Source organism: Hemitrygon akajei, chromosome 6 (genome assembly GCF_048418815.1).
Source record: "Hemitrygon akajei chromosome 6, sHemAka1.3, whole genome shotgun sequence".
Taxonomy (NCBI): Eukaryota; Metazoa; Chordata; class Chondrichthyes; order Myliobatiformes; family Dasyatidae; genus Hemitrygon; species Hemitrygon akajei.
Genome location: NC_133129.1, coordinates 131008417 through 131218297, shown reverse-complemented (window position 1 = coordinate 131218297; position 209881 = coordinate 131008417). Strand labels below are relative to the sequence as shown.

Genomic DNA, 209881 nt, shown 5'->3' with positions numbered 1-209881 from the left:
AGAACACTCTGAGAATGCGAGTGGATCATTTGGAAAGAGCTCTTCACACAGAAAGCAATGAATCTTTGGAATTCATCTTCATGGATAACTTTGTCTTGAATGACTGTGGAAGCTTAGAACATCAGATCACCAGATTTCTAGATGCTAAAGGAATGGTGAGATATATAGAGAGAGAGATATATAGAGATGATGTATTCCCCTGCAAGTCTCCTCCAATCTGCACACAATGCTGATTTGAAGCACTTTTGCTGGTCTTTCATCACCGCTGAATCTAAATCACGGAACTCACTACCCAAGAAAACTAAGGAAGTGCATTCACCAGAAGATAAGAAGCACTTCAAGTTGGTGGCTCATCACAACCTTCTCAGGGGTACTGGGGGATGGCTAATAAATGCTGACCTTGCCAGCAAAAAATAAATACTTTTTGAGAAACATGATCTTTGGTGATTTGGTATATTATGTTTAAATCTGTCTTGGCTGTAGAAGACAGGTGGTGTTTTTTTTCTGATTGGAGTTCTGTGACCAGTGGTGTTCCACATCGATCAATGCTGAGACAAAATATTGTTGATGATATCTGTAAATGATTTGGATAAAAATTGTACCTAAACTGAACAGCAAGTTTGCAGGTAACACAAATATTGGCAGAATTGTGGACAGTGAGGAAAGTTGTCAAAGGATATACCACAGCTGGAAATATTGGTGGAGAAATGGCAGATGAAGTTTGATCTGGACAAGTGTGAGTATTGCACTTTGTGAGGTCAAATGTAAGAGGAAAGTATACAGAAAATGGAGGACCCATGGGAGTTTTGAAATGCAAAGACATCTTGGAGTATAAGTCATAGCTCCCTGAAAGAGGCAACATTTGAACATGTTGGTAAAGAAGACATGCAGCATATTGACCTGCTATTAATTCAAAGTTCAAAGTAAATTTTACTATCAAAGTACATACATATGTCAACATATACAACACTCAGATTTATTTTCTGGTGGGCACACTCAGCAAATCTATAGAACAGTATCCATAACATGATTGACGAAAGATCCAAGTGCAGAAGACAACAAATTGTTCAAATGCAAATATAAATAAAGAACAACAAATAATAAAATAAAGAGCCCTTAGAACTGGGATCATTGGTTGTGGGAACATTTCAATGATGGGGCAAGTGAGTGCAGATATCCCCTTTTATTCAAGAGCCTAATGGTTGAGGGGTAGTAACCGTTCTTGAACCTGGTGGTGCGAGTCCTGAGGCATTGGTACCTCAGCAAAAAGAGAGCATGACCTGGGTGATGGAGATGTCCCTGATGATTGATGCTGCTTTTCTACGACAGTGTTTTATGTAGATGTGCCTGATGGTCAGGAGGGCTTTACCCGTGATGGACTGGGCTGATTTCACTACCTTTTGTAGGATTTTACATTCAAGGGCAGTGGTGTTTTCCTGCCAGGCCATGATGCAGCTAATCTATATACTCTCCACTACACATCTTATGTTCTTGTGTATTTGCTGGGGTAGATATACATTGATGTCAATTGCTGCTGAATATATTTATAAGGCGCTGGCCCAATGGGACTAGATGTATTGATTAATTTGTATTGAATATGCAGCTATTGTACTAATCTGCTGGGTACAAACATTCGGGACGCCTGCAATATATTCAGAAAGTGACTAGATGGCGCAGGACACGTTAGCTGCAATGTATAGTGGGTGTGTGGGAACAGTGTAGGTTGAATCTATTGGTTGCAATGTATACTCAGAGGGTGTAGATGGCGTAGGGCTGTGTGAGGAAGGTTTGAGTCGGGATATCAGGCATTCCCGATTGAGTTCAGTGGAAGATGGCGGCGGAGGATCGGGAACGGGATCAGGCCCGCAGTGATAGCGCGAAACAGAAGCGAAAAGAGCAGCTGAAGCGCTGGCTGGGCTCGGAGACCGAGCGGGAGCCCGAGCGGCCCCGCACCAAGTACATCCGAGTCAAGTTCGATGAGGGAGCCGTGTTCCTGGCAGCCTGTTCGAGCGGGGACCAAGACGAGGTGGAGAAGCTGCTGCAGAGGGGAGCTGACATCAATTACACTAACGTGGACGGTCTGACCGCCCTTCACCAGGTAGGCGGCGGCCGGGAATCGCCCACTAGCACCCGCGGGCCGGCGAGGCTGAGTCCGCGGAGCCGGGGCAGCGGAGGGAGAGCCGCCACCCAGCCCTTCCTCCCCACTTGCAAACCAATGGGATAAATAAATGTCTGCAGGGTTGACACCGGGAGGCGAGGCGGCAACTCTCTGCAGTGACCGGGACCGGGGGAGGTGGGGGATGTCAGCGTCCTGTCTCCCCTCTCTACCTACGGCAGAGATGTGGATCCAGGCTCCCTGTGTCCCGGGGCTGGAGGAATCTTGAGCAGTGACCTGGGTCCCGGTCCCGGTCCCGGTCCCGGTCTGGGTCCGGGGATGGACTGTCCGGGGCAGGGCTTCGGATGCCAGCCACAGCCCAGGGTCTGCTGATGGTGGCAGTGGGAAGGTCCGCTTGACCCTCCCTCCTCGGCGCAGGGATGGGACGCAGGCCGCGCCGGGATTGCCACCGTCTAAAAGGGCAACACCTTTGAAACTGGGGTCAGGGCCTTTCTAAGGTAGCGGTGCCAGCAGTTCATGAACTACAAGGAGAGGTTACTGTAACGTTGTTTCTGGGTGTCCCCTGGGCCCCCAGAGTCGGGCGACATCTGTAAGTCAAGCTGACTAGTCGGTTAGCAGGTGATCAGGAATGTGTGACCCTTGGACTGATTCCTGCTGTTCAAAGCACGGAATCCTTCGGATTTATTGATAATAAGTTTTGACGGTAGTCTGTCATTCTGCCATCATTAAAAGACGGTGACTTCCATGACCTCGGGCTTTGCACCGGTGAAGTCTATTCATCTTTTTGGTGTAAGAATACATTTGTCAGAGTGGGCTCTTTGGGTCCAGCTCCAGTTCGTAGTTCAAAAATTGACGACAGAAGTACGTTATTTTTATATTCATAAGTGTGCAGGTTAACATTATTTACAGTTTTTTTACATTGATAATTTTTAAAGTAAGGGAGGATGGTGATGAATATGAGGCTGTAGGCTGGTCAATTGGACAATTGTAGAAAAAGTGATCTATTGCATTTGGCCTGTTGGAGTGACAATGTGAATTAACTATAATTTTAGAGCAGAAATAAAGGAATTGACCCATAAATGCACATTGATCTTTGAAGATAGTAGATGTTTAGATTGTGATTGGTAAAAGGTATGAGATACCTGGCTTCATAAGGGTAATGAAGATGAGGCAGGAGATGGAGCTGTGGCAGGTTGTCAGATCAGCAGTGATCTTTGTGAATGGTAGGGGTAGCTTAAGAGGTGCAGTACCCTGCTTCTCTGATTTTTTTTCTTATGTTATAGACAGAGACAAATCTTGGTGGATGGGCAGGGGTAAATGTTGTCTTGAATTTTAAAGACTGGTTTTGCTGTGATATATTACTTCCAATTCTGCAGCTTCTTAGAAAGGATATGGAAGTTTTGTGAGTTGGCAGAAGATATTTCCTGCATTTGTTCAGGGATGGAGGATTTCACCTACAAGGCTAGACTGGATATTTGATAGTTCAGAGGAAAGAACATCAAGTAGAGATTTGATTAGTTTATATTTCATTGGAGTTTCTGTAAGCAGGGAGAAACTATTCCTTGCAGAGCTTTTAGGGGCCTGCTTTAAAGTAATGTTTAAAAAGTTTTTTCACACATTGTTAATGTTTGTAAGGGTGTAAATGTAGTCAATCCGACCTTTTAAGGTTACTGTCTTTAATTTTTAACTTTTTTCTTTACCCCCGCTTTCATATTTTTCTACCAGTAGAAATCATCTCTATTTCCACAATCAAAACCATTCATTATGGTTGGTAAGTTGATGGAGAAGATCCTGAGAGGCAGGATTTATGAACATTTGGAGAGGCATAATATGATTAGGAATAGTCAGCATGGCTTTGTCAAAGGCAGATTGTGCCTTATGAGCCTGATTGAATTTTTTGAGGATGTGACTAAACACATTGATGAAGGTAGAGCAGTGGATGCAGTATATATAGATTTCAGCAAGGCATTTGACAAGGTAACCCATGCAAGGCTTATTGAAAAAATAAGGAGGCATGGGATCCAAGAGGACATTGCTTTGAGGATCCAGAACTGGCTTGCCCAAAGAGTGGTTGTAGACTGGTCATATTCTGCATGGAGGTCAGTCACCAATGGTATGCCTCAAGGATTTGTTTTGGGACCCCTACTCCTTGTGATTTTTATAAATGACCTGGATGAAGAAGTGGAGTAAATTTGGTGATGATACAAAGGTTGGTGGTGTTGTGTATAGTGTGGAGGGCTGTCAGAAGTTACGGAGGGACATTGATAGGATGCAAAACTGGGCTGAGAAGTGGCAGATGGAATTCAACCGAGATAAGTGTGAGGTAGATCATTTTGGTAGGTCAAATATGATGACAGAATGTAGTATTAATGGTAAGACTTTTGCAGTGTGGAGGATCAGAGGGATTTTGGGCTCCATCAGACACTCAAAGCTGCTGCGCAGGTTGACTCTGGTTAAGAAAGCATATGGTGCATTAGCCTTCATCAATTGTGGGAGTGAGTTTAGGAGCCCAGAGGTAATGTTGCAGCTATATAGGACCCTGGTCAGACCCCACATGGAATACTGTGCTCAGTTCTGGTCGCCTCACGATAGGAAGGATGTGGACACTATACAAAGGGTACAGAGTAGATTTACAAGGATGTTGCCTGGATTGGGGAGCGTGCCTTATGGGAATAGGTTGAGTGAACTTGGCCTTTTTTCCTTGAAACGACGGAGGCTGAGAGGTGACCTGATTGAAGTACATACGATGATGAGAGGCATTGATTGTGTGGATAGTCAGAGGCTTTTTTCCCAGGGCTGAAATGGCGAGCACAAGACAATTTTAAGGTGTTTGGAAGTAGGTACAGAGGAGATGTCAGGGGTAAGTTTTTGGCGACAGTGGGGGAGGCGGATACGATAGGGTCTTTTAAGAATCTCCTGGACAGGTACATGGAGCTCAGAAAAATAGAGGGCTATGGTAATTTCTCAGGTAAGGACATGTTCGGCACTGCTTTGTGGGCCAAAGGGCCCGTATTGGTCTGTAGGTTTTCTATGTTTCTATTACTCAGAACTCCTATGAAACGTTCTAGCCTTCTTTAAAGTTAACAATCCTAGTTTCCTTAATTTTTTTACATAATTGAAGTATGCCTTCAGTTGGTACCGTCTTTCTAATTGTGTGCACTCTAAGACCTTGTCAACCTTCCAAAGCTCTGATCCCCAACACAGGCTCCCACCAAACAATAGCTTTTGTAACAGTAGCATAACTTTCTTATATTTTGTATAGCTCAGCCAGTGATTTTTCACTTTTTGACAATCTTTCAGCTGGTTCAGTTACTGTCAAATATTTTTATATCCAACCTCAATCATGTGGCAGCAACTCGGTGCATAAAAGCATGCAGATATGGTCGCAGCTCAGCTGTCGTTCAGAACGGGGAATAAATGTGCTCCCTGCCTCAGCATCTTTTGTGTTGAGGCGAGAGGGAGCACTGTCTTTAAATTATTTAGTAGAGGTTCAAGTAGTGTTTAATATTATAAACTCAGCATGAAATTGGCAAACTCTGAAAGGCTGGCCTGTGACATGGAAGCTGAGCTGGAAGTTGTTGAGGTTTTTTTTTTTCTTGAAATATAAAAATGAATATCAGTTTTAGGTATTATAACCCCAGGAGGATAGGCAGGATACTCTGCGAGATATTTGACCAACCTCCATGTTCCACATAATTATGCTTCACTGAGTAGCTCCTATATCTTATGATCACTGATGTTTATCATCCAAATTTCATGACATATAACAGTGATGTTAAACCTGATTCTAATTCTGTATTACCTGAGGTTTGACAGTGGTTCATAGCTTTCTCTACTTTGGTTACTCTGGCAAGTCATGTCCTGAATGTGTGGATTCATGGGAGCTGCTCTTAGTGAAGTTGTGATGAACTTGTGTTTTTTGTTCCCTAATTATTATAGCCGTAGGGACTTGGGTGCTGGACTTTAGAAACATTTTTTCTGGGTGCCTTCTTACTCTTGGCCATGGTGATTAAGTTGTGGAGCAATAATGGGAATTACTATGTTCTTGTCAGTAGCTGGAGAAAATGTTTATAATGAAGCTCAAGATTTATGTCTCTTTGAAAAGAAATTTGTGTCATCTGGAACTCTCTCTTCCTCATTTGTTGCTTTAATTCTGAATCAAACTTGTAATGTTTCTGTGAAACACGCAAAATGCTGGAGGAACTCAGCATGCCAGGCAGCATCGGTGCAAAAGAGTACAGTCGACATTTTGGGCTGCGATCCTTCAGCAAGACTGGATTTAAAAAAAGATAGGAAATGGAGTTAAAAGCTGGGGGGGGGGGGGGGGGGAGGGAGAAATACAAGGTGATAGGTGAAACTGGGAGGGGGAGGGGTGAAGGAAAGAGCCGGGAAGTTGATTGTTGAAAGAGATACAGGGCTGGAGAAGGGGGAACCTAAAGGAGACGGAAGGCCATGGAAGGAAGAAAAGGGTGAGGAGCACCAGAGGGAGGTGATGGGGTAGGCAAGGAAATAAGGTGAGAGAGGGAAAGGGGATGGAGAATGGTGGAAGAGAGGGGGGACATTACCAGAAGTTCTATGAAGTTGGAGTCAGTGGTTACTAGTTTTTTTTCTGTCTTTCACTTTCTGTCACCTGGGTCCCCTCTGTGTGTCACTCACTCACTAAGTTCCTTGCTGTATACCACACTCCCTCCTTCTGTTTGCTCTTACTTGCTTCCCTTTCCTACCTTTACATCCCCTTCTTCTGGCCATCTATACTCTTCATCTACTTTAGAACATAGAACACGACAGCACAGTACAGGCCCTTCTTAAAATCTTTTAACCAACTAAGATCAGTCTACTCCTTCCCTCCTACATAGCCCTCCATTTTTCTATTATCCATGTGCCTATGTAAGAGTTTCTTAAAGGGCCCTAATGTATTTGCCTCTATCACCACCTTGGATCCCAGGACGACATTGTCTGTAAAAATGTACATCTGACATCCCACTGTCCCATACTTCCCCCAATCACCTTAAAATTATGCCCCCGGTATTATCCATTTCCGCTCTAGGAACTTTTTTTTGTTATCCACTCTATCTATGCCTCTTTTCCTCTTGTACACCTCTATCATCTTATCCTCCGTCGCTCCAAAGAGAAAAGCCCTAGCTCGCTCAACCTACCCTAAGACATTCTCTCTAATCCAGTCAGCATCATAGTAAATATCCTCTACTCCCTCTCTAAAGCTTCTACATCATTCCTATAATGAGACAACCAAAACGGAACACCGTATTTCAAGTGTGATCTAATCAAGGTTTTATAGAGCTGCAACATTATCTCGTAGCTCTTAACTCAATCCCTGGCTATTGAAGGCCAATACACCATATGCCTTCTTAAACAGCGTATTACTGTAGTGTAATCTGCCAGTTTACTAATTCACCTTTCCCCTTCCTCATCCAAGTCAGTTATGAAAATCATCATGAGCAGGGGTCCCAGAACAGATCCACGTGGAACTCATCGACCTCCGGGCAGATCACGTGCCATCTACAACCACCCTCTCTTTTATGGGCTAGACATTTTCTTCCTCACTTTCACTCCCTGACTGCCATTCTCACAGTGCGTTACCAATTCTCACGTTCCTCTAAAGATCTCTTTTTCTCTATTATTTTCCTTGTTTGCTTTCTGCCACATTTTCTTGCCCTGTCATTTTTCACTGCTGCATTCTGCTCTTGCCTGTGATTTCCCTTGCCCTGCCTTGCCTTTTCTCTGCTTTTGAGGTTGGACACATTCTTAAATTTCTCTACTAAAACGGCCTAACAATTAGCAAAATTTAATACCAATTTAATGAAATTTCAAGCTAATTGTTGTTTATGTAATGTGCTGTGTATTGGAGAGGATTGTAGTTGATTGCTTTCTGAAGAATTTTTGAATCTCAATTTCAGTAAAGGTTTGGGAGGGAGTCTTCAGCTCATTGTTGTAATTTTATTCATTGTAATCTTTTAGAAGTTAGAATGCAGGTTATGATATCAAAGATTTGCTTTAATAATAGCACCTTTTGAGGCCTCAAGGTTTTCCAAAGCACAAGTAATGCAGCAGTTTTGCAGCATTGCTGTGATTGTGACCTAGGGAAAACAGCAGTCTCCCACAAAACATCAGTTTGTAACTAGTTATTTAACTTTGATGACATAGAAGTGAGGATAAGTTTTGGCTACAACATAAGGGAAATGTCCCTTGCTTTTAATGAGCAAACAGGATCCACATCATACATCACGCTGAACCTAACCAGCACACTCGTGTGTCAACATTAGATTTTCTTTTCACCCAACCAGCTCATGGACTGCTTGTCCTGTTCCCATCAGGGAGGAGGTGATGTAGCATCCACACTAGAACCGCCAGACTCAGAAACAGTTACTTTCCCCAAGCAGTAAGGCGGATCAACACCCAGCCCCTAACACAGCCCTCCACATCTCTCACCACCACTACTTTATCATTTCCTGTCAGTCACCTTACATACACACACTCTGTACCTAGCATCACTTATGTACATGCAATCTATTATGTTTATAAGCTATCTTATGTATTTATATTTATTTTTTATTATTGTGTTCTTTATCTTATTGTTTATTTTTATGCTGCATTGGATCTGGAGTAACAATTATTTTGGCTCCCCTTTACGTTTGTGTGCTGGAAATGACATTAAACAATCTTGAATCTCTGGAGACGGACTATTTAAGTGGCGCTTTGCTTTTTGCTCGTTTGCTATAAATGTGTGCTTATCCGTACGTCACCATTTTCTGTGTCCAACCCTGAAGCATGAAAATCTTTCTCCCCCTAGCAGAGTATGACAAAGCTGGCAATAGTTCAAACATTGTGTGGATGAAACTTAAGTCATATCAAGAAATCTGCACTGAGCTGATAGCACAGTTTCCTTCACCCTATCACTGCAGCTTGGCCAGCGCTTTGTTTTTAAACAAATTTATTTGTAAGAAAGTCAAGAACTTTCGAGTTTACTTTTGCAATATGAAGTCTCACTGAGAATGCAGCAATTTCTTGAGCGAATGGTAGACATTCCATTTTCAGTCACCTGACTCTGTCTTAAAGTGGAAATGTTATTGTAGTTTTGACTGCAACTTGTCGCAAAAGCTTTTCGGTAGATCAAGAAGGGAAAGATCTCTAGCTCTGTTTAGCATGCCATAATGAAGCAAGGAGAAGCTTGGCTGAAGCCAGTGTGGAAAACTGGGCATGTCCATTAGTTGAAGTTACAGGTTGACACTTTGGGATAAAAACCATAACCAACATACTGCAGCAGAGCTAACTGATTGACCATCAACAGAGCTGACCAAAGCCTATCTAAGCCCTGTTGTGAATGAGAGTGGACCATGAAACAATAAAATGATGATGCCCAGCATCAGCCCTCCTTCACTAATGACAGTAAGATCACAAGAAATGTAACCCATGACTGTATTGAATTAGTGGTGTAAGGTAAACAATCCTCCTCCATCTGTCTTTCCTGAGATTCTCACCATCAAGAAAGTCAGTCCTAAATCAAGTTGATCATTCAGTGTAATGTCTGGGAAAAAATAAACAACACATTGAGCACTGTAAAGGATATGTGACCTGACGATAATCAGGCTGTAACGCTGAAGATAAGATCCTGAAAATAGTTGGAGGGACACTGACCTCTCATCTGCTTCATCAGACGTGTTCCTGTCATCCGAAGATTAGATGTAGGATGTATACTGATGATTGCACAGAATTCAGTTCTGTTCATGATCTTCGGGTAATAAATCACACTGCAACCCCATGCAGAACTGCCGAGGCAACATCTGAATCTTTTGCTGATAATAGAAGATGAGGTTGATGTCATGGAAGTACCAATGAGAGAACCCAGTCATGCATTCAGAAGCAATTTTAATGTTGAATTCTCTGTCAGTAACATCTTTGGCATTTAGAAACTGTGGAGAAGGTGCTTATCATTAAATAGAGCCCAGTACATTTTGTGTCTATAAGAACAGATTGGAAATTATTGACCTTTATGAAGTGACTTTTGGACACCCAATAACTTCTACATCTATATTATGGAAATGTGATAAAGTGTTCATTTCCTACAGTAGCTAAGAAGCTTAGAATTCACAATGTACCCTTTGCAACAAGCAATTCTCTTCAAGAGCACCATGTCCAGGATTTTAATATCCAGAAAACAAGATGAGCAGGTGCATCCAATCCCTCTGTTTCATTGTTTGAAAATGTGTCAGTACATACCAACCTCCGCTCCAAATTCTGTAACTCTCTTCACAACAGCACTGCTTAAATGGCTTCAACAAAGGCACTGCAGCTGCTCAGCACTTCTCTAGTGCTGTTGAAAACTGGCATGGGTGACACTCCTGAATGAATGAACATGACTTTAGCAATAACGTATGACCAAAATATTCAAACAAAAAATGCTCTATTAAATGTTGCATTGTGCAGGTTGCATGTTTGGACGTTGCATTTTGTGACATTTCTGTATTAGACTCCCAAGTCAGAGAGCCACACAGCTCAGAAATAGGCCCTTATGCTCAGCTGGTCCATGCCCACTAAGGTGTTCATCTAAGCCACTTCCATTTGCCTGCATTTGGCCCATATCTCTTCAAACTTTCCTCAACATGCATCTGTTTTTTGAACGATCTTGATGTACCTGCCTCAACTACTTCCTCTGGCAGCTTATTTCATATATGGACTACCCTCTGGATAATTACCTTTGCTTGTTTTATACCTGTCACTCAATGAAGCATTTGGTTCTTGGTGGTTTTCTCCACAGCACTATCTCATTGTGATATTCTTTTAATTCTGCTGTTCCCTATTGGTCATTTCTGCAGAAATTAAAGCAGAGCTAACTCAAATCTGGCTTTCCTGATAAATACCAATTCCACAGCTCAGCCCAGAGTTTAAGAGCCATTGCAATGGTTTATTTGCAGTTTCTGATTTAACCAAAAATTTTAGAATGTAATGTTATTCAAAATCGTTCTTCCCCACATAAACTTTTCCTTTTCCTCCTTGTGGTATAAAATTCCTACTCTCTTGTGTCCTAGCTTGATTTATGTAATTCACAGACTAGTTACTGACCTTTATTGTAAATAGTCCCATGAATTGCCAGACAACTTTCTCTAACGTTGAGGAAGATGTTAAATATTTACACTCTAAATAATAGTGATGTGTTCAAGGGCATTACTTAATCTTTATGAAATACAGTACCTTCACTACAAAAGGTCAGCTCCTGGTTTTACCCAAGAATGCAGAATTTTGATAAATGGGATTGTGTACAGTTTGCTTTCCTCCTGCTTTCTACCTTTCTCTGATCTCGTTGCCCGCCCTGGATTTCATGCCCATTTCTTACTCCACTATTTTATTTTCCATTTCTTCCATTTCCCCGTCCATCAACATAACAATGCTATTCTATTTCCTTGTTCTTGTAACAGCTACCAGCACTGTTAAAATTCCCGGCTGCCTTTCTTTATGACAATAATCCAGGTTTTAGTTTCGAAAACATGAAATTGCTTTGAAGGATTACCTCAAATTCTCAGCTTTGACCACAAGCAAGCACAATAGCCAAAGCAACACATAATGCTGGAGGAACTCAGTAGGTCAGGCAGCATCTATAAGAGATGAATAAACAGTCGACGTTCCGGGCTGAGACCAAGGAAGGGGGAAGTTGCCAGAATAAAAAGGCATTGTGAAGGGAAGGAGGCCAGCTCGAAGGTGATTGGTGAAGCCTGGTGGGTGGGAAAGGAAAAGTATTGGAGAAGAAGGAATCTGAGAGGAAAGCAGACCATAAGAGAAAGGGAAGGAGGAGGGGACCCAGGGGGAGCATTATGCAGGCGAGAAGAGGCAAAAGGCCAGAGTGGTGAATAGAAGAAGAGGCGAGGGTGAGGGAATTCTTTTTTACTAGAAGGAGAAATCGATGTTCATGCCATCAGGTTGGAGGCTATCCAGATGGAATATAAGGTGTTGCTTCTTCTCCCTCAGGGTGGCTGATGCTTGCCACAATAGATGGCCAATGCTACCTGTCCGTGAATTCACTCACTAAAATATTTTCTCTCCAGTTTCCCTTATGCCACTTTACCATTCATTGGTGTTCACGTCACATCTGGGCAATTGTCTGAATGTTGAAGCAACTATTTTAGCAAAGCAATTGATGGGCGTTAAAAGAACAAAAGACTGTGCGAAGAGGGTGAAGAAATTTGAGTGAAGCCCACATGGAGAAAGGTGTGTCCAATGAGAAAAAATGTGAGAAAGCAAGAGAATCTTCAAATGTTCAATTTAAGCAAGCTGAGACAAGGAATTAGCAGTACAACAAATAAAGTTCTAGAGCAATTCCACAGAAGAGGTATTTGTGTACACAGAATGTTAGTATGTCGGGATACAACTTGAGCTGGAGTCTGTAGGATTTTAGTTCATAGTTTACAGTTGTTTAGAAATGAGCTGACAACTGCCTTCTCTCTCAGTCTTTTGTTATTTTCTATACAGTAGTACGTAGTGAGTAAGGCATTTTGGTTTTAAGTGCCTGTGCTAGTACTGAGAGAGCATCTGGGTAACTTGGCCATCATGCAATGGCAACATGACATTTTCCGAGCCCTTCAGCAAAACCGTTGCTAGAGGTTTACTGGATAATCAGGCACAAAAATATCACATGCTTTGTGTATGTTTAAAAGAATAATTGGCTTCTATAAAAGGCAGTTTGGAGTGGGGTTGAATTGACAGCATATATTGGTCTGGTACCCTGCATGTGGCAGGAAGTTACTGTTGTGCCCTCTAATTTATAATTCCAGCCTTTAATTGTGTTTGGTCCATATCGTTCATTTTAGCTAATGTAACCAAATATATGTTACCTCGATGTTTTGTGAAATCCAGCACAAATAATAGCAATGCCAGTGATTGGCTTTTGTTGTGGCTGCTTTTATTGCATCCCTAATTTTTGTCCTGGTGCTTGAATTTGCTTGGGTACAGTATCACAACAGTTGATTGTTGGTGCTGTTGGCCAACGGTCACAATCAGTTCAGGCAATCTAGGTAACATTAGAGAGAAGAATGCAAGTACTTAACCTTTAGGGTTTTTTGTTATCATCGATATTCAATAGCCTTTTCAGTTGAACATCACTGGTAATGATAGCAACAAGGAGTAGAAAAGAAAGCAGGCATTTCTGCTCCTTAACTCTGTCCCTGACTGTCATTAGTTAACTTAGCACGGAGTAAAAATGAAATGTAGCCTTTCTGCTGTAAAGCCTGAGTGTCGTGCTCATTTTAACTTCTGGTTGTGCTTGTGATTTCAAGGATCACCCAAGACCACCATAGTTACTTTAGCATATTATTGAAGTTGACTTTGCCCTCTGACTGAGAAACTACTAATGTGGTTCTGTGAACTCAAACGTTAGTAGTGCTAGTTCAAGAGGATGTTAACTTAATCAATTTACTTATTTTGGAATTACAGTCACAAGGAAGTTTAAAGATCTCTTTCGTGAAAACTTTGTCAATCTTTCATATGCTATAAAACAGAGTCTGGTACAATGGTCACCTCTATCTATGTCTTTGGTAGGTCGTATTAATGTTGTTAAAATGTATGTTCTCCCCAAATTTTTATACTTATTTTAATCTATCCCAATTTTTATTCCTAAATCTTTTTTTGATTCCTTAGACTCTATTATTTTGTCATATCTGTGGCAGAATAAGCACTCTAGAATTAATAAAATCCACCTCCAAAAATCTAAAAAAGAGGGTGGCATGGCTTTACCTAACTTTCGCTTATATTACTGGGCAGCTAATATACATTGTGCTGCCTTCTGGTCTTTCTTCCACGGTCAACCCGAGTGCCCTAACTGGGTGGCAATGGAGTTGAGCTCCACTAAAGAATTATCTATATCTGCACTTCTTGGCTCTGCACTCCCTAGCAGTCTGCCCAGATCAATAGCTAAACCTCTTGTTAGACACACTTTGCGTATATGGGCTCAGTTCAGGAAATGCTATGGTTTCCAGGGGTTTTCCGTTTCTAACCCTGTCGCACATAATCACCTTTTTTTACCTACTACGTACGATTCAGCATTCCATGTTTGGTACAGGAAGGGCATTAGACATTTTGAAGATCTCTTCATTGATAATCGCTTCGCTTCTTTTCAGCAGCTCTCTGTTAAGTTCAACCTGCCTAACGCTCACTTTTTCAGATATCTCCAAATCCGACACTTTATTGCTCCTTTAATTCCTAACTTTCCTGAAATGCCTGCGAAAAATGCTATGGACCTATTTCTTTCCATTAATCCACTAGGTAAAGGTTTAATATCAATTATCCGAGATAAACTAGCAGCCTTACGACGGGCCCCTGTGGATAAAATTAAAATGGCCTGGGAGTAGGATTTAAATATCTCCTTATCCGAGGAGAGCTGGGACTCAGTTCTCAAATCGGTTAACTCAACCTCTCTTTGTGCTTGCCATTGCCTTTTACAGTTTAAGATTGTTCATAGAGCCCATATGTCTAAACCGAAACTATCTCGATTCTACCCTGGCATTAGTCCGCTCTGTGATAAATGCAAGAGGGGCGTGGCCTCTCTCATCTATATGTACTGGTTCTGTCCTAGCTTGGAGAAATTCTGGAAAGATGTCTTCACTACATTATCGGGTATTCTGAATCAGCACCTAGAACCAAACCCCTTAATTGCTCTGTTCGGTTTTTGGGGCGAGACAGATTTATGTCTGGGTCCGACCAAATGCCGAATACTATCCTTTGCCTCTCTCCTGGCGAGACGCTTGATCCTCCTTAGATGGAGAGATGTTGCCCCGCCCACTCATGCGCAATGGCTTAATGACATTATGGCCTGCTTGGACCTTGAAAAAATTCATTATTCAGTTCTTAATTTGGATCTAAAGTTCCATAAGGTCTGGGGACCTTTTATCGAGTACTTTCATAACCTTCCTCTTGACTAGGGTTTTTTCTTCTTTTTTTTTCTTTTCGGTCCCTTGCTTTCAGCTCCCTTTTTTTTCTGGTAGTAGGCATTATTATCCTCTGTTGCTAAGTGTATTCACAGTCTGGGAGTTTGACTGTCCTGACTTATACTCTCTATATTGTGTTGTGGTCGGTCTGGAGTTGTTTTTTTCTTGTGTTGTGGGGCTTGGGGAGGACACTAAGCTTACTTGTCTTTAATTTAGGTGCTTTTTTGTTAAATTCTCTTCCTTTGTAGCATATTGTTATTGTATGCTTAATTTTGCACTGTATTAATGCTCCTCATTGGGATTTGGGGTTTTTAATTTGTAAAATGTTTTGAAAAACTAATTTTAAAAATTTTTTTTAAAAAAGAGGATGTTAACTAGCTGTATATGAGGAAGGACACTGATATTTCTGATGTCGGTGGTTATCTTTACTTTCCAACTCGCACTGTCAAAAAGAATTGTCCACTCATTTGCTGTGGGACAATCTTGCCGTCTCTTACATGTGAATACATAACTGTATTGTCACCTCAGAACAATTTCTTCACCTTTGAAGTGGCTTGTGGTGAAATAGTGAAACGCAATTCAAGCTTCATTTCCCTATTTCTGGGTTCATAAGTACCGGTAGTTGTTGGTGGTGGATCAGCCCTTAAAAGTTGCTCCCTGATCTTTGCGTGAACAGAATTAATTAAGGGCACGAAGTGGGTTATAGAGTGATGTGGGGGACTAACAGCAAAGGGCAGCTTCCTCCGTAAGAGAAGTCTGGAGTCTTGTTTATCTGCATTCAAATTCACTTATTTATCAATGTTCATCGAGACGTACAGTGAAATGCTTTGTTTACATTAGCAACCAGCACAACTGAGCAATCTGCTGGGAGCAGCCTACATGCATCGCTATACGTTTCACCACCAATACAGGATGCCCAAAACACTCAGCAGAACAGCACAGAACACAACAGCACGATAAGGAACAGCACGTGCGCACACTCACACTCCTCCAACACCAGGACAGGCTGCCCCTAGACATCGGGCTTTTGGCATCCCCAGTGGACGGAGTCTCGTAGACCCAGGGTTCTGGCAATCAGACCTTGACTTATGCATTTATGGTGATTTCAGTTTAAGGTTGTAGATTTGGCCTTTTATAACAATTTAGTCCTTTGTCAGCTGCATAGGATTACAGCATGCTTAGCATCAGTGAATGAAAATATTCTGTAGTGTGGCTGAAAGTGCTGGTGGAACAACTCTGGTTTGGAGACTTAGTTATTTATTTATCAAGATACAGCATGAAATAGGCCTTTCTGGCCTTTCGAGCCATGCTGCCCTGATTTAACCCTGGCTTAATCATGAGACAATTTATAATAACCAGTTAACCTACCAACCGGTACGTCTTCGGATTGCGGGAGGAAACCGGAGCACCCGAAGGAAACCCACGTGGTCATGGGGACAGCGCACAAACTCCTTACAGACAGCGGCAGGAATTGAACCTGGGTCTCCTGTACTGTGAAGCGTTGTGCTAACCACCACACTACTCATGTCATGAAAGGTGTTGAAATAACTGAGCTAAATCTAAAGGATCAGAGCAGAAGGAGCAAGATGAGAGTTTCAAGTAAGCAGAAGAGCGGTAGATGCATTTCAGACACCGAATTCAAGCTTTTAAATCCTTGGAATGAAAATTGAGTGTAAAGTGAATGATCTTTGACAAATGGTAACAAAGGCAAAAAAATTGTTGAGACTTGAGACCAATGTGTCCATTCACTGTAGTTCTCCACCAGTGAAGCAAACAGTATAATAAGCACTGTTGTTAATTCTGCAGTGCATCTGGCTCAGAGTATAATGCTTAAGCTGAACAATGATGTGGCCTGGAGTAGGGGATTAGTGTGTCACTGAAGCCCAAGGGAAGTATGCACATGTTGTAACTGAAAACTACTTTCCGTTGATAGGGAATTCTAATAAGATTAATTTATTTTGTGTTTAGAATTTCGAGGCAATCCTGTTGAAGATTGTCAGAATGTCCCACAGAAGTTGTTCTCAAATGGCAGGTGTAGGCAACTGTGGCTGTCAAGGAGAGTTAAGGACTACATAAAAGCCAAGGAAAGGGCAAATATTGTAGCAAAAGTGAGTGGGAAGTTGGATGATTGGGAAGTTTTTAAAATCCAACAAAAGGCAGCCAAAAGGTCTATAAGAAGAGAAAAGATGAAAATTGAGAACAATCAAGCTGATAATATAAAGCAGTATACTAAAAGATTTTTCAGTTACATAAAGAGTAAAAGAGAGGTGAGAGTTGATATTGGACCATTGGAAAATGATGTTGGTGAGGTAGTAATAAGGGATAGCTGAACTTAAAAGGTACTTTGCATCTGTCTTCGCTGTGGAAGACACTAACAGTGTGCCAGAGGTCCGTGAGTGTCAGGGAGCAGAAATGAGTGCCATTGCTCTTACAAAGGAAAAATTGCTAAGCAAACTCAAAGGTCTTGAGGTGGATAAGTCACCTGGACCAGATGGACTACATCTCAGAGTTCTGTGAGACATTGCTGAAGAGATAACGGATGCATTCGTCATGACCTTTCAAGAATTACTTGATTCTGGCATAGTCTCGGAGGACAGGAGATTACAAATGTCACTCCATTCTGTCAGAAGGGAAGAAAGCGTAACAAAGGAAATTATAGACCAGTTAGCCTAACCCCAGTTTTTGGTAAAGTGTTGGAGTCTTTTATTAAGGATGAGGTTCTGGGGTACTTGGAGACTAATAAAATAAGTCAAAGTCAGCATGGTTTCAGTAAAGGGAAATCTTGCCTGACAAATCTGTTGGAGTTCTTCGAGGAAGTAACAAGCAGGGTGGACAGAGGAGAGGCAGTGGATGTTATTTACTTGGATTTTCAGAAGGCATTGAATAAGGCGCCACACATGAGGCTTCTTAACAAGATAAAGTCCTATGGCATTACAAGAAAGATACTGGCATGGATAGAGGAATGGCCGAGAGGCAGGAGGCAGTGAATGGGAATAAAAGAGGCATTTTCTGGTTTGCTGCCAGTGACTAGTGGTGTTCATCAGGGGTCAGTATTGGAACTGCTACTTCTCACATTGTCTGTCAATGATGTGGATGATGGAATTGATGGCTTTGTGGCAAAGTTTGCAGATGATACAAAGATAGGTGGAGGGGTAGGTAGTGCTGAGGAAGCAATGCGATTGCAGCAGGACTTAGACAAATTGGAAGAATGGGTAAAAAAAATGGCAGATGGAATACAGTGTTGGAAAATGTATGATAATGCATTTTGGTAAAAGGAACAATAGTGCGGGTTATTTAAATGGGGAGAAATTTCAAACATCAGAGGTGCAGAGGGACTGAGGAGTCCTTGTGCAAGATTCTTAAGAAGGTTAGTTTACAGGTTGAGTCTGTGGTAGAGAAGGCAAATGCAATGTTGGCATTTATTTCAAGGGGAATAGAATATAAAAGCAAAGAGATAATGCTGAACCTTTAGAAGACACTAGTCAGGCTGGATTTGGAGTATTGTCAACAGTTTTGGGCCCCGTATCTCAGAAAGGATGTGTTGTCATTGGAGAGAGTCCAGAAGAGGTGCACGAGGCTGATTCTGGGAATGAAGGGGTTAACCTATAAGAAGTGTTTGGCAGCTTTGGGCCTGTATTCACTGGAATTTAGAAGAATGTGGGGGGCGGGGTGGAATCTCATTGAAACCTACCGAATGTTGAAAGGACTAGATAGGATGGATGTGGAGAGGATGTTTCCTATGGTGGGTCTATCCAGAACTAGAGGGCACAGCCTCAGAATTGAGGGGCGACCTTTTAGAACAGAGGTGAGGAGGAATTTATTTTGCCAGCGTAGTGAATCTGTGGAATGCTTTGCCACAGATTGTGACGGAAGCCAGGTTTGTGGGTATATTTAAGGCAAAAGTTGTTAGTTTCCTGATGGGTCAGGGCATCAAAGGATATGGTGAGAAAGCAGGTATATGAGGTTGAGTGGGATCCGGGATCAGCCATGATGGAATGGCAGAGTAGACTCGATGGGCTGAATAGCCCAATTTTACTCTTATGTCTTATGGTCTAAAATAGGGCACTTCTAAATGGTTCATCCTCTTAATAAACTAACATCCAATCTCTGTGGTCTGTGGGACCTCTGCTGTAGGACTGCAGGAACTCATAGCTCTTATGGGCCTGGGGCATCAAGCACTATCTCCTTGTGAAAGCTGCAAACTGCCTGCTATGTTGTAAGTGTAGTTTTGCCACTGATGCTTGTTGATCAATGAAAGTACATTATTCATACCTGAGCAACACACACAAAATGCAGGAGGAATTCAGCATCTATGCCAATGAATAAACAGTTGACATTTCTGGCCAAGACCCTTTTTCAGAATGTGCTTGAGCAGAAGAGAACTCAGTTCGACAAGCTTACCTTCGTTCACGTTCCAACTTTTGCCTCGTTTGTGAGGTTCTCAACACATCTGTCAACAAATTACTTGATGTATTATTTCAAAGCATTTATCATTCTTATATAAAGAAAGAGTTGCTTTGAAACTAACATATCTTGGACTTTCAAACAGGAGAAAATCTGCAAATACTGGAAATCAAAGCAATACACACAAAATGCTGGAGGAACTCTGTGGGCCGGGCAGCATTTATGGAAAAAGGGGCTGCGACCCTTATCTCTGATTTTATTCCCTTAGTGCGTCTTTCAAGTGTTAGTGTGGAGTAATGTTCTAGAGTTTCTAACTAGTACTTCGGTGAGATGTATTTGAGCAGCAGAACTTGAACTGCTTTAATTTGTTTTATGATTCAGATGATGATTTTGCATTGATTACTTTTCTTTGCTCTTTTTGTGCCATTCGGCGAGCGTGTGGCCTTTTTATCTGCATAAAATGTTGGCCTTTCAGTTATTGTGCTTCAGTAGTGATGGGGAGATGACAGGTGCTGTGTGTCTTTGGAGCTCATTTTCAGGACATTTCCTTACATGGCCTATAATGTAAGGAGTTGGCCTGGAAACTGAATCTTGCCCTTCCCTTGTAGAATCAGCTGCGCTTGTTGGAGGAAAAACACAGCTGGTGCGGTTCACTGTCGAGATTGCATCTTGTGGAGTAGCTGCAATCCTTTGAAATTGCAGGATTGAGATGGAATTGCCTCCATGAATCTTGACATCTCATTTACTTGTTCATCCTTCTTTCAGACCTGTTATCCTGGTAAAAATCATCTTGTCTCTACCAATGCCTTTGCTTGCTAGCAATTTTTGTTTAAGGTGACACATTTACCAACAGTACCAAACTTTCAGGAAAGGAACAACCATGTTGAATTAAGTTTACTGCATTTGGCTCCCTGAGTGTATTGCTGATAGAGGTGAAAAACAACACTATGATGCCAGTATCATGGCATTGCAGTAGAATGTTCAAACTCATGACTCATGTTCAGTGGCTGCAAAGGGAATGGAACAAACTATTTTGAATTTGTTTGCACAAAGAAGTGTTCAGGAGTGGACAAATGTGAAGTCTAGGGATTTATTTCAAACAATTGAAACAATTAGAGGATTGTACTGTTGTATATCAACTGGAAAAGTAGAATACAGTAAAACTCCAATGATCTATAGCGGTGCTGAATGCGCTTTAAATACGCTTTTGTTTACATGTTTGACAGTGGTATAAATTCTTCATTGAACCAGATGAGCAGGATAGGAACTGGGGTCCTTTTTCCAGGATAGGAAAACCTAGAACACAAGTTATTGGTTAAGGGAGCATCTATAGGGAGAACCGCTGTCGACGTTTCGGGCTGAGACCCTTCTCCCTATAGATGCTGCCTGACCTGCTGTGTTCCACCAGCATTTTGTGTGTGTTGGTTGGATAAAATCCTAGTTCTTCTTGAATGGAAAACATTTGCCACAAAAAGTAACAAATCTAAATGCTCACAGATTCCTCTTTTAGAAAAAGTTTATTAAAGGCAGTGTAACTAACCACTTGATTACATGCTCTGAGAGGTCTGGATCAGTATGGCGTAGTTAATATTTCCAAACAAAAAACTAAATCTAGCAAAGTGCAACCAGTGTAGCTCATGCAATACCAGCAAATATCCAAACATGATGTTTGTGAAGAAAAATTAATCATCATGTTTTGGGGCGGAAACAACAAAGAATAAGCTGGTATATCAGAGTTTATTGTTGAAGAAGTACCTTTGTCTGCACTATATATTACACTTTAAGCTGAAAGTAGAGCTATTATTACAGAAGGGTTAAAATAGGCAGTCTAAAAATGAAAATGATTTTTTTCCAGACAATCTATTTTAAGGGGAAACATTTAAGTTTTAGAATGTGTCCAGGTACTCTGTATATTAGGGCCCAAGGTCAAAACTACTAAACCTGGCCACAGCTGTAAGACTGGAGGACATAAATGCAGATCCCTTTAAGGTGCCGGAGGAAAGCTGGTAATATTCCTGGTTTAAGATCGAGGGGTCTGGTCTTTTGATCCAGAAATTGAGTTTCTCCCAGGTAGCTGAAATTCAAGCTGTTAAATAAATATAGAATGTAAAGGTACTGTCAGTGAAGGCAATAATAACCATAAAATGACTGAACTGTCATTAAAATATTCACTCACCTGGCTCCTTACCTCTTCAAGTGTTCTTCTATGACCAATAAATGTTTTTGGCTCTTAAGCACCACCACTGTGGGGTTAATGAGGGATAGAAAATAATGGTGGACTTGTGCAGGATCAGTCATTGAGTGCATCCAAAACTGAGATCTGATATTAAGGGAATCAGGGAATGTGGATAATGCTGTAAGATGGCGCTGAGGCAGAAGATCAGCCTTGATTTTGATGAATAGCAGAGAAGGTTCAAAGGGCTGAATGGCCTCTCCTGCGCCTGTTTCTTATTTCCTTGTGAGTAAAATAGAAACGAAATCTGAAATACCATTTTGCGAAGCAGTGAATGAGATGAGTCCTTCAGCGGAACATTCCTGCTGTATGGATAGATGGAAATTATTGCATTAATTCACAATGAATATTCAAGCTTAACACAGATATGGCTGAAGGCTTCGGCTACAGAACAAGAATGCAGAGCTTCTGGTGAAAGGCAAATACTAAGCCTGTCATGCTTTCATTTAGGAACATGTTGCGCATAGTTTTTGTTTTGTAAAGAGCAAGACATAATGGTAAACCATGGTGTAAGAGAGAGTCAAGGAATCTGTTGTTTAATAACAATACTGTACTTGTCAAACTGAGTAGGAAAATGTATTTCGATCTTAAAGGTTTAAATGAAGTTACACAAATTTATCATGCTGAGAATAGAGTAGGCAATGTCATGGATATTAAAATCCTGGATATTAAACTCAGAATCCTAAAATCTGAGTTGTAGCAAATGCCAATACAGTTGATTGACGAAGTTGTTTAGACAATTCGTCTATTTGGTAGAGGATTGTAATTAGCTCTTAAAATCTTTATAAGATGATTACTGGAGATAAGATTCATTTTTACTATCAAAGTATATAACTTGAAATTCTCTTCTCTGGGTAGCCATAAAACCAGAAAAGAAGAGAACGGCAGCACAATTATCAACCCCCATATCCCACCACCCCACACAAAAAAACAAACAAAAATGGAACAGGCACATCGATCCCCCAAATCCCTCTTCCCACACAAAAATGAGCAAAACAGAATGAGGAGGTAAGGGTGGAAAAGTTGAAATTGGGGAAATGTGATCAGAAATTTTTACAAAAGCTACCTAAAGAGATTGGTCTGATGAACGTGGAAGCTGAAAACATCTGATGGATGTTCTGGGGTTGAAGTAAACCATGTGGCACTGAACAGACACATTATGTTGAGCAGCGGTCAATTTTAAGAAATATCTTTGTGGAGGTTTTCTAACAATTTTGAGGACAGACTCTTGGAACTGTATAAAAAATAAGTTGAAGGTATGATCCAATTTTTAAAAAATCATTTGGGAACTTGGTATTCCTGGCGAGACTGGTATTTGCTGGAGATACTTTATTGTTCTGGGGAAAGGTAGCTATGTGTAAGAGGTCTGAACTGCTGTCCTTCCATCAAAGGCTCACCCAACAAAGCTACTGGAGAAGGAGATGCAGGCTTTAGATGATGAGGGAGTGGCAATGCATTTCCAAGTCAGGTTGTTGTGTGGCCTGGGGAGGGGGGTGGGGGGAACTTGCACCACTGCATTTGATGTTCTTGGTGCTATTGAAGTTTGAGAGCTGCTGTGAAGATAACTGCAGGTGGAATGCGTGTTTATTTGAAATGATGGATGCTGTGAGCTTCCCATGCGATTTTGGAGCTGCAATCATACAAGCATGTGGAGAGTAGTCTCTCAAGCTCCCAATGTGTGCCTTGTAGATTCTGGAAAGACTTTGACATGAAATACTCAGCCTCTTACCTGTACGTTTGAATTTCTGGCTGAGGGTGAGAAGGTTACAGAGATCAGTTAGAATGTAGAGAAATTTAAAAACAAGAATTAGGATTTTAAAGACTTTATCCTCCTCTAGACTCTTAAGTCTTATTAGTGGTGAGGAACAGAGATTTTGGAAGAGCTATGCCAGTTTTGAGAATAGAGTAAGTTAAAAAGTCATATAATGGGAGTTTTCAGGTAATGAGAGTTTTCATGGAATATTCTTGTGGGGAGTAGTCATAAATCGGTGACAAACTCAGAATTGTTAAGGTTGAAAAATGTATGTGTGACAGAACGTGAGTTCATGAGTAATTTTAAAAGGGAGCTGGATGACTAACTGTGGACAGGCAGCTTGGAAGATTCTGGACAAAATTTGTTGGACTTTTCATAGAGAAAGAGCCCAGGCTCTTTAATCAAATTGTGGCAGTGTGTATGAGCTGCTCAGAATAAGTGGCTGGTCTTTGTTATCGCTCCCTTGAATCCATATATTGCAGGAATGAAGGAATGAACATCTAATGAATAGATCAGAAGGATAAGAAGCTGGGGGGAGGATCCATATAGATCATGAATTTCAAATTTGTGCTCAACACTGCATTCATCTTTAGAAAATCAGCCATTCCAATTTTGCATTTCACATTTCCAACGTTGCTTTCTTTCTCCCTCTTCTGGGATTTGTCATATGAAGAGTGTTTGATGGCTCTGTGCCTGTATTCACTGGAATTCAGAAGAATGAGGGGTGACCTTATTGAAAACAATTGAATGGTGAAAGGCCTTTTTAGAGTGACTGACAAGAGGATGCTCCCTATGGCGGGAGAGTCTATAAGACCAGAGGACATAGCCTCAGAATAGGGGTGCGTCCATTTAGAACGGAGATGAGGAATTTCTTTAGCCAGAATGTGGTGAATCTATAGAATTTGTTGCCATAAGGAGCTGTGGAGGCTCCCTATTTTTGTTTATTTAAGGCAGAAGTTGATAGATTCTTGATTGGTCAGGGCATGAATGGATACAGGAAGGCAGGAGATTGGGACTGAGAGGAAACTTGGATCAGCCATGATGAAATGGTAGAGCAGGTTCAAAGGGCTAGATGGCCGAATTTTGCTCCTGTATCTTAATAGTTTTATTTCAGAATTCATTTGTCTTTTGCTGATATAACATCCAGGCATCCCTTCGCTAGCAAAACCAACACTTGAGTCACCTGGTCTCTCTTGGTCTGCAACCTCTGACCTTACCTTTTGTGTTTCTGTTTTTTCCCCCTCTTCCCCCCCCCCACTTGTCAATTATAAAATGTCTCACTTCTCACTATTACAGTTCTGATGAAAGGTCCTACATTTGAAATGTTAATTTAGTTCTGTTTTAAAAAATGCTGCCCATCTTGTAGAGTTTTATTTAATATGTGGTCCTATAATGATCAAGAGTCATGATGTTTGGATTTATTGTTAAAGAACGTTGCCGTTAGAAGGGTTCTTGGGTGAAGGAACTGTAAATAATCCCATAAATTACAATAAATTGGCATTAAAAGAGAATATTCAGCACAGTGTATGATTCCAAGTTAAAAGGAAAATTTCAATCCATAATTCTGCCAGCTGAGCTTAAGAGAGAAGTTAAAACGCCTGCGATTAAATTTAAACCAGTGTTTCATTCTCTGTTATAAATTAATAGCATTAAATCTTAATTAAACTTGGCTTTAGCTATGGTTATATTTTGAAGTTTGGGCACTTTGTGGTTTCTTGGGATATTTCAGTGTTGTTTAAATGGTATGTTTTCTAGAAACGAAGATACAATTGTTTCTGAAGAATTTAATATGGTGGGACACCCAAGCTGGAGAAATGTCACTGTTAACATGCTGCCTTTGGAAAATATTATGCTATTCGGCTTTGAAACTGAGAGGTGAACTGTTTATAAAATGGATAGGACACTTATTGAGCTGAAGAGTGTGTGTTTGCCTTCTCTCTGTAAGAGTGATGAGTAGGAGAGTGTGGAATTTCAAGTGTGAGTGCTCCTGGGTTCTGTCCATGCCCTGTCCTGTTTACCCATATTGGGCCTGGTCTGTCAGGTTTCACAACGGATCCTGCATTTGGCATAGAAGATGGTATGTTTTATGGATAAGTGCTTCTGGACGTGATAATGAAAATTTATGGTGACAAATGTTTGAATTTCAGCTGCAATGTATATTTCAGCCACAGTTGGAAACAATCTTGTATGGTTATGCTGTATTCTAATTCATCACAGACTGTAATTGTGAAGCAAGAGACGAATTTTGCCTAACTTGAACATAAAAATAATTCTGAACAGTGTGAGCTTTTGGATGAATTGTGTAGTTTAAGTGGGTGTAGAAGATCACAGCAAGCAACTCTGAAAAGGAGGCTATTTTTGGCCAATATTTATTTTTAAACTAACATCATAAGTATTCCAACTGACATCACAGGTAGATGCTCTTTTCGCACAGTTTACAATTGATGGGTATGATGTTGTGGGCATCACTGAGCTGTGGCTGAAAGAAACCACAGCTAGGAGCTTAACATCCAAGGATATCCATTGTATCGAATGACAGGCTTTGTTGGCAAAAAATGAAATCAAATCTTTAGAAAGAAGTGATGTACAGTCAGAAGATGTGGAATCCTTGTGGGTAGAGATAGAAAGAGTAAAAGAATTGAGAGTGGACATTGGACCACTAGAAAACAATGTAATAAAGGGGAACAAAGAAATGGTGGACACACACAAGTATTTTACATCAGTCTTCACTGTGGAATACAACAGCAGCGTGCCAGAGATTCGAGAGTGTCCAGGAGAAGAGGTCAGTGTAGTCACAATTACTGAGGAGAAGGTGCTTGGGAAGCTGGAAGGTCTGAAGGTACATAGTCGCCTGGACCAGATAGACTGTACCCTAGTGTTCTGAAAGATAGCTGAAGAGATTATGGATTTAGTAGAAATGGTCTTTCAAGAATCATTAGAGGTCCCAACACACTAGATCACTGTTATTCTAAGATAAGGAATGCCAGCTGTTCCATGCCCAGAGCACATTTCAGTAAAGCGGATCACATGGCTGTCCTTCTCCTACCTGCATACAGGCAGAGGTGAAAGAGCAAAGCACCTGAGATTAGGACAACAAAAGAGGTGGTCATGAGAGACAGAGGAGTGGCTATGGAATTGCTTCAAAACAATGGACTGGGCCGTGTTGAAGGACTCATCAGTGGATTTGAATGAATACCCCGTGGTTGTAACGGATTTTATTGAAACTGCTTTAGACGGGTGTGTCCCCACGAATTCAGAGTTTTCCCCAGTCAGAAGCCCTGGATGAACCATAAAATCCAAAATTTGCTGAGGGTCAATCAGAGGTATTCAAGTCTGGCAGCCTCGAAAGTTACAAGAGGTCCAGGTAAAACCTCTGGAAAACCACCTCAGGGTCAATGTGGCAATTTGATTAAACTTGTGGACCAAAGTTTTAATCAATGTTGGATGCTCAACAGCTATGGAAGGGTTAGAATGCTGTGACCTCATACAAAGTGAAGCCTAGTGACAACAAGGCTTTCAGATGAGCTCAATACCTTGTATGCTCGCTTTGACTGTCAAAGCATGGAGGAGCCATCTTGAACTCCCACAGCCCTCGATGATCCAGTCGCTGGTGCCTGGCCGGGTACCAAAGGCCTGCGCTAATCAACTGGCTGGAGTCAACTGGCTGGAGTGTTCACTGAGATCTTTAACCTGTTGCTTTGGCAGTGTGGCAGTGTGTGGTACCCGCCTGCTTCAAGCAGGCTTCAATTATATTGGTGCCCAAGAAGAGCATGGTGACCTGCCTCGCTGACCGTTGCCCAGTAGCACTTGCATCCCCAGTGATGAAGTGTTTTGAGAGGTTGGTTGGTGACATATCAACTTCTGCCTGAGGGGTGACTTGGATCTGCTCCAATTTGCCTACCGAAGCACAAGGTCCATAGCAGATGCCATTTTATTGGCTCCTCACTCAACCCTGGGACATCTGGACAGCAAAGATGCCTACATCAAGGTGGTCTTTATTGACTACAGCTCGATATTCAATACATTATCCCCTCAAAACTAATCAATAATCCCCAAGACCTTGGCCTCAATACCTCCTTGTGCAATTGGATCCTCAATTTCCTCACTTGCAGATCCCAGTGAGTTCAGATTGGCAACAACATCTCCTCCACGATCTTCATCAGCACAGATGCACCACAGGGCTGTGTTTAGGCTCCTGCTCTACTAACTTTACACTTATGACTTTATAGCTAAGTATAGCTCCAATGCCACATTCAAATTTGCTGATGACGTCGCTGTTATAGACTGAATCAAAAGTGGTGATGAATCAGCCTCTAGGAGGGAGATTGAAGATCTGGCTGAGTGGTGTCATAGCAACAGTCTCTTACGCAATGTCAGCAAGACCAAGGAGCTGATTATAAACCTCCAGGAGAAATGAAACCAGAGTTCTGTGAGCCAATCCTCATTGGAGGATTAGAGGTGGAGAGGGTTAAGAACTGTAAATTCTTAGGTGTTATTATTTTGGAGGACCTGTCTTGGGCCCAGCATTTATGTGCAAATGTGAAGAAAGCACAGCAGCACCTCTACTTCATTAGGAGTTTGTGGAGAATCGGCATGACATCTAAAACTTTGACAAACTTCTATAGATGTACGGTGGAGAGTGTATATTTGCTGGCAGCATTACAGCCTGTCATGGAAACACCAATGCCCTTGAACGGAAAATCCTACAAAAAGTAGTGGATACAGCCCAGTTCATCATGGGTAAAACCTTCCCAACCGTTGAGAACATCTACATGAAATGCTTTTGCAGGAAGGCAACGTTCCCCCTCAGGGACCCCACCACCCAAAAGGACTTTAACAAGGTGCTACGCATGAGGCTACCAGACAAGATAAGAGCCCATGGTATTACAGGAAAGCTATGAGCATGGTTGGCTGGAAGGAGGGAAAGAATGGGAATAAAGGGGTACTTTGCTGATCAGCTTCTGGTGACTAGTATTCCACTGAGGTTTACGTTGGGTCCATTACTTTTTAGATTATATGTTAATGATCTGGAAAATGGAATTGACAAGTTTGTGGCAGATGATACAAAGATTGGTGGAGGGGCAAGTATAGTGTTGAGGAAGCAGAAGTTTGCAGAAGAACTAGACAGATTAGGAGAATGAGCAAAGAAGTGCCAGATAGAAAACCGTTTAGGGAAGTGTATGGTCATGCACTTTGGTAGAAGGAATAAAAGTGCAGACTATTTTCTAAACACAGAATGGATTTAGAAATAAAAGGTGCAAAGAGGCGTTTTGCCCTGGTGCAGGATTCCTAAGTGTCTTTGCAGGTTGTATCAATAGTAAGGAAGGTCAATGCAATGTTAACGTTCATTTCAAGAGGTCTGGAATATAGGAAGTAATGCTGAGGCATTGATCCGTTTACATTTGAAGAGATGTGAGAAGTTTTGAGCCTGGCAAAGAAAGGATTTGCTGGCAATGGAGAGGGTCCACAGATTTAAAAAAAAAATGAGGGAAAATAAATCAGCAATGATAGAATGGCGGATCTGACTCAAAGGACTGAATTTCTAATTCTGCTCCTATATTTTTTGGTTTTGTGGTCTTATAACACAGGTGCATGTTATTGATATGAGGGATGGCTCTGCCTATGTGTCTCAAGTGATGTGTTTCTCACATTATAACACGATGTGATTGTGTACCCACAAGAAAAACAAAATGGGACATGTGTGAAACATCTTACCTAATTGCTGGCATCCTTCAATGTGGCAGTGTTCCCACAAATCCTTGGCTGCTAAACATCGAGGAGACTCCTGTTAATGTATCCTTGGGACTTGGAGCAAGATTTTGCTGTAAATGCAGGAATTGGAAATGACTGGGGTTGTCTTGTCAAGTGAGAGTGGCATTTTTGTGACATCTTTGTGGGGAAGGTGGGTTCAGTGGAAGAAATAAGTCAGTGTTGCAGTCAATTTCAGATCACAAATCATGCCAAATATTGCCTGCTTTTTTCCTTACTTTGCTACAAGGGTCACACCTCAGAAGTACATTGTTGACTGTGATATGTTGCATAACGTACCAAGGTTGCTGTAGGCTTTCAATGAATGTGGTTTGTTTCAGTTAAAAGAGAAGTACAAATTATGTTGGTGTTTAATCAAGTTGGTCACAATTGAATACATTTGATCCAGTTCTTTGTACAGTGGATTCCAGTCAATTGGGACACATCGTCCCAATTAAGAGGCTGCTCCTATTAGCCAAAGTTTCATGGAAATAGTTAAAAGGTATAAAAAATGACAAACTGCCATTTAACTGTGTAACAATTTATGTATTTAATTTAAATAGGCAAATTAGAACACTACCAATACCTCCACAATACTATAAAAATGTGTATTAGTTCCTAATTTTTATCAGTGGAGAAAACATCTGCCATGTTCTTTTGATTGACTGTAAATGGACAAATCAGCAGACACCTTGTGCAGAAAATGTTCTGCCTTCATAAAATGCTATAAACAATTGCATCATTCAAATCTTCATTTTCATGTAACATTCAAGATGATTGTCGATACATTCATAATTCCTAACTTGTTGAAGTAGTGAAATTGTTTCTTTTTCTCTCCCGGCTCTTTTTGGCATCTCTAAGCTTGAATGCTTGAAACAGCAAAACAGTTCCAAATTGTCTTACTGCTTATTTCTCATCAACCATCAGTGACAAAAATCACTGCTTCTTGAACGCAAACACATGCAACTGATGCTATTTAAAAACTAATCACCGTAAGCAAAGTGTTGTGTCTAACAACCATGAAAGTGTATGCATCTGACACTAGTTAGAAACTGTTCAACAACTGTCTCCTGTCCAGTTAAGCACCATAGTGTCCCAAATAAATGAAGGGCGTCCCAGCTGTTTACTCGATTTAGTTTCTCTTCTTTCAGAGTTGTCCCAAATAAGTGGCTGCTCCAATTAACTGATGGTCCAATGAATTTGCGTCCACTGTAGCTTTAAATTAGGTAACTCCTCAGGGGGAGTCATTCCACAAATCACTTCTTTGAATTTAACATTGCAACTATTTTGCTTCAGTTGTATTTTAATGTGAATAGAATATATCATATTCAGGATAAGAAAATTAATTGATGCCATGATGTATTTTAAGGCAAATGAGGGAATGTCCAGGCATGGAAAAGCCAATTAGTCTGAATTTGTTTATTATTGTCATATGTACCAAGGTACAAAGAAAAACTCATCTTGCATACGGTTCATTACACAGTGTAGTGAGATAGTATACAGCATATATGTTAAACTCAAGGCCCGCGGGCTAAATCCGGCCCGCGGTGGAATTATCTTTGGCCCACGAGATAATATCTAATTACTATTAAAGCTGGCCCCAGTAATCGAAGCGCCTATGGCGTATGATATGGCTAATGCTGAGTTTATTCAGGTACCAGGTTTTCAGGGTTTTTAGTGTTTATTCGGCAGTCTTGCTCGGCAGTCTTCTTCATAAGAAATGGAATTTGTAAAGTGTAACACTTTGTAGTTATAGCAGAGACTGAGACACATGAGAGCAGGCTGAAAAAACGGAGGGAACGAAAGCTGCGTTCGCACGCGTCCGACTGATCCGGCCCGCATGAAGCTGCATTTTGCTCAATCTGGCCTGTGACCTAAAATGAGTTTGACACCCCTGGAAACAATAGCAATGTAGAATAAAGTGTAACAACTATAGAAAAAGTGCAGTGCTGCTAAACAATAAGGTGCAAGATCATAACAAGATAGATTGTGAGGTCAAGAGGCCATTTTATTGCACTAGAAACAATTCAGTATTCTTATAACAGTGGGGTAGAAGCTGTCCTGGTCCCTTTAGGCTCTTGTATCTCCTGCCTGATGGGACAGAGAAGAAGAAAGGATATCCAGGGTGGGAGGGGTCTTTGATTATGCTGGCTGCTTCAGAGAAGCATAGACTGTAGCTGGTTTCCATGATGTGTTGAGCTGTGTCTACAGCTCTGCAGTTTCTTGCCCACATTCCTCATCTTCAGTTTTGAAAGAATGGACAGTTTTTCCTCATATAGTTATTAATTGCATTTATGAATACATCATTAGTTGTCTGAGCCCCAGCCAAGTCACCTAATGCTGAACTGAGTGAACCTATTTAGCAGAGAACCAGAAGTGATGGCAAAATTTTGTTTTCATAAAAGGCAATAATCTTCTAGGCTTTGTAGACAGCAGCATATTTAAAAGCAACTGTGTGGTGTTGAATTTGTAGATAGTGCTTTTTGATGTATTCTTCTGTTGTGGAAAATCTATTCTGTGAAGGATATGCACTGGGAAGTGTCCAGTGAACTTGGACAGACTAGGAAAATGGCCAAAGAAGTGGCAGGCGGAATATAGTATAGGGAAGTATATGATTATACACTTTGGTAGAAGGAATAAAGGCATAGACTATTTTCTAAATGGGGAGAAAATTAAAGATGCAAAGGCACTTGGGAGTCCTCATGCAGAATTCCCTAAAGGTTAACTTGTAGATTGAGTTGGTGGTAAGGAAGGTGGATGCAATGTTAGCATTGATTTCGAGAGGACTAGAATATAACAGCAAGGATGTAATGCTGAGGCATCGATCAGACTCCACTTGGAGTATTATGAGCACTTTGAGACACCTTATCGAAGAAAAAATGTGCTGGCATTGGAGAGAGACCAGAGGAGGTTCACAAGAGTGATTCTGGGAATGAAATGGTTAACGTACGAGGAGAGTTTGATGTTTCAGGGCCTGTACTCATTGGAGTGTAGAAGAATAGTGTTGGGTGGGGGGGGGGTGTGGAATCTCACTGAAACATCTTGAATATTGAAAGACCTCGATAGAGAGGATGTGTAGAGGATGTTTTCTATAATAGGAGAGTCTGGCACCAGGGGGCACAGCCTCAATAGAAGGATGTTTATTTTGAACAGAGAGGAGGAGGAATTTCTTTATCCAGAAGGTGGTGAATCTGTGGAATTCATTGCTACAGGTGGCTGTGAAGGCCAAGACATTGAATATATTTAAAGCAGAAGTTGATAGGTTCTTGGTTATTCAGGGAATCAAAGGTTACATGGAGAAGGCAGGGGAGTGAGGTTGAGAGAGATAATAAATCAGCCACGATGGAATGGCAGAGTGGACTCGATGGGCTGAGTGGCCTAATTCTGTTCCTATGTCTTATGAAGGATGGAGAGGCTGTAACTCACTGGAAGTTTAATGGAAAAGGGAGGCAGGGAGGATACAAAACAGATCTTTAACATTGAGGTGATGTGAAGGATGCATTCCTGAGATAAGTCATTTGGTAGTATAGACAAGATTATCATGAGAAGAACAGAGAATTTTTTTTCCCACAGTTTTTTTTCCCTATAAGAAACGTTTTTGCATGAAAGGCCATTACAACTGAGATTTTATCTTTTAAATGAAGTTATAAATAGAAGCACATAAAAGGGTTTGCAATAGCCAGCTATAGTTGAAGAGTTGGCATTTGTCTATATATATGATTAGATTTGTGATTTTCTCCTGTACTGTCATGGTTTGGCAATTGTTTTTTTTTGTACCAGGCCCCAGGATTTATTGCAACACTTCATATGTGGCCTCTGTGATTTGCATTGCTGCTGAGCAGTGGCAGTGTGTGACGTGGACTGGGTGGGGAACATCAGGGCAACTATTTCCCATGGAAGTCCTTACACTCAGCTTTCATCAGTTCTGGTTCTGAATAATGCACTCACTAGATTAATGAGGTCCGAACATAAAAAGTGAGATGTAGTTTCCAAAATTACTGAATTATTCAGTTCAGCTTGACTTCATTGACAGTAACACTGGCAAGGGCTGCCCAGAATACTGTATGCAGTATATTTTGTCAATGTTGGGTTGTGATAAAAGATGGGTGTTGGGTAATGTACTCATCAGTTGGGACTTTTGGTATACTACTTTATACACTATTCTGAGAATATGGATTGTTTATCTGAGTATATGGCTGGATGTTGAAGTTTTGGTGTTATTGGTGTGTGTTTTGTCTGCCAGCAGGATATCAGTCAGCAGATGTTAGACTTTGATCTCATCATAGTGTCTTCCATAAATCTGCTGTTGTCCTCTGTTCATCAATTTTCTGAGGGAATTGTGGTGAATTGTACCGCGAGAGCAAGACTCTTCTATCCCATGTTAACACGGTTGGTTGTTAAGTTCACCTTCAGAATTTCACTTCACTGTAACAATCCATGCCCCTTCCTTTTCTCCCTATGTTCACTGCTCTGCCTTTTGCTCCTTGTTTCCTTGCATGTGATTATATTTCCTCATTGCTCACTTGCACTTTGCTGACCGACCCGTCTGCCTTTGATGCTGTCAAATCTGCACTGCCCCATGGCTGAAACCCGCCATGTAAATCTCCAATTGGGTTTCTGCCGTTACGATTTGTAACTGACCTTCTCTGTGATTTATTCACCTGCATTCTTCTCAATGTGTTTTGTAAACTGTACTCATCTTCTTCAGTGTTCCTCTGCTGTCCACCCAGCAGACCTGTCTTTGCTTGGTTCTATTACTGTCTCTTTGATCGTAGTCTTAACTCTCCTCAGCAATGTGTTCCTCCTCCCTATCTTGACCCTGAATCTCTTCTGCTTTCTGGTCACAACCATACATTAAATCAGACTTTTGGCAGTTTGTGTCCCACCCAAATTTCTTACCCATCATAAATATCTTATCTTTCACAAAGTATACCTTTTGCCAAGTTGCCTTCACCCCATCATCTTTAACTCCCATTTGAAGTCTTCATCCATTCCTTTCATACTAAGAAATTCCATTATTTCAGTGGTCATCTCTTAAATCTCTACATCAGCTGTACTGGCCTCCATTGATTTAATAGCATTGACCCAGCTGCTCAATATCATTTCCCTTCAACACTTGAATTATCTCTAGGTTTCCCAGTGTTTCCAAATGAAGTTCTGATCATGTATCAAAACGCTTGACAGCAGTGGTAACTCTTTTTCCCCAGAATATCCTCAGAAACAAATTTCATTCTGGAGTTGATATTAGTGAGGCCCTCATTGGCCAAGTTGATCGTGGCCTCACTGTCTACGTGATAAACAAGCCAGGGCACCATGAAATCGAGTACAAGCTGTTCCCCATGTCATAGGCCGCTTCACTTCCTACACGCAGCTGATGGGTCCAAAAGAATGGCAGAGACCAATACAGTTTGGCATCAGTGGCATCACAGGAATTGCCAGTCAGTTTTGAATTCAACATAGAGACTTCAGCTCTGGATTTTTCCCTCAGTTTACTCCCAAAACCTTCCCCATGATTGGGCATAGCCACAAGGAAGCAGAGGTTTGAGATCAGAGTTTTTCTTCTAGATGAGTTGCCAACCATGGTTGATAAAGCCCATCTGCCTGAAGTGATTGGTTTTAAGGCACCAGTGTGCATTTACCCCTTCTCCTGTCAGTAGAAATGGTTCCACTGGGCTTAGTAACTAAGCCAGGAGTTGCTCGTGGTTGTCTGAGGCTATTTGAGACACACGCCATTGGGAGCATTTAATCATAGTGGGAGCTTATCCCCACTACCTGCCCTGGCTATGACAACCCGAAGCGCCAAAGTTGGCATTCTTCCTGACAATATTCAACATGCCTTGAGAGGATAACATGTTGGCTTTCTTCATAAGTTTACAATAAAGTCGGCACCTCTCCCATAAGCGGAGGGGAGAATTATGGGGGCATGCTCTCTTAACTACATGTAAGTTATTAGCTGATGATATGCTCTGGGCTATGATGGCCAACCTTTGTCAGAAAGAAATGGGCATTTGACATTATAAAAAGTAAGCATGAAAACACTGATGTAACTTTATAGCCTTAAAGAGCCTGGAGAGAATTTATTTTTTGATTCTAAGCCTGCCTCTTTTGTCATGTTCACATACACAAAACAACAAGGGCAATTCAGTGGTTAAGAGACCAACCAGTGGCGCTATTGAATAAACTGAAAGATCAAGCCCTGAACCAACCCTTTTTAGGGATCTAGAATGGTTTATTTTCCCAGTGAGTCGGTGTTGTCTGAGTAGTTCAGTATTTTCTGTAGTATGACTGGAATTAATATATCTTTAAACAAAACTTGGATTGCCTCCAATAAATGTCCATTCTGGGACCTGAGTTTCAACAGTTGAAAACAATCCTCACTGAGCCTGGGCAGTCTTCCATTATCTTGGGAATCCCTTTAGATTTATCAGACCTGTTAATGCATTAGGTTGGCCATTTGTGGGTGATTCATACCCTTTAATCCATCAAACAGGGCAAAAGTAAACTGTTAAGAAGCCACAAATGGAAGCTGAATCACCAATATTTTATAAGATATAGATGTAGAATTAGGTCATTTGGCCCATCGTGTCTGCTCTGCCATTTCATCATGGGTGATCTATTACCCTTTCAGCCCTAATCTCCTGCCTTCTCCCCATATCCCTTCATACCCTGACTAATCAAGAATCTATAAACCCCTGCCTTAACTACCAAATTACTTGGCCTCCACAGCAACTTGTGATAATGAATTCCACTGATTCACCACTCTCTGGCCAATGGAATTCCTTGCTAAAGGAGTTCCTCCTCATCTCCATTCTAAATGGACATCCCTCTATTCTGAGGCTGTCCCCCACCATAGGAAACATCCTCTCCACATCTACTCTCAAGGCCTTTCAACATTTGATAGGTTTCAGTGAGATCCCTCCTCATTCTTCTGAGTACAAGCCCATTGCCATTCTCATATGTTAAGTTCTGGATTGTGGAATCACTGATATCAGCTCATCCTTTCTTAGATAAGGGGCCTAAAGATGCTCCAAATACTCGAAGCAAGGCCTCACCAGTGCCTTATAAAGTCTCAACATTACGTCCTTGCTTTTATATTCTAGTCCTCATGAAATGAATGCAAACATACCAGTTGCCTTCCTCATCACTGACTCCTCAACCTGCAAATTAACCTTAAGGGAATCCTGCATACAGTCTCCCAAGTCTTTTTGCACCTCAGATTTATGAATTTTCTCACTATTTAGAAAATAGGCTATGGTTTTTTTTCTTCTACCAAAAAACACTCCCTGATACTGTATTCCATCTACTACCACTTCTTTGCCCATTCTCCTAATCTGCCTACATTCTATCTTTGTGTTATCTGCACACTTGGACACAAAGCCATCAATTCCATCATCCTAATCATTGACAATAAAGAGGTCCCAACACAGACCCTGTGGAACACTACTAGTCACTGGCAGCCATCTAGTAACCTCCCTTTATTCCCACTATTTGTCTCCTGCCAATCAGTCAATGCTCTATTCATCCTAGGATCTATCCTGTAATATCATGGGCTCTTAACTTGTTAAGCAGCCTCATGTGTAGCACCTTGACAAAGGCCTTCTGAGAATCCAAGTACACAACATCCATCGATTCTCCTTTCTCTATCCAGCTTGTTATTTCTTCAAAGAATTCCAACAGATTTGTCAGACAAGATTTTCCCTGAAGGAAATCATGTTGTCTGCTTTGCTGTGGTAGTTTTTTGTTCAGCGTCATTGTGATGTTATCGATTGCAGCTGTGTGTGTCTTATGGTGACAGCATGAATTTGACTTGTTACTAATCCACAGTAGTGCGAGTGTCACTAGGACAGTGTGTACTTTATCTGTGATTTTTGTTTCCAACTTGAGCGGCGTGGGCTGCAGTTGAATGTGACCGAGACGGCACATTATTGACCCAGTGTGAATCTCGGTTGTTTGACCTAAACAATGTGGCTTACAGTTGTGTCAGCATCACTTGAGAGAGTGAATTCTACAGTTGTGCATCATCAGCCTGCAGATGAGTGCATATGACATGAAGAGATAGATTCTTTTAACAGTTGAGTATTTTCATGACTGATGCTATCATTTTATTCTAGATTTATGATGACATTCAAATTCCTGATCAGAACATGTGTACAAGTTGGGTGGTCATCCAGTTTATTCTGCTTTCTCCATTGTTTAATAAGATCATGTCTGATGCCACTGCCCTACACTAATCTCATATCTCTTAATACCTAAAGAATATTGGCTTCTGCCTAGAAAATACTCAACAATTTAGCTCCTACAATCTCCTGTGTAGCGAATTGCATAACTTCACTACTGTCTGGGTAAAGAAATTTCTTCTCTCCTGAATGGCTGTTCCCTTATTTTAAGACTGACTCAGCCTAGGAAAATATCATGCCTGCATCAATCTATCTAAACTCTGCAAGCGATTTGTATGTTTCAATTACTTCACCGCTGGGTATTATAAACACGAAAGACCATAGGTTCTGTTTAATCTCTTTTATGACAAAGCTGCGATCTCAAGAATCAATCTGCTGAATCTTCCTTAAGAGGGGAGATTACGGCCTGTACGCAATATTCCAGATGTAGCCTCACTATGACCCGGTATAATTGGAGCAAGATGTATTTTTATTAAAGTGCAAAAAAATGCAGATAGTAGAAATATGAAAATACTACAAATAGTAAAGTGAGCAGCATCTTTGGTGAGGGAAGAATAAGTAACATTATCTGACTTCCTCTGAGAACTGGCCAAGTTCTACTGAAAGGACATTGACATGAAAACCATGCCCCGTTTCACTCTGTGCTATGTACCTCCAGAATTTTTTGTTTTAAAATCCTTTTTTGTATTCAAACCCTTCAGCAGTGAAGGCCAGTGTACTGTTTGCCTTCCTTCATGGTTTGCTGTACTTGCATGTGAATTTCCAGTGATTAACGTAGAAGGACGCATCTCTGTATTTCTTATCACCTAAGAAATATTTGGCATTTCTGTTGTTTTTGTTGTAAATAACCTCATATTTTCCATTTTATGTTTCACCTGCCATGTTCCCATCCATGCACTTGACCTTCCTTCATGCCTCTGATGCCTTAAATCCTTCTTGCACTGCCATCCTGCTTTGTATCATCAACAAACTTGATATACAGTGGACTACCTCAATGTCAACCATCTAGCGACACTGATCTCACCAGTAGTGAAGTGCTTTGAATGTTGGTTATGGGTCACATTGAATCCCATCTTCCTGCTACGTTAGACCCTTTCCAGTGTACTTATTGCTCAAATCAGTCAACTGATGATGCCATAGTCTCTGCACTCTACTCTGTCCTGACTCACCTGGGAAACGGTGCTTCATATGCTCGGAAGATGATTAGCTTGGCATTTAATACAGTTATCCCTCAGAAGCTGGGGGGTAAATTGTCTTCACTGGGTCTCAACACCTCTCTCAGTAACTGGATCCTGGACTCGTCAGTCTGCATTGCCAGAAACATCTCTAGCTCCTTCACGCTGAGCACTCCGCAGGCCAGTGTGCTCAGTCCGCTGCTGTTCACTGCACTGCTAGATGAAGTTCAGGCCGAACCATCAAGTTCGCCAATGACACAACAGTGGTTGGCCTCATTGGGACGGCATACAGAGAGGAGGAAGAGCAGCTGGTAGAATGGTGTGAGCACAGCAGTTTGAGTCTGAAAGTGGACAAAACTAAAAAGGTGATTGTGGACTTCAGGGACGTGCTGGCTGACGTTTCATCCCTGGAGAGAGGAGCACCAAATTGCTGGGAGTGCACATAATGGATGATCTCACCTGGTCCCTCAACACAGTCTCTTTGGCCAAGAAAGCACAGCAGTGTTTCCACTTCCTGAAGGAATTGAGATGAGTGAGGCTCTTCCCTCCCATTATAACCAATTTTTACTGGAGCACCATTGAGAGTGCCCTGACAAACTGCATCGTTGTGTGGTATGGGAATGGTAAGAGCTGTGACCGCAAGTCGCTACAAAGGATTGTGAGGACTGCTGAGAGGATCTTGGGTGTCTCTCTTCAATCCATCTGAGTTATTTATCTGGAGGGCACTGCGCATACAGGGCCAGAACCTCCAACTATCCCCTACCATAAAGTAGCAAGATAGCACCAGTGAACCACAGTGATGTTCTGCAGGCTACGTACAATACTTCTAAATATTTCTCTTTTGAATTACTCTCACTGCAATCTGCAGCATGTAATTTCCCTTTAAGAAACATATTTTTGGATCAACTTAATGAAATGCAGATTCCATGATCTTCAGAAAGACTTGGCTATTTTCAAACAAGTAGGTACGAGCCTTTAAGCAGACAAAGACTCATCACCATGGTCAGAAGTGAGGCAGGAGGTGGGGTGACTCCAAGCCAGGCTGAAACACAGAACAATGAACCCCCTGTACCCAGCAACTTGTTAGCAATGTGCAGTTGCTGGAGAACAAAATTGAGGACCTAAGGCCAAAATTGCTGTGCTGAAGGGAAATGAGAGATTGTTGTTCTGTGTTTTATCGAGACTTGGCTTAATCCTAGTATGCCAGATCCAGAGATCAGACTCGAAGGCTTCATGATACACAGGATAGATCAAACTGCCACTGATTCAGAAAAGGCAAAAGGTGGAGGTGTATGTTTCACTATTTATTTATTGAGATACAGCGTGGAGTTGCCCCTTTAAGCTGCATCGCCCAGCAATCCCCTGATTTAATCCTAGCCTAATCACAAAACTATTTACAATGACCAATTAATCTACTTACAAGCTAGTCTCTGCAATGTGGGAAGAAATCAGAGCACCCAGAGGAAAACCATGTGGTCATCAGGAAAACATACTAACTCCTTACAGGCAGCGGTGGGATAAACTCTCTGTGGTGTTCTGATGTGGTGATTTTGTGGAACTTGAGTTCCTCTGATCATGAGCACCTAACGTTCAAATGCCATCTGTTCTATTTACCGATCAAGTGCTTGAGATACTCTGTGATACCGTCTCCAAACAAGAAACAGTCTGTCTTGACAAATTTCATATCAAGGTCAGGGATTTCAATCAGGCTTGTTAAAAGAAAATCCTGCCCAATTACCATCAGCATATAACCTGTAGCACTAGAGGTTCCAATGTACCACACCACTGTTATACTAAGATAAATGCCTACTGTTCCATGCCCATACCACACTTTGTGAAATCAGATCCCTTGACTGTCCACTCCGACCAGCGTACAGGCAGAGACTAAAGAACAAGGCTCCAGAGATTAGGACAACAAAGAGGTGGTCATGGGAGGAAGAGGAGTGGCTATGGGATTCTTCAATTTGGTATACTGGGCAGTGTTAAAGGACTGTCTCTGAATCTGAATGAATACACCATGGTTATCATGGACTTTATAAAAACAGTTGTAGATGAATCTGACTCCACAAAATCGAGCGGATTCTTCCCCAGCTAGAAACCCTGGATGAACCATGAGATCCACAATCTGCTGAGGGCCAAATCAGGAACATTCAAGTCTGGCAACCAAGAAAGTTACAGGATGTCCTGGTACTATCTCAGGAGAGCCATCTCACAGTCCAAGTGGCAATTCCGGACTAAACTTGAATCAAAGAAGGATTCTTGACAGTTCTGTCAGGGTGTAAATGCTATCACCTCTTAGAAAGTAAAATCGAGTGACTTGGGCGACAACAGGGCTTTGCTACCAGATGAGCTCAATGCCTTTCTGGACAGCAAAGATGCATACATCAGGATGCTCTTTATCAACTACAGTTCGGCATTCAATGCCATCATCCCCTCAAACCTAATCAATAAGCTCCAAGACCTTGGCTTCAATACCTCCTTGTGCAATTGGATCCTCAATTTCCTCACTTGCAGACCCCAGTCAATTCAGATTGGCAACGGTATCTCCTCCACAATCTCCAGCAGCACAGGTGCACCCCAAGGCTGTGTGCTTAGCCCCCTGTTCTGCTCGCTTTACAGGTATGACTGTGTGGCTGAGCACAGCTCCAATGCCATATTCAAGTTTGCTGACGACACCACTGTCGTTGGCCGAATCAAAGGTGGTGACAAATCAGCATATAGGAGGGGGACTGAAAACCTGCTGAGTGGTATCACAACAGCAACTTCTTACTCAATGTCAGCAAGACCAAGAAGCTGATTATTGACTTCCAGAGGTCCATGAGTCAGTACTTAATGGGGGATCAGAGGTGTAGGGGGCCAGCAACTTTAAGTTCTTCAGTGTTATCATTTCAGAGGACCTGAACAAGGACAATAATGAAGAAAGCACAGCAGTGCCTCTGCTTCTTTAGGAGTTCGTGAAGCTTCAGCATGACATCTAAAACTTTGGGAAATCTGTACAGATCTGTGCTGGAGAGTATATTAACTGGCTGCAACAAAACCTGGTATGGAAGCACCAATGCCTTGTACAGAAAATCCTACAAAAAGTAGCGGGTATGACCCAGTCCGTCATGGGTAAAGCCCTCCCCATTACTGATCACATCTACACAGAGTGTTTTCACAGGAAAGCAGCATCCGTCATCAGGAACCCCCACCATCCAGGTCATGGTCTTTCCTTGCTTCTGCCATCAGGAAGAATGTACAGGAGCTTCAGGGTTCTCGCCATCATTTCCTGGAACAATTATTACCTCTCTGCCTTCGGTCTCTTGAACCAAAGGGGCTAACTTCACTCAGCTTCATTTGCCCTTCAGTCTATGAACTCTTCATCTCATGTTCTCGATACTTATTGCTAATTTATTCATCATTATTATTAAATGCATTGTTTTTTTCTCAGCTCAAGCTGGTAAAACCTGAGGTACAGGCATAGCCAAGCATGCTTATTTCTCAATTGCTAGGAACTTTCAAACTATTCGAGTGGTGTTTAGTATTGTGGCTTTCTGAAGATTTACATAGATATTACTGTGTAGCCCTATTTGTTTAATGCCATTGTGTAGTGACTTCGGGATGACACCAGTTGTAGATATTACTGTTGGGACAATGTATACCTTGTTCATCTTCCAAAGTCTTTCAATTCAGCATTATTATTACTATTTCTTTTTCCAATTTGCACAGTTTATTGTTTTTTGCACTCTGGTTGTCCATCCAGCCTGGACTTCCATTGATTCTATTATGTTTATTGGATTTATTTAGTATGCCAGCAAGAAAATAAATTTCAGGGTTGTATATAGTGATTCATAATAAATTTACTTTGAACTTTGAATCAGGCAGGAGGTACCATAGCAATAGGACAGTTGCTGTTAGGATGAGAAAAAGCTTCTTCTCCAGGCTGTAAGACTACTGAACTCCCTGCCACCTCCAAGGTCTCATCATGCATGAAGAACCAATAGCTTTTACAGTGCTTTCTTTTTAACTTGTGTCCCAAATGCACCTTATTATTTGTTAATTTATTTGTGGTAATATTACTCTATGGGTTATGTGTGTGAGTTATATGTACTCTGTTGTGGGAGAACATTGTACTTTGATTGGTGGTACAGTAGAATGACAATAAACTTGAACTTGACTTGAACTGACTTCATTCCGGTTAATTGGGACACTTTGGGACCAGTACATTTTGGCTAAATTAAGCAGGTGCCCCCATTAGTCAAAGTTTCAAATAGTTAAAAAGGTAGAAAGAAATGCATACTACCATTTAATTGAGTAATACATTATGTATTTAAATAAATTAGAATACTGTCAATGCCAAAATAGTATTATAAAACTATGTATTAATTTCTAATTGTTATTGATGGAGGAATTCATCCATTGTACGCTGTCATGTTCTTTTGATTGACTGTAAATAAACAAAATATGAACAGACTGGGGTAAAATTTTCATCTAGTGTCAAATCTTTTCATGGCATCTTGGCAAGGGTCTGAAAATTTTTTAAGCCAAAATAAGAAAAAAATTATCAAAAATCCTGCTTTTTGAATCCATGTCTGTTGGCCCAAATGGATATCGTAACATAAGCATACGCAACTGATGCTATTTAAAAACTGTTCAATCTAAGCACCGTGTACTGTCTAACAGCCATACAAGTACACGCAACTGCGCTAGTTAGAAACTAATCAGCAACTGTCTCCTGTCACAGCTAAAATGGCACAGAGTCCCAAATAAACAACAGGAATCCCAGCTATTTTCTCCGTTAGTTTTTGTTCTGTATGTGTTGTCTCAACTAAGCAACAGAGATGATTTCCGTTTGTGATTTGATGTTCACTGTGCTCAATCCTAGTTTACAGATTAATATTAGTTTAGAAATGCCCTGTCCGCATTTCCTTAATAATAGATTTCTATATATCATCTACTGCTAATGTTAGGGTAATGCTTTGTAGTTCCCTGTTTTCTATCATCTTATTTTCTCAAGTAATTGAACAACATTTTGTATCTTTCAGTATGTAGGAAATGTTCAATGGAAAGTGACAGCCAGTGCAGGATCACTCGATTATGCCCACTGGGTCTGAGTGGAAGGCAGTCTTGATAGTATTGCTGGTTTAGTGTGAGTTCTGTGTATCAAGAGTACCATAGCATAATAGAGTACTACAATATCACTTGGGCAGATTGGACTACAGCAGTAAACTTCTTAGAGCTACTTTGTACTGATCTGTGGTTCCTGCTGTGCATAGTCTCCATCAGTTAACCATGTCTGTTCAACTGCAATTGGGAAGAGCTTGAATGATAGTAAGTGATAGAGTAGAACTTGGGTGACCTTTGTCAACACATGGCTACTTGTTCACTCATGCACCATGGCTGGATACTGACATCATTATATTGGATTATTGCTCCTGATAATAAAGGCAATTTGGGTTTTGGTGCTGAATGGTGGTGTGGAGTTACGGTGCCTTGTAGACTGGCAACTGCTTTGTAGCAGTTGTCTGAAACCTTTTTCCATTTCATCTGGAGCTTAAAATTGGAATGGGTTTGCAGAATCCTTGCGCATGGCCCATCAGTAAAAGTTTTGAAAAGACCTTTAATAGCAAACATCACTGTCACTGCATCTGAGGTGTCACTGGTCTCTCGTGTTGCAAAAGATGGCTTGGCCAGGTTGTTGTGAAACTTTCCTTTTAATTGGACTATGTCACAACATCTGTGCATTGTAAAATCCTTTAATGAGGAGACTGCCTTTGATCACAAGTCATTTGGGCAGTGATTTCACAAAATGTCCTCAAAGCCTTGCAGCAAAAGGAGATGGTGGGGTCCTTTCCTGAGCAAGTGGTCAGAATTATTTGGCAGAATGCCCCATTGCTGGACCTTTCCAACAAACACCAGTGTCTTACTTGCCTAGTGTTGAGAAAGGCCCTTCCTATCAGATCTTTCATGTCTGTTTGTAATATTGGTCGCCCCAAACACTGGGCTATGTGATGGAATATTATCCCTTTCTTTCTTGGGTTCATTTTTGCCAGGCAGGTTGGTAAAGAGATGCAAAGGTATTTATTGAGGGTTGTGTGGACTATTACCAGGGAAACCCACTGGGAGCCCATCGATGCTGTCAAAGATACTCTGTGGTCTGCCTGAAACCCGCAGAGCTATGTGTTAAAAATGACAGCTCTCAAACTGATGCCCACAAATTTCCAGGAATACATGCTGAATGACACACTGAAGCTGGATGGTTATCATAGGGAAAGGCCACAGGTTAGAGACCTTCTGCCACTGTGTTCTAATTTTGTGTTAAAACCTTTTGCTCAAGGGTTCTCTATAAATGAAGACTAACTTTAAGTATCAAAATGGCATGTCATGAAAATGCCAACTTGAATGTTGTGTGTTACTTAAATTCCGAATTTTTTTTATGGATGTGCATCTCACGAAAAGTTGGTCTGGAAGAGGGTAAAACAAATGCAGTTTTGTGGTATGGGGCTTGCTGTGTTACAGCTTTGAAAAGAGTTCAGAATTGTTTAGCAGGAAAGTTTATAGAGCTGTTGAATGTGATGGGTGGAATTTCACTTCTGTCTGCATATGACAGATTGGAGGGTGAGATGATAAGTTGCCTCACAACTGGAGACATAAACGCAGCTAGAGGCAGCGAGTGTTTGTCAGAGTTAGTAACTGTAATAATGATTACGTTCATAGATCTTCTCTGTCGAGCTCAAGACATCTGAACAGGCTTTGCATCCATGAATTTAAACACCACAAGGAATGCCACCACCATCTTGTGTGTTTCAAACAGAAACGAAATGAAAGCTAAATCATTCTTTTTAAATGTTAATTGACTGGTGAAGGATAAATATAGATTTAAGTCTACTTGGAAGGGGTAAAAAAAATCTCATCTGAAAGATGGCATACCAGCAATACTGCAGCTCCTGCCGTGATTAAATGTTAGCTTGGAGTTTGAGCTATGAGGCAAGCTCATACAATACTAACTCTGAGACAAAGCCTGACCTTTAAGCCAAGGAAGATGCAATCTCTGGAGAGTCTTTGCCTGCTGCTCACTGTTGTCCATGGCGGTGCACATCCCATAATAATTCCTGTGGGCACTTGGTTGTGGGCAGACACCAGATCGTGTTCATGGGCTAGCTTCACTGGTGTGGTCATGCTGTGGTGTATCCCCTTTTGAAACGAACCCTTTGCTTTACACTTAACAGTGGCAGATGGTTCTCATCTTTGTTCAGTTTTTGGAGTTGACATTTCTTCGATCAAGGTGAATAAATTCTACAAACTTTGTGATATTTTTCAACTAATACAGAATAAATAGAAGGGGAACTATCCGTTTTTGAGCTTACGTCCCTCAAACAGGATTGTGGATCAGTCTGATTGGATGTTTCTGTCACAGTTTTTTTTTAACATTGTAGCTAATTCAATACCATGGACCTATGTTGAGTGTCTGTGAAACGTGATGGTTGCGGGGGCCTTAGGTTGGAGGAACAGCACCTTGTATTCCATTTGGGTAGCCTCCAACCTTTTGGCATGAATATGGATTTCTCAAACTTCCAATGACGCCTTCCACCCCCCCCCCCCCCATCACTATTTCCCATCCCCTTGTCCCTCTCTCATGTTATCTGCTTGCCCACCCATCGCCTCCCCCGGTGCTGTTCCCCACCCCTCCTTTTTATCTTTTCTTCCATGGCCTTCTCTCTCTTTCACCAATCAACTTCCTAGCTCTTTACTACGTCCCTGTCCCCGCCAAGTTTCACCTATCGCCTGGTGTTGCTCTTTCCCCTCCCCCCACCTTTCAAATCTGCTCCTCAGACTTTTTTCTCCGGTCCTGCTGAAGGGTTTCGGGCCAAAACGTCGACGGTACTTTTTTCCATAGATGCTGCCTGGCCTCCAGAGTTCCTCCAGTATTTAGTGTGTGTTGCTCGGATTTCCAGCATCTGCAAATTTTCTTTTGTTTGTGGTGAGGGCTTTCCACAGTTACCCCCTTTTAGATGGAAATTTCTCCAGCTTTATCACCCCATTATCTCCTCTTCTGGGCAAACACAAGGAAATCTGCAGATGCTGGAAAAAATGCTGGAAAAAATTATGCTGGAAAAAATGCTGGAAATAAATGAGTATGACACCGCCATTAGTCTGGGTATTGTACTCACTGCACTGTGGTGCTAAGTTAGAACCAATTCATCCTTGCACCTGGATGAATTCCTCTTAAGCCTCTGCATTCTTGTATCTGGAGATTGGTCATTTTGTCCCAGCGGAGAAATGTTGCCTCTTTGATGATTTAAGCTGAGCTAGAGTGAGCTCGACCTTTTCTCCTTGGAGTGGCGGAGGATGATAGAGGTGACGAGAGGCATAGAGTGGACGGTGAGCACCTTTTCCCCAGGGTTCCAGCGGCCAGTACAAGTGCATGTCCACTTAAATTGAGTGGAGGAAATATTAGGGGAGACGCCAGAGGTTAATTTTATTTACTCAGAGGGTGTGGGGTGCCTGGAAGACACTGCTGATTGTTAGAGGGGAGGTAGTAGAGGCTGATACAAAAGGGACATTTAAAAGACTCTTAGTTAGACGCATGGATGTAAGGAAAATGGAGTGTGTAAGAAGGAGTTAGATTGATCATCAAGTTTATACTGGTTGGCAGAATTTCATGGGCTGAAAAATCCACACTGTGCTGTACTGTTTTACATTCTGAAAAATAAGACACAATTCAATGCTTGGAAGCTACCCAAATTCTTGGGTCGTCTCGAGCACTTTGACCTTGGCCGCTATGGATTTCCTGTGTCTGAGTTGTTTGAAAAGTGGGATTGCAGGATGTAATAATGGACAATAAAGTTTGCTATGGGAAGCGGCTCAGCAGGTATCCAGTCACTCGGAGCTAGTTCTCTAAATAAGTTCGTATTTGAAGTTTTATCTTATTTAAAACCGGAAGAAAGCTCCCTGAAGATTGACTGGGAAAAGCTGTTTTCTGTATCACTGACTCAAGATTGTACCAACACTAAGTGTTAGCTATGTAGAATTTACATTTGCTGTTGGGATGCTTTGTGTGGCTTTCAAAAGGCTCGTGGGGCCACTGACCAGTTCCATCATTGGTGCAGTTTTCTTGTCAGTAGCCTTGATGCTAGAGTGGAAGTAGAGGAAATGCAAGCAAGAAAGATGTGTGTAGTTTATTTGAAAGAAAATGAGGATTGTGCTGAAGAAGGAAACCATTGTAAATTTTGCAGGGTTAGCTGCAAGATTTTATAACACCCACATAATGCAAGGGATAATTTTTTTTTTGAGAAGTTCAGAAGTTCTGAGAAGTAGGGGTGACAATAAGAGAAGCAGTAATTAAAATGGGAAGAATACATGGAAATTCCCACACCAGCAATCTGGACCAGCTGGACAAAATGGGCTGAAAGTGGCAGATTGAATTTAAAGTGGACAAGTGTGAGATGTTGCACTTTGAGAGCACAAACCAGGGTAGACTTTATACAGTGGACGGTTGGGCACTGGGGAGTGCAGCCGAACGTAGGGATCCGGGAATACAGCTTCATAATTTTTTGAATGTGACATCACGTGGATATGGTTGTGGCACATTGCCCTTCATAAATCAGAGTACTGAGTAATGAAGTTGGGTGTTATGTTGAAGCTGTATAAAACGTTGGTGATACCAAATGTGGAGTATTTTGAACAGAAAGTACACTGCAGATGCTGTGGTCAAAGCAACATGTACAAACATGCTGGAGGAACTCAGCAGGTCGGACAGCATCCGTGGAAACGAGCAGTCAACATTTTGGGCCCAGACCCTTCGTCAGGACTGAACAGGGAGGGGGCAGGAGCCTTATAAAGAAGGTTGGGGGGAGGGTGGGAAGGAGAAGGCTGGTAGGTGTTAGGTGAAAAACCAATCAGAGGAAAGATCAAGGGGTGGGGGAGGGGAAGCAGGGAGGGGATAGGCAGGAAAGGTGAAGAAGGAATGTATGGGGAAAGTACTATGGGTAGTAAAAGAAGGAAGAATCATGAGAGAGGTGATAGGCAGCTGGAAGAGGAGGCAGAGTGAAACTGCAATAGGTGAAGGGAGAGGGAGGGAATTACCGGAAGTTGGAGAATTCTCCTTCCCACCCTCCCCCCACCTTTTTTATAGGGCCCCTGCCCCCTCCTCCTTCAGTCCTGACGAAGGGTCTCGGCCCAAAACGTTGACTGCTCGTTTCCATGGATGCTGCCCAACCTGCTGAGTTCCTCCGGCTTGTTTGTACGTGGAATTTTTTGTGCAGTTCTTGTCTCCTACCTACAGGAAAGATATTACTAAGATCGCAAGACTACAGAGAAATTTACAGGGATGTTGCCGGGACTTGAGAATGTGAGTCATGGGGAACGGTTGAATAGATTGGGACTTTGAGGGGAAATTTAATAGAAGTATACAAATTTATAAGGGGTATAAATAGGGATAATGCAAGCAGGCTTTTTCCACTGAGGTTTGGTGAACTAGAACTAAAGGTCATAGGTTAAGGATGAAAGGTGAAATATTTAAGGGGAACTTGAGGAGGTCCGTCTTCAGTCAGAGGGTGTGATTTCAATATTTAAGAGAAGTTTGGATCAGTACATGGATGGGAGGGGTATGAAGGACTACGGTCTAGGTGCAGGTCAATGGGTTCGGCAAAGACTAAGTGGGTCACATGCCCTGTTTCTGTGCTGTACTGCTCTGTGACTCTGAAAGGAGGATTTTGCTCAGCTGTAGAGATCACAATTAATTGAGTGAACGGTGCCACAAAAGCCTTCTATAGTGAGAAATTTGTCAGCAACTTGAGAGTAGTTATTTGCCATTTTTCATTTACAATGCGTGGAAAGCATACTAAGTATTCTAATTACCTTTGACTAAAACTATGAGATGCAAGGCAATCCTCTTTATGATCTATGAGAGCAAGAATTATAATCAGCAGAATGCTGTATGAAAAACATAAAAGTGCAGTTTCCTTTTTCTACCAACGTGGCTTGAGAAAGTTCTCAATGCATTCAAGTTCAAGTTCATTTAATTATTATTTAGCCATACGTGAATATAGCCAAATGAAACAGCACTCCTCCTGGACCAAGGTGCAACACACATTACCATCAACACAATGCACGTAGCACAAATGGCACATTTGTTTGTGATTTCAGAAAAACATACAGTCACAAAGAAAAAAAACCTCATAAAATAAGAATAATGTAATTACATTCGTACAAAAGAGATTGAAATTTGAAGCTTCTATTGACTGAGCTTTTTATTAAACAAAACTAACTGACTATGCCAGGCACCAATAACAAGTACTGTAGAAGAACTGCTCTGGACCAAATCACAAACAAAACAGGAAAGTTCAAGCCTCGTTTTAATAAAGACATAATTTGAGCAATGCTCCTTCCTTTTCCTATCCCCTCTTGCATTCAGCTGGAATGCTGGAATGGAGTGAGACAGTGTGGGGAGCTGGTTTACTTGCCCTAGTTGCACAGATGAATAATTATAGGAATTGCATTCAGGACAAGTTTGCATTGGTGGGGAGAGCTGAAGATTTAGGTACTATCCTTCCTAGATGGTTGACTGGTGATTTTTCATCTTTGTTTACCACTTGCAGTGTCTTTTCTATTTCCTTTTTACTTGGTTTCAGTCACTGCTCCTTATTGGTGAATCCCAATAAGGATTTGGTGATTAGATCAGAATATTTCCATGACTTAATAGGTTCAAATAGGATAGAGTATCAGGAAGATGGGTGAGGTAATCTGGCATGCCATATTCTGAACTGAGAAATAAACAAGGATGTTTGTCGCAGGACATTGATTACATGCAGTGTGGAGTTCTCTGATAGTGGATTCTCATTCTGGATGTAAGTAGTGGCAGGGTGGCTGGGAAGGTTGTTGAGTGAGTAGCTACTTGGCACTCTTTATTGGATCCTGATCCTGGTGAGTGGAAATTATCTCAGATTTCTTGGATTGGAAGATATAAAGTTCAGCTTCGTAATTAAGTATGATTAGAAAAGAATTTGATCATGAGCCCATGACATGTTCACCTTATAGTTAATATATATGAAATTATTTTTCTTGTACAATCAGTGTTCACTGTTTTGGCATCAGAATGCACTTCTTAAACTAGCCTGTCAGTAAGTAACATTGCCTCAAGTCAGTAGTAGCAGAAACCCAGTTGGTGGTACTTCCTCCAGTGCGGAGGATGGAGCTTATGCAGACACACATTTCTAATTATAGCTGTTGGTGGACCTCATCTAATAGTTGCAGAGATTTCTCTTTGTTTCCTTCAAATATTTGTTTAGCTGATTTTAAACCCAGTGCATTTTTTCATTATGAACAACCTTGGGCTTACTTTTGACATGAAAAGTCTGGTAATTCCTTGCAGCTGATTTTTACCAATAGTTTTTATCCCTGGAGGTAAATAAAATCTGTGTGTCAGTGGGCTCATAATAAAATAAACCATGGGGTCTTCCTGGCACCATGGAACCCGGTGTCATTGCAAACCAGCCACTGATATTTCACCCAGCCTGAAGTTTGGAAGTTCTCCAAGAAGCCCAGTGCAAGGTGAAGCGGGAGTGTTTAGAAGTGGCTCTAGGAAGAGGGAAAAATAAGAGGTTAGGCTTGCAAAGAAGCTGATGAGCCGCAGAAATATTATTAGGCTGCACTTTTGGAAGGGGTTGTGTCTATTGCTGTGGGCACTGTCTTGAGGTTGGAAGTGCCAATGGTGCTTCTAATTAGAGGTATTGATAGGAGTGACAAGGAGAGAAGGAAGACTCGGTCATTTCCTAGTGTACTGATGCCAACTGGTACATAATGGTGAATTTTCCATGCAGTACATTCCTCTCCTGTCAGATGCGGACGCTTTCCAAGTCAGCGCAGTGAGTTAGCTAAAAGGAATGAGCTTCTTTTTCTTTGGTTGATATCTTGTTTTGAAGGAGGAGGGTTCTCCTGTGCTGAGCCCTAAGCAGAGTAGATTGTTTCTGCAGATATACATGGATTACAGTGATTTCAAAATCGCTTGTATCACCTTCAGGGTATTTTGTTCCATCTGTTACGCTATAAATGGGAGACAGGAGCTGTGTGACAAATTGAATGCAGTCTGTCCTCCCCATCTCGTCTCACTTTTCTTCCTAAAAGCTCCAAATTAACTCATACTTAGCATCATCCAGTTCTGTCTCATGTTGATTTGCAGTTTTATTGAGTATGGTTTCCATATCACTAGTCCTATGGTGTGCGGAAATGGGATGAGCGAAAGGATCATCTGAGATGGTCATCGAATTTTTCTCGCCATGAAGATAACACTATGAGAGGCTTGCGGTGATTTTGTTCAGTTTTCCTCGCTTGCTTTTGAGAATAATCAATACAAATTTATAAAAGAACTTGCATTCATAAAGCTTCTTTAAAGTGGTAAAACTTCCTTCGCTGTTTATTTATACCAGTGGTTTTCCTGGAGATTAAATGTATGGTGTGTAATCCACAATGATTTGTGGTTTGTACTGATGTGGCAGTGATCAGTGAGTAGTTTCTTCTCATTTCCTGCTCTCTTGTGTTAATATGTCTAATCTAAGCTTGCTTCTTCCTCTGAGGTTTTTCCCTCTACTTTGGGCAGAAGGAATTTGTGAATGTAAATTTGCTGCTGACTCCAGGCATTGGGCATTATCCTGCTCTCCAGTTTGCAGAGCCAACGGTCAGTACTGATGAAGGCAGTGGATGCTGTGTGGAATCTGGGGAGAAATGGTAGATCGTTACTGAGAAATCGTGTTTTTTAAAATTAAAAAGATGGTTGCTTAATAGTCATAGACTATGTTGACAAAGGGATAATCTAGCTCTCCAGTGACTGCTGGAAACCTAGCCAAAAGTGTTTGTTATTCTTGATTTAATGGGTCAGAGGGCACTTGTGGGAAATATTCTGTGTCCCACGGCCCCTTACAGTTCTATATATAACCAATTTCTGTTGTTTTCAGTTAGTAATTTTGTATAAACTTCAGCCGGCCCTCTGTGAAGTGCGTGTACTTGTGGTAATTCAGCTTCTTTTGTGTCACAGCATACTGTTGACCTACTTTGTCCAGAATAAAAAAAGAGGAGCAATTGGCCTGCAACTTCAGAAGCAGGGTATTAAATCATCCTGGAGTTACAGTCCTCATTGTCATACGAGGTTAGCATGTCACCAAGTTGTGTGCTGGATGGATTCTGAGTTGAAATGTCCAAACAAATCCTTCCTCGCCACCAAGAGTTCTCTACATTTTTTTTTCCATTTTAGTTTTTGTAACTTAAGAACATGAGAAATTGAAGTGGAAGTAGATTATACAGTTCCTCAAACCTGCCTTGTTATTCATTAAGCCGAAGGTTGATCCTGTGCCTTAAATCCATTCTCCTGTTGGATTAGAGTGTAAATTTAGGTAGGCCTCATTCTGGAATATAACTCTCCAGGTATAGAATTCTAGAGATGTATAATGCTGTTCATTCCAGGCTGATGAGTCTATAGGTCTGTTTTCCTTTCTTCTCTTGAATAGCAGTTCTTAATTTGTTACTTTCCTACTTGCTAAGGCTATTTATTACACACACTAGGGCATACATTAGGAGTTTGATGCCTGCGAGTTCTGTGTTATGATACACACTTGGGCTTGAACATAAATGGGCAATAATTTTGAAGTGTGCTGATAACATGAAGTTTGGAAATTTAATAACTGGAGAGCAAAATATTCATGGCTTCAGAAAGACATGCTGGTCCAAAACCTGGGCCTTCGTAGTCCCTCTGCAACTGGATCCTTGATTTTCTCACCAGATTGTGCAGATTGGAAATAACATCTCCCCCTCACTGACAGTCAACTCTGGCACACCTCAAGGATGCGTCCTTAGTCACTGCTCAAATCTCTCTACACCCATGATTATATGGTTTTGCACAGCTCAAAGGCCATCCATAAATTTGCTAACAGCACAATTATTGTTGACAGAATTTCAGATGGTGACTAGAAGGCATACAGGAGTGAGATAGATCAGCTGAGAGACCAAGGGATTGATTGTGGACTTCAGGAAGGGAAAGTCGAGGGAACACATACCAGTCCTCATCAGGAGTAGGAAGGGTGAACAATTTCAAATTCCTAGGAGTCAACATCTCTGAAGATCTATCCCAGCCCTAACATATTGATGCAATTACAAAGAAGGTATGGCACCAGATTCGGGAATGTTTCTCGAGGACTGGAAAATTGCAAATGTCGCTCCACTCTTTAAGAAGGGAGGGAGGTAGAAGAAAGGAAATTATAGGCCAGTTATTCTGACTCAGTGGTCAGGCAGATGTTGGAGTCCATTATTAAGACGAGGTTTCAGGGTACTTGGAAGCACATGATAAAATAGGCTAAAGCCATCATGGTTTTCCTAAGGGGAAATCTTGCCTGACAAATCTGTTGGGATTCTTGGAGGAAATAACAGGCAGGATAGAGAAAAGAGAGTCAGAGGATGTTTTTAACTAGGATTCTCAGAAGGCCTTTGACAAGGTGCCACACATGAGGCTGCTGAACAGAATTACAGGCCCATTGTATTATGGATAGATTGGCTGACTGTCAGGAAACAAAGAGTGGGAGCAAAGGGATCCTTTTCTGGTTGGCTGCCAGTGACTAGTGGTATGGCTCTGGGTCAGTGTTGGGAATGCTTTTCACGTTATATGTGAATGGTTTGGATGATGGAATTAATGGCTTTGTGGTCAAGTTTGTAGGCAACACAAAGACAGATGGAGGGGGCAAGTAGTGTTGAGGAAGTAGGGAGTCTGTTGAAGGACTTAGACAGATTGGGAGAATGGGCAAAGAAGTGGCAGATAGATGTTCATGCACTTCAGTAGAAGGAATAAAGACAAAGACTATATTTTAAATAGGGAAGAAAATTTTAAAAATCAGAGGTGCAAAAGGACTTGGGAGCTCTTGTGCAGGATTTCCTAAATAATAACCTGTGGATTGAGTTGGTGGTAAGGAAGGCATAGGCAATGTTATTATTCATTTTGAGAGGACTAGAATATAAGAGCAAGGATGTAATGTTGAGGCTTTATAAGACATTGGTCAGACCGTACTTGGAGTATTGTGAGCAGTTTTGGACCCCTTTTCTAATAAAAGATATGCTCACATTAGAGAGGGTTCAGAGGAAGTTTCTGGGAAAGAAAGGGTTAATGTACATGGAACGCTTGATTGCTCTGGGCCTGTCCTTGCTGGAGATTAGATCTCATTGAACCCTATTGAATATTGAAAGACTTGGATAGAGTGGATGCAGGGAGGAAGTTTCTAATAGTGGGTGAGTCTACGACCAGAGGGACAAAACAGAGAAGATGAGGAATTTCTTTAGTCAGATGGTAGTGGATCTGTGGAATTCATCACTACAGGTGGCTGTGGAGGGCTAATTGAGTATATCTAAAGCAGAGCTTCATAGCTTCTTGATTAGTCAGGGTGCCAAAGGCATAAGAATGGGGTTGAGAGGGATAATAAATCGGCCATGATGAAGTGTTGGAGCAGACTTGTTTGGCTGAATGTCCTAATTCTGCTCCTATGTCCTATGGTTTTATGATTGATGCCGCGTTTTTGAGCATCACCTTTTTAAGATGTACTCAATGCCAGTGAAGTTCATGCCCATGATGGACTTGGCTGAGCTTACTACTTTCTGCAGCTTTTTATAATCCTATGCAGTGGCTGCTCCATACCAGATGGTGATGCAACCTGTTAGAATACTCTCCATGTTACATCTGTAGGAATTTGCAAGTGTCTTTGGTGACAGACGAATTCTCCTCAAACTCCTAATGAAATACAGCTTCACTCTACCTCACTATATTTTCCCTCTCTTTTTGTACAATTTATGTAATTTTTGTATATACAGTGGCTTCCTTACTCACTAAGTATTCAAAAAGGGGGAAAATATAGTGAGGTAGTGTGCATGGATTTGTTGTCCATTCAGAAATCTGATGGTGGGATGAAGCTGTTCCTGAAATGTTGAGTGTGTGTCTTCAGTCTCCTATTTCTCTTCCTTAATGGTAGCAATCAGAAGAAGGCATGCTGTGGGTGGGGGGGGGGGGGGGGGCGGTTAGTTCTTAATGATTGGAGATGCAGAATCCTTGTTAAATTGGGCTGTTGGTTAATCGGGGCAGCGGTTTATTTGGGACAACTCTTCAAGAACAAAAACAGATGGAGAAAATAGCTGGAATTCCCTTTTGTTTATTTGGGGCACAATGCCGCTTAATTGGGACAGGAGACTGCTGCTAAACCGTTTCTAACTAGCATCACTTGCATGCATTTGAGTGTTTGTTAGAAACAACATTGCGCTTAGAGTGAACAGTTTTTAAATAGTCAGTTGCATGCATTTGTGTTCAAAAAGTAACGGTTTTTTGTCACTGATAGTTGGTGAGAATTACGCAGCAAGATAATTTGGAACTGTTTTATCACTGCGGTTTCAAGCTTTCAGGCTTGGAGATGCCAGAAATGGCCGGGAGTGAAAATTGAACAATTTCACGACTTGAACAATTTAGGAAATACAAAGAATTTGAAGATATCAACATCATCTTGAATATTACAATGAAAGTGAAGATTTGGAGGATGCATTTGTTGAAAGCGTTTCATGAAGACAGTCCATTATCTGCACTAGGTGTCTGCACTGATTGCCGTACACTGGGTGAACACCTCCATCAATTACTATTACGGACTGATACACTGTTTGCAGTAATACGGTAGTGTTATAATTTGTTCTGTATTTTACTTAAATGCATAATTTGCTGCACAGTTAAGTGTAGTTGGTCTTTTTATACATTTTATTATTTCCATGAAACTGTGGCTAATTGGGGCAGCCACTTAATTGGGACAAAATGTACTGATCCTGATGTGTCCCAATTAACCAGATTCCACTATATACACTTTCTTGTTTTTTTAAATTATTTTTATAGTTTATATTATTATATATTGTAATGTATTGCTACTGCAAAAGAACAAATTTCATGACATATGCCGGTGATAGTAAAACTGAATTCTATTTCTGAAATGGAAGATAATGGTAGGTTCAGTTTAATGCAGAGTAAGATTATGTGATGCAGATAATAAAAACATGAAGTTTCAATTAAATTACACAGTTCTGAAGGGGCTACAGAAGTAAAGAGATTGTGTCGCTATATTTATATGTACAGGGCCTTGTAAAAATATTCAGTCCACGACCCTTTGTTCACATAAATGACTATTGTAACCAGGGATTTTGATCAATTTAGCTGAGAACTTTTATTTGTGAATCACATGCTCCTTTTTTTTTACAGTAGAGCCCCAAAAAACAGGGAAATTGTAAATCATGAAAAACTAAAACTTCAAAAATTGGAATGACAGCATTTCAAAAGTTTTAATTTCCCCCGTTGCTCAGTACTTAGTTGAATCACCTCTCGCAGCTATTACAGCCAGTAGATTTACTGGATGTCCCTATTAACTTTGCACAACGTGTTGGAGCAAGGTTTACCCGTTTCTCCTTGCAAAATTGCTCAAGCTGTGCCTGGTTAGTTGGAGAGAAGTGGTGGACAACAATCTTGATGTCTTGCCAGAGATGTTCAATAGGGTTAAGGTCAGGACTTTGGGCCACTCAAGGACATCAATTTTCTTCATTTGAAGCCAATCCTTGGTTGCTCTTGCAGCTGTTGTCACGTTGAAAGATGGACTTCCTCCCCAGTTTAAGCTTTCGGGCAGAGGCTAGCAAATTTTAATCTAGGATCTCTCTGTATTTAGCAGCATTCATCTTCTAATCAATCCTGACCAGATTTCCAGTTCCTGCTGCTGAAAATCATCCCCGTAGCATCAAGTCAAGTCAAGTCACTTTTATTGTCATTTCGACCATAACTGCTGGTACAGTACATAGTAAAAATGAGACGTTTTTCAGGACTATGGTGTTACATGACACAGTACAAAAACTAGACTGAACTACGTTAAAAAAACAACACAGAAAAAGCTACACTAGACTACAGACCTACACAGGACTACATAAAGTGCACAAAAACAGTGCAGGCATTACAATAAATAATAAACAAGACAATAGGGCAAGGTGTCAGTCCAGGCTTCGGGTATTGAGGAGCATGATGGTACCTTCACCATACTTCACAGTAGGGATGGTGTTACATGGCTGATGCACGATCTTAGATTTACGCCACATGTGCCATTTAGTGTTGAGGCCAAAGACTTCCTCTTTGGTCTCATCTGGCTGCAAGACCTTCTTCCACTTCTTTACAGTACCATTTCCATGATTTGAATGCTCTTTTATCGTCATTTTGGTTTGGTCTGTTGAAAATCTACCATTCTATTGGACCTTACAGAGAAGTGTGGGGGTGTGGTATTCTTACGCATTCATTGAAAATAGGTGGCAGGTGATGCTCCAATTTTCTATATTAACAAATTGAGTAAGTTGGTAAGGTAATATAGTATATTGCACCTGAGGAAAGTTAGCATAGTATTTACAAAAGGGATGGGTACTCTTTCAGCGTCACAATTTTGCTCTGTGATTTTTAGTACATAGTTGACAGGTTTTGGAATTTTTCTTCTGATTTGACATGATGCACAGTGTTTTGTACATTGAATCAAAAAGTCCCACTTCTATATATTTTAAATTTAGAAAATGGGAGAGTAAAATATGAAAATAGTTGTGGGGGTTGAGTACTTTCTCAAGACATTGTATATCAAGAAAGCTTCAAAAACATACATAGAATCTTGACTTAATATGAATAGAATGCAGGAAGATAGCTTTGTTTGATATTCTGGTTGCTGGTTAGGCCAGACATGGAACAAAATATCAGATCCTGTGCATGAGGAATATTGCTGGGAGAATAGTGATGGGAATATTCTTCATGCTGCAATATTGTGAGTGTTTGGAGTAACCAGGGAAGCTGGGACCATTCAGCTTCTTCAACCTTCAGCAAGAAAGGTTAAAAGTTGTTTCCCCTGGCTGAGGTCCATAATTGAATGAGATAGGTCAGGGTAACTGAGCATAAGAACAGCTCGAATATGGAGAGATGAGAGTAGGAAAGAAAAGAAGGAAAACAAGGATGTAGGGTGGTATGGTAGCGCAGTGGTTAGCACAATGCTTTACAGTATAGGCAACATGGGTTCAATTCCCGCCACTGCCTGTAAGGAGTTTGTACATTCTCCCTGTGACAGCATGGGTTTTCTCTGGGTGCTCTGGTTTCCTCCTGTAGTCCAAAGACATAGTTGGTAGGTTAATTGGTCATTGTAAATTGTCCCATGATTAGGCACAGATTAAATTGGGCAGTGTGGCTTGAAGGGCCGGAATGGTCTATTCTGCACTTTATCTCAACAAACAAACTAATCAGTAAATAAATCATGTAACCTGATTTGGAGTGAGTTGATTAGTTTGTCTTACTTCAGCATCTGATGTGGTTATAGTCAATCATTTAACATTACTTCATCTTCCTGTTCTATCCTCCCACTCTTTGACTGGTATTGCCTAGATTTTCCAAGAAACCTAACATCTGATCACTCATGTAACCACTGAGGTAGGGAATTATAAAGACATAAGTGAAGACCTGTCTAGTTATCTCATATCCAACTTGGAATTCTAACTCAGTCAGTTCCAACCCAGGGCAGAGCACCAGGGCCCTTGGCTGTTACTTCTTGGTGATTGCGAAGTTGGTCAACGTTCCATTTCTCTTCAAGAGTAACAGTTCCTTTTGGGGGAAGTGTGCGTATCCAGCTTTTTTTAAAAATACTGAGCCTCTTGATAACTTGCAAAGTCTATGGACTCATTGCACTTAGATTCTCTACTGGACAGCCCTCTTTCTTGAGTAAGACTAAAAGACTTATTGAAATACTGCATGAATAGGCCCTACGAGCTGCACCGTCCAGCAGTGTTCTGATTTAATGACCCCTGACAATTTATAATGACCAATTAACCTACCAACTGGTATAACTTTGGACTGTGAGAGGAAACCGGATTGCCCAGAGGAAACCCATGCAACGGCGGGGATTGAACCTGGATCACCTGTACTGTAAACAGACATCCCACCCTGCAAAAACTCATTTCAGGGAGGTAGCACCCCCGTCCCCCGCAACCCCATATCCCCCCCACCCCAGTCGACCTTCAAGGGTGTACGTAATACTTTGTTTAGTGATTTTGTCTAATCTGTAAACCAAGTTGGGTAAATGAAGAAAATGTGACATTAAAATATATGCTTATATTATTATCATGGAGTCATTTTTTTATTCTATTACAACTTTAAGCAAGTCTACTGGGAGTTTGGCCTCATCACATAGGACATCAGTAGAGTAGCTCCTTAGCAGCTAGCCAGCTAGTTTAAATAATGTTAGCTATGTTAATGAATGAATGACACCTGTTAAACTCACCTCAACACGTCTTTTACATTTAACCCACCATGGCCAATAGAAAAGTCACTGTTGCAAACAGTGCAGCGAGCAACACTGTCATTATTTTTGAGGTTGACTGTAAAGCCCACCCACAGAGAAAACTGATAGCACGAAGAGAGACCAATCAGGATGCTCCTTCTCCCTCTCCCTCTCCCTCTCCAAAATAATCGATTTCCGGGATATTGTATATAATTTGCGGGCGTCAGGTAGCCACTATCAATATGCGGGAGACTCGCGGAACTTCTGGGAGTGGTGGGATGCCTGTGTAAAGCTCTGTGCTAACCACTACACTATTGTGCCGCTCCAGTTGTTTTGGAAAATATAGTTATTTCCGTGATATTTGTGAGGTTTCAAATAAATTCCACTGATTAAACAACATATCAATATTACTCTTATTGTCAGCTTTAGAAATACTTTGTAGCTTTTGTCTTTTGTAGGCAGTGAATTATTTGATTTTCTTCCTTGCCCTCATTTTAAATTGATGTCACTTTGATCAGTTCTCCACCTCCTTACTGCTTTGTATCTGCCGTCATTCTCTCGGTGATTTTCACTGATGTTGATGCTGTCTGTCATCCTTATTATTCATAATTGTACGCAGGAGAATGATATTGCCCAGTCTCCAAGGCAAGGGGTAGCTTCATGAGATGAGCAGATAAAGAAAAAATATCAAGAGTATCCCGGTGCAGTTTCATCGCATTCTTTTTGCAGCAGGAAACCAGTTACTTCCTTGACCCTACTGATACCGTTCCCACTTTAGCCAGGCAGGTCTCATCTTTCTCACCCCAGAACACCACCTGATGTACAAACACATTGCAATCTCTTCAAATAGAATTGTTGAGATATTCCAGACAGATAGTTACTTTTGGGGGTCCTGTTCAGATGCACCTTCCTGATAGAAGTGGATTTAACTTGTTTCATTCTAGTGGATTGCTGGTAACCGCTCATAGTTTTATCATTTCACTGCTGCCTTAAATGTTCATTGTATCACTGGCTCAGCTATGACTTCTCCATTGCAATGCTTTCCTCTGCACTCGTGGGCCTCTTCCATTCCCCACCCTGTGCCTGGCTTTCTTAACGGCTTCCTTCTTCACTAATTCTTCCCCCTCGTCCCCCTCCTATTCCTCCCCTCGTTTCCCCCCCTCATCTCCCCCCTCATCCCACTTTCCCCCTCCCGTTGGTCACAGTCCATTATGTGTCTTGTATTTACGTGTAAGAAAATGAACCTCAGTGCTGTATGTAGACTTCGGTAATGAATTTTCTCTGAACTTTCTATGCACGAGCCAGACTGAACTCAGTTTCTCCCTGTGGTCTCGATTAAATGGGTTGTCATTCAAGGGACCAAATCTGATCTCTATTACCCTGAGCAAGGCTAGTGGACAAAGTTGGTCAGGGTTCCATTTCTGATCAAAAGGAACAGTTTTTTCTGGGGGAGTGTACATATCCATCCGATAAATAAAGGTAGTTTTGAATTATCTTTGGTATCTTCCATAATAAGTAAGCCAGTTGATATTCAGTGTGTGTTGTAGCGCTGGGGTTTAATCTTCTTGGCCAGTCCAGCGGCAGCCAGCACCTATAACAGTGAGTGAGAAATGATGGGGGCATGGGTGGCCATTTGGCCCCTTGAGTCTACTATCCCAAGCTATGGCTTGGCTGATCTGATCTATGGGTTCTGCTGCAGTTTCAAAGCTGATGGTGTGTTCAGATGCAGCAAACACTCTGTCCCTGGGTGTAATTTTTCGTCCATGTCCTCTACGTCTTTGTTATGATTGGAAAATGCTGATGGCTATTAAGTATACTGTGCACATCAATTCCAACACCCTATTTCTGTAGATTTTATCCTTACCTTCATAAGTTATCTTACGTTATGTGCTTTACACCCTCATTTGAAGAAACGTCCAGTTTCTATATACATTATATATGTTATATACAGGTATGTAGTTAAATGACAATAAAGTTCACTATGTGTTCAGTGACTAGTTCGTTAAAGAATTTCAGCTATTTGAAAGAAGAAATATGTCCCCATTTCAGACTCAAGTGGTTGACCTCTTGACCTGATGCTCTGGTCATCTTCTATACTCCCTCAGCCAGAGGAAATACCCTCAGAATATCCACCATGGCAAGGCTTTTGGAAGTCTCTCTTTCCTCCGAAACACCAGAGAGTTTAGCACCTTTCTGCTCAATTATTCTTCAGTAGACAACTGTCCCAGAGACACTCCAGTGAACTTTCTCTGGAGTGTCTCTGGGCAAGCATATTGGAATGTGAATAAGGAGACTAAAACTTTCCACAGATCAGCAGGTGTGGATGTATTTGGGCTCCGACCAAGATTACAGCAAGATTTACTTATTCTGCTGTTCCTTCTTCCGATATAAAGCAGGACCTCATTCGCTGCCTTAGTCATGCATAGTGTTTGCATGCTAACTTTACATTAATGATGTCAGGGTGTCCAGATCTTTCTGAGCACAAATATCCAATCGTTTCTCACTATTTAAAGAATAAATGCTTTCTTTTCAGTTCTTCCTCATTTTGCACCAAGGTATTCCCTTGAAATTTAACGAGTTCACCAGAAAACTTTTGAAAGTACTGTGTAATGTCTGAAGTCATGCTGGTATTAATAAGAATCACATGCAAGTGTTTGCAAAATATCCACATAAAGCACACTGCCAAAGTCCCTATCGTGTCTGTCTACCATTTTTTTATCCTTTCATATCGGCTGCATGATCTACACCACAAGGGATAGAGAGATGCCCAGCGAGTTGGGATAGGGAGAAGAGAAACACCAAAAAAGGAGGGAGTTGGGGACTTAGGGGATCTAGAATTGCGTGCACTGACATAGAGAATGGATAAAACACTGTGTTATAAAGCTATGCTTAGAAGGGAAAGGAAACTGAGGAATCAAGCAATAATACTGTATCCTGTGAGTTGATAATTTTGTTGAATCAGTAGTGCTTAGCTGCTCTCGTTCTGGTCAATACTGTCAAAATATTGCAGAAGTAACTTTTATTTAAACATTGCTGATACTCGAAGAACATAACTTATAAATCTTTCCTTTATGTTCATTTGATTTATCTCATTTTTAAACAAAAGCCTAGTTTTAATTGGATCCTCGTGATATTAAGACTCTCAAACAAGGCAAACGGAATAACATTTTGCAAACAGTGAACAGATGGCATGTGCTTCTATATCAGGTCACCCAAGTGTTCAGGAATGTATCGTACAAGACTTGGCAGCCCCCACTACTGAGCTTTGCCTGCATTCTGGGTCCTCTGAAGGCCTGTCCTATTCCTTTGGCTTCAATCCTGCTGCACTTGGCCAACTCCTGAACCCCCCTCACTGTGGTTCTTATAGGCCCTCAGCACCGTGGCTCTCTGGCAGCAACTCAAAGCTTTTTTTTAAATTTGAGTCTCTGGCCCTTCTCAGGGAATATAACAAACTTCGGTTATGCTTTCAGCTTCTGCTGAAATAGCATTCGGGTCAGCTCTCAACTCAGGCTGGAAAATAAAATGTGATATCTTTCAGAGGCTACGTTTTGCCAACTAGCATTACTAAAGATTGTTAAATAGAACTGCCATTTAGTATTATTAAATTGTCTTTTTCAATTACTGTAGTTTCCTGAACAAACCATTTTATATATTACAATTAAACAGGTCCCAGTGCTCTCTTAGCCTTGGCAGATCGGTCTCCTGCTCGGATGATGCATTTAATTCAGTGCATATCATTTCAGTTAATTGATACCTGTCTCTTCCACTTTCATTTATTTCTCCATTTAAGCGACTGACAGAACGTGATGTGCTTGCTCATTTATGCACTTTCTTTTATCCATAAATTATTTAGTTTCTTTCACCAATATTAGAATAAAAACTTTGTTACACTTGCCCGGAAAGCCACCTTTTTCTACGCCATAAAGCTGTAAGCAATTCTGTTGGAAATACTGTACAGCAGTGAAATTCAGTCTCTGGTATCAGTTATGTGCATAATGACAGGACTGTAGGAGATTTTAAGGTAATTGAAATTGAATGTTTGTATCTAACCAAGTAGGAAGAGGTGGCTGAGAGTATTTTTTTTCTAGACAGGCAACAGCAGAAGACTGCACACTCACTGTTGCCTCTTCCTCACTGACAGGCCTGCATCGACGAAAACCTGAGTATGGTTACTTTTCTGCTGGAGCATGGCGCCAATGTCAATCAGCCTGACAACGAGGGCTGGACAGCCCTACACGCAGCAGCCTCCTGTGGCTTCATGGAGATCACGGAGTGAGTATGGAACTAACTAATTGTCATTAGCACATGAGCAGATTCCTCAATTAACATGAACTTAGCTTGCACCTCCAGTTTCTAACCTTTTTTACTTTGTACTTTGGTTCACACTTTGAGCAAAACTGGTTTAGGATTCTGAAATAAACAATTGCGCAGATAGCTGTACATAATCTAGATCTCTGAATGGACAATGAGCTCAGGAACACTTTTTCCGTCTCTTTTTGCATTACTTAATTTAATTTCATAGATTTTTAAATTGTAATTTATAATATTTTAATCCTGTAATTGCTATGTACTACTGCCACAAAACAACAAATTTCAGGATATATGTCAGTGCTATTAAACCTGATTCTGGGGCTGGACTTGCACATGGTATTCTAGGAGTGGTCCCACTGGGGCTCTTGCGTTATTGGCGCAAGACATTTCCATTCTCATACTCAAGCCCTCATGAGGTAAAGCACAGCATATTCTTTCCCTTCCTGTTTGCTTCCTGCACCTGTACATGAATCTCACAATGATATGTGGGGCTCTGTGAACTCCAATAGCTTTCCACCTCTCACTGTATAAACAGTAATTCAGCTTTCTGTCAATTTTTCTCCTCTGATGCAAGGCTAACTACTCCATCCCTAAATAGTAGGCTTGCCATTGTTACCTTCCAGTCTCTGGGAACAATTCTAGAATCTATGAAATTTTGGAAGATGATAACCAACCTATCCAGTATCTCCATTGCAACAACCTTCAGTGATGTGGTTCCTCGTGTTTTGGAGATTCATCAATTTTTACTTCTTTCATTTCACCAAAACTATGTTTCCCCATGGAGATAGAGATAGATAGATAGATAGATACTTTATTCATCCCCATGGGGAAATTCAACTTTTTTTCCAATGTCCCATACACTTGTTGTAGCAAAACTAATTACATACAATACTTAACTCAGTAAAAAAATATGATATGCATCTAAATCACCATCTCAAAGAGCATTAATAATAGCTTTTAAAAAGTTCTTAAGTCCTGGCGGTAGAATTGTAAAGCCTAATGGCATTGGGGAGTATTGACCTCTTCATCCTGTCTGAGGAGCATTGCATCGATAGTAACCTGTCACTGAAACTGCTTCTCTGTCTCTGGATGGTGCTATGTAGAGGATGTTCAGAGTTATCCATAATTGACCGTAGCCTACTCAGCGCCCTTCGCTCAGCTACCGATGTTAAACTCTCCAGTACTTTGCCCACGACAGAGCCCGCCTTCCTTACCAGCTTATTAAGACGTGAGGCGTCCCTCTTCTTAATGCTTCCTCCCCAACACGCCACCACAAAGAAGAGGGCGCTCTCCACAACTGACCTATAGAACATCTTCAGCATCTCACTACAGACATTGAATGACGCCAACCTTCTTAGGAAGTACATTGGACTCTGTGCCTTCCTGCACAAGGCATCTGTGTTGGCAGTCCAGTCAAGCTTCTCGTCTAACTGTACTCCCAGATACTTGTAGGTCTTAACCTGCTCCACACATTCTCCATTAATGATCACTGGCTCCATATGAGGCCTAGATCTCCTAAAGTCCACCACCATCTCCTTGGTCTTGGTGATATTGAGACGCAGGTAGTTTGAGTTGCACCATATCACAAAGTCCTGTATCAGTTTCCTATACTCCTCCTCCTGTCCATTCCTGACACACCCCACTATGGCCGTGTCATCAGCGAACTTCTGCACATGGCAGGACTCTGAGTTATATTGGAAGTCTGATGTGTACAGGGTGAACAGGACCGGAGAGAGTACGGTTCCCTGCGGCACCCCTGTGCTGCTGACCACCGTGTCAGACCTACATACTGACATACCGCACATACTGAGGTCTATCTGTCAAGTAGTCCACTATCCAATCCACCATGTGAGAGTGAAACTGGTACCAATTTCTCCATACACTCACTCCACGCTTCTAGTTCTCCACTATTTTGCAAAAGTTTTCTGTTTGTTTTTCTGAAGAGAGATGCTGAATATTTATTTAATTTCCTTGCTATTTCCCTATTCCCCAATTTAACAAACAGGTGCTAATGATCAGTGACATATTAAGTTGAGTGAACTAAACTGATTAACTCAAACAGAAATGGGTGCAGAAGGAATCAGACTGAATGAAGGACAACCAAACTAAAAGGTGAGGGTGGGACAGATGTGACAGTTTAACCTTTCAAATCATCAATTGTTACACCATGACAAGAGTGAGAATAGCAACTAGATACAAGGTGGTATCCTGCATCAACAAGGCCTCTCCCAAGGAGAAATGTTGTGGCAAACAGGAGTTTCAAGATGTGCTGTCCAAGCTCTTGAGAAGAAGCACGAAGAAACATGCAAGGTTGAGGACCATAAACACAGTGGTTGGCAACAAAAACTGTGTACTGCAGGTGAGAAATACATCAAATTGATGTCCCCTATAAGTTGGAAGAAGTTTGGTACTGATATCAGCTCTGAACTCACAGAAACCACTGGAACCCAAATACACTCCTCTACAGTCTGGGGAAGTCTTGTCAGAAATGGACTTTGTGGAAGAGTTGGTGCTAAAGAGCTATTCTCTGAAGTGGACACAAGAGACTCACTGAAGCACAAAAGCACAAGGACTGGTGCGCTGAACAATGGTAGCAAATGCTCTCAGTCGATGGAGTCAAAAGTGATCTGATCAGAAACAATGAAATCCTCAATGCCGAGAGGTACAAGCAGATTCTCATCCATTATGCATTACCATCAAGGAGGCATCTGATTGGTCACAACTTCATTCTGCAGCGGGACAGTAATCCCAAACATACAGCCAAGGTCATGAAGAACTACCTTCAGCGAATAGAAGAACAAGGAATTCTGCAACAGATGGTATGGCCTCCTTACAGATCTGATCTCAATATCATCAAGTCTGTCTGGCATTACCTGGAGAGACAGAAGCAAGCGAGAAAGCTAAAGTTTGCAGAAGAACTGTGGCAAGTTCTCCAAGATGCTTGGAACAGCCTACAGATGTTTTCTTATAAAACTGCACAGCATTGTGCCTAAGAGAATTGACCCATTTTTTAAAGGCAAAGGGTAGTCACACCAAATATTGATTATATTCAGTTTTTCCTCTTTAATGCTCTTAGTATTATACTTTTTGATAATTAGAAACTTTTAATGTCATTATTTTTGAAAGCATCTTCGCTTTACAGAATTTTTTAACATGTGCCAAAAGACTTTTGCACACTACCTATACCTGTATGGCAATGCCTGAGCTCACCACAACTCAGATGAAATTTAAGTTTAGGATCTTGAAATGGAAGCATAAGCCAGAAAGGTAAAAGGTGACAAGGAAGGAGCAGTACAGAGAACAAATAAATCAGCTTCAATTGATGGAATGAGGTGTGATTTAAAAAATTGTGGATGACATTAAAGTTGGTGATGTGGTGAGCAAGGAAGGTTGTTGAAGGCTACAGTAGGGTGTAGATCAGACAGAAAGTTGGGCAGAGAATTGACAGATGGAATTTACTCCTGGCAGGGGCAAGGTAATGCACTTCCGAAATTCAAATAAGCAGAGACCATACTGCATATACTAAGTGAGAGGGCACTAAGGAACAATGATGAACAAAGGGACTTGGAAACCAAGTCCATCATTAACTTAAGGTCAAAAGGGTAGTGAAGACGGCGTAGGGCATGTCTGCCTTGCTGGTTGGGACATTGGATATGAGAGTTGGGACAGAATGAACACTGAACACTGGTATGGGTGCACTTAGCGTAACATGTGCATTTCTGGTTGCCACACAATTGGAAGGTTGTGATTGCGCTGCAGTGAGTGCAGAGGAGATTCACCAAGATGCTGTCTGTACTGGAGCACATCAGTAATAGGGAGAGATTGGATAGGCGAGACTTGTTTTCCTTGGAATAAAGAAAGCTGAGGGGTGACGTGATAGATGTATTATCAGATGTGACCTGATTATGAGAAGCAAAGGTAGGGCGAGTCCTCAAAGTCTTTCCTTTTCCCATGGTGGGGCTGTCAAAAATGTAGTTTTAAGATGAGAGAATGGAGTTTTAAAGAGCATCTGAGAAGAAAGCTTTTACTCAAAGTGGTTGATATCTGAAGCTAGCTTTCTGAGGAGGTACTGCAATCAGATAGAGCGACAAGAATGAAGAGGCATTTAGACAGATCTTAAATAGCCAAGGCATAGAAATATATGATTCTAATGTAGGCAACTGTGATTAGAGTAAAACCGGGTTTCAAGACTTTAATGATTCTAGTAGACCAAAGGTCTGCACAGTTATGGTTCAAATTTCTCTGCTTGTTTTGTTCAGCAGGACGTTTTCATTTGCCCATAGCACAAACACTCAGATCTGAAGTGAGCCTACCAAGGGTTCAGTTAAGAATTCTGTAGAGATTGGGACTGCTAGCTCTGAATTTATATTTTCATTCCATGTCTAGGTACTTAATTAAACAACGGGCCAATGTGGCATCTGTGAACAGTGAGGGTGAGTTGCCTATTGACATTGCCCAGGGGGAAGCTATGGAGAAGATGCTGAAGGAAGTCATTAAAAAGCAAGGTAAGAACTCCATGTAACTTGGTAACACTTTGGTAAGAAAGCAACACTTCACCATTAATGATCTTCAAAGGTCCATCGAATTGTACGGAGAATTCCAATCCGTGGAGAAAGGTTGACTTCAGTGCACTTTGGCTTAAGAGAGCAGTCCTGCAAATCTGGCAGCTGAACCCTTTACTTCAAGACAGACCAGATATTTACTAAATTTCAATTGCAATTAGACCCTGCTAAGGCAACACTGCTGGTGCCCTAGATACAGAAGGCCAATGAAGTCACATTGTCTACAATAGCATCAACACAGGTGATGTCAACAGGCTCAATAAACTGATTAGGAAGGCTGGCCGTGTTACAGGGGTCAAACTGAACACACTGGAGGCTGTGTTAGAATAAAGGGCCCTATGGAGAATCCTGGCAATTCTGGACAATGTTTCTCACCCTCTGCATGCCACCTTGGCTGAACAGAGGAGCCCTCTTAGTCATAGACTAAGACCACTGTGCTGCTCCAAAGAGCGCTTTATGAGGTCATTCTTACCCTCGGCCATCATGCTCGATAAAGAGTCAACCAAAAGCCAGGGAAGTGATGACTCCTTATTTTTTATTTTTTTATTATTTTGAATTTTCTTCTAATATTTATATCTGTGCACTTGTAATGCTACTGTGACACTGTAATTTCCTTTGGGATCAATAAAGTATCTATCTATTCGTCCATCCCCCCCCGATTTAAAATTTGCTTTAAAATAAAACCTGCATTTTTAACCTGCGTCCATCTTGGGTATTTTGGCATTTTTTGTTTTACTTTTTAAAGCGTGTTTTGTTCCTGATCAAGTTTCACTGAGGTAACTTAATACTTGTGATTTAATAATGCTCTTTAGATGTGGTTATTGGTGCTGTGAAATTGACCCTCAGACAGAACAAATCAGCAGTTGTAGATTTCTCAAAATATGATTATATTTGTCCGTTTGGTTCTGTTAAAGCCCATTATTGTTTTCACTCAACCCGCAGTTTCTCCTTGAAGCCCGTGTCTGAGACAGCTGCCAATAGATTCCTGTGCTGTCATGGACCATTGCTTTAGTGTTTGAAGGTGTGTGTGTGTGAGAGACAGACAGAGAGAAAAGAAGGCACAGGAAAGGGGTAGTGAAGAGAGAAGCTTGTGCTATGGATGGATGATGAGGATGAGATTGATAGTTAACTTTCAGGATGGGATGACAGAATTTTTAATTTTTTAAAATTTGTTGAGGCACAGTGTGGAGTGAGCTTTTCTGGCCCTTCGAGCTGTGCCATCCGGCAGTCCCCTGATTTAACCCTGGCCTAATCATGGGACGATTTACAATGACCAATTAACCTACCAAACAGTATGTCTTTGGACTGTTGGTGGAAACCAGAGTACCTGGAGGAAACCCCCACATTCATGGGGAAAACATGTAAAATCATTACAGGCAGCAGTGGGAATTGAACCCAGATCTCCTGTTACTGTAAAGCATTGAGCTGACCACTACACTACTGTGCCGCCTTGGAGTGTTGGTGGGAACATCTGGACACTAGAGGTTGTTGAATGTTATCTTAGTACGGTATTGGGGCAGGGGAAATTGGTAGTGCAGATTTATAGCAAGACCTAAGTTGCCTTATGGGTCTTTATTTATCATGCACATTACCCAAATCTTTGCTTTGGGAATAAGGCTGCATTCTCCCAGGAAATGGAGACACAAGGGACTGCACTTGCTGGAATCTTGAGCAACACACAAAGGAATTAAGCAGATCAGGGAGCATTTATTGAGTGCACTGGACAGTTGATGTTTTGAGTTGGGTCACTTAACCGCTCCAGATGAGGAGTACCCACTGAAAACATTGAGTCTGTTCCCCTCCGTAGGTACCGCCCGATTTGTGGAGTTTTGCATGTTCTTCCTGGGAAAACCCAGCCACTTGGTCTGGATACTGCTGCAATGGTTCCAAAAGGGTGGTGATGTAATTCCTTACAGCCCTGGCAAAAAAAATATTTTAGGATCACAAATCTGATTGCTGATGGGAAATGTCCAGTCAACTTTTCCACATGATACAAGGCAACCTAGGAATGGTCACTGTTGTACTCTACTCCAATGGGAGAAAAAGATTGTCCCTTGTAAAATGCTGTGAAATGGATAGGCAGTTGAATTTCTAGGCAAATGCTTTGATGGCTGAGGGAAGACTTTGTGGGTCTAAAGTGTGCAGTAATGCATCAGTGCTTTTAATCAGCTGAATTGCTGTTTCTCATCAGTTGTTCAAACCTATTTAAAGAGATGACAAACTGATTCTTTTAGGTAATGTTTATCTTTTTCCGATTTTTTTCAAAGGCCTCGTGCTTTGTGACTGTGGAGGCTTGTGTGAGAAAAAGGAGAATCGGATGATCTTCCTTGCAGTTTGTTTCTGTTCTGTAAACTTCAGCATCGCTGAGAGATGTGTCTTATTTCCAGTATTAATCAAGTCATTTTTCAATATGTCAGTTTGTTTTAGAAGCAGAAACCCTTTACTGGTCAACAACTGCAGATACTGGAAAGGGAGAGATTATGGTTGGAAATCTAAAGTGATTATTGACATTGGAGCCACTCCTGCATGTGTGCAACAACTTTCATTCTCTGGTGCTGGAATCATAGAATTCTTGAACCAAAGAAAGAGGCCATTTGCTTCACTGTTCACATTTGATTCAGTCCCATGGTAAACACAAAGTACACTGCAGATGCTGTGGTCAAATCAACACGTACAAACAAGCTGGATGAACTCAGCAGGTCGGGCAGCATCCGTTGAAATGAGCAGTCAACGTTTCAGCCCAAGACCCTTCATCGGGACTGAAGAAGGAGGGGGCAGGGGCCCTTTAAAGAAGGTGGGGGGAGGGGGGTGGAAGGTGCCAGGTGAAAAACCAATCGGGTGGGGGAGGGGAAGCAGGGAGGGGATAGGCCGGAGAGGTGAAGAAGGAATGAAAGGGGAAAGCACTATGGGTAGTAGAAGAAGGCAGAATCATGAGAGAGGCATTAGGTAGCTGGAAGAGGAGGCAGAGTGAAAGTGGGATAGTGGAAGGGAGAGGGAGGGAATTACTGGAAGTTGGAGAATTTTATGTTCATACCAAGGGGCTGGAGGCTACCCATTGCCCCATTGCCTCTGTTCTTTCCCCATAGCCCTGTCATTTCTCCCTGAGATGCCCATCCTATTCCCTGGCAAATACCCTGATTCATTCTCTTTCCACTACCATTGATGTCCAGATCATTCAAAGCCGCATACTGCGTAGAAAAGCTTTTCTGTACCTTTTGGCTTTTGCTTTCAATCCTCATGTCTTGGTCCTCAAGCATCCACTTATCGCTAAAGCTGCTTTCTAAACCCATCATGATGGTGGAGACCTCGGCTAAGGTTCCTCTCAATCTGGTTTCCAAGGAGAACAACTCCAGCTTTGGCAATTTAGACTTGCATCTGAATTCCTTCACTCTGGAGTCATTCTAGTGAAGGTTCACATTCTTGCTGAGGGATCTTTGTATTCTTAAAGTGTGATAAGCAGAATTGGATGCACTGGTGGCCTAACAATGTCAAATCTGGGCTTTACCTTTGTACTCTATACCTCTCTTTTTGAATCGTAGGATTCCATATGTTCTGTTAAAGTTCCATGTACACATGTCAATGTCTTTCTCTACACGCCAGGTACCTGATTCTGGCTACAAACCCTCTGAATCCCCAACCAATCAGGGCAACACCATCAGAATTTCCAAACTACCAAATGCTGGATTTTTGGAATTTTTATTACTGTAATTGATTGCAAGGTTAAAAGTGAGGTTCCAATATATGAAAAATAATTAATAGATCTGAGTAACCTGCTGTACCTTTATGATTAAACAAGTAACTGAGCCAGCTTGCTCTAAACCAAACACAGAAGGAATGTCATGGGAACTATAATGATCTGGAGCGTTTGAAAGTATAATTGTATTTCTTTCAAACTGCTGTATGATTTTATGCAATAACATTAGAATAGTAATTATTTAGAATAGTTTCAAAGTTTTGAGTTGCTCAGAGATGTCTGCAGATGGTTAGAACTCAGTTGTTGAACAGGGATTTCTGCTGCAGGTTTAGCAGTGTCCATGCCAGCCCAATCCATTAGAGAGTGCTGTATTACTCTTCATCCTTACCTAGTCAATTGACGGCCCCCAAGTTTTATTCAGCCATGGGTGTTATTTCAGTCGGTACATTTAATGTCAGCGAAATATACACAATATACATCCTGAAATTCTTTTTCTTTGCAAACGTCCATGAAAACAGAGGAGTGCCCCAAAGAATGACTGACAGTTAAATGTTAGAACCTCAAAGCCCCCCCAGCTCCCCCCAGCGCACAAGCAACAGCAAAGCAATGACCCCTCCACCCCCACCAGCAAAAAAAATCATCAGCACCCTCCACCGAGCACTCAAACGTGCAGCAAAGCATCAATAAAGACACAGGCTTGCAGTACCCCCAAGACTACTTGTTCACCCAGTAATTTGACATTCCACAGGCTCTCTCTCTCTCTGGCCCTCCCTAATAAGGGAAAAAGAGGTGTCCCCATTTTGCAGCGAGAGGGAAGACATAACAAACAACTTTCTGATTTACAATGTTAAAATGAGCTCTACTCCCAGAGTGTTGGCACCAAGAAGGCTTAGGTCTCTGGACACACAACCGACAGCAGCTAACATGCTGCTCCTGATGTTCCGTGTTCTCCTGCGACGCTTCAGTCAGGGGCACCGGCCTTGAATCAGTCCATCTGCAGAGCCACGAAATTCCGGATCCCTGAAGGCGCGCTCGTCTTCCAGGCCAAGTCCTTGGGATATCGAAAAGCAGCTGGTCGTGAGGCCCTGAGAGTGGGTCCCCTTCCCACAAAGTACCAAAATCAGAGTGCAACTCCACGTCAGGATCTTCAAAAGAACCCTGAAAAGGAAAAAAAAGAGTTATCCAAGATAGAAATGGAGCTGTTTTCAAAGATGCAAGCAGGGGAGTAGCTGTTGGCGCCATCTTGACTTTGCTCTGCCTCCAGTTCTGAGATCTGGAAGTATGTTTGCACATGTACTGATTCTGATCATAGTTCTCTACCATGTGCTTGTTTCTTAATCCCTCACATTGTCTGTTGGTCATTCTGAGTTCGCTTTGTCTAGATGGTATCATTCTTCTCGCAGCTACCATCGGAAGGAGCCGCAGAAGACTGAAGTCCCATACTACCAGGTTGAAGGGTAGCTTCTTCCTCTCAACCATTTGATTCTTTAATCACTGACACAACCCTAATCAGTAAAGCTCAACAATACCATGACCACTTTGATCTAAAATGGGCTTTTAATTTGCATTTCAGTGAAAAACTTACCTCTTTGTGTTCTTTCTCATTAAAATTATATATAATTTATGTTTTTCTTGTGAATGCTGCTTATATGATGCTATGTGTCTGTGATGCTCCTGCAAGTAAGTTTTTTGTAAATTGCATCTGTGCACATATGTACTTGTGCATTTGACAATAAACTTGATTTTCATTTTAAACGGACAGGGAAAAATTCTAACCATTGAGAGACGGCTAAGACGTAAGGTATTTTTTGGCTGTTTTTTTGCTTGTTCCATCATCTTTCTGGTGAATGTTACCAGAATGTAGCATACTTGACAATATTTCCAAATTAGAGTACTGCATCTGAACCATTGCTGACACTTCATGAAATTGTCCTCCTTGTAAACTGCAGAACAGTTGCAGGAGTTCTAAAGGGATCTTATTCTTGTCCTTCAGTCTTGTGCATCAACTAATGTTGCATGGAGAATGATTGTATTTGCAGGCACGTTGAGGCAATGCTGGTGATGTGACAGTGACAAATATCATGCATCTCATTTCTAGGGATCGACGTGGAGGTGGCCCGGAAGGAGGAGGAGCAACAGATGATCCAGGATGCCAGGCAGTGGCTAAATCGAGGGAGGGTGGAAGATACTCGGCACCCAAAAACTGGAGCAAGTGCCCTTCATGTTGCTGCAGCCAAAGGCTACTTGGAGGTCACAAAGTGAGTAGACAGTCACCAAGGGGTTTAGTGGAATGAGTCAAAATCTTATGGTTTTAACAAAAAGAAAGTTATTGTGGGTTAGTTATTACTCTTCAAACTTTTAAAGGCAAATTTGTGCTAAGGAATGCAGAAAATGTGATTAATGTTAATCTAATTGTGTTTTGTCTACAAGGAGGTTGCTGCTTCCTGCTGTAGGAACAAGATTTATTTAGACAATAGACAATAGGTGCAGAAGTAGACCATTCGGCCCTTCGAGCCTGCACCGCCATTCTGAGATCATGGCTGATCATCTACTATCAATACCTGCTTCCTGCCTTGTCCCCATATCCCTTGATTCCCCTATCCATAAGATACCTATCTAGCTCCATCTTGAAAGCATCCAGAGAATTGGCCTCCATTGCCTTCCGAGGCAGTGCATTCCAGACCCCCACAACTCTCTGGGAGAAGAAGTTTTTCCTTAACTCTGTCCTAAATGACCTACCCCTTATTCTCAAACCATGCCCTCTGGTACTGGACTCTCCCAGCATCTGGAACATATTTCCTGCCTCTATCTTGTCCAATCCCTTAATAATCTTATATGTTGCAATCAGATCCCCTCTCAATCTCCTTAATTCCAGCGTGTACAAGCGCAGTCTCTCTAACCTCTCTGCGTAGGACAGTGCGGACATCCCAGGAATTAACCTCGTAAATCTACGCTGCACTTCCTCTATAGCCAGGATGTCCTTCCTTAACCTTGGAGACCAAAACTGTACACAATACTCCAGGTGTGGTCTCACCAGGGCCCTGTACAAATGCAAAAGGATTTCCTTGCTCTTGTACTCAATTCCCTTTGTAATAAAGGCCAACATTCCATTAGCCTTCTTCACTGCCTGCTGCACTTGCTCATTCACCTTCAGTGACTGATGAACAAGTACTCCTAGATCTCTTTGTATTTCTCCCTTACCTAACTCTACACTGTTCAGATAATAATCTGCCTTCCTGTTTTTACTCCCAAAGTGGATAACCTCACACTTATTCACATTAAACGTCATCTGCCAAGTATCTGCCCACCCACTCAACCTATCTAAATCACCCTGAATTCTCCTAACATCCTCATCACATGTCACACTGCCACCCAGCTTAGTATTGTTATTCTCAATGCCTTCATCTAGATCGTTGATGTAAATCGTAAATAGCTGTGGTCCCAATAACGAGCCCTGTGGCACCCCACTAGTCACCACCTGCCATTCTGAGAAACACCCATTCACAGTTACCCTTTGCTTTCTATCTGCCAACCAGTTTTCTATCCATGTCAATATCTTTCCCCCAATGCCATGAGCTCTGATTTTACCCACCAATCTCCTATGTGGGACCTTATCAAATGCCTTCTGAAAATAGAGGTACACTACATCCACTGGATCTCTCTTGTCTAACTTCCTGGTTACATCCTCGAAAAACTCCAATAGATTAATCAAGCATGATTTGCCCTTGGTAAATCGATGCTGGCTCGGCCCAATCCTATCACTGCTATCCAGATATGCCACTATTTCATCTTTAATAATGGACTCTAGCATCTTCCCCACTACTGATCTTAGGCTGACAGGACGATTGTTTTCTCCCTCCGTCCTTTCTTAAAAAGTGGGATAATATTAGCCATTCTCCAATCCTCAGGAACTGATCCTGAATCTAAGGAACATTGGAAAATGATTACCAATGCATCCACAATTTCCAGAGCCACCTCCTTTAGTACCCTAGGATGCGGACCATCTGGACCTGGGGATTTGTTAGCCTTCAGTCCCATCAGTCTACTCATCACCATTTCCTTCCTAATGTCAATCTGTTTCATTTCCTCTGTTACCCTATGTCCTTGGCCCATCCATACATCTGGGAGATTGCTTGTGTCTTCCTTAGTGAAGACAGATCTAAAGTACTTATTAAATTCTTCTGCCATTTCTCTGTTTCCCATAACAATTTCACCCAATTCATTCTTCAAGGGCCCAACATTGTTCTTAACTATCTTCTTTCTCTTCACATACCTAAAAAAGCTTTTGCTATCCTCCTTTATATTCCTGGCTAGCTTGCGTTCGTACCTCATTTTTTCTCCCCGTATTGCCTTTTTAGTTAAGTTCTGTTGTTCCTTAAAAATTTCCCGATCATCTGTCTTCCCACTCACCTTAGCTCTGTCATACTTTTTTTTTAATGCTATGCAATCTCTGACTTCCTTTGTCAACCACTGTGGCCCCTTTCTCCCCATTGAATCCTTCCTTCTCTGGGGGATGAACTGATTTTGCACCTTGTGCATTATTCCCAAGAATACCTGCCATTGCTGTTCCACTGTCTTTTCTGTTAGGATATCCGTCCATTTAATTTTGGCCAGACTTTGACTTGTTGTAAGAGTGAGAACAATGTGAAGATGGAGATATCAGGAGGGGTTTGGGATAGAGGCAGGGAGGTTATTCACTTCAAAATGCCAAGAGGTTTACAAAATAAAATAATAGTCTGATGAAAAGACAAGCTAAATATACCTTTTGATGTCATTATCATTTAATATTCTTGTCTGGTCATCACCGTGTTGCTATTTGTGGACATTTGATGGGCACAAGTTGGCACATTTCTTACATTTCAACAGTTATTCTATTTGAAGTATTTTACTAATTGTAAACTGCTTTGAGTATTTGCAAGCAAGAAACCAGTGCAAATCTTTCTCCAGCTTCTGCTGATGATGCATAGCAACTCACAGATGGCCAGTTTTGAGCAGCTAGATCTAATGCATGCCATTGCCATGCAGGGTAATGGGAAGAGTCTTGTATGTGAAGATGCAGCTTCATTTCCAGAAAAATATGTCTCATTCATCTTACCAATATGGTTGTGGATAGGTGCCTATGAAATAAGTTGACTGACGAAGATAAGGCCTCAGTTTTTTTTTCCAGAGACACTTCTGATACTGAAGTTGAATCTCCACCTGACTATCTCAGAGAACATTCTGTGTCCCTGCCTCTGTTAATGTATCTTTTCAAATAATCATGTAAAGTTGCATTTTAGATGTAAAGTTCCCTAAAATGTTTCAAAGTATCGCAATTCTTGCCATTCTCTACTGGTTACTTCTCCACATATTGGCAGAGTACTATGACCTTACTTTTTCTTGTCTAAGTATACTTGAGGATTATTAATTGAACGAAAACTGTGGTCTTTGTGATGTCAGTACTTGTTGTGCTGTCCTTTTCTACAAGAAGTCTTTGTGTTGCAGGTTGTTAATCCAGGCTGGCTTTGATGTAAACAGTCGAGACAATGATGGTTGGACTCCATTACATGCAGCTTCACACTGGGGCAAAGAAGAGGTCTGCAGGTTGTTGGTGGAGAACTTGTGTGACATGCAGGCTGTCAATAAAGTGGTGAGTCCTACTAGCATTAAGAGCTCCAACACAAATACTGCTAATTTCTCCATGGCTGGACTCCCAGTGTTGAAGTAATGGCTTTTCAAAGCTAAGTGCATTGTGTAAGTGTACCAGGATATAGTGTCAAGACTTACTCCACAATGCTCTCGGGTTATTCTAGCGTATGCTAAGGCAACAGCTAAACTGCTGTGGGTACCCTGGTTTCCTGGAAAAGTGAGTAAAAAGAAAGACACAAGTCTGGTTCCTAGTCCTGACCATCACTTATTTAGTCTTGAAAAGGCATTGTTTGTGTCTGTACAGATCTTTGCTCTGTAGGATTGGGTACTTCACCCTACAAGGGACCTGTCTTCCTGACTATATCAGGATTAATATTAATCCATTTCTATCTCTGGGCTACTAAAATCCTTCATGCTGCCATTGTAAAATTAAGACCATGTGTGATACATAATTTGTATATCACTGTTTCATTAAAAATGCACAGATTACCAGTTTGTATTATCAGGCCAAAGGTTGCAAGGGAGAAATATCATAGTTCTGTATCCTCCTTTGCTTAGTTTAAAATATTTTGTGCTCTAAGTTGCCAGAGATACAGCAACTGTGAAAAGAGGGTAAAGGAGCATCTGCTACCATTAATTAATCTTATTGCCTACTGAGATATGATGGAGATAGTAACAAAGGAAAAATAGAGAAGAACACTGAGCTAGAGTCAAATAAGGCATAGGAAGAGAAAGACTGGAGCAAAGACAGGAAAGGAATGTAAAAAGTAGAAAAATGTTTAATAAAGATTGTTTAAAATGTCTAAGAAGAACTTTCAATATGCTCGAACGAAACTTGAACAATGCTAATTTGTGACTATAGCAATAACTGATATTGTATTAACAATTATAATGTGTATAAATGATAACCAACCTATTACAGTAGGTTTAATGGCCAAATAATTTGCAAATCCAGCAAATACCTAGAAGTGCCGGTAAGGATGAGGTCCTCGGCATTGTGGAAGCTGTGGACCCTTCTAATTGACCCAGAAGCTTTGAAACTGCATCTCACAGCTTATCTCTTACCCTCTGAATTTGATTTGCTCTTTAATAGTGCAGTGTTGATACAAGATTTGCAGGTTAAGTGTTGTGCTTTATCCTTACAACAGTAGAATGCTGCATTTTATCACACTGCTTCATAATGTAATATTGTGATGCGTAAGCACACCAACATTTTTCATAAACAATTTAAAAAAATTCCAATCCACTTGTAAAGTTGAAAGTGATAACAGTGGTAGTAGGAGTTGAGAGATTTTTTTTTGAGAGAATTTGTAGGCAGGCAGTGATTAACAAATGTGAGCAGATTAGAATAGGCAGCTAATAATCAGTCAGCTGACTTCTTTAAAAGGGACTGAGATTTTTTTGCTGGAAATGGCAACTGCTACACCAATATTCATAAAATGGTTTAATTTTTTGCGGGAGGAGTTAGAAAAGGAACATTTCTTTGTTTTAGTGTTTGTTCGCTGGTTATGTGCATCAGTAAGATGGATCTGAATAACAGTACCAATTGTTTGGTGCTATTGGAATGAATGACAAAAAATATCAAAATCTGTGGAGCTGCTTGGTTCCTAGTAGGAGCTGTCTGTTTTTTTTTAAATCAAGTTTTGGGAGATTAGCAAAATGTACCCTGCTCATTAAAGTCTTAAATCACTGGGTATTGGTGGGGGTGGTAGAGAGGAAAAGAAAACCAATTTAATGAAATGGATCTATCATACACTGATGTATTGAAATGACATTGGATGGAATGGTGCTGAAAGACTCAATGCTTTTTACTGATGCTTTGTATTTGTGATGCAGTGTGCTGTATCTCACAGTCAGGTACCGCATTATACTATCTGTCTTTTGAAGTCTTCTGTATTACTGTACACTATACTGTAGCTACTCTGCTTTCCACCTTATATAGGCTCAACAAAATAGTCAATTAATACTTTTTAGAGAAGGGCAATGTGATGAGATGTGGCTGCTTTAACTCATTGTACTTGGGGAGATTTGTACCTTTCTACTTTCAATTTGTAAGCACTCTCATTCCACATTGCAGTGCATTGCTGAATATGCATAGTACAGTACTGCTCTGTATTGTTACCTCTCTGTGTACTCTATTGTATAAAGTTGTGTGCAGTCTATTATATAAAATTGATCTACTTTCCAGCATTGTTTTTATGGCTCCATATTAGCTATGTAACTTTTATTGCAATTTTTCTCTGTAAAGCTACTTCACGGTATCACTCTATTCCTCTGTATTCTTTTCAATGCTATTGAAGGTAATTTCATCCAAATACGAGGGGTGATTGATAAGTTCATAGCCTAAGGTAGAAGGAGTCAATTTTAGAAAATCTAGCACATTTATTTTTCAACATAGACCCCTCCTACATTTACGCACTCAGTCCAGCGGTCATGGAGTATACGGATCTTGGACCTCCAGAAAGTGTCCACAGCAGGGATAATTGATAAGTTCGTGGTAAGGTTGTGGAGGTGGAACTGGACTCTCTGACGGTGATGTCTGAAAAGAGGGTGCTATCCAAGTTGCATGCCATCTTGGACAATGACTCCCATCCACTCCATAATGTACTGGTTAGGCACAGGAGTACATTTAGCCAGAGACTCATTCCACTGAGATGTAACACTGAGCGTCATAGGAAGTCGTTCCTGCCTGTGGCCATCAAACTTTATAACTCCTCCCTTGGAGTGTCAGACACCCTGAGCCAATAGGCTGGTCCTGGACTTATTTCCACTTGGCATGATTAACATTATTATTTAATTATTTATGGTTTTATATTGCTATATTTCTACACTATTCTTGGTTGGCACAGCTGTAACAAAACCCAATTTCCCTCGGGATCAATAAAGTATGTCTGTCTGTCTGTCTGAAGGAGATGAGTTATACAGCTCTCGTTACATGCATATGCAGTTCAACTCTTCGGGTGATTATGCAGAAAGTTTGAAGTTAATAACTCATCGGGGTGATTGATAAGTTTGTGGCCTAAGGTAGAAGGAGATGAGTTATTAACTTTAAACTTTCTGCATAATCACTCAAAGAGCTTACCTGCATGTGCATGTAACGAGAGCTGTATAACTCATCTCCTTCTATCTTAGGCCACAAACTTATCAATCGCCCATCTGTGGATTCTTTCTTGAGGTCCAAGATCCGTATGCTTCACAATCACTGGACTAAGTGTGTAAATGTAGGAGGGGACTATGTTGAAAAATAAATGTGCTAGGTTTTCTAAAATTGATTCCTTCTACCTTAAGCCACGAACTTATCAATCACCCCTCGTAGAGAGCAATGCATACACTGAGCAACATACATTATATGTTCAATATTATTCAAATTACTAAGGATGTCACTGTTTTTTTACACGAGGCAATGTTATTTCATGCTGCCTGCATTGATTATTGTTGCTCTATATTCCACTGTCTTTGCCATATTTTCTGCAGCCTAACTTATTGTAGTAGATTTTGGTTAATTGGCCCATTCGTTGATTGAGGCAACTGCTTATTAAAAACAACTCTAAAAGAACGAAAAACAAATTGGAAAATAGCCGGGTTTCCCTTAGTTTATTGGGAACACCATGCCACTTAATTGGAACAGGAGACGTTCAATGATGTACACTTGTGTCTGTTGAACATTATAACATGCTTAAGAGTGAACAGTTCTATCAGTTGCGTGTGTTTGTCTTATGTTATCCATTTGAGCAGGCAGGTGTTGATTCAGAAAGCAGTGATTTTTGATAATTTTGTTGTTTTTAAATTTGACCTTTTTTTTTGAGTCTCTTGCCAAGATGCCATGAAAAGATATGACACTAGCAGAAAAAATTATCTTGCTGGGCCAAATTAAAAGCCATCTGCCTAACGTCACTCATCGGCAGCTGGCAAAGATAATTGTAGTGCCAAAATGTACAATTGCATTCTTGATGCATCAGCAAGATAAACTGCGGGAAGAATGGGAATGACGTGAGGGAGAACAGTGAACATCACAACAACAGAAGTTTGAAGGTAAGCATCCAGATGTTGAAGAAGCCCTCAGTCAGTGATTTTCCATTGTAACTGGATGAGGTGTGCATATCAGTTGACAATAGTTTAAAAAGGAGAAGTCCGAGGAGCTAGATAAGAAACTGGGTCACGAAGATTTTAAAGCAACAGATGGAAATGTTGGTCCCACATTAAATTCAAAAAAGCACATGACAAGAAAGACAAGGCTGATGCTGTAAGTACAGAAACTTGGAATCTACAGAACTCGATTTGCTTCAAAAATTTTGTGCAGATGATGTCTACGTTGTCGATGATACAGGCCTTTTTTGTCGTGTCATGCTGAATGGTTCCCTTTGCTACAAATAGTCAACGTAATCAGATTCAAAGAAAGCATTGGATTGCATAACTGTTGTGTTAGCAATTGTTAAATAGAAATTGTTGGTTATTGAGAAAAGTGTTAAACCTCGATGCTTTAAGAGGCTAACAATAGATAGTTTACCAATTGAGTTCAATGCTAATAAGAATATATGGATGACTTCTGAATTTTTTAAGGAATAGCTGATGAGTTGGGATACGGAGCTATGGTAGATATCAAGCGGAATTCTTCTGCTTTTTGACAATTATGCAGCACACCCTGATGTAGAATGTTTGACAGACATCCGGCTGGAATTTCTGTCTGTCAATACAACATCCTTGGTGCAGCTAATGGATATGGGAATCATAAAAAAAAAATAAAGACACTCTCTCGCAGGAAGTTGGTGAACCACATTCTTGAAGCAATTGAAGAAAATCTTCTGACGTCATCTTTATCAACCAAGGAAGTGAGCGCAGGGGTTAACCTTTTATAGACAGTACAGTTTGTTAATGATGAAAAATAAGCAGCAAGACAATTCAGAACAGTTTTTGCTCACTGCAGTTTCAAGCATTCAGGCTTAGAGGTGCCCAAAACGGCTAGGAGTGAAAATGAAGTTACTTCGCTACTTCAGCAAGTTAGGAATATGAAGAATTTGAAGGTATTGACAATCATCTTAAATGTTACAATGAAAATGAAGATACGGGGGATGTAATCGTCGAAAGCATTGTAAGGCGGGTAATATGAAGACGAGGAAAGTGATGAGAAAGACACAACTGAACCTGAGCGAGTGATGACACAAGATGCCAGAAAATTTATTGTTGGGTTACAACACCGTTTCATGCCAGAATGCAATAAAGGCGGTCCATTATCTGCACTAGATGTCTGTGTTGATTTTGTTCATTTACAGTCAATCAAATGAATATACCAGCGTGCATTCGAATTCCTCCATCAATAACCATTACACAGTTTTACAGTACTGTAGTAGTATTAGTGGTCTAATTTGTTCTGTATTTCATTTAAATACATAGTTTGTTACAGTTAAATGGTAGATTTTCTTTTTATACCTTTTCAATTATTTCCATGAAACTTAAGATAATTGGGCCAGCCACTTAATTGGGCCAAAATGTACAGGTCCCAATGTGTCCCAGTTAACCAGAATCCACTGTATTCTATTTGTATCATGTTTATACTTTACACAGTATTGCTCACTTTTGCATTGAATAATCCCACTTTAGGAAATTAAAATTAAAGTTTACAAAAATAATCCTCAATGCATGTGAATTACACTAATTTATTGTTCAGATTAATCTTTCATGATGAACTTGGATAGTCAGTTTCTGCTTCACGCCATTGTTTGATGGTGCAAAATCTCAAATGCCCCACTGGTTAGAGTTGCTTGACTATCCTGTACTTTGTGGAAATGCGGTTTGTTTCTTTTGGGTGAATTAGTTGTAGGGAGTTGGTAATTCTGCACTGGTGGTGTCAGAATCCATTCTATCTCATGTCTGTCATAAGAAACACTGGATACGTAGAACTGTTGCTGCATGGGATGCTGTCTTCATCATGGGCTGGTTTATAATATATGTTAATACGATTTTGCTTTGGTGCAGTTTAAAGTAGTAATAAGCAATATTTACACAACTGAATCTGATGTACAAGCTGTAACAATACCACAAGGTTTTGTGCTTAACCCCTGATCTACTCGCTTTATACTTATGACTGTGAGTCTAAGTACAGCTCTAATGCCATATTCTACTTGATTGATGACACCACTGTTGAAGGCTGAATCAAAGGCAATAATAAATCAGCAGAGAAGGAGGGAGATTGAAAATCTGGCTGAGTGGTGCCACCACAACGACAACCTCTTACTCAATGTCAGCAAGACCAAAGAGCTGATTATTGACTTCAGGAGGATGAAACCAGAGGTCCATGAGCCAGTCCTCATCGGGGATCTGAGTTGGAGAGGGTCAGCAACTTTAAATTCCTTGGTGTTATCATTTCAGAGTACCTGTCCTGGGTCCAGCATGCAAGTGCACAGCAGTGCCTCTATTTCCTTAGAAGTTTGTGAAGAACCTGCTTGACATCTAAAACTTCGGCAAGCTTCTGTAGATGTGTGGTGGAGAGTATATTAACTGGTTACATCAGGGCCTGGTGTAGAAACGCTAATGCCCTTGAACGGAAAATACTACAAAAAGTAGCAGATACGGCCCAGTCCATCACAGGTAAAGCCCTCCCCACCATTGAGCACATCTACACAGAGCACTATCACAGGAAATCAGCATCGATTTCCAAGGACGCCCCCATCATCCTACTACTGCCATCAGAAAGAAGATACAGGTGCCACAGAACTCGCACCACCAGGTTCAGGAGCAGTTAACCTCAACCAGAACTAGAACCTCAACTTGAACTAGAGGATATAGCTTCACTCACTCCATCACTGAAGTATTCCCACTGAAATGGACTCACTTTCAAGGACCCTTCATCTCATATTTTGTTATTTGTTTTGTATTTGCACAGTTTGTTGTCTTTTGCAAGTTGGTTGAACACCCAAGTTCATTATTATTTTATGATGCATGATTGAGTAATCTCACAAGAAAATGAATCTCAGCATTGTATATGGTGACATATATGTACTCTGATAATAAGTTTAGTTTGAACTTTGGATTAGTGATGTGGTGGTTAAAGGAAAAATGTAGTCAAAGCAGAAGCCTTGAATGCAGTTTAGATAATTGCCAAGTGGATGTTTTACTTTTGCAGTGCTTTGTGATTTATGCGCCGATAAGATTGTTTTCTCTAAGTTAGTTGGAGTTTTGTTACAGAAAAGGTGGTTGTTCAATTGTTCTCTATGGGCAGTTTGCAACTTTGGTTTAGTGTTTCTGGAATGAGTGTTAAGTGGGCAGAATTGATTGCTTGCGGTCAGGAACATTGATCATTGACCAGGTTTTTCCTGAATCGTAGGGTCAAACTGCATTGGATGTTGCAGACGAAAACCTCTTGGATCTGCTGGAGGAGCTACAGAAGAAACAGACAATTGTAAGTAGGCACGGAGACTTTGAACACTCAGACCCAGCACACTCAAACTTCCACTTGGCCATACTGAAAGAAGCTTAATAAAACCAATCACTAATCCCTTCCCTTGAACCGTCCCTTGCTGTAGTGCAATGAACTGTATGTGGTGGATGAGATGGAGGCCTCCTTTGTCATGTTATTGAATTGTACATTGGTCTATCTTCATGCAGTTGACCATTTATGATTTTTTTTTCCCCTTCCTCTTTTTGCTGAAAGCAGTTGAGGATTGAGAAAGAGAAGCAAACCAAGATGGAGGCCTCACTTATTGAACTGTCAAATGCCTCACAGCAACCAGCATCGAGGAGCAGAAGGTTAGTTCTGATATCATCCTGCGGCATGTACAGTCACTGTTTGATGACTGGTGATGCCAACTGCATTTCCCACCCTAACACCACTGAATTAGTTCTTAACTGTGAGCACCACTTCACACTTGAGAGATTGACTAATACTGAAACAAACACCAAGGAGTTGCTTTATCCCCTTCTTTTCCCACTGAAAGTAAAAGCATTAATGCAATTGAAAATGGATTTTACAAACATTTAAAAAAATCTTTATTTGCTTTGATTAAACCTATTTGTGGAATAACAATGTTAAAATGTGGGTATTGTCTCATAGATAAGTTGATGTTACTGTGATGGCATCACCAATCTTTGATGCTCGCTTTAAAAGGAAACTCTACAAATGAAGTTGAATTTAAGTAGTTCTTTTAATAACATGGAAGGATCAAGCGTACAGATAAGGAGTATTGGATTTCATTTTCTAGCAGAGCTGGCGTTGATGACAGTAATATTGAAAGCTCAACACAAAATGTTTTTCTTTACTTGCTTTTAAGTTAGATTCTGACTTTTATCCACAAAGTGCTGCTTTGTTGGAGGTTTGTTAGTTCTTGTGTGTTCAATTACTTTAGGATATTTGTGTCAGTAACTGGTCAGTGAAGTATTACGCATTCTGAGTTTTGACAGGCTTAGCTTCTTTTAACTCCCCCCGACCCCCAATAATGCTTGTCCCAACTGAGAAGGTTTGCATGTACCCACACACGTGCACAAATCATTAAAACAAGTGAAGCATAATTCACCAACACATATACATATGAAAACGGACAAGATAAAAAAACAAGCATTTATAGTCATGTGTGCGCACACACAACTCGTGACCTTTCACCTTCTACAGTTAGCCTCTCATTCTCCTCTTGACAAGGGATTGAGGATAGATAAAGAGGTAGCGATGAGTTGACTCAGGCCCTCATTTGCAAATGGTATCCTGTTTCATTGTTGCTGGTGTGCTTGTGCAAAAAGTTTGACTCTGAAGAAAATAGAGGGAAGAAATGATGGTTTGTGTAGGGTACCTGTGCATCCAGTGACATTTTTTCCTGTGGCAAGGAAGGTGAAAGTATCCCACGTAGTTGACACACTTTATTAACCACCTTTAACACTCATTTCCTCCACCGGTGCCCCTGCTCTGTTTTAGTGTGTGCCAGCTACAACATATTAGCGTATGAATTAAGAAGAGGAGTAGGCGACTTAGTCTATAAAGCCCTTTCCACCATTCAGTAAGACTACGGTCGGTCTGATTGTAACCTCAGCTCTGCATTCCTACTGGCCCAAAGTACCTTTTGGTTTTGTTGTTCTCAAAAATTTGCCTCCAGCCTTAAAGTATCAGTAACTCTTCTTGCTACAGTTCTGAAGAAAAGTTCCAAAAGCAGATGACTTTTTGAGAGAAGCACTTTCATATTTTCATCTTTACCTTAAATGTGCAACCTTCTATTTTTAAGCAATAACCCCAAGTTCTTTCTTCTCACAGAAGTGGAAACATCCTCTTCAAATCATCCCTCTTAAGATCCTTCAGGATCTTGCATGTTTTAACAAAATTGCCTCTCACTCTTTAAAATATAGGTAAAGCCTGTCCAAATTTGCTTCACTTGACTACCTGCTTATTCCAGGTATTAGCTTAGTAATCCAGCTCTGAACTGCTTCCGTACATTTACTTACTTAAATAAGGAAACTAAAACTGCACACAGTTCTCTAGATTTGGTCTCCTCGTCTAACTGAAGCATAAACCCACTAATGTTTGTTTATGATTACATTTTGTTACATTTACCATTTTCTTGCAGTTTCAGCCTTTTGTGAATCATTTGCAAGGGAACCCAGATCCCGCTGCATCTCAGATGAGTACAAGATGTGTTCATCTTGTGTGTGAGTGTCTTGTCTGGAGTTCCTAGCCCTATTATAATCACACTTGTCCCATACCTAAAAAAAAAAATCAAGGGGGGAAACATCTGTTTTCATTGTGCTGGTGAAAATTTAGGGATAATGAAATGTTCCGAATCCCTTTCCATTCACGACAATGCTAACAGTTTTCTGAAGTGTGTTAATAACCTCCAGTGGCAGGTCCAGGTACTGCATCAGCTCTTCAATCCAAGTGCTGTGCAAATAAGGGCAAACGAACTCCAAGTGGCAGCAAGATCTCCCTAAAGCAAACCATATACAATCAACTATATCAGTGACAGCTTGGCACCTTCCCAAATAATTGTGTATTCAAGCTCCTCTCTAGGACTTGAGCGCATAATCTAGGTTGACACTTCAGTACGTTATTGAATAACTTCAGAACTTTAGAAATCTTCTCCCTCAGGATGTGATCTAAAGCAGAGGTCCTTTATGTCCATCCTACAGATGCTTATGGCAAACAATATCCATACAGTTTTAAAATAATTCATCTTATGTGAAGTCTGTGTAGTTTGGAAAGTTAAAATGTTCTGTAAGTACATACCTTTTAACAGTTGTTGAAGACATGGCCCCAATGCTTTAAGCTTTCGACACATTAGTCCCTCCTGCCCTGTCAAAAATCAACTATTCGGCCCATTCCATTAAATGTTATTCTTCACCTCATCTTGCTAGTCCTGGAATCATATCATTCTGTGCTATCCATACATTGAATCCTTTTAGCTATTCACATATTCACACGGCTCCTTTACCAATTTTCTTCACCCCTTTCCTCAATGGCCGAGTACTGGGGAGAAATCTTCAATATCTGTTTATTGAACCTGCATTCAATTTGCTGGAGCCAGTTGGATATTACATTACTTCATCATGAAATTGGTTCATCACTTCTTGCCTGACTTTATAATCCTGCTTAATTGCTTCTCTTGTCCTGAGCCCTCAGTAATAACCTGATTGCCTCCACTTTACTATTATTTAATATAATAAATACATTTCACTTCATCGATTAATCCTGGAAATAACAAACAAATCCAAAAGAGCCCTTGTATAATGTAGCCCCATGGGATATTTCTCAAGTCAAATCAAGTTTATTGTCGTACATTACTGTACATCACCCATTCCTTATTTTTGACCCACTTTGTAATCCGTTTAATTCATCTGTCAGCATTCCTTTGTTCCTCTTCACATTTGTGGATGTAAAATCGTCAGACCCGTCCCATGAAAACTTTGTAGACTGCTATCAGATTTCCATCACGGTAATTTATTGCTCCTAAATCCTTGCTGCTCTTGGAGTTCTTTTTCTGCGTGCCCTGATATTCTGCTATTGTTAATGCACTCATCCATGTGATGTTGAATCACTCTCCACTCACTGCAGAGCCCATCTCATTGCTGTGGCTCATTTCTAACCATTGTTTACATCTCATACCTTATTCCTGTTTATTCTTTGCATCTTTACAAACATGACCTTGATGGTAGATGTTGAATTGGATGGGCGTTTTTCATCTCCCAGTTATTATGTTCAAGTGTCAATAAAAAAAAATGAGAAACAATTCAAATATATTTTTGAAAGGGAATGGAGGGGAGTGCTGTAAAGCAATGAGTGTTGCAATAACCCTGCATTGATGGGGTATACACTGTGTTGAGGCTTAGCCTCATATGTAGATTGAGAGTTGGCTTCACTGTATTGGCTTCTTCATTAGACAAAGACTGATACCTCACCAAGTAAATGCTGGGTGAGGTTTTGCCTCTGGGCCTTGCCAGGGGTTTAGTGATTGTTTTCTGTGTTTGAGATGCCGCAGGGTACAAAAGAACACCTCCAGCTTTTGCTTCTGGATAGCCTTCTCCATCTGAGACAGAAATTTCTTGCTGTACTGGATAATCACAGTGAAATGTTACTAATAAATATGTTAATCAGCAATGAAGCTGGAAGTACAGTACTTGATAATATCAATGCCGGGAGAGAGCTCACACAGTCGTAGAGCCAGCAGAAAATAACAGGGTTCAATGGAGAGAGTCAAAGAGCCCACAAGAATTCATAGTTGTGAACTCTGTTATTAGCTAAAGTGTACCACGCAAATATGGTGACCTGGGTTCAGAATGTATATCTCTCAAAGTAGATGGGAGCATGCTTTTTATGTGAGCCGGAGACATTTTGCACATTGGAAGAGATTTTAGGATGTGTTTTACACAGCAAAAATGATCAGTAATGGCAGATCTGAGTGTGGTTTATTAACGTTAAAGGTTAGAGGGAGCTTTGCATGGGGTACTACAGGAAAGTAAGATAGGGATTTGACCAAAACTGAAATCCTCTGTGCTACGTGTATTAGTGTTTGCTTTCAGCATTCTATTTGTATGGTGCTGGAGAGTGGCTCTTTTGTACCCTGTTGGAGTTTTGTGTCTAACCCTCAGTGATGGAACCTGCTTATGAGCCTTGGGCCTGCACGCATCACACTAACAGCCAATTAGTGCTAATCCGTTATCCCACCAGGACTTCTATTTCCCGTATGAGCAGCAAAGATAAAATCTCAATACATGACAAGGAACGCAAGACACTGGAGTCGGCGATGCTGGAGCATGTTAATGATGATGAGGAGGATAGGAAGAAGTTGAATGGCTCAAGTTCTGAGGAGGAGATGCCTCATGAAGTGGAATCGGATGCTGGTAAGACAATGACCTCTGCTTCCATCACAAGGGAGGGCTTGTATATTCTTCTACATGGAGGAAGGCTTTAGACTGCAATGAAATAAAATGGTTTCTCGACCTGAACAATATACGTAACTGAAGAAGGATTCTTTGGAAATTTAATGAAAATATCAGAGAAAGTGAGTAAGGAGGTAGAGTATTTGGCCACCAGTGTTGCTCCACCATTCAATAGCATTATGTTTCAATCTCTATTAATGTGTTCCCCTTGATATCCTAAAAATGAACTCCTCTGGCTGAGACTGTGTTTCTAGACACCAGGCGGGGTGAAAGTCTTTCATCCTTGTGAGAAATGTTTGAATAAACTTGTCTTTCATTCCTCTAAACTGTGCAGAATGTAAGAATTCTTAGCCTGTTATCCCAGAAAACAACCATGTGAACTTTCATAAAGTCACCCCTCTGGTCCATCCAATAACTGCCAATTCCTGTGAGTTCACTGATACCGTAGTGTAATCAGAGCCAGGTCTTACTGAGGACCATGTCTTATGAGTTTGATGTTAATAAGTTCCGCAGGATAGAAAACCTGAAATTAGATTAATAGACAGTGGACTTCCAAGGGATGTAATAGATTTTCCTTGCTCCTGGTATTCTTCTGTGATCCCAGGCAGTGACCATGTTACAAGAAAACCATGCATTTCCATTGTGTCTTTCTCAGCATCAGGTAACCCCAATTTTCTCAACCATAATGGAAATGCTTGGCTTTAAACAGTGTTAGAATGGCAAACACAGCAGCTATTTTGTGCCCAACTTTCTCCTGCAAGCAACAGTACAGTGATGGACAAATCACCTGTTCTTGTAGTGTCAATAGCTGGGCACCAGGGTTAATTGCCTGCTCATTAACAGACAGGACTATGAGATCACTGAACCCAGATGACAGGGTCTCAGATTAACATCTCGCTTGAGAAATGCTTCTCCCAACAGTTCAGTTCTCCTGCAGAATTTCACTGGAGTCTCATCCAATGCTTTTATAGACAAGATTCTGGAGTGAGACAGACCTATGATCTACCAGCTCTGAAGCAAGAGTAGAGTGGTGCCGAATTTGTTGCTGGGGGCAGGCAGCCTCTAAACTGGGATAAGAGGCATACAGTTCAAGATAATGTGCCATTAACCTGAACAGAGCTTAGGCTTGAGGATTAGGCCTAGTTGGAGGCCAGTATCAGCAGTTTCCTGACTCGCAATACCCTGTTGCAGTCCTTGGAATGGGATTTCTATAGTCTGGTTGAGAGCTTTTCAAAGTCGTGATTTCAGATCCAGCAGGTAGGTCATGAGATGTTTAAAAAGTTGTCAGAACTGATTGGGCTGGGGTCAGGAATGCAGGGCCTATGGGGTGCAGGTAAAGTATAGGCCATATATGTCAAACTCAAGGCCCGCGGGCCAAATCCGGCCCGCGGTGGAATTATCTTTGGCCTGCGAGATAGTATCTAATTATTATTAAAGCTGGCCCCAGTAATCAAAGCGCCTATGGCGTATGATATGGCTAATGTTGAGTTTATTCAGGTACCAGGTTTTCAGGGTTTTTAGTGTTTATTCGGCAGTCTTGCTCAGCAGTCTTCTTCATAAGAAACGGAATTTGTAAAGTGAAACACTTTGTAGTTATAGCAGAGACTGAAACACATGAGAGCAGGCTGAAAAAACGGAGGCAACGAAAGCTGCGTTCGCACGCGTCCGACTGATCCGGCCCGCATGAAGCTGAATTTTGCTCAATCCGGCCCGTGACCTAAAATGAGTTTGACACCCCTGGTGTAGGCAATAAATGAGAAAGAGACCCTGGCCTGGGCCCATGGCATGAGATGGGGGGAGAAACCTGGGAAGCACAGAGTCTGCAGACCAGAGAACTGCATGTCCTGCCTCCACGTTGCTCGATAACGTTTTCCTCTGATGCTCCCTTTTGGATTATAACCAAAATGTCTGCATGAGATTTACAGTATATTGGTTGTTATTATTGGGCCGTGTTGATTAGTGGTTTGTCTGCAAAAAGGTTTAAAGATAAATGGTCCAGTCGACCTTGGCCATGCCAGTGCTGGCAGTCACAGATACGGTCTGGATCATATTTGGCTGGTTTGTGACCCCCAGTAACTAGATGGTTGGCATGGCCTATATGATAAGTGTCTTTCAGCAAAAGCCACCTGGAGCTCGGAAGTGTTATATATATTATGTATAGGCATTGTGTTGTCTCTTCCATGTTGAATTTGTCAGGAGTGATGAGACTCTGATGGGCTCGTCCTCTATTTCATTTGGGATTTGTAATTGCAAACTCAGATTTGACACAATCTGCTCGTTTCTATTTGATGATCGCTGATTGTGTCTCTTTGCTTTGACAGAGAAGGCCAGAGTTCGATTAAACACGAATAACCTCACCAAACGGAACTTGACCGCTGACTCCCTCTCATCTACCACTACAAGTAACAAGAGGGTAGGTAACAAGCAGAGAAGGGAACTGATTGAGACTTGAGTTTGGAACCTGCAGGACCATCTCCTGATTTAGCGTTTTTAAACTTCAGTTTGGAGCCAGGATCTCGTGTGATAGAACTGGCTTGACTTTTTCATTGAAGATTTGGCGTTTTCTTTTCAATCCAAATCAAACAAAAAAAAAATCAGAATTGCAGGGAAGGCTGCTTTGTTTCCTGTGAAGAATGTTGCTTGCTTTCTATGGAGGAACGTAGACAAAATGTGCTGCTCTGTGATTGGTCAAGTGAGGATGAGGTTGGATCCTGTAGTCTTTGTCTTCTGAGGGCTGTTGCATGTCACTGTTAGAAATACTTCATTGTTTGCTGTGATGCTGCACTTTGCTGTGGGTTGACTCTTTTGCTTTCTGTTGTGTAGCTGCTGCACGGAAGACTATATTGTCTACTTTAGCAATGGACGCTGTATTTTTCTGTTTAGTCATGTGTGTTTTGAACGGCAGTTCCTTTTGCCACAGATGCTGCGGGTTTGATGTTGCAAAGCTTGATGCTGTGCTTCCTAGTGCAGTCTATGCTGCATTGTTTTGTGCTGCAGAGTGTAGAATCTTGGTACCGTGATACCATGTTTCTTTTTGCAGGTCACGGGCTGCATCGCATTCTGCAACGTTAGCATTGTTCAAGCGGAGATGCATTCATTTGGTTAGGAGTTGCTTCTGCTGTGCCACCAGAAATTGCTGTGGAATCCCTTGGCCATTGTTTGCTCTCTGATGCATTGCTTTTTGTCTGTGTGCCTTTTTAAGAAGGCTGCTCTGTGAGGGCAGCCTCATAACTTTGTGGCACTGTTTGTTGTTCCAGTATTTTCCCTAGCAACTGGTGTGAGGTAACGTTATCATTTTGCCTTAGATAGTCTTGCATTGCAGGGCTCCTTGCCTCTGTCGCTCATGCGTTTGCTGGGACTACCCAGTAACTGTGCTCCTCAGGGCTCTTTTCTGATTTCACCTGGCAGTTACATTTTTCACAGAGCCTCGTGCACTTCTTAGAACTTGTAGTGGGTGGAACAGATGAACACTTTGATGGAGTAAGCTCATTGTAAAATTAAGATTATTGTTTATTTCACTTAGCACAGAATAGTTCTTAGAAGCTTTCTTATCAGACTCCAGCAGTAAAAGATAAGCTTTGCCTTCAGTGCTGGCTTTTAATAAGAGCAAATTTCCTGGATAAAATGTCTTACTCTTATTTTCACAAGACTCTGGAAGCAAAGCTTAATCCGTGTTTTCTCTATATAAGTAGGTCATTGTTCACATAACTATCCAATCAAGCCTGTAATCTCAGTCCCAAGAGCAGATACTTGCTATGTTCCTTGCTGAACTCAGATCTGTAATGATCTCAGCAACAATAGGTCCAAACAGTCTCTGAAAGTTTGGAGAGAAAGTAATGAGGCCAGCTTCATTGTCCTTCATAGTACCTATCATTAGTGTAGGTCAACTCCTTCAATTCTAAGGGGAGGAATTGACCAAAACTTTTCTTTTTATTAGATTTACAGAGTGCAACACGTAGATACATCTCAACATAACTTGTGTACATTCATATATTGTAATAAAACTGATCAAAATGTTATAGCATAACACACAAAGGTATACCACTCTGTAATCAAAAATTCAAAGATAGGTCATACATCATAAAAGAAACTTTTATATATAAAAAAAGTCAACCCCCTACCAACTACCAAAGAAAAAAGCTGATGGATGACAATGGATAATTAGAAAAAAAACATATTCACTTAAGAAGAGAAGATAAGAATATGTATAAAAGTCTGTGCACTGTTAAACTTTATAGATTGGAAAAGTAATTTAGGAAAGGTCCCCAAATATCATAAAAAGATTGTTTCGAATTTAAGACTGAGCAGCAGATCTTTTCTAAATTTAAATACGACATACTATCACGTAGCCATTGAAGATGTGTAGGAGGGGTAGACTCCTTCCATTTAAGCAAGATTGCTCTTCTTGCTAAAAGAGAGGTAAAAACTAAAACCTGTAGGTTAGGAGTATTTAAAGTTATATCTTCATTTGCAATAATACCAAACAAGGCAGTAAGGGGATTTGGGTCAAATTGGACCCTAAAAAGTTGAGAGAAGGTATGAAATACTTCCCGCCAAAACTTTTCAATTGTAGGGCAAAACCAAAACATATGAATTAAAGAGGCATCAGCAGAGTTGCATTTATTACAAAGTGGAGAAACATTCGGGTAAAAACTGGAGAGCTTCTGTTTAGAAATGTAAGCTCTATGAACCACTTTAAATTGTAGAAGAGAATGACGAGCACAGAAAGATGGTTTATTAACCCGTTTAAGAATTTTATTCCATCTATCATCAGAAATCTGTCAATTTAGGTCATCCTCCCAAGCTTTTTTTTTATTTTATCTAAAAAGTCTTGTTTAGAATCAATCAACAAGTTATAGATACCGGTAATAGAACCATTAACAAAAGGTTTTAAATTTAAAAGATCGTCCAGTAAATTTTTATCAGGACCTATAGGAAAAGTAGCTAATTGGAAATGTAGAAAATCTCTAATTTGAAGGTATCTATAAAAATGTGATTTTGGGAGTGCAAATTTATTTGACAATTGGTCAAATGAAGCAAGAGATCCTGAGATAAACAGGTCCCAAAAACACTTAATACCTAATTCATCCCAATCTTTAAAGACTTTATCAGTCATGGAAGGGATAAAAAAAAATTAAGGAGAATGGGAGATGATAATGAAAAATTCGCTAAACCAAAAAAATTTCTAAATTGAGACCAGATCCTTAAAGTTTGCTTAACAATTATGTTATCTGTTGTTTTATTTGCTGAAAAAGAAGAGTTTGATCCCAGAAGAGAGACAATAGGGGAATTTTTTACAGAATTAACTTCTAAGGAGACCCATGGTGGGCAATCTTTACGATAAATATAATAGGACCAGAAAATAATATTCCTTATATTGGCAGCCCAATAGTAAAACCTAAAATTGGGTAGGGCTAGTTCACCCCATCTCTTTATTTCTTTGTAAGTAAACTTTACTTAAACGAGCTTGTTTATTATTCCAAATATAAGAGGTTAAAATTGAATCTAAAGAATCAAAGTACGTCTTGGGAATAAAAATAGGTAAGGCCTGAAAAAGATATATGACCAAAACTAATAGTCATAGAACACTACAGCACAGAAACAGATCCTTCGCTCCATCGAATTCATGACGAACCATTAATCTGCCTAGTCTGATCAACCAGCACCCAGACCATAGCTGTCCGTACCCCTCCTATCCATGTACCTAGCCAAATTTCTCTAAGCTATTGAAACCCAACCCGCTTCTACCACTTGTGTTGGTAGCTCATTCCACAGTCTCATCCACTTCTTCTCCCTCATGTTACTCTTAAATGTTTCATCTTTCGCCCATAACCTGTGACCTCTTAGTTGTTGTGTCACCTAACCTCAGTGAAAAAAACATGTTTGCATTTATTCTGTGTAAACCCCTCATAATTTTGTATTGCTGTATGAAACCTCTCCTCAGTCTACTACATTCTAGGGAATAAAGGTCTAATATATTCAACCTTTCCCTATAACTCAAGTTCTGGCAACATCCTCATAAATTTTCTCTGCACTGTTTCAATCTTATCTACATCATTCCTGTAGGTTGGTAACCAAAACTGCACACAATTCTCTATAAATTAGGTCTCACCAATGCTTTATACAATTGACATGTAACATCCCATCTCCTATACTCTGATTTATGAAGGTCAATGTACCAAAAGCTTTCTTTATGACCCTATCTACCTATGCCACCACTTAAAAGGAATTATGGATCAGTATCCCCAGATCCCTCTGTTCTACTGCATACTCAGTGCCCTACCATTTACCATGCAAGACTTACCTTGGCTGGTTCTCCCAAAGTGCAACACCTCACATTTGTCTGCATTAAATTACATCTGCCTTTTTTCAGCCCATTTTCCCAGCTGATCCAGGTCCCTCTGCAAGCCATGGTAGTCTTCTTTGCTGTCCACTACAACCCCAATCTTAGTGCCACTCACAAATTAGCTGATCCAGTTAACCACTTTATCATTATCATCCAGATCATTGCTGTAGATGACAAACAACAATGGACCCAGCACCAATCTCTGGGGCACATCACTAGTCACGGGCCTCCAGTCAGAAAGACAACCATCTGGCTTCCTCCATAAACCCAATGTCTAATCCAGTTTATTGCCTCATTTTGAATGCCAAGTGACTGAAACTTCTTGACCAGCTTCCCATGTAGTACCTTGTCAAAGGCTTTGCTAAAAGCCATATAACAACATCCAATACCTTCATCTACTTTCCTGGTAACTTCCTCGAAAAACTCTATAAGATTGGTGAGACATGACTTACCATGTACAAAGCCATGTTGACTATCCTCTATCAGTCCCTGTCTATCCAAATACTTATATATCCGGTCCCTTGGAAAACCTTCCTGTAACTTTCCCACTACTCATGCCAGGCTCACTGGCCTTTAATTTACTGGCTTGTTCTTAGAGCCTTTCCTAAACAACTGAACAACGTTAGCTATCTTCCAATCCTCCAACTCCTCAACCCGCGGCTAAGGACATTTTAAATTTCTTTGCTGGGGCTCCTCCAATTTCTGCACGAGCCTCCCACCTTGTCAGACCCTGGGGATATATTCATCCTAATTTCCCACAAGACAGCAAACTTCATTTGTAATATGTAGAGTCCGTGACCTCTCTGCTGCTTTGCTTCACTTCCATAGACCCTGTCTCTCATGCATAAATACAGCTGCAAAAAAGTTCACTTAAGATCTCCCCTGTCTCTTTTGGCTCTGCACATAGATTACTAATCTAATTTTACAGAGAACTAATTTTGTTCTTTGCTATTCTTTTGCTCTTAATATATCTTTAGAAGTCCTTGGGATTCTCCTTGTCTGCTAGCACAACCTCATGCCTTCTTTTCCCCCTCCTAACTTCCTCGTTAAGTGCTCTAGTGCATTTCTTATACTCATCAAGTGTTGCATTAGTTCTTACCTGCATCTACCTGCTACGCACCTCCTTCTGTTTCTTCTCCTTTTTCTCAAAAACCAAAGTTCCCTAAACCTGTTACTCTTGCCTTTTATTCTGACAGGAACATACAAACTGTTTTGTCAAAATTTCACTTTTGAAGGCCTCCCACTTACCAAGTGCACCTTTGCCAGAAAATAACCTGTCCCAGTCCACACTTAACAGATCCTTACTGATGCCATCAAAATTGGAGTTTCTCCAATTTGGAATTTCAATACGAGGACCAGACCTATCCTTTTCCACATTTACAGTAAGACATAGGAGCAAAATTAGGTCATTTGGCCAATGGAGTCTGCTCTGCCAGTTAATCATGGCTGATCCAATTTTCCTGTCAGCCCCAATCTCCCACTTTGCCCCCGTATCCCTTCATGCCCTGACCAATCAAGAATCTGTCAACCTCTGCCTCCTCAGCTGCTTGTGGCAAAGAATTCCACAGATTCACTACTCTCTGGCTAAAGAAATTCCTCATCTCTGTTCTAAAAGGATGCCCCTCTATTCTGAGGCTGTGTCCTCTGGTCTTAGACTCTCCCAGCATAGGAAACATCCTCTCCACGTCCACTCTGTCAAGGCCTTTCACTACTCAATAGGCTTCAGCCCTCATTCTTTGAATTCCAGTGAAGACATTATGGTCACTAGATGCAAAATGTTCCCGTACACAAGCTTCTGTGACCTGCCCTGTCTTATTAGCTAATAGAATCTAATATCACACTCTCTCTAGTTGAAACTTCTATGTACTGCAGGGTGGATGATTTTTGATTTTAATATAAGAACATTATATAACCTCTCGATTAAAACTGATCAGAAATGAAATCTGGAATTGTATAAATGTGACCTGTAATTATGACTATTGAATTCTGTCGTCTTCTAAGAGAAATGGTGCTTCACTCTCCTGTGTTGCCGCTGCAATGTTACTTAAGTGTTTCTTGCTCTGAGTGGCATAGTGTTCTTCTGCCATGCTTACTGTATTATTCCTTTCTTTTAATGCTACATCATTTACTTTCAAGGTGAGCAACAGTTTTCTCTTTCAAGTGTGTTTTGTCTCATTGCAAGAAATGCTGCCACACTTTCATTGGATGCACAGTTAATGCTGCATTACTGCATCTGGTGAGATAAGTTGATATTTTTATACCTCTACAAGGATGTTGCATTGTTTCTTGCTGTGGAATTTGCTGTTATTCTGTGTAGTAAGGATTGCTCCATTGCTGTTTGTGTTTTAGTTTTCAGGTTTATGATAAGTTCCCTGCACAACAAAAAAGAAAATAAATGCCTTTTCCAGTGAATATTGAAATGTGAGGAATGCCACTGTTTCTCTGCAAGGAATCTTGCAGATCTTCCCGTTGCAAGGGTGGCTCCGCAGTAGTGTTACAACTGATGTTCTATTTAATCTTCTTTGGAACCACACTTGGAACTTGTTTCTCATGGATAACATTGCTTCTTTAAAAGGTGCAGCATTTTTTGGAATATGAAGTCATTTTCATGGTATACTTAAGCTTTTGCAAAATATTCTGCATTATTTCCCAAGGAAAGCAATGCAGCATTTTGTTCTTGGATGTGAAGAGTCTGTTATGTCCTTACAGTTTCTAATGAAAAGCGTAGCTTTCTGTGGATGAAGAGTCATTTTCAGTGCTCACTCTTATCTTGTTTGTTTGCCCGTGTGTTTTATTGGTTCTGCGAAGTGTGCTGTAGTGTATCGTGTGAAGCATGCAACACTGGATCTTTAGGAGTATGATTTCCTGAGAACATTGCAGTGTTTTCACTTGTTAAGTGTGTTGTCTTGATTCCCAATGTTGTGCTCGCATTGTTTCTCAATATCAAGAACATTGCATGTAGTGGACTGCGGCATCTGTTCCTCTATAGGGTGCTGCACTGTTTTCCATGCAGTGCTGGTACTTGTGTTTGGATTGTCTCACTCGGGCAGATATGCAGTGAAATTTGAAGGATTTTTTTTCACGTGGAATGCTGTGATAATTGTTCCTTTTTTTGAAGAATGCTGTTCTATCTGTTGTGAAGATTACGTTTTCTTTAGACTCAGAAGCATGTAAATTTGTTGTCATCTGTGAAGTAAGCCATGCTGGTGAAGAATACTGTGATATTTCCAGGGTAGGTAGCATGTGAAATGCGTGTTGCTTTATGTTGTGGAGACTGTTGTGTCATACTGCTGAAGAGTTTGGATTGTTTTGAGGATACCACATTTAATACTGTGCTGTGTCATTTCTGGTGGTTGTACTGCTATGTGTCCATCGAAGTGCTGGGTTTTGTAAAGATCTCTGCTTTGTTTCCAGTGAAAAATGCTGAATTTCATCTTATGAAGATCTTGTCTAGAGCACTACAGTGGAAGATTTGAAAAATGCCCCCATTGATCCTTATGAAGAGCACTACATTGCTTCTTATGAAAAGTGCAGTGTTCTCTCTGATGAAGTATGCCACATTGAATTTTATGAAGAATTCGGCATTGTTTCCCTTGAGGAGTGGTGTTGCCTACAGTTGTGGATCTTGTGTTGTTCCTGGTGTATAAAATTGTAAAGGCTATTATGAAGGTAATTATATATTGATGTGAAGTATGCTGATTAGTTTTGCGATAAGACCTGCCATATTATTTGTGAATAGTGTTCTATTGATTCATGAGTCGAAGAATGCAGTGCTCGATCTCGAAGGAATCTCAGTTTCTTGTGAGCAGGGTTGCCTTGTGCAGAATGGTGTCTTGGATAATCTGTTTGGATTCAGAATTGGCTTGCCCATAGTAAGTGTAGGGTAGTGGTCATTTTGACTGGAGGTTTGTTAATGTTTTTGTCCCGCAGGGATTTCTACTCTGCTGTTTTTAATTATAATTGCTTGGATGAAAATATAGATGACTGGGTTATTAAGTTTATAGACAATATGAAGATTGGTGCTGTTGTGGATAGTATGAAACGATACAGAGTACTAGAGCACTACAGCACAGAAACAGGCTCTTTGGCCCATTCAGTCTGTGCCAGACTATTCTTCTGCCTAGACCCATTGACTTGCACCTGCACCTGGACCATAGCCATCCATACCTCTCCAATCCATATACTGATTCAAAATTCTCTTAAATGCTGAACTCAAGCTCATATCCACCATTTATCTTTTCAACTTGTTCCACGCTCGCACCACCTTCTGCATGAAGAAGTTCCCTGTCATGTTCTTCTTAAACATTTGACCTTTCACCCTTAACCCATGAGCTCTAGTTCTTGTGTCACCCAACTTCGGCAGGAAAAAAACCTGTTTATCTTTTCCTTACCTCTACCTCTCATAACTTTGTAACCCTGAATTAAAATCTTTCCTCTTTCTGTACGCTCCAGAGAATAAAGTCCTAACCTATTCACCCTTTCTCTATCGCTCAGATCCTCAAGTCCTATCAATATCATTGTAAATTTTCTCTCTACTTTTTCAATCCTATTGATATCTTTTCTCCAGGTCGGCAACCAGATCTGCATGCACTACTCCAAATTAGACCTCAGCTATATCTTAATAGATTTCAACATACCATTCCAGCCCCTGTACTTGTATATGAAGGCCAATGGGCCAAAATCTCTCTTTTATGACCCTATCTACCTGTGACACTGCTTCCAAGAAATTATGGATCTGTATTCCCAGTTCCCCATGCTCTACTGCACCCCTCAGTACTCTACCGTTCGCTGTCCTATCCTGGGTTGTCCTCCCAAAATGCAACACCTCACACTTGACTGCATTAAGTCCTGTCTGCCACTTTTCAACCCATTTGATAGATTTCCCTGCTGTCCACAATGCCTCTAATCTTGGTTTCATCCATAAATTTGCTGATCCACTTCACCATATTATCATCTGGATCATTGATATAGATGACAAACAACAATGGAGCCAGCACAAATTCCTGTGGCACACCTTTAGACACAGGCCTCCAGTCAGAGAGGTAAGCATCTACTACCACTCACTGATCTTCTCCCACAAAGCCAATGTTGAATCCAATTCATTACCTCACCCTGTATGCCAAGTGACTAAACCTTCGTGACCAGCTTCCCATGCAGGACCTGCTGAAGACCACGTAGACAATGTCCACTGCCTTTCCTACATAAATACTTCTGGTACCCTCCTAGAAAAGCTCTATAAAATTGGTTAGGCACAACCTATCACAAACAAAGCTATGTTAACTATTCCTAATCAGACCTGGTCTATCTGAATGCTTATACATTCAGTGGCCACTTTGCTAGGTACCTTCTGTACCTAATAAAGTGGCCACTGAGTCTATGTTAATGGTCGTCTTCTGCTGTAACTCATTCACTTCAAGGTTTGATGTGTTGTGCATCCAGCGGTGCTCTAACATGTTACTGTTGTAACATGTTATTTGAATAACTGTTACCTTATTGTCAGCTTGAAATAGTCTGGCCATTCTCCTCTGACTTCTGTCGTTAACAAGGCATTTTCTCTCACAAACTGCCACTCAGTTAATTTTTGTTTTTGTTTTTCGCACCATTCTCTGTAAACTCTAGAGACTGTTGTGCATGAATATCCCAGGAGATCAGCAGTTTCTGAGATAGTCAAACTACCCCATCTGACACCAGCAATCATTCCACAGTCAGAGTTGCTTAGATCACATTTCTTCCCCATTCTGATGTTTGGTCTGTACAACAACTGAAACTTTTGACTATGTCCGCATGCTTTTATGCAATGAGTAGCTGCCACATGATTGTCTGCTTAGGTATTTGTATTAACAAGCAGGTGTACAGGTGTCCCTAATGAAGTAGCCACTGAGTGTATATCCAGTCATTTAGAATACCTTCCAATAATTTACCCTCTACTGTTGTCAGATTCACTGGCCTATAATTTCTCAGCTTAATCTTAAAGCTTTTTCTTAAATACAACATAACGTTAGCTATCTTCCAAATTTCTGGCACCTCACCCATGGCTGTGGACACTTTAAATACCTCTGTTCGGCTCAATGCAATTTTTGCACGGGCCTCACACAAGGTCTGAGGGAACACCTTGTCAGGCCTTGGGGATTTATCCACCTTAATTTGCCTCAAGACAGCAAGCAGCTCCTCTGTAATCTGTATAGGGTTCATAACCTCACTGGTGTTTGCCTCAGTCCTATAGACGCTGTGTCCATCTTCTGAGTAAATACCGATGCAGAAAAGTCTATTTAAAATCTCTCCATCTCTTTCAGTTCCGTGCAAAGGTGGCCACACTGATCTTCAAGAGGACCAATTTTATCCATTGCTATTCTTTTGCTCTTAATATAATCTGTAGAAGCCCTTGGGACTCCCCTTCACCTTGTCTGCTAGAGTAACTTTGCTGGAGTTCTCTTGCATTTCTTATGCCCCTCAAGTATCTCATTTGTTCTTACCTGGCAGACCTGCTATGCACCACCTCCTTTTTCTTAACCGGGGCCTCAGTGTCTCAAAAACTAGGTTTCCTGAACTGGTTAGTGGTTCCTTTTATTCTGACAGAAATATACAAACTTTGTACTCTCAAGGTTTCATTTTTGAAGGCCTCCCTCTTAACAAGCATGCCTTTGCCATAAAATAACCTGTCCCAATTCACATTTACCAGATCCTTTCTGATGCCATTAAGATTGACTTTCTCTGATTTCGAACCTCAACCTGAGGACCATTCCGATCCTTAATAATCTTGAAACTAATGGCTTTATGATCACTAGATCAAAAGTGTTCCATTACACAAACTTCTGTCACCTGCCCTTACTCATTCTGTAGTAGGAAATCCAGTGACACACCCTCTCTAGTTAGGACCTTTATATAGTTGATTAAGGAAACTTTCCTGAACACATTTTACCAACTATATTCTCTTAGCACTTTTACAGTTTAGAAGTCCCAGTCAGTATGTGGAAAGTTAAAATCACCTACTCCAGCAACCTTGTGTTTCTTGCAAATGTCTGCGATCTCTCTACAAGTTTGCTTCCCTAAATCATGCTGACTATTAAGTAGTGTATAATATAATCCCATTAATTTGGTCATCACTTTGCTATTCGCCACTCCACCCATATAGCCTCAGTAGATCCCATTGTGTAGCTCTCCAGTTTGTCCTGCTTTGGCACTGCTGTGACATTTTCTTTACTGCTAATGCCACCCTAACCCGTTTAATCCCTCCCGCTCTATCGCGTCTAAAGCAACAGAACCCTATGTAACCCTCCGGTTTGGCTGGCGGCGTTAATCTAGGGCAAGACAGCCTCCAGCCTGGCCAAACTTGAGAAATCTTGTTTGGGTGGATGCTGTGTTTCCCTGTTACAAATCAGTGCCACGAAATAACAAACAGTACATAATATGCAATTAAACGCTTTATAATTCTTAATTTGACTATAAGGTTAGTAAAGAAATCAAAAAAGGAAAAAGGCCCATTCTTATGAAACAGTCTAATATGCAACGTTGGAGCTCACTGTTTTCCCGTTTGTTCGTTCTCCATCGATTTCCCCCAGGCATCATCGACTCCCCGCCCCCTCCAAGTCCACTCCGTCTTGCAGTCTACAACTTCCCTGTTCTGGCATCTTCTCTCTCCCATCTTCTGCTGAACAAAAGACCACGAAACCTCTCGGGCACACAAGAAAAACACCTCTCCTCATTGGCCAGCATTCATCCCAAAGCCCCCGATATCTCTAGGCATAACCCAAACACTGTGCTACAGAGAAACCATCACATCAGCAGTGAAACCTTTCCCAGGTCGTTACACCTAGAACGTCGTTCTGCCAGTCTTGCAACCAAATCTCAATAATACCTCCGGTGTCATAATTCCATGTGCTGATCCATGCTGTATGCTCAATACTCCTTGCATTGAAATAGACACTTCACCAAATATTATTCCCATCTTGATCAACCTTTCGATTCCTGTTTTTGTGTGTAGGCCTAACATCGTTCACTCCAACTGCTTCACTATCTGCCCTGGCACTCTGGTCCCCATCTCCCTAGAGTTCTAGTTTAAACACTCTGGAGCAGCACAAGCAAATTTTCCTGCAAGGATATTATTCTCCCTGCATTTCAGATGCAAACAATTCCATCTGTATAGGTTCCCTGGAAGTGAATCCAATGATCCAAAAATCTGTAGCCCTCGCTCTTGCACCATCTCCTTAGCCACTTGTTAAAAACTATTATCTTCCTAATTCTGGTTTCACTAGCACGTGGCAAGGATAGCAGTCCTGAAATCACAACTATGGTGGTTCTGTCCTTTAACTTAGCACCTAACTCTGTGAACTCATTTTGCAAGACCTGGTCGCTCTTCCTACCTATTGTCATTCATACCGATATGGACCGTGACCTCTGGATACTCACCTTCGCACTAGAATGCTATGGACTTGATCCAATTTGTCTTTGACATTGGCACCTGGGAGGCAATGTACCATCCAGGAATCATGTTGTCGCCTACAGAATCTCCAGTCTGTTCCACTGACCAGTGAATTCCCTGTTACTGCAACTTGCCTCTTCTTCCTCCTTCCCTTCTGTTATATCTGCAGCACTAGATCAGTTGTAGATATGGGCGGAGATATGGTAAACGGTGTTTAACCTGGCCAAATGTGAAGTGCTGCACTCCAGAAGATCAAATGTAAAGAGACAGGAAACTGTTAATAGCAAAACTCTTTAACAGTTTTGATGTGCAAATGGATCTTGGGGTCCAAGTTCATAGTTCTCTCAAAGTGGCTTCATGAGTAATTGGAATGGTAAAGAAGGTACATAGCATGCTTGCCTTTACTAGTCAAGGAAATGAGTTCAAGAATTGGGAAGTTATATTAAAGCTTATAAATCTCTAACTCAGCCGTGTCATTTCTGGTTGTCTCATTATCGGAAGGGTGTAGAGGAGCTTTTCCAGGATGCTGACTGGTTTAGAGGGCATGTGCTGTCATGAAAGGTTGGACAAACTGAGCTGTTTTCTCTGGAGTGGCTGAGGGAAGATCTTATAGAGATTTATGAGATTATGAAAGCCAGATGGAGTAGACGGCCAGCATCTTTTCCCCAGGGATGAAAATGTTTAATACTTGAGGACATGCATTTAAGAGGGGCAAGTTCAAAGGAGATGACAAGAGAAAATCTGCAGATGCTGGAGATCTAAGCAACACACACAAAATGATGGAGGAACTCAGCAGGCCAGGCAGCATCTACGGAAAAGAGTAAACAGTCAATGTTTCAGCTGAAACGTGCTGAGTTCCTCCAGCATTTTGTGTGTGTTGTTCGAAGGAGATATGTTGTTATTTTTTTCAGAGGAAGAGGTGAGTGCCTGGCACCACCTGGGGTGGTGGTGAGACTGAATGTGGACATTGTGTAGGCAGAAGGGATTAGTTAGGCATTTGATTATTAATATAATTAATTTGGTACAACATTGTGATCTGAAGGGCCTGTTCCTGTGCTGTACTCTTCTATGTTCTGTGTTCTAAATTTTAACCGATGTTTGCCAGTGAGAGTCATAGAGTCCAACAGCATGGAGGCAGGTCCTTTGTCCCAACTAGTCTATGCCAGTCAAGATTCCTGAGCAAGCTCGTCTGATTTGTCAGCGCTTGGCCCATAACCCTCTGAACATCTATCTAGGAGAGGCATTTTAAATTTGGAATGGGTCAGTCCCAGTCCCAGTCTACACTGAATTTAAAACATAGCTTTGCAGGTGTCCAAGTAATATTTAAACAAAGCTCCAGCCTTGTTGTGTTTAGTGGCTCTGCACTGACATCAAGTTGAATTCAACAACAAAATGGTTTTTAGCATTGAAAGTGGACTGGAAAAAAAAGTAGACTGATTAGACAGTGAGAGTTTCTTCAGCCCCTTCAGATGTTCCTGTGAAGTAAAGTTACCACCACGGTCCACACTTCTGTTGCTGGACCACTGCTGTAGTCCGAACCCCTTTTCCCCACCACTCGTGCAACATCCACCTCTGCCCTTACCCACCTCCACTGTGATGTGCTAATCCCCACCCTGTACCCCAAATTTGTGCTCCGAGCTCTCCCTCCAACCTATGACCATTACTAACGTGTGGGAGTAAGCCCTGATTGCAGCAGTGTCCTGCTGATTTTCTCACCAAGCAGTTGGCCAGCCCTTCCATCTGGCTGGATGCTACACAGGAAATGGAACAAAACACCTGTGATGAGTTTGGCACTTTTAAATACAGAGGGAGTCCGCACTGCTAGTCTGCCTAGGTTCAACCCCAATCCTCAACCATCCTTGCCTCCACTCTCATGTTCAAAGGTTGTCAGAGTCCACCATTCTATGGGTGAGAGTGCCGTCATTATACTGTGAAGCCCTTTCTGTTAATGAATCCATCATTAATTTTCCTTTTAATTTATTTGCACAATGTCCCTCTAATAGGATAGGATAATTCTTTATTTCTAATCTAACTATCTCTGGCAGCCATTACATTCTATCCATAGTATTCTTTAACTTTCCTCTGAGAAGCTTTTAAGATGTTTTAAGAAAATCCTTGAGAACTATAACCTTCTAACTTACTCAGTCCTTTTATATGACAGTAGTTCCTCCCTGTTGACGGATGCTGTGGTTGTAACTGGTGGTTAGCTGGGGAACAAGGAATAAGTTTTTAGAGAATATCCTTTTTTTGCCAGAATTCACAAGTAGTGGCCCAAGTAGAAAAGGGAGCATATTTAATGCTTCCTGTAATTATATTGTGATTGAAATGAGTTGATACCATCAAAGAGAGTCAAAACTCCATTGAACATTATCCCAGCATTATAAACCTCCTGGTTCATTACACATTGACTGTTAAATGATACGATAATATGGAAGGTTAATGTATTGATTGTATATTCTATTGTGGATTGAATTGAATGCTCATTTATATTAAGGCCATGCAGGATGAGGATGCCTTCCCTTGACTCTCTTCTTGTCTCCCGTTCTTTCTTCTTCACTCACCTGTACCTCATCTGACTCTTTATTTTTCTCCTCTTGCTCTTCCTCTGACTACAGTTTGACTTCATTACTCCTTTGCTACCTTTTTGTCAGCCAAGTGACCCAAAGTCATGGCGACAAGGCCTACGCAAAACCGGCATCGTTTTGGTGCCCCAAAGAGGTCGGAAAGCAGCGGTGAGCTTCTTGCATGTTGAGGTTTCCATTCTTGCTGAAGCTTTTGTTGTGCTGCATGAGAACGTAGTTTGTCTTGCTTCCTCTCGATTTCAACTTCTCAAGTTTTTGACGAGCAATTTCAGGATCAGACTAATTTTTGATTTCTAAACAGCAGAAAATCCACCAAAATGTTCATGTTACACATTCTCATTCTCTGCCATTTTCACTGCTTAAAATTGTTCTGAAGATTATTTTGTCTGAGGGGTGATTGAGAATGGATGGATATCTATTAGGCCTTCCTTCCATATCATTTATTACATTATTGAAAGGAAAGAAATTGTGACCTCATTGAAAACAAGTATTGCATTGTTTACTGAGGGTGGAAGAGATTAATGTTATACTGCTTTTTTAAAGTAGATTGAAATGTATTTTGAGAATACTGAGGGTACTATTTTATATTGGATCATAGAAATGATAATCTTCTTCTATCCGTTAGATACTGAGGCCTCCCAAACCCAATTTCACTGGTTTTCCGCTCCCTAGTTTCACCTGCCACTCTGTAATCTTAAACTTCTACCCTTCCCTACTCTAAAAGTGAGCTTTTGTCACTTTCTTGCAGAGTTTGTGATTGCTAAAAATGTCATCAGTTTTCAATGTGTACAGTTCCTTCAGAATCTCTTCTGAGCCACTGCATGTCAGATTCTTTTCCAGTGGAGATATTTCCAGCTTTTGTAGTCTCCATAACTGGGCAACAAATAAAAAAAAAAATATCAGCTGATATTATCGACAGTGTTCTTTCTGAAATTTGATGGTCTAAATTGAAATTGAGGCTAGGCTGGCACTTAGTGCAAGGTCATTGTTAATCCTTGTGATCTTTTCTCTCTTTACTATGGTCTGTTTGATAGTACCAATGTTACTCACCAGGACTGGGCAGCGTCCCGCTCCTTGTTCCCCAATCCCACACTTATCCATCTCCTGTAATTTACTGTTGTGCGTCACATGCCCACAATGGTTATCCCTTCAGATTTTTTTAATTATTTTGCACTCAGCCACTTTCAGACATCTGCCACTACTTGGCTCCACTTCACAAATTATCCATATCTCTGTCCGCACTCTTTTATTATGTTATTTATGGCGATTCTTCAAGAGATTTGTTATTATCAGAAAGCGTATGCAATGTTGATTCTTTTCCAAGTTCCTAATCCTTTGTGAGCAGCATTGACCCAAACACACATCTCTCAGGCACGTCACTAATAAACCACTAGGAGAAATAATCCAGAAGCAATGAAAATTAATAATATTCAGACACATCAAGACCAGCAGGGAATCTGTGTTTAAATCTAAGCAACTGCTGTTCTCAGAAAAACATTTGAACTTCACTTCAATAGGGATTTTGATTGTTTGCCTATAGTTGAAATACACAGCATTGATACCTTGATTGTACATTATTTTTAGCCCTTGATCAACTGTTTTCCCTTTCGGCCCCTAATTAGCTCACCCTCTGCTTTTGGTCTAGATCTCCACTTGGTTTTTGAATGGCACATAATTCACTCAGTCTCATGATTGGTATTTGTTCTCTCTCAGTCCTTAATTGGTGTGAGTTCCTTCTTACTCTCTGATTGGTGCATATTTTTTCTCTATTCTGATTGGCACATATTTCTTCTTTGCTTCCCCACTTGTGCATATTCCATTTCTACCACTAACTGGTATTTGTTGCCAGCGGTTTGTACATTTGAAGCACCAGTTGCTATACATTGACTCTTGAGTTGTCAGGTTGCCAGTCAAACAATTTTCCTCAATTACACTTAAAACATTTGCTGATATTTGCAGCTTTCCCTGGTGTTTAGTCAGTTCTGAATGTGAAGATCCTGTAAGAGAGCGGGTTAGATACCAGAGGACCTGGAAGAACAAATGCCAATTATTGGGGCAAGACCTTTCCCGCAGCCATTCAGAGCAAAATTGTAGAGACCTTCTGAATGATCAATCTTTTGACTTCACTGAAACTGTTAAAAGCTGTTTCTGTCATATTTATAATATTATCAGCACAGTTTAACCAGATGGAAACTTCCCTGATCCTTCTAATGCTTTATTTTATGGTAGAGATTTTAGTTTTGATTGGGGGGGGTTAGCTGCGGCTTGCTACTTTTTCAGCCTGATGTCTTGAGATTGCTGTGAGTTTGTTGTTCTCTCAAACTGGAAAAGCTGGCAGAGAACAGCAATCAAAAACCAGGAAACCATAGATGTTGTAAATCGGAGGAAGAAACAGAAAATGCTGGAAATATTCAGCAGGTCAGATCACAGACCCGGTCAGGTCTCAGGTTGATAACAGTTCTGATGAGAGGCCATTGACTGAACCATTATCTCTCCACAATTGCTGCCTGACCTGCTGAGGTAAGTTTCCCAAAATTTCTGTTTTTATGGCAGAGGATATTTTAGACTGCTTCTGGTGGGGGGGGGGGGTGTAGGTAAGTTCCTCCTCTGTCAGGAAGTTTCTCTTTTTGCTTGGTTATGCTACTAGTTGTCTAACTGCATGTCTTTTCTATAGGCTGCAAAGTAGTTCAGTTATAAGGTGGTGCCAGGAAATGGCACACTTGACCTGAAGGAAAAGATAAGAGGATCTTGGGCAATTGGGCAATTTGACCATTGTACTGAGCTACAGAAAGCTTTTGGTGTAAATCAGTGGCACTGTGGGAAACAGTCTAGCAAGGCTTATAACTGTAATATGTTCTGTGTGTAAGAATTCAGCAGTATACATATATACAGCCCATATAACTATTTTCACATTTTACTGTCTCATTTTCTAAATTTAAAATATATTCAAGTAGGATTTTTGAGCTAATCTACAAAATATTGCACATCATGTCAAATCAAAAGAAAAATTCCAAAACACGTCAACAGATTACTAAAAATTAAAAACCAAAATTCTGAGGCTGTGAAAGTATTCAACCCTTTGTAACCATCATGCTAACTTTCCTCGGGGGAATACACTGTATATTACCTTTCCAACTCACCCAATTTGCTGATGTTGAAAACTGGAGGATCACCTGCCCCCCCCCCCCCCCTTTAAGGTTCAATAGTATGGTTGATTTTCAACAGACCAAACCAAAATGAAGACAAAAGAACAAGTCAGGGAAACAATAGTAGAGGAGCATGTATCTGCAGAAGGATACAAGAACATCTCAAAGGCTCTGAACGTACCTCAGAGCTCAGTGCAGCCCATCATGAAAAAGTATGAAACCAGAGCCACACTGCCTAGGTCAGGCTATCCCTTTTAACTTACTCACCAGAGAAGAATGGCACTTGTAAGAGACGCTACTGTGACACCACCAGTCACTCTGAGGGAGCTGCAGAAGTCGGTGACTACAACTGGAGATGAAGTTCATGGCTGCATAATCTCCTAAGACCTTGCTCAAAAAAGGGTATTTATGGAAGAATGGCAAGGAAGAAGAGCTGTCTAAATAAAAGCATATCCTTACCAGTAGAGACTTTGTAAAGCATCACTTAGAAGATACTGCAAAGATGAGGAAGAAGGCCTTGTGGGCAGATGAGACTAAAGTGGAACTCTTTGGCCTCAATACTAAGTGGTACATGTGGTGTAAATCAAATACTATGCATCAGCCAGGTAGCAGCATCCCTCCTGAGAAGTATGGTGGAGGTAGCCTATTGCTGTGGGGATGCTTTTCAGCAGTATAGACTAGAAATCTGGTCTGAATTGATGGGAAGATGAATGCTGCTAAATACAGAGAGATCCAGGATAAAAACCTGCTTGCCTCTGCCAGAATGCTTAAACTGGGGAGGAAGTCCATCTTTCAACGGGACGACGGCTGCTAGAGCAACCAAGGATTGACTTCAAATGAAGAAAATTGATGTCCTTGAGTGGCCCAATCAAAGTCCTGACCTTAACCCGATTAAACATCTCTGGCCAGACCTCAAAATTGTTGCCCACTGGCACTCCTCAACGAACCTGACACAGCTTGAGCAATTTTGCAAGAGCAAATCTTGCTCCTAAATGTTGCGCAAAGCTAATACGAGACTTGTCCGAAAAGACTGGTGGCTGTAATAGCTGCAAGAGGTGGTTTAACTAAGTACTGAGCAAAGGGTGATGAATACTTTTTAACTCTTGACATTTTAGTTTATGAATTTTTAGTTTATGCTTCACAGTTTTCACTGTTTATCTGGGCTGTACTGTGGAAAAGGAACATGTGATTCACAAATTTTAAAAAAAATCTCACTTAAATTGTTCAAAATCCTTACTTGTGATGCTCATTTATGTGAACAAAGGGTTGGGGGCTGAATTCTTTTACAAGGCACAGTAAAGAACACCCTGCAGCTAAGAAAACTGGAAATTGTACTTGTACAGTGCCAGATAAATGATACCATCTTGTGGTTTTAAGAGGAAGAGAGAAGATCTACATAGGCACTAACAACATACAGTAGCTCAAACTAGAAAGGAGATGATTTGGGGAAAGCGTGAGGATGTAGAGTTTAAATTTCAGTGTAGAATCTCACAAGTAAGTAGCTTGAAAGGTATGACATACTAGCAAATGAACATTGTAGAAAATTGATTCGTCCATGGGATTAAAGGAACCGTATAATAGTAAATTGATTTATTATTGTCACATGTAAAGAAGTACAGTGAAAAGCTTGTCTTGTATTCCATTCACAGAAATCAATTCATTAGAACACTACAGAGTGCAGAATAATGTATTACAAAGGAAGTGCAGTGTGAGTAGACGATAAGGTACAAGGTCATAATGAGGAAGATGGTGAGGTTAAAAGTCCATTTTATCATATGGGGAACCATTCATAACAGTGGAATAGTAGCTGCTCCTGAGCCTGGTGGTTCGTGTGTTCAGGCATTTTTTATCTTTGGTTGAATTGGAGGGAGGAGAAGAGAGAAGATCTGCAGTGGATGACGATTTTGTTTTACCGGCTGCGTTACTGAGTCATTTTAATGTTATCAAAAAGAACATCAAGCTCGAAGATTTTCTAAACCAGCACAATTGACCAAAGCCTAATTGAGAAGGGGAAAGCTGATTGAAAGCACTGTAGTAGGAAACAGAAAGGTGTTTGGCAAAGGTGTGGAAAAAATTTGGATCCCTTAGAGATTAGGAGAGGAGAAAGTATAACAGGGGAACGTTGAAACCTGATATGTGTTTTATGTCTGACTTTGCAGTGAAAGATATAAATGATGTACCAAAATAGTAAGGAACTAAAGGATTGTAGAACTTAATGTAATTGGATATTGGTACACAAAAGTACTGTATAAATTGATGGGATTAGAGCTGACAGATTTAAACCTCCCAACAATGCAAACACATGGATTGTAAAAGGAGTTGCTGCACAGACAGGAGCTATCTGGATAGCTGTCATCAAATACTCATCAAGGTTTGAATAAAAATGTTATACAGGAGCAATATTGCTCTTTGGGGTGGAGGAACAGGGAGAAGTGTGGAATTATAGATTGCTTAGCTGAGCAGCAGTTGTCAATAAGTGCTGGGATTTATCGCTAGGGAAAATGACGAAAAGGATGCTTAAAATGCATGAACATGATTAAGTGGAGTCTGATAAGGGTCTCGGCCCGGAACATTGACTGTTTATTCCTTTCCATAGATGCTACCTGACCTGCTAGATCCATCCAGCATTTTTTTATGGATTATTAAGTGGAGTTTCTGTGCCTTTATGGAAAAAGGAAATTATTTTAAAAGGATATAAATAGATGTTAAATCAATAGGCAAATATAAATAGAGATTTTCAAAAGATTTTCTTAAAATATAACACTCTGGGTTATTTAAACAAAATAGACTGATGATAGGCTGATGGATTAGGGGTAATAATTTAGCATGGATAGAGCACAAGTTAAATCTGAGTATGAATAACTCAGTTGTTTACAGGTTGGAATGCTGTAACAAGAAAAATTGGCACCCAGCTACTTATCCAGTTATTTTAATGAGGGGGCAATGTGTAATGTACGTAAGTTTTTTAATGATAGTGGTTTGGACAGCAGAGTCGTCTGTGACAAAAATAGTTACAATTTGTAAAGAGTGAGAGAAGTTAACTGTAGGTGAGAAACTGGCAGTTGCACAACATCTGGTTGTGCATTATTCAACCAGATGGGAAAAATATTAAAATATTCTGAAAAGGTCTTTGGTAAATGTTGATGTTTAGATGGGTATGGGTGTTGTTGTAGATGAAATATGGGAAGTTAGCATTGAACTACAGTGAACAATTAGAAAGACAGCTGCCATATTGCCTTTTATTCCAAGGATGTTGTAATATAGGATGAAGAAATCTTGCTGTTATTATACAACAGTTTACAGGTGGTGGGTTCAGTTTCCTTTCTGCATTTAAGGAAGAATCTGATTGTCTTAGAGACAGAGCAAATGTTCATTAGATTTACTCCTGGGTTAAAATGATCATTCACTGCGCAAAGATTGGGATGTCCATGTACTCTGTAGAGTTTAGACAAATGAGTTGTGTTGATTGAAACTTAAAATTCACAAGTGACTTGAATCAGGGTGAAGACTGGCTGGAGACTCTAGAATTGGGAGCAATGATCTCAGCCTAGGAGGTAGGCCAAATGATGGAGATTGATACATTTTAGGATTTTAAGGGATGCTTGAAATTCAGAAATGCAGCTGGTAAGTGCAGTTGAAGCCATGATTTGAGTAAAGGATGCAGCAGGACCGAGGTCCCTTTAGACCCACTAGTCTTATTTTTTTATGTTATTATGTTCTTGTGCTGTTATTAGAGCAAGCTTGGTCTATCTTCCACCTCTAAGGTAAGCCCCTGAACATAGCTGGCTTTTGATTTTGCCGCTCTGCTTCAGCAGGTTCTTTTTTTTGTTCCATTGATCACATTTTCAACTTGAGACATTTCAGCTCTGGGAGAATGGGTTACGACACTTGGTAAAATGTCTCCTTTTGCTCGCCCAGTTCTCAGGTTCTCCCACCAAAGCAGCAACCCATGAGGAGGAGAAGAAAGAGCAGCAGTCTCCGGCTGCGTGGCGTGCTGCCCTCCGCAAAACAGGGAGCTATGGAACCCTCAATAACATGCAACCACCCCAGGAGGAGCAGAAAGGGAAAGAGATTGGAATTGTCCGGTCAGCATCGAGTCCCAAGCTGACTCTGGCTGAATCCATGGAGAAGGTTTGTGAGGGGATTGTTTAGGAGCATTGCTTGAGAAGGAAGCTTAATCAGTTCACCACTTGGCACTGATAGGTAAATCGGTGGCCAGACATAGATTTAGACCAATTGGCACAAGGAGACAGACAGACAGTGACAATGGATAAGCAAATAAACTGCAAACCTGAAATAAAGTGGGAAATTGTTTAAAGACTCGGTAGGTAAGGCATCATCTATGAAAAGAGGAACAGATTTAACATTTCAGCTTTTGATAAAGGATCATCAGCCTGAAATGTTAACTTTTGTTTCTCTCCGCAGATGCTATCTGACCTCCTGAGTTTCTCTGGCATTTTCCTTTTATAAAATTTTAGGTAAGTTGATTTTTGTTTTTGAACCCAAAATAATCTGAGATCTGCTGTCGAACAGAGATGTCATAATGTGCTATTAGCTTATAATGAGAAGGAAATATTGGAGACTTTAAGGAAAGAGCAGAGAACTGAGAATAATCTTGCAGAATCTGGAACAGAAACAGGTATGAGAGAGGTATAAAATTAGTTATTAGTGAAAACTGAAAAACTAAAGATGGTGAAAATTTGAAATAAAAACTAATATTGCTGGAAAAACACTTAGCAGATCAAGCAGTATGTATGGAAAGAGAAATGGATTTAATATTTTAGATTGAAGATCTTTTATCAGACAGAATTGTAACTGTATAGAAGGATCATTGTGTCCCATCATGTTCATGCTGATTACAATCACAAAACTCCTGTTATCAAGTAATAGCCACCCTCTTGATTAAGGAAGTGTTTTTATTAACCTACCTCTTTATAGCTTTTGACCAAAACCTTTCATCTGTATCCCACAGTCCTTGAATCATCAGAGTAAAGAACTAAGTCTTCCTTGCAGAAGTGTATGTCTTCAGGTTTCTGTATTAATCTTCATCTGCCATTTGTTTGTCCCTTCAGCACCTTTCTGTCTTACTGCAGTCATTTGCTATCCTGTTCACCATTTACCATAACTGCATGTTTTGTGTCATCTGCACAGTTGCAAATGTTACCCTGCAAGCCCATGCCCAGGTTTGTTGCATATCAAAGCACCTCACAGTGCTTCAGTATGAAGTAGAGTTGAGGTGAGTACCTACATGAGAAAAGGCTAGCATTCCTGATTAATTAGAGGTGGATTTTAATGAATGTGTTAATGGAAGAAATGTTAAAGGATGGATTTCAAAAGGAATCTAATCGGCTTCATACAGCTGGTGGAGAACGTTGGTAAATAGGAAGGTTTTGGAATCCAGTTCTCATAGAGTGTAAAGCTGAGAATAGGTTGTGATTTATGGAGGACAGAAATTTGGATAAATGTACAGACTATGAAAGATAGGAAATCAGCCACGATTATAAATTCCTGCTTGAACTACGCCCAAGGCGGCCATATATATCATGGTGGAACATTTATTAACCGGAATGATACCTGAATTTCCAAAGTTAAACTATGAGAGCTGCATCACATGGAATTTACAATGTATGGGAGGATGGGTCTAAAGATTTTAAGGAAGAAAAAAGACCTGATAGAGAAGAAGTGATTGGGATGCCTAGGATTTGGTGGTGGTGTCAAAAGATTAGAGCCAGACTTTGCAGAAACTTCCTTCTACAGGAAAGGCCAGTTCCAATTTTGATTGAAATCCTTACTGGAACTGACCTGCGATGTTGCATAAGGCAATGCAGAGGAAAATTGATTGAAGCAATATGTTACCACATGTGTCATACCTCAAGGGGAGCCTCTCTTCCTTTGCCAATGTGCCCATTTTCATTGAGAGTGTACTTTGAGAATGAGCGAGTGAGAGGCTGAGAATCCTATCACAGCGGCTCACATTTTATTTTAGCCCACCGTGCAATTTTATTTGAACAAAAAAACATAAAGTGGGCTAATAAATAAGTGAGTTATTGCATGCACTGCAGTTTTGCTTCCGAGTTCTCCGTGTGTACCTGATCCACTAAAGCTCAAAGGGGTCCTGACACATACACTGGCTGCTCCCTCACCATGTCTGTGGGACCTCAGCCTAAACCTGTCACAGCCCACATCGTCTGGTACTGGGAATCTGGCTCTCCCACTCCCAAACTCTGATTCAACTCTTGACCAACGTGACTTCCAACTTAATTGCAGAGTTTCTGTCGTCAAAAGCTCACCGCAGCTCCCCCACAGATGCTTGTCTTATTTTTTCCAGATCAAATTCCTCCATCAGTCTGTCCTGCTCTGGCCCGTCGAGTGCCAACTTCAGTTGGCTGAGCTCCTTTCTAATCCGTGGCTTATCTGTCCCCCAACCTTCCCATCCCCTTTTCTTGTTGAGCCATTTTCAGACTCTGCAGATTTTCTATCTTTCCATTCTGCACAATGATGAAGACATTGACAGAATGGATTTAGTAGCGTATGTCCTGTTTGTTAATACAGCAAGTGCTGGGCCTTGTACATCAGAATCCCCACTCAGTCAGAAGCTTTGTTAGTTTGCTTTGAACTTTCATTTAGAAATATGCTTTTCAATTTCTTCAGAAGCACAACTGCTCTGCACCTACTCTGGAAATGGTTGATGCAATTTGTAGACTAAAATAGTGGTAGGTTTTTGCACAGATGGTGTACGATCTGGAGGTATTTCACTAGTATTGTATTTGGACTTTGACCTGCAACTTGACACATCATGTAAGTACTGCAGGGAATTTGACAGGGGTAGCACCAGCACTGAGTTACTGTGCAATTCTAATAAAACCCTAAGCTGTTCCATCTAATACATTTTTATGTATTTCTGTTAGAACTGAATTCCACTGTTTAGTCATTGTGTTTTATTTTCAACTTTTATTTGTCTTACATTTTAGGAGAAAGAACCGCGGTTAGCACGTGTTCCACCCACTCCAACAAGGAAGCTCTTCACTGTTGGAGATACCAGTGAGGACAAACCCAGGTAGGCAAATCAGTTGCAGGAAATAGTTCACTGAACCAATATTCTTATTTGCTTTCTGTAGTGGTGGTTTGTAAAGAGCTACCATTGAATGTTAATGCTCACAGTGGTACAATATGACATTATGATATCTAGGAGGACCTAGAATCTGAATTAGAGATTAGTGTTATTTAAGCTTGCAACCCCACAATGTGCTTTGGCAATACAGAGAACCACAGCAATAATAAATTACCAGGAGAGGGTAAAACTGAATAACTAGCAATAGTCACAAACTATCAGTGGGTATATACGGTAGTTCATCGAACACCCATTTGGTATCATTAAAAATATGGTCATTTGTATAGAATAGGTGTTTATCATTTAGAAAAATATATTTCCAATATTCTAGGCACTGTAAAATGTATCGATTTATGGCCGCAACCAGATTGTAACATTAAAAGTTTTGCCATAGAACCTGGGGATAAGAAGTGATAGATTGAGGCTGTTCAGTGGGGATGGTCTGAATACAGTGGATTCAGTAATTGGGACACATGGGACCAGTACATTTTGGCCCAGTTAAACGGTTACTCCAATTAGCTAAAGTTTCAAGGAAGTAAAAAAAAGTATAAAAAGACAAAGTAAATAACAAATAATGTATTTAAATGAAATACTGAACAAATCAGCACTCCTATCAATACTGCTACTTTAGTATAAAAAATTGTGTATAGTTATCGATGGAGGAGTTCATTCCATGTATGCTGCTGTGGTCTTTTGATTGCCTGTTATGTATGGCATCCGTTAGTCTTGTGAGACCATGGAACTGTGCCTGTAAAGTCCTCTCCAGGGCACAGGCCTGGACAAGGTTGTATGGGAGACTGGCTGTTGCCCATGCAGCAAGTCTCCCTCTCCACGCCCCTGATGTTGTCCAAGGGAAGGGCAAGGGCCGATACAGCTTGGCACCGGTGACGTCGTAGGAGTTGCCAGAACAAGGTTGAAGGTAACATCGGACTGCCTTAGGGACTCCAGCTCTGGATTTGTCCTCGGGGTTTACTCCCGAAGCCTTTCCCATGAGTGGGTATGGCCGCAAGGCAGCAGAGGTTTGAAATCAGAGTTTTCCCTCTCTTAGATGGACTGCCTTCCCAGGCTGACAAGCTCCATCCATTGACTGTAAATGAATAAAATCAGCACAGACACCTAGTATAGGTAATAGTCTGCCTTCATACAATGCTTTCAACATTTGCATCCTCCAATCTTCATTTTGATTGTAATATTCAAAATAATTGTCGATACCTTCAAGTTCTTTGTAGTTCCTAACTTGTTGAAGTAGTGAAATCATTTCCTTTTCACTCCAGCCATTTCTGGCTTCTCCAAGCCTGAATGCTTGAAACCGCAGTGGGTAGAACCGTTCTGAATTGTCACTGCTTATTTGTCACTAACTGTCAGTGACAACGATCATTGTTTTTTTGGACACAAGCACATGCAGCTAACTCTATTTGAAAACTGTTCACTCTAAGCACAGTGTACTTTCTAACAGCCATACAAGTGCACAGATCTGATACTAGATAGAAACTGATCAGCAACCATCTCCTGCTCCAGTTAAGCAACGTAGCTTCCCAAATAAATAAAGGAATCCCTGTTATTGTATCGGTTAGTTTTTGTTCATTAAAAGTTGTCTCAAATAAGTGGCTGCCCAGATTAACTGTTGGGCCAATTAACCAGAATCTACTCTATTAGATTACAACTTTTGAATAGGTAACCATACTGTCAAAATAGACTTTTCCCAATTGGAGCAAACACAAGGAAATCTGCAGATGCTGGAAATTCAAACATCTCTGCCATTTCCTGCACATCTGCCCTTACCCCATCCGCCTGCCACCCCACTTGGGATAGGGTTCCCCTTGTCCTCACCTACCACCCCACTAGCCTCCAGGTCCAACATATAATTCTCCGTAACTTCCGCCACCTCCAACGGGATCCCACTACCAAGCACATCTTTCCCTCCCCCCTCTTTCTGCTTTCCGCAGGGGTCGCTCCCTAAGCAACTCCCTTGTCCACTCGTCCCCCCATTCCTTCCCACCGATCTCCCTCCTGGCACTTATCCTTGTAAGCGGAACAAGTGCTACACCTGCCCTTACACTTCCTCCCTCACCACCATTCAGGGCCCCAGACAGTCCTTCCAGGTGAGGCAACACTTCACCTGTGAGTCGGCTGGTGTGATATACTGCGTCCAGTGCTCCCGGTGTGGCCTTTTATATATTGGTGAGACCCGACACAGATTGGGAGACCATTTCGCTGAACACCTAGCTCGGTCCACCAGAGAAAGCAGGATCTCCCAGTAGCCACACATTTTAATTCCACGTCCCATTCCCATTCTGATATGTCTATCCATGGCCTCCTCTACTGTCAAGATGAAGCCACACTCAGGTAGCTTCCAACCTGATGGCATGAACATTGACTTCTCTAGCTTCCATTAATGCCCCTCCCCTTCTTACCCCATCCCTGACATATTTAGTTGTTTGTGTTTTTTTTCTCTCTCGCTGCCCATCACTCTGCCTGTTCTCCATCTCCTCTGGTGCTCCCCCCTCCCCCTTTCTTTCTCCCGAGGCCTCCCGTCTCATGATCCTTTCCCTTCTCCAGCTCTGTATCACTTTCGCCAATCACCTTTCCAGCTCTTAGCTTCATCCCACCCCTCCGGTCTTCTATCATTTCTCATTTCCCCCTCCCCCCACTACTTTCAAATCTCTTAGTATCTCTCCTTTCAGTTAGTCCTGATGAAGGGTCTCGGCCCGAAACGTTGACAGTGCTTCTCCTTATGGATGATGCCTGGCCTGCTGTGTTCCACCTGCATTTTATGTGTGTTGCTCCGAATTGGACTCCCATTGATATGAGATGTGGTGAAATAAGAAAATTAATGATATCCCTAGTTTCCCACTCCTTTCAATTCATCTAATGAATACTTTCTTGTGCATTGACATGCCTGGTTACATTGAAGCATATTGATCAACCCAGCAACATTTACACGTAAGGCTGATTTAGGTGGAATCAGAACAAAGGTAATGGGCCCAACGTGTTTCCCCAGGATAATCTGTTGAGTTCAATGAGAGAATATTGAAGAAATGGTGGAATTCAGAATGGTACCAGATTTGGCATGGTAGGGAGATGGATAGAGGGTGCCTAGTTTAGGGAGAGATGACTTTCATCTAATTGGTTTCACTGTTTAAAAATACTTCACCAAAATTGGACAAACATTCATCTCTCTCAAAGTTACCCTTAAAGAGCACCTTACTGTGACTAGAGGCAATTTGTGTAAAGTAGGAAAATAAAAGTTATTTAACAAACAGTCTATCTTGTCTCTATGACAGTAAATTTGTGCTTGTGTCCAAATAGTTTACTGAAGTTGAAAGTGCTTTAAAAAAAAAACAAACCTGTTTGCCAGGTCTTTCTTCAGGGCCTGCTGTTTCCTGTGTGATTGTTGCTTCTTCTTGCAGTGATTCTGCAGCTGCAGTGGCTCGAAGTGCCTCGTACACAAAGCAGCGAGAAGATGACTCCAGCATCCTGGCCCGGAGCTCATCCTACACACGTAAACAGACAGAGTTGGAGAGCAACAAACAAGATAAGGATCTCAACAACATTCTGCCAGGCAACACTGGTGTACTTACAGCAACAGTGCCTGGTTATCCAAGGAGGTTTGTAGCCTGTGTGTAGTGAAATCATTGGCCTCTTGCTAATGTTGTTAAGCCAGACTGTGTTTCCAGTGGGAATTCATAAAAAGGATTGAGCTTTTGTAATGTTCATCCATTCATCTTGAATGTTTACTCTGAGGTTTTGTCTTGTTCGTGTGTGTCTCTGGATATACAATATTGCGCTCACTCAGTTCCCATGGTGAACTACCAGTCGGCAATTGCAGATTCCTGCAGACAGAAATGATCAGCTGTGTTCAAGTCCTATTCTTGACTTTGAACACATGAGGTACATTGGCACAGAAAGCTGCATAGTTGGAGATTCCGACCTCCAGGTGTATTCTCAAGTAAAGTCTCGCGTCTCTTCCCAACAGTGCGGGTGGACATTAAAAAATCACACATCCCTAATTGGAAAGTCAGAAAGTTCTTCTGGTGTGCTGGTCAATATTGCTCTCTCAATCAATAATTGATCATTCATCTCTGCTCAGAGTGCATCCTTGAAAATAAGCTGCTCTGTTTTCTTTCATAATAAATGTGACTAAGTAACTGATTTATTACGTGCAAGCCCTTTGGGATACTCTTCAGATTAAAAAAATAACTTACTTGCATGTGAGAACTGTAATATTAAACTGTAGAAAAATGTTTATGTGGCCAAGGTCAGCATAGTGAATATGTGCCCGCTACATTTTGCCCCAGAATTGTTGGTTGACATTGAATACATTGGTAAGTACCAGTGAAATGTAAAGAAGAGTTTTTTTTAAAGGAAGAATCAAAATGTAAATCGCTGCTCTACGAAACAGCACCATAAGGTAGTAGGATTTAATATGGCATGACAAACTAAGGTGAGTGGTAATCCTGCATGGCTGGTGGCATTAAGGGAAGCAATGGAGCTGACTGCAGAAAATGGGCTGACCTTGTGGATAATCTGACTGAAGTTCATAACTTTAAACAGTCCACCTAAAACATTCTCACATCCTAAGAAATGTTAGTTACGGAATGGTCTTTGTCACGTTACAGTGATATTCCTTGCATTTTCATCCAGCCTTCTTGATCATGACATATGAAAGGAGTAAAGGAGATTTTTACTGTTAATGGAGCAGGTTGTTTTTTTTAATCTGGGTCAGTATAAACATTTTTGTTCTGCATCTGGCTAGTGCTGTATTTGGCAATTTATAATTGAGCAATTTGAAGGATGTTGTTTTCAGACAGCTGTTAATATGAACGCTATTATGTTCTCTAATACAGCCCAGTTCTCCTGGCATGTAACCATGTGATACACTTACAACTTGACTGTCCTGGCTGTAATATGTGCCTATCTTGAGGTAGATAAGCAGATGCTTGTTGGCAGCAGTGTCAGACCATAAGACTATGGAGCAAAATAAGGCTATTCAGCCCATTGAGTCTACTCCACCATTTCATCAAGGCTGATCCATTTTCCTCTCAACCACATTCCCCTGCCCTCTGCCTGTAACTTTTCACATTTTCATGGCTTTGTGGCCAAATTTGCAGAAGATACAGATGGTTGGAGGGGCAGGTAGTGTTGAGAGAGCAGGGAGTCTGGCATTAGGACTTTGACAGATGAGGAGAATGGGAAAAGTAGTAGCAGATGGAATATAATGTAGGGCAGGGTATGTTCCTGCACTTTGGTGGAAGGAAAAAAGGCATAAACTATTTTCTAAGTGGGAAGAAAACTCAAACATCAGAGATACAAAGGGACTTGGGAGTCTTCTGCAGGATTGTCTAAAGGTTAACTTACAGGTTAAGTCAGCCGTAAAGAAGGCAAATGCAATGTTAGCATTCATTTTGAGAAGGCTAGAATACAAGGGCTAGGATGTGATGCTGAGGCTTTATAAGGTAATGGCCAGACTGCAGGGAGTATTGTAGGCAGTTTTAGGCCCCTTATCTAAGAAAGGATGTGCTGGCATTGGAGAGGGTACAGAAGAGGTTCATGAGACAGGAGTGAAAAGGTTAACACATATGGAGTGTTTACTGGCTGTGGGCTTGTACTTGTTAGAGTTTAGAAAAATAGGGGGAGGATCTCATTGAAACCTGTTGAATATTGAAAGGCCTAGATAGAGTGGATGTTGAGAGGATGTTTCCCATAGTGTAGTGGTCACCAACCTTTTTAAGCCCAAGATCCCCTACCTTGGCCTTAGTGAAGGGCAAGATTGACTTACTAAATCAATTAGTCACACATATGTGCACCAGGCAGAAAAGACCGGAAGTAAAACCCCACAACCCGGAAGTAGAAATAATATATGTACACGAGGGGTCACCACCCTTTTTTTGCACCGCGGACCGGTTTAATATTCACAATATTCTTGTGGACCGGCCGATGGTGGGGAGGGGGTGTTAAACACGACCGGAATACAGCGATACTCGAAGCAGGTTTCTTATGTCCAGTCTATTCCACAGTTTAGTTTACGTGGCTCTCAGCACTTAGCTTCTGTCCCGCTTGCTCACGTTTTTTCTGCTGAAAAAACTCAACGGGTTTATCTTTAAGTGCAGGGTGCTTGGACTCAGGGTACCAAAGCAGTTTTGAGGGCTTCATTGCCTCATTAGACAGCCTCCGGGCCCGAACTCCAGCCTCCCGCCCACCAGACACCTTGGCCAGGTGTGGCTGGGGTGAGAGGACAAGGTCAGGGTCGAAGGTCCCCGTGCCAGGGCCACGGCGGTCGCAGTCCAGAGAGAGCAAGCGAGGAGTGCGACAGGGTGCATGCCCGCCCCCGTTGTCGGATCTATCGGCCAACGAAAGTTTGATTCAAGGGATGACTTTCAGTAGATCGCAGCAAGGTAGCTGCTCTGCTACGTACCAAACCCTGAGCCCAAATTAGCTCGTCTGCGAATATTTTAGCACCGGGTTCCTCACGAACGTTCGGTATGCTGTACAGTTTTAGAGCTGGCGCCCGTATGTCGGCACTCCGGGCCAGTAGCAACGGCACTTCTCGCTGGCCGCCCGAGGCCAACCAGTGATCCCGCGCAAGGCTATCATCGTGTTTAGGCAACTGATGACATCGTGTGCTTTCAAGTTCAATAGTGGGCATGACAGGGAATGAGGAAGGATGCAGCTGATTCATATTGTCAAATCATATCGTTTCCTCGCGGCCCAGTGGTTGGGGACCACTGAAGTACACTGTGTAGTGTGTGGTGGTGGAGCTACACGCATGCACACTGGGCAGAAAGAACGGAACTAAAACCCCGCAACCCGGAAACAATCTCTCAACAGTATTTGTGTATTTATTTTTCATTTTTTTCGGGATCTACTGGGAAAGTCTCAAAGATCAACCAGTCGATCGCGATCGACGGGTTGGCAACCACTACTACAGTGGATAAGTCTAGGAACAAAGGAACAGCCTCAGAATAAAAGGACATCCATTTAGACCAGAACTAAGGAGGAATTTCTTAAGCCAGTGGGTGGTGAATCCGTAAAATTCATTGCCATGGACAGCTATGGAGGCCATGTTATTGAGTAAATTTAAAGCAGAGATTGATAGGTTCTTGGTTAGTCAGGGTGTCAAAGGTTACAAGGAGAAGGCAGGAGAATGAGGTTGAGAGAGACAATAAATCAGCCATGATTAAATGGTGGAGTAGACTTGATGGCCGAGTGGCTTAATTATGCTTGTCTTATGGTCCATTTTATAGCTCACCAATGAGTTTTTCATTCCTCCCAGTTGGTTTTCATGGAAGTCAGTGATCACTTCTCTAACAATAATACAGCCTTCATGCTTTATTTAAGAGAAGTCAGAGTAGATGAAGTGGCTGGCTATTTTAGCTGTAGTCGTTTATGTCCTTGTGAGACAGCAATAATGTGCTCATTATTTTCTCTGGCACATGCAAATATATCACTGACAAATTGTGATCATGCCTGGGACACTGGAACAGATTAGGAGCACCCTTTTGCTCATTGATGTAATGTGTTTCCAACTACATGTTCCAGAATTTCAGTTAACATCGAGGAGGGGGCCATGTGGGGTGGACACAGAGGTCAGCATGAAGTTGTTGGGCCAAAGTGCCTGTATCCACGCTGAGTTGTGTGACTCAGTTAGCACCAGATGTCCAGATACTGAGTGTCAGTGAGTCTCCTGCGATAGCAGGAGCCGTGGCTGCTGGTGACAGACATGGAAACCTCTTTCCTACTTCGACTGGGCCTGAAAGTGCTGCAGTGAACATCCTGCCCTGTTGTCTTTGTGTGACATCTGTCTATTGAACTGGACTTTGGAAGAACAAATGAGGCATTGTCTTCAGAGGCAGAAACCACATCTGGACTTTGTTCAGGTTGTCTGATTGCCTCCAGAATTGAGAGTGGCTGGACCCCAAGTTATCAGCAAGGTTTGCAGAGTCCTGCATGATGCTCCTATCTAGTCCATGATTGAAGGCTGAGCAGGGAAGTGTTGTTTGGTTGATCCCCATTGGCACCTGTATAACACTGGCAAGGAACTGACAGCTAAACTACAGAACCACGTGTGTGTGCAGCCAAGTGCTCACCTGGGAGAAGATCAGTGATTGAAGTGAGGTGTGTGAAGTTGTTTGGGGGAGGTGGTGGGGATTGAAATCCAAGGTCGATTTGTGTGACAGCGGGAACCCTAGAGTATCTTGTCAAATGCATTAGTACTCCAAAGAATCAAAGCATTTACTTAACCTCAAGCAGTAAGGCTGATCAACACGTCTACCCACTAACCCACCCATCCACACCGCAAGCGAATACTTCTTTATCATGTCCTGTCAGTCACCTTGTGTATAGACACTCCTGTGCCTCATGTCACTTTATGGACAGACATTCAATCTCTGTTCATAAGCTATCTTATGTATTTGTATTTATCGTGATTTTTTTTATTATTGTGTCTTTGTCTTATTGTGTAAGGTATGACTTCCCCTGCACAAAGCCATGTGGACCATCTCTGATCAGCCCAATGTACATAAATCCTATCCCTTAGGATTTTCTACAGTAATTTTCCTACCAATGACGCAAGACACAGCAGCTTATGGACTCTTGCTTATTGCTGCTGCCCTTGTTCAATAAAGGAGCCCCGTTAGCTGTCCTCTAGACTCCTGGCATCGCACCTGTAGCTAACAAGAATACAAAAATCTCTCTTAGAGCTTCAACCCTCTCCTCCCTCATTTCCCATAGCAGCCTGAGATAGATCTCATCCAGCCCTGACTATTTATCAAACATGCCTTCCCTGGCATCTAACATCTACTGTTAATACTGACCTACTCTGGATGATCCACGTATCCCTCCCCAAACTCTCCATCTACAAAAAAAAACAGACTTCATGACATATATGAGTGATGATAAGCCTGATTCTGATATGAGTCTGTTGGGGACTGTAGTTGGGAAGGAGGCTGCGAAAAGGGAATCATGATTGGGGAGAAAAAGGGGAAAGAGGGGAGGAAGAAAGTGGGAAGCACCAGAGAGACATTATTTAATGATCACTAAGTCAATTGTTTGGGATCAAATGACCTTGCCGGTGCCAAGCCCTGCCCTGGCACTCCTTCTCCGCTACCAGTCCCACGCCCCTCCTGCAGTGCTTTACTGTCGTCATTCCCAATAACCTTTGCTCCTGCCAGATTTACAAGCTCACTCTCCACTCTATGTTAGCAAACCCATTACTGTGCAAAAGTCCTAAGACACCCTAGCTATATATATATATGTGGCTAAGACATTTGCACATTACTGTAGAATCACATTGTGATGCCGCACAGAGATGACCCCTTTGGACTCTTGGCTACATTCTTCCAGTGGATATACTTATGCTTGGCTTTCTTTTAAATCTTACTTACTAAGGGTATTCCATAGACCCTTTTGCCCTCCAATTTCTTCTTTACATACTCTTTATATTCCTTGAGATTCCCTGTATCCCATTTGTGTAATTCCTTTTTCTTGATCAAACCTTCAGTCTGCCCTTTGTTGTCCAAAGTCCCCTAATCTTGCCATATTTGCCTTTCACCCTTCCTGGACCATGTTAACCCTGAACTCTTAAAGCTCCTTTAAAAAACTCCCACTTGTCAGCTGTCATGTTATCTGCTAGCATCTGCTCCTAATCTACTTTCGGCAGGTCCTTGCTTACGCTATTGAAATCAGCATATGTGCCGAGGTGGCTGAACAATCTCTCTGTACCACTGCCAGTTATGTAATATCTTTCAAATCAAAGGAAAACAAATCCTTTGAAAATAGAAAGAACTGCACATACTAGAAATCTGAAACAAAAACAGAGAGAAATGAAAATATACATGTGCCAGATCATGCATGAAAACAGATTAGATTAGTCTCGGTATTTGTCAGAAGGTTTTCTACTTCAAAAAAAGTGGCATTAATAGCTTTTCTTTCTTAATTCTCTGCCTCTATGCTTTTCACTTGTTGTCTTTCATTGGGTTTATTTTTTTCTGCGCTCTCGACATTTCCTATGTTGCTCAAAACTGTCTTTAATTTCCCCTAGCTGCCTCTCAAAGGGCCCCCTTCCAACAATCCAGGTTTTCTCCAAGCATTGTTAACAGGTGTTTCCAGTCAATATTTTCTTATCCTCTTGTACTGATCCGCTAAAGTCACTAACCCTTCCAGAAATGAGCACTTTAGAAAGTTGGGCTCAAACCAAAAGTTTAGAAGGATTATTCTTAAGCAACAGTCAAACCAAAAGGTGTCTTGGTCACCTGTGGTCTCACTGCATTCCAGTGCTCAGATATTATTGAAGACCTGCATTTCGCCATGTTGGCTTTTAGCTAGCTGACTTTGGTACTGAGGTGGCCCATTGGTTTTCAAAGGATTTAATTGAAGTCTAGCTCCCTGTCTTGTCATGAACTGAGGCATTTTTATGCAGTTATTTCTTTTTTCTTTGGCTATATTTTTCTGTTGGTGCTATAATAATTTGGTAATACAGCTGACAGGAGGGGATAGGTGCAAGAAAATGGCAGCTGAGCATGGCGAGTATCAAAGACACAGTCTCAATCTTTTCCTATTATGTTCATGAAGCTACTTCCTAAATAGTCAAATGCAATTCTTTTAGCCCTGGCACCTCTTGTCACAGTTTGATATTCTAATTCTTGTCACAGTTTGATATTCTAAATCTAGCTAGTTTTATTTGAAGCAACCAACTAATCTGTAGAAGCCTGATCTGGATGCCTAGAATGGAGGATCATTTTGGAAAGGATGAGATGACTAGACATATATATCTTTGAAAATCTATGTCTGAAATAGTACACGCTGTTAAGGATTGCAAATCCTTCATCTTGTAGGTCAACAACAACGTGGGTGGGAATTACAGAAAAAGAATGGGACATAATCCACTGGTTAACATGAGGGATAGTTCACTGTAAACAAACAGTTCTTCAGGATTGGGCTCCACATAAACCCTTTCTAGAGAAAGGCAGGCTTATAGACTCCAATCTTTACCCACCTCAAGACACATGGTAACATCTTCCATCTAAATTCGGGATTTTTCAATGTACGCAAACACACATATTGCACCGCTGCATCATTTAGATAGCATGTAGTGAATGGCTGTTTCTGTCAGTACTCTAGTTCACAATGTAAGCAAATACTTTTTCAAGTGATGCACGGGAATAATTTTGAGGCCCCATATGCCACCACTTTTTAAGGGTTCAGACGATGATGGGAATAATTTCTCCCTCTTTCCCATGTCACTTCAGGACATTTAACTTCCAACATGTTGTTCAACTATTCAGTTAACTCCCTGAATAGTTAACTATTCAGCATCTCACCCCCTCTAACTCCTACCCATTTGCCTCATCTCCCTTCTGTCCATTGTCACTGCCAGTGGAAATATCTTTCCCCAGTGGAAGTTTTGTGATGAACCAGATCTGAAGAACTGTTTGTTTATTGTGAACTACTCTGCATTCTGTCCCTCCTTGCAGTCCCCATCTCTGTTGTGCTTGGACTATTTCTCCTGTGCCATCTTCCCATATTTATTGTATCCTTCCAGAAGGTTCTCCGAGCACACCATTTGGTGATGTGCTGGATAAGTGAGCTATTGCTATAGCTTGTGCTGTATATTTCCCCTCCACCCTAGGCAGATTCAGCTTCAATCTCTTTAGCTCAACGACTTTTTTTATAGTTACTATTTTGGCAGCAGCTGAATAGAGTCAAGTCTACTAGTTAGTGGAACATTATTCCTGAATTATGTCTCAATTCTATTTCTTCTAGTGTAGGATATTCCACTATTTTTTGCTGGATTGAAAATAATATAGGTTACAATATGCTTTTTTTTAACCTCAGAAGACACTGCTACCATGTGTGTTCTTGTCCGCAATCCAACACCAATGTGTGAAAATAACAAAATACTACAGATCCCAGAAATCTGAAATCAAACATAAAATTCTGAAGCAATCCACAGGTCAGGTAACAGCTGTGGACAGAAAGGAATTAATGATAAGTAGCTAGATTTTTGACAGCTGCATGAAGCATGACCTAACCCTGAAACCATTCTGAAGAAATATTATTCACTAGATACTCAATCAGTTTGATCGCTCAGCCCAAGCTGTAAGACCAAAGTTCAAAGTTCATATATTATCAAAGAATTAATACTTAGCACAACCTTGAGATTTGTTTCCTTACAGGCAGCCACATAATAAAGAAACCCAACAGAACCCATTAAAACAAAAGAAGACCGTCGAGCACCCAATATGCAGAGATAAAAAAAACAAATAGTGCAAACAATAAAAGTAAGCAAATAGCACTCAGAACTGAAGTTCACAAAAATGAGTCGGCAATCGCTGCAGACAAATCAGAAGCCTGTTAGCTGCAGACTCATTAAATGTCGAGACGAGTAAATCTCACAGAGTAGTGAGCTGAATTTTAGTGCAGGGACAAGTAAACCTCCACTGAAAATATACTGTAGGATCAGAGTTAGGCCATTCAGCCATCATGGCTGGTTTATTGTCCCTTTCAACCCCATTTTCCTGTCCTCTCCCCATATCCTTTAATTCCCTGATTAATCAAGAACCTATCAACTTCTCCCTTAAGTATAACCAATGACTTGGCTTGCATAGCTATCTGTGGCACTGAATTCCACAGATACACCACCTGCTGGCTATAGAAAAATTTCCTTGTCTCTGTTCTAAATGGATGTCCCTCAGTTTTGAGACTGTGTGCTCAGGTCCTAGACTTAACCAAAATAGAAAACATCCACATGATCCAGACCTTTCAATATTCGATAGGTTGCGAAGTGATCCCTTCTCATTCTCCTAAACTCCAGCTAGTACAGACCCAGATCCAGAGCCATGAGATGTGCCTCATATGTTAACCCTTACATTCCTGGGCTAATTCTCATGAACCTTCTCTGGACTCTCTCCAATGCCAGCACATCTTTTCTTAGAAATGGGGTCCAAAGCTGCTCATAACACTCAGCGCAGTCTGACCAATGCCTTATAAAGCTTCAGCATGAAATCCTAGCTTTTATATTCTAGTCCTCTCAAAATAAATACTAACATTGCATTTGCTTTCATTAACACCAACTCAACCTGCAAGTTAATCTTAAGGGAATCCTGCACAAGGACTCTGCATCTTTAATTTTTGAATTTTCTCCTCATTTAGAAAATAGTCCATGCCTTTATTCCTTCTGCTAAAGTGCATGACCATGTACTTCCTTACATTGTATTGCATCTGCCACTTCTTTGCCCATTCCCCCAATCTGACTAAGTCCTTCTGTAGCCTCCTAGCTTCCTCAACACTATCTGCCCCTCTTAGTATTGTCTGCAGACTTAGTCACAAAGCCATCAGTTCCTTCGTCCAAATCACTGACGTACAAGATGAAAAGAAGCTGTCCCAACACTGTCCATGTACACACCACTAGTTACCGGCAGCCAACCGGAAAAGGCTCCCTTTATTCCCACTCTTTGCCTCCTGCCAATCAGTCAATCTTCTATCCATGCTAATATCTCTCCTGTATTATCAGGGGCTTTTACCTTGTTAAGCAGCCTCATGTGTGGCACCTTGTCAAAGGCCTTCTGAAAATCCAAAGAAACAACTCTACTGACTCTTCTTTGTCTTTCCTGCCTCTTATTTCCTTGAGGAATTCCATCAGGTTAGTCAGGCAAGGTTTCTCCTTAAGAAAACGGTACTGACTTTGGCCTGTTTTATCATGTGCTTCCAAGTACCCCGAAACCTCATGCTTAATAATAGACTCCAACATCTTTCCAGCCACTGCCTCTCGCCGTTAAAGAGTGGAATGACATTTATAATTTTCCAGTCTTCCGGAACCATTCCAGAATCTAGTGATTCTGGAAGGATCGTTAGTAATGCTGCCATAATCTCTTCAGCCACCTCTTTCAGAACCCTATGGTGTAGTCCATCTGGGTCAGGTGACATATCTACCTTGAGACTGTTCAGCTTCCCAAGCACCTTCTCCTTAGTGATAGCAACTACACTTAGTTCTGACCCTGACACTCTCAAATTTCCAGCATCTCTCTCCTGTCTTCCTCAGTGAAGACTGATACAAAATAATTATTAAGTTTGTCTGCCATTTCTTTGTCTTCCAATTCTACCCCTCCAGCACTTACTCTTTCGCACCTACAGAATCGGCTATTCACTCTCCCCTGTCACCACCTCACTCCTCCACCCACCACACCACCCCTCCCTTCTGAGCCACACAGCCAGACTCAGTGCCAGAGACCTGGTCACTGTGGCTTCCTCCTGGTAGGTCATATCCCCAACAGTATCCAAAGCAGTATATTTATTATTGAGGAGAATGGCCACAGGACTACTCTGCACTTGTTGCCTTTTTCTTTTCTGTCTCCCGACAGTCACCTAGGTACCGGCCTCCTGCAACTTAGGAGTGACTACCTCCTGTAGCTCCTCTGTATCATCTCCGCATTTTCTTAAGTAAGTCGAAGGTCATCCAGCAGCAGCTCCAGTTCCTTAACACTATCTCTAAGGAGCTGCAACTCAATGCACTTCATGCAGATGTGGTTATCAGGGAGACTGGAGGTCTCCCAAATTTCCCACATCTTACTCAAGGGGCACACCACCAGCTCTGGATCTATTCTCAGTGCATTAGCTATGTACAAACGGGGAAAAAAAGCCAAGAAACTTTCATTCTTAGAACCTCCACCGGTGTTTGCCCAAGCCTGTATTTACCTAATCCTGTTGAGCCAAAGCTGGACCCCTCTAACACTGGCCCACTCAGGTAATGGCCACTCCACTTACACCTCCACTTCATTGGCCCCAAGCTGATTTCAGCATGCTGAAAACTCCTGAGCCCTTTTTAAACTTCTGCTGTGTCACCATTTAATGACCTCTCGTACTGATTTCAGCCTGTGAAAAAACGAATAAACTAATCTACTCATATTACAGTTTAAGTTGTGTTCACTTGTACAGCTCTTTATGCTGATAATAAATGAGATGGAATCACTTCAGCAATGATTCTGTTATGACATTTTTGATAATTTAGCTTATAACTTTTCAACAGTAATACATCTAATGGTTCTGAGTTCTCATTAAACTGAAGTCAAAAGATCTAAAATAGCTAAACCTTTTCAAAATTCATTTGAAATATTTTTTCTGAAAAAAATGATATTTTTTGTAGAATCCCTCATTGCATAATTTTTTCGCTTTATTCTCTCATCCACCTGTACACCCCTCTACACCCTCTCCTGCCCCACTCTACTCCTCCTGCCCCCCCCCACACCTTCTGGCCCACTCCCCCGTTCCCACCTATCCCACTCCCACCCTCCTCCCTCACCTTCCCCCTCACAGCTCCCACTCTCTCACACTCCCCCCCCCTCACCCCCTCCTAGACACGAGAGTGGAGAGAGGGGGGTGTGAGTATCTTACTCTACTTTCATTCCTGAGCTGTCAATTCACTTTCTGCCTTGCCTTATCCCTGTGTAATGTGTATTACTGGAAGTGTTCTGTTCTAGCAGAGTATCGTTTAATATCACACAGAGCTCCCCTAGTTTTTCTGTCATCTAGAAATCTATCTAAGATGAACATTTGGTATTCTGAGTTTTAAGAAAAGCTGTTCCTTTGGTTTTATAGAAACTATCCTTCTGTTGAGTACCCTCTTGTAACTTGCTCAGGTAAAATATAAAACATCTTTTCTCATACCTTCATGATATTCTTGAGTATTTTGCATTGTAGAATTTGCTTCTTGAAGTTCACTCACTTGTTACTGCAAGAGAATGAAAGTGCTCGTTTGCACAAAGTAAGGTTATTTGCAGTGAGTAGGCAGAAGGCTGCTGAAGGCTAGATCTGTGGCATTCAAGTCTGGCAACTCAGGCCTGTACCAGAAAACCAGGTATGATTTGCAGAGAGCTACTTCACGGGTGAAGAGATAATTTCGAATGAGGTTGGAGGCGATATCAGATGCATGGCAACTCTGGCAGGGTCTGCAAGACATTACATCCTGCAAAGCGAAACCCAGTAGTATGAATGACAGCGATGCTTCACTACCAGATGAACTCACCGCCTTCTATGCATACTTTGAAAGGGAGAACACAACTACAGCTGTGAAGATCCCTGTGATCTCCATCTCAGGCCAATGTTAGACTGTCTTTAAAGAGAGTGAACCCTTGCAAGGCGGAAGGTCCTGATGGAGTACTTGGTAAGGCTCGGAAAACTTGTGCCAACCAACTAGCGGGAGTATTCAAGGACGTTTTCAACCTCTCACTGCTACGGGCAGAAGTTTCCACTTACTTCAAAAAGGCAACAATTGTACCAGTGCCTAAGAAGAATACTGTGGGCTGCCTTAATGACTATCGTCCAGTAGCGCTCACATTGACACTGATGAAAAGCTTTTGAGAGATTGGTCATGACTTGACTGATCTGCCTCAGCAAGGACCTGGACCCATTGCAATTTGCCTATCACCACAATAGGTCAATGGCAGACGCAATCTCAATGGCTCTCCACATGACTTTAGACCACCTGGACAACACAAACACCTACGTCAGGATGCTGTTCATTGACTATCACTCAGCATTTAATTCCATCGTTCCCACAATCCTAATTGAGAAATTGCAGAGCCTGGGCTTCTGTACCTCCCTCTGCAATTGGATCCTCGACTTCCTAACCGGAAGACCACAGTCAATAGACAATAGGTGCAGGAGTAGGCCATTTGGCCCTTCGAGTCAGCACCGCCATTCAATGTGATCATGGCTGATCATCCACAATCAGTACCCCATTCCTGCCTTCTCCTCATATCCCTTGACTCTGCTATCTTTTAGAGCTCTATCTAACTCATTCTTGAAAGCATCCAGAGAATTGGCCTCCACTGCCTTCTGAGGCAGAGCATTCCACAGATCCACAACTCTCTGGGTGAAAAAGTTTTTCCTGAACTCTGTTCAAAGTGGCCTACCCTTTATTCTTAAATTGTGGCCTCTGGGTCTGGACTCCCCCAACATCGGGAACATGTTTCCTGCCTTTAGCATGTCCAATCCCTTAATAATCTTGTATGTTTCAATCAGATCCCCTCTCATCCTTCTAAATTCCAGTGTATACAAGCCCAGTTGCTACAATCTTTCAACATATGACATTCCCGCCATCCTGGGAATTAACCTGGTGAACCTACGCTGCACTCCCTGAATAACAAGAATGTCCTTCCTCAAATTTGGAGACCAAAACTGAATACAATACTACAGGTGTCGTCTCACCAGGGCCCTGTACAACTGCAGAAGGACCTCTTTGCTCCTATACTCAACTCCCCTTGTTATGAAGGCCAACATGCCAACAGCTTTCTTCACTGCCTGCTGTACCTGCATGCTTACTTTCAGTGACTGATGTACAAGAACACCTAGATCTCGTTGTACTTCCCTTTTTCTTAACTTGACACCATTCAGATAGTAATCTTCCTTCCTGTTTTTGCCACCAAAATGGATAACCTCACATTTATCCACATTAAACTGCATCTGCCATGCATCTGCCCACTCACCCAACCTGTCCCAAGTCATCCTGCATTCTCCTAACATCCTCTTCATATTTCACACTGTCACCCAGCTTTGTGTCATCTGCAAATTTGCTAATGTTACTTTTAATCCCTTCATCTAAATCATTAATGTATATTGTAAATAGCTGCGGTCCCAGCACCGAGCCTTGCGGTACCCCACTGGTCACAGCCTGCCATTCTGAAAAGGACCCGTTAATCCCTACTCTTTGTTTCCTGTCTGCCAACCAATTTTCTATCCATGTTAGGACCCTACCCCCAATACCATATGCTCTAATTTTGCCCACTAATCTCCTATGTGGGACCTTATCAAAGGCTTTCTGAAAGTCCAGGTACACTACATCCAGTGGCTCTCCCTTGTCCATTTTCATAGTTACATCCTCAAAAAATTCCAGAAGATTAGTCAAGCATGATTTCCCCTTCGTAAATCCATGCTGACTTGGACTGATCGTGTCCGTGCAGATTGGTGATAACATATCCTCTTTGCTGACGATCAACACTGGAGCACCTCGGGTGTGTGCTTAGCCCACTGCTTTACTCTTTGTATGCACGTGTCTGTGGCTAGGCATAGCTCAAATACCATCTACAGATTTGCTGATGATACAACCATTGTTGGTAGAATCTCAGGTGGTGAGGAGAGGGCATACAGGAGTAAGGTATGCCAAACAGTGGAGTGGTGCTGCAGTAACAACCTGGCACTCAACATCAGTAAGATGATTGTGGACTTCAGGAAGAGTAAGACAAAGGAGCACATACCAATCCTCACAGAGGGATCAGAAGTGGAAAGAGTGAACAGCTTCAAGTTCCTTGGTGTCAAGTTCTCTGAGGATCTAACCTGGTCCCAACATATTGATGTAGTCATAAAGAAGGCAAGGCAGCGGAGTTTAAAGAAATTTGGCATGTCAACAAATACACTCAAAAACTTCTACAGTTGTACCGTGGAGAGCATTCTGACAGGCTGCATCACTGTCTGGTGTGGAGGGGCTACAGTACAGGACCGAAAGAAGCTGCAGAAGGTTGTAAATCTAGTCAGCTCCCTCTTGGGCACTAGCCTACAATGTACTCAAGACATCTTTAAGGAGCGGTGTCTGAGTAAGGCAGCGTCCATTATTAAGGACCTCCAGCACCCAGGGCATGCCCTTTTCTCACTGTTATCATCAGGTAGGAGATACAGAAGCCTGAATGCACACACTCAGCGATTCAGGAATAGCTTCTTCTCCTCTGCCATCCGATTCCTAAATGGACATTGATTTTTAAAATACAGTATTACTGTTTTTGCACATTTCTAAAAATCTATTCAATATATGTAATTGATTTACTTGTTTATTTATTATTTTGCTATTTTTATTTATTATTTTTATCATTATTTTTCTCTCTCTGCTAGATTATGTATTGCATTGAACTGCTGCTGCTAAGTTAACAAATTTCATGTCACATGCCGGAGATAGTAAACCAGATTCTGATTCTGATAAATGATTGTTGCTTAAGTGAGGAATGTTGGCCAGTACAAAGGAAAAAAATCTGATTGCATTTAAATGGTTGCACAAAGTATTTGACACCTACACAGTATTATTGTTAATTGTCGGTAATCTCACTGTTCACAACCAGTCTCCTCTTCCTCCCAGCTAGACTTAATTATTATTATCTCCAATAAGACTGTTAAATTCCTGATCAAAATTGGCCTCTTCCGTTTGATTTGGGTATTTTTTAACTGTTGTTAATGAATAATGATTTCCTGTACATGTATTGTTCTTTGGACTTCACCTGCTCCTTAGATCTAAATTTGCTTAGCAATTACTGAAATGTATTTAGCTTTAATAAGCCAGCAGATTAATATAACAGCCTCATCCTGTAGTCATCTTTGTGCTCTATATTAATTGTGACTTGATTATTGCAATTAGTTTAATCCTGCATGCTAGTAATTTACTGTGTCTGTACACTTGCTGTAAATGTAAACTCCTGCACCATCTGTGTCTGTTGTTATATTACATGCACTTTAAGTGTGTTTACAATGGTGCATGCACTTCCAGATATATTGTACCTGCAAATTCATGTACTTGAACATGCCGGTTTGGATGTTCCATGTGCCAGTCTGTGAATGACAAGTGACAGACATGCTTTCTATCTCCATGTATACCCTGTAAGTTGATGTATTGACTGTGCTGTTCTCTCCCTGCATGTTTGCACACTGTTCTGCTTCTTGACTAGTCACTTGCTCCTGAAAATGATAGGCCGCAGCTATAGTGCACAAGACTTCAGACTGCGTTCCAGAACAATGTCACCTTCAAGACATAATGATACTAACCCTGGTAATGCTTCTGCCAGCATCACCACTTTTATAAGGTACTGATCGTATCAGCTTTTCTCAGCATTTTGTACTGATTGAGTTGCACTGTTGTATTTTGAGGACCACTGGCTGCTTGTATTCCTGTTCCAGTTCTTTCAGGTGGCAGTGGTCTTGTATATCGATCAGAAATAGAATGCACTGAGACATAGTCGTCAGTATTGTGCATTGTTTTGGACACGACCCTTGGGTCAGACCCCAGATATCCTGCAATTCATGAAGCATTGATTAGGACTCTGGGTTTTGGAGGGATGGCTTTATGTTGTTCTCTAACAACAAACTATTGAAGGGTTTTTTAAAAAAAACCTTGATCTTGAAGAATTTAATGGAATTTAATATGGAAAAGTGCACGGTGTTACACTTCGATAGGGCCAGCCAGGATAGGTGTTACACAGTAAATGGGTAGGGCACTGAGGAATGTGGTAGAACAAAGGGATTTGGGACTACAGGTCCATAATTCATTGAAAGTGGCAGCACAGATAGAGGGAGTCTTAAAGGAAGATTTTGGCACATTGGCCTTCATATACCAATATATTCAGCATAGGAGACGAGATGTTATGTTGAAGTTGTATAAGACATTGGTGAGGCCTAATTTGGAGTATGTGACCAAAACTGCTTACTTACCTACAGGAAAGATGTCAATAAGGTTGAAAGAGTGCAGAGAAAATGTACAAAGATGTTGCCAGGACTGGAGGACCTGAATTATAAGGAGAGACTGAATAGGTTAGAACTTTATTTCTTGGATCATAGGAGATTGAGTGGTATATCTATTTGATAGAGGTATACAAATTTATGAGGGGTATAGATAGGGTAAATCCAAGCAGGCTTTTTCCATTGAGGCTGGGTGGGATTACAAACTAGAGGTTATGGGTTAAGTGTGAGAGGTGAAAAGTTTAAGGGGAGCATGAGGGGAAACTTTTTCATCTCAGAGGGTTGTCAGAGTGTAGAACAAGCTGCCAATGCAAGTGATGCATGCGTCTTGATTTCAACGTTTAAGCAAAGTTTGGATAGGCACATGAATGGTAGAGATATGGAGGGCTATGGGCTTGGTGCAGGTCGATGGAAGGAGCCAGTTTAAATGGTGTTGGCATGGACTAGATGGGCCAAAGGTCCTGTTTCTATGTTGTACTTTTCTATGTTTCTAAAACATGGGAAGGCAATTCTTTTTGCTACTAAGAGGGAATCATATTAATAGATGCAGGGAGTCACGTTTAGTAGGGAGGGACTTGGTCAAAAACATTTGGAGAGGTTATAATACATTTATTAACATGTTGAAGAGATTCACATGGAGGTTGTACTTGAGAGTTTGAACTGGAACAAGGATCCATTATCTTTGCCACCAAATTCCTCTTGAGTTTTGGGATTAGATTAGTTATTAATTATTCATTAATTTTCCTATTTGGTTTCACAGATAGATCACTATTTTTTCTGATATGTTTCCAAGCTGGTCTTCCCAGTTCATCTCCTGTCTAATTAAACTTTCCTTGCAGTGGAAGAAGGCAGGAGAGTCTCGCCAGTAGTTCTGCCCCAGGATCTATCAATACATTGTCGAATACAAGCTCTTCCAATCTTTCTAGTAGCCGTGGCTTAACAGCTGGTATCTCAGCAACGTCTTCAGGTGACACAAGTCGGTAAGACTGCTCTGGAATTCATGGATTTGATAAAGAAGCTGTATCACATGTGAGAAGCCTCAGCTCCACCACTTCTGTGAATCCTATTTATAGTGTGTTATTTTCCAGGATACTATTCAAATTGTTATAGCGATTTCCTCCTCCATCGCTATTTTTTCATTTTCTCATTCTTCCTCAGTCTGTTTCTCTCTTTCTTTCAAGGTTGATGAGGTACTGTATTTGTGTGAGTTCATTGTTTCATTAGTCCTATTTATGTTTTCTATTTCTCCTGTGCAATCAGAATATTCAAAAAACAGATGATGTTTCCTTCAGGGTGGAATAATTAAGTTTTAACATATTTTTTTTCCAGATATCATTTAGTTGAAAGCACGTTGTAATAAGATTGAAATTGACTTTTAAACTGGAGATATTGACTAGTCTCTAACAAATACAAGGAACATGCTGCATGAATGGTGTCAGGTTCTTTGAAGACTGTACGTACTGTGATACAAAGAATGTTTTGAAATTGAATGACAAAACCTAGTCCATTCAGCCCCAAAATCAAATAAACACTCCCATTTACAGAAATAAATCTCAGAGTACCTAATGCATAACTGTGGTTGGACATATTTGCTTCTTAATAACAAATGATCGTATGGAAAATTTAGGATGATGACAGAAGGTTCTTTGAGCAAAGATTAATCAAACATGGAACAAATTTCTAGGAGGTTTGTCAAAACAAAGGGTATTAAATCGTTCAGTGAGTTACGGAATTAGAACTTGTGGTGAGGTGCTGCAGGATCTAGAATTGGTTAAGCAGACTTTCACTTTTTGTTTAAGTTATTTCCATGAAGACTTTGAAATACTAAAGAGGAGGACAACAAAGATAATTTCATTTGAGTTCTGAGCAGAGGACTTGAGAGCAATGTGATTCTGTAGGCTGTAAATGTTGTGTTTCTCTCCTACCATTTTCTGAAAGGGGAAACCTCAATGTAAGAAGGTTCGAAAATTATGTGAAAGTTTCCTTGTCTTTTCCATTAATCCCCATTTATATATAAGCTCTTTATTTGGCTCCTTCATCATATTTCCGTCCCTGCCACAATACTGAAATAACTATGATCAAAGTCACTAATGACACTATATGTGATTTTGAACAACACACAAAGTGCCGGAGTAACTCAGCACATCAGGCAGCTTCTATGGAAAGGAATAAATGATTGACATTTGAAAGGTCTTGGCCGAAATGTCAGCTGTTTATTCTTTTCCATAGCTGCTGCCTGACGTGCTGAGTTCCTCCAGTATTTTGTGTGTGTTGCTCTGGATTTCCAGCATTTACAGAATCTCTCAATGGTAGTAAATCCAGCCTTCAACTTATCTGCATTCTTTAATATGGTTGACTGGACCTTCCTCCTCCAGCACCTCCACTCTGATTCATCTAGATGAGACTGCCATGACTGGTTTCATCACTAATCTTTTGCAGCTAAGATGCAGCAGCAGCTTTACTTCCTTCCCAGCACTAATTCCCTTGGTAAACCCCATAGCTTCCTACTGTTACTTTATCTGTACGCTGCCCATCAGCAACATCACACAAAATCAAGATATAAATTCCAAATGTAGGCTGACGACACCCAACTTTAATCCCTCACTTTCTTGTGTATTTGTCATGCAACATTCACTGAGCTGACCAAGCCTCCCCCACCACCCCCAACAAAGTTCAGGGTGAACTACACATTGACTTTGATCCCTATTTCAAACACCGTTCTCTAGCCTTCAACTACATCACTTTCATACATCATATCAGTATCATCTTCATGTTGCTCAATTTTACCTCTTCCTCACTTTTCTACGGCTGTAATCTTCATCCATTGCCATATTATGTCTGAACTGAATTGTTCATCAGCGAATCCATTTGCCTCCTTGACCGTAAAGTGAAATCGCACTATACTTTGTTGTCCAGGCTTTAAACTCTATCAGTCTCCTATCATCCTATGGTGACTGATGTAAATTAGGTCCTAATTAAGTAATCCTCTGAAATTAGTGCACTTCTCTCACTTTAGCTTCCAATTTTATTAGCAGTTACTAGCAGTTTTATGCAGTCACCCATGCTGTACTGAGCAAAGTTATTTTTCAGTAACAATAACAAAGGTGGCGGGGTCAAGTTTAATTAAGGAACCTCCCGATTCTTCAGTAAGTTATGGTTCCGTCTAGTGTATCGCCTTCAATCAAAGCAGTAAATTCACTGATAAGGCTGATTTTAACTATTTTGTTGCTTAGAACTTCATTTATTGTTACTACTTTGCCCAGCAACTTAATTAAAGCTAGAGGTAAACACTTCCTCTAGCATACTTAGAACCTTGATATTTTGCAGATTGACCAGTTGTAGCTTCTGTACATGGTATAAGGTTCACAGGTCTTACTTTGTTCCTTCACATCCTCAGCTCCCAGGCTCGAAACCAAGCAGGAAATGGAGCACAGAAAGGGAGCAATCTAACCACGCAAGTCACTGGTTACAGCTCTGAGAACCGTGAGAGACGCAGGTACCAGCTACAAGCGAAAATGTTTGATCGATGCAGTGAGCTCAGTATGTACCACACTCTCAAAACGTGGACGCAGTGTATTCTCTAGTCAGTTGCTAATTCTATAAATCTTGGAAAAACAAAGAATTGTTTTTGAAGTGTACATGCCATTAACGGAATCCATTAAAGAATAGAACTTCGCTTGGTTTAAGGTTCCAACCTGAAGTGAGTCTGGCCAGACTCAACCTTGTGTCTTATAGAGACAGATTTCATACACAAACTTGCTGTTAAATTAATTGAAATCATGTTGGCACACATCCACTAACCTGAACTAGTAAAGACTTTGGATTATAAACATCTTTTGAAACTAACGGCATCGCTTCTAAATTTCCAAAATATTTATTATCTAACTGAAGCATATATTATCTGATAATATGTCAATCATTTTCAGTCATTCAAAGACTACTGAAGTCTGTAAACTATGAAAATCATTAATTTTATTTATTGGGATACAGCATGGACTAGGCCCTTTTGCCTCTTCGAGCCATGCTGCCCAGCAATCCCCTGATTTAACCCTAATCACAATTTATAATGACAAATTAACTTACCAACCAGTATGCCTTTGGACTGTGGGAGGAAACCTGTGTGGTCAAGGGAAGAACTTGCAAGTTCCTTACAGGCAGCAGTGGGAATTGAACCCATGTCACCTGTACTGTAAAGCATTCTGCTGACCACTACGCTACTGTGCTGCTATCATAAGAGTTCAAGGCATGGACATTTCAGAGCATTATGTATCATCATGACAAAAAACAATCATGACTATTTCTAGTTTCCAACTCCTGGTTTGTAGACTTTTGGGTTATAACACTCCTAATGTTTGCCCAAGCATTATGGATTCCTACCTCCATCATCTTCTCAGCTAGCAAGTTCCTTGCACCATTTTCCTGGATGGAAAAAATACCTCAAACTCCTTCCAATCTTTCTACAAATGATCTTAAATCAAAGTCTTATTGTTACTGGTATCTCTGGCAATGGAACTAGATATAGACACTATATCTAGGTCTCTTGCTGTAATAAGGACCTCAGTTTAAATCTTCCCTTAGCTGTGTTACTGTTTCATAGAAAGCAACCCCAAATGACACATCATTTCTCTACAGTCACCAGACCCTAGAATATCCTCATGCATTGGCTGCCTGTAAGCAAACAAATCTCAAGGTATATATACATCCTTTGATAATAAATGTACTTTTGTGCTGATCTCCTCCCAGCATCTGTAGTCCATCATGTCCTTTTCCTAACATGGAAATAAAACCATCCACAGTAAACTTGCTGGAACCTTTTGTTTTATATATACTGATCTAGCCTAAACAGAACATCTATGCACTTGTACTCTGGGTTATCTAACAGTTAGTGTTTGCAGAGCTCTGAGAAGCAGAAAGATTTGGCGACCGTACAGGTTATTAGGAAAGCTAACAGAATTTTGCAATTCAGTGAAGGGAATTGAATAAACAGAGAGAGAGAGAGAGAGAAATCTATATTTAACTCAAGGCAACGCATATAAAATGCCGAGGAATTCTGCAGATCGGGCAGCATCTATGTCAACGTTTTGGGCCATTACCTTTCTTCAGGACTCAAATTGCAATGTTTATAATTGAGGAAAAGAAGTAGATTATTTTTTATTTGATCACCTTAGTTTTTGTTTTCTCCTCCATTTCTCTTCGGTCTACCTTAGGTGTGGGTGGGGTTGGGAGAGGTGGACTAAACAGAAGTTTACACTTAGATTACCACAGAACCTGACTATGCTTTGAGGCTTGAATCAATTAGGTGGACCCAGATTTAGTGCCATTGAAGACCTGGGAATATTTGTTACACATGTTTGGAGAAGGAAGATGTTTGCTGCTGCAGCACATGATTCTGGTGCTTTTTTGAACCTCCCGAAGCAAAGAGAAACTTAACCTCCAGGGAAGCAATACTTTCCTGAATTGATAGAGCCATCCTACAAACTCTCACAGCTAAAATGGCAGTCCATCTGCCTCTAGTGTCTTTTATTCTGGATAGTAAGTGCCTAGTAAGCAACTCAAGCTAATTTACAAAGAAATGATTATGATGCTACACTTTTGGGTATAACAATTTAAATGAGTTGTCATTTTAGATAAGAGTCCATTGCCCTTTCCAGGAAAGCCCTAACAATAGTATATTGTACACAAAAAAGAGTCTGTACAGAGCCAAGAAAAAAAGAAGACGCACGTTTAGTCTAAAGCCAGCAGGCTGTCCCCGGCAGGCAGGATACTGGCCCCATTGATGTGACAGCTGTAATTCAGGCCTCAACATCAGCTAGTTTATCATCTTCAGTCAGATAAGTGGATAATTTATCCTTTACAGATCAAGACAGGTTTACATTGGATTGAAAAAAAGCTTACAATCTTATAAGAGGCATAGACTGGTATCTGACCAACTATTGAGGATAAAAATTTTCAATTCCAAGTACCAGTTTTGTAAGTCTTTTCCCAGGAATGAATCTCATACTGGTAATTTTCACTTGGATTGGAACTGCCTTGGATTAGAAAATGGGTGTGCTTGAACCGCAGAATTGACAAGGAAAGGTTATAAGCAAGCTTCATAGCAGTGGCAAATAAGAGAAAATCTGCAGATGCTGGAAATCCGAGCAACACACAAAATGCTGGAGGAGCTCAGCAGGTCAGGTAGCATGTATGGAAAAGAGTACAGTCAGCATTTCGGGCTGAAGCATCGACTGTACTCTGTTCCAAAGATACTGCCTAGACTGCTGAGTTCCTCCAGCATTTTATACGTGTTGTTCATTGCAGTGGCTTCCATGCATCCAATCTAAAGTAATGTCTCCTTAGGTGCAATGCATGATCTTGCTTCACTGCTGCCTTTAACATGATTGCTTTCTGTATTGTTTCACTGATTCAGATCCTATCTCACCCCAGTTCGTGATGAGGAAGCTGAAGCACAACGCAAGGCGCGCTCGCGACATGCTCGTCAGTCTCGCAGGTCCACACAGGTGAGAGAGTCCATCTGCAGTTCAACCACCCACCCTCACAATATCGGAATTCTGAGTTGATCGCCACATCATCAAAATCTAAAAATGGAAGTAATATTTCTCCAATAAACCAGCTAATATTGGAATGTGGAATCTAGGCTTGATATCTGAAATTGCTCTTTGCATAGGAAGTTTGACCAAGGGTGTGTTCACTAGAGGTTTATGTGATATGAAGTACATTCTGTGTTCAGTCCTCCTTGCACTCCATCCTTTCCTTTGCTGCTCAGAATGGACATCATAAGGCTTTAATCTTTCACACTTCTACTATGTTAAGCGTGGTAACATTCTGATAATCTAGCACACTTGTGGCTTTGGTGGTGCCAGATTGGCAAACTTTCCATATTTTTGCATGTTATTTGCTTCCCTATTGGTGCATAATGAATTTTACAGTGAGTGAGCCAATAAGTTTAAAAAGGACATACAGGTGTGTGAATGGAGGGCTGTAAACCTCTCCTGATCAACTGGATGCCAAACCATTAGATTTTCCAAATAGTGTATTATCAGAGTTCTATTGTATTGCTAAATGAATATGCAAATGAACAGCCTAAAACCATATTTAGTATTTCATTCCAGTGATCATTGGGGTATTCGCCGTTCCTGCTTGCCCACATACCCCACCTGACTGGTTCAGGACTTGCTGCTCTTCACCAAATTGTCTCTCTTACTTCATTGTCTCATGCAGGGTGTGACGCTGACAGACCTCCAAGAGGCTGAGAAAACAATTGGGCTGCAGCGCGAGAAGAAAGCTGCAGAACAGGAGAAAGAGAAAGAGAAAGAAAAAGAAAAGGAAGAGAAAGAGAAAGAAGGAGAAGCTAAAGACTTTGCCTCGAAGTACAGATATAGCAGGAGCAGTCAGGATGAGGTGAGATAATTGGCTGTAGATAGTACGGCTACCTGTAATACCCAGAATACGTTGATTCTCCAAGTCTGTCAGTGTCAAAGCAATAGTCAGAACTATCGGGACCTTGTGTTCTAACATATAACTCTGACCAAAGTTGCTCCTCTGCACGCTGCTGAGTTATTATAGATCCTGGAAAAGGAATGCTTTCCTTTTAACCATTGCTTTCTAATCTGTGAATGATCTTGCCCTACCTGTTCCTGCATTTTCCATCTCTCCAGAATATCAGCATCCATGTACTTCTGCAGGTCTGACCTTTTGAATATCCCCAATTTCAATAGTACACTCTTAGTGCCTCTGTTATTTAAGTGCAAGTTGGTGATATTACTTCCTAATCCTTCAGTCACACTTTAAAGTTCTAACCGGTCATGAGGTTGCTTCAAGTAATTAATTTTAAAAATACTGCTTTTACCATGGCTCTTCGTCTGATGTCAACTGAACTTCACCAGCTGTTTCCTTGCATGTTTTCCACTGATGGCTTAGTGAATCCATTGGAAAAATAAGAGAAATTCAAGGTAGTACATTGGTTGAGAGAGAAATATTAAAATGAGTGCAAGGTCATTCCAGGTTCACATTGTTCCCATTGCAAAAACAATAGAAATCTGAAATTAATGGTCTTTTATCTCATAAAACCCAAAGAAAACAGATCAAAGCTGGATGAATAGAGTTCAGATGCAGAGCTGCTACAATCAGCTGTTCAAAAGTATCTTCTTTTGGCCTTCTCTTTTGCTGCTTTCATAACATACTGTGATTTAAGTTCTTGAGCAGCTTTCATGCTGTAATAATAATTAGTATCTTTGACATGGCTTATTGTGTTAGCTTTTCTTAATTTTTCTTTACAGTTTAAAACATTAATCCTTGGCTGTCTCGTGTGCACACTTGTGATTATCACTTCACATCACATAACTGCAATGCACTCCTTTAATCGCTGCATTTTCCCCCTCTTGTTCTTGTCTGTTAGCCCTGGCTTGCATTCCGTGCTTTTAGTGACTTTATTTGGGGATGCAGGCTGTGACACAATGTGCCATTATTTAGTTACCTTTTATGTTGCTCCCTTTATACAGGAGAAGAACTGGCGTTCAAGGCTAGCCAACCTACAGAAAGCGGATCTGCTGGGTCTGACTTCCTATTCCACAGAATCTAACCGTTCAAGCGTTCCAACCTACACCTACCACAATGCTGTACAGCCTCTTGACAACAAAGGTATTCAACAGACTTCTTGAGTAAGGAGTACGCTTATTGTCTACTTGCTACTCCTTCAAAACCCAGAATTGTTAACAGGTTCACTGACGTCAACAGCATATTACACCAGCTGCTGTAAAGATAAACCAAACTTGGTCAGAGCTTGTGAAATGTCATGGAGGATTAAAAAGAACCCTGGCTTCAAGGCCAGAAGGTCCTTGGCTGCTCTTCTGATCAGATCTGGGCCAATATGGGCCTTATTCCGGAATCATTACTATTTGTATCAGCTGATATCTGATACTTTTGAGAGAGATTCAGCAGCTAGAGCAAGGCAAGGAAGAAAGTTGTATCTGAAACAAAACATCCGATCTCCTGTGGAATTCCCATGGTCCTGTCAGCATTTTGTGTTTTCCAAAAAAAACAAAATGATGGTTCAGCCTTGACATTTATTTATTTTAGTGATACAGCACAGGGTAGGCCCTTCGAGCTGCATGGCCCCAACAAACCAGGTTAGCCCTAACGTAATCAAGCGGCAATTTGCAATGACCAGTTAACCTACCCAGTTCGGCCGTGGACTGTGGGAGGAAACTGGCGAAACCCTCAGGAAGGACATACAGAGTCTCCTTACAGAACGGCACCGGAATTGACCTCTAAACTCTGGAACGCCCCGAGCTATAATAGCATCACACAAACTGCTACGATACCAAGCCACACATTCTTAGGCTTGAATATGTTTTAAGTCCGAAGCACGAGGTGGCCGCTTGGTCAATCAAGTGCTCTGTGAAGAGCTTGTGTAGAATTGTTCCATTTCTGAGTCACCTGCGCTGGATGTTATTGGATAGACAAAACTGTGAAGGGGCATTGTTCCATGGTTAAACTGTTACGGTTGGAGTCTTAATGAATGCTGACACTCCCTGAGCCCTCAGTAGATTTACTCAGACTAGAAGTACTCAGCATTGTGTATCATCTTTCAAGAGAGATTCTGAAATGCTTCCGGAGGACTGAAAAATTGCAAATGTCACTCCACTGTTTAAGAAGGGAGGGAGACAGAAGGTAGGAAATTGTAGGGCAGTTAGTCTGACTTCAGTGGTTGAGAAGATGTTGGAGTCCATCGTTAAGGATGAGGTTTCAGGGTACTTGGAGCAGCATGATAAAATAGGCCAAAGTCCTTGCCTGATAAATCTGTTGGAATTCTTTGAGGAAACAACAGGCAGAATAGACAAAGGAGAGTCAGTGGATTTTGCCTACTTGGATTTTCAGTAGGCATTTGATAAGGTACTGCACATGAAGCTGCTTGATCAGGTGAGAGCTCATGGAATTAGAGGGAAAGTACTAACGTGGATAGAAGACTGATTGACTGGCAGGAAGCAAAGAGTGGGAATAAAGGGGTCTATTCTGGTTGGTTGCTGGTGCCTAATGGTGTTCTGTAGGTGTCAGTATTCGTACTGTTTCTTTTCATGTTATATGTCACCAATTTGATGATGAAATTGATAGGTTCGGGGGCAATTTTGAAGGCATTGTAAAGATAGGTGGAGGGGCATGTAGTATTGAGGAAGCAGGGAGACTGCAGAAGGACTCAGACAGATTAGGAGAATGGGCAAAGAAGTAGCAGATTGAATATAGTGTCAGAAAGTGAACTTTGGTAGAAGGATATAAAGATGTACACTATTTTCTAAATGGGGAGTAAATTCAAAAATCAGAGGTGCACAGAGACTTGTGAGTCCTTGTGCAGAATTCTCTAAAAATTAATTTGCAGATTGAGTCAGCGGTAAGGAAGGCAAATGCAATGTTAGTATTCATTTCGAGACGACTAGAATAGAAGAGCAAGGATGTGATGCTAAGGCTTTATAAGGCATTGGTCAGACCACACTTGGGGTATAGTGAACAGTTTTGGGCCCCCTGTGGGAAAAAGAAAGATGTGCTGGCGTTGGAAAGGGTCCAGAGGAGATTCATAAGAATGATACAGGGAATGATAGGGTTAATGTATAAGGAGTGTTTGATGGCTCTAGGCTTTTGCTTGCTAGAGTTTTAAAGAATGGGTGGGGTGGTGGGTGTCTCATTGAAACCTATTGAATGTTGAAAGGCCTAGATAGAGTGGCTGTGGAGAGGATGATTCCTATAGTGGGTGAGTTTAGGACTGGAGGGCACAGCTCAGAATAGAGGGATATCCATCTAGAACAGAGATAAGAAGGTTTATTTTGCCTGAGGGTGGTGAATCTGTTGAATTCATTGCCACAGATGGCTGTAGATGCCAAGTCACTGAGTATATTTAAAGCAGAGGCTGATAGGTTCTTGGCTCGTCACGTTGTAAAAGGTTACAGGGGAAGGCTAGAGAATAAGCTTGAGAGGGAAAATAAATTGGCCACAATGGATGGCAGAGCAGACTCGCTGGATCGAGTGGCCTAATTCTGCTCCTATTTCTTAGAGTTTTGTACTGAGTTAGATACTTTTAGAGCTGACAAAGCTAAAGACTTGGTTGAATGCAAAGGCAATGGTTGTTATTGGTCTCAACTCTGGTGGATTAACGGGAAAATCTGTCAGTTACTGCTACTTTTCACCAGCTGGGAAGTATGTGTGGTTAAATGACAAATGGGTTCAGATTTTTCTTCTTGCACTCAGCCACAAAGGATGAACACTTAGTCACAGAGAACCTCTGGACACGTCTGCACACAAGGAAGAGACTTCAGGTGCAGACCATTGTCTCTGACTGATCCCTAATATTTCCAACAGACATATTAATGTGGTTTTTGCCTGTTGATGTTGTGATAAGATTCATTTCTCAATGACATGGTTACTGTGTGCTGCCTCTATCTGAATGGATGATCTTTTCACACTGGATTTAGAGGCGAGTGCAGGGCCAACACACATTTTTGTTTTATACAGGGGTGTGGAGAGAGTACAGTAACTGGGTATTTATTTTTCATAGATAGTGTAGGGTGCCTTCAGGTAATATATGGCTTGGGGGTTCTTTGTTTCACCGTGCAAATTGTAGTTTAGCTCTGGGACTGATTGCATTACTCTGTGCTGTTTATGGTTGACGTGTGTTTGAGGAAAGCTTGTAACTGAGTGCTGAGAATGTGTGGATGTTGAACGCTGGTCCATTTCTGAACATCTAATCACAGTTTAGATCTCTCCCACAGAATTGGAGAAAGCAAAAGAGGAGGAGAAGGAATCAGATGATTCTTCTTTCAGAAGGTCCGGTACAAGAGACCGGAGACGGCCAAGGGGGAAACGAAGATCAACAGGTGTGCATTCCCTATCACAAGATGTAAGTATTTCGGGTATTCAGGAGAATTGTAGAAAAGGTCACCTACCCTGCTTAAAGGTGGGGTTTCTCCAACGGAACCATGGCCAATAATAAAGGGATTGCGAAGCATTGCAGTCGTTTTATTTTATATTTGATGTGGCAAATTTTACCACAGATTGATTTCATTGTTACCTGAGAAGCTAATTGTGATCTGTTCTGAGCATGGAAATGTAGGAAATGAATTAACAGAAGGAAAAAAATGGTCAGGAAGGTAAGAAATGGGAAGGGAAACATTTAAGTATGTATCTTAGATGCTTCAGTTTAAAGAACACTGAGACAAAGGGAAATAAAATGAAATCCAGCATGTTTGAGCTAAGAGTGAACAAGCAGAATACACCCAGTGATGTTGCATGAAGACTGATAAATTGTTTTGATACATCTTTATTGTTATATGAATGCGATGAGGTTGAGAAGCTGATCAGATTCAAAGCATAGTCTCTAATGTATCTTGCCGTCAATTTCGGCTGTGTTGTTTAAAATGATTGAGGGACTTGGAACTCCAACACAGTTAGTGCATAAATTTGGGGTAAGCTAAATGGTTAGTAATGTGCCAGTGGGAGTGTATCAAATATGTAAAAATTGCTACTCATGACCAATCAGGGGAACTTGCCAACAGAAAGTAAATGTATGATTTAATAGGCTCATCCTTATTTATTCCCTATTGATTTCCATCATCCAATAGTAAATTTTTGACAAAATTAGATATTAAAAATGAAGTACTGTACAATAACATTACTAATTCCTCTGGGATAGATTTACCTCATCAAGTAGCTCTAAGTCCACTGTACATTATAATTGGCGTAAAATCTTGAGGGACTGCTGCATTAAGAGAAATGCCTTTTCTTCCCCAGTGAGGTATTAAATGGAAGCTCTGTATGTTTGCTTATGTCAGTAAAATAGATCAAATAACATTGCAGTGATGTGGCAAATGTCTCTGCCTTAACCAGCACTAACAAACTTGCATTCAGTTATTTTCTTCCAATTCATGCGCGCGTTGTCTGAAAAACTTGCTTAACAACAGCAACCATTTTGAAGGTAATTCACTAATTGTGAACTACTTTGAACCAACTTGAGGTCAAGTTAATTCATTTTTTTTATATCTATTGATCTTTATTTGAAGATCTTGGTATCACCCAAAGCTGTGGCCTTGGCCTTGCCATTGATTTGCCCAGCACTATAATTCAATTGGCTGAAGGCAAGTTCAGCAGACGATATTATCCAGGACTACATCAGTAGAGCTTGGCAAAAAAGTTAAGAAATCATAAATGCAGTACTCTCAGCAATCATTAAAAATTATTTGAAAGAAATCTACATATTTCTAAAGCTTTATTAAGGTAATGTTTGTATTAAATTCCTTTAGTTTTAAAAGAAAATCACTTCGTACATAATAGAGAAGGAAAAGACATTTGAAACTTGATAAACATCATTTTTTACCTCTGTATACTTTTGTATTTAAATTATAGGTGTTAAACTTAGAGAAACAGAAGTCCAGTTTTATTCTAGCAGAGATGGGACTTGATCACGTTGCAAATTTTATTCCTAATCCTTTCCAGTTTATACTCCAGGAAGGGATGTTTGAGCTGATTCTGGGGATTAGTGAACTTTGTACTCTTCAGCATCATTGGACATTTTATTTATTGTTTAGGCTTTTGTACCTATTGATAAACATCTTGACGCTCATGACCAATTCTGAATGATTTTAGCACTCTATCCATGTTGAAAATGTACATTCATGGTATCGGAGCAATCAGGAAGATTGAACAGTCTGGGGTTCTTTAGTAAAGTCAAGACTTGGGCTCTTGGGTGACAGTTGAATAGAAGGGTAATGGGTTAGATGTGAAATCACTAATAAATTGAGTCGGAGTTCAAGGCAAAACAGTTAGTAAGAATGTGGCATGTGCCATTGTGAAAATTACAGGAGGAAAACAACATGAAGACATACGAGACCAAAAGCACCTGAGGGAGAGGGAACAGAAGAGCATATTGATACGATCAGAGGAAATAGTAGGAATATAGGAACTCCTGTGAAACGTAAATACAGCATGTGCCAAACAGTCTCTGAACTATAGATTCATTATCAGAATGCAGTTAATAATTCCAACAACAGTATTTTAAATGTCTTACTGGTGATCCAGAATAATCTTAACAAATAATCTCAATCATTTCTGTTCAAAGGTAATTTAACACTGCCACCTTTGTCTCAGCATTTACACTTATAACTGAACAATCTCTTCATGTTACCTGGATGGATGGGGATAAGTGACAGGCCTGTACTAGCATACCATGTATCTGAATCTCTGAAGCAGTCCACATGAAGGAAAGTTCCGAAGTTTGGGAGTGGACTGTAGCCTTGTTCTAGAATGTTCCCCTGTTAATGTAAGTTTTCTTTTTCCCAGGATGAGAATGACCAGGATCTGTCAGATGGTGAGGATGTGGTAGGATCACAGAAGAAACAGGTATGGTTCGAGTCTGCCCAATTCAGTGTAGCTTGTCAAGTACATACAGAATGTAACTGTAATACTGAGCAGATCAGACAATATCTGTAGATGGGGAAATAACTCAAGTTTCAGTTTAATGACTTTGCATCAGAATCTCCAGAAATAAAGGGGTAATAAGATTAAGATGCAGAAAAGGAGATGCAAGGGGAATGAGGATGGTAAATGTGATGGGGGGGTGGGGGGAAGGCCAGCTCAGAAGAAACAATCTGAAGTACACAATACAGTGAATGCTAGAAATCTGCAATAAAAACAAAATACTAATTGTGATCATTATCAGATATTGTTGAGGAAGGAGTTGAATCCAAAAGTTCATATTGTGTCAGATCTTAAGATGAAGTGCCATTCCTTGAGCTCACATCGAAATTTGGGACAATGTATGGGATATAAAACAGGCAGGCCAAATTAGGATTAGAATAGGGAATTAGGTGTCAGTAAATTATGACTCAGGACCACACTTGAGGGATGAATGAAAAAACCCCATAAGATGATTACCTGATCTGTGTTTGATCTTCCCTTTGTAAAGGAGGATCAGATGGGTCCCCTGAAGGCGCGGCAGTGGCAGAAGTATGTCACTGCTTCACCTGGAAAGGACCCAAATTCCTAGCTGCGTAAGAAGGTGTTGGAGGAGGTTGAAGAAGGAAGAATTAAAGTGGTGGGAGATGCAGAGGGGAGAGATATAGAAGGTGTTTTTGGTGGTGTATGCTTCAGAAACTGCAAGCATTTACACTCTGAATACTGGGTCTGTGTAGATAGAAGGGAAAAGAATGAAAGTGTTAAATGGAATGGATACTATCAAATGGTCAGCTGGCTGAGATCATTTGAGGGAAAGGATGACACTGGATGACGTTGTCAGGACAGTTGCAATGAAGACTCAGAAACTAAAAGAATTGCACAGTCTTTATGGTCGATAGAGTGCAAGGACATGTAGAGAAGGTAGCTATGGAGAGGGTGAAGGCTCAGATTGGTAGACTTGGTGGATACTATCACCTGGATTAGTCAATGATGATAACCAAGAGAAGGGAGGGAAGGGTAGAGTCAGAAATGATCTTAATAGAATTTTTTTTTGAGACCAGGCGGGTTGTGGTCTTTCCACAACCCTGAGGCATTTCAAAGCATCTCACAAGGTACTTTTTTAGTCTAACCCCTATTGTAATGTAGGAAACATCAGCAAGCAGTGTAATATTGGGATTAATGAGCCCTTGTTATAGGAATTTGCCAAAGGTGATGAGAAGTATGTGTTATGTGTAAAATAGGTTGTGTGAATATGCATGTAGATGAATCAATTCCAATTGCACAGTCATGACCCACAGTCAAGCAAGCTGCTTCTGCTGACTTGATCCTTTCTGCTAACTTATCACATCTGCTCTGTCTCAAATTGTACTCCACTCATTCCGTTACTCCATGAAGAGTCTATATGATCGGCTATGAATGGATTGTGTCCGGATTGATTTGTTCTTACTATTCTTGTTTCTTTTTTTTCCAGATTGGTAATCTGTCAAGGTAAGGAGTCCATTTATCATCCTGTGATAGCTGTGACTGATATGTTTCCACTTAGCAACACCAGATACTCTTTTAGCAAGGATCACCGGCCAGTGTTCCCTCCTTAGGCTCAGGTGTCCTGAGATTAATCTGCTGCTGCCCTGGGTGAGACCACTATCTGATCAGTGGAGCTGGATTAAACATACGGGTGGGGTGTTTGGGTATAGGTGATTTCATATGATCTTGATCATTGATAGATTATTGCCAGTCAAAGTGCCTCAGTGACAGGATGAACTGTGCATTTGACCACATCTTTCTGAGATTTCTACTATGACAGTGGCCTTCTAAAAGCTTGTGATGGTGACGGAGTCTGTTATATAAACAGTAACAATCAGGGAAATGGTTTTAAAGCCCACTGAAACAACAGGTCATCATTTCCTAAACAGTGAGTGTTAATCCACTGGCTAGACCTTGGTGAAAGGTTCGGCCACCTAGATCTTTAGTAACACTGATCTTTATAATAGAACGGCAGAATTTATGAACTAACAAATAGATTCAAATAGTGAATGGAAAGAGCAGTCAAATACATTAAAGATCACTGGCACTTTTTCCCTGAGCTGGATTTATCTAGCACTTTATGGATTTACAGCTCTGAGATGTGATATTGTACATTGCATAAAATGGTGGTGTTTCCAAATGCTAAGCTTACAGGGAACGCAGTGTATGTTTTAAAATTACAAATGAAGCTTCAATGTCTCATACTTGCGTCATCTCTAGTTTAATTTCTTTGTTCATGACCAAGTTGGGGACACTAGCATCTTGCTTCATACCAGCACACATCTGGACAAATCATCCATGAAAGTTAGGTCGAGAAAGTATCTTTTAAAAATTATAGATTTATTCCTTCGCAAACTCTTCCCTCTCTAAAGTCGTTAATATGAAGCTGTATTTCTAAATCACACCATGTTTACCCAAATTCCAAGTTCCATCCTTGTACAGCATGACATGGCTCTTAACAATGGTAGTAATATTTTTCTCATTGTCATAAACTGAATCTATTCTCTTCATTATTTTTGCTTTGTGTAAGGTCATAGACAAGGCTAAACAACTTCATCTTTCTCCATTGTGCCTTCAATCCAAATCTTATTTTGGTAGCAGTGGCCAGAGGATCACCTGCAGTACCGTTTATTCCTGTTTCTATTCATCCGGCAATCCTCTAAGGATTTGTCCGTCTCCTTACTGCGTCTAATCTAGATGCTGCCTCTTGGCAATTGATCTGAGAATGCAGCATCAGTTTCTGAGTTTGAAGGACATTGATGAATGGAAATTTGCTCTGACCAGATAGAGTTCCCAACATTAACTTCAGTCACTACTCACTTCTGCCAAAAAACCTTTTCTTGATTTTCCCTCTCTAAATGATCCCAGTCTCCCTGCTTCCAAACTCCTCCTTTTCATTCCTTGCCTTCTCCTGCTGGCCTTAGTCATTTCTAGATTCCTGATTGGCGACCCTTGACCCATGATAGCTGTGCTGAACGTGATGCCAAATTAAACTAATCCCTTCTGCCTGCATATGATCCATGGCCCTCCATTCCCTGCAGATTCATTTTCCCCTAAAAGCCTCTTAAATGCCACTTTCATATCTGCCTTCACCACCGCCCCTGGCTGTGTGGTCTAGGCACCAACCATTGTGTTGGAAAAAAGAGCTTGCACTTCAGAATCAGGTTCAATATCACTGATATGTGTCGTGAAATTTGTCGTATTGCAGCACCAGTATAATAATAATAATAATAACTATAAATTACAATAATTAAAAAATTATATTAAATAAGTAGTGCAAAAAGAGATTAAAAATAAGAAAAAAATAGTGAGGTAGTGAGTTCATTGTCCGTTCAGAAATCTGATGGTGGAAGGGAAGATGTTCCTGAAACATCGAGTATGTGTCTTTAGCCTCTTGTACCTCATCCTGGATGGTAGTAATGGAAAGAGGGCATGTTCTGGGTGATGGAGTAACTTAGACATGGATGCCACCTTTTTGAGGCATTGCCTTTTAAAGGTGTACTCAGTGCTGGGGAGGCTAGTCCCCATGATGGATCTGTCTGAGTTAACAACTTTCTGCAGTTTTCCCATCCTGTGCGGTGCTCCCTCCATAGCAGATGGTGATGCAACCACTTCACATCGTCTTTAAAGTTTGCCCTGTCGTAGAAAAAAAGGAGTCTATCTATCCAGCTATGCCACTTATAATTTTATGAAATTCTACCAGCTCTTTGTTTTACCTCCATTGCTTCAGAGAGACTAATCCAAATTTATCCTATAGCTAATTCACTCTAATCTGGACAACATCCTGGTAAATATCCTCTCCACCCTCTTCAAAGCCTAATCCTTTTGTAATGGAGGACCAGAACTGCATGCCATTCTCCAAGTGTAGCCTAACCAAAGTTTTATGCAACTGCGATATGACTTTTGCCCAATGGCCCAACCAATGCAGAATACTAAATGCCTTCACCACTTCATCTACTTGTTTTGCCACTTCCAGGGAGCTTTGGACTTGGAGCACAAGATCCCTCTGTACATCAATACTGTTAAGAGTCCTGATATTAATTGTATGCATTCGACCTCCTGGAGTGCAATACTTGTCCAAATTAAACTCCATCAGCCATACGTATTTGGAAGTGATCTGTATTCTTTGATAACCTTCTTCACCGTCCACATCTCCACCAATATTTGTGTCATCTGCAAACTTACTAACTAACCCTTCTATATTTTAAAGTCAAGTACTGTATACATGTCACCAGCAACAGAGGTCCTAGCACTGATCCTTGTGGAGCACCGCTGGTCGCAGACCTCCAATTAGAGTAACACCCTTTCACCAATACCTTTTGTCTTCTTCGTGCAAACCAATTCTGAATCTAAACTACCAAGTCACAATGAATTGCTTGCATCTTAATCGTCTGGATCAGACTATCATGAGGGACCTTGTCAAGTAAATGCTTGACTAAAGTCCATGTAGACAACATCCACCCTTCTACCCTCATCAGTCATCTTCACAAAAAACCCAATCAAGTTTGGTAGACATGACCTGCTCCACTCTAAACCATACTGACTGTCCCTAATTATCACACCAAACTTGGCTGCCTCTATCCTGATTCTAGACAAGCCGTGTTCACTCTGAATTTGATCTTTAATGGTTTCTGTCTCAGTAATGTTGACATTTTGGAAAGCTCATCGATGTTCAAATCCCTCCATGTGACTTCCACTTTCTGTGAGCTCTTCCAGCCAACGGCCATTTGGTTATTCTCCTCTACTGACATTTTGAGCAATCAACCTCCACCCCATTTCAAAGCATGCCAACACTGGTGATTAGGCCTGAAGAGGCAAAGTCCTGTGTATGGATCTCCCTCCCTAAATCTCGAGGCCCCCTTCCTCCTTTAGAATTTTACTTTAATGGCCACCACTTTGAATAGCCATTTAGTCATTTCTTCAATAGCACATCAAGCTCAATGACAAATTTGTACAAAGATGCATCATATCATTTTTCTACAAAACTGGGTGTTATGCAAGTAGGAGCTGTTGTTGCCTATGTATTGACTTTGGTTACAGGGAAGAAACCACCGCAAGAAACCAATCAAGCAGAGGAGTGAACTATTCGGATTTGAGCCTGTATTCTGCTCGGGCTGCTCGGGCTGAGAGCGAGACTAATGGGCAAGGCTACAGAAAGGTAAATTTCAAGTTGATGATTTCCACTTAGATGTCGTGTTTAAGTCCCATCATGGTCTCTCTGTTTTTTTTCTCTGATGTCTCCTAACTGGCCTCGTCATCTAACTGGGTTTGAAAACCTCATTCACCATTGGTGACTACTCCATCATCTGTTCTAGGGAAATGGAATGTCTTTCCAAATCACTGCTTTGGCAGTCCTATTCAAGTTTTTAAACCTGACTTCCTCAAATGTGTGTGATATTCTCCTATTTATGGATTCATTCACTTAATTGTACCATTTAAAGGTACCATTTCCTAATTTCCCAATATGCAAGCCTTTGACTATCTCAATCAGCTGGCTGCTCCTGCCCAACTGAACTAGTGTCCTCATACTTCGACTCCATTCCAACCATCATGGCTGATCCAATTTTTTTCTCAGCCCTAATCTCCTGCCTTCTGCCTGTATCCCTTCATGCCCTGACCAATAACTATCAATCTCTGCCTTAAGTATACATAAAGACTTGGCCTCCACAGCTACTGGTGGCAAAGAATTCCACAGATTTACCACCCTCTCGCTAAAAAAATTTCTCCTCATCTCTGTTTTAAAAGGACAACCCTCTATTCTGAGGTTGTGTCCTCTGCTCTTGGACTCTCCCACCATAGGAAATATCCTCTCTACATCCACAGTATCAATGTCTCTCACCATTCAGTAGGTTTCAATGAGGTCACTCCTCATTCTTCTGAATTTGAGTGAATACAGGCCCAGAGCCATCAAATGCTCCTCGTTTGACAAGCATTCAATCCTGCAATTATTTGAACTCCTTTGAACTCTCTCCAGTTTCATCACATCCTTTCTAAGTAAGGCTCCCAAACCTGCTCACAATACTCCAAGTGAGGCCTCACCAGTGGTTTATGAAGTCTTAACATTACATCCTTACTTTTATATTCTGGTCCTTTTGAAATGAATGCTAACGTTGCATTTGCCTTCCTCATAGATTCAGCATGCGAATTAACCTTTTGGGAATACTGCACAAGGAATCCCTAGTCCCTTTGTGTCTCAGTTTTTTGTTTTTTCTCTCTCTATTTAGAAAATAGTCAACCCTTTCATTTCTTCTACCAATGTCCCTGGCCATACATTTCCCAGCACTGTATTCCATCAACACACACAAAATGCTGGTGGAACACAACAGGCCAGGCAGCATCTATAGGAAGAAGCACTGTCGATGTTTTGGGCCAAGACCCTTTGTCAGGACTAACTGAAAGGAAAGATAGTAAGAAATTTGAAAGTAGTGTGGGGAGGGGGAAATGTGAAATGATAGGAGAAGACCGGAGGGGGTGGGATGAAGCTAAGAGCTGGAAAGGTGATCGGCGAAAGTGATACAGAGCTGGAGAAGGGAAAGGATCATGGGACGGGAGGCCTCGGGAGAAAGAAAGGGGGAGGGGGGAGCACCAGAGGGAGATGGAGAACAGGCAGGGCAATGGACAGAGAGAGAGAGAAAAAACAAACAACTAAATATGTCAGGGATGGGGTAAGAAGGGGAGGAGGGGCATTAACGGAAGTTAGAGAAGTCAGTGTTCATGTCATCAGGTTGGAGGCCTGATGGTATGAATATTGATTTTTCTTTCCAGTAAAAGACAATTTCCCTCCCTCTCCCCTCTTCTTCTTTTCCCAACTCTGTCCCCTTCTCATCTGCCCATCTCCTTCCCTTTCTCCTGTGGTCTACTCTTCTCTCCTATCAGATTCCTTTCTCTCCAGCCCTTTTCCTTCCCACCTGGTTTCACCAATTACCCCCTAGCTATCCCCCTTCCCCTCCCCCCACCATTTATTATTCTGGGATCATCCTCCTTCCTTTCCAGTCCTGAAGAAAGGTCTTGGCCCTCATCGTCAACTGCCTGACCTGCAGAGCTCCCCCAGCAAACTGTGTGTGTTGCCTTGGATTTCCAGCATCTGCAGAATTACTCGTGATTATGATCTCAGTCAGCCATTACTTTCCCTAATTCTCACATTTACTTCTCCCAGCTTCTGGTGCTATCTTTCAGCAACTCCATTCTTGCAAGCTCCCCTGTTTACTGCTGAACCTTCCTATTTAATATTGTCTACCCGGATACCATTTACTGATTCATTCCTCTAATTCTGTGATTCAGAAGGACACCTCTCTATTTCTGCCACTCTCATCCCACTGCCACTGATTCCTCCTTTCATCTTTTTCTCTTCTAGTTCTTGTATTTGCCATTTGCTTATGTATACTCTTCCCATTCCGAGAATTTCCCATATTCTCCCATTTTAGATTCCTCTCACAAATCATCCTTTAGCTTTTCTCGTCCTGTTCATTAATTAGCGCTTGCCATCCTACCATTTATTGGTTTGCTCTCACAGCTTTTTTAACCTATTCTGCTATTTATGACTGATCTGAATGCCATCTAATTCCTGGTCTCAACATATTTTTATATATAACTTTAAACAAAAATCAGCATCTGAACCAAAAATTAACGTGGTAGGCATTGCTGAACTCTGCCACAGCTTATCATCGATTCAGCCGACTACGTTAATTTTGGTCGGTCTGCTTGTGAAGTTCTTGATACAAGGTGCTGCTGATCAAGCACGCTGCCAGAAAGGCCTTTATAATGTCTCTCATTTTGTCGAACAGTTGTATGAAGCGCTTCAGAGAGAGAATGTCCAGCTACAGGACCAGCTGCAGGAGACGCAGATGCAGATTTCACATACTAAATTGGAGTTAGAGAAGGCTACACAGGTAAGCAGTAGTTGAAAGGTCCTCACGTAATGCAGCCTTGAGTGCAAGAATAAGTAATGGCATTGATGCACTGTTAATTGGGCAAGGGTGAAACTAATCAAAATCAGGCAGAGTTTAGGGTCTCACTATCTGTCATAAATTATTTGCATTTATTGTATTGGTTATTATTTAACTATCCACACTGTTTCATTTTTCACAAGGTGTCATATCTGATTTCACCCCTTTGAGAATGTATTACGTGCAGTGCTTGTTCACGCAGTTAATCAGAACAGCTTCCTTTTCTGAGAGAGCCCAGGAAGTGGTGGCAACAAGATGTGTTGCTGTAGGATGTGGTGTAAGAAGCTGCAGTTGGAGCTGTCTGGGAAGATGCAATTAAATGGGTGATAAAGTACTCACCCTCCCAGATGAGGAAGAAGTTCAACACTCTATATTTGTCACTTTTAGTGCCTGCTATACTCATCTGTTAATGTTATTTTGCAATTACATATCTGTGGCGCACCAACAGATCTCTCCGGACCAGCTGGTAAATCACATTAAATGTTTCCTTTTTCTAAAGTGTCACTCTATAATGCTACACAGGCCACCCAAAGTCAGGCATGGCATTTCATCCTCTTTGCAAACACAACATTCACGAATGGAAGGTGGCATCCTGATGTCCTGTTGGGATCAATCTGCATGCTGCATGTTCTTGCACTTGGTCAAGAGAGCAAAGTAACCAGGCCTAAGGAAAATGATCACTTTTTTCAATCAATGTCTTCACTGATGCAGGCAAAGGAAGCTTACTGTAGAAAGGGAAAGATGAAAACGGGAGTGGGCTCTCCAAGTGTGAAGTCGTTGACTTGCGTGGAAGGACTCACCCAGGAATGCCACTCCATGGTCCCCATTGGAGAGGGTCTTGCAGGTGGTGACTCTAAATCTGCAGGCTAGTACCTGTTCCTCTATTCATTTCTCGTTCTTCGTGAAATTGGTCCTTGAATGGATCATGCTGTCAATAAGCAGCTTAACTGCACATCTATACGATACTGGTGGCAACTGAAGTGTTCTCCCAGGATTGTCTGCAGATTCTGTACATGCCTTACCTTGTTACGTTTCTGTAGGACAGGTCACAGGGTTAAAGACAAATGATTAATCCACTCTCCATTCACTGTATTACTCACTCCACCTACCACCAGCCACACCTCAGGAAGATAGCAGAGATGGAGCAAGGATCACTAGCTGGAGTAATCACTTGGATTAGGAAATGGTTTGGTGGGCTTGCTTCAAAGTCCTCAGATGCTGTGTAGCAGCAACAGTGTCATCCACAACCTATCTAGTTGTTTTCAAACTCCATCAGTTTGCTGAGATATTTTCAAGTCTGAAAAAAACTCTGGAAAGATCTTAACAGCTGATGTGAAGGAGTTCCTTATCTGCATCAGCACAGTTTTTCCTGATGTTCAGAACTGCAGTTTACTCTTAAGTGTATATGAGTGCAGGAGCAAATGCAATTTATAAAAGTACCATTGGGAGTGATTTAACTAATGCTTTTTACAGGTGATCAATACTCTGGGGGATTTCTTGTGTCACTTCCATACTTGAGAGTAGACTGAACAATATTTTGACACAGTACCTTTTGTAGTCTTGTACTGCCTTGGGTATCTGGCAGCAAAAGTGATGCATGTTAGCCATTCTTCCAGCTCTTCTAGTGGATCAAATGATTTCCTAAGATCAGACAAAAAGACATCCACTGGAGCAATAAAACTTTTGTTGTTATTCATTATTAGAGAGATAGATAACGTATCAATTACGTGGGCTGCCGTACTCTGACTAATGTTGAACGTCTTGTGCATTGTTGTAATTGCACTGAGATCCAAATGTAGAGAATTTCACGACAATGCTAGTAAGAGCCTTGTAGCTGATGGAGAATCTTTAGTGTCAGGAGGTTAGTTACTCACGGCTAGCTACTCACCTGATCTTGTCTTGTATGTGACTAGTTCAGTTAAGTTTCTGGTTTATGTTAACCCACGGGATGGTGATGTTTAAGAGTTCAGTTTTTTGTGCCGTTGAATATTAAGTGGGGAGACCTAATTGCAGTTGATAAGTGCCAATTGAGAGTACTATGGAGGACCTTACCATCACGTTGATTAAGGGAAGATTTATTGTTTGATGCTACTTAGCCAGATTGGATATTTTCTGCATTTTGCAAGCAGAGCACGTGTGAACAATATTTCACTGTTTCAGTTACTTGCTAGTAGAGTCACTAAACAGCGTAGTGAGTCCATGACTTGTTCTAAAGTGCTGATTGTCTTTGGTAATACAGACGGGATGTTTGGTGCCATAAACTCCGCTGTTTCCAGTGCTGTCAGTCATTTCATAAGCTCATTCGGACAGGTGGGGCACATCAGACTTGAACGGTAGCCCGCCAAGGAGAAGGAAAACACTTATTTTAAAACTCCATTACCTTGCGGCCATACCCGCCCATGGGAAAGGTTTCGGGAGTAAATCCCGAGGAAGAATTCTGGAGCTGGGGTCCCTAAGGCAGTTTGATGTTGTGTGCAACTTCAGTCTGGTAACCTCTGCAATGGCACTGGTGCCAAGCTGTATCGGCACTTGCCCTTCCCTTGGACTACATCAGTGACGTGGAGAGGGGGAACCCGCTGCATGGGCAAAAGCCGGTTCTTCAAATCTTCCCACCCTGGAGAGGACACAATTCACCAGAGGCGCAAACCCATCATCCCCTGGGATCGATGGCTGCCTGCTACTACGTAGAATTAATTGGTTTGACGGAAGACTGCCTTCTGTAATGCTGAGGATCTCACAAGTCGATGTGAATCATTCACTCACTATTTCAGGATGAACACAAAAGCCTCAGTCTTTGCTTTAGCACTTACATTGGGCCCCTCCATTTTTGAAAATATTTGTTCCCCCCTCCCCTGCAGCTTACCAACTCAGTTGTGTACCACTATTCACAACTCAGAGATAGGTTTGCATGGTTTTAATCAGATTTGTTGATAGTGGGATTGCTTAGCTTTGATAATTACATGCTGTTTAGCATATATATATCACCCTGTGTCACTTTTTTCCCAGGTTAGTACTAAGTTTTTTTTCTCTAGGTACTTATAGTCAGTGGCCATTTTATTCTGAAAACCTGCTCATTAATGCAAATATCTAATCACCCAATCATGTGGTAGCAATTTAATGCCTAAAAGCATGCAGATGCGGTCAAGAGGTTCAGTTGTTGTTCAGACCAGACATCAGAAATGGGGAAGAAATGTGATCTGAGTGACTTTCACCATGGATGATTGTTGGTGCCAGATGGGGCGGTTTGTGAATCTCAGAAACTGCTGATCACCTGGGATTTTCACATCTAGCAGTCTCTAGAGTTTACAGAGAATGGTGCAAAAGAATGAAATGAAATACATCCAGTGAGCAGCAGTTCTGTGGACAAAAGCTCCTTGTTAATGAGAAAGGTCAGAGGAGAATGGCCTGACTGGAAGACAACAGTGATTCAAATAGACACATGTTACACAGTGGTGTGCAGAAAACGCACCTTTGAACGCACAGCACATAGAACATTGAGGTGGATGAGCTACAGTAACTGAAGACCATGAACATTCTCTGAGCTAGTTACCTTATTAGGTACAGAAGATACATAATAAAGTGGCCACTGAGTGTACGTCTGTTCCATGGACCGAGGTTGATTTCCTGGCATAGTAGCTATGGATCAATGAAGAATATGCTAGGCCCTGCAGTTAACGCTGATAGTCCACGGCCCCTACTGGATCCCCAGTTTTCAGTTGCCAAAATAGCTCTGAATCTATCCCATTTAGCATAATAGTTGTTCCACGCAACACAGTAGCGGGTATCAAATGTGAAGATGGGATTTGTTCTTCACAGGGACTACGTACTGGTAACTCCTGCCAGTGCTGTCACAGAACCAGATTCTACCTGTGCATCTACAACAGACAAGGGCAAGCAAGTTTATCCCTTGTGTTGGCTTATTCATTACCTGCTGTAGACTCTGTCTGGAACCTTTGTCCTTTAGAACTTGGCCAGTTTGATTAGTGATGTTTCTGCCAAGCCACTCTTGGTGATGGACACTGAAGTTCCTTGCAACATTGTGTTGCCTTGCTATCTACAACAAATTTTCTGAAATGTTGTACAACGCGGAGGCGCAATGTGTTCATAATCAGATTTCCTTGTCCATGTTTGACTTGATGCCATGAGACAGCCTGGGATCTGATGTCAATGTTGAGGATTTATCTGTCTGAATACCACTCAACCGCCACCTCCAGTTTGTCCTACCGATAGTCAGGATGTATCCAGGAGTTCTGATGAAGAAGCTGGAAGTATGCCTTTAAAATGGAATTTCATAAATACACATATACAATAGGATCCTGTGAATACAAGTATATGAAGCTGTTGCTTGACCAGTCTGAATTTCAGTGCCAAGGTTGATGTGGAGTGTTTTCTTAAAAAAATATTTTTGTTAATATGTGAGTTTAATACAATTAACTTACTAGGGCATTCCTGAGGCCAGCTAAAAGTCAACCACATTTCTGTAGATCTTCAAAATCGGGTAAGGTTGGTAGACTAATATTTCTGAAAAGCCTTGGTGAATTGAATTGTTTTTAGAATATTTGGGTCGTTTTGCATGCTTTTCTTTACTTTTCTTAAATTCTAGAATATAAAAAAATTTAACTTCCATAGTTGTTATCTTGTGATCTGATCTTTCAGCAACAGATTGTTAATTGAAATTTCAGGGTTGCTACTCTGAATTTGACGTCTGTCCTGCCAATATGCACCATTGATTACAACAAACCGAATAAAATGTAATGGGATGATATTTTTGTAAATCTTGGGAGTTAACACCAATGTGTTCTTGATGGCTTTGCATACATGCTGTCACCTAACCATCCACTGAAAGGAACATACAATCAATCTATGTACATAAGCTGTTATGTATTTATATTTACTGCTATTATTATGTAATTATCTTATGTGTTTTGCTTTGTGCTACATCGGAGCCGGAGTAACAATTACTTCATTCTCCTTTACACTTGTGCACTGGAAGTGACATTAAAGCAGGGGTGTCAAACTCATTTTAGGTCACGGGCCGGATTGAGCAAAATGCAGCTTCATGCGGGCCGGATCAGTAGGACACGTGCGAACGCAGATTTCGTTGCCTCCGTTTTTTCAGCCTGCTCTCATGTGTCTCAGTCTCTGCTATAACTACAAAGTGTTTCACTTTACAAATTCCGTTTCTTATGAAGAAGACTGCCGAATAAACACTAAAAACCCTGAAAACCTGGTACCTGAATAAACTCAGCATTAGCCATATCATACGCCATAGGCGCTTCGATTACTGGGGCCAGCTTTAATAGTAGTTAGATATTATCTCGCGGGCCAAAGATAATTCCACCGCGGGCCGGATTTGGCCCGTGGGCCTTGAGTTTGACATATATGCATTAAAGAATCTTGAATCCTGGATAAGTACTTTGGCATGGATCTTAGGAAGGAGAACAGAGAGTAGGAATAAATAGGTCACTTTTGGAGACTGTGACAAGTACTGAGTACTGGGAACCTATCTGTTCACAGTCTGGATACTTTTTGTTTGTTTTGGGCACCAGACCTATACATGATCTTCTGAGGGCAGTGTCACATAGAAGTGCAGTAAGATGCCTTCACTGATAGTCAGATCCTTTTCTTAAAAAATAAACACCAAGATACTGCTTCCCTTCCTGATGAGCCTATACATTAAATTTCAGTTGTTCATGTGTCAGAATACCCATGTCCCTCTGCACACTAACACCTTTCCGTCTCCTATCATTTAAAGAATTGTTCTATTTTTCTACAAATTGGGTGCCCTTGTGTTTTTCCATTTTAAATTCTATCTGCCACGTCTGCTCAATATTTGATAGTTATATAGAAATCATTGATACAGATTGTGAACAGATAGGTTCCCAGTACTCAGTACTTGTCACAGTCTCCAAAAGTGACCTGTTTATTCCTACTCTCTGCTCTCCTTCCTAAGGTCCATGCCAAAGTGCTTACCACCGTCTATCCTATGTTCAATAACCTTTTATATGGCACCTATTTAAAGGACTTATCAATGTTTAAATATACCACAATTACCAGTTTACTTCAACTATTGTGCTAGCTACAACCTCAAAAATGATTTCTCTTTCATTAATCCATATTCACTGTGCCCATCCTATTTTCCAAGTGCCTTATTAATAACTGTGGACTCACAGGCTCCAGTATTTCCTTTGTTGCTGATGTTAGACTGACTGGTCCATTGTCCTCTATTTTATTTCTTTCTCTCTCAACCAGCAGAAAGGGCACCTTAGCTACATTCCAATCCTTACGATCTATGGAACTTTGGACAATGACATTTACTCTTCGTATCTAGTGCATCCATTAGTTCTATAGCAATAACTTAAAAAATTTGGGTTATAGGTCATCAGACTTTACATTTATTAGCTTTCAGTCCTAAATTTTCTACATTTAACTAATAATTATTGGAGCTTTACATTCACTCTAGACCTTAGTGGCTGTGTTTTCCCCTAGGAAGACAGACATAAGATGCTTAATACCCCAATGTATTTCTTCCTGTTTTGTATATCTACAGAAGAATATTACAGAAGAAGTTTTTATGCTTCTCACTAAATAACTCTCATTCTACTTTTCCTATTGTGTTTCTCTCCCTAAAGAGGAATACATATATTTGTAAACTGCATCAGTTCCTCCAGTGTTAGCAAATTCATGTTTGCTGTCATCGGGGCAGAGTGGTAGCATAGTGGTTAGCACAATGCTTTACAGTCAGGGCGACTCGGGTTAATTCCCACCGCTGTTTGTAAGGAGTTTCTGTGTTCTCCCTGTGATCACATGGGTTTCTTCTGGGTGCTCTAGATTCCCCCACCGGTTCAAAGACTTCCCAGTTGGTAAGTTCAACATGTAGAAACACGCTGGAGGAACTCAGCAGATCGGACAGCATCTGTGGAAATGAGCAGACCCTCGGCCCGAAACATTGACTGCTCATTTCCACGGATGCTGCCTGACCTGCTGAGTTCCTCCAGCGTGTTTGTACGTGTTGATTTGACCACAGCATCTGCAGTGTACTTTGTGTTTACCAGTTGTTCAGTGAAAATTGTTTCGCGATTAGGCTCAGATTAACTCTGAGGTTGCTAGGTGGCACAGCTCGAAGGACAGAATGGGCTTTTCCACCCTGTATCTCAATAAGTAAATACATTTCTTTGAATGAAGTTTCCCACTCTTATTAAGATCAATTCATGCTTAAGACCTTCCTTATTCCCTTAGTTTGTTCAGTTGAATCCAGGGTTATAAATTTGAAGTCATCTTAAATGTTTGAATAAAATTCTATCACCGTTCTTTGAGTGTGAGTGCATCCTTTGACACTACGATTATTAATTTGATTTTATCAGACTATACGTAGATTAATATCTCCCTTGTTTATTGCGACACCCTTATTTACCAATGCAACTCCCTGATTTATATCATCCCGTACATTACTTTTATCATTAAGGAACTACTGTATGCACTATATTTTCAATTCCTTACTGTTTCTTAATTCCATTCAACGACATTCTGAGCTGAGTTTCTCTCTACTGGCTTTGTCTCACACTTTATTTGTGGGAGAGATGGACAATTTTTTTTTCCTGTTGCCCACCTGTGTTAGCCCAATAGTGACTTGCGCTAATTATCAATCTTGGTTACTTCACGTTTCATTCATTTCTATTTTTGCCATTAATTTAGTTAACTTTTCATGAATTGCCCCATGTTGATTCTTTCAACTTAATCATAAAGCTGTTTCAGTGATGTTTTTGTAATCTACCTAAACTTCATCCAAAAGTAATCAAGCTTAGTGTTTGAAGTGCCATTTGAACAACAATTTGTGATCTGATTTAAACATAATTGATTAAATGTCTTCCTTCTGCATTTTTAATGAATCAATAAGACTGGTACCGCACAATGGACCTCCTGTTCTGACAGAGCATGCCGAGCCAAAGTGTCCAATTGTCCACCAGTCAATGATTATTACACCACAAGTTCTTAAACTATATCAACAGCATTCTCTGTCCTCACAGTCTGAGATAAATTGTGAGCTCTCATTGGGTGATGACATCGGTAGTCGTCACCCACGCACAGTAATAAATCAGTAGCATACTCTGTCCTCACAACTGTAGGATCAGCTCACACGGCCTGTAATAAAAACCGGTAATAAATCAAGACCAATTCTTCCCTATAGATAGGCCCTGACACTGTCATAGATTAATAGTGCTTTCTGTCCTTTGCTCTGTAATAAACGTACACCATTATTTCTTCTCGCATTCTGGAATAAATTAACAGCATTCTCTGTCCTCAAACCCTGTATTAAATCGGTGGCACTCTCGGCCCTGTAATGAATGGTTACAGAATCCGGAGAAGAAAAGCTCTCCTCATTACCTGTTCTGGCCAGTTCATGACTACATGCCGTAATGGTCAATTCTGAATTGCCTCCTCAGTTCAGGACCTTGGAGATGGACGTTTGCCAGTGATAACAGACAGACAAAATCTCTGCCTTCACATCCTGGTCAACAGCCCTCTCCAACATCCTCCCCCACAATCTTTGCCCTTGCGATGAATCAACTTGATCACTGCTCACAAACGTGCAATAAAACAACAGTACACCCTGCACTCTTGCCCAGTAATAAATCAACCCTCATCTTTGCCCTCATGCTCCTTACTCGCTGTTGTAAAGCAGTGGCACACCCTGCAATAAATCTGCTGCATTTTCTGCCCATGCACCCTGTAAAATATCACCAGAGCTCTTATTACCACACTGCCTTGCTTGAGATAAGTCAACAGTATTTTCAGCTTTCTACCTGTAGATTTTCTGCTCAGACTTCTTCGGATTGTTTAAAAAAAATTAAGAGTCTGCTCCCACACTTTGGGAAAAAAAATCTCATGTTTACTAACAATGAACCCTGCAGACACTCTGTGCCTTTGTACCCCATCCTAATCAATGGCCTCTACCTTCTTGTAATACATTGAGTGCAATCTTTGTCCTGGAATTTTGTAATAATAGCACTCCTGCCTCTTGTAAAAAAAAAAAGTCATAGAATAGTCCAGCACAGTGTGAGCCCTCAGCACCTATCTGAACCTGAATCTGGTCCACAATCAATCTAACCCATCCATCCCTCACAACCCATAACCCTCCATTTCACTTATCTAAGAGTCTTTTAAATATCCCTACTGAACCAGCCACTCCCACCACCCCAGCAGTGCATTCCATGAATCATCACTCTGTGTAAAAAAAAAAACAAAAACACAACTACCTCTGATATCTCCCCTTAAACTTCCCTCCACTCGCCTTAAATGGATGTCCTCTAGTATTGCCCATTGCTACCCTGGGGTAAAAGGCTGGCTGTCTACTCTCTCTATGCCTTCATAATTTTATGCTGCTCTATCAAGTCGCCTCTCATTCGCCTTCACTCCAAAGAAAAGAGCCATAGCTCGCTTAACCTTTCCTCATAAGACATGATCTCCAATTCAGGCAGCATCCCAGTAAATCTTAGACATGAGGTACTGCAGATGCTGGAAGTCTAGAGCAATGCATACAATGTGCTGGAGGAGTTCAGCAGGTCAGGCAGCATCTATGGATGGGAATAAACAGTTGACATTTCGAGTTGAGATGCTTCATCAAGAGTAGCTCAGTCCTGATGGAGGCTCTCAGCCTGAAATGTCGACTGTTTATTCCCATCCATAGATGCTGCTCGACCCGAGATCTTCCAGCTCATTTATCCTGGTAAATCTTTGCATTCTCACTAAAGTCTCCATATCCTTCCTCTAATGAGGTGACCAGAACTGAATACAATATTCCAAGTGTGTTCAGTGTAAAATGTCATAAGTTGACAGCACTCTGTTATAAATCAGTGCTCTGCCTGTTCACTTTGCAATGAGCTGATGGTACCATCTGTGTCATGCTTAGTAATAAATCAACAATACTCTGGGTGTGCTCTCCCCTGTCCTGTAATAAATATATACAAACCCACCATGAAGAAAATTTGTCTTCATTATCTACTATGGCCATTGTGTGGGTGCAGCCCACAGCCCCACCAGTGGGTAATTCTGAATTGCCTCCTCAGTTCAAGGACATTTAGAAATGGACATTTGGCAATTATACCACATCATGCATATAAATAATACAATCTCTTCCCCCAAACTCTGTAATAACTCATCAGTACACTGTGTCCACTGTGTACTCCTGCGTTTAGTAGATTCTCAGCACCCACTGCCCCATCACCCCTTAAATAAATCCACAGCCCTCTTACACCATGATCCCTAAATCAACAGCACTCCCTGTACCTGTCTTGTAATAAGTCCTTTGCAGATCTCTGCATTTGCACTGCTGCGTGCATTTATAAATAAATGATGTTCTCTGCCCTCACACCCATAATGACATCTATAGAAATCTCTGCCATCACACTGTTTGTACAGTATGAAATTAACAGCACTTCTGGTAAACTGTCAGGATTCCGCCCTTAGTCTTCCTCACCCCACAGTAAATCAATGCTTTCTGTCCCGCACCCTGTGATAAATCAAATGGAGAACAATTGTTGACCTCTTATCTTGTAGAAGTAAGTGCAATCCTTGCCCTCAGTTTGTATAAAATCAACAAGAATTTCTGTCCTCGGGCCTTTGATAAAAATGGTACTTTTTGCGCTCATACCCAGTGTAGATAAACAATAGCCTCTGTTCTGTAATAACAAAGATCAATCTTTATCATTGTATGCTCTACCAAGTCAGTGTTTTCCATCTTCCAACCCTGTTATAACTAACTGCACTCTCTCCACCCACTCTAATAGACTGACAGTACCATTTGCCCTCACGCTCTATACTAAATCCACAGTACCTCATTCATACTCCTTTGCTCTGTGACTAATTGAAATAAAGCCCATCGTGGAAGGAAGCGTCCCATCATTACCTGGTCTGGCTTTGTGTGGGCTCAGAGTACAGCCCCAATGGTGTTTTTGTTTTTAACCACACTCTCGGCTTGGAGCAACTAGAGATGGGCAGTTGCCAGTGATCCCTCAAATAAATAAAATCTCTTGATTTGCGTTCTGTACTAACTCATCAGCCTCTCTGATGTCCTAGATCAATATTCTGACTGACTCCACTTGGCCCTCACACTGCAAGGAATGATCAGTGATCTCTGCTCACTTGGCCTGTAAGAAATCCATTGCAGTCTTGGCCCTTGCATTCTCTGGCACCGTAATAAAGCAATGACACCCCCAGTAATATATCAACAGGACTCTGCCAATAATCGCTTGTCTTGCAATAAATCATCTGCACTTCCTGCACTTCAACTCGGTAGTAAATTGACAGGACTCTGCACTCAGACTTCCTCACCCCATTATAAATCAACACTTTCCTCATCAGTCCTGTGGTTTAGCTGTAGTCCTTGCTCTCCTGTCCTGTTATAAATCATCTGCACTGCCTGCCCTCAAACCCTGCTACAGAGGAATCCTTTTCCTCGCATTCTGCATACACTGTACCCCCTGCCCTTCCAGCCTATGTTACAATAATAAACCAATTTAATAAGTCAAAGAGCACTCTGTACATTTTTACCAGGTAATAAGCTGGTATCAGTCTCTGCATTCATACCCTGTAATAATTCAATGGCACTTTTAACCCTCACCCTGCTATACATTGATATCACTCTCTGCTCTCAGTTGTTGTAACATGTCAACAGCAGTCCTGCCTTCATACACTCGTACCTTGCAATAAAGCAATCTCTGCCCTAAGCACACTCTTCTGTCACAAGTTGTAGTAGGACAACACTGCTTCGTCTTCAAATACACCTGGGCAAATATTACATTGGCAGTGGTTTTCACTTTTCTCAGTTTTAAACTGATGGTATTTTTGCCTCTCACACCCTAGACCCTGTGTTTCCACCACCCTCCCCCTGTATTCCCCTTGCACTCTATTAAATAGCAGCATTCTGCCTTCAGAATAAAACTTCACATTAATTACACTGTCCTTGGACTCCCCATTCACTAGTAAACCAGGCATCATCAGCCCATGTGTACCCGCTTTAAACAGGAATGTCCCTGTTCATGTCCTCAGTAATGCAATATAACAACCATCTTTTTCTGTTTTGATTTGATAGATGCAGGAAAGATTTGCAGACAGGTCCGCCCATCTGGAGATGGAGAAAAAAGTGAGTACAGAATCTTCAAAGTGAATTGTAGGAATGCAGTGCACTGATATTTCTAACAGTATTTTTGACAACACTGCCAGTTTTTTCAATTTATTCAGGGGCAGAGGCAATTAAAGAACAAAGGAGAAGGGAAACTGCAACACTTTCTCCCTATAAATGTACGGTAATTTCTCCCAGAGAAATGTAGCAAATCAAAGATTGTGTGTGGTCACTAATCTTGACTGTCAGCCAAAATACCCAACCACTTCCAGTCTGCCTGGCTTCAGATTTGACATTATAGAGAACTTTCTAAGAATCAGCAGAGATTGTTGGATATTTCTGGGAACCAACGCTGAAAAGATGGAATATGTGCAGCACTGGATAATATTGAGCGTGGACCGAGGAAATGGTTGAAAATGTTGCCTAGTAATATAAGGCTGCAACATTTTTTACAAACTTAACCCACATTTCATAACCGATCTGAAAATCTTCTTTTCTGGATTGTTGCAGGGATTTTTTTTTTCTGTGTGGTAGAAAGGTAATGGAAAGTGCCATTCAAATGTGACGCAAGCTTAAAAAGTTGGTTGAAGTCAACAAGTTCGTATACTTGCCAGTTTAAGTATCAAGTCAAAAAGCCTATACTTTAAAAAAATTTTGTAGGAAAATGGTGAAACAATGTTGAAATATGATGGTGACAAAGTTATGATAATTTACATTAAAGCTAAAGTGAAGATATGGATAGTGGTTTTAAAGGACAAAAAGCAAAGTGCAGATGCATATTTCTTACATTGCCAGTTGTTTGGGTTTCTAACTCTTTTCTTCCATTTAGATAATAAATTTGAGATAGGGCTACATTTTTTTAATGTTGCTATTTTCTAAATTAAGTTGCTTGGCAACTACAAGGTAAACTGTTAGATATCTAGATAGAAGTCAGTGCAGTTCAGTGTAGAAAGAAACCACACTAAATAAAATCATTCTGTTAATATAGGAACTGATTTATGTTGATGTGCAGAATTTATTTCCTTAAAATTAGATGATACAAACAAATAGGACTAGTGCCTTTTACAGGATATATTAGGATATTAACATTAAAACCAAGAACTGTTGTTGGAAAATGTGCTTTTATGTTCTAGATTTCTCGAAATGAATGCCAACATTGCATTTGCCTTCCTCACCGATGACTCAATCTGCAAATTAACCTTTGCTCCTCAGATTTTTGTATTTTCTCCCCGTTTAGAAAATAGTCTCTGCTTTTATTCCTTACAGCAAAGTGCATGCCTGTGCACTTCCTGACACTGTTTAATTTGCCATTTCTTTGCTCATTCTCCTAAACTGTTCAAGTCTTTCTATAGCCTCCCTTCTTCCTCAACAGTACTTGTGTCTCCACGTATCTTTGTATCATCTGCAAACTTGGCCACAAAGCCATCAATTCCATCAACCAAATCGTTGACATACAACTTAAAAAGAGTGGTCCCAACACAGACCCCTGTGGAACACCACTGGTCACTAGCAGCCAATCCGAAAAGGATCCCTTTATTCCCAGTGTTTTGCCTCCTGCCAATCAGCCAATGCTCTATCCATGCAAGTATCTTTACTGGAATACTCTGGGTACATGCCTTGTTTAGCAGCCTCATGTGTGGCAGCTTGTCAAAGACCTTTTGAAATTCCAAGTACACAACATCCACAGATTCTCCTTTGTCTATCCTGTTTGGTATTTCCTCAAAAAATTTTAACAGATTTGTCAAGTAAGACTTCCCCTTAAGGAAACTGGGCTGACATTGACTTATTTTTGCCAAGTGCCTCAAAGTGTCCTGATGCCTCATCCTTAACAATTAACTACAACATCTTCCCAACCACTGAGGTCAGACTAAATGGCCTATAATTTCCTTTCTTCTGCCTTCCTCCCTTGTCGAAGAGTAAAATGACATTTGCAATTTTCCAGTCCTCCGGAACCATTCCAGAATCTAGTGATTCCTGAAAGATCTTTACTAATGCCTCCACAATCTCTTTAGCCACCTCTTTCAGAACTCTGGAATGTAGTCCATCTAGTCCAGGTGACTTATCTACCCTCATAGCTTTCTGATTCCCAAGCACTTCTCCCTAGTGATGGCAACTACACTCACTTCTGCACCCTGACACTCTCGAACTTCTGGCATACTGCTAGTATCTTCCACAGTGAAGACTGATGTAAAGTACTTATTCAGCTCAGCTGCCATTTCCTTGACCCCCATTACTACCTCTCCAGGGTCATTTGCCAGTGGTCCAATATCTACTCTTGTCTCTCCTTTACTCTTTACATATCTCAAAAACCTTTGATACCCTTTTAATATTGTTCACTAGCTTAGCTTTGTATTTCATCTTTTCCCCTCTTGTGGCGTTTTAGTTGCCTTCTGTTGGTTTTTAAAAGTTTTGCAATCCTCTAACCTCCCACTAATTTTTGCTCTATTATGTGCCTTCTGTTGCTTTAATGGTGGCTTTGACTTGCCTTGTTAGCCACAGTTGCATAATCCTGACTTTAGAATATTTTTTCTTCTTTGGGATGTATCTGTCTTGCACCTTTCAGAATTGCTCCCAGAAACTCCAACCATTGCTGCTGTGTTGTCATCCCTCTGGTGTCCCCTTTCATCAAGACCTGTTTTTGGCCTTTGTCGACCTCTCCAAAGCATTCGATACTGTGAAAAGAGAGCTCTTATGGGATGTCCTCCTCAGGTTTGGCTGTCCCAATAAATTTGTTAACATCCTCCACAAGTTCCATGATGGGATGACTGCTCGGGTAACCATAGGAGGACAAGAGTCCGAGCCCTTCCTTGTACACACACGGGTGCGGCAGAGGTGTGTGCTAGTGCCAGTGCTCTTTAACATCTTCCTCTTGTGTGTTACCAAGCTTCTCCACCACGAGACTGAGGATAGCAGCGGTGTGGCAGTGTACGTCAGATTAGATGGAAACCTCTTTAACATCAGGAGGCTCCACGCAACCACCAAACTCCATAGAGAGCGGGTCCTGGAGCTGCAGTATGCAGATGACTGTGCTCCTGTGGCCCATACTCCGGAGGATCTTCAGACTGTCCTGGCTGTGGCAGGATGGGGCTGACTGTCAATACCACCAAGACAGAAGTGGTTTGCCAATGGAGTACCAGTGTCCCACCCACCCTACCTGCCTTCACTGTTTGTGATGAAAAGCTGTCAGTAGTGCCATCTTTCAAATATCTGGGGAGCATTCTCTCTGAGGGTAGTGGCATTGACAACGATATCCAGTGCTGCATTAAACAGGCATCAGCTGCCTTTGAGAGACTTCAGCGTAGAGTCTTTCAGAACAGGAGCCTTCATCCCTCCACAAGGTCGCCGTATACCAAGCGGTCTGTGTCACCACCCTCCTTTATGGCTATGAAGCTTGGGTAACCTACAGCCGACACATCAAATCTTTAGAGTGCTTCCACATAAGCTGCCTTCAGCACATCCTGGGAATTATTTGGCATGAGTGGGTGCCTCACACTGAAATACTTGTAAAGATCAACTGCAGAAGTATTGAGGCCGTGATCACCCAGCGTCAGTTGCAGTGACTGGGGCACGTGATAAGGATGCCCCCATGTCGGCAACCCCTCAGAGTGTAATACGACCAGCTACATCATGGTCGACGCTCGGCTGAAGGGCCGAAGAAGCGCTATAAGGATCAGATGAAGAATGCTTTAAGGAAGTGCAAGATCAGACCTGAGGACCTGGAGGATGTTGCTGCTGACCGTAACACTTGGTGACAGCTGTGTAGGGATGTGGTTCATATTCTGAAGATGGAAAGAACAACCAGAAGACAGCAGAAGAGAGCCAGGAGAAATGCAGCCATGGTTGCCATCACTACCACCACTACCACATATACATGTCCCACCTGCAATAGAACTTATGGGTCCAGGGTAGGACTGTATAGTCATCAAAGATCTCACCGTTAAAGGAATGGACGTCATCATCGGATTCTGATGGACAACCGAAGAAGTCCCCTTTCAATCAACTTTGGCCATCTCCTCTCTTATGTCTCTGTAATTCCCTTTACTCCTCTGTAATACTGATACATCTGGCTTTAGCTTCTCCCTCTCAAATTGCAGGGTGAATACTATCACATTATGATCACTGTCTCCTAAGGCTTCCTTTACTTTAAGCTCTCTAATCAAACCTGGTTCATTACGCAACACCCAATCCAGAATAGCTGATTCCCTAGTGGGCTCAACCACCAGCTGCTCTAAAAAGCCATCCTGTAGGCATTCTACAAATTCTCTCTCTCACAGGATCCAGCACCAAACTGATTTTCCGAATCTACCGGCATATTTAAATCTCTCATGACTATTGCAATATTGCCCTTTTGTCATGCATTTTCTATCTCCCATTGTAATTTGTAGCCTGCATCCTGGCTAGGCTTGTGTGTAACTCCTATCTGGGTCTTTTCACGCTTGCAGTTTCTTAACTCTATCCAGAAGGATTCTACATCTTCAGTTCCTGTGTCACTCTTTCTAAGCAATTGATTTCATTTTTTTTTTACCAACAGAGCCCTAATACTACCCCCGCTGCCTACCTGAGCGTCCTTTCAATACAATGTGTATCCTTGAATGTAAAGGCTCCTAACTATAATCTTTCAGCCACAACTCTACGATGCCTGCAAAGGAACACCTGCCAATCTCTAACTGCACTGAGGGATTGTCTACCTTATTCCGTATACCATGTGCATTCAAATATAATACCTTCTATCCTGTATCCAATACACTTTTCAATTTTGTCCCCTTTTACACTGCAACTCATCTCACTTACGCACTGCTTCTGCTTATAAACCAACAGCCCTATCACTCCAATTCCCATACCTCCTGCCAAATTAGTTTAAACCCTCCCCAACAGCTCAAGCAAATCTGCCCACAAGGATATTGGTCCCCCTTGGGTTCAGATGTAACTCATCCCTTTTGTACAGGCCATACCTTCCCCAGAAGAAATCACAATGATCCAGAAATCTGAAACCTCGTGCACCAACTTTTCAGCCATGCTTTCATCTGCCAAATCATCCTATTCTTAACCTCACTAGTGCGTGGCACAGGCAGAATCTAGTGGTTACTACCCTGTAGTTTCTACTTTTCAGCTTCTTACCTAGCTCCCAAGTTCTTTCTTCAGGACCTCCTCCCTTTTCCTACCTATGTCATCGGTGCCAGTATGTATCAAGACTTCTGGTTGGTCACCCTCTCCCCTTATAATGTCATGGACCCAATCTGAGACATCCCTGACCCTGGAACCTGGGAGGAATATACCATCCAGTTGTCTCTATCATGTCAACAGGATCTATGTCTTCTACTCTAAATGTGTATTGAACCCACTTCTCTACTCTCTCTTCCCCTATGGCTGCAGTCCTCACGCTACAAACTCAATCATCAAATTTGCAGACAATACAACAGTATCACAAGCAATAGCAAATCTGCATGTAGAGAGGAGGTGCTGAAACTGTCTGATTGATGTAGGGAGCACAACCTATCAGTCAACATCAAGACGACAAAAGAGATGATAACTGACTTCAGAAGGGCAAGAGGTTCCAACCAAGCCCCACTATTCATAAATGATGTGGTAGTGGAAAGGGTCTCCAGTTTCAAGTTTTTGGGATGAACATCACCAAGAAGCTCTCCTGATCCATCAATACAACCTTGATAGTAGGGAAAGCAGAACAGTGACTATGCTACCTGAGGTGCTTAAGGAGAGCTAATCTGCCCCAAAAGTTGCTGGCCAACTTTTATCAATATGCGATAGAGAGCATACTGACATACGAAATGACGGTGTGGTGCTGCAGTAAGACAGATTACAAAGCACTCCAATGGGTGATTAGGATGGCTCAGTGCATCATTGGGACTCAACTGCCAAATCTGGAGACAATCTGCAACTCTCGATGCCTACGACACGTTCAGATCATCATTAAAAGTATTTCATTTAAAGTCATTTAAAGTAAAATTGGATAGGTATATGGATAGGAAAGGAATGGAGGGTTATGGGCTGAGTGCGGGCCAGTGGGACTGGGTGAGCGTAAGCGTCGGCACGGACTAGAAGGGCCGAGATAGCCTGATTCCGTGCTGTAATTGTTATATGGTTATGGTTAAAGACCCATCCCATCCCAGACACTGCCTGTTCAATCTCCTGCCATCTGGTAGGAGATACAAAAGCATCTTAGCCAAGACAGTGAGACTGAACACAGCTTCTGTCCGAGGGCTGTTGTGCAGCTGAATAACGCTACGGCCCAGCTTGCTAATCGCCTTTGAGTGTTAATAATTGTTTTAATTAAGCCGTACCGCAGTAAATATCTGTCTTTGTATGGACTGCAGTAGCACCGCAATCTCGCTGTCTTAAGAAATGGCAATAAAGGTCTATTCTAATATGCACATCAGTAACGGGGAGTTATAAACAAGAGTTAATCAATAGACGACCAAAGAGTGATGTTAAAAGAATGGAATACTTCATTGTGCGTTTAACCGGATTCTAATTTAGAAATAAATTAGATGCCTTTCAAATACATGAAAGGTAAATTTCATAGCTTTTGGATATTCAGTTAGTTTTGCTGAGCAGGTTTATAAGCCCATAGTTCTACAAACTGACTCTACACCATACATGCCTGTACTCACTTTGAATTCTTTTAACAGGAGCGGAGAGCCTTAGAAAGAAGAATCTCAGAACTTGAGGAAGAACTAAAGGTATGAAGTGTTTTAGTTAATGCTCAAACCAAAGCAAGCATCATTCTATGACCACAAACACGAGGAGATCTGCAGATGCTGGAAATTCAAGCAACACACACAAAATGCTGGTGGAACGCAGCAGGCCAGGCAGCATCTGTAGGAAGAAGTACAGTCATCGTTTCGGGCCAAGACCCTTCGTCAGGATGTCCTGACGAAGGGTCTTGGCCCAAAACATTCACTGTAATTCTTCCTATAGATGCTGCCTGGCCTGCTGCGTTCCACCAGCATTTTGTGTGTGTTGAATCATTCTACGAACAAGGAGTAACCTTTTTGAAACATAAAAGATTCTAAAGGAGTTTGACAGGGTAGATATTGACTCTAGTGGGAGAGTCATGAACAGTGCAGTGTAACTACATACCTGCAAAATAAGGCGCTGGGTTATTTAAAACTGAGATACGTAGAAAATTCTTCTGAAAGGGTAGTGATTCTCTTTAATTCTCTGCCCCCTCCCCATCCCTTCTACCACAAAGTTTTGGAGGCCAGAACATTAGGTATACTTAAGATAATGATAGATAAATATTTCAAAGATCAGGGATTTGCAGGATATGGGGAGTTTGTACAGAAGAGTTGAGGATAGAATGGATTAGCCATAATTTTACTGTACAGTAGGTCAGGTTTGATGGGCCTGATAGCTTTCTTGTGTAATGAAAAGATTTCAGGCATGTTTCTTTTTAAATATCTCTGCAGGTTTTAACAGATTTAAGAGCTGACAACCAGAGACTGAAAGATGAAAATGGTGCACTGATTCGTGTCATCAGCAAACTTTCCAAGTAACTGGTCTTCACTTCAACACTTGCACAAAGCTTTCTGGAGTGATGGGGTGTACTGCCACTGGTCTCCATGTCCAGACGCTTGCCTCACCCTCTCTTTAGAGGGATTGCTAATCAAGCCACACCTATTGTTATTACAGTAGCACCTGGACTGCCATCCGTGGGTAATTTGGAAAGGCATGTTCATTGAATTCTGTATAAATGATGCTCATAACCGGTACCTATATAGCCACACCACAGAGGAACAGCACTGCTGTGAGGAATAGTTGTAATGGGAATCCAGAGCCTTTGATGATGACAACTGTCCCAATCAACACACAAGACCACTCTTCACTCATGTGACTTCGATGACAAAACAGCACTTTGTTTTATTCGTAGTACATGACCGGTTGAAGAAATGGACACTTTGTTGGTCAAATTGGAGAGATGGAACGGAGAGTTCTGCTTGACAGGCTCTTCATTTTGAGTTGTTTTATAAGGGAATGAAACAGAAAAAGACTAAAGCATATTTTTTTTAATTATTCTTTCGATCTTCCAGCTACCTAAAGCCTCACCAGTTCCTCCATACTACATGGAACTTACTATAGGGTTGTTCATTACTGACCTCTGCAGACTGTTTTACAGAATCGGGACTTGGAAAGATATAGTTAAGACTTTCCGGCAGTACCCTGTTTCCCAAAAATGTGTTGCACATATATTCATTACCCAGTGAGTATTTTTAAGCTAGTTCCAAACTACCACTGGTTTTGGAAGAGATAGTTTAGAAGGACAGTAAAGCTCAAATAAGAAATAATTTCTGCCAGGAATGTATGCAACCGAGCCAGTGATAAAGCAAGGTTCACTTTAAAAGGAACAGTTCTAATATCAGTTATTGTTATGTGGGCGTTACTTTGTAGTGGCTTGCATGAGCAGAAATGATTATAGGAATCACCTGGAATTGGAGAGAACCTGAAATATTGGCTGTCACTTGTGGCAGATAGAGCTGATGTTGATTCCTGAGCTGGCCAGTTATGAGGAGGGAGTAAAAAGGGGTAAAATCTGTATGCAATGTAATGGTAATGCTTTTGTAAAATTGAGACAAGATTTTCTCCCATTTGAAATTGCACTAATTTTCTCGGCCTCCCCTCAGCTCTTGTACTGTGAAAGTCCCTAATTTTATTATTTGTCAAATCCCCTCTTGCCAAAAATCTCGTCTTTCCTGTATCCTGTACCAGAGAAAAAGAGAACAATTGTAATTTATCAGCTCTTTCCACTTTCCTTGCCAAAAGCAAAAAAAAAGAATGCGCAATATAAACATAACAGTCAGAATGTAAAGAGTCGTGGTACCAAAGTATGTGTTTACAGTGAGGCAATATATTTTTTAGATTATCATTTTATACAGCATACCATGTTATAAAACCCCTACCTATGCAAATTACTTTTCTAGTTTGCTATAGTTCTGAGAAACACTTGTATTTTTGTAGCACTTTGGTGTTTCGTTCAGAAATTTCCCAGAACATAAAGGTTATTGTCGAAGGCACAAGTAGTTCCTACAAGTATGACAGATTATAAGTAATTTGTTTTTAGTGATGGCTGAAAAAAGAATGTTGACTGGGGCATCAATAAAAACACAGTACTTCTCTTTGAATCTAAGTTTCCACCCAGTCTACTGGAATAGGAAGTGGATTTGAGTCAACTTTTCTTCTATCAGCTGGCCCTTCCAACAGTCACTTAATACTGCAGAATTTCAGCCAAGGCTGTAGTTTCAGCTCCTCAAGTGGAACTTGAACAAAAAAAAATCTCTGGAAAAGAGCTGCTGCAGTTTAAGAATAATCTATGCAAGAGTATTAATTTTGTTTGTTCTTTCCTGTATTTGTAGTGGGCACTAATGATCAGTTTTCCAAATTAATGCTCTACTTATGTTGGGGAGTCCCTCAGTTTTGCCTGGATTCCCCCTGGCTACACTTAGTAAGGCAGTGATTTGATTAAACGGCTTCAAGGCCACTGTTCATAATTTGTGAAAGGTTTATCAGATTATACTATCCGATGCACTGATGTTTGGTAGTCAGAGCTTTTGCAGGGATTTCTGCAAAAGGTAATGCTCCTCATTGTTTACCTTCCACTTCAGAAGCCATCACACTTTTATTTTGCAGTCTCTTGTGATAAGTATCCAAGTAGACACCATGTATTCCACTGAAGAGTCTCTTACTGCAAACAGAATGCTAACCATTGAACCAAAGTATATAATTTAACAACCCCGTGAATTCCTTAGCACTTACGTAAATTTATCTCCTTTGGCAAGTTGGCGTAGGAAATTAGAATGTAACCTTTAATCTTCTGAGGATCAGATTTAGAAAGTGGTCCATCAAGAGGACTGGATGTTGCTGCCTCAAGAAACTACAGTATATGCATTACCCAAATGTCTCAGTTGTCTACAGCACTCAGACTTCAGAACTGTACTGAATATATCTATAATGAGTCCTGATGCCTCATTCATCCTTTGGCTGGTAAATTTTCACTGTAGGTTGGAACATTCACTGTCTATTTGTACTATTCAAAATCTGCTGGAAAACTTAATTGACAAGAGGTCAAGGTCAATTTGGCTGAGAAGTCCCATAGTTCCGGAGGTGTTGTGATTTTAGGCATTATTATCTATTAGCTCACTGTTTGCGAGATGCACAATATGATTTTCTACCATTTTTATGCATTATATTTCGAGGTCAGCAGGAGTTGGAATGTCCAGATGCTGTGAAGGGCCCTATTACTGGGAGGGTGGTTTATTAAAAAGATAACCATTTTGCCCTTTAAATGGGTTCCACAGAAAAACTGAATAATTTTAAATCACAGCTACATATAAAGTACTCAGTAACTTTTCTATTTTTGTATCATTAGGAGGCCAGCTGTTTTCATGTACTTGTTCAATATAAACTCAAACCATTCATAGTGGCACTGTGTTAGTGGACATGTTGGCATTAGGCAGAGGAGAGAAACGTCAGAAGAATTGGATGAGAGTGTTTCCCTTGTCTGTCCTGGTTAGACAACTTGAGTAGATATCTGTGCTTACATCTGCCATTGGAAATCCAAGATTCAGAGATCAGCACATTTGGAAAAGCCGAGGAGAAATGGGTTCAGGGCTTCCTTTATGCTATGTGTATCGGGTGGGTAAACACTACACATACTGCATCACTTGTGCAATAATGCTGTGTTTATCGTTTATGCAATAATGTATAAGTTACTTTACTATATGCTTGCCTGCAAATTGCACAAATTCTTGTTGTATAAAAGCCACAGATGTGTTTGAAACCAGTTCTATATATTTCACCTGCCTTTCAAATGTAAACTATATATTCTTGTACATTTTTATGTTAATATTTAAAAGAAAATTGTGTCAGACTAATTCACATCGACCAATGGTTGGAAGTCGATTTTTTTTTTGTCGATAAAATGGAGAGAGAGACAAGCTTCATTTGTGAAGTGTCGTAATGACTTTCCATTACAAGCTACGTGGCTCTCAGGCTGTATCTTCACTACCAAACTTCACCCTTCGCTTTTATACTTGTGATTTACTCTCAGGTCAATGAATTCCCAGTAAAGAGTCCTCATTCTCACGCAGCATTCAACCTCAGGCGTAATTTGCCACTTAATCTTGGGGTTGAAAAAAAGACCTTTCATCCCAATCCTTAGTCTTGAACTCTCTGAAGCCCCTTTTATTTCCTATAGGTTAGTTTTCCCCAACTCATACCCACCCCCCAATTATTTCGATTAAACCTCTTCACAATATAACTTGACTGTTGGCCTGGTTGAGAACCTCCATTGGGTTCAATTTCCATAGTGCTTGACAGACAAGGTGAGCAATTGGACACACACTGTTTTAGGTACTTCTGTACTCAGATACAGTACTTAACATGACTATAAAAGCAGAAGTTCTGAAATATTCCACTTATAGTTGATACTCAGTGTCATGGAGCAGACACTACCCTTTTGCCTTTAGAGTTAAACTAAATCTAGCCCATACAAAAAGGATACTGAAGTTCCCCCTTTCATATGATTCAAGGATGTCAACACTAAGTGCTGACACTCGATGAAGACTGTTAGTCAAATTAAGTTGTATCCATTGAATTTATTTTTCAGGAAATGTTATAAGATTTGAGGACAATTGTTTACTGGTGCTGTGAGGACATTTCCATTTAAAGTTTGCTCAAGAGAAAAACTGAAATCCCCAAGTCATTTATGTGAGAGCCAAACAAGGCACTTTTAAAAAGGTTAATTAGGATTTCGTTGAGTTAACCTATGCTGCGTTTCATCCGGGAATACATAATACTGATAGTAAGTTTAAAAGTAAAAATATGTCTGATTCCAGCACTGACATTCCTCACATTGAGCACAATATGCACCAAAAATAAAAAGATATATTTTACAAAAAAATGCAGACTTTTGATGTAGCTCTTTCTCTTGTGGCTTCCAAATTTTGTGTTTTACTTTAAAGCTATTGATCCTGTCTCCAAAAAGGTATGTCCATGGAACTGATTTCATAGAGGAAAGCCTTCTCAGAATTCTGTGCTGTAAATATAATGGACCACATTAAGCAAGCAAACAGTATATTAGTACATATCCAATTTAAGCAGAGTCCTTTTTGCTCCTCATTTGGCAAGCCAACATAGATCCATCAGCCCTCAATCATGGCCAACTCCCTCTATGGCCTTGTTTTTCCTATCTCTGTTGTAAATATTTTCAGCTTGATAACCCTCTGAACACCTTCCTTCCTCCAGTACTGGTCTCCAATGCAATCATGTTTTCTTGTGCAGCAAGTTCTTTATCATCAGCATGTTTCTGACATTTAATGTGTTTTCTCTCCAAAGTTTCAGAGAGACCTGCTGAGTATACCAGGCAGTTCATTTCAATGCTCACAACAAAACTCATTACATAATCTAATCACCATCCTACGATCAAGCTGACATTTAAGAGGTTCTGTGGATCATACATTCGCCTTGTTCCCAGGGTCTTTCGGTAAGAACCAGGCCCTTCAGCCTACCATGGCAATACTGACTATGAAGTACCCGTCTATACTAATCCCATTTACCAGCCCTTGATCTGTAGTCGGCTGACTGATTCAGTTACTTCTTCCCTTGCTCGCTCATGCAATGCATTCCAGATTCTGAACATCCTTTGCTTGAAAAAAAAGTCTTCAAATCCTCTGAACCTCCTACCCCTATCCCAAAACCTGTTCCATCCATAATCTGTCTAGATGTACCCAGAGAATTGCACCTATAGAACTTCCCTTACTTCTGTTGTGTTCACATGAATTTATTCTTAACCCCGCCCCACCCCAAACCATTGTCTCTCGTTTGCTGCCATTGCCCATGTCATTTTATCTGAGAACACACTATCAGTTTCCACAGGCACATTAATAAGCTCTTCTTTATTATCTCACCCCAGTCTACAGTATTCAACTAGTCTGTGTTTGTTTAGCACCCAGTACGCAAAGATTTGAAATTTCCTCCAACCGGTGACTGAAAAGTTAAAAACTTTCATCTTTGGTGACTACAGTAAACTGTAATTACTACCTTGACTTCATTTCTTTTCAATAGGTACATTTAATGTCAGATAAATGTATACAATATACATCCTGAAATTCTTCTTCGCAAACGTCCATGAAAATGGAGTGCCCCAAAGAATGACAGTTAAATGTTAGAACTCCAAAGCACCCCCAGCTCTCCCTGCCATGCATAAACAGCAGCAAAGTAACGATCCCCCCTCCCACCAGCAAAAACGCATCCGCACTCCGCACCGAGCACTCAAGCGTGCAGCAAGCATCAGTAAGACACAGACTTACAGTAGCCCAAAGACTACTCGTGCACCTGTTATTCAACATACCACAGGTGCTCCCACTCCCTCTCCCTCCTTTCTCTCTCCCCTCTGCCCCCCTCCCCATCCCTCCCTAATAAGGGAAAAAGAGGTGTCCCTGTTTTCACAGCAAGAGAGGAGACAAAGCAACTCGCTGAATAAAAGATAATTTCAGTTTTAGTCTCAAGATGAACTCTGGACCATCTAAAATCATCCATTTCCACTATGAAAACAAAACAACCAAACCCAGCTCATCTGCTGTTGAAACCCTTGTTGAATTTTTCCAGATTAAGATGCATTTCATGTATATCAATTATATTTCCCTACAAGCATCAATGTGGGATTTTTGGTCCTGTAAGTTTCATGATTAAATTTTAATTACATAAAAACAGCATTGTGGGTCACGTGAAAGGTTGTCTGCATAGGAACAGTCACCTGCAGCTTCTCCTCTCCCGTGAAAATATCTGGCCAATCCCTCATCGTAGCTGAAGCTAAATCTTCAGACATCCATGACCAGAGGCACTGTGGGAGTCCCTTCATCAGAAAAATAGTAGTGGCTTAGCATTATCATTTGACAACCATTCAAGGATTGGCAATAAATGCCAGTCATGCAAATGACACGTAGTTCCTGAAAATTTAATAAAATCAAATATTGGAAGGGTTGCAGAACAGCAATGATGGGCTTCCCTCAACTGTCTCAGTTGTTCTACAATTTTTTTGCTGCTGTAATCTAAGCAACTACAGGTACTTTCATAAAACACAACAGTACAGGCCCTTTGACCTATTCCAAGATCAGTCTAATCCTTCTCTCTCATGTAACCCTCCATTTTTCTTTTATCTATGTGCCCAAGAGTCTCTTAAATGTCCCCAATGTATCTGTCTCTATCACCACCCTTGGCAGCATATCCACACACCTACCACTTTCTGTATTGAATAAACCACTACTGACCAACCCCCCCCCCCCCATAAGTTCCTCTAGACACCCTGAAATTATGTCCCTTGTATTAGCAATTTCTGGCCTGCAGTAAAGTCCCTGGCTGTCCACCCTATCATTTTGTACACATATAAAGTTGCTTCTCATCCTCCATCTCTCCAAATAGAAAATTCCTAATTTCCTCAATCTATCCTCATAAGACATGCTCTCTAATCTAGAGAACATCCTGGTAAATCTATTCTGTATCCTCAAAAGCTTCCACATCCTTCCCATAAAGAGACAACCAGAATGGGACAAAATACGTTATATAACTCATTTTATAGAGCCGCAGCGTTACCCCGTGGCTCCTGAACTCAATCCACCTACTATGAGGACCAACTCATTATAAGTCTTAACCACCATCTCAACTTGCACTGCAACTGTGAGTTATCTATGGGCCTGAACCACAAGATCCCTCTGTTCCTCCAAACTGTTAACCCTGTATTTTGCCTTCAACTTTGACCTTCCGAAGTGAATCATTTAACACTTTTCCATTCTGAACTCCATCTCCAACTTCGTAGCCCAGCTCTGCATCATATTAATCCCACTTTGTAACCTACAACAACCTACACTATCCTCAACATCACTAACCTTTGTGTCATCTGCAAATTTACTAACCTACCCTTCCACATCCTCATCCAAGTTATAAAAATCAACAAGTGTAGGGGGTCCCTGTGGAACACTACTGTTCACCAACCTCCAGGCATGATATGCATCATCTACCACCACCCTCTGTCTTCTGTGGGCAAGTCAATTCTGAATTCATGCAGTCAGGCCATAGTGCAAGTGGAATTTTCTCATTCATCGTGAATGGCATGACTTACTACTGAATAATGGTAGGTGAGGAAGTGGGTAGTCAAAGGAAGTAGAATAGATAAAAACAGAATCAGCTCTTCATAGTCCTCTAACTTTTAATTAGCTTTTAATGGATCTTGAACTTGAACATCACATTTTCAATATCAACTCCACACCCTTTGTTTCCCTTAATATGCATTTATAAAAAAAACACAATCCTGTGGAAGAGGATCACTTCAGCCCTCTGGGGCTGCAGCCAAGTGTTGTGACTGTGATCGACATTGCTGGAGATATAGAAGTCTTTATTCATTGAAACAAGCAGGCATTCTTCTGGAGACATTCACAGTTGAAGCTCGCAAACTCAAAAGTAGATCACATTTTTAAACCCTTACAATCAATGGTAACAGTAAGTAATTCAATACAATTTCAAAAGTTGCAATGACATTGTTTACTTCAATACAAACATGAGGAAATCTGCAGATGCCGGAAATTCAAAACACACAAAATGCTGGTGGAACACAGCAGGCCAGGCAGCATCTATAAGGAGAAGCACTGTCGACGTTTCAGGCCGAGACCCTTCATCAGTCCTGAAGGGTCTCGGCCCGAAACGTCGACAGTGCTTCTCCTTATAGATGCTGCCTGGCCTGCTGTGTTCCACCAGCATTTTGAGTGTGTTGTTTACTTCAGTACTTTGGGTTGATATGCAATTCAAAGGAAGCACTATCTACAATAGGAAGCACCTCTGAATGTTCGAATACCTTAGCTGGGACACTTCCAAGAATTTATTTACAATGGTGCAAACAGCTTAAACCTATGATTGCCTGGATTACAAACCAATGAACACAATCCCATTGTTTTAAATTTGGCTGATACATATGTGAATGTCTCATGGTCACCATTTTGCAAACATTACCTCCTAATCTCCGGGCCAACCTGTGCCTTTGGCTTCAAATTGCCATTTGCAATTTACAATTCAAACTGGAAGACTGGTTCATTAGAATTGAATTAATGTCTGCTATATTCTCAGAACTCCAGAATGCTCCCTAACACCAAACATTCCCAGCAGGAAGTTGGCAAAGAGAGCTCTGTAAGTAGTGTTACGAACCCCGTAACTAGGTCACTTACCAGCAAAGATAGAGAGGTCCGTTGAAGTCTGATGGTACTATTTTTAACAGTATTTATTAGTAAAAATACACAAAAATAATATCAATGCAAACATACATTATATACGTCGTCAATACTAAATCTAAAAGTGCGGGTATAATAATAATAAGAAATAAGCTCCATCGTTGTCTAGGGGATAATGTATTGTCCGATGGAAATATAAAGTCACTCAGTTCATGCAGGCTGCAGCCTTTGGGGACCACTGGGTTTTCAATGGTTGGAGAGAGAGAGTGAGTTTTGGGAGAAAAACTTGCCGGCTTTCCTTTTATGATTTCGATCCGTCGGGAGTCCCGTGGGTGTGGCCGTTCACTCGTGGGCTCTCCTTTAACTAAAGCCGTTCTTCCACAGTGAGCCCACCAACCCAGGCAAGGGAAGGACGCACACGAGCCCCCCGCCCACCGGCTGTCGCTATTAAATGCTGTCACGGGATTTCTAGCGTTTCTCCTGGTGCGTCTGAAGGGGTTGTTCCCCAGACACTCTTTTATCCTTACACACGGGGTCTCAGATGTCAATCAGGTTGGGATGATGCAATCCCTCAACCAGCCCACTCTGGTCGTCCCCGGAGGGGCTTCAATAAATAGTACAGTGCTCAATACACAATTCCGTCTCCAAGAGACAATGGCCGTTATCAATGGCTTTGTTTCGCTGAGGCCAGGACACATTCCAAACCTTGTGGATTCTCTCTCATTTCCTGGGTTCCGGACCCGAATTAATAGCGATCTTGCAATTCTCAAAAAGGAGGGGGCGACTTTGTACCCTTCGGCCCCTCAGAGTTGTGGCACATTCGTAACAGTAGCACTTTGGGAAACTCAATTCTACCAATTTGGCTTCTGCACCATTTTTTGTGGATAGAAGGAGAATTAAATGAAGTCCTCTCTCCTTGACCATGTATTTGGGTGAGTTCCAATGAACAGCCAACTGTGACAGGTGGAAAAGCTGCCTGAAATAACCTGAGGCCAGGAAGCTGTCAGTAACCACAACTTTGATCACTGTAGCAAAGCAATCCAGTCACACTGCAGAGGTGTGTGTGAGGTTGGAGAAGGTCAGAAATGTCTGACCATCTAAATGGAGGAATAATGTTAGAGATTGTTCTGCAAATAAATGAACAATTAATTTTAGCCTCCATTGGTCTTAAAAACATGGAGGTGAATATTGGGTATTTCACTGCTGTTGACATCCTTTGGGGGTCTTCACTTACTCAAGAACTTTCCTTTGACAAAAACTCTACCAAAGTCACAAGTCAAGTATCTCAGATATTAACATACAGAAATGGGCATCATATCATTCCATTCTGGCTAATGCTGATTTCCAGCTGCATGAAGCTTTTTAGGAAATTCTGCAAAGGAATTTTTAAACTACTGTAGACCAAGACTCCACACATTTTTAACAGATTACATGTTTTCTCATCCAGCATAATAAATACATTCTGCTTTTCATCGATATAAAACTTGGATCTCCCAAGCATGATGACACAAAGTTTGGAGTTGTTGCGGATAGTGTGGAGGGCTGTTAGAGGCTACAGCGGGACACTGATAGGATGCAAAACTGGGCTGAGAAGTGGCAGCTGGAGTTCAACCCAGATAAGTGTGAAGTAATTCATTTTGGTAGGTCAAATATGATGGCAGAATATAGTATTAATGGTAAGACTCTTGGCAGTGTGGAGGATCAGAAAGATCTTGGAGTCAGAGTCCATAGGACGCTCAAAGCAGCTGCACAGGTTGACTCTGTGGTTAGGGAGGCATACAGTGTATTGGCCTTCATCAATCGTGGAATTGAATATTAGGAGCCGAGAGGTAAGGTTGCAGCTATATATGACCCTGGTCAGACCCCATTTGGAGTACTGTGCTCAGTTCCGGTCGCCTCACTACAGGAAGGATGTGGAAACCATAGAAAGGGTGCAGAGGAGATTTACGAGGATGTTGCCTGGATTGGGGAACATGCCTTATGAAACCAGGTTGAGTGAACTCAGCCTTTTCTCCTTGGAGCGACGGAGCATGAGAGTTGACCTGATAGAAGTGTACAAGATGATGAGAGGCACTGATCATGTGGATACTTTGAGGCTTTTTCCCCACTGAAATGATTGCTACAAGAGGACACAGGTTTAAGGTGCTGGGCAGTAGGTACAGAGGAGATGTTAGGGATAAGTATTTAACTCAGAGTGGTGGGTGTGTGGAATGGGCTGCTGGCAACGGTGGTGGAGGCGGATACGATAGGGTCTTTTAAGAGGCTTTTAGGTAGGTACATGAAGCTTAGTAAAATAGAGGTGTAACAAGTAAGCCTAGTAATTTCTAAGGTCAGGACATGTTCAGCATAACTTTGTGGGCTGAAGAGCCTGTAGTGTGCTGTAGATTTTCCATGTTTCTATGCCTGTTATCTTTCCAGAATCAACTTCAAAGTTATTCTTCTAGGATATTGTTGCTTTGGATTTAATTTTGACAGCTGCATCAGATCTAATAATTCTGGGTATTGATGAGGTGCTGGTTATGAGTCTGCTTAGCTTAAACAAAGTGAGGAGAAGATGAGACCAAAATTCACAAGCTGGGGCAAAGTTGTTGAAATTTCAAACAGAGTCCTAGGTAAAACAGGTGGTTTTTGGTAAAAATCATATTTTACTGAAAAATCACTTTGAAAGTTATAATGATGCTCCAAAAAAAAGTGATATTAATAGAATCTCACTGTATAGGGGCATGGGTTATGAGCAGGTCACCTGTCCTGCTCCTGATATTCTGGCCACTAACTTTCATCCTAGGCACCAAATATGCAATAACAATAATCACAAGTATTCATCACAGGAGAATGAGGAGATGATGGATAGAAGCTACAGGGAGGTAGTCATCCCTAAGTTACAGGAGGTCGGTGCTTGGGTGACTGTCAGGAGAGGGAAAGGGAATAGGCAGCCAGTGCTGAGTAACCCTGTCGCCATTCTCCTCAATAATAAATATACCACTCTGGATACTGTTGTGGGGTGAGGGTTGCTGAAACAACTGGGTCACTGGCAGTCAGTCTGGCTCTGTGGCTCTGAAGGGAAGGGGGGAGGAGAGGAGTGCATTAGTGATAAGGGATTCCATAGTTAAGAGTAGAAGTAGACTTTGTGGATATGAAAGAGACGTGGATGGTATTTTGCCTCCCACAGACTAGGGTCAGCGATATCTTGGATAAAGTCCTCGGCATTCCAAAGGGGGAGAGTGAACAGGCAGAAACTGGAGTCCATATTGGTACCCACGACATGGGTAGGAAAAGGGAGGTCGTCCTAAAGAGAGAATATAGGGAGTTGATCAGAAAGCTGAGAAGTGGGACTTCCAGGATAGTAATCTGTGGTTTGCTGCCTATGCCTCATGCCACTGACAGTATGAATGGAATGATTTGATAGAAGAATCTGTGGCTGAAGAACTGGTGCAGAGAGTAGGGACTCAGCTTTCTGGATCATTGGGATCTCCTCTGGGGAAGCTATGACCTGTGCCAAACGGACATGTTACACCTGAACCCATGGAGGACCAATATCCTTATGGACAGTATTGCTAGTACTGTTGGGGAGGTTTTAAACTAATTTGGCAAAGGGGTAGAAATGGGAGTGATAGGGCTAACAATGGGGTAGTTGGTATACAAGTAGCTGACAATATAGTGAGACAATGAACAAGGACAGGCAGATGAAAGGGCAAAATTGTAGTCAATGAGATGAGTTAAAGTGTAACTGGGGGCCAAGATCAAAAAGGGTGATGAATACACACACTTTATTAGAGCAAGGTAGATAATCAACCTTATTTTGACAAACTTCTATAGATGTGTGGTGGAGAGTATATGGACTGACTGCATCGCAGCCTGGTATGGATACATCAATGACCTTGAATAGAAAATCCTACAGCGGTAGTGGATATGGCCCAGTCCATCACAGGTAAAGCCCTCCCCACAACTGAGCACATCGGCACAGAGCATTGTTGCAGGAAAGTAGCATCCACCATCAGGGACCCCCAACATCCAGGACATGCATTCTTCTCACTGCTGCCATCAGGAAGGTGGTACAGGAGCCTCAGGACTATCACCACATTCAAGAACAGTTACTACCCCTCAACCATCAGGCTTGTGAACCAAAGGGGATAACTTCACTCAACTTCTCTTGATCCATCACCAAAATGTTCCCACAACCTATAAACTCACTTTCAAGCACTCATGTTCCTGATATTTACTGCTTATTTATTATTAATATTTCTTTTTGTATTTGAACAATTTGCATACTGATTTAAAGCCCAGTTTGTGCAGTTTTCATTGATTGTATTATGGTTATTATTCTGTTGTGGGATTATTGAGTACGTCCACAAGAAAGTGAATCTCAGGGTTGTATATGGTGAAATATATGTACTTTGACAATAAATTTACTTTGAACTTTAATCTCGTAGCGCAGTTAGAGATTGGCAGGTATAATGTTGTGGGCATCACTGAGTTATGGATGAAAGAAGATAATAGTCAGGAGCTTTAAACATTGTATCAAAAGAACAGGCAGGTAGGCAGAGAGGGTGGAGTGGCTCTATTGGTTAAAAAAATGAAATCAAATCCTTAGGAAGAAGTAAAATGGGATTGGAAGATACAGAATCCTTCTGCATTGAGTTAAAAAACTTCAAGGGTAAAAGCGATTTATATACAGGTCTCTGAACTGTAGTCAGGATGTGGGCTACAAATTATAATGGGAAATAGACAAGGCATGTAAAAAGGGCAATGTGTTGAATCCCAAGAGAGGGTATGTGTAGAATGCCTGCACGATGGTTTTCTCAAGCAGCTTTTGTTTGAGCCCACTTGGGGAACGGCAATTCTGCAATAGTGGTATGTTAATGATCTAGATTTGATTAGGAAGCTTAAGGTAAAGGGACCTTTAAGAGGCAGTGATCATAATATGATAGAATTCACCCTGCAGTTTGAGGGAGAAGCTAAAACTGGATGTAAGAGCATTAAAGTGGAGTAAAGGGAATTACAGAGGCCTGAGAGGGGAACTGGTCAATGTTGATTGGAAGGGGACACCAGCAGGGATGACAGCAGAATAGCAAAGGCTCGTGTTTCTGGGGGAAATACAGAAGGCACAGGAAAGATGAAAAAGTATTTGAGGGGAGGATGAGGCAACCATGGCTGACAAAGGAAATCAAAGAGCATACAATCAAAAGAGTGGACATATAATATTGCAAAAATCGGTGGGAAGGTGGAGAATCGGTAAGTTTTTAACAACCAACAGAATGGAACTAAAAAAGCCATAGAGAGAAAAAAATGAAATAAGCTAGCCAATAATACAAACAGATACAAAAGACATTTTCCAGATATATAAAAAATAAAAGAGACAAGAATGGATATTGGACTGCTGGAAAATTATGCTGGAGAGGTAGTAATAGGGAACAAAGAAATGCCAGACTAACCTGCTAAGTATTTTGTGAAGCAACACAAACAAAATGCTGGAAGAACTCAGCAGGTCAGGCAGCATCTATGGAAATGAATAGATAGTCAATGTTCAGGTCAAGACTCTTCAGGACAGAGAGAAGGGGGAAGATCCCAGAATGAAAAGGTGGGGGAAGGAGAAGGAGGCTAGCTGGAAGGAGATAGGTGAAGTCAGGTGGGAGAGAGAGGTCAACGGCAGGAGAAGAAGGAATCTGATAGGAGAGGAGAGTGGACTGTAGGGAAAAGAGAATGAGGGGGAGACCCAAGGGGAAGTAATAGGCAGGCAAGAAGAGGTAAAAGGTCAGAGTGAGGAATAGAGGTTGGGGGGGGGGGCGGTATTTGATTTGTATACTGGAAGAAGAAATAGTACTCCTGTTTGAGTACTGTTGGGGGGGGGGGCAGAGACAGCCTACCTGGGGGAAGCAAAAGTTGACGTGCTTCTGGCACAGAGTCCGGCCCTGTGGCTCAGAAGGGTAGGGAAAGGAAGAGAAAGGAAGTAGTGATAGGGTACCCATAGTTTAAGGTCAGACAGGCGATTCTGTGGACGCAGTAAAGAAACTCGGATGATAGTCTGCCTCCCAGGTGCCAGGCTCCGGGATGTTTCAGATCACGTCTACGATATCCTGCAGTGGGAGGGAGAACAGTCAGATGTCCTGGTACATATTGGTTCCAATGACATAGGTAGGAAAAGGGAAGACGTCCTGAAAGCAGACTACAGGGAGTGAGGAAGGAAGTTGAGAAGCAGGACCACAAAGGTAGTAATCTCAGGATTACTACCAGTGCCACATAACAGTGAGTATAGGAATAGAATGAGGTGGAGGATAAATGTGTGGCTGAGGGATTGGAACGGGGGGGAGGGATTCAGATTTCTGTATCATTGGGACCTCTTTTGGGGCAGGTGTGACCAATACAAAAAGGACAGGTTGCACTTGAATCCCGGGAGACCAATATCCTGGCGGGGAGGTTTGCTACAGCTATTGGGGAGAGTTTAAACTAGAATTGTTGGGGGGTGGGAACCGAACTGAAGAGATTGGGGAAGAGGAGGTTGGCTCACAAATAGAGAAAGCTTGGAGACTGTGAGGGAGGATAGACAGGTGATAGAAAAGGAACACACTTAGACTGACAATTTGAGAAGTGTCTATTTTAACAGAAGGAGTATTGTGAACAAAGCGGAAGAGCTTAGAGAGTGGATCAGTACTTAGAGATATGATGTGGTGGCCATTACAGAGACTTGGATGGTTCAGGGACAGGAATAGTTACTTCAAGTCCGGGTTTTAGATGTTTCAGGAAGGACAGGGAGGGAGGCAAAAGAGGTGGGGGCATGGCACTGTTGATCAGAGATAGTGTCACAGCTACAGAAAAGGTTGACGTCATTGAGGGATTGTCTATGGAGTCTCTGTGTGTGGAGGTTAGGAACAGGAAGGAGTCAATAACTCTACTGGGTATTTTTTATAGGCCGCAGATAGGGAAACAGATCCTGGAAAGGTGTAATAATAACAGAGCTGTTGTGGTGGGAGATTTTAATTTCCCAAATATCAATTGACATCTCCCTAGAGCAAGGGCTTTAGATGGGGTGGAGTTTGTTAGGTGTGTTCAGGAAGGTTTCTTGACACAATATGTAAATAAGCCTACAAGAGGAGAGACTGTACTTGATTTGGTATTGGGAAATGAACCTGGCCAGGTGTCAGACCTCAGTGGGAGAGCATTTTGGAGATAGTGATCATAATTCTATCTCCTTTACAATAGCATTGGAGAGAGATAGGAACAGACAAGGTAGAAAAGTGTTTAATTGGAGTAAGGGAAATTATGAGGCTATCAGTCAGGAACTTGGAAGCTTAAATTGGGAACAGATGTTCTCAGGGAAAGGTACAGAAGAAATATGGCAAATGTTCAGGGAATATTTGTGTGGAGTTCTGCATAGGTACATTCCAATGAGACAGGGAAGTTATGATAGGGTACAGGGACTGGTGTACAAAGGCTGTAGTAAACCTAGTCAAGAAGAAAAGAAAAGCTTACAAAACATTTAGAGAGCAAGGTAATGTTAGAGATCTAGAAGATTATAAGGCTAAAAGGAAGGAGCTTAAGAAGGAAATTAGGAGAGCCAGAAGGGGCCATAAGAAGGCCTCGGCGGGCAGGATTAAGGAAAACCCCAAGGCATTCTACAAGTATGTGAAGAGCAAGAGGATAAGACGTGAAAGAATGGGACCTATCAAATGTGACAGTGGGAAAGTGTGTATGGAACCGGAGGAAATAGCAGATGTACTTAATGAACACTTTTACTTCAGTATTCACTATGAAAAAGGATCTTGTTGATTGTACTGATGAATTGCAGCAGACTGAAAAGCTTGAGCATGTAGACATTAAGAAAGAGGATGTGCTGGAGCTTTTGGAAAACATCAAGTTGGATAAGTTGCCGGGACTGGATGAGATGTATCCCAGGCTACTGTGGGAGGCTAGGCAGGAGATTGCTGAGCCTCTGGCAATGATCTTTGCATCATCAATGGCGATGGGAGAGGTTCCGGAGGATCGGAGGGTTGCAGATGTTGTTTCCTTATTCAAGAAAGGGAGTAGAGATAGCCCAGAAGATTATAGACCAGTGAATCTTACTTCAGTGGTTGGTAAGTTGATAGAGAAGATCCTGAGAAGCAGGATTTATGAACATTTGGAGAGGTATAATATGATTAGGAATAGTCAGCATGGCTTTGTCAAGGGCAGGTCGTGCCTTACGAGCCTGATTGAATTTTTTGAGGATGTGACTAAACACATTGATGAAGGTAGAGCAATAGATGTAGTGTATATGGATTTCAGCAAGGCATTTGATAAGGTACCCCATGCAAGGCTTATTGAGAAAGTAAGGTGGCATGGGATCCAAGGGGACATTGCTTTGTGGATCCAGAACTGGCTTGCCCAAAGAAGGCAAAGAGTGGTTTTAGACAGGTCATATTCTGCATGGAGGTCAGTGACCAGTGATGTGCCTCAGGGATCTGTTCTGGGACCCTTACTCTTCGTGATTTTTATAAATGACCTGGATGAGGAAGTGGAGGGATGGGTTAGTAAGTCTGCTGATGACACAAAGGTTGGAGGTGTTGTGGATAGTGTGGAAGGCTGTCAGAGGTTACAGCGGGACATCGATAGGATGCAAAACTGTGCTGAGAAGTGGCACATTGAGTTCAACCCAGATAAGTATGAAGTAGTTCATTTCGGTAGGTCAAATATGATGGCAAAATATAGTATTAATGACTCTTGGCAGTGTGGAGGATCAGAGGGATCTTGGGGTCTGAGTCCATAGGACACTCAAAGCGCTGTGCAGGTTGCCTGTGGTTAAGAAGGCATATGGTGTATTGGCCTTCATCAATCGTGGAATTTAATTTAGGAGCCGAGAGGTAATGTTGCAGCTATATAGGACTCTGGTCAGACCCCACTTGGAGTACTGTGCTCAGTTCTGGTCACCTCACTACAGGAAGGATGTGGAAGCCATAGAAAAGGTGCAGAGGAGATTTACGAGGATGTTGCCTGGATTGGGGAGCATGCCTTATGAAAACAGGTTGAATAAACTTAGCCTTTTCTCCTTGGAGCAAAGGAGGATAAGAGGTGACCTGATAGAGGTGTATAAGATGAGAGGCATTGATCATGTGGATAGTCAAATGCTTTTTCCAAGGCTGAAATGACTGCCACAAGAGGGCACAGGTTTAAGGTGCTGGGGAGATGTCAGGGGTAAGTTTTTTATGCAGAGAGTGGTGAGTGCGTGGAATGGGCTGCCGGCAACAGTGGTGGAGGTGGATACGATAGGGTCTTTTAAGAGACTTTTGGATAGGTACATGGAGCTTAGAAAAGTAGAGGGCTCTGGATAACCCTAGTAATTTCTGAGGTAGGGAAATGTTTGGCACAACTTTGTGGGCCGAAGGGCCTGTATTGTGCTGTAGGTTTTCTATGTTTCTAGAAATCAATGCTCATGCCATCTCATTGGAGGCTACCCAGATGGAATACAAGGTGTTGCTCCTCCACCCTAAGGGTGGCCTCATCTTGGTACAAGAGGAAACCATGGACCAACATGATAGAATGGGAATGGGAATTAAAATATTTGGCTACTAGGAATTCCTCCTTGTGCTGGATGGAGTGGAGGTGCTTGATGAAGCAGTCCCCCAAAATTTACAATGGGTCTCACCATTGCATACAAGGCCGCATCAGGAGCATTAGTTACAATAGACGACCCCTGCAGATTCACAGATGAAGTATTTCCTCACATGAAGGACTGCCTGGGGCCCTGAATGCAGGTGAGTGAGGAGTTTAGGCAGGTGTAGCACATAGGCCACTTGCAGAGATAAGTGCCAGGAGGGAGATTAGTGGGGAGGGATGAATGGACAAAGAAATCATGGAGGGAACGATCACTGCTGAATGTGGGGGGTGGGGGTAGGTAAACATAGAACATGGAACATAGAAATCTACAGCATATTGCAGACCCTCTGGGCCACAACGTTGTGCCGACCATGTAACCTAATCTAGAAATGGCCTAAAATTACTTTACCACATAGCCCTCTATTTTCTGAGCTCCATGTACCTATCTAAGAGTTTCTTAAAAGACCCTACTGTATCCACCTCCATCACCATCACTGAGTGCATTCCACACACCCAAAACTCTGAAAAACTTACACGTGACATCCCCTCTGTACCTACTTCCATGCAGCTTAAAACTATGCCTCATGTTAGCCATTTCAGCCTGGGAAAAATCCTCTGGCTATCCACATGATCAATACCTCTCATTATCTTATGCACCTCTATCAGGTCAACCTATTCTCAAAAGGCACACTCTCCAATCCAGACAACATCCTTGCACTCTTCTGCACTCTTTCTATAGAATCCACATCCTTCCTGTAGTGAGGTGACCAGAACTGAACAAGTGAGGTCTGACCAAGGTCTTATATAGCTGTAACATTACCTCATGGCTCTTGAACTCAATCCCACGGTTGATGAAGGCCAATACACCATATGCCTTCTCAACAACACTGTTAACCTGCACAGCAGCTTTGAATGTCATTTGGGTACAGACCCCAATATCTCTGATCCTCCACACTGCCAAGAGTCTTACCATTAATACTATATTCTGTCTTCAAATTTGACCTACCAAATGAACCACTTCACACTTATCTGGGTTGAACTCCATCTGCCACTTCTCAGTCCAGTTCTTCATCCTATCGATGTCCCACTGTAACATCTGACAACCTCCAAACCATCCACAACAACCTCAACCTTCATCTCATCAGCATTCTTACTAACCCCACATTTCTACTTCTTCATCCAGTCATTTATAAAAATCACAAAGAGGAGGGGTACTAGAAAAGATTCTTGCAGAACACCACTGGTCACCAACCTCCATGCAGAATACAAACCATCTACAACCACCCTTTGCCTTCTGTGGGCAAGCCAATTCTGGATTCACTAAGCAACGTCTCTTTGCAAGCCGTCTTACTTTTTGAATGAACCTTGCATCAAGATGCTTCTCAAATGCCTTACCGAAATCCATATACACTACATCAACTGCTCTACCTTCATCAATGTGTCTTGTTACATCTTCAAAGAATTCAATCAGATTCATAAGGCACAACCTGCCCCTGACAAAGCCATGCTGACTATCCTTAATCAGAATAAGTCTCTCCAAATGCTCATAAATCCTGCCTCTTAGGATCTTCATCAACAACTTGTCCACCAATGAAGTAAGACTCACTGGTCTTATCTCTACTCCCTTTCTTGAACAAGGGAACAATATTTGCAATCCTCTAATTCTCCAATACTTCTCCTATCCCTACTAATGATGCAAAACTCATCACCAGAGTCTTAGCATCTTCTCCCTCAATTCCCACAGTAACCTGGGGTATATTTCATGGTCCCAGCAACTTATCTAACTTAATGCTTTTCAAAAACTCCAGCACATCTTCTTTCTTAATGTCTATATGCTCAAGTATTTGTCCACTGTAAATCATTCCCACAATCACCAAGGTCCTTTTCCCTGGTAAATACTAAAGCAAAGTATTCATTAAGTACCTCTACCACGTCCTGCAAATCTACACACGTTTCCATTAGTACACCTGGTTGGTCCTATTCTCACATGGCTTATCCTCATGCTCTTCACCTACTGGTAAAATGCCTTACTTTGCTTAGTGGTAGGGTCCCTTTAGAGATGGTGGAATTTATGTCACTTCCCTGTGTCACTTTTCACAATGGAAGATAATAGCAGAATTCCAGAAATGAAAGAGGCAGGAGACAAAAGTGAGTATCATTGGTATTACTAAGGAGAATGGGCTTGGGGAGTTGAAATGTCTGAAGGTAGATAAGTAACCTGGACCAGATGGACTACACCCTGGAGTACTGAAAGAGGTAGCTGAAGAGATTCTGGGGGCAGTAGTAATGATCTTTTGAGAAATCTGGAATGGTTCCAGAGTACTGAAAAATTGCAAATGTCACTCCATTCCTTAAGAAGCAGAGGCAGAAGTGAGGAAATTATAGACCAGTTAGCCTGACTTCAGTAGTTGGTTTCAGGGCACTTGGAGGCACATGATAAAAAAAGGCCAAAGTCAGCATGGTTTTCTCAAGGGGAGATCTTGCCTGACAAATCTTTTGGAATTCTGTGAGGAAATAACAGGCTGGATAGACAAAGAGTCCGTGAATGTTGTTTATTTGGATTTTCAGAAGTCCTTTGACAAGGTGCTGCACATGAAGTTGCTTAACAAGACCCCATGGAATTAAAAGAAAGATACAAGCATGAATAGAAGATTGGCTGCCTGGCAGAAGGCACAGAGCGTGAACAAGGGGGCCTCCTCTCGTTGGCTGCCAGTGAGTAGAGGTGTGCCGCAGGGGTCGGTTTTGGGACAGTTTCTTTTCATGTTACATGTCAATGTTTTGGATGAAGGAATTGATGACTTTGTGGTATAGTTTGTAAATGATATGAAGATAGGCGTAGTGGCAGGTAGTGTTGAGGAAGCAGGGTGTCTGCAGAAGGACTTTGACAGATTGGGGGAATTGGCAAAGTAGCAGCAGATGGAATATAGTGTAAGGAAGTATATGGTCATACACTTTGGCACAAGGAATAATGGTGTAAACTATTTTATAAATGGGGACAAAATTCAAAAAATCTGAGGTGCTAAGGGACTTGGGAGCCCTCATACATGACTCCCTAAAGGTTAGCTTGCAGGTTGAGTTGAGGAAGATAAATACAATGTTAGCATTCATTTCAAGAGGACTAAAATACAGAAGCAAGGATGTAATGCTGAGGCTTTACAAGACATTAGCCTGACTACCATATTGAGTATAATACTGTGAGCAGTTTTGGGCCCCTTTTCAAAGTAAAGATGTACTGGCATTGGAGATCCAGAACAGTTCATAAGAATTGTACTAACAATGAAAGGGTTAACATATGAGGAGCATTTGATGGCTCTGGACCTGTACTTACTAGAGTTTAGAAGAGGGATGATCTCACTGAAACTTATTGAATATTGAAAGACCTAGAGAGACTAGACGTGGAGAGGATGTTTCCTATACATCTCCATGGGAGTCTAGGACCAGGGGGCACAGCCTCAGAAATGAGGGGCTTCCGTTTAGAACAGAGATGTGGACATTTTTCATTAGCCAGAGGGTGGTGAATCATTGCCACAGACAACTGTGCAAGCCAGTTCATTGGATATATTTAAGGCAGAGGTTGATAGGTCAGGTTCTTGATTAATCAGGGCATCAAACATTATTGGGGAAAAGGTAGGAGAATAACTCGGCCATAATGGAATTGTGGAGCAGACTTGATGGGTCGAATGTCTTAATTCTGTTCCAATTTCTTTATGGTCTTCTTATTGCATCGGGCTGTATAGCCCATTGTATCTATGCTGGACCACAGTGCCAATCTAACTAATCCTGTTGGTCTGCAATACTAGACCGTCTCTCTCCAATCACCGCTTACTCCTGTGTCTATTTCCGAGGTACTTCCAAGGATTCTGCTATTGTACCTACTTCTACCACCTTCTCCACCTCCCCAATGCCGAATCCCAGGCACCTACCACTTTGTTTTGAAAAATAACTTTCCATGCAAATCTCCTTTAAGCATTTCCCTTCTCACATTGAACCTGCAACCTGTTGTATTTGACATTTCCATCAAGGGAAAATGACCATGGATCCCATGTGTGCCCGTCAGTAATGTATAGGCTGTACTTGTAGCAGGACACCCTTCACTCTCCAGCAAGCCAGAGGAAACAATCCAAGTTTGTTCAACCTCTCCTTCTAGCTGTTATCCTCTAACCCAAACAACATCCTCTCCGTGCTCTGTCCAAACCCTGAATCAACAGCGTTGGTCACCAATCACCATTCGGAGAGACGCCTCTCTCTCTCAATACTCTTGACTTTTATCACCCAGACGATTTGTTTTACCTATACCTGAATTTATACTGACCCTACATTGATAATAGACAATAGACAGTAGGTGCAGGAGTAGGCCATTCAGCCCTTCTAGCCAGCACCACCATTCACTGTGATCACCATTCACTGTGATCACTGTGATCATACACAATCAGTACCCCATTCCTGCCCTCTCCCCATATCCCTTGACCCCGCTATCTATAAGAGCTCTATCCAACTCTCTCTAGAATGCATCCAGAGACTTGGCCTCCACTGCCTTCTGGGGCAGAGCATGCCACATATCCACCACTCTCTGGGTGAAAAAGTTTTTCCACATCTTTGTTCTAAATGGCCTACCCCTTATTCTTAAACTGTGGCCTCTAGTTCTGGACTCACCCATCAGCGGGAACATGCTTCCTGCCTCCAGTGTGTCCAATCTCTTAATAATCTTATATGTTTCAATCAGATCCCCTCTCATTCTTCTAAATTCCAGTGTATACAAGCCCAGTCACTCCAATTTTTCAACATATGACAGTCCCGCCAGTCCCAGAATTAACCTTGTGAACCTACGCTGCACTCCCTCAATAGCAAGAATGTCCTTCCCCAAATTTGGAAACCAAAACTGCACACAATACTCCAGGTGGGGTCTCACCAGGGCCCTGTACAGCTGCAGAAGGACCTCTTTACTCCTATACTCAACTCCTCTTGTTATAAAAGCCAGCATGCCATTAGCTTTCTTCACTGCCTGCTGTACCTGCATGCTTGCTTTCATTGACTGATGTACAAGAACACCTAGATCTCGTTGTACTTCCCCTTTTCCTAATATTATGAACCCCATAACTGGGTCACTTACCAGCAAAGATAGAGAGGTCCGCTGAAGTCTGATGGTACTATTTTTAAACGTTTTTATTTATAAAGGGGCACAAAAGTAAGGTTAATACAAACATTCAGATAATATACGTCATCAATACTCAATCTAAAGCATGGGTATAGTAATAATCATCAATAAGAAGTAGCTCTATCGTTTGTCTAGGGGTAAAACTATCGTCCGATGGAAATATCAAAGTCTCTGAAGTTCATGCAGGCTTTTAGCCTTTCGGAGACCGCTGGGGCTCATGTGTTGGAGAGAGAAAATAAACTTGCCAGCCTGTTGGACTCAAATCGTTGAATCGGGAACGTGAGTTCCCCGTTGTCAGTTCAGAATCCTTTTCGGGGTTATTAGCCACTCGATTCCCTAGCTAGGGGAACCGAATTACACGTGGCTCCCGAACCGCTTCCCGTCCTTACGGGAGCGATGAGCGATGGTGTCTCCGTCTGGTGCGTCGCTGGCTTACTGCCTCCTGCTGTCCCCTTTTATCGTGACTGGCAGATTTGTAGATGTCACTCAAGGTAGGGTGATACAATCCCCACCCCACATTGCCCGAGGGTGCCCATGTCCCTGATAGCTGGCACGTACTATAGAGTTGCAATTCACACAGGTGTCTCTAAGAACAATGGTCAAATCCGTTGCATTGTCTCTCATTTCCTGGGTCCAAGACCCGAATTAATAGCGATCTTGCAATTCTCCAGAAGGAGGGGGCTGGTCCTGCACCCTTCGGCCCCTCAGAGCTGTGGTACATTCATAACACTAACTTGACTCCATTTAGATCGTAATCTGCCTTCCTGTTCTTGCCACCAAAGTGGATAACCTCACATTTATCCACATTAAACTGCATCTGCCATACTTTTGCCCACTCACCCAACCTGTCCAAGTCACCCTGCATTCTCATAACATCCTCCTGACATTTCACACTGCCACCCAGCTTTGGTCATCAGCAAATTTGCTAATGTTACTTTTAATCCCTTCATCTAAATCATTAATGTATATTGTAAACAGCCGCGGTCCCAGCACCGAACCTTGCGGTACCCCACTGGTCACAGCCTGCCATTCTGAAAGGGACCCGTTAATCACTACTCTTTGTTTCCTGTCAGTCAGCCAATTTTCAATCCATGTCAGTACTCTGCCCCCAATACCATGTGCCCTAATTTTGCCCACTAATCTCCTATGTGGGACTTTATCAAAAGCTTTCTGGAAGTCCAGGTACACTACATCCACTGGCTCTTCCTTGTCCATTTTCATAGTTGCATCCTCAAAAAACTCAAGATTAGTCAAGCATGATTTTCCCTTCATAAATCCATGCTGACTTGGACTGATCCTTCTACTGCTATCCAAATGTGTCGTAATTTCCTCTTTTATAATTGACTCCAGCATCTTTCCCACCACTGACATCAGGCTAACCGGTCTATAATTCCTTGTTTTCTCTCTCCCTCCTTTCTTAAAAAGTGGGACAACATTAGCCACCATCCAATCAGCAGGAACCGTTCCTGAATCTATAGAACATTGGAAAATGATTACCAATGCATCCACGATTTCTAGAGCCACCTCTAAGTACTCTGGGATGCAGACCATCAGGTCCCAGGGACTTATCAGCTTTCAGACTCAGTCTATCCAACACCATTTCTTGCCTAATATAAATTTCCTTCAGTTCATCCTTTACCCTAGTTCCTTTGGCCACTATTACATCTGGGAGATTGTTTGTGTCTTCCCTAGTGAAGACATATCCAAAGTACCTGTTCAACTCATCTGCCATTTCCTTGTTCCCCATAATAAATTCACCCGTTTCTGTCTTCAATGGCCCAATTTTGGTCTTAACTATTTTTTTGCTATTCACGTACCTAAAGAAGCTTTTACTTTCCTCCTTTATATTCTTGGCTAGTTTACCTTCGTACCTCATTTTTTCTTGGCATATTGCCTTTTTTTGTTATCTTCTGTTGCTCTTTAAAAGCTTCCCAGTCCTTTGGTTTCCCGCTCATCTTTGTTATACTTCTCTTTTATTTTTATACTGCCCTTCCCTCGTCAGCCACGGCTGCCCCTTACTCCCCTTAGGATCTTTCTTCCTCTTTGGAATGAACCAATCCTGCACCTTCTGCATTATTCCCAGAAATACCTACCATTTTTGTTCCACTGTCTTCCCTGCTAGGGTATTGTTCCATTGAACTTTGGCCAGCTCCTCCCAAATAGCTCCATAGTTCCCTTTGTTCAACTGCAATACTGACACATCCGATTTTCCCTTCTTCTCAAATTGTAGGTTAAAACATATCATATTATGGTCACTATCTCCTAATGGTTCCTTTACCTCGAGGTCCCTGATCAAATATGGTTCATTGCACAACACTAAATCTAGAATTGCCTTCTCCCTGGTAGGCTCCAGTACAAGCTGTTCTAAGAATCCATAATAACATTGCAAAGTAGGAGATTTATTGCTTACATAGTGGTCTATATCTACGCTCGCCAAGCAGCACTAAAACAGACCTTGGGAACTAGTGGGAGCTTACTAGACAGAAATAGGCGATTGTGTTTTTTACAATGGTGCCTCCATTGGAAAAACCATTAATTAGTTGCTAGTTATTGTGGAGTAATCCTAAACGTGGAGTTGTAGACAAGAGGTCTCTTTTCAATTTTAATACCGACCTAATTGTCACAGTGCATTAACCTTGTACTTTTTACTGCTAAATTTAAACTCTTAATTTTTGCTTCCAAGATTTACTACTCACTGTACTTCAGTTTTTTTAAGGTACGTTTACATCCTTGGATAAAATCCATACTTTTTCAGATGGAGATTGGAATACCGGGATTAATGTATGATCAGATATTTATGAGTTTTTAATCACGTTTGTCATTTATAGAAATGCCAGCATTTCGGTTCTGTGCAATGCTCAAAGGGCCCTTTTATATCAGACTTTAGGATCTAACACCGATGCCAGCCTGCCGCGGAACAGTACGTTTCGAGACAACAGAGATTGTGCTGTCTGATTGCAAGCGTTGAGGTCGTTTCCTGCGCGCTACTGTCCGCGATTCAACTGCCGACCCATTTGCACTATTACAATTTTTTATTGTAAATAATCGCCGGCAAATGCCTTATAAGGTTGCGTGTCGACTCGACGACCGGGGTATTCTGAACTGCCAGGACTTTGACAGCAGTGAGCCGCGAGTAGCCATATACGGGCAAAGCGTGGGATTCACTGACAGCTGGAGGACGCTTTAGCTTCACGATAGCCCCACCGCGTGTCAGCAAACTGGTTCTGCAGGTACCTTCTCCTACTTTGCGCTTTTCGTCCCTGCTATGTAAGGCACTTTCTCAACACTTGACATCAAAGAATGTACCTCCTCCCTTTCCCGTAAACCCCACCCGAACCTACAAGGGAGCTTAAATTATTTTGAAGAAGTTCGGAAATATCCAGTGTTGAATCACCTATATAAATTGATATAAATTGTTTAGTTCACTTTACTCAATAGATTCATAGAGAATAGAAGCAGATCATTCGGACCAAAGAGACAACACCGACTTTACACTAATCCAGTTTTATTCCTCGCATTCCCACCGACCCCGTCCCAGGAGCAAATACGCCGGCAGCCTGCGCAGATTTGGGATGTGAAGCACCCTGAAAACTACGCGTAGCCACGGGAAGAATGTGCAAACCTCGAACAGTAAGATTAAGATCGTTGGAGCTGAGAGGAAGCTACTTTGCCAGCTGCACTGCTTTTCCGCCCTGTCAACCAGCGGAACCCTGTCTATTCAAAAGACACGGCGAGAAAATGGGGAAAATGCTGATTTTTTTTTTAAATCAAGGAGATGATGTTTTAAGGATATCTCGAGAAGGTGCTGGGAGCGCAAGGTAGAATCCCGGGTGGAGGGAGATGGTGGTCGGGGCAGCTTGGAGTTCAAGGTTTGAAACAGAAACTGGGACAGATGATAAAAAGGTGGAACGATTGAGGGGATACACTGGGGAGAAGATGGGCCATAGGACATTTGAAGGAATCAGTCCAGCAGCTGGCTGGAAAGGTTAAATCTTGAAGTGCCAGGTTTGTGATCATAAAAACATAAGAAATAGGCCAACTGTCCTGTCAAGCCTGCACCCCATTCAATAAGATCATGGCTGATCTGACCATGGAATCATCTCCACCTACCTGCCTTTTCCACAAAACCCTTAATTCCCCTACTAAGCAAAAATCTGTCCAACCGTGTCTTACATACATTTACTGAGGTAGCCTCCACTGCTTCATTGGGCAGAGAATTCCACAGATTCACCCCTCTTTGGGAAAAGTAGTCCCTCCTCATCTCCATTTTAAACTTACACCCCCGAATCTTGTGGCTATGTCCCCTAGTTCTAATCTCACCGACAGTGGAAACAACTTTCCTGCCTATATCTTACCTATCCCTTTCATAATCTTATATGTTTCCATAAGCTCTCCGCTCATCCTTCTGAATTCCAGCAAATACAGTCCCAGGCGAATCAATCTCTCCTCATAGTCTAATCCCCTTATCTCTAGAATCAACCTTGTGAACCTCCTCTGCACCTCCTCCAAAGCCAGTGTATCCTTCCTCAAGTAAGGAGGCCAGAACTGCACGCAGTACTCCAGACATGACCTCACTAGTACCCTATACAGTTGCAGCACAACCTCCCTGCTCTTAAATTCAATCGCTCTAGCAACGAAGGTCAACATTCCATTTGCCTTCTTGATAGCCTACTGCACCTGCAAACCAATCTTTTGCAATTCATGCACAAGCACTCCCAAGTCCTTCTGCAGAGCAGCATGCTGCAATCTTTTAGTATTTAAATAATAATCTGATTTTCCATTTTTCCTTCCAAAGTGGATGACCTCACATTTACCAACTTTGTACTCCACCTGCCAGATCCCTGCCCACTCACCTAACCTATCTAAATTTATCTGTAGCCTCCCCATATCCTCCACACAATTTGCTTTTCTTCTCAATTTAGTGTTATCAGCAAACTTAGATACACTATACACCTTCCCCTCTTCCAGATCATTAATGTATAACGTAAAAGATAGTGGGATCAGCACCAACCCCTGCGGCACACAGCTCACCACTGATTACCAACTGATTGGTTAACCAATTTTCCACCCATGCTAATACATCATCCCCAACTCTATGCATCCTTATCTTATGGATAAGTCTTTTATGTAGCACCTTATCAAGCAGCTTCTGGAAATCCAAGTAAATAATGTCCATCTGTTCCCCTCTATCCAATGAGTTTGTTCTGTCCTCAAAGAACTCCAGTAAATTTGCGAAACAGGACCTGCCTTTGCTGAATCCATGCTGTGTCTGCCCGATGGATCCATTTCTTTCCAGATGCCTCATTATTTCTTCTTTAATGATAGCTTCAAGCATTTTCCCAACTACAGATATTAAACTCACTAGCTTATAGTTACCTGCCTTTTGATGACATACGTTTTTGAACAGTGGCATGACATTAGTCTTTGCCATTTCTTTCAGTACCCTGGGATGCATTCCAGCAAGACCAGGGGACTTGTCTATCTCTAGGCCCACCTGTTTGCTCAGCACTACCTCTTTAGTGATAGCAATTGTATTGAGGACATAAGCTGTGAGATGAAACACAGGTGACTGGAAATACACCAGACTAAGGCAGAGTCAGAAACACAGGTGAGCAGGAGAGCAGGAGAGAAACTTAGTGCTGGATGATTGCCATGCTCTGTCATAAGAAGAGGTGAGAAGTGCATCAGTGTTTATGGATGGAGAAATAGTTTGAGACTGTGGAGGAAAAGGCTGAGCAGTTCTAAACTTTAAAAAATGTGCAGATGAAGCATCAGCTTAGAGGAAGTCACAGAAACAACTATTTTGTTTTAAAATTTTCAAGTAATTTTCATTTTCTTTTGGGCATCAACTTAAAATATATAACACAGCTGGAAGGCAAGTAATATTCCAGGTTCAAAAAGAACTGAGAGGGAGGCA

At 41.4% G+C, this 209881-nt stretch overlaps 1 protein-coding gene across 6 annotated transcripts; it reads left to right on the top strand.

Annotated features, from left to right (window-relative positions):
* The first annotated feature begins 1712 nt into the window (after nucleotides 1–1712).
* On the top strand, nucleotides 1713–184910 carry LOC140729474 (protein phosphatase 1 regulatory subunit 12A-like). Of its 6 annotated transcripts, none has more exons than XM_073049250.1 (27): nucleotides 1713–2098; nucleotides 63994–64124; nucleotides 68550–68668; nucleotides 74518–74677; nucleotides 77904–78048; nucleotides 85369–85443; nucleotides 85699–85790; nucleotides 90208–90356; nucleotides 92717–92808; nucleotides 114807–115019; nucleotides 117860–117945; nucleotides 121410–121607; nucleotides 137700–137834; nucleotides 139326–139466; nucleotides 141884–141982; nucleotides 144896–144986; nucleotides 145708–145887; nucleotides 146988–147126; nucleotides 150246–150373; nucleotides 152809–152868; nucleotides 154394–154410; nucleotides 157987–158104; nucleotides 160731–160835; nucleotides 161604–161757; nucleotides 172984–173034; nucleotides 179661–179711; nucleotides 180441–184910. In XM_073049250.1, exons 1-26 carry the CDS (start codon nucleotides 1832–1834, stop codon nucleotides 179696–179698), a joined length of 3183 nt encoding a protein of 1060 aa, XP_072905351.1. In that variant the 5' UTR covers nucleotides 1713–1831; the 3' UTR covers nucleotides 179699–179711; nucleotides 180441–184910. The 6 variants fall into 6 exon arrangements, 5 of the variants coding, with proteins under 5 accessions (XP_072905351.1, XP_072905350.1, XP_072905354.1 ...); XM_073049249.1 differs by having other exon boundaries at nucleotides 90184–90356; XM_073049253.1 differs by lacking the exon at nucleotides 114807–115019 and having other exon boundaries at nucleotides 1714–2098; nucleotides 90184–90356.
* Nucleotides 184911–209881: the final 24971 nt, after the last annotated feature.

Bases quoted from the DNA above. Each gene is read 5' to 3' on its own strand.
- LOC140729474 (XM_073049249.1), top strand. From the start codon at position 1,832: ATGGCGGCGGAGGATCGGGAACGGGATCAGGCCCGCAGTGATAGCGCG. The intron at 144,987-145,707 runs GTGAGAGAGTCC...TGTCTCATGCAG, and splicing joins AGTCTCGCAGGTCCACACAG to GGTGTGACGCTGACAGACCT. The intron at 160,836-161,603 runs GTAAGCAGTAGT...TCACTGATGCAG, and splicing joins AGTTAGAGAAGGCTACACAG to GCAAAGGAAGCTTACTGTAG.